Raw genomic sequence first — 213,385 nt, 5'->3', positions numbered from 1 at the left:
CCCGCGCCCATGATATGGAGTTAAGCATCACTCGTCATGGGAAGAAAGAACAGATCGCCGACTACAAGAATGACAAAGTTTTGGGGCCAAAGGTGGATAAGGCTACGTGGAAACCCACCAAGGAAGCAATGGCGGTCAACACAACTCCAGTCAAAATCCCTACACGAAGCAAGGCGATTCAAACCGAAGCTTTTCGTGATCAAGAGATACGTAGACGCACTTTGAAGGAGCTTGAGGAGAAGACTTATCCATTCCCCGACTCTGACGTGGTTGCCATGTTGAAAGACTTGCTTGACAAAAAGGTGATCGACCTACCTGAGTGCAAATGGCCAGAAGATATGAACCGTACTGACAGTCCAAGGTACTGTAAATTCCACCGCTTCATTAGTCATCCGACGGAAAAGTGCTTTGTGCTAAAAGATCTCATCATGAAGTTGGCTCAGAAAGGCATCATCGAGCTAGATCTTAATGATGTGGTGAAGTCAAACTATACCACCGTCACTTCTGGCTCTTTGAACTCAAAATCTTCACCTCAACCGCTGGGGGCATGCTCCAAAACCATGTCAGTCAAGTCAAGTGAAGTTGAAGGATGGACTTATGTCACTCCAAAGAAAATGCACAAGAAACATGGGTCTCCTCCACAAGTTCACCAATCGGAAAGGGGGCAAAGCAACTACCGTCAACCTTCAAGGCTACATGAAAGTGTTGAGGATGATGAAGTTATGACACAAAGGTCGTCCGTTGCCATCACGATGCGCGATTTCTTCCCCAAAGACTTCTTCAATCACTCAGTCAAGACTCCTTGCTATAAAGATTGCAAAGAATGCTTCTCTAAGATCGTTTGACAAATTCAAAGAGCTCCTCGTTCGCACGAGCCTAAAAGGCGACAACCAAAGCTCCTCGTTCGCACGAGCCTAAAAGGCGACAACCAAAGCTCCTTGTCTGCACGAGCATAAAAGGCGACAACAAACGCTCCTTGCCTGCATGAGCTAAAAATGCAAACGGCACCAAGACGCTCCTGGCCCGCAAGAGCATAAACTGTGTACGGCAAAATCATTATCAAAACCATCACTCATTTGAACTACGTTATGACTTGATCTCTTCTTTGGAAGAGTACGTAGGCAACTTGAAACTTCAAAACTTCAAGTACAGTCACATCAAAATAAATAAATAAATGTTTCATTAAAGAAAGTCAATTTTATTACAAAAGAAAAGAAAAAAAAAATATACATATGTTACTATGTATTAGAAAAAAATATGTTTTCTACTCAAAAAAAAAATAATAATAATAATAATAAATAAAAAAAAAAATACATATGTTATAATGTATTACAAATAATAATAATGGCCGGATTGTTGAAGATAAAGCCCAAAACCGTGAGTGGGCTGGATTGTTGAGGATGAAAGCCCAAAACCGTGAGCCTATTGGCATCAACCCAATGGCGTTCTTCTTCTTCCTCGCACCCATGCCCAGCAACCTCTCCACTAGCCCACATTTCAAGGCCCACCCAGAAATGCTGAAAACTGAAAACGCATTTAATGTTTCTGGTGGTATAATTTTGGACCGTGAGCAGAGCTCATCAAAAATCTCGAACTGATGGCCATGGCGTCCATCGTTGCTGCTGCTCCTACCACATTTGTGTGCTCGTCGTCATCCGCCGCCAGAGGCACAAAAGCAACCACCTCTCCGCAGCAGCGATAGCTACAGATCCCCTCCGCACAAAACCCATGAGCCGGAATCCCATTTCGAGCAAGCTCCCGCAGAAGATGAAGAAATCTGCGAGCTCCAAGTCTGCTTTTGCTCATTTCCAGGAGGATGATATCGTCGAGATTCGCCGGCCGGCGACCGTGAGGGAGAGAAAGGTGGCAAAGATGGCGGAGGATGAAGAGGAGGTGGACGCCAAGGCGGATGATTTCATCAACAAGTTCAAGAAGCAGCTGAAGATGCAGCGGCTGGATTCGATCGTAAGGTACAAGGACCTGATCATCTGGGAATCTTCAAAAAATCACCTCAACGTGACCACTAACCGCCGGGCATACAAGATCAGCCCCAGCAATCCCAGGTCCGATCTCGCTAAGAAGACCGCCGAACGCCTCGACCGCCAGTACGCCCTCTTCCGCCGTTTCGACACAATCGCTCGCTCAGCCGCCACTCGCGCTAGAGAAATCGATAGGGAACTCGAGATTGGCACGCGCTGGCGCGCTTTCAGCATGGGTTTCAACAGAAATTGGCCTAGGTACAGGAAGCAGCTTTCTGATTCCTTGGAGACCCCGTTGGGAAGAAGCTTTGCGACCATTTTCTTCCTGTGGTTTGCATTATCCGGATGGTTTTTTTTCGGATATTGTTTTTTTTCGCTACGTGGGTGCTTCCATTTACTGCTCCTCTCCTCATAGGAGCTGCCAACAACCTTGTTATTAAGGGCGATTGTCCGGCTTGTAAGAGGCAATTTGTTGGTTACAAGAACCAAGTAATCCGTTGTGGAAGCTGTGGAATCCACCGGCATCCTCTGCACCGTCTTGCTCGACACCAAGGGTCCACAGATTCGAACGGGGTTTCTCAAAGATGAGAAACCTGTCCAGCTCAAACAGGGCCAAGAGATCACCATCTCCACTGACTATACCCTCAAGGGTGATACAAATATAATTTGTATGAGTTACAAAAAGCTGGTTAAGGATGTCAAGCCAGGGAGCATGATTCTATGTGCTGATGGCACCATCTCCTTTATGGTTTTGTCTTGTGACAAGCAAAAGGGTTTGGTTCAATGCCACTGTCGGCTCCCCAAGGTCCAGACGGCTGCTCCTTGTTCCTCTATGCCCAGCGAGACTGCCATCCGTGAGCCCAGAGACCACAACGTGCACCCTCGTCTCGGCCGATAACAACGGAAAGGCAGTAGCAAAGTGGTGACATTCGGAGACCACAGTTCTCTTTCTACTTCTCTTGGACTCTCCTTCAACGCACACTGCAGTCCTTCCTTCCTCGCATATTGCTGCAACAATCGCCGACGTCAGACAGAAACCCATCAAGGGATCTCCACATCCAAGGGGATACTACAAATGCAGCAACTCCACCTGCAGGGCAATTCATTCTCTGGTGCTGATCTCTCTGGCGCGTTTCCTGCTTCACAGGGCAAAAGATAAAAGGACCTGTCGATCTGAGTAGAGTTTGCAAGATGGAGAGCTTGAGCAGCTTTTGGCAGTTGGTGTGGATGCGCTCGTAAAGGATGGGCTACTCAGTAGGCTAAAGGATGGTCCTCCGTTTTGGATTGACACAGCATCATCAACAACCGCATCGTGCACTCTCATCTCGACCGACAACAATAGGGAGTAGCAAACTAATGTCCTCGGAGTCTTCACCATCTTGCATTAAAAAGCAATGGTAGAGTCCTCAGCTTCGGAGTGGGTGCACCTATTTGTGATTCCATGGCTTCTTCTCTAAATCCTGCAGATAAAAATGTTCTGAATGGTACTCGAAATGGTTTACATAAAAGCAAAGAACAGAATGTCAATGGCTTCTCTTCGCAAATTCCTTGTCTTCCCGGTGTTCCCTGGCCTTATCCATGGAATGTAGCAATTCCTCCACTTCAGGCTTGACGCCTTGCACTACCCCGAGCTCGTCATTCTGGCCACCATGATCAAAATCAACGAAGAGCTTCATTGACCGCTGTCAAACAACTAGCCGGTCTTCAAACTCGACGCCTTACACTCTGCCTCAAGATCTGGCTGCTTCTGCACCTCCGCCATGGCTGCTGCCTTTGAATGTGATCAACAAAATCAAAGTTTGTCAACTCACATCCAAAGATCTCATCCGTCTGCTTGCCTCTGCTGCTGCCTTTGAATGTGATTGACAAAATCAAAGTTTGTCAACTCACACCCAAAGATCTCCTCCGTCTTCTCTGGGACTCGCCTGGGTTTTCACCCACGAACTCAACCTTGCAGATGGCCATATAAAGAAAAAAAAAATGATGATGCGGGGAAGCATCTTTCAAAAGAATAATAAATAAAAAAAAAAAAGTAGCAATGATGATGCTGGGAAGCATCTTTCAAAAGAATAATAAAAAAAAAAACAATGATGATGCTTCTGGCACCATCTGAAATATATATATATATATATATATATATATATAATTATAAAGGCTTCAGGCGTGAAGGCAAAAGAAAAAAAAAAAAAGGTGGCAATGATGATGTTGGGAAACATCTTTCAAAAAGAATAATAATAATAAAAAAAAGATAGCAATGATGATATTGGGAAGCATCTTTCAAAGGCAACATCAGCTGCCAATTGTTTAAATTAGCAAAATTGGAAGATGCAAGGTAGTGAGCAAAATGCAGTGGCCATGCAGTGGCCTATATGCGTGTGTGTGTGTACAAGTTTTGGAATTAAAAGTAAAGAAAGTAATGAAGGTCATCATTCATGTGTGGACATATTTGTTATATACAAGTTGTAATTTTGTAGAGTTTGAAACTCACACGGTGCCAGGCACACCGAGAGCAATTACAAGTGCGGAAAAAAAAATGTATCTAACAAAGAAAGAGGAAGATGGAGCCTTCACAAAGGTCGTTCACGTGAAGCCCCACTACTTGGCCAAACTCCAGGAGCCGGAGGCACCGAAGATAGATCATTCGAGGCCCCAATACTTGGTGGAACGCTTGATGACGCCGGAAAAATGTGCCTCTGGAAGAAAGACGCAAGCCTTTGACGGTCACTTTGAATGCGACCTTGAGATTCTTGCATCTCATCAAGCTTCCTCTTCATGCCCGACGAATAGTTATTTGCAAGCACATGCAAACTTCTATTCTCGTACTTAAGCTGTTTAATCTCCTGCTTAAGATCTTCCACCTCTGCCATCAATGATTCCACTTGACGGGACCGAGCAAGCAGGCGTTGGCCCATGTTGGACACAGAGCCCGCACACTGAACACTAAGAGCGAGGGACTCTTGAACGGCCAACTCATCGGACCGTCCTGACAGCAGCCTACTATCTTTTGGAGTAAGGAGGTTCCTAGCTACTATTGTAGCTGTTGTGGCGTCCTGCATCACGGAGTCTTCACCTGTAAGAGGACCGTTAGAAGATAAGAAAGAAGGACACCATACATTACCTTGAAGCGGCGCAACCGGATCACTGCTGAGACTCAATTCTAAGCTAAGGTTCGATGGGTTAGCCATTTTTTAAAGGTGTTAAAAGAGATGGGTGGATGGAGTTAAAACTCAAAAGGCCGGAGATGATTTTCAAGAATGAGCAACCTTCAAAGTATGCATGTTACAGGTGATCAATACCTCTATAAAAAAGAAGAGGCGCTTGCTCAGAAATCAAAGAGGCGTTGGTTCAGAAATCGAAGGGCCGCTTATTCAAAAGTGAAGAGACATCGCTCTGCAAATCTCAAAAGCTGGATTTTCCGGCGTAAGTTAGGCGACGCTTTCTCGGCTTTCCAGAAAACGCGTTCAACTTTGTCAAAAGATCTCCGACAAAGTTGAAAACACGTGGAGGCTGGCGACGCTTTCGCGGCTTTTCAGAGCACGGGTGCCACTTTGTCAAAAGATCACGTAGAGGTCATCATCGCAGCTACACATCTTTAGCTGACAAGCGCAAAGTTCGGCGACGCTTTCTCTGCTTTTCAGAAAACGCGTGCAGCTTTGTCAAAAGAGGCACTCGTTCAGAAATCGAAGAGGCGTCGTTCAGAAATCAAAGAGGCGTATTCAAAGATCGAAGAATCGTCACTATTTCAAAAAATCGGATTTGCGGGATCAAAACGTTTGTCGACAAGGGTAAAAGAACAGTACCACCACTTGCTATTGGGAAATCCCTATATATGTCGACCTTCATCTTTTATGGCAAGGCAAACCTGCAAACAAGAAAAAAAAAATGCCCAACTCTTCCTCACCTCCGAGAGTACACTCCCAGCAAAGCATCTCAAAATGCTCAGTTTTCTTCCTCTTCGGGAATACCCTTGCAAACAATTGACACCAAGGCAAAAGTATCTCATATCATCAAGGGCGAAAGCAAAGGTATCTCATATCATGCTTTTTCCCTATCTTTTCCTTTGCCCTTGTTCTCACCTGCCAGGACAAGGACAGAGAAAGCAATATGTCGGAACCTCCACTCAAACTTGCGCTGCCACCAAGAAGTGATGATCCATTCAAATGCAAGGTTTGCATTCAACTCCTGCATCAGGAACAAATAGTACAAGAGAAGATGCTAAACCTGTATAAGGAAATACCACTTCTGCAAAGGGGAGCAAGTAAGGCAAGTGAAAATGATACATTGAAGCATGTGGAGACAAGCTACAACTGCATATGCTGAGCTATCCTCTAACCCTCTTCAATACGAATTGGAGAGATTGAACAAAGAAACAGAAAAAAAGGAGTAAGCTCAGACCTTCGGGGAAGACCAAAAGAATCCTGCTGCCCAGTTCAAGAGTAGCACAAAGGAAAATCAACGAGTGGAGGAGACCAAAAGAATCCTGCTGCCCAGTTCAAGAGTAGCACAAAGGAAAATCAACGAGTGGAGGAGACCAAAAGAACCCTGCACCCAGTTCAAGAGTAGCACAAAGGAAAATCAACGAGTGGAGGAGACCAAAAGAATCCTGCTGCCCAGTTCAAGATCAAGCCTCGATGGCCCTTGAAGAAATCACAAGTCCGATTCAAAATCAAGTGTTCACCACCTTTGAATCAAATTCAACTCCAGATAAAAGGAGTAAGTTCAGACCTTCGGAGGAGACCAAAAGAATCCTCCAGCCCAGTTCAAGATCAAGCCTCGATGGCCCTTGAAGAAATCACAAGTCCGATTCAAAATCAAGTGTTCACCACCCTTGAATCAAATTCAACTCCCGATAACAGGAGTAAGTTCAGACCTTCGGAGGAGACCAAAAGAATCCTCCAGCCCAGTTCAAGATTAAGCCTGCGGAAAATCAACGATTGGAGGAAACCAGAAAATCTTCCAGTCGAACTCAAGATCAAGCCTCGATGGCCCTTGAAGAGATTTCCAGCCCAATTCAAGATCAAGCCTCGACGGCCCTTGGGTTGACATCTACATTAAGGGACTTCAAAACGCATCTTCTACACGTGACAAGCACATGTCTACGACGCGCCTTGAAGTGGGGGCATTTGTAGACATCAAAATTTCGGTGAAATGAATGTTGACCAATAATTAAAATTTCAACGTTCAAGTGTCACATAAATTTTACATGTAGCGTGTGATTCAACGAAAAATCGAAATAAATTGGAAAAGTCATCAAATATGACACATGTCAATACCTGGCAGAAATGATTTATTTCATCTGATTATTTAAATCCAAAAATCAAGTTTTGGAATTCTATAAATAGGAGGCCAAGGCATTCATTTTGAGGGGGAAGAAAGAAAAGAAGAAGGAAAAGAAGAAAAGAAGGAAGGAAGAAAGAAAGAAGCCTTGAAACTCTAAAGCTCTCAAGCAAATCCCGAAGGATCAAGAAAGCAATCTTCGTTCTTCGTCAAATCCACCTTCAAGATCAAGCCCCGACGGCCCTTGAAGAACTTCCACCAACTCAAGATCAAGCCCCGACGGCCCTTGAGGAAAGTGTTTATCGTTCATCATCCGTTCAATTCAAGATCAAGCCCCGACGACCCTTGAAGAACTTCAAATCCTCCTTCAAGATCAAGCCCCGACGGCCCTTGAGGAAAGTGTTCATCGTTCATCATCCGTTCAATTCAAGATCAAGCCCCGACGGCCCTTGAAGAACTTCAAATCCTCCTTCAAGATCAAGCCCCGACGGCCCTTGAGGAAAGTGTTCATCGTTCATCATCCGTTCAATTCAAGATCAAGCCCCGACGGCCCTTGAAGAAAGTGTTCATCATTCATCATCCGTTCATCCTAAGATCAAGCCCCAACGGCCCTTTGGATCAACAACCTCAACAAACTCATACACCCATTCTTCAAGATCAAGCCCAATGCCCCTTGAAGATCCATTCATCAACTGTTCATCCTTAGATCAAGCCCCGACGGCCCTTTGGATCAACAACTCATCCACAAACCCACACCCTACGAAGATAGAATCAGAGGACCAAATTACAAAGAGATTGTAACCCCAAAATCTTTAATACAAAAAATATATTTTGTACACGTATTCTTGTCTTTTGTGTTTCAGGAATTTCTCGTGTTTACAACTATATCATTTGGTTTGCTTATTTGAATTAAAAAATTTGGTCTCCTTGGCATTATCCATACTTTTTTTAGCATTGAGTTTGAATTCCTTGTCACCTCACCCACCCCCTCCCACAACCGAGAACAACTTAATACATTGAGATGTGGAGAAAAAAATTTCAGTGATAATGTATTATTGAATAGGAGACACTACGTGTTAGTGAACTGATTTCATATAAGTCATTCTCCCTCCACCCACTAGGGTATTCATTCCACTTTGTGAGGAGATTATATTTTACACACAATTTATCTAGCTTTTGAGAAAATTTTGAAAATGTGCGCACATGGATAAACACACTTGTATAGCCAAACTTTACAAAGCCAACATATGAGGTAAGACAGTATCATTCAATGCTACAAATATTTTAACTATTAAATTTGATTTTTACCATCATACAAACTTTTTATTTTGAATCTGATTCATTCATTTTTCGTATTATCCATTACCAAATCTTCATAGATGGGGCGGAATGCTCCGCAATGTAAACGACCTGCCGTATGCTTCAGATACACACCAAAAAAAGCGAGGGACTCTGGACCGCCGGATTGGTAATGTCGTTTGACTTACTGAACGCAAGCAGTCCATAACTCTGCAACTCGGTGCTTCTCCCTCCCAAATTCCCTGCAAATTCCCGATCTTCTCCATGAAATTACTCAATTAATTAAAATTAATAGAGAGAGAGAGAGAGAGAGATGGAAGCGGTGGCGGAGGGGCTGTGGGCGCTGGCGGACCACCAGGAGCAGAAAGGGGAGATCGGGAAGGCGGTGAAGTGTCTGGAAGCCATATGCCAAAGCGACGTGTCGTTTTTCCCCATCGTCGAAGTCAAAACGCGCCTCCGTATCGCCACCCTGCTCCTGAAGCACTCGCACAACGTCAACCACGCCAAGTCGCACCTGGAGCGAGCTCAACTGCTCCTCAAGTCCATCCCTTCCTGCTTCGACCTCAAGTGCCGCGCCTACAGCCTCCTCAGCCAGTGCTACCACCTCGTCGGCGCCATTCCGCCGCAGAAGCAGATCCTCCACAAAGCCCTCGAGCTTTCCGCTTCCGCCGGCCACGAGTATGTAGTAGCAGTGCCAGTAGCCTTGAATTTCCCTACTTTTAATGCTTAATTTTCCGACCCCTTTTGATACCCATTTCGTTTTTAGTTTTTGACGTTTCGTTTTTGTAATTGTTGTTTTTGTTCAAGTATTTGGAACTTAAAATCTCATATTGGTGGTGTTGTGATTGGTGTTGTTGTTGAAGAATTACGGTCAAGTTATGGTCTTGCAACTTCAATTCTCAGCTTGCAAATGCTCTGATCATCGAAGGGGATTACCGGAGTTCTATCTCCGCCTTGGAGGCCGGTTTTGTTTGTGCTGCCGAAATATATTATCCCGAGTTACAGGTAAACGAAACTGTCTGACAAGATAACATTACTTGTAGGTTAATTTCATGGCTTAATTTACTCATTTTGGATTTAGATGTTCTTTGCAACTTCTATCCTTCATGTACACCTAATGCAATGGGATGATGAGAGTACCGTTGAGCGAGCTGTTACCAAATGCAATGAAGTGTGGGAGTCCTTAGACCCGCAGAAAGTATGTTCCCATCTTGCCGTCTTAATAGTTTTCTACATTGCTTATTCTAATTCATACTTTCCATAATGCTGATAATGGTTGCTTGTTTTACTTTTACCTCGTTCTTGCTTGGTTACACCCATAAAGAGGCAACAATGCCTTGGTTTACTCTTCTATAATGAACTGCTGCACATATTTTATCGACTCCGGATATGTGACTACAAGAATGCTGGAGCACATGTAGAAAGATTGGATGCTGCTATGAAGGCTGATTTGCAGCAAATGCAGCATGTGCAGCAGCTGGGAAGGGAACTCAATGCTGTAAATCAGAGTCTTTCCCGGTTTGATCTACACCACAGGGAGAGGTCAGCATTGTCTGAAAAACAGGCTCGGCTTCAACACCAGCTCTCTAGTCTTTCAACATGGAGTTCAACTGCCCCAGGTTCCCTGGAACCAGCGTATTTTGGAAATATGAAACGAACATATGGAGATAAGCTTGAGCTAGCACCGCCTCCTCTTGATGGGGAATGGCTACCAAAAAGTGCAGTTTATGCTCTTGTTGATCTTATGGTGGTTGCGTTGAGTCGTCCAAAAGGAAATTTTAAGGACTCTGGAAAGCGTATACAATCCGGAATTCAAACCATCCAAGGTTTTCTTTTTACTCCTTTTATTTTTGTGGGAAGGGAGGGCGGGAGGGGGATTAACATGTCATTCTATGAGCCTCTGACTGATGGTGATACACACTTTAACTTGAATTATTTTGGTTTTTTATTCCTTTCCTTTTTCTTTTCAGAGGAACTTGTGAAGCTTGGAATAACTGATGGTGTGAGAGGTAAGTTCACTTTGAGGTGGCTATAATAACATGGTTACGTTGCTTTTATTTTTGTTTGAACATTGTTAAAGCAACCTTTCGTAAAATTTTCTGAGCAGAGGTGAATTTGCAACACTCTGCTATCTGGATGGCTGGTGTGTATTTGACGCTACTAATGCAGTTTCTTGAGAACAAAGTGGCTATGGAGTTGACGCGATCTGAATTTGTAGAAGCACAAGAGGTAAGTGCATGTCTCAAGACATACTTGTGTGTATTCTTAATCTCAAGGTGACTGCATGTAATGAGTATAGTCAAATCAATATACGTGCACCTTGCAGGCATTGGTACAGATGAAAAATTGGTTTATGCGCTTCCCAACAATTTTACAGACATGTGAGAGCATCATCGAAATGCTCAGGGGGCAGTATGCTCATGCTGTTGGCTGTTATCATGAAGCATCTTTCCATTACATTGAAGCTGCAAAGGTAAATATTTCTTGAACTTCAGTATCTGCCATATATCACTAGCCAAAAATTAAAGGTTTTATTGTTTTTACAATGAGAGAGCAATATGCTAATTTGTGTCCTCTACCATGTTTGTTAGATTTCATTCTGTTTGGTAAAAGGTAAACAAAACAAATAAGACATATGGACGTAATTTCCCTTGGCATCTAAACTATGTGTTACATGTGTTGTGTATGAGCAGCTGACAGAGAGCAAATCAATGCAAGCTATCTGCCAAATTTACGCAGCTGTCTCCTACATCTGCATTGGTGATTCGGAATCATCTACACAGGTGAAAGGTTTTCTGTAGTTTCTGTTCTGTTGCTTTTATATTTTTTTTAAATTTAGTATTTGATTGCACGTAGTTTTCATTTTTTTTTTTCTTTGGATTTTCCCATTGCTGAACAGATGTTTGGATGCAGGCACTTGACTTGATTGGACCTGTTTACAGAATGATGGACTCATTTGTTGGAGTTCGAGAGAAAACCAGTGCTCTTTTTGCCTATGGTCTTTTATTGATGAAGCAACAAGATCTACAGGAAGCAAGGTACATTCAAGTCCTTTATCATCTTCTGCGGTTGGCATTATAGATTTTAAACTGTTGTTTTAAAGTCGGAAAAGTTTTGAATTTGACTGCTGTGTGGAGATTTCTACTCTGTTTCCTTAGTCATTTAGACCGAGTCCATTTTATCTCCTAAAGCATTTATACGAGTTGAACATGTCATATATATAATGTCATTGATGTTTCAATTGTTTCTATGTTAATATTGGATAATATTTTCAAGTGATGTATCAAATCTTTCTTCAACTCTATATATTGTTAATTAATTCACTCCTTGAAATGCTATCTAAGAAGAGTGCACCGTTATCCTTCAAACTATGAAGTGATGAATATTTGCTGTCTAGCTGAATCCTGGTTTCTAGGAGACCCACGGGGGTTAACCCTACAGATCCAACCATACGGACAAAGACAAGAGCACAAACTACTACTATGGAAACCAAGTCCTCCAGGCTCTGCCTTTTGCTTACTCTTTGTTTTAGTTCTTGTGTACATAAACTTATAAATCCAGCTAATCGTGATAACGGATATGATACTTGAATTTTTTACAATATTGACTCTCTCCTAAATCTCATTTTGGTGCAGAAATCAACTTGCCAAAGGTTTGCAGTTGACACATACTCATTTGGGGAACCTTCAGCTTGTTTCACAGTATTTGACCATCCTTGGGAGTTTGGCACTAGCTCTTCATGATCCTGGACAAGCCAGAGAGATCTTGAGATCATCCTTAACATTGGCAAAGAAACTTTCCGATATCCCAGCACAGATATCGGTGCTCTCTATTCTGACAGGTATATATGTTCCTTTTGGCTCATTATATAGAACAGACAATCTAGTTTCTCCATTAGTGCAACAGAGAGCCCTGCCACACTCTAGGTTGTGGTATGCACTGACTGGACTGATCAAATTCACGTTTATCCTTTTACCTGCAATGCTATGTGATATTTTCTAATGGTTCAAAATTTGTATACATGACCATGTTCTGCATTCATGTATCAGAGTTTTGGAACAAATATTTTGTAACCGGAAGAAATTTAATGTTTACGGTTGTATTTTAGGTCATTCTTCTGCATATTAGTAAAGCATGTCGGATTTCATCATTTAACTAACTCAATTGAGTAGATTTTAACTCGAATCTTCATTGGATTTATTCTGCTGATACATGCTATTTTTATGGTAGCTTTGTATCAAGAGTTAGGCGAAAAGGGACATGAATTGGAGAATCTTGAGTTCCAGAAGAAAAGGGCGGATGAATTGCAAAAGAGACTTGCAGATGCACATTCATCCATTTACCATATTGAACTAGTGAGGGCAACACATCTCAAAGTTGCTTGACATGTCTGAAAAATGATTTAATCTTTCAATACGGGGCACTCGCTGATCATTTCTCTTGTACATATAACTTGCAGATTGAACAAGTGAAGGTTGAAGTACAACAATTTCACGGGGTTGACATCAATCGTGCAAACATGGGCCCATCCATGAGTGACAGTCTTGACATTCCAGAATCTATTGGTCTATCTGCCCAGTTGCCTACTCATTCATCATCAAGGCTAGTTGATTTAGACTCAGGAAGACGTGGGAAGAGGAGAATTTAGATTCTGACTTGTACAGTTCGAAACATCCTCTATTTTTCCCTTCTTAGGGAAAATGGGAGACTGATAACTTAGAGGAGATTGAAGTTGAGCACTTTGAAATCTATGTATAGTGTTGTGAAGTAGGTCAACTCCAGCGACAGAGTAGCGTTTGTTAGCGCTGGTATGAGAAATGCTGTATATTTTTTGGTGAATGTAATGTTATCGGGCAACGTTACCATATTTACTTGATTCCTTGATCCTTGGGAAACATAGTTTATGTCATCAGTGCAATGCAATACAGATGCTTGTTTGGTTTCACTTTCATGTCATGCAGTAGACTGATTACATGGTCAAAATTTTATGTAGGATGAACGCGGATTGATTACAATGTTTGGATGAAACGATGTACACTACGACATGTGATCGGGAAAAATGCAGCGCCAATAAACAACGGCAATAGTGAAAACTCTTTGCGTATTTCTTGTTCCATGGATAAACAAAATGCAGGGCTGCTAAACAACGGTAAGTGCAGGATGAGAGCGACTTGAATTCATCGATTGTCTTTTGCTCTTGTTCTCATGCCTCGTTAGCAGTTAGTCCCGAAATTTCTTTGAGTGGCTTCCACACAAATTTCCTCCTGCCAATGTATCGGTTTTTTGACATAATCGTAAGATGATCTATGCTATGAAAGTAGGCATGAACACCTAAACATCCAGGACAAAAGGGCATTTGGCATTACCAGTTTCCACACTCGGCGATGACCCTCACTTTGGGACGTAGCGTGGGAAGCAGAGCAAGAAACTGCAATTCAGCCTTCGACAGAACCTGAAGTACATGGGACAACATTAGAGTGATTATATTCCGATTTTGCTTTGGAAAGTGATTTTCGCACTCTGCTTTTGTCTGCAAGAGTAAATACCTTGGCTTCAATGATCCAGACTACAAGGCCTTTGGCTTTTGGAGGCAGAGCGGCAAGCCTGTAATCCACCTCTGGTGGAAAGTACCATCTTGATATGGGCTGCTTCCCTAGATGAGGCTACTTTCCAACAACATTTGAATAAGAAAAACAAAATGAAAGGCTAGATGACGACTAACAATTTGATAACATGACATATTGGATATTTGGACTCACCGGACAAACAGGGTGAACCTTGGTGAGGGTGGTCTCGGGATCACCAAGCCCTCGCGCGCTAAGGTCGAGGAAATAGTAACCTTGGTAAGTCAGGCGGTTAAGGTAGCGGCCCTCGTACCCTCCCTCGTGGGGAGAGTAGACGGCGAGGGCCTTGTGCTCCTCCACGTCAGAAAGCCAACGGCCGAGATCAAACCTCACCAAGTCCCCTCCTATGAAGTCCTCTATCCCTCTCCCACACCTTATCATCCCAGCCCTCTTGGATCCCTTACCATTTCCATGTCCCCCTCTCAATCCCATCAATAGCATCATGTTTATGTTTCCCTTCAGCTCATTGTTTCCGATGAAGCTGCTTCGAGGCGGTGGCTGCTTGTGCCGGAGATTCGCAGAGACGGGAAGTATTGTTCCATGCTTGAAGCAGCTTGCAGCTGCCATATTCTAACTTGAAAGAAAGGTAGTGATGGTGTGGGAGATAATGCCAGTAGCGGGAAGTAATGCGAAGACAATGCATTTGTATGGTGGACAACAAAGATAAGAATTCACAACTCTTTCTTCTATTATGTTTGACAAAAATTAAAATAAAAAGAAAAAATACTTGGCTACTTAAAAGATGAGTAAAATGCAAGTTACTGTAACATACAATAAAATATTGATTTCATGAACTTCAGAAGCAAGATCTATTCCATCAACGTTTCACTATAAAATTATTAATTTGTTGAATCTCAAGATCAACTAAGATAATCATATTTGGTAAAGTTCAGATTTTAGATTTTATCGTAAATCAATTTACAATACAGAGAGTAGCTTAACCCGTTATGATCACATGCAAGATATTTTGATTCGCTATGGTTATCAAACGATCCCTAATGACTTATTTGGAATTTCTTTTAAAATGACTAAAAACACTTTTAATGAAAACGGTTTTTGAATCAATCATCACTAAAAATGCAAGTGTGAATATTGAAAATGCAATTGGAAGTGATTCATACAAGAAATATATAACTGAGGTTTCTTACCAGAAACATTTACATCTTTTTAAAACTTAAAAATATTTTCTTTAGAAATACTTCTTGGATCATTTCAAAAATACTTACAAACGAGACTGATTCCTTAATGCTTACTAACATGTGCACTCCCGATCACCATGGGGCTCACACCGCTTTCCTTGGCCCGGCAACCGCACCATACCCAAATACTCCCAGCAAGTAAAAAGTTTAGAACATTGGTTTTTAACACACAGAATCATCAAAGAATCAACCTTGACTTCCTCCCCCCTTCCCTTCTTCTCCGTCCTGATTCATCCTTCCCTCCCTCCGTAAATCCCTCCCAATTCAAAGTTTTCCCAATTTAGGGTTTTCAGATTGTCCCAATGAAATAACCTTGTTGGGTCCAAGCAACAACAAGAAGAAGAATGCTGGGTTCCACCGCGTCGAAGTGGTACAGAGTCGGCGGGCTTCTCCTCCACCACAAACCCCACCGGAGCTTCAATTCAACCGCCTTTGCCGCCAGAACCGCCTTCCACGGCAGCCCCATTCGTCTCCCAAAGCCTTTGACTTCGAACCCCGTTCGCACAGCATCAATATTCCCTTTCCGTATCAACGCCTTCATCGCCGATGCTACATCCACCCCTTCTCCGCCGGACGGGCGGTCATTGTTCTCCACTTTGCCGGACAAGAACAACCCGACTCCTAGAGTTTCTAAAGGGAATTCCGTCGAACAGATTACGAATGTGCAGATTTTCCGAACTCTAGCCAGTTACTTGTGGATGAAAGATAACTATGAGTTCCGCATCAGGGTCATTGCTGCGTTGGGGTTCTTGGTTGGAGCGAAGGTCCTCAATGTGCAGGTGCCCTTCCTTTTCAAGCTTGCTGTTGATTGGTTGAGCTCGGCTACTGGCAATGCCACTGCTCTGGCTTCTTTCACCGCAGCCAATTCGACCCAGTTGGCGCTTTTTGCAACCCCGGCTTCCGTTTTGATTGGATATGGGATTGCACGTACTTGTGCTTCTGCTTTCAACGGTACTACTACGCATGAAGTAATTGCTTGCTCATACCATTTTCTTTGGATATTCATGCTTCAGTAACATGTTTATATACGTGAATTTGGAACTGGGTTGTTGTTTATATCTAAAATTTTGTGCAAATATCGTTGCAGAATTGCGGACTGCCGTGTTTTCTAAGGTAGCGCTGCGAACAATCCGATCGGTATCTAGGAAGGTATGAAAGTAGCGTTCTCCAAAATGTATCCTTTGTTGGTTACATATATAGCATGCTTGGATTACTCTAAGAAGTTAGATGCTTTATATCCTAAAATTTTCCGTTACAAATGCAATTTAAACATTTTGCAGGTCTTTTCTCATCTGCACGACCTTGGTCTTCGATATCATCTTAGGTATCCATATCTATTACTTTCCATGTTTTTTTAAGAATGTATGAATTAGTTGTAGAGGAGGGGTGAGAATTTAGTTGTCCTTAGGGGAGATATTGTGCTTTAGTTTATAATAACAGCTTTTCAACAAAGTTGATATTTTGAGCTATTAGTTGCATGCTTACAATTGCGTTATCCCTTGTCTAATGTAATTTCAGTCGAGAAACCGGTGCACTAAATAGAATAATTGACCGTGGTAGCCGTGCAATAAATTTTATTCTCTCATCTATGGTGTTCAACGTTGTACCTACCATCTTAGAGGTATGATCTGTACCTTTGGTTATTGTCAAGCTTGTTGACATGTATAAAGACACTGGAGTTTGTGCTGTTATTTGTACGAAGGTTGAGGTTCCACTCGCTTCGTATATATGACAGAACTACATTACTAAGTTTCTGAACAAATTCAACTGATTTGACATGTACCCTTCCAGATATCTATGGTTTCAGGTATACTGGCTTACAAATTTGGAGCACCTTTTGCATGGATAACTTCACTATCCGTTGCTGCATATGTCGCATTTACATTGATTGTCACACAGGTATTGTGTCTCTTGTCAATCGTTTGCTTACAGTCTCTGGAATGAATTGTGCAATTTTTTCCAGTCTCTTAGAGCATCTACAAAGGACTAGCTAATGAAATTTCCATAGCTAAAATATAGAACAGTTTCATAAAAGATGCCCCCATCATACTACTGGCTATTTGCCCCTAAAAATTACTCAACCTCTACGATCTTATACATATGAGGGAGAGAAAGTGATTCCTAGTGACTTGCTATCTAACATTTTAATATAATTAGCAAGCAAACTTCTTCGTTTTGAATATTCTGGAGAGAGAAAAAATTTAGAAACATTCATGCCTACTTAAAGTCGGGAGCAGGGTTGGAGTAACAATACAAAAGTGGCTAGCTAAAATGACTTTCTAGTAATTTTAACTAAATATGAAGAGTCCCCTTGGGGATGCTCTAATTTCCGCTCCTTGTTGGTCACACCTTGTTTCTCTTATTAGTGGTCTGTATTGGTATGTACTTTTCTATTCATACATGCATATAATGCCGTATTGATATATTTCTAGATTATCTTGCACTTCATCGCCTTATCCTGTCTATCGATATGCTGATAGCTTTTGGTTTATGTACTTTTTGTAAATGATTTTCTTGCCTTTACAGTGGAGGACTAAGTTTAGGAAGGCCATGAATAAGGCTGATAATGATGCTAGTACAAGGGCAATCGATTCACTTATAAATTATGAGGTAACATGATGTACTTTGTATGGCTTCTACTCACTTTATGCACAAGTTGATGTTCTGTGGTTTCATCATCTGATGCTGTTTTCTTTCTACAGACCGTGAAATATTTCAATAATGAATCTTTTGAAGCCACCAAATATGATGAGTACTTAAAGAGTAAGTTTTTTTTTTTTTTTTCCTGAATTAGCATTGGTCTGGAAACTAATATGAATTAAACCCACTAGTTCATGGTACACAAAATGTAAAAGCTGCTATTAGTCTTTCTGATAAACTTAAAGTCATAAAATGTCAAATTATTTTGAAGTTAGGCATAAACATGTATTTATTCACGACATACATATGCGCTGCTTGCTTCCTTGTCAAGAAAATTATTTCCTGAACCAACCTTGATGCTTCCTTCTGTTTCATGCATTTATGGGTTTGCATGGTAATCTCAGGTGGCATTCCACCAAGCTGACTTTTATTTTACTTTTACTGAATGTGCTTTGTGGGGTATTTGTTCACATGGTATTGGACATGTTTGTTCCTCCCTGAAATATTTTTGGTTTGCTTGCACTAATAATAGTAGTTTTTTTTCTGAGTTTAAATTGAGCTCGCACTCATATACCCTAAAATCTTATTTTCATGGTTTCTTAATGCTTCTTCTGTTGCTTGCCGTTATTTTATCTTTCAGGGTATGAGGATGCTGCTTTAAAAACACAACGCAGTCTGGCTTTTCTGAATTTCGGCCAAAATATTATATTTAGCACGGCTCTATCAACTGCTATGGTGTTGTGTTCAAATGGTATTATGAGTGGCAATATGACAGTTGGTGATTTGGTAATTTTCCTTGAGATGCCGACTTAAATTTTGAAATTTTTTTGTTGCGAAGTGATTCTCTAATGGTAATTCAAATTATTGTTAAAAAAAAATGGTAATTCAAATTATTGTTAAAAAAAAGGTAATTCAAATTATGGTTGAATCAATATACAGGTCATGGTGAATGGACTTCTATTCCAGCTCTCGCTTCCACTCAATTTCCTTGGTAGTGTTTATCGTGAGACTATACAGAGTCTGGTTGACATGAAATCTATGTTTCAGTTACTGGAGGTAAATGAAGGAACTTCACAGTTTACTTGCAAGTTGGCTTTTAGTTGATGTATAGAGTGTTTCTCTTTATCTTTATTTTTATTCACTTTTTCACTATAAGAAAATCTATCTTATAACGGACAAAACCTATGCTCTTTCTATTTTCAAGCCTTGTTAATGAAGAAAAAAGAAGGAAATATATACAACTCTTATTTTTTTAATTTTGGGTTTTTACTTTGTACTTAAAACTTTTAAAAGAATGAGAGAGATTTTGTTTGCCGTTAACGTTATTTTGAGATTTGTTATCTTGTACATTGGTGAGATGGCAATTTTTCAGTTTCTAATACCTTTTTCTTGTTTTAACTCTTACTTTTGTTTTCGTTACTACCGTAGGAAAAGGCTGAAATTGGTGACAAAGCTGATGCAAAGCCTCTGGAGTTACGCGGGGGAAGCATTCAGTTTGACAATGTACACTTCAGGTGGTGTATGCTTCTCCTTCTATCTTTCTATCCTTCTATTATTATAATTTTGGGTGTTTAAAAGAATTGGATCTCAGAAGAAGGCTTAAATTGGGTGGGAGTGAAGGCTTTGCTTGCCCTTTCTCTGAGCCGGCATTTCTCTCTCTGGCTGTTCTGTCATTGATATATCATCCTGTACTTGTAGAGTAGTTGAAATAGTTAGCGACTTAGCATGATGATGTAAGGGGTTCCTTGGAATCTTTATGTGTGATATTATTATAAGTGTATTGTTTATATGATCCGTTGCTGATGCACTATATTCCCTTTTTCCATGTATGCAGTTACCTGACAGAAAGAAAGATTCTTGATGGAATATCATTTGTTGTACCTGCTGGAAAGAGTGTGGCTATCGTTGGAACCAGCGGAAGTGGTAAGGGGATAATCTCTTGATACAATGTTCCTTTCCTCATTGATATAATTTAATGTTCAACATGAAATTCTATATGTTTATGGTTTGTGTGCTTCCTTTGTGACATGGTTCTACCATAGTTCTGCTGCTATTGCTTGATGTTAGCCTGGCAGTTATTAGGATAAGCAAGTGATGCCCATGCATATTTATTTCTTTTATTTTTATCACTTTTGCATGGTACAGCGTATTTTTGTTTTTACTCAATAGCATGGGTTCATGTATGTATTGAATTTGCATTTGCTTGCAGGCAAGTCCACCATTCTCAGATTGCTCTTCAGGTTCTTTGACACCCATTCTGGAAGTGTAAGCAAACTAATTCTGTTTTCTGTTAGTTTTTCCTGTTGGTACAATATGGACTTTATTTACAAAGCATGCGGTGTTATCTTAGTGGTCGAGTCTGATGCTGATGGTTCAAGTAGCGAATGGTTGCCACTTGTTAGATTTTGCCTTGCTTATTGTCATTGCTGAAAGTTTTTATGCTGTTTGCAATTTCTAATCATTTAGACAAAGTTTATGATGATGATAGTACTAGTAAGAACTTGCCATCAATCTACTCGTCAGCTCAAAACATGCTTTAAGCTGTTTAAAATTTTTAATCTGCTAGGTATCAGGAAACAGCTTGGTGTAACACACCTAGGGATGACTAAGGATTGAATTATTAAAGGGAAGAACATAAATATTCCCTGAAAAATAACAATCTATGTTACTAAACAAGGAATTGAATTGAATTATGACTTGATTAGAGATGACCAAGCAAGGGTTGAGTTAAGAGGTTTTAATAAATTGTATTTCACGATTCAAATGGACATTGTCACATTCCTCCCTTTCTCATAAAAAGTTTGCCATTGACAGATAAAGATAGATGGTCAAGATATTCAGGATGTAACACTTGAGAGTCTACGGAAGTCCATTGGTGTTGTGCCCCAAGATACTGTAAGTCCAAATAAGCAACTTCATTTTTGTTTTGTTTCTGGTTTTAGTAGGTACTACAGCAAACTCTGAGGTGGCTATGCACGATCTTGCTGGTCTTAAGTAGTAACAACCTAATAAGGAAATATTTTGTGTTTGGCAGGTACTTTTCAATGACACAATATTTCACAACATTCATTATGGTAATCTTTCAGCACCAAAAGAAGAGGTATAAGATGGATGATTATCTCTTTTATTTTTTTTCTTTGAAAAGCTTATCGTTTAATCTACGGTGCTATTTCTTGGCCTAAATAATTATTTTTGTTTAGGTGTATGATGCAGCTCGACGTGCAGCAATACATGACACCATCATGAAGTTCCCTGACAAGTATTCTACTGTCGTAGGGGAACGAGGGCTCAAGGTGAGAAGACTGATGCTATCTACACAGTAATTTGTTTGCTGTAGTCATGGAATAAACATCCCTCTCTGAGGGGTTAGGTTGGGTTAGGGTGCTACATGAGTTTACTTTTCTGCAGTACATCTACCTCCTGCAAAGTCAGTTTTTTGTAGTTTTTTTTTTTTTAAATTGCTTATTATTGTTGACTGTGTAACATGCTGACAGAAAAAGGGGGGAAAAGGAATACACAGCTGTTTGTTAATCCTTCTTGGTGGAACTATTGAATTCTGAAAATTTTGATAATAATTCTGTGCAGTTAAGTGGTGGTGAGAAACAGCGTGTGGCACTGGCTCGTGCATTCTTGAAAGCACCTCCAATTCTGTAACCATTCTTTTTTATCTTTTTTTCTTTTTATTCTTGCTCTCATCCTTTAAGGAGAAAGTAGTCTGACTATTTTATGATGTTCTTTTTATTTGACATCCACAGTTTATGTGATGAAGCTACAAGTGCACTAGATAGCACCACAGAAGCAGAAATATTAACTGCATTGAAGTCCTTGGCAACTAATCGAACATCAGTTTTCATTGCCCATAGGCTAACCACTGCAATGCAGTGCAACGAGGTAAGCATAACTAATCGAACATCAGTTTTCATTGCCCATAGGCTAACCACTGCAATGCAGTGCGATGAGGTAAGCATTCTTTCACCTATGTGTGGATTCTCCTGCATTTTTATATCTATTTCACCTTAACATCTAAGACTCTGTAATTCATACTTAAGTTTGGTTCGTGGGCATGAAAGAGTGCTATATGAGTTGCAGTTTTGTCATACCTTTTAAACTATTGAACTCTTAAGCTATTAAGGCCTCATTTGATGTCTACAATTGGCTTGCATTGGATAACTCGCTAGATTTGATGAATGTTGAATGAAAAAGCATTCAACGGTAGATGCTCACTTGAATAGTTTGTCCAAGTGCAGGTAGAAGATGGATTAGGAGGAATAAGTTTTCACAATTAATCCTTCTCTTACCTTCACTTTGAAAAACTATGCAAGTGGGCATCCACTTCATTCAACATTTATTGAAATCTAGTGAGCTTCCCAATCCTAGTCACCAAACAAGGCATAAATGTCTTGTTATCAAAGTCATTGTTGTGCTACCCTCTGTCCTACAATTCCTTTATATTTTCATATTCCTTTTGTACATTGCTATATCTTTCCGTATTCCTTTTATCTTACTCCTCTCTTTTCGAACCAAATCTCAGATAATAGTTCTGGAGAACGGGAAAGTAGTTGAGCAGGGATCCCATGATGTTCTATTGTCTAAGGCAGGACGATATGCACAGCTCTGGGGACAGCAAAATAACACAATTGATGCACTTGATTCCACCGTTAAATTGGGGGCATGACCTTGTTCCTATTCCTCCGCCCCTCTCTCCCTACCAAAATAAGAAAGAGTGGCTTAAGTAGCTGTATTTTTTTTTGTCAGTCTTGCAGTACTTTATTAGCCACCTTGGATAACCAACTTATAGATACATTGGATTAGTATACATGAGGATGCACTTGGGTTTAAGCAAGGATCTCGCGCACGCTTGAAAAATCAATAAATGGCATGTGTATTTTGCCATACGGTTCTTCTTTGGTCTTCACTTGACAATAAGTTTCAAGCACAATGTAAGGTATGTAGTACTGCTTGGTTCCTTCTGATAAATTGTACAGTAGCCAGTTTAGCTTTGAGAAGCATGCGCTGTTACCTTTGCAGCCTATGATCATCGGAAAAAATTTTGTGTAAATTAGCTTACTGATACCCGAAACAGCTTCTTAACTATGTCCTTGCTGCTCAGGATTGAATTCAGTTCACTTTTATACATCATTTTAGGAAGGATTGTGGAATTTTTTCCGTTCCATTTGTTAGTCAGAGTTCTCCATTGTATCACTTGTGCACTATTTGTAAACAATAGAGTTTGGCTTTGTGCTTTTAGTTCTATCCATCCATGCACAAGATGTAAATCATTTTGGCAATTTGTGTTTACACATGTATCTTCTTCTTTTTCGCGCAAATTGCGCCTAGCATTGTGTGAATTTATGGTTCTTTATTGCGTTTGTGGAGTGAAAGGTAATTTTGCTTATGTTATTCTTTTGTCGTATCAATAGCGACATTGTGTAACGTAAATAGTGTTGTGCCAAATCTGGCGTAACAATTGCATGTTGAACAGATTAGGAAGTTACTGGCACTCGTAGAAGTTGAGTTTGTTCATCGCACAGTTGTCAAAATAATCGTTGCATGTAACGCTTGCCTGACCACCTACCCCGAGCACAGACAAAAGTGCCCGGTGTATAAATTCATCTGTATAGAAGTTCTTGATCACTTGAGTCTGAGAGTGGATTGAATGCATGTTATGTGATGAGAATTTTGCCAGATTTGAAAGAGTTCTAGGGCTGTGAGTGTTCATTTGGTAATTTTACCTGCACTTTCCCATTTGCTGTTATCTCAAGTGCTGCATTGGCTCTCTCATGAGGTTTGTTCTCTTTTCTTTGCTCCAATCTACCTTTCCTTCTATACAGATTCTGTACATAGCTGCATTTTTACCCGGTTGTTCGTAACATCTTTGTTTCGAGCTTCTAAGGTTCGGTTGGCGGGGTTTTCCGGTCCCGTGTTATTTTTCTTACTTTAATTTCAGTAATTTTTCATTTTCCTGTATCCTTTAACCATTATTGCTTCAAATTTGGAAGATACAAAAATGTACTTGTGCTGCAAAAGGAGGAATAGGGGAGGAAAAGGAAGACTTCCATTTGGCCTGTGTAGCTTTCATCCTTACTCTCCTCTCCTTTTGCATGTGCATGTTAACAATGGATCCTCAATGTAGGAGTTTGAAAACGAGCTTACAATTGAGGAAGTGCTTCTTCATGAAGCACTTCTAAGAAAAAGCGTTTTTGCTAGATGCTCGTCCAAATTTGAATTAAAGTCTTAAATGTTATTTTAAAAGTGCTTTTATTATTCGGAAACACTTGACTTTTTCTATCAAAAGTTGTCTGGGTTTTTTTTTTTAATTTTTTTGTGTAATTTCAAGGCGTTTTTAGCTTTTCTGAAAACACTTCCAAGCGGATACCTCTAGAAATCAAGAGTTGCGGTTGTTTCAATAAATTATCATGGTAAAAATTTCAAGTTCTACTATTCATCACAAGGAAATTTGCTTCAAGCCGTTATTGTTTTGGCAAAAAAAATAAAGACAGAAATAGTTTCACCTTGCAAACCTTCTCTCTTTGTTTAGGGAGCAATTTTCCAAAACTTACTATTATGTCTAAACGTTTTTGTTGGAAGTACGTTGAAATTTAATTAAAATCTAGAAAGTACTTTTGCAATCTAAATGTATGTCAAACACTGACGAAATGCTTTTTGTCAATAAAACATCGCAGTAAAAATTTCTAGTTCTACTTTTCATCAAGTTTGTTTCAAGACGTTGTTTGAAAAAAGCAAAATATTTTCACCTTGCCAACCTTCTCTTTGTGGTAAAACTAGCAACGAAAGTGACATCATCGGTGATGAGCTGTAAAATATTTTGGTAAAATATCTTGGTGCTGATGCTGATGTGGGAGAGTCCGTTACAAATGAATTGGTATTTTGCACTTAGGTACGGTTTTATAGTTAAAATGGTTTTTGAAATTGATATAATTCTTTATTTTGGTCCCTAAAATTCAATAAAAGTGATTCCTGAGTTTGTACATCATAAATTATTTTGGTCATTCCTAAAAAATTTATCAATATCTTTGTCAAATTATCACATGAACGATCATGTGACCACCTTTTTATGGATATTTTTGTCAAATCAACTCCTCTACTTAACGAGGATATTAGAATATGTTTCACAAAAGAAACAAAATGATTTACGATGGACAAATTTAGAGATCGCTTCTATTGATTTTTAATGTTATTAATCAAAATGAGAAGTTATGTCGATCTCAGAGAACTAAAAAGTCCCAAAATATTCATTTGTTGTTTTCCTCCCTCCATTCCACACAACAAGGTCACAACAACGGTAAAAAAGAAGGAAAATTAATGAAAAGGGCTTGAAAACTTTTAGTTTTAACGATAAGGACAAAATAAAGGGTAAAGTGAATAGTAACATGATTGACTTTTTAGTGTAAAAATGTGGTTTTTCGTTAAAGTGAATAGTACCGCGGGCTTTTCGTTAAAACTTCCTAAAAAAAATTCCTTTTCTATTGCGTCCTAATTTACTTTTGCTTCAAACTTTACTTCAGGTAAGTTTTCATGTTCTTTCTTTGTTCCTTTTTTATAGATTAATTTTAAAGAGAGTAACATAGAAAGTAAAATTTCTTATAAAAGCTGATATGGGAATAGTAACAGAAAATTAGAAGCGAATTACACACACAAACTAATTACAAACCTTTAATCAAAAATGAAACTAGAGAACACTGAATCGTGGATTATGTCCGACATTATTATAAGTTTAGTGAGCCTCTGGTTCTATTTTTGATTAAAAGTTTGTAACAGACCCTTTTTTGTGCGCATTTTCTATATTACAAACGTGGGTTGAAATTAAAATGTATATGGTGCAATCCAGAGATGGAAATATGGGAGGGAAGTGAACTAGTTGAAGGGAGAAGGAAGAGTGCCCGAATATTGGCATTGAAGGAGGTTAAGAAGAACAAGGAAATCTCCAAATCCAAAGACAATGTCCGTAGAGAGAATGGTCAGACACCCGTTGCAGCAAAAACAGCAGCTTCTGGTGCCAAGAGGGGCCGAAAGCGCAAAAAACTTGACGATGTAGTTCTATCCTCTCAACAGGTCGTTCTGTCCCTGCCCTACTCTTGCATTATGTATTTACATATATTCTTTGTATTGATATTGTCGATAGTGTATCAATAACATGTTGGTACTTATTGCCAACGATATCAATACCTTAACAATATAATACGGATAGTTAGAGAGGAACAATGTCCGTTTAAGTGAAAAACTAATGTATATATGTGCATATGTAAATTGAAACTCTAGTTTATCTTTGATGCTTCTTTCAGCTGCAGGGTCCTTACCATAAGTTGCAGCTCGGTAATCCTTCCCTTCTCATTTGCCGTTGCATGCGGGATTTTGAAGATCGAATACATGATGTCGATGCAATCAAGATCAGTGAGCCTCTTATTTCTAACATAGATGTTTGTTTAGTTCAAGATTTCCGAATGCAGTAACGTAGTTATTGTTCATGTTGCAGAACAACTGTTATCTACGCCATTGTCGGTGAAACAAGTCTGCGAGTACATCCTTAATACATTACAGAGGTGTGTGCACATTTTTTTTTCCCTCTTCTGCAATGCTTGAATTACTACTTGAAAAATTACTTAAGGACGTCGATTATTTACATACGATATGTTTTTTTTATCCTAATCTTTCTGCTTTACATAGGAGGGACACACATGATGCATTTGCTCAGCCTGTTGACCCTAACAAGGTTAGTTCTACACTTGTTGCCAAATTTTTCTCACATTTTTTTTTCATCTTTCTAATCAGAAAACAACAATATGTTTCTTGGTTTCCAAGGTAATAACCTATTACGCAATCATAAAAAATCCAATGGATTTTGGCACCGTGAGAGATAAACTTCATGCAGAAATGTATGCAACCCTGCAACAATTCAAGGTTCGTGCCGAAACAAACACTCTTCCTCCTTTCATGTTCTTTCCTCTTCTTCTTCTTCTTGCAGTTTGTGTTGCACCATTTTCAACTCTCCTTCGTATCCGGTGTCTTTCAGAAACCGGAAAAAATTACCACATCATCTTATGTTTTGAATTGCACCGAGTTGCATGTGTAATTGGCGAAATTATGAACTTTTTCCTTTGAATTAACAGCGTGATGTGCTGCTGATACCCAAAAATGCAATTCACTTTAACGCAGAAGCCACCATATATTACCAAGAGGTAGGTTAATTTATTTAATTCTTCCTTTTCATCGTTTTTTTTTTTTTTTTTTTTTTTTTGTAATATAAACTACCATGAAAATCTTATTTTTCTTACCAGGCTCAAGGTATAAAAGATCTAGCCGACGAACTTTTCAGAACTCTGAGATGTGATCGAATACGTTTTCTGTTAAAATATTACTTCCATGAAATACTCTGCCCTCATGGGCATGGTGGAGATATACACTCAAAGTTTCTTGAACCAACTGGGAAGCCAAAGTTTCTTGAACCAACTGGCAAACCATGGCGCTTGTGTGGCTCATCCCTCAGAAGTGAAAAACAAGCAGATCCAAATCCTGGTAAGTATTGCAATGGCTTAGAGACTACTGATTAGAAGATAACTAGAACAGGCAGAATTCGAAGAATGTTTCTACCTTCATGCATTTTTATGGATGGAAAAGGAAGCTAACCTGGTTTTCTTTTCCCTTGCTTTGGACAGGATTGAGAGATGGTAGGGACTCAAATTTAGCCAGAGCGCAGAGGCGTTACACTTATTGTACGCCTTCCAAAGAGAATGAATCTTTAATCTCAGCTGTCTACAATGCACCCAATAAATCACTTGTTCATGTAAGTTACTATGATATAACCTCACCTGCATAAGGAAGTACAGCAAGTTAGTTTTTTACACACAAGATTTTTCGTAACTTCTGCACGATATGTTTCATATGCACACAGAAAAGGACTTTTATTTGGCATGCAATTTGTTCCATGACCGAAGATTGTGATAGCCTGTCTGTATTCAGTTGTTCTCATAGAACTTTATGGAAGTGTTTGAAAAATGTTTTAACTTTGAGATTATATACTGGTTTGGGCAAACTTGATATATAAGTATAAATAATTAAATATATAACTTGGTTGCTTCTTCTTGACAATGTAGATTGATGCTGGATTAGGATACAAAGAAAGTCTCATGCGGTTTATTAAAAATTTGGGGCCAACAGCTCAAATGGTTGCTAAGAAGAAATTAGAAAGTCTAGTTGCAGCTCAGAATTGTCAGCCTCAGGCAACCCCTCCATTTCAGAACCAAAATTATCCTGCTTTCGCCCTATCTGCATCACCGGCACTTGGCCATCCTATTGGTGTTAATAGTTCTCAAATGACTCAAATGCAACATAATTCCCTGTATAACTTGCCAAAGGAAGTGAATGTCCCTTATTTTCTTGGTGATGCTTCTGCACAAGGATATGCCCCGGTTAGAGCCAGCCTATGCATCAATGAGGGTGCTTACAAGGGAAACATGAATGCACCCGACACATCCAGAATAGACATGAAGGGTAATCTCATTGACCCGAAAGGGAAGGCACATGAGGAAGGACATACTTACAAAAAAGCTTTCCCGGAACGGATAGGTATTGATATAAACAAAATCATGGACTCCCCTAGCCTTACCAATGGTATAAGACTTCACAAGAGCAAAATGGAAGGCAGGCCTCATCAAAATCAGAACAGCAACGTTCAGTTGGAGTCGCACATTCGCGTTGTTAGAGATTTGGGTGGTCCTGAGGGAAACAGCACAAAGTTTAGGACTGTGGATATGCTAGCAGAACGTAACAATGTAGGAAACCTGCAGCAGCTTCCGCAAGCTCGGATGTCTAGGACTGCATTGAATCAGTCGAGGCTGCAAGAGATCATGTCAAATACCAACACCTACCTCAGGACATCATCTTACTTGCCTTCACCCACTCCAGAGCTGTCGAGTTTGATCCAGACAACAACTTCCTTCAATGGTTTCGACACGCAACTGAGTAGCAACTATGCAGCTAACTCTTTTCATGCAGGTCAGCTTCCTCAAAAGAATAACTATATAGCTAACCCTACACAGGCAGGTCAGCTCATGCCTCAATGTAACAGTCCCAATGCGGCGCAAGGTGTGCAAGAAATGAGTAGCTTTCCCAGCATGAAACTGAAGCTTGGTGAGGATCATAGTGCATTGGCAAAGAGTGACATGTTTATGAGGAGAGAACAATGTGTGGAGTCACTGGCGGTTCAGGGAATAGTGAAGCCTCCTCCCTTGTACAATGCATTTGGTAGCCATGAAAGAGCTTCAACTCAATGGTACCAAAAGGAGCCTACTCCTGAACCTCTTCTGCCCTGGCTGGTGGACTCTCAGCAGCCTAACTTGTCTCTTCAGCTGTGAGTTGAGCTATTTGAGGGACTCCTTTGAACTATCATCCTATGAATGTGGATCAAAACTTGTTTTGTATTTCTCCTTTGAATGTCCTTTGCCTTGTCGTAAGTTAGAGATAATTTTATGTTTTATGTTCTAGTGCATGATGTCTTTCTTAGCGTTGTTCATCTATGTCGTCTTTGAACTGCTTTCGCAGCACCCCAGACTTATGTTTTATATTCTAGTAATGTCTTCATTTGTGTTCATCTATGTCCATCCCTTAGGGCTTCAATTTTTTATTTATTTAACTGCAATACTCTATTTAATTTAATTTAAACTACGAGAAGGGGAATTCAAATTTGCAAGCATAGATGAGTACACTACTCTAGCCAACTTGACTAAACAAAATTTGCTAAGACTTCAATTTAAGTCCTCTTTTAACCGGCTGTGCTTCAAATTGAATTTTTTCTTCACCCGCAGCTATAGTTCAAGAGTCTAAAAAGTGAACGTTAAAATGATGAATTCTCGCAATGTGGCATCAAAAGACGCATAAGTTCTCAAAGAGGGCAAGTGAAAAGACAAAAAGCACTTATTCCTAGTGAAAGCCACTTCGCCTGTACATGGGCTGGCTCCTTCCTTCAACCTGATAGTTTAAGCTTTATAGTATTTATATTTTAACTAGGCTCGTGTTTACCATTCTAAGCAGATACTTAACCCTCCAATAACAAATAACAAGTAAAAGTTAATCATTAAACAACACTAGCATGTTTTGCTATGCCTGTGAAACTTCACTTCGATTAGGAAGCTCGTTGCTGGGTTTATTGCTTATTGTTGGCATTATTTTGGACGGAGATTAATGACAGCTCCCTTGAGGGGGTGGGAGGTTGCAGATCTGTGAATTTTTATTGAGCGAATGGGTGGGTAGTTTAGATTAGGAAGCTTTGGGCATGGAGGTGCTGCTGTGATGGACTGATGGAGGGGATCGAGGAAGAGCTTGTCATTTTTTTAATTATATTTTTAGCTTTCAAAATATTATAATAGTTTTTAATATTATTTTGTACACCTGGCAAATAAGTGGGCCCAATCATACCACATTAGTGAACCTAACAGATTTTTTAAGAGAACTAACAAAAATGATAAAACGAAACAAAAATTGAGTTTCAACAAGTACAGTGATCAAAATTAAGTTTCAGAAGTTAAAAATTGAAGTGAAGTGCCAAAAGAGCATAACAAAAAATAAGCCTACAATTAATGCTTTAACTTATCAACAAAAAATAAGCCTAAAATTCATGCTTTAACTTACCGACACGTCAACATATGATACGATGTTGGCAGGCTGCCACCTCTTACTTTTTAGTCTTTAGTTATCAGGGAGGGGGGACCATTACTGTACGTATCGTTTTCACTGACTAGGGTTTACAAGAGAAGGCCACCTTTAGCTTACTTCACATGTCAATGAACTATTATGTAAAGGCTGAAAGCAAAAGAGTTGAGACCACTTACTATTTTATGACCCCTAGGGTTGGAGGAGATGTTTTTGGTTCTGGATCTATCCTTTGCGGAGAGCCTTGATAAGTAGGTGTGATAACTTTTCCCTCCCATGTGTGATATCTGGAAAGCTCATAATGCATGCAGGTTTATAATTGCATTATTCACTTGGATATATCATTGACTCGCGCGCTAACAGTTTAAATTTCATAAATCTAGTATGTTGAAATGTTCCACATCGACCGTATCAATGAGAAAATAAGAGTTTAAATATCATAACCCTACTCTAACTATCACTGAGACCCTTTCTGATAAAACTTCACACCTGACGGATCCCATATGTGATATCTGGAAAGTACATAATGCATGCAAGTTTATAATTGCATTATTCACTTGGATACATTGTTGACTCACGCACTAACAGTTTAAACTTCATAAGTCCAATATGTTGAAATGTCTTTAAACTTCATAAGTCCAGTATGTTGAAATGTCCCACATCGGACTGTATCAATGAGAAAAGAAGAGTTTAAATATCATAACCCTACTCCAACTATCACTGAGACCTTTTCTGATAAAAACTGACATACTTCATATTGAAGTTGCAAACTTACAAGAGAAATTTCTCTCACAATCGAAGAGTATCATTAACAGTTTAAGCCTCGAAAGTCTAATTACTGTCTAACATGAATCTCTATGGCACTGTTGGTTAATTTTCTAACAGTGTAACCTTTTGCAGCCCAACAATTGTTCATGCATCGTTTCGGCTCGAGTAAAATATGACCTCCCTTGCTAAAACCCGTCACACCAAGGGAGTTTCAAGCATACATTGAGGAAGCGCACACAAACAAGTGAGGAGAAACTGCATTTCCCTCTCTCATTATATACAAATACAAGAGGTTCCCTCACATCCAACTCCACTTCTTTCAAACCTAGCTGATCTCCCCGATCAGTTGTGAGAGAGACATTGTATACGAGTGACGAGAGCATTCTCATAAGATTTAAGACATAGATATCTTGGGTATACAAGTAATTTCCTTCCTTGCCCAAATTGGTAATGAAATAGGTCGAACTAGGTACTTATGCTTCCAAGAAAGAAGTCTAAAGAAAGCAAAAAGATCCGTTGTCTTCTAGTAGATCACCTCATGCACTGAGCCAATTAGAGATTTCTTCGAATGACATCAACAACAAAATAAAATAGGGCAACTGACAACATGGAAACACACCCCCATATAGAAAGAATATTAATTTTACCGTAAGTTAATCAAAGACCGTAACAAATGCTCATTACTCGATAAATACAGTTAAAAATCTACTTCACTTGTACTTTCATTATCTTTTTTTTGGTGTACTTCCATTATCGACAACCACTGAACTGCTTATTTTAATTCACTTTAGATCCTCACACACACGTACACATAGTATATGCATACCACCTTTTGAGCCCTAAAAAAGGGGTTTTCCGCTCCATACAAACAAGAAAACCCTACTCACAATTAAATTTTAACTCTGCTTGACTCATTACTTGTAAGGATCCAACAGAACTCACAACTTACAACTTGATAGGTGCATGTAACAACTCGTTAAAATCACACCAAAAAACCGTTTTTATACGTGTTAGATTGTAATTTTCAGTTTAGGATGAATGACAATGACCTAAGAAGGAAGCCATGTTTCTTTCTTAATTTTTACCTCAAAGGCTTAAGAAATTTGTGCAAAAATAATGCTCAAGAAACAGATTTTCTGCTGATAAAGACTAAAAGTGGATTGTGGGGTATGTGATATACAATAAAATACGGAGATCACGACTGCCAATGAAGCATGAAGTGCAACAATAGCATATAGCTCCAAGTTCCAACCTCTGCAATTCTGAGAGACTGAGAGACTGCGTTTAGCCCCACTAGACGTAGACATGAGGCGGGTTTTAAGATACCAAAACGCATGCCATAAAATTTCACTTTCTAATTATGATGCGTTGCCAAACATTGCCAAAAGAATAGAGACAACCAACCACAGCCTCCATATTTCCCCCAACATAAAACATGCACCTGTAAATTGTGAAGCACCAAATGAAAAGCTCCTTCCCCTGGCGAGGGTTCAGTTGACACTGCTCGACTTGTTCGTTCTCTAGTAACATGTTTTTAACTGTCTAGTTTTTACTAAAAATAATAATCTCTAAGCACAGGAGAGAAGCTTTGATGCAATGGGAATATATATACCTACATACTCTCTCTCTCTAGTAGCATGTTCTTTTACCTTTGCATTTACCTGTTGGAGAGAAACTTCCATGCAATGGGGTATACACAGCATCTCGCTCTAGCAGTATGTTTTTAACTCTCAAGTTTTTACTAAAAATAAGTCTCCAGATTTCTCACTCATCCAGTCTAGTGTGATAGTCCAAGTGGTTAGTACGAAAGAGAGGGGAACGATGGCAGGACTGGAAAGTTCTTTTTCCCTCCACAATCATTTTGTTCAATTCAATGGAAATGTTTTGAAGGGTTTTGAAGGGAGAAAGAAGTTCCCTCTCCATTAAAGTTCCATGCCACTAATTTCATAGGGTTGATCAGCCTCTTTCTCTTATTTCCTACTACCTGCAACCAAAATATATGGATACAACAAAAAACGTACACTAAATTTGTTGTCGAATTTCAAGTGGTGTCACATCATCCATTGTAATAGATATAGCACCCCTGACCAATTAGTTTAACTTCAGCATGTTCAAAATGCACAAACATAAATTGTGGTGTAGAAAAATGATGGCATTAACGGAGAGAACTGCAATTATAGTATCAATAGAGAAATCGGACATAATTCAATTCACCTGACGAATATGTAACAAAAAAATGCGGAGATAAACACAGTTCTGATCACTAAGTACATCATGAAAAGAAATGGTTAGGTAAACAATATATACAACAAAGAAGACAGTAAAAGGGAGCTCCCTTCAGTCCAAGCACAGAGAAGAAAAGAATGAAATTTATCTCCCGCATCATTCACACATTCGCAGTAGAAATATCCACTCCTTTTCTACTGAGTTTGAATGAATGAGTCGGCAGCTAATTCAAACCCTTTGCCCTTCCGTGAGTGGACTGAAGAAAGCTCACTTAAACCATCTCTAAGAACACATAATACACATGATTCCAACAATATTTACTGCTCCATGAAAACTATTATTCAAAGGGATGAAAAATGGAAACAAACATTTTGGTACGTTTATGCTAATTCAGAAGTGGGTAAAACAAGAAAGACCAACAAGAAGACTCAATTTTCTCTCTTTTTCACTAATGACTAGCTAATTGAACAAAATGTTAATATGATGCGGTTGCAATTCCAAGTACATTTTTGCCTATGATGCAACCATATAAACTTAATAAGGTTTCCCTGAATCATTTTGAAGTCTAATTAATAAACGAAAACAAGCAAATGACAAGTTAAAAAGTGATCACAGTATTCACTAGTGCTTCCTTGGATGGAATTTGTGTATGCAGATGACCTGCATTCAAATTTCATGTTCAAGTATATTCCATTAATAGTTATTATTGAAATGTTATAGAAATCCTGAAAGCTATAATATTAATTCTTACTTAACTTAATTACAGAAGTCCTGCAAGCAGAACTTTTATTTATATAACTGAAATCTTACCGAAATTCTGGGAGCAGAAATGTTCAAATCTAACCTAAAATCCTATTACTTTAATGTTACAGAGCTCTTAAAACCCAATTAACATATCTGTATTTTTTTGGGGTAATTCCTGTATATATTCTCAAATAGGTGTAGAGATTATGCAAATTACCAGAAAATAGTGTCGAATTCTGACTTTCCATGACTTATAATGTATGTCCAAGACTTGCTTTCTCTCCATTTCTTCTGTTTTCCACTTGCACATAATTAGAACCAGATAATTTAAAGTGGGGGAGTAACTTCTTTTTATTCAGATCTCAAAGTTAGTATTTCTTGCATAAACCCTGACCCCAAGTAAATGTAATCCCACTACTATGCACCAAAGATTCACAACCACCAAAAACATCAGATCATATATCATCGCCTTAGATGCCCTATGAATTACTCTTAACAATATATATACATATATATATATAAATAAACAAAGATGGTATAACAGCTTTCATCACCACAATTTAGTAAAATTAAAGATTAAAATTAGTAAAGATTGTGTAACAGTTTCTTCTACGAGAATCTCATCGTAAAATTAAGGAGCTTTTTAGAGATTAGGAGGGAACAAATAAATAAAATGGTGTGAGAAAGACCAACTTATCAAAAATGAAGCAAACACATACCTGATAGACTAAAGGACTAAAAGACTTTCAGACTTACTAAGAATAGAACCTCCACAGAAACGTCCTTACAACTTCACCAAAAAGTAAATCCTTGCAATTCAACCTCCATCAGCAGCCGCACTGTGTATAAGTCTGTGATGATACATTCAGAAGAATTGAAGAAACGCAGACACAGAAAAATAGACAAAACCCATGAATAATTAAATGACACTATTAAGAAGAAAAAAGATAATTAATCGAAACGAGTGATGCAAAAATCAAGGAGGGAGAGGGAGGAGGGAGAGGGAAAATGGGGGGAAGGAGGTGAGGAAGTGTCGCTGTCTTTCATGGGAATCAGAGAAGGGAAAACGATATATTGGAGATCTCTCTATCTACCTGATCTCTCTACACAAATCTGGCAAAAGCACTGGTGTTTGTGTGTTACTATATACCCAAAGAATAAAAGTAAAAATAAAATAAAATAAAAAAGTGAAAAGTGGTATTTTCTTTTCTTTACTTTTCTTTCCTTTTCTTATTGTTACTAGTATTTACTCATCCAACATGGATACGCTACAATACAAGGCTCCCTCTCTCTCTCTCTCCATCTCCAGATACATCACCACAGACTCAGAGAGATGATTATGCCACTGATATATACAGCTCATCCTCTCCACAACTGTGTGGAGAAGAAATAGGTGGTGGGGTTTCTTTGACCATAGTTTTGCTTGCTTCTCTCTCTCTCTCTCTCCCGTCTACTACTGTGTGTTGCACTAGTATCTAGGTCTAAATCTTCTCTCAGTATTTGCAGGGCAGAAGTACTCTATATATAGGGTTTGAGGTCACAGATTAGTCCGGCGGAGAAAGTCAGGGTCTCATACTCGTTGAGTCATTCTGAATATCGAAATGACTTAACTAGCCCTCACCCTACTACCCCATCGTATTTTATAGGAAAAATTAGAATGCCTTATATTTTTTACTATTGTTGTTAGATTAAACATTCATCATTTTTAAAGATTTGATTAAGGTACTTTGATCAACTGTCACCTCAATAATTTTCTATTCATTTAATTTTCATGTCATTAATTTAAATGCATTTATATATAGGTATAAGGTAGCTTAGCAACTAATTGCCTACAATATAGGAATTCAATTTCGTCAATCCCTTTCTACGCATTAAATGACATTTTTTTTAATAAAATAAAATAAAAAATTTAACTAATTCCTCATTACCTTATTATCAGTATTTTTTTTTCAAATTCTCTTTCTATTAAAAATGTCTCAATAAAAAGTCTTCAATACATATTTTTTCACGTATAGATATATAAAAAATATACTTAAAACTTTGGTACATTTGAGAACAAAAGTATCGACTTTTGGTACGTTTATATTTCAAATGTACCGAGAAACCAAATGTACCAAAAATTCAAATGTACCATAAAACCAAATGTACCCATTGTTATGTAACCCTTTTGGGACGTTTAGATTTCAAATGTACAGAGAAACCAAATGTACCAAAATTTCAAATATACCATAAAGCCAAATGTGCCCATTGTCAGGTAACCTTTTTGGTACGTTTAGATTCCAAATGTACTAAAAGACCAAATGAACAAAAAATCACAAATGTACCACAAAACCAAATGTCTCTATCTGATAACCCTTTTTGGTACATTTACTGCTAGTGACACACCCCAACCAAAATCAGGGCGTGTTACCCGTCACGTGAGGATTGTGACATCCCACATCGTCCATGGAAGTGATCCTTATATGTATATTTCCATCTCTACCTAGCACGAGGCTTTTTGAGAGCTCACTGGTTTCGGGTTCCGTTGGAACTTCGAAGTTAAGCGAGTAGCGCGCGAGAGCACTCCCATGATGGGTGACCCACTGGGAAGTTCCCGTGTGAGTTCCCAAAAACAAAACCACGAGGGTGTGCTGAGGGCCCAAAGCGAACAATATCATGCTACGGTGAAGTTGGGCCCGGGAAGTGATCCCGCCTGGGCCGGGATTTGACAGCTAGCCTATTGTGAGATACTAAATAAAATGTACAAAAAGAATTAATTATTAAAAAAAAACATTGTTTATATGACAAAAATACCCCTGCATTATTTGGTGCATTGTTTTGGGTTGCTTTTGAATTTTCTTTGTTTGAGGCTGTTGGCTTTATATATATAGGGATCAGGATCCTCTCCTGAGCTAAGGGTGAGAATCATCCTGAGCAAGCTCATCGGGCCATTCAAATTTTATCCAACGATTATAGTTATTATAATTTTTAGAGGGGCCCCTGTTTGTAATCATTGGATAAAATTTGAACGGTCAGATAGGCTTACTCAGAAGGATCCTCACCCTTAGCTCAGCTCAGGAGAGGATCCTGATCTATATGGAGATACCATGTAGGTCCAACTAAAATACAATGATGACTGATATTGTATTTGACCACACATACAATATGCCTTCTCTATAAGAACAACTTACCTGCAATGAGTTTATCATTATGTGGCATCCCAATAAATGTCATGTATTTTTTTTTTTTTTTTTGACAATTAATTCGTGTGTTGAAAAACCTGCATCTGTCATTATACTCTAAGAATGTGATGCTATAGTGGTCGTGAACATTTTTCATGTAAATCATTTTTCTTTTCTATAACTAAAACTCAACTCGAGTCTTACTTAATTTTTTAAAATCCAAATGTTGTAACTGAATTCTTTAAAACTTAACTTGAGTCTCATTTTGCCTTCTATCGTCAAAATTTGTTACAAATCCATTAAAATTGTTTATGTGACACAAATAGATTCATTGTTGCTAGGGTTGTAAACCAGCTTGAAACAGCTCAAGTTTGTAACAAGTTCGACTCTTATTTGGTTCGTGGAAGCTCAGTTCATGAAAGAACAAGCCAAGTGTATAATTCAACTCGTAAAGCTTGTGATCAGCTCATTTATCTTTTACGAGATGGTTTAAACTCGATTCCACTCAACAAGTTTGTTTGGATGAAATATCATGTTCAAGCTTTTGCTTTTGGATAATTATATATACTTACTATTCTTCTAACTTTAGATTGATTATCTTCACTTTTAGTTTTGTTTTAGATGGAGATCGATATAGTGTCCCTTCGTCGTATTTTGTTTTTAAGGAAACTACAGGTATGGAAAAAGAAAGATACTATTTTAAAGTAGTATTTTTGAAAATTTTATGTCATACTGTTTATTTATTTATATATATAAACTTGTTATTATCATTTTAAAAATCTAATTATGCATTCCAAATTTATTATATTTAGAAAAAAAATACTCTTAATTATGAGAAGTGCACAATTGATTTTTTAGAGTGACAATATTAATTTCCTACATATATATATATATATAATATTATTAACAGTGTTGGCAAGTCGTGAAGTTTTGTTGCAAAATCAGACATCTTATTGCTTTAAATAGCTCGTGCCAGCTTGAGCTCCGTATTAAATTTGAAGTTTTTAAGCTTACTTGAGCTTGGCTAGCCAAGTCTATCTTGAGCTCTAAAAATATTTATTAGAATTATGTTTCTCTTATTTTGAAAAAAAAAAACCTAGTTTATATTTATTTTTTGCTACAATGTGGCACACATCTCAGCTATAATGGGTCTCTTTGTTCCACATAAACAATTTTGATAAATTTATTGACGAAATTGGACTGTATGGAATAAAGTGAGATATGATGAATTTTAAGAAATTAAATGACCAAATTTGAGTTTAAAAAAAATAAGTGACACTTGAGTTGAGTTTTAAGGATGCTAATGAAATCAAGCCTATATAATTTTTGGGTTATTTGTTGATTTCCAACTTATAAGGCATTGTCAATTCCCACCCCCCCGGGGAACTTTAACTTTATCCGATTACTCCTCTGAATTCTTACAATCAACCAAATTCCCCACGCCGTTAGATTTCCTAATTTTTCATCCATCTAATATTCCGTTCATCCTAAACAAAAATGTCTTTTTACAAGGAGACTAACTTGCTCAACTCAACTCACCACAACCTCCTCCCTTGAATACCTTACGAGCCCTTTTCATTTTCTATGCTTCTCTCTCTCCAAAGTTCACAACAGATTACACACAGAGCAATAAGAAATGTCACTCCTGCAAAATTCCCCACCGAATTTGACAGTTAAATCCCATTTCCAATTCTTTCCACCCCACGTCTCTAAACCTCAATCTCTCTCCCAAAACCACCTCCAAAAATCTACTTCCACCAATTAACACCCAAATCCCAACCTGCCCACCAATTCATGCTTCTTTTCTCTGCAACCACCCCACCAACACCCATCAATTTCCACTTTTACCCACCTTTTTTCTCTATTTCCACAAACTCCTGCATCCCTTAAACCCAACGCCACTTCCGCTCCCCGACCCCATGACCTCTTCACCACCATTAACACCTTAACACCCTCATCCCTCCAAAACTCTAGAAACCCCCCTCCTCACCCCCCCCCCCGCTACATCACGTCACTCCGGCTTTGATGGTGACCCCAATTCCAATTCCACGATCCCTCGGCATCCATCGTTGCCTCCTAGCTTCCACCTCCCCCGTCAACTTCTTTCAGAGGTTCAAGAAGGAGCAGAATATCGTGCTCCCAACCCTCACTTCCAAAAACTTTGCGTTCAACATTTAGACCTCTTTTGCCAAATCATCGACCCTGATGCTCTCTCTCGATTTGTTTGGCTTTGGTGAGCGGCCAAATTATTTTTATGCCCGTAGAATTTTGTGGCGTTGACAGATATGAATGAAATATCTAATGGAAAATTAGAAAATCTAACAGTATGGGGGATTTCGGCCAATTATAATAGTTTATGGGGGTAATTGACTAAAATTAAAATTCAGAGGAAAATTTGATAGCAACTTACAAGTTTGAGGGGGAAATCGACAAATACCTCATATAATTTTTTTGTCAATATAGGTTGTTGATTATAATCTTTTCATCTTTTGGAAATAAAAATTGTGTCTTTTCATCTCTGCTATTGATCACTGTTTCTCATGTATTTCAATAAATTATGGGTAGTTGAAATGTTTTATTCAAGCTTACTATTTGTGGAGCATGCAGTCATATTTTATACAGAATAAAGGATGAGAGAACGTATTACTGTTGTAAGCGAATCCAAGTATTTACAAGGAAGTCCCGCTTTAGATAAAAGTTTAGTAAGGTTTTGAGTCCATCGATTTTACACGTACTTGGAGTTCATCTATTGTGTCAGATTTTCTTCTTTTGGGATTCATTTGAACAAGAGTAGTATTTGTTTGTATTTAAGTGTTGCACCAAGTTTATCAATAAATTTTTTGGAGAAGAGACAGGCGAGGATTTCTGTAATGGTCCTCTCTTCTTTAGAGAAGGGGTAAGTGCCCCGCACATAACTCTTGCCCAAGTGCTAATTTTGCATAATCTTTCTCCAATTAAGGAAAAAAATGTTGCACCATACTCATTTTCCATGGAAAAGGAAAATTACTTACCGATTACAATATCGACTGAAATTTATAAAATTAAAAAAAAAAAGATAGACAAATAAAAATTAGTAAAACCAAGAAAATTAACAGCAACATAGCTATTGATCCATGCACTCTCATAGAGATGAGTTCATTCTATCTATGAAACTCATATGTATTTGAGAGTGTGTCACTGTTAACAAGTGTATCAGCATACGTATAAATAACAAATGTCACGTTTAACTCTTGCATGGTGCGATAAGTATATAGTTGTTGAACATTGGTTGGGTCCATTGGGAGACCTTGTCCAGGATTCCCTGAGAGAATATGTCTTTCTGATCCATGTCCTTCTCTCCTCGCAAAAGGACTCTCAGATATGATGATTCCTCTATAGCTAAGGCAAACAAGTAAGCACGATCATGTGTTGTTATGTCTTCATGTGCAAGAGTATACCAGCACAATGTTTCGAAGTTGACACGATCGACAAATCTTTAATTAATTTTCTTATAATTTGACACCAAAATAATGGAGTTTGCCACCGCCTTCAGAGCCACCCCATGTTTGTTTGTCTGGGAAAAGGGTGGCCACTGGCCACGCCACCCTCCCTTTACCTACCATTTTCATATTTCATTCACACCAGCGCCACCACAATCCAACAACAAGAAAACATGTGCACATTCAAAGTACTTATATATTCCCTTCATTTCTATTAGCGAAGGATAATAAAGAAAATTGAGGTTCCGTTGTAAAATTAATTGACAATATGAAGAATAATTGAATTCTTACAAATCTTTGTATGGTTCACTTATGTGGGACTTTGTCCTTAAATTCTCACACGTCCTCTCACGTGTGTTAAATTTTCAAGTCTAATACACGGACACAAATTGGGTGACGTGGAGCACGTGTGGCCAATGGCTTCACATGTGGACCAACCTGACTCTGATATCATGAAGAAAATCGATGTTCTATCATAAAACCAATTAGCACTATAGAGAGTAGTCCAACTCTTTATAAGCCGTTGCATAGTTTGATTTCTCACTACAGTGGAACATTGTCCCCATGCACATCCTCACAGATATAAGTCCAATGGCGATCGACTTTAGCAGTGCAAATTTTTAACTAAATGAGATATTAAAATGATTGCTTGTATAAGAAGGTTAATCGACCCTGGACCTAACTGGCACACCCTACTCATGAGTAGGTAGCAATAAAATATATAAAATGTGCAATGTACATCAATACACATCAAAATTTATGTCACATTTTCTGTATACTATTCTCTTCAAGTCGAGTGTGTACAGGACTGAAGAATTGTTTTTAATTTCAACTAGTAAATAATTGATAAGAGTATTGTTACACAAGTAGCATGTCAATGTCGTCTTATATATAAAAGGTGGACTTAAAATCAATTAATATGATCAACGATGTTTCTCTTTTTAATGTTTAAAATTAGTTAAAAATTGAATCAGTTTTCCCATCTAATAACAATAAACAAACATGTTATAATCTCATCAGTAAGCATATATTTCGTATGGACACTTTATATTTTGAGTATGTTGTGTTGAACACGCAGATGAAGCATAGAACATGAATTTTAGAGTGTGCTTTGACTTTTAAACATAGTAAAAAAATTGACATGACATGTTTGAGGTCAGTTTATCATTATTTTGAAAATATCAGGGGCCAAACTGAAATTTTAAACAACTATATGGTCAAATTATAATAGTTAAGCATTCTTTTAAATATCCAAACCCATCTCCCTATTGTCACTTTATCTATTTGAACTAGTACATTGATATTTGAGTGTATGATAGGCAACGATATTTTACTATAAGGGTAGGGACTTGTTTTTTAGTTTGATTCCTTATTTTCTCAATACTACTTGCATCGAGAAAATATGAGAATTTTGAGCTAAATTACACAATTAATCATTATAATTAATCAAATATCGAACTCGTCATTCACAACGAAACCAATCTCTCTTCACACGTTCAATTAGAGTTGTCATTTGTATTTAGATTTGGGCTTATCTCTAATATCATCATTTCTGTTGAATTAGGAAAAGAAAGAGGTTTTTGTGACTGTGTACAACAGAAAAAGCCCATACCCAAAAACCTGGGCAGATCAAAGCACCAGGCCCAAATCAAAAGAGGTCCATCTTAATTTTAGTAACAGTAACTCTGTTTCAAAGGAAAGTCGGAGGGGCGTTGACGAAGGCGGAGAGGGAGGAACACAACGCACACAGGCGGGTGAATTCAGAAGAAAGAGGGCTGATTCGTCCGGCTGAAGGCGGAGGAAGGAGATCTTCTTCTCTGTGACTGTTTAGGGTTTCCAAGTTTAGGGCTTTCGTCATCAGCCCTCTTCAATATCCAATCCGTGCAGTCGCAGGGAGACTCTGTTTTTGGTGACCCAAACGAAGAAGAAAGAGGGGTAAAGCTCGCATTTTGAATGAGCGGCGAGTGTCAGAGGCTCGGAAATTGATTTGGGGATTAGGGTTTTGCAATTCGATTGAGTGGAGGAAAGAGGGGTGGTCAGAAATGGCTTACAGAAGGAGGCAGCAGGTTTTGTCTTCGTCGTCGTCATCGACATCAAGCACGAGCTTTCGATTTGAAGAAGAAGAGGAAGATAAATCTCGGCACCCATTGCCGCCGCCGCAGTCTGACGATTCGCTTGCGGCCAAAGCCATTCGAGCCTCGTCGGCGCATCGTGACTCCTCTCTCTCCTCCGCTTACTCTGCTCGCGGTGCTCAGCCTGCTGTCAACTCCTCCTCCCCAACGTCCTCATTGCCTTCCCGATATTCCAACCCCGCCACCACTGCATCTTCTTCTCCGTCCTCCAAGGTCTTTGGATTCATATGCTTTTATGCTGTTTCATTCGTGAATTGTGTGTTTTGTTGCATCTGATTGCTGTTTTTGTTCTTCCCATTACTTAAATTGTGCTGCTTTCTGTTGGATTTTCAGCCACATGAGTATACCTCATTGAAGAATGTGAATGAATCCAAACATGGGTTTTGGGGTGTTCTTGCCAGAAAAGCCAAGGCCATTCTCGACGATGACGATAATGGAGCTCAAGATTATGATTCACCCCGAACAACAAGGGCGGGCATGCAGTCTACACCGACAAGGGGTAAGGTGAGATATAGATTTCGTCATGTCTTTATAGTAGCTTGGCATTTTCCAAAGACTTTTAGTTGCTGCTGCATTGTTGAATGACTGTGTATTTGCAGATTTATGGTATCTAATACTCTAATTGGTGTATCTACTAACTATTTGCAGTATCCTGAACCGAACCAATTTGTTGAGAGCAGCGGAAAGACTGAGAATCCCACATTACAGAAGGGATTGGGGGCATTTACATCATCACTTAGTTATATTAGTGGCACCATTGGGAATGCTTTGGAGGTAGGCAATGTGAATTTATGTTCAGTTGACCATTGATTTTAAATGTTTTGCTCATGCTTCCAAAAGTAATTCCAATATTTAGCCTTCTGTTTAACTCTATTCTTGAAACGTAGTACAGTTATCCTGGCGTGTTTATAAAGAATGCTAATAAGAATGAACATTGACTCTGTGTGTGTGTTTCTGCATCCGCACAAATTCATTGCATGTGCATATTTATGCAATTTTATCTTTAGCTGTCTCCTTACTCTGGAGTTGGTCCAATAATTGGTACTTGTGCCTAGTTGATCATAATATGCACCGTCTGCCTTTCACCCTTTGACAGGAGGGTCGTACAATTGTTGAGAAGGGGACTGCAGACATCATTCAAGAAACTCGTAAGCATATCAGGAAAAGGCCTAGTGGTTCTGGACAAAAATCAGAACCTCAGACGCAAGCTGACCTCGAACTCCAATTGAAGGCATCTCGCGACGTAAGGTGGCAACTTTTGTGTTACTGGTTGATATAATAGATGTTTTTTTTGGTGTAGGTTGAACTTTTCGCATTTGTTATTATAGTGGGATATGAACAATGTTGGAATTGGAATATTTTAATAGGATGTTACTAGTTTTCTTCTATCGTGTATGAAAATTAATGGAATCTGGTGTGCCCCAACAGTTAATGGAATGAAAAGTGTCGAATGACTTCAATGCTTCATCCATAAGCTTGCGATTGGGTTCATGTGTAGCATCTTTTGAACCATAGGCTTAGCGCAGCCCACTCTATCTTATTTATGAGAGCAGGAAACTATAGGGAAAAGAAGGAATTTTAAGATGGCGGAGTTATATATATAGTGCCTTCTATCATAATGTTTGATGTTTGTATGTTACTTGTATTAGTAAATGCATGATTTGCCCTCTTCTTTTTGCATACAGGTTGCAATGGCAATGGCTGCCAAAGCAAAACTTCTTCTTCGGGAGTTGAAGACTGTCAAAGCAGATTTTGCTTTTGCGAAGGAGCGATGTGCGCAGCTGGAGGAAGAAAGTAAAATCCTTCGGGAGAATCGTGAAAGGGGAGACAGCCCTGAAGATGATGATTTGGTATCCATTTTGCTCCCGTTCTTCATTTCTAGTGTTTCTTGGTGTATTCTGTCACATTGCCGTTTTCTGTTATGTTGAGACTTGTGAAAATTATGTATGGTTTACGGTCACCACCTTCCTTCTGTAAGTTATTTTTTATATGATATATTCGAGACCTTTGGGAAGTTTAAGCAGTAAAGTAATCTACTTGTTTACATTGAAATTTTTGTGCATCATATCTCTTTCTATATCCATTATGGTATTGGGTTGCACTGTGTTTGATACTAATATTTCTGTTCAGATAAGACTGCAATTGGAAACCCTTTTGGCAGAAAAGGCAAGATTGGCACACGAAAATTCAGTTTATGCACGTGAAAACCGCTTCCTAAGGGAGATTGTCGAATATCACCAACTAACTATGCAGGATGTTGTATACTTGGATGAGGGAACTGAAGAAGTCACCGAAGTTTATCCCATCAAGGTACCTTCTAGTTTCCAGTCTTTCCCCAATCCCTGTTGCCTTCACTGCCTTCTTGACCGACTTTGACATAACTATTCATTGACTCAGGTCATCCCTCCTTATCCTTCACCGCCATCAGAAGTCCGGGGAGCTTCTCAAAGTACTTCCCAATAATGGCAAATGGTACGGAATGGCCCCGAAGATGTTTTTTGATTGGCAAGGGGATATGTACTTTCAACAAAAACTTGAATTTGTAGCAATATTATTTGTTGTTTGTAATATACTTTTTGCCATTTATAATCGGCCCTCCCAATTGCTTGGCCTATATGTGATGCAGTTCCGTGTTGTGAGTTTTAAGCTATCAAGCTTGTTAATCCACAATGTTAATTTATTAGTGCTTGGGAGTTGAAGCATCTCTTTGCATTTTGATAAATTTGAATGCACTCAAGTCTCACTGTTAGCAATATGTCTCAACGAGAGAAACTTACATGCAAGTGGGATGATAAGGTAGCGGCATTCGAAGCCTATCGTAACCGCCATGTTTTTTTAATTTCTCAGATGATATTACGTTTTTGGTTTGTGATACTGCAACTTTGTTGTCCCAAATGCATGCAAGTTCTTTTGAATATCAAATACATAATCTCATGCCCTTCAAAGTGTTACTCGTACCATTGGTTATTTGTTCATACTTTGTTATTTTTCTTTCATGGTACGCACCACCGAGTGATTAAAAAAAATCAACTGTTCAAGTTTCGCATACAAGAATTTAGTGGATCTTACAACAGTTAGATTGTTGACGTAACATTGTAGCCATATCCCATATTTTGATGTCAAAACCTTATTAATTCAATAAGAACTTTAATGAAATGATTACACCGCTGCTAGAAACATGTGTTTATATATGATGTTATATTATTAGCACAAAACGAATCAGTAAATATATATTGGTACCATGAAAATTGAAATAATAGAAGTCATCTCTATAAAGAGATGGTCATGAGTTTTTGTTTTCTTTATTTCTTTTGAGGAATCAAAGTGATAGTTAGAGGGCATGGCAGTTTGTTTATAACAGAGAATAATTGCCTAATATAGTTAACTACTTTCCTATGTGCCAATTAAGCAAACAACCTCAAGACAGATGTGATGTCCAGAGCTTGTGGACAGCTCCTACCTAGCTTTTTTTTTTTGTTTTTAAGAATTCATTTCATTCGGCGGCCTACTTATGCATCAAATCATTAGTATATAACCATTTTAGGGATGCTGACCTTATTTGTCGGACTTTCTCGTTCTATTTTTTTAATTGCATTGTGGTTGGAACCGTTTACTTTTTTACTCACACTTCAAATATGAAGTTTGAAAAAAAATAAACAAAATTAGAAATTGGTCAACTGTTTGATTAAGATTGTTGAAATTTCAATGTTTAACTGAATTACATAGTTCGTCTATCTATTGGATATTTGTAAGATGATTAAACGATTTCAAATTTGGTTGATTTTTGGCATAGTTGATCTTTAAAGAGTGACATAAAAAATAAACGTTTTGAATCATTGTGCAATATTGTAAGATGAAAAGAAGAGTCAGAAAAGAAACAAATGCAAAAGTTTGCTATACACTAATTTATATTACAAAAACAGATTAATTAAACTACTTTGTTTTTTATTTGTTTTTTTTTTTTTCATTTCTCTTGAGACATGGTTGGAAATGAAACATAGTTTGCATAGGATTCCTCCAACGTCTAAGGTGTGTTAGAAAAAAAAAAAAAAAAAGTAGATGGGCACAGCACGTTGCGCCGGAGACAACAATGTAGGGATCAAAACAATCCATGTCACCTTTAGGAACCTCCCTAAATTATTAAACTCTTGCACATCTGGTAAGGATTTAGATCTACTTCGAATCTTTGTGTCTAGAGTCTGTATACCGGATCTTTGAACCGTTTAAGAGAGAGATAAAGATAATCGAGTCATTCAAGTTCTTGTGAAGTGAATCGGTGTAATGGACTAATGAGGATCGTATAATTAAAATTAAGTGGTCTAAGTCTCTCCATTTGCGAGATCTGAATACAAAAATTCGAAGGGAATCTCAATCCATCTTGCAAAACCCTAATCACTTGCACTCTTATTTCTTATGCATAAAAATCACATTGTAGTTTTTCTTCTTTTTTTTTTCTTTTGGGGTATCATGTTAGTTATACCAAACACAGCTCATTATATCAATCACAACCATGATACAAAATAGGGTAAAAGTATAATAAACCAAAATACCATTGACATTCATTGAGGTTGGATTTCATTTTCCTGCGTTTATGTATACCTCTTTATTTGTAAATAAAACATGTTGAGTTTAATTATCATGAATAATGAATTTGATACCAAATTAAAAAGCAGTGAAACTAAGCAAAAGTATAATTATGCCTAAGATTATATACGCCGACAGTACACGTACGATTGTATTTAGCATTCATCGATACGTAGTTACGTAAATACATAAAGAAGTTTCTCGTTGGGTAGAGCCTTGGTCAAACTAGTTGCCATCAGAATCATATACTATGACCTCAAGTTTCCAAAATACCAAGTTGTGGTTCAAAGAGGAACCCTCTTCCACTAACCAAACTATTTATACTCCAAGAACAAGATGACAACTTAACCCTCCCCACCCTTTGATTAAGACCATTATCGCAATGTCTTAATAAATTCATAATTTCATTGGGGTCCTAATTTGTTGCTTAACCTAATTCAAGGACAAATCATGCTTTAATAATTGTTTTTCACATGTGAGCCGTCATCAGATATCGGGAAATTTTCAAACAAGCAATTTCAACGAAAATTTTCAATTTTTAATGAGAATTTGCACATAACTTCTGATCTTTGACAAATATGATAGAAAATACGTAACCTGCATCTACAAGTATCACTTTAATTCTTAATCATAACCAATTCTTACATATATTATTCAACAGTTGACAGTTAATCACGCAGTCGTAAACAATTAATCTACAACTCTTATTTATTTATATTTTAAATTGTATAGCGTTGGAGGTGTAGACATGGAGACCGTGGATTCGTAGACTAACGATGCGAATATTCAAGGGAGTGGAAGGGGGCCGCCAGCCCCACCCTGAAAAAGGAGCGTGGTTTTCATTTGCACAGCTCACATGCGGGATCCGGGTCCACCCCGCGGCCCCTGGTCCCACATCTGGTGACCTTTCCCAGCGCCCGATTAGATCCACGATCTCACGCGCTGTGTGAGCGAGTGGGTTCGCTCCTCTCCTCCTCCTGTCAGTCTCGGCGTGAGGTGTCAGTCTTAAAATCTTACAGCAACGACAGAGAAGGAAGGAGCTAGAGAGAGAGAGAGAGAGAGAGAGAGAGTGTGAAAATCTGAACGATATGGAATCCGCATCGCCTCTCTCTCCTCTCTCTTTCTCTCTCTAGCTACAGCAAGTAAGCAAAAGACGCCATTAAAACCTTCTCAATTATAAACCCCACCACTCTGCCTACCATTACTTTTACTTCTACCCAGCAAACCCAGAAGACCCAGCACAGTACAAGTCTCTCACCATTTCACTCAATTCTGTACCCCTTCTGAGCTCTTATCCTCCATTGGGATTTCAATGTCGGGTTCATACGCTCAGAATTTCTCACCGGCGAGAGCGCTCTCGCCGCACCTGAGAACGCCGCCGGATATGGAGAGCCAGTACTTGACGGAGCTGCTGGCGGAGCACCAAAAGCTCGGGCCTTTCGCGCAGGTCGTCCCCATATGCGGCCGCCTCTTGAATCAAGGTTTCTACTCTTTCAACCGTATTTTTACTATCGGATTAAGTTCTTATTTTATGTGTTGTGATTCGGATTTGGAATTGTTTTGGATGTTTGTTGAGCTTTTTCCTGTGAACCCAATTGAGATTGTGCAATGAAAAAGCTCTGTATGCTTGTTCTTTCTGTATGTGTGTATTGGGCAATTGCTTTATCTGGATGTTGTGTGTGCCGAAAACCGGAATCTTTCAGCTTTTTCCCGTGAACCCAATTGAGATTATGCCATGAAAAAGATCTGCCTGCTGTTCATTTCTGTATTTCAGAATTGGGTAATTGATGAACTATGAAATGCTTGAGGAAAAAGATCAGAACTTGTTGATAGGGAGATTAGAATGTTGAATTTTCTGCCTCTAGGAAGGGCTTGAAGATTAATTCTTTGGGTTAAAATGGAACTTCATTTTCCCCCACAATATTGGAGTTGACTTGTATGTTTGTTCATGTTATGTGTTCTTTCATTTCATGGAATTACTAATCACTCCAACTCATGAGTTTTCTATTCGGAAGGTAGACAAGTTGAACTCTGTCAGGAAACTGATTCCATGCCTATATTCTTGTTTTCATTGTGTTAAATGTTGAGGAAGGAATTTACTAACTTTGGTACTCTTCTGTATTGATAGAGATAATTCGCGTCTCAGGAATGATGCCCAACCAAGGGTTTAGTGACTTTGACAGACTGCAACGTGGAAGCCCTAGCCCTATTGGTTCAGACATAATACCAAATTATAGAGGGTCAGGCCTCGGTGGTTGGAACGGACGCCCTCATGATGTAAGTGTCGGCAATTATGTACTCCCTAATGCAACACCCTTACGGTGCACATCCGCATTTCCATTTTATTTTATATATATCACAGTAGTTTATTGATTATTTTTCTTGCTGTCCCCTGCCTGATTTAATTAAAATGCATATCCGTAAATGAGTTTCCTGCTAGATTTGTATACTTGTCTGGGCATACCTCCGTAATTCGTATGGAAAGAATGTAAGTCTGAAAAACTAGTTATATTACTCGTAAATAGTAGTGTGGCATTCAGCAAGAAGAAAGCATAATCAGGTCCTGAGAGATAGCCTATAGTATTCCACTTGGAAGATTTGGATCTGGCCTGAAGTGGGATTAGAATGTGCAATGCAGTATGGGGAGTTTGGAAGTTAATTATGGTGGTCTTCTATCCACAGGTTGAAACACAGTGTTGCTTACTTTTTTGTGGACTTGAAGACTGCTAAAACACTCTTATGTATCAGCCTACAGCATTGTTTCTTCCTGGGTCAGTTATCCACTGACTTTTTCCAAATTCATCTATTTCCCATAGGCGGCTTTCTCAATTCTGAATTCATTTTGATCCAGGATATAGTCAAAGTGTGGTTAAGGCAGGGTGCCCGTAAATGCACTGGCTTCATATAAATCCATTATTATATGGTAAATAGTGGAAGTTTCAGCTTTACAATACGGTTAAAGTTTAATTGATTTTATTTATTCCCATACCATTTTATGTTGCTTGACAAGCTTGGATTCCCACTACGTTAATTGTATGTATATTAAGCTTTTGTCACATTTATTTTATACGGAATGCACTACAGGTTCCCATCTTCCTTGTTTTTCTCAGTGTTATCTTTTTATCAGCACCGCAATGCTATATCTGTTCATCTTTTTTGCATCTTGGTATGGTTTCAATAGTCTGGATTTGCTTGCATAATGTAACAGAGAATGGGCGGTCCACAAGGGATGAATATGGAGTGGCAAGTTGCACCATCAAGCCCAAGTTCCTACATTGTGAAGAGGATATTGCGCTTGGATATTCCAGTAGATAGCTTTCCAAATGTAAGCCACCCATATAACTTGACAGTGCGTTAAGGGACATTGCTATCTTAAACTCGGAGTTGTTGGTTTAATGGTTAACAAAAACATATTATTGGGAGGTGTTTGCATGCGCAAGCACGCATAGAGTTAGTATTCGATAAGGTTCTTAAAATAAGTGCATGTTTCTCAGGATTCTCAGCCGCACGTATGATTTATGACTGACTGAGAAACAAGTCCGTATTTAAGGACCTTATTGATATTCACCCCTTCTCTTGTTTTCGGTACTGAAACTTCTATTTTGTAGTTCAATTTTGTGGGCCGGCTTCTGGGTCCTAGAGGCAATTCACTAAAGCGGGTGGAAGCGTCTACAGGCTGTCGTGTGTACATAAGAGGAAAATGTTCAATAAGAGATATTGACAAGGTATAATTATTCCCAGTTTTGTTATTTATTAAGAAAAGAAATTTTCATTATTTTAAATCAAGTTCTTTTTTTTTTTTCTTGACTTTTCATTCTATGCTATCTATTTTGTTGACGTATTTTGACATGTATTTCTTGCCTTCTTATTCTCAAGGAGGAATCTTTGAGGGGAAGGCCAGGTTATGAACATCTGAATGATCCACTGCACATTATAATTGAGGCTGAATTGCCTGCTAATATTGTTGATACGCGGTTGAGACAGGCAAAACAAATCATAGAAGAACTTCTCAAACCTATGGTATCGTTTCTAACTCGTCCCTTTGGCTTTCCAATACAAATACTTTATTTTGCCTTTACGCTATAAAGTGTCGTTTTTCTTTCTCAAATACATATTACAATGAATCATGAAACTGATTTCTCCTTCCCTCAATATACAAGATGCCCTTCATTCATATAAAAGTACCGCTTGGTCTTTAATCACATTTTTCACTCAAATTGTGAGCTGTAACTCTCGGTTTTTTAATCACATTTTTTCTTAACAAAAATCATGGATACTGGATTATGATTTTCATTTCAGGATGAGTCGCAAGACCACTACAAGAGGGAACAGTTGAGAGAACTAGCTATGCTAAAATCCAATTTACGAGAAGAGAGCCCTCAACCATATGGTAGTGTCTCTCCTTTCACTTCAAGCGGGATGAAGCGTGCCAAAACTGGTCTGTAATGGTTCACTTAACTCCTCTTCTATTGGTTCGTACTCCCTTACGACTCTTGAGCTTACTTGCCACAGGATGCTTGTCTGTGTAATTCAATTCTGTATGCAAACTGTAAGGGACGATGCGTTGTGGACCTGTTCGGTGAGGATCAATGCAGGGGTTTTCTTCCATGACATTAGGATATACGGATGAGCGGAGATATTCTTTTGTTATAGCTTTCGTGTTTGTAGTCGATTGTGATTGTAGAAGTAGAAAAATTATGTCATATAAGTTATTCCTTATTATGCTGAACATGTATCCGTTATTAACTCGACGCTGTCTAAACTCCGAAGAGGAATATGCATCGATTGTTTTATATGTTCTTACATTTTTGGGTGAATTCAGTTCTCTAAATTAGTGTTTTTGCAAAGTAAGATGATGAACATACATTTCGATCAACATTATCTCCACCTGCAGTGATATGACCATACAACGATAGAGGACGAAAAAATCAAACTCAAGATCTCATGTGCATGCAAGAATACTTTTTAACCGATTTGCAGGGGGAAATTGAACTTGAGACCCTTGCGAATTTGAGTTTGGAAATGACTGAATTTGCCAAACTTTGTACAAGTAACTTGTAACTCAAGCAATTCATATCATTCCCTTCGTATTCATAACTCGAATAATGCCACTAGAACTATAGTTTAGCGATATCTTTCTCAACTTTTAAGTGGGAAACCACAAGCTAGATTGCCCGATTGCCCTAAATGGCGACTTCATTACTAACTTATGTCTGACTCATTGCGAGACTTCGCTCAAATTCCTAGTTTCCCACCCCCAAAGGGTTGTGTGAGAGGCTAGGTCCGGAGACCGGGGCTCGCCCATGGGCTTGTTTAAGTGAATGGGCTTTACAACCTTTTAATGGGCCTCAAAATGATATAATCTCCAACTTTGTTATATGGGCCTAACGACGGCCTTTGATTATATAATAAGAACTAGAGTTGCGTAAGGCAAAGCGGTTTCATTTCACATCAGAGAGGACGGAGAAGAAGGGAAGTTGAGAAGTTTCTGGAGAGGACTGAGAAAAATGGGGAAGCTGCCGGTGAAGATGAAGGCGGTGGTGTACGCACTGTCGCCGTTCCAGCAGAAGGTGATGCCGGGACTCTGGAAAGATCTGCCCAACAAGATCCACCACAAGGTCTCCGAGAACTGGATTAGCGCCACCCTCCTCCTCGGCCCTCTCGTCGGCGTCTACACGTACGCTCTTCTCCTTCTCCTCCTCCGAATCTTCGTCGTCTTATTATTTTTTATCTATTTATCTGTGTATATATATACACACACACACACACACATAGGAAAATTGATATATTGAATACAATTTCCTCGCAAAACTTCACCAATCACCAATTCATCATACTTTTCTATGATATTCGGCACAAGGATTTTAATTTCGTAACGATAATTAAATCTTATTTATATTTTGATTATTTGTTTGGATTGGAGCTGATGATGTTGGATGAAAATAGGAAGAAAAAAAAAAAGAAATGTGGCATCTTTTGATATTTTATAGTCGCATGCAGACTGTAATTTTTACTGGATTTTGTGAAAAAAATTAAAAGTAATAATCTTTTTGGTTTTTGGATTAGTTGATTGTTTTAGCTCCTGCCATTGGATTTGAGCCTGCTTGGTGAAGAGGGGCAACCCTGAGATACGGATTTTCGGGTCTTTGTTTACATATATACACGAAAGAAGGTCAATTTGTTTATCTTATGTCGATACAAAGGTATTAATGTAGTGAGTTGTGTGGCTTGAAACCATCATCAGTGATCAATCGCGGTTATGAAGTATTGCTAAGACTGTTAATGCCGGCTTAATCGCCATTTAATGATGGAAATCAAAAGTATAAACCAACATATAGAATCATATATATAGCCATATAGGTAAGTAAGTTGTGTATAAGGCTTAAAGTATATACGATTCTTGTTTTGATAGGCATCTTGTTCGTCAATTGTACATTTTAACATTGCTATGTTTGGGCAAGTCTGTATATGGCATCCGCTTTCTTTTCATAATCGATGTTTTTACTTCGTCATCACTCGCTGTCAGCCCAATCTGTAAAATTGTTTCAGGTCAACAACATTTTTCATTTTTATGCTCAATCTTGAATTGTTGCAGGTATGTTAATGCCTACCAGGAAAAGGAGAAGATGGAGCACAGGTACTGAGATCATGCTTTCGGACGATTTCTGGTGATTTGCCAGAAAGATTGTAGCTTTTCTCGTTTCTACTGCCAATAAGTTGAGATTTTAGGTTTTTAGCTTCTGTTTAAGTTGATTAAACTTGTACTTCAATGTTGAGCTTAGCTACTGCGAATTCCAGTCCTTGTCTCGACGAGTACTCGTTAAATTGACAATTTTTGGGTGTTGCTGGATATGAAATTGGTTTGGTGCCAAATAGAATAACGCTTTCAAATTTCATATGGCTTATGTGTGGCCTAAAGGCTAGTTTGGAAACACATTTAAAATGACTGAAAACTTTTCTAGCATTATGAAGCCTCCTATGAGAAGCATTGATGTGCCTCCTATGAGAAGCACATAATGAAGCCTCTCCTACAAGAAGCACATAACGAAGTGCCTCTTACCAATGGCAGAGCTAGAAACTTTTCATCAGGTAGGCTAGCTTAAAGATTTAAATCTTTATAAACAAAGAAACTTGATATTGTATTTTTTTACAGTATCAGCTAGCTTAAGAAAATTTTCACAAGGTGAGCTAAGAACTTTCGCTATTCAAACAAATTCAAACTTCTACATGTACAAGAAGCGATGGGAAAAAAGATGTGAGAAAAATAGATGATTTGTAAATTGTATTATATAATTAAACCGAGAGAATTGGAATCGGTGACTAAATATATGGTGGGTTATATTCGAAAATCAATAAAAATTACACGTAAAATTTTATTTTCTACCAAAAGGTACCTAGGCGACAGTCCAGGGTAGCCCTTTTGTTGCTCTGTTGGTGCCTCTTACAAAGAAGAACCGGTTATGTGCTTCTTGCAGGAAAAACACTTCAAATGTTTTTTTAGGATTTACTTGCATTTGCATTTTAAGTTAACCTAAGGATTGGTCTTAAAACATTTTCATCAAAAACGTTTTCAGGTATTTCAAAAGCTTCATTAACCTAATAAGAGTTTAGCTGGCATCATTGTTTGTTCTCTCTCAACCGTAAATTTGCTATTGATTTCTTTGGTACATAATTTTAAATTGATATCAGGTTAAGACGGTTAACTTTAGACCAATTTATTGATGTGATTTGGGATATTCTGTTGCTCGCAAAAGGTTATTTCCCTAATACGTCGAAATTTTGTAAAATGTCTTGGCTACTACGGCAAGAAGAATGTTAGTGGATGTAACTAGCGGTTTCTTTGCGCAATTGATGCGTTGAGTTTGATATGCATCAATGATTATGATGGTCACAATTAGTGTACGTATTTTTTTGCTCTTTTAATCAACATTAGCATATGAGCACATATAAAGTGTGTGAGAATTCTTTTTTTGGAAATAGAAGAAGAATGTTAGTGGATGTAACTAGCGTTTCTTTGTGCAATTGATGCATTGAGTTTGATATGCATCAATGATTATGATGGTCACAATTAGTCTACGTATTTTTTTTTGCTCTTTTAATCAATACTAGCATATGGGCACACATAAAGTGTTTTGAGAATTTTTTTATTTTTTGGAATAGAAGGAGAGAAGAAGAGAGTGATAGAGAATGTGGGAGAAAGAAGTTTTTATTTATTTATTTATTAATTAGAGATATGTTAGGATTATATGTAGGTAATGTTTTGAAAAAAATAGTAAAATTTGGTTGTGTGAAATTACATTTATGCTCCATATTTCTTATTCATGTTCTGTTTTAATTACAGAGTTAAACTGGTAATTTCATAGAATTTTGGTTAACAATGATCAATGAATGCTTTAATATTAATAACTTTGTAATGTTTGGTCTATCGTTTATTGACTCTTCTTTCTAATGTGTAAAGTAGGAAATCAATACATAGGAAAGAAGTTGTACACAGGTTTGGTAAAACATTCACCCTCAGTTGATTTTTATGCAGAAGGGACAAAACGGAATTGGATTTCCACTCATGACCACTCTTGACCTTTGACATGTTGTGAGTTGATGCACGGCCACAATCAAGACGAACGCGTGCACAAATCGTAGTACTGCTCAAACCCTCTTCCTACCTTCCTCATCCATTCAGTGACTAGTGAGCTTTCAGTATGCGTAGAAACGATTAGTGTATTGAAAATACGTTCATGTACATCAAATATTTTAATATAAATGGAGTTTTAACGAAAGGTCTGCAATACTGTTCATTTTAATGAAAAATCATATTTTTACACTAAAAAGTCAATCCTAGTACTATTTACTTTACCTTTTATTTTGTCTTTATCATTAAAACTCAAAGTTTTCAAATTATTTTTATTAATTTTCCTTTATATAAATGGTTGTATATTTAAAAAATATTTCAACTATTTATATTATGATATTTAATGTATTGGGTTGTGTTCTCAATGAAACTTAATGAACCCAAACGACGTCGTATAGGCAGTAGGGCAGTCAAGTTTTACCTTTTAGGCAAGTGAAATTTATTTATTTAACTTTGGGTTGGAAAGCCAAGTAAATTTGAAATTCAAAAAGGCGCACTTTCTTTACCTTGTTCAACGCGCCACTCTCTCCACTCCCTCCACTCTCCACACTCTCTTTACCCGCAGCCCCAATAACTCGACTCTCGTTTTCTCAATCGCCGATCCCACTCTTCTCCCATCGATCTCACCTCCGCTTCCCGCCGTTGTATCGAATCCGTTTCCGACCGAAAATGGTAGCCATCGCCGCCACCACTTACGAAGAAGCTCGCAACCAGCGTCTCGAAGAAAACAAAAGGAAATTTCAGGTCTGCGTCTAAAAATCCCACTCATTTCTTCTTCCTCCTCCTGCGAAAAAATTTCGATCTTTTAACTGTAGTTTCTTCTGTTTGGCTGACGAAGGATTTGGGAATCTCAAGCATTTCAAAGACATTGACTCACTTGACTGCTTCTCCGAACAAGACCCAGGTTAGAAAAAGAACCAGGCTTTGTTTCCAACTTCTAATTTGGCCCTTCATTTCTATTACATTTACATGTACTTGTTATTCTATTTGGATATCTCGTTTTGGCCCTTGTTCTACGCTCCTTCGGGCCCCCAAAAATGCACAAATTCCTTTTCTTTTCTTAGGAACACGTACAAAATTTTCATTGTTGCAACACCTGAAAGTTTCCGAAGCTAATACAGATTGTTAAATGCTCTCAATTATCTCCATCGCCGCGTCATCTAGCTTAATTATTTTGTTAATTCAGTCTGTTGGAATGGATAGCCGCTTTTACTTTCGTCATTGCCTTGTATAAGTATGGATTTTACCACTTTGAGTAACACTGATTTAGCACTGAATCCGTTCACTTATATTATAATTAACATGAATATCTCTGTGGTGCAGCATCGTGTCTCGAAACCAAAAGCAAGGAATGCTTGTTTGGATATAGAGCCGAGAAGGTCTTCCCGTCAACGCAATACAGTTCAAACGTATCGTGACGAAGTAAGTGATCCATGTCTCTAATCACAACTGTTCCTTGTGTGAGAACCAAGTTTTGAGCAATCAATCTTTCCATAAATTTACGGAAAACAATGCAGTTGATAGTTATCTTAATAGTTTATACTAACAGAAAAAGAATGGACTTTGGTTCCCCATTTCAGGTTGACATAGACCTTTCGCCCTTGAGAAAGAGGTCGAGGTCGAGGTCGAGTTCATCTTTTTGTGGAAGGTTGAATAGATTTGTTTGGTTGTTTAATTGATGTTTCCATACTGCATTGGTAATGTAGAGTTTTAGTAGTATTTGTGTGAATTTTTCAGCTACCTTGCGAGGCCGATGGAAGAAGTCAGACTTTGTTCTTATGAAGAAAGGCAAGCTGCTCTTAAAGCTGCAGAGAAGCTTCTGGAGAATCTACAAACTGATAATCCATCTTTCGTCAAAACGATGGTTCGATCGCATGTTTATAGCTGTTTTTGGTTGGTAAGTTGCAACCAAATTTGCATTTTAAGCCTATGGCCATCACTAGTTTTCAGTTTTTCATATAATCTGACCAGTATCAATTCAAGTTGTGGGAGACCTAGTATTATTTGCTAATCTATTTGCTTGAGAATTTTGTTTTGATTTCAAGGGTCTTCCCACAAGATTTTGTGATGAATATCTCTCAAAAAGGGGCTCAGATATGGTGCTGGAGGATGAACATGGCAAAGAGTACGATGCTGTCTACATTGGCACGAGAACTGGGCTTAGTGGGGGCTGGAGAGCGTTTGCACTGGAACACAAGTTGGATGATGGTGATGCACTTGTATTCGAACTGACTGAACCCACAAGATTTAAGGTAAGCATTTAGTCTCAATCTAGGAATGATACATCTGTGCAAATTGTAATTAGAGTATCGTTTATTTAGTCTTTCAATTGATGTCTCTCAAAGTCATGACTATATCATTATTGGCTTAGGCTTGACTTGAGAAATTTCGAACTTCTTTGAAACGCTAAATCTTGAACTACCAGTTGTTATGGACTGCAGATCTACATTGTCAAAGTATCATCAATGTCCAGTATAAAAAGCATTGTGGACAAAGAAGATATTCCCAGTGCTGAAAATACATCGAAGACAGCCGTGAAGCCTAACTCAGAATCAACTCAAAAACGAAGAACTAAGAGAGGTTCTGTGTCTGAGATTGATGACTCACAACCTTCCCCGGGCTCAGAATCAGATCAGAGGCGAAGGTCAAAGACAGGTATTGTAGCTCCAACGGATGACGCAAAAGTTCCCACAGACTTGGAATCAAATCAGATAAGAAGGTCAAAGAGAGGGGCTGCGCCTGTAGCAGATGACTCAAAAACCAACATCAACTCTGAATCAAATCAGCTACGAAGGTCAAGGAGAGGTACTGTGCCTGCAGTGGATGACACAAAAGCTTCGCCTGACTTGGGATCAGATCAGAAACGAAGGTCCAAGAGAGGTACTGTGCCTGCAATGGATGACACAAAAGCGTCGCCAGACTTGGGATCAGATCAGAAACGAAGGTCCAAGAGAGGTGTCGTGCCTGAAATGGATGGCCTAGAAACCTCTCCCAAGCTTTCCACAGAGAGCCCCAAAGGTTGTGAAACCAAGCAGGAAGTCTCTGCAATGAAGGTGGATGAAGTTGCTCCTAAACAAGTGGGAAAGAAAGCTAAAGCAAACAGAGTACGTCTCATAGAGAGTCCAGAAGGCTGTGAAGTCAAACCCGAAGAAACGGAGGAGAAACCCGAGGTACCAGAGAATAAACCTAGAAAGAAAGTAGTGAAGCAAAGGCTTTTCCGAAAGAGAGCGTAGCTGGAGAGAGTGACGAAGAAAGCTTAACAACTTGTCGGCATCGTAGATTTTAGCTGCGGTTATCGAGATACGTCTCGTAGGTGAAGGTTATTTGGACAAGGCACTTGAATTTCGGTTCTCAGTGAAACCATCCCAATCTCTTGGATTTTGACTCAACATTTTGAACTTGCCTTGACAAAATTAAAATGGCATAATATTATGTGTCTTGTATAATTTGGAGACAAATCTTTTATCTTGTCGATTGCAACTGGATCAATATTCTTCGTTTTGACACTCATCGCAAAATTGAATGCATCCTTATGAGCTTGCAAACAGATTGTTCGTTTTGAAATGTAACCTACATTATTATAGTAAAAACCGGAGAAACAACTAAACGTGGACGTACCCCAGCTTGCGTGTATGGAAGGTTTGTACAGTCCTATGCACTCACTCAGTACTGTCTGCAACGAAAAAGAGAAATTTTGGATGTTTTACTGAAGATGGTAACAATGAGGTAACAGCCATCTTTGTTGCAAAACAAAGTTTTAACTTTTGCTTGTAAAAGAGTTTTACATGGAATTCCATAACGGTGTCGGTTCATATCCATATTGTGTACTTGGGGTCACTCTTCCTGATGATGTTTACGCACCATTGTCTCAACATCTTAGTATTCTACAGACTCCTCGGTCCGGGAAGGTAACACTGTCTCCTTTGAGACGCTTTCTTATGCCATTATACAGGATTGACATTTGTTTCTTTGAAAATTAGCCCTGTTTACAACAAACTGTGCATTGCAGATGTGAAGGAAGTAATCTCTGTTCTTTTAAGCAGAAAATTCAAGCTGCAAACAACAAGATCTTCGGAATTTATGGGATTCAGAGATGAAGTTAGTCGAAATGCCACTCTCGAGAGTGACATTATTGTTGTTGTTATCGGCAGTGGGATTTGGCCATAATCTAAGAGCTTTAAAACAAATGTTTTGGTCCTCCTTCCTAAAGGCGGAAGGTAATTGCTTTTGCGCAACTCCGCCTGTTGGGCAAGGGCGAGTCACAAATATAGAACTGTCCTAACAGAGAGAGAAAGACATATGTAGGAGTAGAAGACAATTAGATAGAAACATAGGGTGGTTTTAGAAAGAATGAGAATTTAAGTTTAAAGATGGGGTGTAGATAGAAAAGCGAGTTACTCACATAGGGGTTAAATTTAGAATCGTTGATTGATATTAACTGCATACATGAAGTACGTATTGTTATTCCTTATAAGCGCATGATTTGTTGTTCATGATTATGATGAAAAAGAGCCGAAGCGCAAAGTGTTATGTTGACATTGACAAGACATAAGGGCCAATACGTACAATGAAAGCATCAAGAAAAGTAGTTATAACTTGAAAGTCATTTAGCAAAAGGTAAGATTTTTGAAAGATTAAGAAAGAAAAGAACAAACGAACGAATACGTGCAAGATAAGATTGCGGAACCTATAAGGACGAATAAAGATTACTGAAAGCATTAAAGAATAAAAAAACAAATGAATGAGAAAGTAGACACATATCTAAAGCAAAAGAGAATATATCCTCAATTACATATGAAAATTGCAGAAACTTGGAAGCACATATTTTCATATGTAAATTAAGAATCTAGGACGAATTAATTAAGTACATATTATACTTCACGACATATACGGTACACTCAAGGCATCAAGACGGACGAATTCAATCCGAAGGTAAAATACTTGGAAGCACTGCGGAAGGAAGGAACTAGACGTGTCTAATGACTATAATCTAAAGCAAACACTACTAGAAAATATCATTTTGCTGACAAATTCTAAGCCGATAAAGTAAAATTTTGTCACCAACTCCTCCCCTGACGAAAATTTTAATTTGTAGGCCCATCGTCGTTGAACTTGTGCCGACAATACTTCCATCGACGAAAAATATTTATACTAACAAATAAAATGACACTCAAGAAAGCATGCAAGTTTGTAGTCTCTAACAATCAAAAGATGGGCGTGGACTAATTTATTCTCGCGCCTTGTATTTTTTGGTCCTTTTGATTCGCCCGCTTCTTCAATCGAAAAATTCCCCCTTTAAAAATCATTGTATTTTCATTATACTATAATCTTAACTGTCGACAGAGTTTTCAAAAGAACAAAAGGAAAACTAATTAAAATGGTTTGAAAATTTTGAGTTTTAACGATAAGGACAAAATAAATGGTAAAATGAATAGTACTAGATTTGACTTTTTAGGATAAAAATATGATTTTTCATACGATGGGTTTTTCGTTAAAACTTAAAAAAAAAAAAAAAAAAAAAATATTGAATGCCCACCCCCCCCCCCCTCCCCTTCTCTTTGAAATCGTAACTCTCTGCTCTCCGATCTCGCTCTATCTGCTCGTCGTCGCTCAATATGCTCGACATCGCCGTCGCACCATGTGCTCGACATCGTCGTCGATTCATCTGCTCGCGTCACCGTCGAAGTGCTTGACCATTCTAGCTCCGAAATTTCCAATGCAGGGTGCTTCTCTGCATTTCGTTCTCTAAAACTTTGGGTAAGTTCGCAATCTCTATCTACCCTATTCTTTCCCCGTAGCTTTTTGTTTAGTTTCAATTTTGTGGTGCTTTTCTTAGATTTGTTCTACCACTGTAATTTTGAGGGATTTTAGGTAATAAATTTGGTTGAGAATCTAAGTTAGGTTTGTAATTTCTTTCTGGGCTGCGCTGGTTTGAGGATGATTAATCCACTTTTTGAATTTTAATTACTTTCAATTTTTGTTCTCAAGTTCCCAACCCAAATCTAATTCGGTAATTCCCAACCACCAAATCGATTCAGTCACTCACACTACGATTAGGTGTGCCTTTTGTTTCCCTCTTTGAGCTACGACCGACTCTCTCTTTCTAAGCTCTGGTTGCTAACAAGGACCCTCATGCCAGATTCTCTTTCACACAATACCTCTATTGGATTTTGGGTTTGGGTTTCTTTTCAATCTCTTTCAACTGACTCTAAAATTTTGTGTTGGTGTTAGGTTTTCTTATATTGAGTTTCTGGTGAAGCAATTTTCAGGTATGTTATTTTTGTCGAGAATTAGTGTTGGATGAGTCGAATTGGGTGATGCTTGGTTAACAAAAAAGAAGAAGAGACAGTGGCTTGCACTTGTTAGTTGAATGTTGGATAAACATATTTTAGTTAAAATTTACAGGCCTTTCTAGTTCATGATCTCCATTTAACACTCAACATCCCAAGTAGTTTAACAGTTTTACGGCTTCATTTGAGCAGCAGCGGAAGTATGTTTATTTTACTTAAACTGATTCTGATTAACAATCCATGCTTACAGATTGAGAACTTGGATATGTGATATCCATGAAAAGGGGAAGGAAAATGAGGGTCTTGGAACAGCGGATTAAAGAAAGTGGTGAGGCTTCAATTACTAATGTATCTATGGTTGAGATGCAGCAAGGAGTTTTGCGTTCTCATCATCTTAATTATTCTTGTTCATAAGTTGTGAAACCGCGTCCCAATTTAACTGTATTTTCATATTGTCAAACTTATGAAATTACCATTTTTGCCCTTGAGTTGACTTTGTTTGACCGTCTCGTCGAAACACGAAGTTTTAATTTAAATAAGTAATTCTTATCGTACTTATCACCACCACGAATGTATGAACACGAATGATTCAAATTCAAAGTTATAACGAAGATTCTTTCGAATATTTTGTTTTTTGTCTTATACGTTCTTGAATTGTGAGCCATTGAAACCCACTTTGAAAAGCTTGGTCCCCTTGCTTTTTCCCTTGGACCGGTGCATCCCCCTTCCCCCTTTTCTTTTTCTGGTTTTTGTTACTCTTCCCATCTCACGTTTCACTTTCTCTCTCTATCTATCTCTTCCCTTTCCTCTCACCCCTGTGCATTCTCTTTCTACAACTCTCCCTCTCTTCTCTCTACACACATACACACAGCAACCATCACCACCATTACCTGGGTTTGAGACCTCAAGAATCTCAGGCCAAACGTGGCACCTTAACCGTGATAGTCACGGTGCACACCTCCCCCGACGAACTCTGAGATGTTTCGTAAACTTTTTGATGTTGGTAAGCTTCTACAAACTATTGGGATGTGTTTTAAGGATAGATCGAAGCTTGTTTTAAGTTGTACATACGTGTTAATCGCAGAAAATACATCAGGGTAGCTTTTCCAAAAATTTTGGCGAGCGCTGCCGCTTTCAAGGCATTTTTTGGCCAAACCACTACTAGTTCGCCATCTTGCAAGTACCATTTCCTTCCTCTCGTTGAGTACTGCAACTTTGGTTTTTGAATCACTCGATTTGGTTAAGTATCGGAGAAGTTATGAGCATTTGAAAGTGTACCAAAAATCGGCCAAATTCTTCGGCCTGAAACTTGACCCCCAAACCCAGATTCCTTTGGGCCGGGAAGCCCAGCCCAAAGCCTAAACCCATGGAACCCAGCCCAATTACCCCAAGCCCAAAGCCCAAAACCCTTAACCCAAAAACCCAAACCCATTTAGGCCCGACCCAGAACATTTGACCCACCCGTTGATCGTTAACTTTGACTTTGTTGACTTTTTTGGGTTTATGTCGGGATCCCTGATAGGCTAATTTCGACGTCTTTACCCGTTTATGACGACCTTTTTCCAAAATTCTATCATTATGATAGAGTTTTATTAATTGAAACATTTATGTGCTTAGGTGCGTTTACTAGCGTCGTTTCTGTTCTCACTATCTCACACTACTCTTCAAAGACGAGTATATGTGAGTGGACCTCTTCTAAAATGCATATTTCATTATTAGAAATGCGTACATGAAAAACATGATTTAATGATTACATTTTAGGAAACGTTTATGAGTAAATTAGATTTACACTTTATAAGATATCATGCTTTACTGAGAATATTTTGGAATACCATACTTTATTGATTTTTACGTTTTTTATAGTATATATGATGAATGACTAAATACTATGAAGATGCTTTGACATACGATGTTTGAGCTACTGAGCTCTGTTGAGATATATGTACTTATGTTGGAAAGATTATATTCAATGTTTTGTGCTCATCTAATGATCACTGTTTTGCCTACGGGTGAAATACTCATATTGGCTTCGGCCAAGCGTTGGTAGATGGCTTCGACCAGGAGATACTTATATTGGCTTCGGCCGGGTGTTGGTAGATAGCTTTGGCCGGAAGATACTTATATATGATGCTACTGGTTAGCACACTATATATGATATATGTTTTATGAAAGGTTTTATAGCATGCTAGGATTTTCGGAAAATCTATTACTTATTATGCTATATGAGTTTTCATAAAACTTTGGGGGTTAGTACGTTATAGAATAACTATGTTTGTACTACTTATATATCAACTTGGTCCACTCATGGTTGTTATGCGCCCCTTCAAGACATAGGAATGAAGCATATGATCCGGGCTACGAGGTATTCCCCTACCAGTCATTTCGTGTCATCCTCTTTGCTTTGACATCACTTGTAATAGCACCTTTCGCTTGTATTCTAATTAGATGTATGCTTTGAACATGTCATGTATTATCACTATCATTTTACTGACGGTTGAATATTATTATGTTATTTTGGTAAGGGTTGTAATTGAATATTACATTGCGTAATTATGCGCAAAATCTATGTGCATGTTTTATATGTTCTCGGCATATGCATTCATTAAATGGCTTGTATCATCCTCAGGTGTCAGCCAGCACGTGGCCATCCGGCTGTCCCCGGATATCAGGATAGGTATGTGTCATAAGTAGTAGTACAATTTTGTTTCACTATTTGGAACAAGTAGCTGAAACTCTGTTTTAATTACTTATAATTTCTGCAAAAGATTGTTAAAAACTCTGATGACCTAGTGCAATGAGAAGGGATTTGAGTTGGAAGTGAGTGCATTCTTTATATATCAGTTTTTTGAGTGAGTGTATGCTTTATATATCAGTTCTTTTATCGACACAAAATGGGCAATGTTTCATTCCTAAACTTCTCCTATCACTTTAGCTGTCATCTGTGTTTGGGGCTTTAACATTTGCTCAGTACATGCCAGTTGTCGTGGAACTCATCCTTTAACTATACCTTTCATGCAGATAAAATCAGCAGACAATCGTATTCTACAAGAGCAATTGCAAAATAGGGTTAGAATGCCTTCCTTAATTCCTTTCAAGCATTATAACTTTTTCTTCCATTCAACTGATTCATTTTAAGCTTTGTTTTGTATCAGTACAGGCTTTCATCCTTTAGTATATTGCTCAGCTTTCTGTGTATTTGCAGGTGCAGATGTGGTGCGATGCTACATGGCAGTCAATTTTGAGGAAGTTGTGTGAGGCAAAATATTGTCAAAGTATTTAAACTCCCTACATCCGGCCATCAGCATTGTTATTTCCTTCTATCTACTCGAGAGGAAATTGAGAGAACCTTCACTCGACCAGCATGGAAGGGAAGATTGCAGAAACTGTGTTTACTTTTTCTGTTGAGGGAATACTGTCGAAGGTGGCGTCACTTGCTTATAAAGAACTCAGTCTTGCTTGGGGTTTCGAAGCTGAACTCAAACGGCTTGGCCGGTCATCAATCGCCATTCAGGATTTCTTGGGAGCTGTTTCCGACCAACCACAAGATCGGGTCAAGGTGGTGGAGGAGTGGGTGAAGAAGCTTAAGGGCATAGCTCATGATGCTGAAGATGTGATGGATGAGTTCGACTACGAAGTTGTTCGCCGTAAAGTTGAACTCCAAAATCATATGAAGAAAAAGGTACTCAACTTCTTTTCACCCTCCAATCCACTTGCATTTCGTTTGAAGATGGCACATAAAATTCAGAAGATCAACCGGTCCTTGGTAGATCTCAAGAAGGAGGCATCTTTCATTGGTCTAGTTTCCAAGAAAATAGATGCAACCCCTCAGGAATCTAGATGGGACAGACAAACCAACTCATTCATTGGCACAGATGAAATAACCGTTGGAAGGGGAGAGGTGGTGTCGAATATAGTCACAACCTTGACCAACTCCGAAACCAACCAAGAAAATCTTGTGGTTATGGCCATCGTGGGAATGGGAGGTATCGGCAAGACAACAATGGCCAAGTCAGTTTACAATGAGGATTCGATACTCAAGTTCTTTGAAAAGAGAATATGGGTTTGTGTAGCGGACACTTTTGATGTCAATTTAATTCTACTCAAGATATTAGAACAACTTAAACCGGCAAACGCCCCTTCATTGAAAGATAACCAGGAAGCTCTACTTAAGTTCCTTAAAGACGAGTTGAAAGATAAAAAATACTTACTCGTACTTGATGACGTTTGGAATGAAAATCCTAGAAAATGGGAGAATTTGATGGAGTGTTTGTCAAAGCTTCATTCTGCTGGGGGGTCCAAGATTATTGTCACGACTCGTAGTAGCAAAGTCGCATCGATCTCCGAACAGCTACTTCAACGACATGAATTGGGAAAGCTTTATGTGGATGAATGTTGGTCCATCATGAAAAATAGAGCGTTCCCCAATGGTAATGCTCATATAGCTCCGGAGTTCCACACAGTTGGAAAGGAGATTGCTAAAAATTGTGGTGGCGTTCCACTGGTGGCAAAGGTGCGTATTATTATTATTATACATCATAGCATGAAATTTGCACCTTTATTATTATTTTTTCATGTTTTCATTTATAAATTAGGACTTGTATCCACCACATCAGTTCACCACCTTACCCACGCCATGAAAAATTCAATTTACATAATTTCGTCTTCGATAGTGTGTAAAAACTTTACCAAAAAGAAACCGATCTAGTTAGAATCAATTAAATTAGTAATTGGATGAATTATCTCTTCTTCTATGTTTTTTTTTTTGCTCACGTCATGTAGGTATTTGTTACGTCATGCATTGTCTAAATTGTTTTAAGACACCTTTGAGTGTTTAAAACTGGGGTATTTTTCATTTATTACAGTTAAATTTTGCAAAAATTACACTTTACTATATTTATTTATTTTTGTCTCATTTTCATATATACCTAAAGTTTAATTTTTTTTACGCTTTCATAATTTTGTTAGTTTTTTTGTTAACAACTTAGTTAAATAATGACGTGACGTAATTTTGGCTAACAAATTTGCCATGTGACAAAAACTAATGTAAATAATATTAAAAATAAAAAATTCTAAACTAAAAAATCTCTCCCTCTCCTCTTTCCCTTCTCTCTTCCATTCCAATTAGACCTGATAATTTCTTACATGATCCGTTAACACGATACGAAAATAACGGGTTTCGGATCAACACGATAACTAATCGGGTCATTATCGGGTCACACGATAATAACCCATTAATAACAGGTTTACACGAGAGTGATATACGGGTAACCTGTTTCGACATGATAAGAAAAATGCTATTTTGATGATTTTAATTTTTTAAACTACTAAAAAATACTTACTATAAATGCAATAGATATAATGAAAATGTATATATTGTTTATTAATTATTATTCTATTATTATTCTATATAAATTTTGAAATTTAAGTTTTATTTATTTATTTATTTTTATAGTATATTATAGGCAAAGATTGAGATTAAAAATCATAAAACACATTAAAAATAAAAATATCAAGTAATTTAAAAATACCAAACACATAAAAAAAATTATATTAATTAATTTCCCGCTTAATATTTCAAGAGTTTCATCCATTTCTTGCCTAATGTTTGGGAAATTTTGCAGCCTATATCCATCCATTTCCCGCCTAATATTTAACCCCAAAAAACTCTAAGTGTTAGTTAATGTATCGTTTTGATGGGATACGTATCCTATGAATCTAATTTCAATGATCTAACCATCAAACTTGTTTATATATGCTTCGAGATCGCATACGCCAAAATTTGCAAAAAACAAACATTCAAAGATCAAGTAATGAGACAAAAAATTTCAACGGTTATAAATGCAAAATCACGATTTAACGGTTATTTTAATTCTGATTTTGATGATTTTTTACAATTACACTCCTTGACCCTATATGAATACAATGAATGAATTCGATCTTCAATTTAAAATATTTACACTAGTTGATACCATAAAATCTTATGTTATACTTGACGAAAGTATAAATAAACTCTTAAGTGTTAGTGAATCTATCGTTTTGATGGGATACGCATCCTACGAACCTAATTTCAACGATCCAACCGTCAAACTTGTTTATATGTGCTTCGAGATCGCATATGCCAAAAATTGCAAAAAACAAACATTCAGAGATCACGTAATGAGACAAAACTTTTCGACGGTTATAAACGAAAAATCACGATTTAACAGTTATTTTAACTTCGATTTTGATGATTTTTTACAGCTACACTCCTTGACCCTATATGAATACAATGAATGAAATCGATCTTCAATTTAAAATATTTACACTAGTGGATACCACAAAATTTTATCTTATATGAAAGTATAAATAAACTCTTAAGTGTTAGTGAATCTATCATTTTGATGGGATACGCATCCTACGAAACTAATTTCAACAATCTAACCGTCAACTTGTTTATATATGCTTCGAGATTGCATACGTCAAAAAATGCAAAAAACAAAGATTCAGAGATCAAGTAACGAGACAAAACTTTTCGATAGTTATAAACGAAAAATCACGATTTAACGGTTATTTTAACATTGATTTTGATAATTTTTTACAGTTACACTCTTTGACCCTATATGAATAATAAAATATTAAGTGTTAGTAAATTTATCGTTTTGATATAGATACGTATCATACGAAACTAATTTCAACGATCTAACCCTCAAACTTGTTTATATATGTTTCGAGATCGTATATGCCAAAAATTGCAAAAAAAAAAAAAATTCAGAGATCAAGTAATGAGATAAAACTTTTCAACGGTTATAAACGAAAAATCACGATTTAACGGTTATTTTAACTCCGATTTTAATGATTTTTTTACAGCTACACTCCTTGACCCTATATGAGTACAATGAATGAATTCAATCTTCAATTTAAAATATTTACACTAGTGGATACCACAAAATCTTATGTTATACTTGATGAAAGTATAAATAAACTCTTAAGTGTTAGTGAATCTATCGTTTTGATGGGATACGCATCCTACGAAACTAATTTCAACGATCCAACCATCAAACTTGTTTATATATGCTTCAAGATCGCATACACCAAAAATTGCAAAAACCAAACATTCAGAGATTAAGTAATAAGACAAAACTTTTCGACGGTTATAAATGAAAAATCACGATTTAACGGTTATTTTAACTCTGATTTTGATGATTTTTTACAGCTACACTCCTTGACCTTATATAGATACAATGCAAGAGTTTGATCTTCAATTTAAAATATTTATACTGGTGGATACCACAAAATCTTATGTTATACTTAATGAAAGTATAAATAAACTCTAAATGTTAGTTAATGTATCGTTTTGATGGGATACGCATCCTATGAAACTAATTTCAATGATCCAACTATCAAACTTGTTTATATATGCTTCGAAATCGCATACGCCAAAATTGCAAAAAAACAAACATTCAAAGATCAAGTAATAAGACAAAACTTTTCGACGGTTATAAACAAAAAAAATCACGATTTAATGGTTATTTGAACACTGATTTTGATGATTTTTTACAGCTACACTCCTTGATCATATATGAATACAATGAATTAATTTGATCGTCAAATTAAAATATTTATAGAAGTGGATACCAGAAAATCTTATGTCATAATGATCTATGAAAATTAAGGATTTTGTAAAAAGAATAACATGTAAACTTTGAATTCCATTGACAAAGTTACATGGTCGTTTAGATTTTTAAAACCCTTCAAATCTCATGAACAATGTTATTTATTTGAGTGAAAAATTAATAAAATTAATAATAATTATTGTAGAAGTGTGAAAAATGTAATCACTCGTAATGAAAAGCCTTACAAGTTTCATTAAGGGATCAACTCCGAAATTTAGTATGTATTTACTAATTTAGTATTATGTTTTACATTTTTTTGGGTCAAATTATGTTTTTTATTTTCATTTTTATTGATTTAAAATATATTTTTCTTAATGAGTAACGGGTCGGGTAATATTACCTGAATATTAACGGGTTGATTTTGGATCGGGTCATATTACCCGTTTATTTAACGGGTATTATACGACACGACCTGTTAAGTTATCGGGTATGATACGAAAACGACACGAACACAAAAAATACGACGCGAACGCTAAAAACATGACACGAATGCCATGTATAGTTCTAATGTAAAATGTTTCTTTCATCACGAGTCACGACGCAAAGGTCACTGAAATTTCGCTTCTTCCAGATCAAATGAAAAAACCCAATTTAATTAGCTTCGAAAAATCACTAAAATAAAAATGAAAACCAAAAGGTGTTGAGCTGAAACCACCACCAGCCCCCACGGTCTCCCTCCGACGCCTCATCACCACCACTTTTGAGCCGCTCCGTCGTCGATAACCTCGTCTGGAGCCAACGGCTCATCCATCAATTGTCGTGGCCTCTACACAGCTCTAGCAACCGTTGTAAGATGCTGCGTGAACCGTCATTTAGAACCAATGAGGCTGCGGCAGGGCAATTGGGGTGCTGTGGCTGAGCCGTAATAAAAGTGGCAGAAAATTTAAACTTTAATTATGAAAACAAGACAGAAAAAAAGTGTAATAAAGTGCGATTGTTGTAAACTTAAAAGCATTAAAGAAAAGGGTAGACTGCCATTTGATCATTTGAACAATTATCCAGTTGAAATTGATCATTTGAATATTTTTTTGGTAAATTAACTCCTTGAACTATTTGAAATAAGTCAATTGACCTCTTATCGGGAGATTTCATCCACTATTTCGTCAAATTCAAAAGAAAATTAGTTTTTCCTTCATCAATTATTACTTGTCAACTATAACCAACAATGAAATTATAACATGTGAAAACAAAATAATGCGTAACGACAATGTAAGATGGTCCGTTATGTAAACGTTTGGTTTTTTATGTTTTCTTATTATGCTATATGTTTTTTTAATTATTTTGTAACTATGTGTCAAAATGTTGTTGGTCGTTATAGCTGACAAGTAACAATTGATAATGAAATGACTAATTTGCCCGTGAATTTGACGTAATTGATTCCACAATCAAACGACAATGGGTTAATTGACTAATTTTAAATAGTTCAGGGGGTTAATTACCAAAAAAATAGTTTAGGGGGTCGTTTTCAACTTGGATGATAGTTCAGGGGGTCAAACCGTAATTTACCCTTAAAACTAGTTATAACTATTCCTTTTTTTTTTCTTTTTTCTGTCATATATTTTTCTTTTTATTTTTCATCTGATCGAAAAAATATAGTGGAGAACATTATTTTGCTTCGCATAGATCCAAAAATAAATAAATAAATAAATCCTTCTAGTCATGGTTAAACTACTTTATTGATACAAACTCTCAAATCAAACAGGTTTTGGGAGGCATTTTGCGCAATAAAAAAGATATTGAAGAATGGTCGTCGTTTAAAGAAAGTAGAATATGGGAGAACCTATCAAAAGGACAAGATAGAATTATGCCAATCTTGAAGTTGAGTTTTGACAATTTAGAATCACCATCACTGAAGCAATGTTTTGCATATTGCTCAGTGTTCAAGAAAGATTTTGAAATTCAAAGAGATAGCTTGATACAACTTTGGATGGCACAAGGACTACTCCACCCTTCAACTGGCGAAAGTAGAGATATGGAAGACATTGGCAATGAATATTTTGATATTCTATTACAAAGCTCCTTATTTCAAGATGCTACAATGAGTGATAATGGCATTGTTAGCAAATGCAAGATGCACGATCTTGTGCATGATTTGGCAGAACTTATATCCAAATCTGAAATCTTGACGAAAGACTTATGTGACACTGGTAAAGCACTTGAGATTCGACATGTTGCTCGGGTTTCTACTTTTACACTCGAAAACATTCCACAAAGAAGTGTTGGGAAATTGCGGTCACTGTTTTCCGACAAGGGTGAAGTTCCTAGTAACATTCTGTCACGGTTCAAAGCTATACGCGTCTTAAATTTAAGTAATGCTAATATTAGAGAGTTTCCAATATCTGTTGGAATGATGAAACACTTGAGGTATCTTGACATTTCTAAAACAAGATTCAAAGCCCTCCCCAAGTCTATAGGCAAGCTCCATAACCTACAGACCTTAAGAGCCACATATTGTGCCCTTGAAGAGTTTCCAAAAGAGTTGCAAAACTTGATCAACCTGAGGCACATTTATTTTGATAAGAGTACGAAATTCCCACATGGGTTAAAGCAGTTGACTTGCCTTCAAACATTACCTTACTTTTCTGTGGGTGATGAGGTTGGTCGTCAAATTGAAGAGTTGGCTGACTTGAAACAATTGAGAGGTGAATTAATTATTTGTAATTTGGAGCTCGTAAAGGATGGAGAAGAAGCAAAGAAAGCTAAGATGGAGGATAAGAGAAAAATATGCCATTTAAGCTTCCAATGGACAGAAGATAGGTCAATAACTAACAACAATGAAGAGGGGGATGTACTGGAAGGCCTCCGACCGCATTCTGAGTTGGAGAACTTAAGTATTGAAAATTTCATGGGCGATAAATTTCCATCGTGGATGATGAGTGGGTCATTACTGCTCAACAACTTGAAGAAGATTCAATTACTTGGATGCGACAAATGTGAAGGAGTCCCACCGCTCGGTCATGTACCCAATCTTACGGAGGTTAAGATTAGCGGAATGGATAACTTGAAATGTGTTGGAGCTGACTTCTACGGTTATGATCATGTCCACAATGTAACCATGACAAGTAAGGAGATAATTACTTTATTTCCTGCACTAAAAGTATTAAATATATCTTGGTGTTGTGATCTAATTGAATGGAAGGAAGCACCAACGATGCCAGCACAAAAAGTAGTGGTTTTTCCATGCCTAGAGAAGTTGACCATAAAAGGCTGTTCCAAATTGAGAAATGTTCCGAGTCATTTTCCATCTCTTCAAAAGTTGAAGATAATTTCTAGTGATAGTGGAAAGCCAATAGAAGAAGTAAGCAGTGGATTAACAACTCTGACTTTCCTCAAAATACAAAGTATTAAGGAGCTTACTTGTTTGCCGCAAGGAATTTTGAAGAACAACAATAATCTCTCCTCTTTGGAGATAATAGATTGCAATGATTTAACTTGTATTGCCCCCGATGTATTTGGATTGTGGGGCTCTCTTGAGAGATTGGATATTTTAATATGTAGAAAGCTGAGGCATTTGGCGGATGGGCTAGACACACTCCCCCTTCTTGAATACCTGAGTATTAGGCAGTGTCCTAGTCTAGAGTTGATTCCAATTACACGGGGCATGGCATCTCTTCGAGAATTACGTATTGATGATTGTGAAGGATTGTCAAGCCTACCGAGTGGGTTAGAGTACTGCACCTCTCTCCAGACATTGCATTTAGAAGATTGCAATGGTGTAACATCGTTTCCATTTTACACCCTTGCATCTATTCGCCAGTTGAATATTTTATTTTGTCATGGTTTATCGGGCCCACTGAGTGTATGGGCCTCTCTCGTGGATTTGGATATATTCAGTTGCCCTAATCTGAAATCAATTGAAATTAAAGGCGGCGTTACCACCTCCCTTCAGAAGTTGAGAATCAATGGTTGCAAAGAATTATCAAGCTTACCTGCTCTTCCACAACAATGTGCGTCTCTTCAGAATTTGGAGATAAGTGCATGCCCAAAGGTAGCATGGTTTGGTGTCCAAAGTAGCTGCATTAGTCTACAATCTTTTTCAGATTTGCGCACCTTCACCTCCCTTGGACAGCTGACGATTTTCAATTGTGAAGGATTAGAAAGTTGGGTGAGCGGGCTGCAATTCCCACTCTCTCTTGAGAGGCTGGTAATAACCGGTTTCCCTAATTTAGAGATTCTTCCAAGTTTAGGCAACCTCAATTCGCTCCGTTATTTGAGAATTGGTGGATTCTGGGAGGAGCTCGATTGCTTCTCTGATTTTCAAGTTGGATCATTAATGCACCTTACAATGTTATCCTTGACGGGTTGGCCTAAGCTCAAGTCTCTGCCTCAACAAATTCAACACCTCACTTCTCTAACATATTTGGATATAGAATCATTTGAGGGAGTGGAGACTTTGCCAGAATGGTTGGGTAGCCTTACGTCCCTCACACAGCTGAGCATTAGGTATTGCAAGAATCTGACCAACTTACCTAGTGTCCAACCTATGCAACGCCTCACCAAATTACAAACCCTATTTATTAATAAATGTCATCCCCTTCTAAAGCAAAGATGCAACAGGAACGGCGGCACAGATTGGCCCAAGATTTCTCACATTCCAGAAATCATAAGTACGTTTTAAAATTCTTGAAATCATATTACAGAGATAATGTTACACGTTTATCTCTTTTTCTTCTTTTATTCGTCTCAACTACTACATAAAATTTAAACTAGTATAACAAAAGTTGTTTATCCTTCTCCCTCTTCTTTTAAATCAGTTGACTTGGTCAGACAGTAGTTGGATGGAAGGTAGGCAGCACCTTACCAAACTACCTCAAATTTGTATTGGAAAAACCAAATTTCATGGTGGGTAAGGCCACAGTTATTCCAGTTTTATGTACAAACGACTCCAAATGGCGTCAACTTTCGCATTGAGATTAATCCATTTAAGCTTTTCAAATCCGCATCTCCTCCTCTTCTAAATGCGTTCTACTCTTGACTCCTGACTTGCTATATATGTTGTCCAGTGGCATCTATATTTCTTTTAGCATGCTGTGGCGTTTCTCGGGATGCTCAATAGGTGTAAACTGAGTCCAGGTAGCTCTCTCGCTCTACCTTCATTTCTCAATAATATACCTTTAGTTATAGTCCTTATCAAGCTAGCCACCCTCTTTTTTTCGTACCATTTGGGCATTCTCTTTTACATGTTATCTTTCTTAGTTCCTGCAACATCAATTCGATATTTTAACTTTCTTTACTTCATCTGGAACATCAATTTGATTACCCATCATGGTACTGAATCTTGTTTAATCACACATTACCAGCACCCAAGTAGTGTTAGATGAGTAATGCCAAAGGCTCGTCATCATGTAAAACCATGTTCATATAATATATAGAATTGCTGCAAATGCTTTTTGTTTGTGATTTGGTTGATTTCTTTATCTCTATTTCGTATCCCTTAAGGAACTTGATGAAATGTCAAATACCCGCATTATTGCAGAAATTTGGTAAAAGAATCTTCAATTGCAATGCTAGATGATATTTCCAAGCTTTGTACCGTCAGTTGAAACTTGAAAAGTTCAAGTTTGTTCTGTTATCTTCTATACGATTATGAAATTGCCATATGAGCTTTCATTTCACTCCCTCCAGCTCTCTAGACAAACTCAGGTACGCATTTACAACCACACCTATTTAATTTCAAGTTTCAGAGTTTAACTGCTATGATGTATGATCAAATGGGAAAAAAAAATAGGAGTAACATTTGTTACTTGTTTCTGCAGAAATTTCTCTTGAATTGATTGGTTTTGTTCAACATTTCGAATTCAACTATGCTACTCTTCGACATGACTTTCTTTGAAAAAAATCTGGTTCTTGAGATTACCGGACAACGAGCTGGTAGTGACTTATTGGTGGTCTTTATCTCACGGCCACCTAAGTCAATCAGAAACCGTCGAGTTTTCCCTCTGGTTATCTGTGGTGAATATGAGTTCTGCATGGGAAAAGGTAATGGATGATGGTTTTCTCATAATAATTTTGTGATGGATAAAGTGGTATTTATTTAAAGAAGTTGTGCTAGTTCGTTAATTTCCATTGTAGCTACAAGATCAGTTTGCGTGTTTTCTGATATCTCACTGTATAAATTCATATAGCTTAATGTTTGAATTTAGGAGTGCGATGTTGAGATCAGGTATGAAAAAGGAATTCGCTTGAGTTGACACCGACATAAATAGCGACGACAAGAAATAGGTGTTTTGGAAATTTGATGTTGAACGGAAGTGGGAGAAAACACGTGAAGGTATGAAGGACTTTGATACTTTGCATTCAGCGACTCGAAAACATATTGGCTTCTTTCCTTGTCAAATTCTAGATCCCCTGTTTATTCATTCCCTGGCTAAACTATCACCTAATGAGTGGACAAGCCTGCTAAATTCTGTTCCCTATTTCAGAATTTGATCGCCATGATAAAATGTGATAAAGGGAAAGGGAAAAAGAATCATCCCTCGAGGCTTTTGTAAATATCGCACATTCTACTTATCCGTAAATGTTTAGCAGTGCAATTCAATTACGATATCAGCTAGGACAACGTGATGGGACTAACGTATCTGTTGGCTTCATCGATGCAGAAAGCGAAACTCTGGAACTAGTTGTCCTTGAATGGTGCTCTTGCCGTATTGTATGAATATATTTCTCCTTTAATTGGAGAGGTAACCCCTGGAATCATGTTTTTTTTTTTTTTTTTTACTTCTAATATTGCTAAGGTTTCAATGCGAGAGGCATGCCTTTTCATCTTCTCTCTATGTCACTGTCATCTTCGAGTGGGTGCAGATATGTTTGCATACGGACAAAGCAGTTGAAGAGTGCATGCATGCGTTCCTCGTAGCACTGTCGTCATGCTTGTGCTCGTTGGAATTCCAGAAAATTTTGTTACCACATCAAGTGGTTGGCCAATATTTCTTACGTTGGGCACTGCAGACGAGCTGTAATTGAATTTTCCAATCTCCGTTATGTTAAGTTCCATTTGCTTGTTTCTAAGATAATAATTTCTTCGTGTTTGAATTTAGGAGTATCCTGTTGAACTGAAGCACGAAAGAGGAAAGGAGTTGAGTTGGATATTGAGCGAAACGGTGGAAAGCGTGTGAGGTAAAGTTCTGCGTTCTTTACTACATTTTCATCAAAACTCTGCATCCTAATGTGTGTCGTGTGACTCACATAGCAAGTCAACAAAACGAAAACTATTTATTTGAACATTGCAGATTCGCCCACTATGCAGCCAATCATGTGATTCATTAACCACTGTAGTTGACGGCGAAACTTGGAGCAAGCCCTCAAAATTTAGGAACTTTTTTGGTACGTAACAGCTCTCGAGTCTCAACCATTGATTGTTTCTCTTGATTGGTTTTAGTTTTTCTGATTGGCATGCAGCCAAATAAACACTTTGTTGCAGCCTGTGCAGCCAAGTGCGTTGCGGGCTGCAGACGGTGGGTGGTTTGGTGGCGGCTGCTGTGGAAGTGGAAAGTGATTCCGCTCAAGCTTTGGCGGAGCAGCAGCAAAACATTTTGGGGCTTCTCGATATGAAACCGATAGTCTTTTAGAACAACTGACAATTAAGCCTATAAAAATAACACCACAGTTCCTTCAGTTAAAAACACATGCATCAAGCCTGGCAGAACCCGAGGTACGAACTCTTCGTACCTCGGGATTCTGAAGAGAGAATTGTTGGACGAGGCTACAACTTGTTATGATCCAAGTTCGTACCTCGGTTCAGTCAGGATTCAGAAGCAAAATTGAAAAGTAGAAGCAAGAAGACATTCCATGTCTGCAGAAAGAGTCTTATTTCATTCAAAAAAACTTATTTTCAGAATCATATCAAGTGATAGAAATCATAAAAATTGATCCGTTATATGCTTGATATTATAACACGTGGATTAGCTCAATGACAAGAATTCGTTCATAATTTCTTTCTTTTGGTCAACTTAGACTTGAGATTTCATTTCATAAACATCGGGTGGTATTACAAAATCGTATACCACTACGGAAAAGAAATTGACGGGGTCCAATTATGAAAACGGTCAAATATGTTACTTGTAAGAAAAAAAACGCAAATATTATCCATTAAAATAATCTTCGTGTTCAGTCAATCGATCGGCTACACGGTAACCAACATCCAATGGTGAGCGCAAAAAAGCTATCAAATCTCAAAGGATACGTAACAATGGTAATGCTAGAAATAACAAATTTAAAAAATAAATGATGTGATTACAAATGATTAAATTATTAATTAAGTGTCAGTCAACGTTACTTATGCAATAACGATCTCTCGAGACAAATTGTTAAAAAGACACCATTCTTATAACATTGAATCTAACCAAATGGCATTACTCAAAATATGAAATTCAACTCCGATAGAAGTTTGCCCAAAATTATAACTTAAACAAATGCTTAAGGATAACATCTCCAAAAACTAGTTCAAGACACGTAATCTAGTAAACAGAAATCAGAACAGAAACGAAGTTTGGATTACACGAATACAATTCCTAGAGGAAGTTGGATTACGCGAAATCAGTTCACAGCAGCATCAATGAATGCTCCACCAGGGCGACGCAATGCCAAAGATCCATGGCATCCCAAAAGCTGCAAAAACAACAACTGAATCACTAATTTGTACGAACAAATACGATAAAACCAGAATCAATTCGAGGAAGTAACAGTAAAACACAACGTGCTAACTTGGAATAAATGGACAAACCTTGGCATTGACACCATCGGGTATGATACGACCCTCAGACTTCAACCTCACATAGTCAGTTCTGTTGAACTTGGTGAATCCCCTGAAAAAAGTAACGAAGTTGCAGCATAAGGTTCAACTCTACACATTTCATCAACGGAAACTACACGAAATCCTCTACTGAAGTCATGAAAGCATCACAGTTTGAATTCATGATCACTTTTAGTAATCAAACTACTCGGATTCGAAACACATTAGCTATCATGCCACGAATAAAACCACACCAATTTGAAGCACAATAAGGCCTAATTCTAGAGAAACCATTATACAAAACAATCCAAAACAAACTTTTGGGTTCTGGGTTATGAGTTTTAGAGTTCACAATCCAAATTTAACAAATTAAAGTGACAATATTCCAACAAAAACATGTTAAATGCCAATATTGCAGCAAAATATGGTTTAACTGTAATCTACTTATGACAAGCAAAAGATTGAATCCTACAAACCACAAGAGAAAGAACAACAATCCACAAATCAAAATTTAGATTATGGGTTTTAGATTTTAAGTTACAGAGATCAAAACCCAAAAATCAAAAAGACCAAAAAACACTCAGAAGTGAGAAATCATACCATTTCCTGCTCTCAATGATCTTTTGGCGGCCGGGAAACTTGAACTTGGCACGGCGGAGGGCCTCGGCGGCGTGGCTCTTGTTGCTTTCCTTGCAACGCACAGAGAGCAGCACCTGCCCAATAGCAACCCTAGCGCAAGTACCGAGAGGCTTCCCGAAAGCTCCGCGCATACCAGTCTGAAGCCTATCGGCTCCGGCGCACGAAAGCATCTTGTTGATTCGGAGGACATGGAAGGGGTGAACCCTAACTCTCAGGTGGAAGGTATCCTTGCCAGCGAACTTGGTCATGTACTTGTTGCATGCAATTCGCGCCGCCTCGAGAGCCTCGCTGGAAACGTTTTCCTTCTCCCAGGAGACGAGGTGGATGCAGAAGGGAAACTCGTCGACGCCCTTCTTCTTCATGCCGACGTCATAGATTCGGATCTTCGGATCGGGCACACCGCGGCAGAAGCGGGATTTTGGGTAGGGCTTGTTCTTGATCTGGCGGTAGCATCTGGCGGGCCTTCTCCCCATGGCGGCGGCGGCTGGTTCTCAAAACCCTAGTTTTTCTGGATGGGAAAGATGGAGTGAGAGGTTGAAGACGAAATGCGGTTTGGTGTTTGTATTTATAGTCTCTGAAATCGGAAGCCCTAAGGCGATGTTCAAGCGTGTGCGTATGGGCTTGCGTCATGTGAAGCTTGGGTCGGCTGGGGTCGGTGGATTTTAGCCCAAATCAATGTTTTGGGTTGCTTGTTGGACCCGACTCATCTTATTTGGGCTTTGAATCTAATTCGAAGACAACGTGTGGGTTCATTGCAGAAAGAAAAATGTTACAGATCATTATTTTTAAAGATCATATAATGTGACAGTTGGATAAGACGTCACATTATATGGTCTACGAAAAATAATTTAAACAGATGGTTTTTGTTTTTTATTCCTTAAACTCATTCTTGCATGATATTTTAGTCCTATTTTTTTTTCTTTTAACTAAATTAAAGTGTCTGTAGCAATGTTGTGAGTTACATATGTAAATTTATTTTTTAGAAATGTAATATGATCACGAATAAAGATAATAAAAAATAAAGCTAACTTGAATATAGAAAGTTAAAAAGTAGCAAATTTCTTGAATATAGAGAGGATTACAATCACTAAGAGAACATCGCGAATAATATTCGAAAATTCTTTAAACCAAAATGATTAAGGATTAAAAAAGACAAAGTTAACTCGACCAATCTATGAGATATAGAACCCTAAATGTGATTAATTCGCGTATTAGTGAGTGAGAGCGTGATACAATTTTAGGATGGAAGGCTCTGTTTTGTTTTGGGTGGGGCCCATTCAACCCTAAGGATGAGATTGTCATCACCGTAGCCATCAAGTTTGTTGATTGCTCTCCGGGCGTCATCCCTACTCGCAAACTTGACAAACCCAAATCCTCTGCTAACGGAATAATCTTGTCCCGGATAACGTGAGCACGGGTCACGGGGCCGAAAGGCCGGATAAGTTCGTGCAAGTCGGCCTCCTGCGTGTCCTCCGAAAGGTTGGAAACGCGAACCGAGTTGTCATCGTTCCTTCGTCTCATGTCACCACTTGCATTTTTGTTAGGAGGCACATACTTGCCATGTCCGGACGTAGGACGCTTATGATCAGTAAACGGTTCGGGGTCCTGTGGGGCTAAATCCTTGTTAGGGCAATGGGCAGTCCAGTGGTCACCCTTCTTACCACAAGTCCTACAAAGTTTGATCTCCCCTCCTTTTCCAAGTCCATCACCCAAAGCATCTCCTCCTGCAGTTTTCCAACCTGTTAAAATGGAGTGTCAATAATAATCTAATTCGACTTGAGAAGTAAAAAGTTAAAAGACAAAGACAACTTCAGAAAGAAAATTTTAAAAAATAAAGTAAACATACAACCCATTCATACGTGTTATATGACACATAAAAAGATTCTGAATAATTAGGTAATGTTTCTTCTTTTTTTCTTTTTTTTTGTTTAAATTTTTATACTAAATTATAGAACAAATTACATACTAAACTTCTAATTGAATTTTGAATGGAGACAGTGTTAAGTGACACGTTAAGGATTTTGAAATTTAAAGTAATGATTTTCTTTAGTTTGAACTGATAAATTAAAATTTGTTTTAAGTTGAGACGACAATTCAACAATTTCTTAATCAACATTTCTAACCACTTTATAAAAACCTAAATTATATATGTGATTCGCTAATAAAAAAATTCATGCAAGTCAAAACACATGTAGAGCCGTCTTTTCGCTTCCAAAACAGTGGACTACCGTGATGAAGTCACTAACCTTTTTTTTATTTTTTTTTATTTTTAACACATGCAGAGCTCCCTAATAAATTTCAGATAATGTGAAAATAAAAAAAAACAAAACAATCCAAAAACCCTAAAAGAGGAAGAGCAAGACATACCTGGAGCCCTAGGGCGCTCGAGGACGATCTCTTCCGTGGAGACCATAGTGAGCCTGTCGTCTACCACCCCTTGGTCACCGGCACCTTTATTCACGGCGCGGCGTCACCAAACTTTGCCCACGAGCGGCGGTCCACGACCCGCTTATTGACGACGGTTTTCCGAACCTGAATATTGGTTGTGATCTTGACCTTAGTGCCGTCCTTCTTGATCTTTTACTCAATCACCTTCTTGATGCCGTTCTTGTCGGGCCCAATCACCTGCTTCGGCGGCAGAAGGAATGCCAGGTCCTCCTCGCCGTCTTCGTCTTTGAGCTCTCCCCATCGGAGCTTGGACGGTTGTTGCGTCATGCCTGTGTTACAGAATTAGGGTTTGGATGTGAACGTCTTAGTGTGAAATAGAAACGAGAGGGAATGGATATTTATGTGTTTGATCGATGCCAACTCTTTTCTCCACTAGCTAGGAATCCTCTTATCATTACTAAAATTTTTCCAGCCGCCTCAAATTCAATGGGAAATCCTCACGCCATTTGGATTAGGAAAATCTCAAGTTATTAAACGACGTTCTTTCCTTTCTTGTATAGGTTGACTATTATTGTAGGAATTTATATGTTGTACGCTACTTGCCTTGCACTCCAAGCCTTCTTTGTAATGGGTGACAATTTACTTTAGCGTCTCATGCCAATAAAACAATAACATGTGGACAAAAACTTACACGTGTCTTTTCTTCGTTGGCACGGGACACCAACATGACGGTGTACCAGTGTTATATAATGAGAGTGTTGGTGTGGTTTTTCCGCAACGAAGCCGATAACTATGTTGGAGGGTTTTTCGATTAAAAATTTCCCACACGACGAGCACTGATATGATTGAAATTTAAAAAAGTTGCTAGAGACGGCATTCACTTGGCTATGGACATCAAAGCTTGGTTAAGGTCAATTGGTGCTTCTTGTGCTTGTCAAGTCCGCTAATTCACTAGAATGGTGACACATAGATTGACCAAGTTAATCTTGTATTCAGATTCTGAAGTTTTTATTTTAATATTCGAGATCCTCTGAATTTGATTCATAAAGACCTTTACGAAGATTGAAATATCTCTTAATTCTCTTAATAAAATTGCTATCATTTCTTCTAAAAATCTTCTTGTAACTGTTCACTGTAACTGGCCACCAACCACGGCCTCCTAATCAGCTGCCTCCTGTAGCGCCGCCCTTCCTTCTCCGTTTCTCCTCATCCCTCCTGCCCTTGCGAACTCAAAACGTTAATCGTATTTGCATACTCAAGTTGAACAAACTGGAAGAAAACATTCCTGAATTATCTGATCTATGGCAAAAGATTTTAGTTTCTTGTATGCAAGTATGCAACTGTTTTGAATGTTCAAGTATACTAGTTTTACAGCAAAAGGATAAAAAAATGCACTCCTCTACCTCCCCAATCTTACAAAGATCCAAATCAAATGTGGCTACAGTTCTCTCTACGGTTCCTATCTTGGTTTAATTGTCGGCACGACTCCGCTAACAAGGTCACTGCCAGAGACGTCTATAGAGACGTAAGGATGCCTCGCTGCATTGTATGAGGGTGGAGGAGTCACTACCTTTCCACCACTACTGCTCGTCACTGATTCCGATGTTCTGCTGTCAGACTCCGGCATCATAAACCATATGTTCTCGAGTTCTCGAACAACCTCCGCCATTGAGGGTCTCGCGTCTGTCTCCTCTTTGCAACACTTGAGAGCCAAACTCAAGAACTTTTCCACACACTCGGAAGGATAAGACCCCATTCTTCCATCAATAACTGAGAAGATCATACCGGATTGAAATGCAATGTTTACCTGAAGTGCAAGAAAACTTGTAAATAACACTAAACTGGTGCATCTAGTCGATCACAGGGATTATTTAGCGTCAACCATAAGTGGTCTTGACTAAGATGTTATATCCTTACATGCAAAGCATAGAAGATGGTCTACATATATAGTGTTATCCAAAACACAGAGTCTGTAATTAGGTTCGAGTAATTACCTCTCGAACAATGTTTTTTCCATGTGAGATTGGCTGCATGCCTGTTAAGAGCTCCAAAAACACAACACCGAGGCTATAAACATCGCTCTTATCCGTTAGCTTATGAGTTAAGAAGTACTCCGGATCAAGGTAACCCTGAAAAATCAATTCAAATAATAAGAGAGTTTTTAACCTGCGTAGCTATTAGTTAGGTAAGTACAATGCTTATGAGTCTTACCGGTGTCCCCTTCACTACTGTGGATACATGAGCAGGCACAGTCCCTTCAAAATCTGGAACCGGGGCAAGACGGGAAAGGCCAAAATCAGCAACCTTTGCAATAAACTTAGAGTCCAATAATATATTGGTGGCCTTGATATCTCGATGAAATATCGGAGGGTTGGCTTCTGTATGGAGGTATAGGATGCCCTTGGCTGATCCCAGAGCAATTCTTAATCTCATCTCAAAACCCAGTGGTTCTTTAGACCTAGCTGCTGAGACACGCATCAATTATAAAGCTTGTCGAATGGCATGTAACCGAAATCCCTATTGTAAATTCTTAGTCAAACATTTAGGAGCGGTAAATTACTCTACCAATTCAGACAGAGATGAAGTAAGAACCAAAGACAGTAAAACAAGAGTATTAGGTTTACCAGAAAGGTGATCCCTTAGAGTTCCATTGGACATAAACTCATAAACCAACATCTGCACGCACAAAAATAACACACGTCAAGCTTTTCCCAAGTAAAATTGTTGGTCCGGCATAACAAAAGAGAGCAACAAGAGGAGATAAAGTGTAGCAGAATTCAGGATAAGCAAATGTACCTGTTCCCCTTCTTCATCACAATACCCGACTAAGGACACGAGATTCCTATGATGTAGGGGTGACAATAATTCTATTTCTGTTAGAAACTCCTTCTCGCCCTGTAATGATCCCTCTTGTGCACGTTTTATGGCCACAACGGTTCCATCAGCCAGGATGCCTTTATAAACATTTCCATAACCTCCTTGTCCAACTTGAGCAGAGCTGTTAAAGTTGTTTGTAGCCGTGGCCATTTCTCTAAAAGTAAAATCCTTGACACCTTCAATTTTTATGGAGCTCTTGGTTGCTGCATATAAACGAAGGCGCAATGTTAAAAGTGAAAGTATTTACTTTGGACCAAGAGCTGATGCACCTGTTCAATCTTGTTAAATTCAATTGGGTGCGGGGCTTCTCAGGATTCCTAACTCGGGAGAAGCCCCATGGAAATGATCATTTATACAAATATGTCTTCTGCCTTATGATAGTAAGACACTCACTACGACGTCTTCTTGAAATTGCATGGCGATCCTTCAAATGCTTTCTCAATATAAGAAGAGAAACAATTGCAGATAATGTAACAGCACCAGCAATAGTCCCTAGTATTATGCCAGCCAGAGCACCCTTGCCTAGACCGGACTTTGAAGAGGAGGCAACCACTGCGATATCAAGAAGAGACGTGAGATCAACAAATCAAAATCAACACACAGTTTCACATCTAGAAAAAATAAGGCTTTTGAGACAAACCGTCCTTGTAAGGATCCAGTAGAATGAAGTTGAGAAGTTCATAGGGTCCAAATAGGCCACTATCATGAATGTTCCATGATGCGAACATATTCATGATTCTTTTAAGTTCAGTTCTATTGAAAGTATGGGAATTATTGGCATTATCAACATATACAGGAAAAAGCTTCAGAGATATTCTCAGACGAGGTCCGTTTTCCCACACAAACGAAGTAATGTCCAGCTGATCGAGATCTAATTTGATACCAGAAGTAAGATATTGCTCAAATGTACTTTCGTAAGGGCGAAAATCTGTGAATGCGGGACTTTTCAACCGAATGTCAACAATTAGAGGAGCAGCACAAAAACAAGCTACAGGAATATATTCGAAAGGGGGTGGACATGCTTGATTCACACAGTTGGCAGTGGAGTTTGTCGAAATCTGACTATCACTTTCATCATCACTTTCGGTTCCACAGAAGTTATCAAGGTTGCCATTTAAGCAAACCGGATTTCCCCGAAGCCTGAACAATAATAATCAGAAGAGAAAGTTTAACGGAGTATAAGAACAACATAACTTGCACTTAGAGATATATTAACAGAGAACAAAGCCCAGAAGCAAACCAGACAGTGACATTTTGCGGAAGTACAGTACTGCCGGTAATATTTGTAAGGTTATTGTTCTGCATCTCCCTGCAATATCAGAAGCCACACTCCACTTCTTAACAAAATTTCAACAAGATGCTATAAAACATATTAGTAAAAAGAAAAGGATGACCGGAATAGGAAATGGAATAACATTTCTAAACACCGGCATCCTAACACTAGAGAGTGTAAATTCACACACTCAACAGAAGTAACAATTTTTCTCACTCCAGTTCTTACATGATTAGTCTTTCTGTCCCGTTGAGTTTCCTGTTTTCCCAAAGCGTTGCTGGAATGGAGCCGTTCAATGAATTGTTTGCTATAGACCTGCCATGCGGAATAAATTCCCACTTTATTTCATAACATAGTTTTTATTATTGGTAACTGCTACGACATTTGATAACATCTTAAAGAAAATAACTTCAAACTCCTGCTGTTCACAAAGTATGATGGACAGAAGCTCAAAAACACCAAAAGATCAGTTTGAAGTGGCTCACAATCTCTGAAGATTAGGAAGATCCGAAAAGTTGCCAGGAATTGTTCCGGTCAGAGTGTTGTTAGATAAAATGCTGCACACAAAGTTCATATGTCGAATATTAAACATCCATGTAATCCTTTTAGAATTGATTATACGATCTTCAGAGCTTAACAATGCTTTTCAGAGAACATTTAACAAGAAACTGCTACTAAATGTCAAATATAATACATATGGCATATCATTTGCAAGGTAGATAGTATCTTACATCGTCGTGATGTTATCAGAAAGTGTACCCTGAGGCAAGGATCCGTTTAGCCGATTTGAGCTTAGGTCTCTGAAAATTGGTATTAATAAATAACGAATTGCATAAGATACTGTCGAAACATAACGTATACTATATTCTAAGAATTTAGAAAAGCCAGAAAATCACAACAAATAATGGGGTATGAAGTGAAACTTCATGAATGAACTTACATATAAGCAAGGTTTGGAATCCTACTCAAATCAGGAATAGGCCCTTGTAAGTTGCAGTTCCTCAAACTCCTGAAAGAAACAAGAAAAACACAAAGACATTCAATCTTGACATGATTCGTCGTGTTAAATGTAGAGCATACTTCTCGATTGTCATTCCAAACAACCAGGGCACATCACCTAACGTGATATAAACAGCAACGGGAGATGTTCCCTGCGCAGTGGTCAGAAATATGTGTTTCCCAACAAAAACTATGATTCTCTCTGTTTTTTGCTATGATTAATCACAAACCTTTTGGCTTTACATCAGATGTATGAATTATGAATAAATAGAGATTCTAGTCCTTAGATCACACACTTTCACCTTTAAACCAACTAAAGGACAGAATCAGAAGGAGCACTTACAACTTCAACAGTTTAGACATGTCACTATACGAATCTGGAATTGTAGTGCCTTCAAAGTTGTTGTTGTCAAGTTGACTGCAAGACAAATAAGATAATAAGGCTAAGAAACTCAACGCGGGATTGTTGTTGTAGAAAAGGAAATTCTAAAGAATTGTTCACCAACAGTACGAAAATTCAAGAAAGGAAAGGATGAACACATAATTAAGATGCGAATTTATGTGCCAAAAGTAAGGAAACATACAGTATTGATAAGCTTGGCAACTCCGAGAACTGCCGTGGAAGATACCCAGATAAGTTGTTGTTGTCAAGAAGACTGCAATGAGTTCGATACATTTATTCAACTCGAGGTGGCCATACAGACACAAAAATGAAGAGGGTAAACTGAAACTAATGAACCAAGTTGTATTCTGAATATCGCTGGCGTTCTACTTACAAGTGCATAAGCATTGGTAATCTGGAAAGCTCGGGAGGAATTTGCCCGCTTATTGAATTGTTGTTCATGTGACTGCTCAAAAGGGAAAAGATACGAAACATAAGGAAGAGAGGAAGTATAACAAACACAAGATAATATTACACTTTTGTAAACTAAAGCAGAATAAGATAAACCCTTACAAATGTCTTGTCTTGTTTAAGTTTGCAAACGATGCAGGTAATGATCCCGATATTTGGTTCTGGTCAATTTGTAGTCTGTCCAAGTTTGGAAGATAACCGAGCTTTTCGGGCAAGGAACCTGATAACTGGTTTCCATTAAGGAGCCTGTAAACACAGAATGTTAGATAGAGATTTAACCAAATATTGCCAAAAATGTCAAAACAGCTTAACTTACAAAAGTTCCAAGGATGTAATGTTGCCTATCTCCTTTGGTATACTTCCACTTATTTTGTTCCACATAAAATCCCTATTAGAAGATTGATAGAGAAATATGCATCAGAGAAAGATAAATTCATTCACCGGCATATTAGGGAAGAGATTAACAGGTTTTCCGTAATACTGAGAGAAGATTGGCCGAGAATTTAAAGCTTCTTTCAAGGTATGTGGTGCCTTACAATATCTTCATGTAAGATAAAAGGCCAAGCTCTGGCGATAAACTTCCTGACAGGTTCATATTTAGCAGTCGCCTGCAGTAGGGAAGGAAAACATGTCATATGGCCAAAGTCTACTCTAAGTTTAAAAGTTCAACATGTTTCCGACGGTAACAAAATATGCTTTTCATGCAAGATTTTGATCATTACTTGATTCCGGAAACCCTAGATGACTATTGATTGATGTCGGAACAGGATCAAATTGGCAGATTTTCTTATTTCATTCAAATATTTCTACGAAGTTCATAATGGAATCACCTATGAGCAGGGAAATTTGCTCGTTAAGACCACTTGGAACCAGAGACATGGGAATTAAATCCCTCCACACACGGGGAACAAGATGAAACGAGAAAAGGCAAGGGTCAAAGGGAAAATATTTCCATTCAGTCGGCTGCTGCAAGGTACAGGTAAAATTTAGAAAGATTGAAACATACAGTTCATGAACATGAAGATAGCCATCATCTAATGTTGTGTTGTAGCAAAACACTCCTGTCCAATTTGCTGTGCATGGGTCTCCTCTATTCCAGTTGCTCAGAGTCTTGTTGGGATCAACCAAACTGCTTTTGATGGCCCGCAGCGCGGTCACTGCAATTTTACACAATTGATAAACCTTACTTGATTAACACAACCAGACTAAGTTTTTCAAAAGAGACCAACTATGAGCATATCAGAATTAAGCAACAAGGGAATGTCAAAAATCAAGCTATAAGTTAGAAATGAGTCGAAAACCACAAGATTATTATTCGAGTGCATGTATGTACTGGTAGTGGATATAGACATCAATTCGTCTAGATGAAAGTAAACTTGAAATCGGTCACTTCGTTTGTCAATTGAAGTTACCGTGTTAGCACATAAAGCAACCATACACCTGAATAGATGAACTTCTAAACCGAACTCACACCATAATAATTGTACGCAGGCATTCCCTGTACTACAATTTCCTGAAAGCCATGCAGAATTCAAAGCTTCACAAAACATAAACAAAATCACCTTCTCCAGGATGGGTGATATTAGAATTTTGTGCTCCAGCTCCTGGCGAAGACCAGCACAGGAACGTGGCGAAAACAAATGCATATGTCCAAACTCTTGATTGATGCATCCCGATACCTCAAAAATCACTACAATTGTAATTTACCCCTTACAACACAACGGCAGAAATTTATGCAGGATTGGAACAGTCCCCCTGATAGCAAGCATGAAAAAAGAAAGCAAATTGAATCAGAAAGCAACCCAACATATTGAAAGCACAGCTTCAACACTACAAAGTGAACTGATATCTCAAGTCTTTAAGCAATTCAACGCTAAAAGCAATAAGCTCCAACAACTTCAGAACAAAATATACCAGATTCAGAATCAAAAGTGAAAATTCATACGGCAGACAGCTTGGATACGAAATAAAGAAAACAGAACTGCCAGAAACTCACAGAAACATGGCAAAACGGAGATATTGATACCATTGACAAATTCAAAGCTTTGAAATTTAAAAAACAATGATGCAAAACGAGATAAGATTTTGGTTTTGGGTTGAATTTTATTTGAATATACTGCCAACTGTGAGAAGATTAATAGCATGAAAATAATAGAAGAAAAGTTACCCGGGATTTGGGCTTGGTATTTTTCTGACCAGGACCAGGTCCGCCATAGCTAATGCTGCGTAGATGACTGAAGTTGATGAGGGCGATGATGATACAGCCCATCCTTTTCCATTACTCTTTTTTTTTTATTTTACAATTTAGAGAAATCTTCTTTGTATAAAAAATGCATAAACGAAAAGGGAGTTGGTGAGAGTTTGTAATTGTTTACAACCAAGGAGGGGAAGACAAGAAACTGACGTCTAAGGAAACGGCCAACGACCCAATGAGCGGGAGAGACCGTTTTGAAGTGATCAAAGTGAACATCATTCGAGTTTTGAAGTGATCAAAGTGAACACAGCGGTATTTTCATAATGGCGTTTATTAATTATCTGTCAGAATCATGCTGAAAAGAAGTCGCATTCAAATAAAGTGTCTACTAACTATCATGAATCAGATTCTCAGAAAATTAGTTTGATTAAAGTAAACAAAAGAGAAACTTCTCGTTTCAGGTTAGGGGAGGATTTTTGTGTTCACCTGGAGTACGAGTTCATATGTATGCCTATTCAACAAAGCAGTCTCTCTTGATTGCATGCATGGATGAGCGTACAAATACCATCGTGTTAAGAGTGGACAAAAGAATTTTCCTAGAACTTTGGACAATGTTCGATTTGCCCTTCAAACTTACAATTAGTTTTGAATCCATTAGTTAAAACTTTCAATTCGTGTCAATATCCTCCCAACTATTAATTATGTCACAATTCTTAGTTATTTCCATCACCTATGATGAATATAACTTTTAGGGCTTATAGGCATCAACAAAATGCTATCTTATTCACAACACAAATTAGTAAATATTAAGAATTCTGATAATTGACTTATGAGAAGAAAAAAAAAAAAAAAAGAGGAACCGAAACTTACACATTTACTGCAAATTCAAATGATTTCGTTATGCAAAATTAACAAAATAACCATTAGTTTGACGGGATAGTTGATAAAACTAATGGTAGAGGAGCATTAGCACGAACGAAATAAAAATTTAGGGAGCTCAGAACCGGATTAAAAATTATAAGACAAAGTAAAACAAGACCTATAAATCCAAAAACACTGCTAAAAGTTTCAACAAAGAGAAGTCCATGACTCCATATTTAAAAGGTGATTAAATTATCCACATCTCATTAACTTTATCTCTTTTCTACACTGTATTTGAAAAGGTAAATCACAAAGTATTACACAATATAATTAGGTGGCCAACTAAACCAGCTTGGCCTATAAGAACAAGAAGTAGACGTACTATTTAACTAGGCGGTAACTGCATGACTAAAGAAGGCAATTAGTTAAAATTCAATCGTTTAGCAAGACGAAGACCGTCCATTGAGTTATTTAAATATTAATTGTTTGACAATAATAACAAAGTCTTATTCCACTAAGGAGAGTCGTTTCTATGAATTTTAAAGCACCACTGCATTCGATTTTGCGTCAAATATTCCGTAAGCTCAAATTATTTCTTGTGTTTTCTTATAGCCTCTTTCCAAGTCTTCCTAGATTTTCATCTACTCTTTTACGGTGAGCATCTATATCATAATTGCATCTTTTAACCAAAACATTTGTAGGTCATCCGTTTATATGTCCAAACGATCTTTACCAATTTTTTCTCATTTTATCTGTAATTGTGGCCGCTCCTGCTTTACTAATTGTCTGACAAACAACACGAAATTCTAAACTAAATTTATCTACAATGTAAAAATGAGTTTTAAACGGAAAAGCACATTGCTCCTACCGACTCGAAAAGCTCATATCTACAAGTTATTGGTGTTTTTTTTAAAAAAAAAAAAAGAGAAGAAACAAGATATTGGTGTTAAACACTAGCTTTAATTATTAATTATTGCAAGAATAGTCCTAACATAACTATTGCAAGAATAATAATCAATACGTGGCGAGTGGGAACATGTAAAACTCAGTCCTCGCATGTTTTTGCATGACATGTGTATTGTCTATTAAGTCCGGCCCTATATACATGGTATGCATTAATATTATTTATTTACTAAATCGTTATTATCTATCCTTCTTTCTATAATCAGCAGATTAAAAAACCTGCAGTCTGCAATTCAACCACACGTAACAAAAATTAAAAATTATTATGTAAAATAAATAAATAACCAAACGGCAATTTTGAAAGCGAGGGCTATTGAACATGAAGAGAGATCTTCTCAAGAGCTCTGTGTACGAAGCTCAAGATTTTAGAGATTTGAGCGGTTGAAGAGAGAGATTTAGATTTTTAGTTTGTGTGAGGAATGTTAGTGAGATGAGCTAATAGATATTGTATGATTGAAATTGAGTAGTCTGAATCTCTTGATTCGCGGACTCCAGACAGAGATCTGAAGAGAATCTCAATTCATGAAATATGAAATCAAATTTATATATGATTTTAGTATCAATTATATAGTAGTGGATGAGTTTAGGCATACAAATTTTTAAACCATCAAAGTTGGATTTGTTGGTAATATCTAATTCTAGCCGAATAATTACATTAATGCGTTAAACTGAAAGATGCAAAGTTAGCTCAAGTGATGAGCGAGAGTGACGTTATATTAGAATTATGATCATGTATTACAGACATGGTCAAAGCCGTGGCATACATTCACAAATGTTTACGCAATTTTTATAAAAATCCATGGCATTGGCCTCCATAGATAGAGTTTCGCTCCAACGTTGAATCTGGGGTACAATTTTCTTTTATATGTAACAAATAATATAACAAAGTTGCAAAGAATCATCCAATTTCCTTAAATTAGGTAATGTTTAATTGATACGTGTGGACTGTCAAGCTTTTGTGCCTAATTACAAGGAGATACATTTAAATGGAACTCTTCTACCTTTAAACAAGGAATACTAATATCTGATTCTCAACTGTTTACCTCGACACATTGACTTTTTGTTTATAGCTTCAACTAATATATATATTTATATATATTATTTTTGGCATGTTATATTTTGTTGTTTATTTTATTTTTTGCCTTGAATCACTTAGAAATTTCATAGTCACGTGAATATGAAGCTATCAATTTTTTATTTTGAGTTTGATTTTTTACAATATAATTATTTTGAGAGGGGTGTGGCCGGCTAATTAGTTTTCATATAATTAAACTAAGATTTTTGGACCAAAATTCGGATTGAGATCCGCTCATAATTTTTGTGTTCAAAACCCGCATACCCAAAATCCGGACCGTTCAAGAGAGAGAAAGGTTAGGACCAAGTGAGTGTGATTGATTAATGAGAACTGTAAAATTGAAATTGAGTAGTTCAGATCTCTAATTTCGCAGGATTCAACACATAGATCAGGAGTGGATCTCAATTCTCAAAACTCATCACCGTTCACCAATCTCATGCCATAAGCTTGCAGACCCAAAAAATATAGAAAGAAACGAAACCCTAAGAATTGGGCCTTGGGACCATTGGGCTAATCCAATATTTTGAATGGACTGGGTCAATTCTTATGTATAATGGGTAAGACTAGTTCTTTATTAGTCTGACGTTTGTTTAGGACTACTTTTATACATAACACTTACGCTTATATATAATTTTACCAAAAAAAAAACTCTTAATAGAAGAAAAATATTTGGAATGCCACATTTTGTAGACCATATATGAACCACCTCTTTGAAAGCTTTTAATGATTATCCGCCAAATATTGGAAAACTGGCTAATTTTCCCTTTAGGAACAAGCTCCAAACACAAATAACCCACCTTTCAAAATAATAGACTTCATGACTCATGAAATTTTGTTTTTTCACACAAAACTGGAAAAGCAGGTTTAATGTCAGTCCACAAATTTGCCCAACATCCAGGACGGGTGATATTAGAATTTTGTGCTGCAGCTCGTGGCGAAGACCAGCACAGGAAGGTGGCGAAAACAAATGCATATGTCCAAACTCTTGATTGATGCATCCCGATACCTCAAAAATCACTACAATTGTAATTTACCCCTTACAACACAACGGCAGAAATTTATGCAGGATTGGAACACTCCCCCTGATAGCAAGCATAAAAAAAGAAAGCAAATTGAATCAGAAAGCAACCCAACATATTGAAAGCACAGCTTCAACACTACAAAGTGAACTGATATCTCAAGTCTTCAAGCAATTCAACACTAAAAGCAATAAGCTCCAACAACTTCAGAACAAAATATACCAGATTCAGAATCTAAAGTGAAAATTCATACGGCAGACAGCTTGGATACGAAATAAAGAAAACAGAACTGCCAGAAACTCACAGAAACATAGCAAAACGGAGATATTGATACCATTGACAAATTCAAAGCTTTGAAATTTAAAAACCAATGATGCAAAACGAGATAAGCTTTTGGTTTTGGGTTGAATTTTATTTGAATATACTGCCAACTGTGAGAAGATTAATAGCATGAAAATAATAGAAGAAAAGTTACCCGGGATTTGGGCTTGGTATTTTTCTGACCAGGACCAGGTCCGCCATAGCTAATGCTGCGTAGATGACTGAAGTTGATGAGGGCGATGATGATACAGCCCATTCTTTTCCATTACTCTTTTTTTAATTTTTTTATTTATTTACAATTTAGAGAAATCTTCTTTGTATAAAAAATGCATAAACGAAAGGGGAGTTGGTGAGAGTTTGTAATTGTTTACAACCAAGGAGGGGAAGACAAGAAACTGACGTCTGAGGAAACGGCCAACGACCCAATGAGCGGGAGAGACCGTTTTGAAGTGATCAAAGTGAACATCATTCGAGTTTTGAAGTGATCAAAGTGAACACAACGGTATTTTCATGATGACGTTTACTAATTATTTGTCACGAATCATGCTGAAAAGAAGTCGCATTCAAATAAAGTGTCTACTAACTATTAGGAATCAGATTCTCGTAAAATTAGTTTGATTAAAATAAACAAAGGAAAAACTTTTCGTTTCAGGTTAGGGGAGGATTTTTGGGTTCACCTGCAGGACGAGTTCATATGTATGCCTATTCAACCAAGCAGTCTCTCTTGATTGCATGCATGGATGAGCGTACAAATACCATCGTGTTAAGAGTGGACACAAGAATTTTCCTAGAACTTTGGACAATGTTCGATTTGCCTTTCAAACTAACAATTAGTTTTGAATCCATTAGTTAAAACTTTCAATTCGTGTCAATATCCTCCCAACTATTAATTATGTCACAATTCTTAGTTATTTCCATCACCTATGATGAATATAACTTTTAGGGCTTATAGACATCAACAAAATGCTATCTTATTCACAACAAAAATTAGTAAATATTAAGAATTATGATAATTGAGTTATGAGAAAGAAAAAAAATTAGAGAAACCGAAACTTGCGCAGCAAATTCAAACGATTTCGTTATGCAAAATGAACAAAAACAATCGTTAGTTTGACTGGATAATTGATAAAACTAATGGTAGAGAGGGACATTGACATGAACGAAATAAAAGTTTAGAGAGATCAGAATTGGATTGAAAATTATAAGACAAAGTAAAACAAGACTTATAAATCCATAAACATTGCTAAGAGTTTCAACTTGACCCCATTTTTGAAAAGTGATTCCACATCTCATTAACTATCTCTTTACCATAAAGTATTACACAATATAATTAGGTGGCCAAATAAACCAGCTTGGCCTATTAGAACAAGAAGTAGAGGTACTATTTATGAAGGCAATTAGTTAAAATTCAATCGTTTAGCTAGACGAAGACGAATGAGGATCCTCTTTGTGACGATCTCGAGGATCCTTCAATCACATTCGGTTATCGTACATCCTACGGTCAGTTTTTGTCAGGTACTGTTTATATTCTATTTTAAATAAAAAAATTATAATGATTTATGACCACACAATGTATGATAAACAAATGTGATTTGAGAATCCCAAAGAAGATCCGGAGAGGATCCTCATTCGACGAAGACGGTCCATTTGAGTTACTTAAATATGGATTGTCTGATAATGACAACAAAGTCTTATTCCACAAAGAAGAGTCGGTTCTATGAATTTTAAAACATCACTGCACGTGGTCTTGCTTCAAATCTTCCGTAAGCTCAAACTGCTTCATGTGTTTTCTTGGAGTCTATTTCCAAGTCTTCCTAGGTTTTCATCTACTTTTTTACCACGAGCATCTATATCATATTTGCATCTTTTAACTGGAGCATCTGTAGGTCATCGATTAACATGTTCAAACCATCTTAACTGATTTTCTCTCATTTCATCTTTAATTATGACCGCTCCTGATTTACTAATTGTTCGACAATCAAAACAAAATTCTTACACTAAATTTATCTATATTGTAGAAAGGAAATTTAAACGGAAAATCACACTGCTCCTACCAACTTGATAACCATTGCAAGAATAATCCAATCCTAACATAACTATTGCAAGAATAATAATCAATTGGGAACACGTAAAATTCGGTCCTCGTCAACCAGCATGTTTTTGCATGACATGTGTATTGTCTATTAAGTCCGGCCCTATATATATGGCACGAATTAATATTATTTATCAAATCGGTATTATCTATCCTAATCAACAGATTAAAAAACCTGCAGTCTGTAATTCAACCACATGTAAAAAAAATTCAAAAGATTATTTAAGGAAAATAAATAACCAAACGGCACTTTTGAAAGCAAGGGCTATGGAGCATAACTCGAGATACTCTCTAGATTTCTGCGGTCGAAGCTCAAGAATTTGGAGATTTGGGCAGCTAAAGAGAGAGATCTAAATTCTTAATTTGTGTGAGGTATGCTAGTGAGATGAGCTAATGGATATCGTATGATTCAGTTTGTAGAACTAAATCGGTTTGTAGAACTAAATCATAAAAGCTTGTTTTTGCCTTACCCATAGTTTAATTGCCTGATCTACAAGGTATTGATATTTTGGTGGATCGTTTGGATGGTATCTTTAGAAGATATACAAATGCTTTTATCAATCTCTGCAAGGAGAAATGGCTTGAGGGGTCTGCTGTTTTGCATTCTAGTTATACTATGTCTTCTTAGAATTGTATACAAGATGCACTTTTTTCTTTAATTATTCTTACTAAAGACTAAAGAATACTGGCCTTTGTTTGTGTGTTTGTCTTGTTACCAGAGATTTGGAAGTACCAGCAAGCTGACCTCCCCATTTGGACATTTCACGCTTTGAAGATTTAAGTATCACTGATAGTTAAGACTCATTTTCTCCATTGTTTAGTTGTATATTTGTGAATATTCTATTTATTCATTGTTTCCAACTGTTAAGACTCATTTCTCCTTTAAAATTGTAGGTTTATTGATGATGTATACTAGACATGTAATTAAAATAAGCAACTCACTTTGACCCTAAATAATATGCAAACTTACATATTTTTTCGATTCAGGTGACTATGAGCTGAAGAAATGTGTTGTCTCAGACCCAAAAGCTACTTTTACAATCTAAAGTGAGGAATATGAATCTTTGATATGGCAGATCTGAAACTTGTACGTATTGATTTTAACTAACTCCTTTTTAGGTGTAATTTTGGACTGATCTTGTTTTGAATTTGACTACATTTGTTATGGCTTCTAATGAGGTGCAAGGCTTGCTGGGGAAAGTGCATGTGCCCAAAAATATGTGCTTTCAAGTTTTATTGTATTAGAGATAAAATATGTAACATTACATTATGTTTGTGAGATTGGGAATGTGTTGCAGGCCTTTTCTTTTTAAGAAAATTAAAAATTTTCATTTCCTCAATTTTAGTTTCAAATTTTGATTTTTTTAATATTTAATTCATGTTGGCACAATTACAATATGAAGTGCCAACTTGTCTGGAAAAGGTGATCTGACAAGTTGTCAGAAACGAGGCACAAATAGTGGTTCATTTGTGTCTGCCTCGTTGAGCACCAAACTGTCTATTATGCTCTTTTAGCGAAGGCAACGCCTATAGAGGGCACAAATAGATATATAGTTGCCGCACTATTGCTATTAGTCTATGGGCACATATGTTGGTGTTCTTTGGCCTCAAAGAGCACTAATAATTTATTGTGCGCAGTGGCCATATTTTTTGTAGTACAACCACCACCTCCTAACTAGCTGCCTCCCGTAGCGCCGCCCTTCCCTCTCCGTTTCTCCTCGTCCCTCCTGCCCTTGCGAACTCAAAACGTTAATTGTATTTTCATACTCAAGTTGAACAAACTGGAAGAAAACATTCCTGAATTATCTTATCTATGGCAAAAGATTTTAGTTTCTTGTATGCAAGTATGCAACTGTTTTGACTGTCCAAAGTATACTAGTTTTACATCAAAAGGATACCCCAAAAAAAAAAAAAATGCACTCCTCTACCTCCCCAATCTTCACAAAAATCCAAGTCAAATGCGGCTATAGTTCTCTCTACGGTTTCTATCTTGGTGTAATTGTCGGTACGACTCCGCTAACAAGGTCACTGCCAGAGACGTCTATAGAGACGCAAGGATGCCTCGCTGCATTGGATGAGGGTGGAAGAGTCACTACCTTTCCACCACTACTGCTCGTCACTGATTCCGATGTTCTGCTGTCAGACTCCGGCATCATAAACCATATGTTTTCGAGTTCTCGAACAACCTCCGCCATTGAGGGTCTCGCGTCTGTCTCATCTCGGCAACACTTCAGAGCCAAACTCAGGAACTTTTCCTCACACTCGGAAGGATAAGACCCCATTCTTCCATCAATAACTGAGAAGATCATACCGGATTGGAATGCAATGTTTACCTGAAGTGCAAAAAAAAAACTTGTAAATAACACTAAACTGGTGCATCTAGTCGATCACAGGGATTAATTAGCGTCAACCAGGCGGTCTTGACTAAGACGTTATATCCTTACATGCAAAGCATAGAAGATGGTAGTGTTATCAAAAACACAGAGTCTGTAATTAGGTTCGAGTAATTACCTCTCGAACAATGTTTTTTCCATGTGAGATTGGCTGCATGCCTGTTAAGAGCTCCAAAAACACAACACCAAGGCTATAAACATCGCTCTTATCCGTTAGCTTATGAGTTAAGAAGTACTCCGGATCAAGGTAACCCTGAAAAATCAATTCAAATAATAAGATAGTTTTTAACCTGCGTAGCTATTAGTTAGGTAAGTACAATGCTTATGAGTCTTACCGGTGTCCCCTTCACTACTGTGGATACATGAGCAGGCACAGTCCCTTCAAAATCTGGAACCGGGGCAAGACGGGAAAGGCCAAAATCAGCAACCTTTGCAATAAACTTAGAGTCCAGTAATATATTGGTGGCCTTGATATCTCGATGAAATATCGGAGGGTTGGCTTCTGTATGGAGGTATAGGATGCCCTTGGCTGATCCCAGAGCAATTCTTAATCTCATCTCAAAACCCAGTGGTTCTTTAGACCTAGCTGCTGAGACACGCATCAATTATAAAGCTTGTCGAATGGCATGTAACCGAAATCCCTACTGTAAATTCTTAGTCAAACATTTACGAGCGGTAAATTACTCTACCAATTCAGACAGAGATGAAGTAAGAACCACAGACAGTACAACAAGAGTATTAGGTTTACCAGAAAGGTGATCCCTTAGAGTTCCATTGGACATAAACTCATAAACCAACATCTGCACGCACAAAAATACACACACGTCAAGCTTTTCCCAAATAAAATTGTTGGTCTGACTCCGACAGAACAAAAGAGAGCAAGACGATGAGGAGAAAAAAATGCAGCAGAACTACATTCAGAAAGGATAAGCAAAGGTACCTGTTCCCCTTCTTCATCACAATACCCGACTAAGGACACGAGATTCCTATGATGTAAGGGTGACAATAATTCTATCTCTGTTAGAAACTCCTTCTCGCCCTGTAATGATCCCTCTTGTGCACGTTTTATGGCCACAACGGTTCCGTCAGCCAGGATGCCTTTATAAACCTTTCCATAACCTCCTTGTCCAACTTGAGCAGAGCTGCTAAAATTGTTTGTAGCCACGGCCATTTCTCCAAAAGTAAAATCCTTGACACCTTCAATTTTTATGGAGCTCTTTGTTGCTGCATATAAACGAAGGCACGATGTTAAAAATGAAATTATTTGGACCAAGAGCCGATGTACCAGTTCAATCTTGTTAAATTCAATTGGGTGCGGGGCTTCTCAGGATTCCTAACTCGGGAGAAGCCCCATGGATATGATCATTTATACAAATATGTCTTCTGCCTTATGATAGTAAGACACTCACTACGACGTCTTCTTGAAATTGCATGGCGATCCTTCAAATGCTTTCTCAATATAAGAAGAGAAACAATTGCAGATAGTGTAACGGCACCAGCAATAGTCCCTAGTATTACGCCAGCTAGAGCACCCTTGCCTAGACTGGACTTTGAAGAGGGGGCAACCACTGCGACATCAAGAAGAGCCGTGAGATCAACAAATAAAAATCAACACACAGTTTCCATCTAGAAAAAATAAGGCTTTTAAGACAAACCGTCCTTGTAAGGATCCAGTAGAATGAAGTCGAGAAGTTCATAGGGTCCAAATAGGTCACTGTCTGGAATTTTCCATGTTGCGAACACACTCATGATTCTTTTAAGTTCAGTTCTATTGAAAGTACTTGAATTATTGGCATTATCAACATATAAAGGAAAAAGCTTCAGAGATATAATCAGTCGAGGTCCTTTTTCCCATAAAAACGAAGTAATGTCCAGCTGATCGAGATCTAATTTGATACCAGAAGTAAGATGCTGCTCAAATGTACTTTTGTAAGGGCTAAAATCTGTGAATGCGGGACTTTTCAACCGAATGTCAATAATTAGAGGAGCAGCACAAAAACAAGCTACAGGAATATATTCGAAAGGGGGTGGGCATACTTGAATCACACAGTTGACAGTGGAAGTCGAAATCTGACTATCACTTTCATCATCACCTTCGGTTCCACAGAAGTTATCAAGGTTGCCATTTGAGCAAAGCGGATTTCCCCGAAGCCTGAACAATAATAATCAGAAGAGAAAGTTTAACGGAGCATAAGAACAACATAACTTGCACTTAGAGATATATTAAAAGAGAACAAAGTCCAGAAGCAAACCAGACTGTGACATTTTGCGAAAGTACAGTGCTGCCGGTAATATTAGTAAGGTTATTGTTTTGCATCTCCCTACAATATCAGAAGCCACATTCCACTTCTTAACAAAACTTCAAGAAGTTGCTATAAAACTTATTAGTCAAGAAAAAGGATGATCGGAATAGGAAATGGAATAACATTTATAAACACCAGCATCCTAACACTAGAGAGTGTAAATTCACATACACCACTCCCTCTTAACCAATGGAAGTAACAATTTTTCTCACTCCAGTTCTTACATAATTAGTCTTTCTGCCTCGTTGAGTTTCCTGTTCTCCCAAAGCGTTCCTGGAATGGAGCCGTTCAATGAATTGTTTGCTATAGACCTGCCATGCGGAATAAACTCCCACTTTACTTCATGACGTAGTTTTCATTATTGGCACTGCTAAAACATTTGATAACATCTTAAAGATAATAACTTCAAACTCTTGCTGTTCACAAAGTAAGATAGACGGAAGCTCGAAAACACCAAAAGATCAGTTTGAAGTGGCTCACAATCTCTGAAGATCAGGAAGATACGAAAAGTTGCCAGGAATTGTTCCAGTCAGAGTGTTGTTAGATAAATTGCTGCGCACAAAGTTCATACGTTGAATATTAAAAATCCATGTAATCCTTTTAGAATTGATTATATGATCTTCAAAGCTTAACAAAGCTTTTTAGAGAACATTTAACAGGAAAATGCTACTAAGTGTCAAATATAAAATACATATGGCATATCATTTGCAAGGTAGATAGCGTCTTACATCGTCGTGATGTTATCAGAAAGTGTACCCTGAGGCAAGGATCCGTTTAGCTGATTTGAGCTTAGGTCTCTGAAAATTGGTATGAACAAATAACGAATCACTTAAGATACTGTCGAAACATATTGTATACTATATCCTAAGAATTTTGAAAAGTCAGAAAATCACAACAACTAATGGGGTATGAAGTGAAACTTCTTGAATGAACTTACATATAAGCAAGGTTTGGAATCCTACTCAAATCAGGAATAGGCCCTTGTAAGTTGCAGTTCCTCAAACTCCTGAAATAAACAACAAAAACACAAAGACATTCAATCTTGACATGATTCGTCATGTTAGATGTAGACCATACTTCTCGATTGTCATTCCAAACAACCAGGGCATATCACCTAACGTGATATAAACATCAACGGGAGATGTTCCCTGCCCGGTGGTTTGAAATATGTGTTTCCCAACAAAAACTATGATTCTCTCTGTTTTTGCAGATTAATCACAAATCTTTTGGCTTTACACCTCCGTAGTCAGGGGCTTTACATCTGATGTATGAATTATGAATAAATAGAGATTCTAGTCCCTATATTACACACTTTTACCTTTAAACCAACTAAAAGAAATAGAATCAGAAGGAGCACGTACAACTTCAACAGTTTAGACATGTCACTATATGAATCTGGAATTGTAGTGCCTTCAAAGTTGTTGTTGTCAAGTTGACTGCAAGACAAATAAGATGATAAGGCTAAGAAACTCGACACGGGATTGTTGTTGTAGAAAAGGAAATTCTAAAGAATTGTTCACCAACAGTGCGAAAATTCAAGAAAGGAAAGGATGAACAGATAATTAAGGTGCGAATATATGTTCCAAAAGTAAGGAAACATACAGTATTAATAAGCTTGGCAACTCCGAGAACTGCGGTGGAAGATACCCAGATAAGTTGTTGTTGTCAAGAAGACTGCAATGAGTTCGATACATTTATTCAACTCGAGGTGTTCCAAAAGAGGGTAAATTGAAACTAATGAACCAAGTTGAAGATTCTGAATATTGCTGGCGTTCTACTTACAAGTGAACAAGCCTTGGTAATCTGGAAAGCTCCGGTGGAATTTGCCCACTTATTGAATTGTTGTTCATGTGACTGCTCAAAAGGGAAAAGATATGAAACATAAGGAAGAGAGGAAGTATAACAAACACAAGATAATATTACACTTTTTAAACTAAAGCAGCATCAGAAAAACCCTTACAAATGCTTTGTCTTGTTTAAATTTGCAAACGATATAGGTATTGATCCCGATATTTGGTTCTGGTCAATTTGTAGTCTCTCCAAGTTTGGAAGATAACCGAGCATTTCGGGCAAGGAACCTGATAACTGGTTTCCATTAAGGAGCCTGTAAACACAGAATATTAGATAGAGATTTAACCAAATATTGCCAAAAATATCCGAACAGCTTAACTTACAAAAGTTCCAAGGATGTAATGTTGCCTATCTCCTTTGGTATACTTCCACTTATTGTGCTCCACATAAAATCCCTATCAGAAGAATTGATGGAGGAATATCATCAGAGGAGAGATAAAATCATTCACCGGCATATTAGGGAGGAGATTAACAAGTTTTCCGTAATGCTGAGAGAACAGTGGCCAAGAATTTAAAGCTTCTTTCAAGGTATGTGGTGCCTTACAGTATCTTCATATAAGATAAGCGTCCGAGCTCTGGCGATAAACTTCCTGACAGGTTCATATTTAGTAGTCGCCTGCAGTAAAGAAGGAGAACATGTCATTATAGCCAAACTCTACTCTTAAGTTTAAAAGTTCAACATGCTTCCAACGGTTACAAAATATACTTTTCATGCAAGACATTGATCATTACTTGATTCCGTAAACCCTAGATGACTATTGATTGATGTCGGAACAGGATCATAATTGGCAGATTTTCTTATTTCATTCAGATATTTCTACGAAGTTCATAATGGAATCACATATGAGCAGGGAAATTTGCTCGTTAAGACCACTTGGAACCAAGGACATGGGAATTAAATCTCTCCACACACGGGGAACAAAATGAAACGAGAAAAGGTAAGGGTCAAAGGGAAAATATTTCCATTCAGTCAGCTGCTGCAAGGTACAGGTAAAATTTAGAAAGATTGAAACATACAGTTCTTGAACATGAAGATAGCCATCATCTAATGTTGTGTTGTAGCAAAACACTCCTGTCCAATTTGCTGTGCATGGGTCTCCTCTATGCCACTTGCTCAGATACTCGTTGGGATCAACCAAACTGCTTTTGATGGCCCGCAGCGCGGCCACTGCAATTTTACACAATTGATAAACCTTACTTGATTAACACAACCAGACTAAGTTTTTCAAAAGAGACCAACTATGAGCATATCAGAATTAAGCAACAAGGGATTGTCAAAAATCATGCTATATGTTAGAAATGAGTCGAAAATCACAAGACTATTATTCGAGTGAATGTATGTACTGGAAGTGGATATAGACATCAATTCGTCTAGATGAAAGTAAACTAGAAATCGGTCACTTCGTTTGTCAATTGAAGTTACCGTGTCAGCACATAAAGCAGCCATACACCTGAATAGATAAACTTCTAAACCGAACTCACACCATAATAACTGTACTCGGGCATTCCCTGTACTACAATTTCCTGAAAGCCATGCAGAATTCAAAGCTTCACAAAACATAAGCAAAATCACCTTCTCCAGGATGGGTGATACTAGGATTTTGTGCTCCAGCTCGTGGCGAAGACCAGCACAGGAACGTGGCGAAAACAAATGCATCCCGATACCTCAAAAATCACTACAATTGTAATTTACCCCTTACAACAACACAACGGCAGAAATTTATGCAGGATTGGAACAGTCCCCCTGATAGCAAGCATAAAAAAAGAAAGCAAATTGAATCAGAAAGCAACCCAACATATTGAAAGCACAGCTTCAACACTACAAAGTGAACTGATATCTCAAGTCTTCAAGCAATTCAACACTAAAAGCAATAAGCTCCAACAACTTCAGAACGAAAATACCAGATTCAAAATCTAAAGTGAAAATTCATACGGCAGACAGCTTGGATACGAAATAAAGTAAACAGAACTGCCAGAAACTCACAGAAACATGGCAAAACGGAGATATTGATACCATTGGCAAATTCAAAGCTTTGAAATTTAAAAAACAATGATGCAAAACGAGATAAGATTTTGGTTTTGGGTTGAATTTTATTTGAATATACTGCCAACTGTGAGAAGATTAATAGCATGAAAATAATAGAAGAAAAGTTACCCGGGATTTGGGCTTGGTATTTTTCTGACCAGGACCAGGTCCGCCATAGCTAATGCTGCGTAGATGACTGAAGTTGATGAGGGCGATGATGATACAGCCCATCCTTTTCCATTTCTCTTTTTTTTTTATTTTTTTATTTTACAATTTAGAGAAATCTTCTTTGTATAAAAAATGCATAAACGAAAAGGGAGTTGGTAAGAGTTTGTAATTGTTTACAACCAAGGAGGGGAAGACAAGAAACTGACGTCTAAGGAAACGGCCAACGACCCAATGAGCGGGAGAGACCGTTTTGAAGTGATCAAAGTGAACATCATTCGAGTTTTGAAGTGATCAAAGTGAACGCAGCGGTATTTTCATAATGGCGTTTATTAATTATCTATCACGAATCATGCTGAAAAGAAGTCGCATTCAAATAAAGTGTCTACTAACTATCAGGAATCAGATTCTCGGAAAATTAGTTTGATTAAAGTAAACAAAGGAGAAACTTCTCGTTTCAGGTTAGGGGAGGATTTTTGTGTTTACCTGGAGTACGAGTTCATATGTATGCCTATTCAACAAAGCAGTCTCTCTTGATTGCATGCATGGATGAGCGTACAAATACCATCGTGTTAAGAGTGGACACAAGAATTTTCCTAGAACTTTGGACAATGTTCGATTTGCCCTTCAAACTTACAATTAGTTTTGAATCCGTTAGTTAAAACTTTCAATTCGTGTCAATATCCTCCCAACTATTAATTATGTCACAATTCTTAGTTATTTCCATCACCTATGATGAATATAACTTTTAGGGCTTATAGACATCAACAAAATGCTATCTTATTCACAACACAAATTAGTAAATATTAAGAATTCTGATAATTGAGTTATGAGAAGAAAAAAAAAAAAGAAAAGAGGAACCGAAACTTACACATTTACTGCAAATTCAAATGATTTCGTTATGCAAAATTAACAAAATAACCATTAGTTTGACGGGATAGTTGATAAAACTAATGGTAGAGGAGCATTAGCACGAACGAAATAAAAATTTAGGGAGCTCAGAACCGGATTAAAAATTATAAGACAAAGTAAAACAAGACCTATAAATCCAAAAACACTGCTAAAAGTTTCAACAAAGAGAAGTCCATGACTCCATATTTAAAAGGTGATTAAATTATCCACATCTCATTAACTTTATCTCTTTTCTACACTGTATTGAAAAGGTAAATCACAAAGTATTACACAATATAATTAGGTGGCCAACTAAACCAGCTTGGCCTATAAGAACAAGAAGTAGACGTACTATTTAACTAGGCGGTAACTGCATGACTAAAGAAGGCAATTAGTTAAAATTCAATCGTTTAGCAAGACGAAGACCGTCCATTGAGTTATTTAAATATTAATTGTTTGACAATAATAACAAAGTCTTATTCCACTAAGGAGAGTCGTTTCTATGAATTTTAAAGCACCACTGCATTCGATTTTGCGTCAAATATTCCGTAAGCTCAAATTATTTCTTGTGTTTTCTTATAGCCTCTTTCCAAGTCTTCCTAGATTTTCATCTACTCTTTTACGGTGAGCATCTATATCATAATTGCATCTTTTAACCAAAACATTTGTAGGTCATCCGTTTATATGTCCAAACGATCTTTACCAATTTTTTCTCATTTTATCTGTAATTGTGGCCGCTCCTGCTTTACTAATTGTCTGACAAACAACACGAAATTCTAAACTAAATTTATCTATAATGTAAAAATGAGTTTTAAACGGAAAAGCACATTGCTCCTACCGACTCGAAAAGCTCATATCTACAAGTTATTGGTGTTTTTTTTTTAAGAAAAAAAGAGAAGAAACAAGATATTGGTGTTAAACACTAGCTTTAATTATTAATTATTGCAAGAATAGTCCTAACATAACTATTGCAAGAATAATAATCAATACGTGGCGAGTGGGAACATGTAAAACTCAGTCCTCGCATGTTTTTGCATGACATGTGTATTGTCTATTAAGTCCGGCCCTATATACATGGTATGCATTAATATTATTTATTTACTAAATCGTTATTATCTATCCTTCTCTCAATAATCAGCAGATTACAAAACCTGCAGTCTGCAATTCAACCACACGTAACAAAAATTAAAAATTATTATGTAAAATAAATAAATAACCAAACGGCAATTTTGAAAGCGAGGGCTATTGAACATGAAGAGAGATCTTCTCAAGAGCTCTGTGTACGAAGCTCAAAGATTTTAGAGATTTGAGCGGTTGAAGAGAGAGATTTAGATTTTTAGTTTGTGTGAGGTATGTTAGTGAGATGAGCTAATAAATATTGTATGATTGAAATTGAGTAGTCTGAATCTCTTAATTCGCGGACTCCAGACAGAGATCTGAAGATAAACTCAATTCATGAAATATGAAATCAAATTTATATATGATTTTAGGATCAATTATATAGTAGTGGATGAGTTTAGGCATACAAATTTTTAAACCATCAAAGTTGGATTTGTTGGTAATATCTAATTCTAGCCGAATAATTACATTAATGCGTTAAACTGAAAGATGCAAAGTTAGCTCAAGCGATGAGCGAGAGTGACGTTATATTAGAATTATGATCATGTATTACAGACATGGTCAAAGCCGTGGCATACATTCACAAATGTTTACGCAATTTTTATAAAAATCCATGGCATCGGCCTCCATAGATAGAGTTTCGCTCCAACGTTGAATCTGGGGTACAATTTTCTTTTATATGTAACAAATAATATAACAAAGTTGCAAAGAATCATCCAATTTCCTCAAATTAGGTAATGTTTAATTGATACGTGTGGACTGTCAAGCTTTTGTGCCTAATTACAAGGAGATACAGTTAAATGGAACTCTTCTACCTTTAAACAAGGAATATTAATATCTGATTCTCAACTGTTTACCTCGACACATTGACTTTTTGTTTATAGCTTCAACTATTATATATATTATTTTTGGCATGTTATATTTTGTTGTTTATTTTATTTTTTGCCTTGAATCACTTAGAAATTTCATAGTCACGTGAATATGAAGCTATCAATTTATTATTTTGAGTTTGATTTTTTACAATATAATTATTTTGAGAGGTGGTGTGGCCGGCTAATTAGTTTTCATATAATTAAACTAAGATTTTTGGACCAAAATTCGGATTGAGATCCGCTCATAATTTTTGTGTTCAAAACCCGCATACCCAAAATCCAAACCGTTCAAGAGAGAGAAAGGTTAGGACCAAGCGAGTGCGATTGATTAATGAGGACTGTAAAATTGAAATTAAGTAGTTCAGATCTCTAATTTCGTAGAATTCGACACATAGATCAGGAGTGGATCTCAATTCTCAAAACTCATCACCATTCACCAATCTCATGCCATAAGCTTGCAGACCCAAAAAATACAGAAAGAAACGAAACTCTATGAACTGGACCTTGGGACCATTGGGCTAATCCAATATTTTGAATGGACTGGGTCAATTCTTATGCATAATGGTTAAGACTAGTTCTTTATCAGTCTGACGTTTGATTAGGATTATTTTATACATAACACTTACGCTTATATATAATTTTACCAAAAAAAAAAAGAGCTCTTAATAGAAGAAAAATGTTTGGAATACCACATTTTGTAGACCATATATGAACCACCTCTTTGAAAGCTTTTAATGATTATCTGCCAAATATTGGAAAACCGGCTAATTTTCCCTTTAGGATCAAGCTCGAAACACAAATGACCCACCTTTCAAAATAATAGACTTCATGACTCATGAAATTTTGTTTTTTCACACAAAACTGGAAAAGCAGGTTTAATTTCAGTCCACAAATTTGCCCAACATCCAGAATGGGTGATATTAGAATTTTGTGCTCCAGCTCGTGGCGAAGACCAGCACAGGAAGGTGGCGAAAACAAATGCGTATGTCCAAACTCTTGATTGATGCATCCCGATACCTCAAAAATCACTACAATTGTAATTTACCCCTTACAACACAACGGCAGAAATTTATGCAGGATTGGAACACTCCCCCTGATAGCAAGCATAAAAAAAGAAAGCAAATTGAATCAGAAAGCAACCCAACATATTGAAAGCACAGCTTCAACACTACAAAGTGAACTGATATCTCAAGTCTTCAAGCAATTCAACACTAAAAGCAATAAGCTCCAACAACTTCAGAACAAAATATACCAGATTCAGAATCTAAAGTGAAAATTCATACGGCGGACAGCTTGGATACGAAATAAAGAAAACAGAACTGCCAGAAACTCACAGAAACATAGCAAAACGGAGATATTGATACCATTGACTAATTCAAAGCTTTGAAATTTAAAAACCAATGATGCAAAACGAGATAAGCTTTTGGTTTTGGGTCGAATTTTATTTGAATATACTGCCAACTGTGAGAAGATTAATAGCATGAAAATAATAGAAGAAAAGTTACCCGGGATTTGGGCTTGGTATTTTTCTGACCAGGACCAGGTCCGCCATAGCTAATGCTGCGTAGATGACTGAAGTTGATGAGGGCGATGATGATACAGCCCATGCTTTTCCATTACTCTTTTTTTAATTTTTTTTTATTTTACAATTTAGAGAAATCTTCTTTGTATAAAAAATGCATAAACGAAAGGGGAGTTGGTGAGAGTTTGTAATTGTTTACAACCAAGGAGGGGAAGACAAGAAACTGACGTCTGAGGAAACGGCCAACGACCCAAGGAGCAGGAGAGACCGTTTTGAAGTGATCAAAGTGAACATCATTCGAGTTTTGAAGTGATCAAAGTGAACACGAAGGTATTTTCATAATGATGTTTACTAATTATTTGTCACGAATCATGCTGAAAAGAAGTCGTATTCAAATAAAGTGTCTACTAACTATCAGGAATCAGATTCTCGTAAAATTAGTTTGATTAAAGTAAACAAAGGAGAAACTTTTCGTTTCAGGTTAGGGGAGGATTTTTGTATTCACCTGGAGGACGAGTTCATATGTATGCCTATTCAACCAAGCAGTCTCTCTTGATTGCATGCATGGATGAGCGTACAAATACCATCGTGTTAAGAGTGGATACAAGAATTTTCTTAGAACTTTGGACAATGTTCGATTTGCCTTTCAAACTTACAATTAGTTTTGAATCCGTTAGTTAAAACTTTCAATTCGTGTCAATATCCTCCCAACTATTAATTATGTCACAATTCTTAGTTATTTCCATCACCTATGATGAATATAACTTTTAGGGCTTATAGACATCAACAAAATGCTATCTTATTCACAACAAAAATTAGTAAATAGTAAGAATTATGATAATTGAGTTATGAGAAAGAAAAAAATTAGAGAAACCGAAACTTGCGCAGCAAATTCAAACGATTTCGTTATGCAAAATGAACAAAAATAATCGTTAGTTTGACAGGATAATTGATAAAACTAATGGTAGAGAGGGACATTGACATGAACGAAATTAAAGTTTAGAGAGATCAGAATTGGATTGAAAATTATAAGACAAGGTAAAACAAGACTTATAAATCCATAAACATTGCTAAGAGTTTCAACTTGACTCCATTTTTGAAAAGTGATTCCACATCTTATTAACTATCTCTTTACCATAAAGTATTACACAATATAATTAGGTGGCCAAATAAACCAGCTTGGCCTATTAGAACAAGAAGTAGAGCTACTATATATGAAGGCAATTAGTTAAAATTCAATCGTTTAGCTAGACGAAGACGAATTCGGATCCTCTTTGTGACGATCTCGAGGATCCTTCAATCACATTCGGTCATCGTACATCCTACGGTCAGTTTTTGTCATGTACTGTTTATATTCTATTTTAAATAAAAAAATTATAATGATTTATGACCGCACAATATATGATAAACAAATGTGATTTGAGAATCCCAAAGAAGATCCAGAGAGGATCCTCATTCGACGAAGACGGTCCATTTGAGTTACTTAAATATGGATTGTCTGATAATGACAACAAAGTCTTATTCCACAAAGGAGAGTCGGTTCTATGAATTTTAAAACATCACTGCACGTGGTCTTGCTTCAAATCTTCCGTAAGCTCAAACTGCTTCATGTGTTTTCTTGGAGTCTATTTCCAAGTCTTCTTAGGTTTTCATCTACTTTTTTACCACAAGCATCTATATCATATTTGCATCTTTTAACTGGAGCATCTGTAGGTCATCGATTAACATGTTCAAACCATCTTAATTGATTTTCTCTCATTTCATCTTTAATTATGACCGCTCCTGCTTTACTAATTGTTCGACAATCAACACAAAATTCTTACACTAAATTTATCTATATTGTAGAAAGGAAATTTAAACGGAAAATCACACTGCTCCTACCAACTTGATAATTTCATATCTAAAGGATATTGGTGTTAAACACTAATAATCCAATCCTAACATAACCATTGCAAGAATAATCCAATCCTAACATAACTATTGCAAGAATAATAATCAATACGTGGCAAGTGGGAACACGTAAAATTCAGTCCTCCTCAACCAGCATGTTTTTGCATGACATGTGTATTGTCTATTAAGTCCGGCCCTATATATATGGCACGAATTAATATTATTTATCAAATCGGTATTATCTATCCTAATCAACAGATTAAAAAACCTGCAGTCTGTAATTCAACCACATGTAAAAAAAAATTCAAAAAGATTATTTAAAGAAAATAAATAACCAAACGGCACTTTTGAAAGAGAGGGCTATGGAACATAACTTGAGATACTCTCTAGATTTCTGCGGCCGAAGCTCAAGAATTTGGAGATTTGGGCGGCTAAAGAGAGAGATCTAAATTCTTAATTTGTGTGAGGTATGCTAGTGAGATGAGCTAATAGATATCGTATGATTCGGTTTGTAGAACTAAATCGGTTTGTAGAACTAAATCATAAAAGCTTGTTTTTGCCCTACCCATAGTTTAATTGCGTGATCTACAAGGTATTGATATTTTGGTGGATCGTTTGGATGGTATCTTTAAAAGATATACAAATGCTTTTATCAATCTCTGCAAGGAGAAATGGCTTGAGGGGTCTGCTGTGACACGCCCCGACCCTGATATTTCCCGAATACCAGGATAGGTACGTGCTGGCCGACACCCGAGGGTGACGAGAGCCATTTATTAAGTGCAAATGCTGAAAATAAAGGATAAATAAGGTTTATAAATATAAAAGAATAAAGAATATGCAAATAAGGATCGTGTTCAGAGCACACCACTAATCTAGAACACTAAAAGAAAATAATATAAAATTTAATGAAACCAAGGAGTGGGTCCTACACCAAGAGGACTCGAAGATGCCGATGCGGAAGTGCCTGGACGTCGGGATTGTATGCCTCGATTCTAAGTCCTGAAGGGGGCGCAAAACAAACATGAGTGGACCAAGTTGATATATATATATATAATAAAGCATTTATCAACATACTAACCCCCAGGTTTTATGAAAACACTTCTATATAATGATAAACATAGGTTTTCCGAAACCTAGCATGTCGTGCAATGTCTCAAATCATAATTCGCATAAATAATAAACACTAGTAAATGTCCGATATAACACTTCAGGCCCCATGCCGGCTCCCCGTCTCTGAGCACACAGTCAGAGGAAAATACACTTCAGGCCCCGTGCCGGCTCCCCGTCTCTGAGCAGACAGTCAGAGGAAAACACACTCCAGGCCCTATGCCAACACCAAACCGTCGCCCGGGACGGACCGGATCTATCCCTACGTCCCGTAGCGGAAAGGACCACTAGGTAGGTATAAAATCAGTGAACATACATATATTGAAAATCAACTTCATAGTATAAAATCATCCATCATCTATACTATAAAGAAGTGTTCTAAACATGTTCTAAATATCATATCGTCATCCATCATATATTCTATAAGAACATGGGTTATAGGAAAAATAGTAATAATTCAAACTAGCCTCAATAAGCATATTATCTCAAAACGTTTCATAAAACATAATCGTAAAGTCATGCTTTTCTGTGTATGCAATTCTACCATTAAAACATGCATTTTTAGAAGGGGTCCACTCACAATACTTCACCGTCGAAAAGCCACGCCATCTAGCGAAGAAGGAAACGTCATCGATAATTGCCCCTAAGCACATAAACGGTACATTTAGTCAAACGGTTGAATTTGGGAAAACGGACATCGGAAACAGGTTCAGGACGTCGAAATTAGCCTAGGAGGGGTCCCGCACGAAAACCCAAAAAGTCAACACCCGAGGTCAAAGTCAACGTTGACCGTTGACTGGTCAACGCTGACCGTTGACCTGGTCAACGGTCAACGGGTCAGGGTCAACGGGTCAACGGGTCACGGGTCATGGGTCACGGGTGTGGGCTTTAGGGTTTTGGGTTTGGTTTAGGGTAAATGGGTTTAGGTTTTAGGTGAATTGGGTTTGGGTATTGGGTTTGGACTTGGGTTGGATCCGGGTTGGGCCTAAGGGTTTGGGTCTAATGGGTTTAGGGTTAACGGGCCAGAGGCCCTAAAACAAACGGCCCAAAGGCCTAATTACAAAGGGTGTTGGGTTGGGCTGCCCAGGTTTTGGGCTTGGCAGGAAAGGCCCAAAGGCCTTGGGTGTTCGCCGGAGTCCAAAGAGGGAGAAGGCCGGATTTCGGCCGGAGAATTCCCAAGCTCCGTTGGAGCTCAAAACTCAACCAAAACATGTCATTCAATATACCAAATTGAAGCCCCGAAGGTAAGGAATCGAAATATACCCTTGGTTCCGGTCATTGTGGCCGGAGTTGGCCGGAAAACAGCTTGGAAGCCACGGGTGTCCGCTGGAAACTGGGTAAGATTCAAATGAGCATAACTTCTTCAATACTCAATGAAATTAGGTGAAACAAAAAGGAAAGTTGTAGTACTCAGCGAGACGAAGAGATTGATACCTCGCACGCCGGCCAACTCGCCGTGGTTTGGCCGGAAATCGCCTCGAAATGGACGGTGCTCGCCGGAAAACTGGGAAATGTCTCCGAGGTGGTTTCTTCGTGATTTGACGTCCAAAACACAACCATGGGGTTCGAAAAGAGCTATAGATGTGGGCTTGGGTGTGTGTGTGTGTGTGTTCTTGTCGGACCGAGAGGGGGGATGGAGAAAGACAGAGAGAAGACAGAGTGAAGGAGAGGAGAGAGAGACTTTTCAAAAAAAAAGAAAAAGGGAAAGGGAAAGGGAACGGGGGACAAAAACAGGGGGTGGGCCCTTGGGCTCACCAATTAAGGTTCAAAAACAATTTTAAAAAGAAAAGTATCCCCCAAACTTAGTGAAAATACAAAAATACCTATTTTCTTACGTAAATTTCGGGACGGGTTGTTACATGCTGTTTTGCATTCTAGTTATACTATGTCTTCTTAGAATTGTATACAAGATGCACTTTTTTCTTTAATTATTCTTACTAAAGACTAAAGAGTACTGGCCTTTGTTAGTGTGTTTGTCTTGTTACCAGAGATTTGGAAGTACCAGCAAGTTGGCCTCCCCATTTGGACATTTCACGCTTTGAAGATTTAAGTATCACTGATAGTTAAGACTCATTTTCTCCATTGTTTAGTTGTATATTTGTGAATATTCTATTTATTCATTGTTTCCAACTGTTAAGACTCATTTCTCCTTTAAAATTGTAGGTTTATTGATGATGTATACTAGACATGTCATTAAAATAAGCAACTCACTTTGACCCTAAATAATATGCAAACTTACATATTTTTTCGATTCAGGTGACTATGAGCTGAAGAAATGTGTTGTCTCAGGCCCAAAAGCTACTTTTACAACCTAAAGTGAGGAATATGAATCTTTGATATGGCAGATCTGAAACTTGTACGTATTGATTTTAACTAACTCCTTTTTAGGTGTAATTTTGGACTGATCTTGTTTGGAATTTGACTACATTTGTTATGGCTTCTAATGAGGTGCAAGGCTTGCTGGGGAAAGTGCATGTGCCCAAAAATATGTGCTTTCAAGTTTTATTGTATTAGAGATAAAATATGTAACATTACATGATGTTTGTGAGATTGGGAATGTGTTGCAGGCCTTTTCATTTTAAGAAAATTAAAATTTTTCATTTCCTCAATTTTAGTTTCAAATTTTGATTTTTTTTAATATTTAATTCATGTTGGCACAATTACAATATGAAGTGCCAACTTGTCTGGAAAAGGTTATCTGACAAGTTGTCAGAAACGAGGCACAAATTGTGGTCCATTTGTGCCTGCCTCGTTGAGCACCAAACTGTCTATTGTGCTCTTTTAGCGAAGGCAACGCCTATAGAGGGCACAAATAGATATATAGTTGCCGCACTATTGCTATTGGTCTATGGGCACATATGTTGGTGTTCTTTGGCCTCAAAGAGCACTAATAATTTATTGTGCGCAGTGGCCATATTTTTTGTAGTGCAACCACCACCTCCTAACTAGCTGCCTCCCGTAGCGCCGCCCTTCCCTCTCCGTTTCTCCTCTTCCCTCCTGCCCTTGCGATCTCAAAACGTTAATTGTATTTTCATACTCAAGTTGAACAAACTGGAAGAAAACATTCCTGAATTATCTTATCTATGGCAAAAGATTTTAGTTTCTTGTATGCAAGTATGCAACTGTTTTGACTGTCCAAAGTATACTAGTTTTACATCAAAAGGATACCAAAAAAAAAAAAAAATGCACTCCTCTACCTCCCCAACTTCACAAAAATCCAAGTCAAATGCGGCTATAGTTCTATCTTGGTGTAATTGTCGGTACGACTCCGCTAACAAGGTCACTGCCAGAGACATCTATAGAGACGTAAGGATGCCTCGCTGCATTGGATGAGGGTGGAAGAGTCACTACCTTTCCACCACTACTGCTCGTCACTGATTCCGATGTTCTGCTGTCAGACTCCGGCATCATAAACCATATGTTTTCAAGTTCTCGAACAACCTCAGCCATTGAGGGTCTCGCGTCTGTCTCATCTCGGCAACACTTCAGAGCCAAACTCAGGAACTTTTCCTCACACTCGGAAGGATAAGACCCCATTCTTCCATCAATAACTGAGAAGATCAGACCGGATTGGAATGCAATGTTTACCTGAAGTGCAAAAAAAAACTTGTAAATAATACTAAACTGGTGCATCTAGTCGATCACAGGGATTAATTAGCGTCAACCAGGCGGTCTTGACTAAGACGTTATATCCTTACATGCAAAGCATAGAAGATGGTAGTGTTATCCAAAACACAGAGTCTGTAATTAGGTTCGAGTAATTACCTCTCGAACAATGTTTTTTCCATGTGAGATTGGCTGCATGCCTGTTAAGAGCTCCAAAAACACAACACCGAGGCTATAAACATCGCTCTTATCCGTTAGCTTATGAGTTAAGAAGTACTCCGGATCAAGGTAACCCCGAAAAATCAATTCAAATAATAAGATAGTTTTTAACCTGCGTAGCTATTAGTTAGGTAATTACAATGCTTATGAGTCTTACCGGTGTCCGCTTCACTACTGTGGATACATGAGCAGGCACAGTTCCTTCAAAATCTGGAACCGGGGCAAGACGGGAAAGGCCAAAATCAGCAACCTTTGCAATAAACTTAGAGTCCAGTAATATATTGGTGGCCTTGATATCTCGATGAAATATCGGAGGGTTGGCTTCTGTATGGAGGTATAGGATGCCCTTGGCTGATCCCAGAGCAATTCTTAATCTCATCTCAAAACCCAGTGGTTCTTTAGACCTAGCTGCTGAGACACGCATCAATTATAAAGCTTGTCGAATGGCATGTAACCGAAATCCCTACTGTAAATTCTTAGTCAAACATTTACGAGCGGTAAATTACTCTACCAATTCAGACAGAGTTGAAGTAAGAACCAAAGACAGTACAACAAGAGTATTAGGTTTACCAGAAAGGTGATCCCTTAGAGTTCCATTGGATATAAACTCATAAACCAACATCTGCACGCACAAAAATACACACACGTCAACCTTTTCCCAAATAAAATTGTTGGTCTGACTCCGACATAACAAAAGAGAGCAAGACGATGAGGAGAAAAAAATGCAGCAGAACTACATTCAGAAAGGATAAGCAAAGGTACCTGTTCCCCTTCTTCATCACAATACCCGACTAAGGACACGAGATTCCTATGATGTAAGGGTGACAATAATTCTATCTCTGTTAGAAACTCCTTCTCGCCCTGTAATGATCCCTCTTGTGCACGTTTTATGGCCACAACGGTTCCGTCAGCCAGGATGCCTTTATAAACCTTTCCATAACCTCCTTGTCCAACTTGAGCAGAGCTGCTAAAATTGTTTGTAGCCACGGCCATTTCTCCAAAAGTAAAATCCTTGACACCTTCAATTTTTATGGAGCTCTTTGTTGCTGCATATAAACGAAGGCACGATGTTAAAAATGAAATTATTTGGACCAAGAGCCGATGTACCTGTTCAATCTTGTTAAATTCAATTGGGTGCGCTTCTCAGGATTCCTAACTCGGGAGAAGCCCCATGGAAATGATCATTTATACAAATATGTCTTCTGCCTTATGATAGTAAGACACTCACTACGACGTCTTCTTGAAATTGCATGGCGATCCTTCAAATGCTTTCTCAATATAAGAAGAGAAACAATTGCAGATAGTGTAACGGCACCAGCAATAGTCCCTAGTATTACGCCAGCTAGAGCACCCTTGCCTAGACTGGACTTTGAAGAGGGGGCAACCACTGCGACATCAAGAAGAGCCGTGAGATCAACAAATCAAAATCAACACACAGTTTCACATCTAGAAAAAATAAGGCTTTTAAGACAAACTGTCCTTGTAAGGATCCAGTAGAATGAAGTCGAGAAGTCATAGGGTCCAAATAGGTCACTGTCGGGAATTTTCCATGTTGCGAACACACTCATGATTCTTTTAAGTTCAGTTCTATTGAAAGTATGGGAATTATTGGCATTATCAACATATACAGGAAAAAGCTTCAGAGATATAATCAGTCGAGGTCCTTTTTCCCATAAAAACGAAGTAATGTCCAGCTGATCGGGATCTAATTTGATACCAGAAGTAAGATGCTGCTCAAATGTACTTTTGTAAGGGCTAAAATCTGTGAATGCGGGACTTTTCAACCGAATGTCAATAATTAGAGGAGCAGCACAAAAACAAGCTACAGGAATATATTCGAAAGGGGGTGGGCATACTTGAATCACACAGTTGACAGTGGAAGTCGAAATCTGACTATCACTTTCATCATCACCTTCGGTTCCACAGAAGTTATCAAGGTTGCCATTTGAGCAAACCGGATTTCCCCGAAGCCTGAACAATAATAATCAGAAGAGAAAGTTTGACGGAGCATAAGAACAACATAACTTGCGCTTAGAGATATATTAAAAGAGAACAAAGTCCAGAAGCAAACCAGACTGTGACATTTTGCGAAAGTACAGTGCTGCCGGTAATATTTGTAAGGTTATTGTTTTGCATCTCCCTACAATATCAGAAGCCACATTCCACTTCTTAACCAAACTTCAAGAAGATGCTATAAAACTTATTAGTCAAGAAAAAGGATGATCGGAATAGGAAATGGAATAACATTTATAAACACCAGCATCCTAACACTAGAGAGTGTAAATTCACTCACACCACTTCCTCTTAACCAATGGAAGTAACAAATTTTCTCACTCCAGTTCTTACATGATTAGTCTTTCTGCCTCGTTGAGTTTCCTGTTCTCCCAAAGCGTTCCTGGAATGGAGCCGTTCAATGAATTGTTTGCTATAGACCTGCCATGCGGAATAAACTCCCACTTTACTTCATAACGTAGTTTTCATTATTGGCACTGCTAAAACATTTGATAACATCTTAAAGATAATAACTTCAAACTCTTGCTGTTCACAAAGTAAGATAGACGGAAGCTCGAAAACACCAAAAGATCAGTTTGAAGTGGCTCACAATCTCTGAAGATCAGGAAGATCCGAAAGTTTGAAGTGGCCATACAGACACACAAACGAAGAGGGTAAATTGAAACTAATGAACCAAGTTGAAGATTCTGAATATTGCTGGCGTTCTACTCACAAGTGAACAAGCCTTGGTAATCTGGAAAGCTCCGGTGGAATTTGCCCACTTATTGAATTGTTGTTCATGTGACTGCTCAAAAGGGAAAAGATATGAAACATAAGGAAGAGAGGAAGTATAACAAACACAAGATAATATTACACTTTTTAAACTAAAGCAGCATCAGAAAAACCCTTACAAATGCTTTGTCTTGTTTAAATTTGTAAACGATATAGGTATTGATCCCGATATTTGGTTCTGGTCAATTTGTAGTCTCTCCAAGTTTGGAAGATAACCGAGCATTTCGGGCAAGGAACCTGATAACTGGTTTCCATTAAGGAGCCTGTAAACACAGAATATTAGATAGAGATTTAACCAAATATTGCCAAAAATATCCGAACAGCTTAACTTACAAAATCTAGGGTAGTTGTCCCCATACAAAATATCCATATCAAGCAACTGGTTAACGTTTATATCTGAACAGCTTAACTGGTTAACGTTTTAGATAGAGATGGAATATGGATATGGAGATGGAATCTAGGGTAGTTGTCCCCATACAAAATATCCGAACAGCTTAACTTACAAATATTGCCAAGAATATTAGATAGAGATGACTATTGATTGATGTGGGAACAGGATCAAATTGGCAGATTTTCTTATTTCATTCAGATATTTCTACGAAGTTCATAATGGAATCACCTATGAGCAGGGAAATTTGCTCATTAAGACCACTTGGAACCAGAGACATGGGAATTAAATCTCTCCACACACGGGGAACAAGATGAAACGAGAAAAGGCAAGGGTCAAAAGGAAAATATTTCCATTCAGTCAGTTGCTGCAAGGTACAGGTAAAATTTAGAAAGATTGAAACATACAGTTCTTGAACATGAAGATAGCCATCATCTAATATTGTGTTGCAGCAAAACACTCCTGTCCAATTTGCTGTGCATGGGTCTCCTCTATTCCAGTCGCTCAGATACTCGTTGGGATCAACCAAACTGCTTTTGATGGCCCGCAGCGCGGTCACTGCAATTTTACACAATTGATAAACCTTACTTGATTAACACAACCAGACTAAGTTTTTCGAAGGAGACCAACTATGAACATATCAGAATTGAGAAACAAGGGAATGTCAAAAATCATGCTATACATCAGAAATGAGTCGAAAATCACAAGATTATTATTCAAGTGCATGTATGTACTGGAAGTGGACATAGACCTCAATCCATCTAGATGAAAGTAAACTAGAAATCAGTCACTTAGTTTGTCAATTGAAGTTACCGTGTCAGAACATAAGCCAACCATACACCTGAATCGAAAAACTTCTAAACTGAACTCATACCATAATAAATGTATTCAAGTATTCCCTATAGTACAATTTCCTGAAGAAAGCCATTCAGAATTCAAAGCTTCACAAATCATAAGCAAAATCACCTTCTGCAGGGTCGGTGATATTAAGATTTTGTGCTCCAGCGCGTAGCGAAGACCAGCACAGGAATGTGGCGAAAACAAATGCATATGTCCAAACTCTTGATTGATGCATCCCGAGACCGCAAAAATCACTACAACTCGAATTTACCCCTTACAACACAACGGCAGAAATTTATGCAGAATTGGAACAGTCCCCCTGATAGCAAGCATAAAAAAGATTACAAATTGAATCGGAAAGCAACCAAACATATTGAAATCACAGCTTCAACACTACAAAGTGAACTGATATCTCAAGTCTTCAAGCAATTCAACACTAATAGCAATAAGCTCCAACAACTTCAGAACAAAATATACAAGAATCTAAAAGTGAAAATTCATACGGCGGACAGCTTGGACACGAAATAAAGAAAACCGAACTGCCAGAAACTCACAGAAACATAGCAAAACGGAGATATTGATACCATGGACAAAATCAAAGCTTTGAAATTTAAAACCAAATGATGCAAAACGAGATAAGCTTTTGGTTTTGGGTTGAATTTTATTTGTATATATAGTACCAACTGTGAGAAGATTAATAGCATGAAAATAATAGAAGAAAAGTTACCCGGGAGTTGGGCTTGGTATTTTCTGACCAGGTCGCCACAGCTAATGCTGCATAGATGACTGAAGTTGATGATGGCGATGATGATACAGCCCATCCTTTTCTATTGCTCTTTTTTTTTTTTTTTTAACAATTTGGAGAAATCTTCTTTGTATAAAAAATGCATAAACGGAAAGGGAGTTGGTGAGAGTTTGTAATTGTTTACAACCAAGGAGGGGAAGACAAGAAACTGACGTCTGGGGAAACGGCCAACTATCCAATGAGCGGGAGAGACCGTTTTGAAGTGATCAAAGTGAACATCAATCGAGTTTTGAAGTGATCAAAGTGAACACGACGGTATATTCATTATCGCGTTTACTAATTATCTGTCACAAATCATGTAAAAAAGTCGCATTCAAATAAAATTATATTTATCTATATATATAAAGTGAGAGCCCCAGTTTGATGAAGCTTTCAATATTTCCATAATGTCCTCATTCAATAAAAAAGACAACACAAAAGTAACTGCTTATAATAGGGGTAACATAGTGAAATGAAACACAACACACATGGGAGATGCTTACGTGAGATATACTTTTTCTACACTCTTAGCCAAGATTGTTTTTATTCGTTGGATGAATCAAACCCTCCCTCAAAGCTTCACAATCAAACCCAAAAGAAATCAGAAAATAAGGACAAATTGGTAAAAAACTCATAACCAAATAGAAAACTGTAATGAAAAAAATATTAAATTTTTACTATAAATTGAGAGCAAGGAATGCAAAAAAAATACATAGGAAATCGGAAATTAAAACGCATACTGGTCACGAGTCCACGTAATAGATAACCCATGAATGCAATATTGGTACTCATCTTGATTTAAAAAAAAAAAAAAAAAAAAAAAAAAAGTAGATGAAAACATAAAGAGACGGATGCCGTTAAAAAAAATGAGAAAAAAACGAAAAAAAAATGTTGGGAAATTGAGGAAAGAAACGTGGGAGAGAGACTGCAGGTTTTAGTTTACAAACTCTCACGTTATTGTAAAATTTGACCGAATGAAAAAAAAAAAAACCAAATATGTTTAGAATTAGAAAATTTTGAAAAAAATTGAGGAAAGAAACGTGGGAGAGACTGTAGTTTACAGACTCACGTTATTGTAAAACTAATGGAATAAAAATAAATAAAAAGAACCCTAATATGTTTAGAATTAGAACTGCTATTCAGCAATTGAACACTTGAAGCGTGTGAAGGGAGTAGTTTTGTAGAACTATAAACACGATCGTGCATGAAAAAAAATTCAAACATGGGAGGGGATGCAGTTTTGCGGAAGGAGATCTAAGTAAAGCACAAAATAAAAGAACCTGAAAAGAGCAAATTGAAATTGTTTTGCTGGAGCCGGAGGAGAAGATGAAATTGGTGAAAAACCAACAAGAACTGGTCATTCGATAAAGTATGTGTATTTTATTTTTTTATTTTATTTTATTTTTGCTGTTAATTGAGTTTAATTCCTCCTCCATAGTTCTCAATTATTAATTAAACTTTTGTATTTGGTTCTCTGTCACAGTGCTCCTTATTCCTTACTGTTAATCTTCTCATGCATTTTCACAGAATTATTGAATTGAATTTCTTCTACAAATCAGTCTCTGGAATTTACCAATCGTGGAACAAACAAGTAACGAGGTTTGAAATTTGTTTTCTATGTAATTGATTTTGGCATTCTGTTTTTTGCTTGAGGAGGCTTTGGCAATGGGTAAGTTTTTGTTTTTGTTTTCGGTTTTGTTTGAGGAGGCTTTGACAAATTTGCAGAAGAAAAACCTAAAGGAGCATTGCCTGTTTTGCACCTTAATCCATCCACCTTCTTTACAAGTATGTCACGTTTCTTCAATTTCTAAATTTTATCTCTACAATTCAATCTTAAATATTGGCCAATATTTTTTCATTACAATATAATATGTTTTAATTGTTCTCTTATTGAGTAAAGTTTTGGATGGTTTGGCAATGTGTAATTGAAGTTCTGTTTGTCATTGTATCGATGTTGCAGTTTGCTGACTTGCCAAAGCTCTTAACGTGTTTCGCGAGTGATACACATGGAGCATACCAGTGGCTACACATTCCAGGTTTGAGCATTCGCTTGCTGTCTATTTGCCATACAAATATTCAAGTCATGTTCGCTGATTAGGATTGGATTAGTCTTAGGTTAAGTAGAATTTGATTGAAGAGGCTAACATTAAGTATTTGTGGATTAATTTTTGGAATCGGAGCTCTCTCGCCAGTGATTCGATCGGGTATTGATCATATCCCTTTTCCATTTTGCACTCCTATAATTTTCCAAATCATTTTGGTAATTAAACTTTTTGTTTTACTTTGTCTTTTTTATTTTCATATCCAGGTTTAGCTTCATATGGGTTCTTTTAACTTCTTCCTTTGAAATCTTCATTGTGTGTTTTTTAAAATTTCGGTCAGATTATGAGTTTCACTTTTGATTATCTTAATGTGCTATACGTGTGCTATGGTAATTTTAAAAATTATTTGTTTTCATTCTTAGGATATTTACAAAAATACCCACAAAAAATGAAGAAGGAACCTATTGATAAGATCTCAAACAGACGTGTCTCTATTTTTACACCTGGTTGGGAGATATCTGTCGGAGTAAAAACTACTGATCTAAGCCAACTGATTCTCAAAGAGTGGAAAAAGAAGTAGCATGAGCAGTATGTATCCTAAATTATATACAAATTTGTTACAAGAAATCTAACATTATATATACCTTCAATATATAGGTGGCACTTGAAAAAGGCTGTGGAAGAATTAAAACCTTCAACAACTCCTCAAATTATACGTATTTGGAATAAAGTCCAACAAATAAGGTACAACACCATTTCTTACCTATTTATTTTTAATGGCATTCTCTATATCATTCTACAAATTAATTATCTCAAATTATAAAATAAAATAAAACAATTTATGGGTGCAGAAAAAAATTAACAGTGGCCAAACAACTTTTCTAAATACGTTAAGTCTTCTCTTATTTTCATACAAAAGTATACTATAAATTCAAATTGCATTCAATTTTCAAATATAAATAAAATTGCATTTTTTGTCAGTTTTACAAGCATCACACCCGTCTCAAAGTACAAAGGTTGAAGTACAAGATTAAGGTAATATTTCTTATTATTTAATTTTGTAAATATGGTTACAATTTGTTACCTCAAACTTGACAAATATATTTATCTTTCAGTATTCTACAAGTAACTGGAGTAAAAGTATTGCCATGAGAAAATTGTCAAACTTAAAGGTATTTAGGTTAAGTTGCTTACAATCTTTATAGTTGGGATTGTGCATTATAGTTAGACTTCTTATTTTATCATCATTGCTTGCAGATTAACCATGAAAATCTAAAGCATCAAGTGCAAGCAAATGGGTGGCAAGCATGGCTTTGATTTCACACGTAGGCGCTATGTTTACATATGTACATGTTGTCCATATTTTGCTTTGCTTCATATATTAGGAGTTCATCCCTAGCTAGCCTATAACTTTGGTTGAAAACTTATGAATCTGAAACATTTTGATTTAAGGACATTAAGTGTTGTCAATATGTATTTAGAAATCAAATTACATGTCATATTTTCATATTTTTTTATTTATAAATAGTATATGTTTTCCCATTTTATCTTCGTTGTTGTTTTAAAGAAAAATAGTAAAAAATGTATGAGAGATTACTCACATATGTGCAAATTGGATGGAATATATGCTCCTAAATTATTCAACAAATGTGGCAATATGACAATATGGCATGCGATAACACCCTTATCACATTGGAATGATGGGATGATTGTATGGTAACACCATTATCTCATCAACCTTTCTTCAACTCAAGCAATTGGAACTACGTAGCCTGGCCCATGCTCTAATGTTGAACATCTCAATCCCAACCCAAAATGGCACACCCATAATTATGTACTCACTCCTCTAACTGCATCAATTATCCCATTCACACAACCATTGAACAAATGATCTACCAACCTGCTCGAATGACGCCAAATATTGCCCATAATACCTTTTTGTCCACCATAATAAAAAAATGTTGTTGTGCACCCTTTTAATACAGCCACTAATCCTCATGTTACAAAATATATTGATCATTTCATATTTTCTATACAACATTAAATAATTAAGCATATTTTTTTATTTTTTATATGAGAGTTTAAGGAACCTAACTCTTGATCTTCTTCTGTACAATATATAAGGGTAAAATGGTACTGATGGAGATAACAAAATTCTAACTAGACTGAGTAACTTAATTACCAAAGTCATAATAATGATCAAGCATAGCTCATTTCATGAAATCAAATTCTATCAGCCAAACAAAAAAAAAAAAAAAAGACACCATAATAATTAGCAAGCAAAAAAAAAAAAAAAAAAAAAAAAGGTGGATTGGTTAGTGTACAATTCATAAATTTCATTTTTTTGGTACAATGGGCAGGTGCAAAAAGACTAAGTTATATGATTGAACATAATAAAAAATTGAAAATAATAAGAAATTGTTGTGATAGACACAAACACAATTTATAAAATAATCACTTAAGAAATATAAGAATATTTAAAACAACACATCTTTGGAACGCGTAGCGCCCGTGATGCAAAAATGCATCTCGCACGCACGCTAGTGCGTGTAGAGAGGCTAGTATATACCAAAACCCAAACATAATGGTACTGTTCATCGTCCAAGCCTCTCTTTCATCTTCTCGATTTTTCCTTGGGTTTCTTCTCTCTCACAAATCTGTGTTTCTGTCGCTGTTGAACTCGCTCTCGAATCTTGCGCTTTTTCTCTCACAAAATACCGACATAGGAGGCCTTCTTTTGGTTTCGGATTTTATGTGCACCCTCCATATTCATTGAAACCCAGATTCCTTAACGTTTTTTCAAAACGTGCAAATTTGGTTTCGACCGTTTTATCGCAATCTCACAATCGTCAACGCAAAATCTTGAGGATATTGGCCTCTGTTTCCGTCTCCGAGCCCGGAGTTGGGATCGCTCTCGAAGAGTTGTCCGCGTCTATGCTTTCGAAGGTATGGCCTTCACCAATCCCATGTTTTAGTTTGTTTCTGATTCTTTTTAGCTTTGGATTTGTAATTTTTGTTTGTTGACTGAGAATATGTGATCTCATGTTTTAGTTTTGGTGTTTCTGTGATTTTAGTTCGTAAGTTTTTGTTTGGTAGCTGAGAAAATGTAATTCCATATTTTGATTCAAATAAAACAAGAGCAGAGAATTGTCGTCCAGAGGAGTGGGTGGAAAAAAAAGGAGGAAATAAGGATGAATCTGGAGGAAGGGGGAATGGAAGGTTAACAAAAATGAGTCACCTTTATCAACTGCCTCTTTGTAGAAGAATAAAAGTCATTCTCATGGTCCTTCTCTGGTAAATAGATTATTGAATATATCAAATTTAAGTCCTGTAGAAAAAGGTATGTAGGCTAAAAATATATTTGTTATTGATACATGAATGTGGAAAAATGGAAGAGAATGCTTATGGAAGAGAATGCAAATGGAAGAGAATGCTTATTTTTTCATTGTCTTTCTCTACAAGATTACAAGGATATATATACATGATACAAATGTGTAGGTAGGACAAGGTAGCCGTCCTAGTGTGTAGGTAGGACAAGGTAGGACGGCTGTAGAGGACAAGGTAGCCGTCCTAGTGTGTAGGTAGGACAAGGTAGGACGGCTATAGGACGGCTTGATGGCTGTAGGACGGCTAGTGTGTAGGTAGGACAAGGTAGGACGACTGTAGGACGGCTTATTCTTCCAATAATAATATTATATACAATTACACAAGGACTCCAACCATATTCCTTATTTGTCTAACACTCCCCCTCAAGTTGGAGAGTGGATGTCAAGAACTCCCAACTTGCGTAACATACCCGAAAACTTTTCTTTCCCAAGAGGTTTGGTAAACAAGTCTGCCAACTGTTGTGCCGTACCCACATGCTTGGTCTCTATTGTGCCATCTACAATCTTATCTCGTATAAAGTGACAATCCATCTCAATGTGACGAGTTCGTTCATGAAAAACAGGATTGGCAGCTATATGTAACGCTGTTTGATTATCACAAAATAAAATGGAAGGACCATCCAAAGGAATGTTCAAATCCTTCAACAAAAAACGAAGCCAAACTATCTCGCAACAAGCACCTGCCATGGCCCTATATTCCGCCTCTACTGAAGAGAGCGAAACGGTTTTCTGTCGTTTCGTCCGCCAAGAAATCAAAGAATCGCCCAAGAATACACAATACCCAGTAGTCGAACGGCGAGTGATAGGGCAACCTGCCCAATCAGAATCACAAAACGCAGTTAACTTGGTCTGGTTGTCAGAACGAAATAATAAACCTTGACCTGGAGTAGCCTTCAAATAACGAACAATACGAAGCGCAGCATCCATATGAGATATCCTTGGCTCGTGCATAAAACGGCTTAGAACATGCACAGAATAGGTGATATCCGGCCGAGTGATAGTGAGATATATTAACCGACCTACTAATCGTCGATACTTTTCAGGATCCTTGAGAAGTTCTCCTTTATCAGATAATTTTGTGTCATCCATAGGAAAAGCAATGGGTCGTGCTCCCAAAAAACCATAGTCCTTGAGAATCTCTAATGCATACTTGCGTTGAGAAATATAAATCCCTTGTTTGGAACGAGAAACCTCAATACCCAAAAAATATTTTAAATCACCAAGGTCTTTTATCCGAAAATGATCACGGAGAAAAGACTTCAGAGAATTAATGGCACTAGCATCATTGCCTGTAATCACAATATCATCCACATAAATGAGCAAAGCTGTGAAAGAAATACCAGACTTTTTAGTGAACAATGAATAGTCAGCTTTGGATTGTTGAAAACCGGCAGAAATGATGGCACTAGTGAATTTGGCAAACCATTGGCGAGAAGCCTGCTTAAGACCATAAAGTGACTTGTGAAGGCGACACACAAGATTCTCCCCCTATCGCCGAAGACCAGGAGGAGGAGACATATAGATTTCTTCATGTAAGTCACCATGTAAGAAAGCATTATTAACATCAAGCTGATGAAGAGACCAAGACTGACTAGCTGCAAGAGCAAGAAGACAACGCACTGTAATCATCTTAGCAGTAGGAGAAAAAGTGTCATGATAATCAATACCTTCAACCTGAGTGAAGCCTTTAGCAACCAAACGAGCTTTGTAGCGGTCAATAGAGCCGTCGGAATTGTGCTTGAGTTTGTACACCCACTTACAACCAATGAGAATTTTGCCAGGGGGCAAGGAAGTTAAAGTCCAAGTACCATTAGCATGTAAAGCTTGAAGCTCCTCAGTCATAGCACGTTGCCAATTGGGGTCAGTGGCAGCCTCGGCAAAGGAGGAAGGCTCCACAGTCCGACTGACAGAGTTAATGTAAGAAAAATGCCTGGGAGAGTAACGGTGATAAGAGAGAAAATTACAAAGTGGATATCGCGTACCTTGTGTAGAACCGGGTTGCGAAGTCGAAGATGGGTGGGATGGCAGAATCACCTGCGAGCAAACGTAGTCTTTTAAATAGGATGGAGGTTTATGGGCACGGGAAGAGGTGCGGGGAAGGGGAGGATTGGTAGGTAGTGGGGGGTAGGGATGTCCGTGGGTAAAAGGGTGTAAGGTAAGGAAGTAGCGGGGGGGGAAGGAGGGGATGCCGAGAGGGCAGGGGCATGGGGAGGAACGGGTAATGGGGCAGCAAGAGAATCTGTGGGAGGCGTGGAAGGGGAGGAAGGTGGAGGAGGGTGAGGCGTCGGGGCAGGAAGGGGTGGGTTATATGTAAAGTCCAGAGGGGGTGGGATGGGTAAGGTAGGCGAAGAGGATGGGATAGGAAGGTGAGAAACGGCATAAGGGAAAGTACTTTCGTGAAAGATGACGTCTCGACTAGTGAAAATGCGGTGATTGTCGAGATCGTAAAGGGTATAGGCCTTTTGTCCATGAGGATAACCGAGAAAAATGCAACGATGAGCCCGAGGGGAAAATTTGGTGGTGGGAGTGACAGAGGTGGCATATGCCAGACAACCAAAGACGCGGAAGTGGTCATAAGATGGGGTTTTCGAAAAGAGAACCTCAAATGGGGATTTATGATGGAGAAGACGGGTAGGGAGACGATTGATGAGATAAGTAGCGGTAAGAACACATTCCCCCCAAAACTTGATAGGAAGATGGGATTGAAAACGAAGGGCGCGAGCGGTTTCAAGAAGATGACGATGTTTTCTTTCAACAACGCCATTTTGTTGGGGGGTATAAACACAAGAAGTTTGTAAAAGCACCCCATGATCAGAGAAAAAACTACGAAGAGATAAAAATTCACCACCATTGTTAGTACGAATGCATTGGATGGTAGTGCGGAATTGGGTAGTGACATAAGCAAAAAAATCCTTAATTAATTGTTGAGTGTCGGATTTATGTTTCATGAGGAAGACCCACGTAAAGCGAGAAAAATCATCCACAATGGTTAAGAAATAATTAGCACCAGAAAGAGAAGATTGACGATTCGGGCCCTAAATATCACAATGAATTAAAGCAAAAGGGAAAGTTGATGAAATTGAACTCAAAGGAAAAGGTTGACGAGTTTGTTTTGCCAACGGACAAACATCACAAATGTGACTAGAATCAAAAGTGCAATTAAGAGAGCTAGATGCTAAAGCTTGCAAACGAGTGGAGGAGGGGTGACCAAGACGCCTATGCCAGAGGGAGGAGGGGATGGTAATGATGTTGCAGAGAGGTTGACGGGTGGGGAGAGAAGAGGTAAGGGCCACAAGGTAATACAGATCGCCACGTCGCTTACCCACACCAATCATCGCCTTCGAAACCAAGTCCTGCAAAACACACCAAGAAGGAAAGAAGGTTATGGAACACGATAATCCATCTGTAAGTTTACCAACCGATAAAAGGTCCACTCGGAAATTAGGGACACATAAAACATCCTTCAAAGTAACTGAGGAATTTAAAGGAAGAGTGCCGGTAAAAGTAATGGGAGCGGAAGCACCACTAGGCAAAGAAACAGGCGGCAAATGTGAAGGAGAACGATTAACCAAACATGAAGCGGAAGAAGTAATATGATCCGTAGCACCACTGTCAAGAATCCATTGACCATGACGAGAGGTGACAGGTAACAAACCTTGGGCAAAATCAGTAGTGAGCACGGCATTGGCCTGAGGAGGGGTGGTGGTGTCACGTAGAGCAGCTAGAACACGGGAGTGCTGCTCGGCAGAGAGGTCAGGCATGGCAAGCTGCAAGTCATGCAAAGTGGGCTGGGTCCCGTGCACTTGGTGGGTCGCTGGAGTAGAAGAGGAGGCGGGGGCCTGGGTGCCTTGCACGTGATGGGCCTGGGTGAAATTATAGGGCCGGGAAGCAGAAAATCGTGGCTACTGGGGAGGACTGGAAGGTGCATGGCTGCGGGAAGAACTGGAAGCAGTGGCACGGCGCGGTGGTCGCCACGGTTGGCCATGGAGGGGATGGCCAACGGGATAGCCATGAAGTTTATGGCAGGTGTCTCGGGTATGATAATCAAAATTGCAGTAGGTGCAGTGGAGGGGAGGACGAGCAGAGGAGGGACGGGACGGGCCACGAACAGCCATGGCAGCAGGTTGATCGACAGAGCGGAGGACGCCCAGGGAGCGTTGTTTTTCAGCTTGAGACACCGAGGAACAGGCCTGACGAACAGTGGGGAGGGGATTCATTAAAAGAATCTGGTCACGAACAGCAGCAAAGGATTCGTTGAGGCCCATTAAAAATTGCATGAGTTGTTGACGGTCATGCTTGGCGTTGCAAGAGCACGTGCAGCCATCATTATAAGAAGCAAGCTCATCCCAGAGAGCTTTCAGGCGAGTAAAATAGGCGGAGATAGAAGAAGAACCTTGAGAAATTGTAGCAAGTTCCCGGTTGAGTTGGAAGATGCGTGGAGCATTACTCTGAGAGAAGCGTTCGCGAAGATCATCCCATATAGCTTGGACAGAGGTGGAAAAAAGCACAGATTCTTGAAGGTCAGGTTCCAAGGAATGCAGAAGCCAAGAGAGAATCATGTCATTGCAACGACGCCAAGCCGCGTGAGCATCAGGGTCGTCGGAGGAAGAAGGTTCTTGGATATCGCCAGTGATGAAACCAAGTTTATTCTTGGCACTCAAGGAAAGCTGCATGCCACGGGCCCAGGATGTGTAGTTATCACCATTCAACTTCTTGGATACAAGGACAAGATTCGGGTGGTCGGAATGATGAAGGGAAAAAACACCATCGGAAGAAGAAGAGTCAGCCATGGGAACGGCAGAGAAAGCTGCCGAAAAAAAAAATTAGGGCTAGGGTTATAAACCTGCTCTGTATACCATGTAGAAAAAGGTATGTAGGCTAAAAATATATTTGTTATTGATACATGAATGTGGAAAAATGGAAGAGAATGCAAATGGAAGAGAATGCTTATGGAAGAGAATGCAAATGGAAGAGAATGCTTATTTTTTCATTGTCTTTCTCTACAAGATTACAAGGATATATATACATGATACAAATGTGTAGGTAGGACAAGGTAGCCGTCCTAGTGTGTAGGTAGGACAAGGTAGGATGGCTGTAGAGGACAAGGTAGCCATCCTAGTGTGTAGGTAGGACAAGGTAGGACGGCTATAGGACGACTTGACGGCTGTAGGACGGCTAGTGTGTAGGTAGGACAAGGTAGGACGACTGTAGGACGGCTTGACGGCTGTAGGACGGCTTATTCTTCCAATAATAATATTATATACAATTACACAAGGACTCCAACCATATTCCTTATTTGTCTAACAAGTCCTGTATTAGTGCATTCACTGATGATAATTGAAAAATGTTAATACTTTGTGTTTCAGGAATGCAATGTCAGTTCTCCTACTATCAACCTCTACCAACTGTTTCTCATCAATGGTGCAACCATTTTACCCAGAGGGAATCTTAAGGTTGATTTCTGCATTGATCTAATTCTAACTCTATTTCCATCTCTCTCTCTCTCTCACACATACACTCTGCCAATGTCAAAGTGTCATCGTTACCAATTATTCGAAGTTGATCTTCGGTTCATTTTATTAGAAAATTTCCAATTCTCTTATGGCTGCTGTTTCATGTTTTGTAGGATTGCATTTTGGGCACATGCTTTTGCATTTTAAGGTCTGAAACTTCTTGCTGATAACACTAATTGTTTGCACTCTAGAAAATTCTTCATTTGATTCAATTGAGTTTTTTGTTTCACTTTTTTTGGTGCTGTGAAATGTTTTTCCAGAGACTTCTAGAGCGGAGAAATCGAGCTTGTTCAAGTTCGACGTGTCCCTAGAATAGAGGGAAAAAAACGTGATTAGTCATATGGTAAGCCATAGACATATATCGTAGAACATACAGGTTATATAGACATATATTGGTTCAATTTATGCATGAAAACTATGGGTTTCATGTGGTATGTTTTGAATGAAAACTTCAGGTTTCAAAGGCACTAAATTTGAAACCACAGGTTCTATTTAGTTTTTATGAACAATTAGTTCATAATGAGAGGTTCCTGCAAGAAACACATAATGCAATATACAAATTTGAATATAGTGGATATGAGGTTCTTCGGGAACTCAAGTGTGAGAGCTTTGTTACTATGAAAGTATGTGACGGTTCAACGTACGTTAATGTCCAAAAGTGATCTTCAGGTCAATAATTTTGGATTCATTATCAGATTAATGGACTGCATGTCACTTTTAATTAATTCAATAAATCGGGTCATACAGGGTCGATTGTAGAAGCTAAATAATATTAAAATAATATTATTGGATCGAAAATATAGTCCCAAAATAATTTGGGCTTAGTGTCGTGGGTAATAGGGCACGAGTGTGGGTGCCTTAAATATAAGGCGAGGCCCAAAAAGGACCTTGAGGTGGTCTGCAGGCCACGGTGAAGGGAGGAAACCCCAGCCGCAAGTTGGGTTTTGAAATTGGACCGTGAGGGGGGCATGGAAATAAGCCGAGCACACGCTGGCTTGTGGGCGAGCACTCGAGAAGGCCCAGCGAAGGTTGGGACCTGGGTCTTGGGCACGAAAAGCTAAGCCCAACAAATGGGCTGGCTGCTGATGATGCAGGCCTTGACACAGGGGACCCAACAAGCTAGCCTTGCGGGTTGTGGACCAAAAACTAGGGCTGCAAGCCCGTGGTTGTGGAGCAGCAAGCCCTACAGGGGCTGCGCAGGTAGTCCAAGGGCATCAGGGTGATGCCATCCCATGGTGAGACCAAAAACATACCCAATTTTCGAACCTAGGGTTTCAGTTCTAATCTAATTTTATATTTTGACTCACAAATTCCACATAACAATTTAATTGTGCGATGCATGAAACACACACACACATATATATATATATATTGACAAATATATGAACATATACAATATATATATATATATATATCGAAAGGAAAATATAAACATAGAGGGGTTCGTGCATCATGGGAATGTTTTCATACTTCGTGGACATTTCAAATATCTTCTTTTATTTTAAGCGTATCTGATTAGCAGAAAACGAATAAGTCTTTGAATGTGGTGGATGATAGCCTCCTCCTACGATGCGTCAATTCCTCAGTTTCTGGCAAGAGCGTGCTGATAATGTGTTGTAGGCCTATTTGATTGAACGATCTAAGGTTGAGAGAGAGAGGGGGCCAGCCACTATTAGAGAGAAGAGAGATTGATTTAATTCTGAGGTGTGTTTGATTCACCCCTTTATGCCTTTATTTATAGTAGTAGGAAGGGTAAAACCTTTCCATTTAGGATTACAATATTTAATAGGTAATCTACTCCTAATATGAATATAAGATACATTCTCATATTCTCTAGGATTTACACAATCACATTCCTATTCTAAATATGACTACAACAGCTATCATTTCCCCTAAAAATCTGCTTGTAACTTTTCACTGTAACTGGCCACCAACCACCGCCTCCTAACCAGCTGCCTCCCGTAGCGCCGCCCTTCCCTCTCCGTTTCTCCTCTTCCCTCCTGCCCTTGCGAACTCAAAACGTTAATCGTATTTGCATACTCAACTTGAACAAACTGGAAGAAAACATTCCTGAATTATCTGATCTATGGCAAAAGATTTTAGTTTCTTGTATGCAAGTATGCGCACTGTTTTGAATGTTCAAGTATACTAGTTTTACAACAAAAGGATAAAAAAATGCACTCCTCTACCTCCCCAATCTTACAAAAATCCAAATCAAATGCGGCTATAGTTCTCTCTACGGTTCCTATCTTGGTGTAATTGTCGGTACGACTCCGCTAACAAGGTCACTGCCAGAGACGTCTATAGAGACGTAAGGATGCCTCGCTGCATTGGATGAGGGTGGAGGAGTCACTACCTTTCCACCACTACTGCTCGTCACTGATTCCGATGTTCTGCTGTCAGACTCCGGCAACATAAACCATATGTTCTCGAGTTCTCGAACAACCTCTGCCATTGAGGGTCTCGCGTCTGTCTCCTCTTTGCAACACTTGAGAGCCAAACTCAAGAACTTTTCCACACACTCGGAAGGATAAGACCCCATTCTTCCATCAATAACTGAGAAGATCATACCGGATTGAAATGCAATGTTTACCTGAAGTGCAAAAAAAAACTTGTAAATAACACTAAACTGATGCATCTAGTCGATCACAAGGATTAATTAGCGTCAACCATAAGTGGTCTTGACTAAGACATTATATCCTTACGTGCAAATCATAAAAGATGGTCTACATATATAGTGCTATCCAAACCACAGACTCTGTAATTAGGTTCGAGTAATTACCTCTCGAACAATGTTTTTTCCATGTGAGATTGGCTGCATGCCTGTTAAGAGCTCCAAAAACACAACACCGAGGCTATAAACATCGCTCTTATCCGTTAGCTTATGAGTTAAGAAGTACTCCGGATCAAGGTACCCCTGAAAAATCAATTCAAATAATAAGAGAGTTTTTAACCTGCGTAGCTATTAGTTAGGTAATTACAATGTTTATGAGTCTTACGGGTGTCCCCTTCACTACTGTGGATACATGAGCAGGCACAGTCCCTTCAAAATCTGGAACCGGGGCAAGACGGGAAAGGCCAAAATCAGCAACCTTTGCAATAAACTTAGAGTCCAATAATATATTGGTGGCCTTGATATCTCGATGAAATATCGGAGGGTTGGCTTCTGTATGGAGGTATAAGATGCCCTTGGCTGATCCCAGAGCAATTCTTAATCTCATCTCAAAACCCAGTGGTTCTTTAGACCTAGCTGCTGAGACACGCATCAATTATAAAGCTTGTTGAATGGCATGTAACCGAAATCCCTCTTGTAAATTCCTAGTCGAACATTTACGAGCGGTAAATTACTCTACTGAAATTCAGACAGAGATGAAGTAAGAACCAAAGACAGTAAAACAAGAGTATTAGGTTTACCAGAAAGGTGATCCCTTAGAGTTCCATTGGACATAAACTCATAAACCAACATCTGCAAGCACAAAAATAACAAACTTCAAGCTTTTCCCAAGTAAAATTGTTGGTCCGACATAAAAAAAAGAGAGCAAGAAGAGGAGATAAAATGTAGCAGAACTACATTCAGAAAGGATAAGCAAATGTACCTGTTCCCCTTCTTCATCACAATACCCGACTAAGGACACGAGATTCCTATGATGTAAGGGTGACAATAATTCTATTTCTGTTAGAAACTCCTTCTCGCCCTGTAATGATCCCTCTTGTGCACGTTTTATGGCCACAACGGTTCCGTCAGCCAGGATGCCTTTATAAACATTTCCATAACCTCCTTGTCCAACTTGAGCAGAGCTGTTAAAGTTGTTTGTAGCCGTGGCCATTTCTCTAAAAGTAAAATCCTTGACACCTTCAATTTTTATGGAGCTCTTGGTTGCTGCATATAAACGAAGGCGCAATGTTAAAAGTAAAAGTATTTGCACCAAGAGCTGATGCACCTGTTCAATCTTGTTAAATTCAATTGGGTGCGGGGCTTCTCAGGATTCCTAACTCGGGAGAAGCCCCATGGAAATGATCATTTATACAAATATGTCTTCTGCCTTATGATAGTAAGACACTCACTACGACGTCTTCTTGAAATTGCATGGCGATCCTTCAAATGCTTTCTCAATATAAGAAGAGAAACAATTGCAGATAATGTAACGGCACCAGCAATAGTCCCTAGTATTACGCCAGCCAGAGCGCCCTTGCCTAGACCGGACTTTGAAGAGGAGGCAACCACTGTGATATCAAGAAGAGACGTGAGATCAACAAATCAAAATCAACACACAGTTTCACATCTAGAAAAAATAAGGCTTTTGAGACAAACCGTCCTTGTAAGGATCCAGTAGAATGAAGTTGAGAAGGTCATAGGGTCCAAATAGGCCACCACTAGGAATGTTCCATGATGCGAACATATTCATGATTCTTTTAAGTTCAGTTCTATTGAAAGTATTGGAATTATTGGCATTATCAACATATACAGGAAAAAGCTTCAGAGATATTCCCAGACGAGGTCCGTTTTCCCACACAAACGAAGTAATGTCCAGCTGATCGAGATCTAATTTGATACCAGAAGTAAGATGCTGCTCAAATGTACTTTCGTAAGGGCGAAAATCTGTGAATGCGGGACTTTTCAACCGAATGTCAACAATTAGAGGAGCAGCACAAAAACAGGCTACAGGAATATATTCGAAAGGGGGTGGACATCCTTGATTCACACAGTTGGCAGTGGAGTTTGTCGAAATCTGACTATCACTTTCGTCATCACTTTCGGTTCCACAGAAGTTATCAAGGTTGCCATTTAAGCAAACCGGATTTCCCCGAAGCCTGAACAATAATAATCAGAAGAGAAAGTTTAACGGAGTATAAGAACAACATAACTTGCACTTAGAGATATATTAACAGAGAACAAAGTCCAGAAGCAAACCAGACAGTGACATTTTGCGGAAGTACAGTACTGCCGGTAATATTTGTAAGGTTATTGTTCTGCATCTCCCTGCAATATCAGAAGCCACACTCCACTTCTTAACAAAATTTCAAGAAGATGCTATAAAACATATTAGTAAAAAGAAAAGGATGACCGGAAATTGAATAACATTTCTATACACCGGCATCCTAACACTAGAGAGTTTAAATTCACACACACAACAGAAGTAACAACTTTTCTCACTCCAGTTCTTACATGATTAGTCTTTCTGTCTCGCTGAGTTTCCTGTTCTCCCAAAGCGTTGCTGGAATGGAGCCGTTCAATGAATTGTTTGCTATAGACCTGCCATGCGGAATAAACTCCCACTTTACTTCATAACATAGTTTTTATTATTGGTAACTGCTACGACATTTAATAACATCTTAAAGAGAATAACTTCAAACTCTTGCTGTTCACAAAGTAAGATAGACGGAAGCTCGAAAACACCAAAAGATCAGTTTGAAGTGGCTCACAATCTCTGAAGATTAGGAAGATCCGAAAAGTTGCCAGGAATTGTTCCGGTCAGAGTGTTGTTAGATAAAATGCTGCACACAAAGTTCATATGTCGAATATTAAACATCCATGTAATCCTTTTAGAATTGATTATACGATCTTCAGAGCTTAACAATGCTTTTCAGAGAACATTTAACAAGAAACTGCTACTAAATGTCAAATATAATACATATGGCATATCATTTGCAAGGTAGATAGTATCTTACATCGTCGTGATGTTATCAGAAAGTGTACCCTGAGGCAAGGATCCGTTTAGCCGATTTGAGCTTAGGTCTCTGAAAATTGGTATGAATAAATAATGAATTACTTAAGATACTGTCAAAACATAACGTATACTATATTCAAGAATTTAGAAAAGCCAGAAAATCAAAACAAATAATGGGGTATGAAGTGAAACTTCTTGAATGAACTTACATATAAGCAAGGTTTGGAATCCTACTCAAATCAGGAATAGGCCCTTGTAAGTTGCAGTTCCTCAAACTCCTGAAAGAACACAAAGACATTCAATCTTGACATGATTCGTCGCGTTAAATATAGAGCATACTTCTCGATTGTCATTCCAAACAACCAGGGCACATCACCTAACGTGATATAAACAGCAACGGGAGATGTTCCCTATGCAGTCGTCAGAAATACGTGTTTCCCAACAAAAACTATGATTCTCTCTGTTTTTTGCTATGATTAATCACAAATCTTTTCGCTTTACATCTGATATATGAATTATGAATAAATAGAGATTCTAGTCCTTAGATCACACACTTTTACCTTTAAACCAACTAAAAGACAGAATCAGAAGGAGCACTTACAACTTCAACAGTTTAGACATGTCGCTATACGAATCTGGAATTGTAGTGCCTTCAAAGTTGTTGTTGTCAAGTTGACTGCAAGACAAATAAGATGATAAGGCTAAGAAACTCAACGCGGGATTGTTGTTGTAGAAAAGGAAATTCTAAAGAATTATTCACGAACAGTGCGAAAATTCAAGAAAGGAAAGGATGAACACATAATTAAGATGCGAATTTATGTTCCAAAAGTAAGGAAACATACAGTATTGATAAGCTTGGCAACTCCGAGAACTGCCGTGGAAGATACCCAGATAAGTTGTTGTTGTCAAGAAGACTGCAATGAGTTCGATACATTTATTCAACTCGAGGTGGCCATACAGACGCACAAATGAAGGGGGTAAACTGAAACTAATGAACCAAGTTGTATTCTGAATATCGCTGGCGTTCTACTTACAAGTGCTTAAGAATTGGTAATCTGGAAAGCTCGGGTGGAATTTGCCCGCTTATTGAATTGTTGTTCATGTGACTGCTCAAAAGGGAAAAGACACGAAACATAAGGAAGAGAGAAGTATAACAAACACAATATAATATTACACTTTTTAAACTAAAGCAGAATAAGAAAAGTCCTTACAAATGCCTTGTCTTGTTTAAGTTTGCAAACGATGTAGGTAATGATCCCGATATTTGGTTCTCGTCAATTTGTAGTCTGTCCAAGTTTGGAAGATAACCAAGCTTTTCGGGCAAGGAACCTGATAACTGGTTTCCATTAAGGAGCCTGTAAACACAGAATGTTAGATAGAGATTTAACTTGATATTGCCAAAAATATCCAAACAGCTTAACTTACAAAAATTCCAAGGATGTAATGTTGCCTATCTCCTTTGGTATACTTCCACTTATTTTGTTCCACATAAAATCCCTATTAGAAGAATTGATGGAGGAATATCATCAGAGAAAGATAAATTCATTCACCGGCATAGTAGGGAAGAGATTAACAAGTTTTCCGTAATACTGAGAGAAGATTGGCCGAGAATTTAAAGCTTCTTTCAAGGTATGTGGTGCCTTACAATATCTTCATGTAAGATAAAAGGCCAAGCTCTGGCGATAAACTTCCTGACAGGTTCATATTTAGCAGTCGCCTGCAGTAAAGAAGGAAAACATGTCATATGGCCAAAGTCTACTCAAAGTTTAAAAGTTCAACATGTTTCCGACGGTAACAAAATATACTTTTCATGCAAGACATTGATCATTACTTGATTCCGGAAACCCTAGATGACTATTGATTGATGTCGGAACAGGATCAAATTGGCAGATTTTCTTATTTCATTCAAATATTTCTACGAAGTTCATAATGGAATCACCTATGAGCAGGAAAATTTGCTCGTTAAGACCACTTGGAACCAGAGACATGGGAATTAAATCCCTCCACACACGGGGAACAAGATGAAACGAGAAAAGGCAAGGGTCAAAGGGAAAATATTTCCATTCAGTCAGCTGCTGCAAGGTACAGGTAAAATTTAGAAAGATTGAAACATACAGTTCTTGAACATGAAGATAGCCATCATCTAATGTTGTGTTGTAGCAAAACACTCCTGTCCAATTTGCTGTGCATGGGTCTCCTCTATTCCAGTTGCTCAGATTCTTGTTGGGATCAACCAAACTGCTTTTGATGGCCCGCAGCGCGGTCACTGCAATTTTAACACAACCAGACTAAGTTTTTCAAAAGAGACCAACTATGAGCATATCAGAATTAAGCAACAAGGGAATGTCAAAAATCATGCTATACGTTAGAAATGAGTCGAAAATCACAAGATTATTATTCGAGTGCATGTATGTACTGGAAGTGGATATAGACATCAATTCGTCTAGATGAAAGTAAACTAGAAATCGGTCACTTCGTTTGTCAATTGAAGTTACCGTGTCAGCACATAAAGCAACCATACACCTGAATAGATAAACTTCTAAACCGAACTCAAACCATAATAACTGTACTCAGGCATTCCCTGTACTACAATTTCCTGAAAGCCATGCAGAATTCAAGGCTTCACAAAACATAAGCAAAATCACCTTCTCCAGGATGGGTGATATTAGAATTTTGTGCTCCAGCTTGTGGCGAAGACCAGAACAGGAACGTGGCGAAAACAAATGCATATGTCCAAACTCTTGATTGATGCATCCCGATACCTCAAAAATCACTACAATTGTAATTTACCCCTTACAACACAACGGCAGAAATTTATGCAGAATTGGAACAGTCCCCCTGATAGCAAGCATGAAAAAAGAAAGCAAATTGAATCAGAAAGCAACCCAACATATTGAAAGCACAGCTTCAACACTACAAAGTGAACTGATATCTCAAGTCTTTAAGCAATTCAACACTAAAAGCAATAAGCTCCAACAACTTCAGAACAAAATATACCAGATTCAGAATCTAAAGTGAAAATTCATACGGCAGACAGCTTGGATACGAAATAAAGAAAACAGAACTGCCAGAAACTCACAGAAACATGGCAAAACGGAGATATTGATACCATTGGCAAATTCAAAGCTTTGAAATTTAAAAACCAATGATGCAAAACGAGATAAGCTTTTGCTTTTGGGTTGAATTTTATTTGAATACACTGCCAACTGTGAGAAGATTAATAGCATGAAAATGATAGAAGAAAAGTCACCCGGGAGTTGGGCTTGGTATTTTTCTGACCAGGTCCGCCATAGTTAATGCTGCGTAGATGACTGAAGTTGATGATGGCGATGATAATACAGCCCATCCTTTTCCATTACTCTTTTTTTTTTTTTTTACAATTTGGAGAAATCTTCTTTGTATAAAAAATGCATAAACGAAAGGGGAGTTGGTGAGAGTTTGTAATTGTTTACAACCAAGGAGGGGAAGACAAGAAACTGACATCTGAGGAAACGGCCAACGACCCAATGAGCGGGAGAGACCGTTTTGAAGTGATCAAAGTGAACATCATTCGAGTTTTGAAGTGATCAAAGTGGACACGACGATATATGTATGCAGAAAAGAAGTCGCATTCAAATAAAGTGTTTACTAACTATCAGAAGTGAGATTCACGGAAAATTAGTTTGATTAAAGTAAACAAAGGAGAAACTTCTCGGTTTAGGTTAGGGGAGGATTTTTGTGTTCACCTGGAGGACGAGTTCATATGTTGCCTATTCAACCAAGCAGTCTCTTTTGATTGCATGCATGGATGAGCGTACAAATACCGTCGTGTTAAGAGTGGACACAAGAATTTTCCTAGAACTTTGGACAATGTTCGATTTGCCCTTCAAACTTTCAATTAGTTTTGAATCCGTTAGTTAATTAAACTTTCAATTTGTGTCAATATCCTCCCAACTATTAATTATGTCACAATTCTTAGTTATTTCCATCACCTATGATGAATATAACTTTTATGGCTTATAGACATCAACAAAATGCTATCTTATTCACAACAAAAATTAGTAAATATTAAGAATTATGATAATTGAGTTATGAGAAAGGAAAAAAAAAAAAAAAAAGAACCGAAACTTACACATTTACTGCAAATTCAAACAATTTCGTTATGCAAAATGAACAAAAATAACCGTTAGTTTGATAGGATAATTGATAATACTAATGGTAGAGGGGCATTGACATGAACGAAATAAAAGTTTAGGATTGACATGAACGAAATAAAAGTTTAGGGAGCTCAGAACTGGATTGAAAATTATAATACAAAGTAAAACAAGATCTGTAAATCCATAAACATTGCTAAAAGTTTCAACAAAAAGAAGTCCATGACTCCATTTTTGAAAAGTGAGTAATTATCCACATCTCATTAACTATCTCTTCACCATAAAGTATTACATAATATAATTAGGTGGCCGAATAAACCCGCTTGGCCTATTAGAACAAGAAGTAGAGGTACTATTTAATTAGGTGGTAATTGCATGACTGATGAAGGCAATTAGTTAAAATTCAATCGTTTAGCTAGACGAAGATGAATGAGGATCCTCTTTGTGAGGATCCTCATAATCCTTCAATCACATTCGTTCATCGTATATTGTGCGATTAGTTTTTGTCAGGTATTGTTTATATTCTATTTTAAATAAAAAATTTACAATGATTTCTGACCGCACATTGTACGATAAACGGATGTGATTCAAGTATTCCCAGAATCCTCATAAAGAAGATCCAAAAAGGATCCTCACTCGACAAAGACAATCCATTTGAGTTACTTAAATATGGATTGTCTGATAATAACAACAAAGTTTTATTCCACTCAGGAGAGTCGGCTTTATGAATTTTAAAACATCACTGCAAATGGTTTTATGTCAAATATTCTGTAAGCTCAAACTACTTCATGTGTTTTCTTGGAGTCTCTTTGGAAGTCTTCCTAGGTTTTCATCTACTTTTTTACCGTGAGCATCTATATCATATTTGCATATTTTAACCGGAGCATTTGTAGGTCATCGATTCACATGTCCAAACCAATTTAACTGATTTTCTCTTATTTTATCTTTAATTGTGGCTGCTTCTGCTTTTCTAATTGTCTAACAAACAAGAAGAAATTCTTACACTAAATTTATCTATAATGTAGAAAGAAAATTTAAATGGAAAATCACACTACTCCTATCAACTCGATAAGCTCATATCTAAAAGATATTGGTGTTAAACACTAACTTTAATTATTAACTATTGCAAGAATAATCCAATCATAACGTAACTATTGCAAGAATAATAATCAATACGTGGCAAGTGGGAACACGTAAAATTCAGTCCTCGTCAACCAGCATGTTTTTGCATGACATGTGTATTGTCTATTAAGTCCGGCCCTATACATATGGCACGAATTAATATTATTTATCAAATCGGTATTATCTATCCTAATCAACAGATTAAAAAACCTGCAGTCTTTAATTCAATCACACGCAAAAAAAATTCAAAAATATTATTTAAAGAAAATAAATAACCAAACGGCAGTTTTGCAAGATGGAACATAAATCGAGTATCGTGATCCTCTCTAAATTTCTACGCTGAGGCTCAAGAATTTGGAGATATGAGCAACTGAAGAGAGAGATCTAAATTCTTAATTTGTGTGAGGTATGCTAGTGAGATGATCTAACGGATATCGTATGATTGAAATTGAATAGTTCGAATCTCTTGATTCTTGGGCTCCAGATAGAGATCAGGAAATGATCTCAATTTATGGAATATAAAGTCGAATTATGTATGATTTTAGGGTCAATTATTAAGTAGGGGATGAGTTTAGACATACAAATTTTTAAACCATCAAAGTTGGATTTGGGGGTATTATCTAATTCTGGCCGAACACCATAAACATTTTGAAAAATTACATTAATTAATGTGTCTTAAACTGAAAGATACAGAGTTAGCTTAACGGTGAGCGATAGTGATGTTATATCTTCTTCTTCTTCTTCTTCTTCTTCTTCTTCTTCTTCTTCTTCTTCTTCTTCCCTTTTTTTTTTCTCTCTCTCTCTAAAAGGGGAACAACTAGTGGTAAGTCACGATTATCCATCTTTTCTGGGAGCCAGGAAGACTCAAAGAGGAATTTCAGCCTTCCCATGACTACAAATTTGGCTTCTACACCAGCAGCGGGTCTCATACCCAAGAGACCTCTAATTTTTAATTTGAAGAAAATCTGGCAATCCATCTTTTACCATTGAACTACCAACTCGTGGTTATACCCATGGACTTTCAAGCTTTTATGCCTAATTACAAGCAGATAGAGTTGAATGGAACTCTTCTACCTTTAAACAAGGAATATTAATATTTGATTCTCAACTATTTACCTCATCACATTTTGACTTTTTGTTTATAGCTTCAACCTATTTACACGCGCGCGCGCGCATATATATATATATATTGGCATATTATATTTTGTTTTTTATTTTTTTATTTTTGCCTTGAATCACTTAGAAATTTCATAGTCACGTGAAGTTGTAGATATCAATTTATTATTTTGAGTTTGATTTTTTACAATATAATTATTTTGAGGGGTGGTGTGGCCGGCTAGTTATTTTTCATATAATTAAACTAAGATTTTTGGACCAAAAATCGGATTAAGATCTACTCCGGATCGTTGTGTTCGGAGCCCGTAGATCGAGAGATCCGGACCATTCAAGTGAGAGAAAGGTCAAAACCCTTTAAACGTTTGTGAGGTGAGCGATTGCGATTGGTTGATGAGGACAGTAAAATTGAAATTAAGTGGTCTAAATTTCTGATTTCGCTGGCTCTGGCACAGATGTCCAGAGTTGATCTCAATCCTCAAAACTCATCACCATCCACCTATCTCATGCTATAAGCTTGTAGACCCAAAAATTAAAGAAAGAAACGAAAGCCTATGAATTGGGCCCTGAGACCATTGGGCTAATCCAATATTTTGGATGGACTGGGTCAATTCTTATGCATAATGGGTAAGACTAGTTCTTTATCAGTCCGATGTTTGTTTAGGACTACTTTTATACATAATACTTACGCTTATAAGCAATTTTACCAAAAAAAAAAAATCTTATTAGAAGAAAAATGTTTGGAATACCACATTTTGTAGACCATATATGAACCACATCTTTGAAAGCTTTTAATGATTATCGGTCAAATATTGCAAAACCGGCTAATTTTCCCCTTAAGATCAAGCTCGAAACACAAATGACCCACCTTTCAAAATAATAGACTTCATGACTCATGACATTTTGTTTTTTCACACAAAACTGGAAAAGCAGGTTTAATTTCAGTCCACAAATTTGCCCAACATCCATCTCCAAGGGAGAAGGGACCAACCTCTCTAATTTGCCACCACAAGTTGCAACTAATTAGCAAAATCCCATGAAAGATTTGCTCCCACATGCAAAGCCATCACTTCAAGTTTGAACACCCATCCATAAGCATTTTTTCACCATTAACCCAGCCAGCTTTCCCTTCGTAAAAGCTCATTTCTATAATCTCAATTTATGCATTTTTGAAGAAAGTTTTTAGCGTGTCGGAAACACGGTCTCTTGCATCAAGCGTCATGATAGAATTGGTTAGATATTTTTTTTTTGAAGTGTTTAACCAATTGTATTATTGTGTTTGATGTACCAGACTATGTTTCTAGCACACCAAAAATCTCAAGTACTTTTAGGGATTTGATAACACCACATTTTAGATATGGGGAGTGTATCTCTTTTTGGATAATGATGAAAAAATCTCCACTTACGCACTTTTTCACTGAGTCAATGATCTTCGGATGGAGCTGAGTTTCCTTCCCTCGTGAGTAAGATTACTATAAGCTTTTGAAATTCATGTCCGTGCAATGCAACCGCTTATAAACTATGAGCAAATTGCTTGTATCAAGTAAATTTAAGTTTTATCTAGCGCCCGCATCCGTGATATTGTCTTTTTTTTTTTTACACAATTTTTGGCAAATGTTATTGTGCAACACACTTCATAATGTATTTCAACGATCTGAATTGCTTATCTTTTAAGTTTTTCCTAAAAAATCATGTCAACAAGAAATCACCTAAATCTGAAACTATGTGACCATTAAATTAAGAATTTAAGATTTCTTTGTATAATTGTATCTGTTTATTTTCTTTATTGCAAATAAATACCTTAATGACTTTCTCTTTGTCCAATTTTTTTTTTTCAATCTATAAATAATATTTAAAAAATAGACGCTTCAAATTAATAAAATACATTGCGGAATAAATGTACAAAAACATATGTTTCTTTCAAAAAGTGAAGGAAATGCCGCGCGCGTTCACATGTCATTGGCTGTAGAGATCCAAAATAGCTTCTTCCGGAGCCCAGCACGTTATCCTACCTGTCCTGTTCACGGCCAACATGTCAGCTGTCCGACCTGTAGAGCCGCAATGTACAACTTAGACTGTATAATGACGTGGCGCCAAGCAGGCCAGTTGTTTAGCGAAGTCGACGCTGGCTCGAGTCCTAGCCACTTGTGTTTTGCGTGGCGGAGACATGCAGTGAGGACCGGACCATTACGCCCGGTCCCAAGATTCAACGTCACGTCCCATCCTACCCTAATTATTCTAAAACGACGTCGCAAAGTTGCTGAAAGCTTTAACAAAATAACTTGACCATGCGTTTGATGTTCACTCCAACATGATATCACAACAGACTATCTGTGAGGCGAACCCTACAGCTTCACATGCTCACAAATATCACTTAATTTAACTTATTTATATTTTAGATATAAAGAGAATATCATACGTAAAGAAAGTGTTAAAAGTATCTTACGACGAAATATAAATAGGTGCAAATTGAAATCCACTAATCCATTACATCCACAACAAAGGAGATTAAATGATTAAAAGGCTACCAAGTAGGGAAAACCAACTACTTTTCACGGGAAAGAACCAATAGTACTGGATGTACGTATAACCAGCTCTATTCTGCCAAGTGGTTACTATTAGAATTAGGATAAGTAACATAGAAAAAGAAAGGTACAACTTAGAAAGGAGAGTCTATATCTTTTTCGAAGCACGGATCCTTTTTCTCTAAATTTATTAAATCAAGTGATCCGGATTCTTGAAATTTAATATAACGGCTAAAAACAGAAAAGTTAGTAAAATTTTTTAAAAGTTATAATAATTTTTGGTTGCTGGATCAAATTTTAAGGGTCCAGATCACTTGATTTGGTAGTTTTGGAGAAAGAGATCCGGAGATGATCTCTTTTCTTTTTCGAATATCTGTGTCCAAAACTTAATGACTCATAAATCTGGACAGTTGAAAAGAAAGAAAGAGAGATTTTAACTCTTAATTGTATGAATCTCCAAATCCGTCTGCCTTCACAGAGAATCTCAACTACAGTTATCAAGCTAGTCGTTGTATAACAAAAAGATAAAAGACTTGTATATGCATGAATCTATAATTATCTCGCCCTTATCCGAAAAAAGGGGTAAATAAAGCTCTTTATGTAACACACCATCTTGACCCCTATTATTCAGAGGTCACATAACTCTCTCTCTCTTCTCTCTCTACACAAGAGCTCCAAGCTCCTCCCACCTCCTCCCACCTCCCATGGCTTCTCCTCTCAGTGGCGGCAACAGGCTCTCCCTTGCCATGGAGCGCACTGGCCAATGGTAACTACAACAATCAAACCCTCTCTCGCATTGTGCCAGGAAACCAGGTTCGGCAAGGCGGCTGATCATTGCCTCAGCCGTCGGCCGGACATATCTATCCATACAGCATGCATGCTGACTAATTTCTTTCTCTAAACCTAATTAACAAGCTTCTTCTCATCATTCTTACGTGTGTGTTTGTAGGATTATCTCTCAAGATATCCCGTCAGATGTTGTGGTTGAAGTTGGTGAAGCCAATTTCCCTCTACACAAGGTACTAAACTCAATAGATTGAGTTCAAATCTCGTTCGAATTTCGCAAAACCACGTTCTACGATTTATACTAACACCCTATTTTGTGCATGCATGCTTAACTAACGTGATTATAAAATTAATTAGAAGGAATTACTCACTTAATTAATTAATCTATTTGCAGTTCATGCTCGTGGCCAAGAGCAACCGCATAAGAAAACTGATAATGGAGTCAAAACAACCAGACCTAACGAGAATCGACCTCTCCGACATTCCCGGAGGCCCCGAGACGTTCGAGAAGGCGGCCAAGTTCTGTTACGGCGTCAACTTTGAGATCACTGTCCACAACGTCGCCGCCCTCCGCTGCGCGGCGGAGTATTTGGAAATGACCGATAAGTACTGCAACAACAACCTCACCAGCCGCACTGAAGATTTCTTAACTCAGGTCGCTCTCACGAGCCTCTCCGGCGCCATTGTCGTGCTCAAGACCTGCGAAGACCTCCTTCCCATGGCGGAGGACCTCAAAATTGTACAGAGATGCGTCGATGTCGCCACTTCCAAGGTACGTAGTTAACTGTAATCAATTTCTAGCCACTTAGCCAGTAACCAATTTCTCATTAATTCTTGAAATGATTCGACTAATTATGTGATTAACTGTTGATTACAGGTATCAATCGAAGCGAAATTTCCGAGTCGATCGCCGACGAATTGGTGGACTGAGGAATTGTCGATTTTGGACATTGAGTTCTTCGGAAGAGTAATCGCCTCGATGAAGCTGCGCGGCGTGAAATCATTGACCGTCGCCAGCGCTATCATAACGTACGCCGAGAAATGGCTCCGAGATCTCGTCCGAGACCACTCCGGAACCGCAGCGAAATTGGCCGCTTCTGACGACTCCGATTTGCGGCTCCAACAACGGGAGCTTCTGGAATCGATCATCGAGATCTTACCGACTGAGAAAGCCGCTCTCCCGATTAACTTCCTCTGCTGCCTCCTCAGATCTGCGATCTTCGTCAAGGCGTCGAGCAAGTGCAAGACCGAGCTCGAGAGGCGGATCTCGGCGGTCCTGGAGCACGTGACCGTCGACGACCTTCTGGTCCTGTCGTTCACCTACGACGGCGAGAGGCTCTTCGATCTAGAGAGCGTGAGGAGGATTATCTCCGGGTTCATGGAGAAGGAGAAGAGCGTCGCGGTCTTCAACGCCGGCGATTTCAGGGAGGTTTGCTCGGCGGCGATGATCAGAGTGGCGAAGACTGTCGACGCGTATCTTGGTGAGATCGCCACGTGTGTTGGGCTCAGTATCTCTAAGTTCAATGGCATCGCCAGCCTCATCCCCAAAGGCGCGCGCAAAGTCGACGACGATCTCTATCGTGCTATTGATATTTACTTGAAGGTAGGTAATTTACTAATTACGAATTAATTAATTCTTTTTACACATGAATCGTATTTAGATGGATTATATTGTATCCCATGCACATATTATTATTTGCGAATACCGTATCTTAATCGAATAAAATTAACGATCGAATTTTATAATTTATTAATCTTCATTAAAGATCAATCTTACACTTGAATTAGAAATTGTTTAATCATTCAAAAATATCAATAAACATTTAATTGAATATACTATTTGCTACTTACACCGTCATTTGTTATATACATTAAGAAAAAAAAAATTTTGAACGCTCTAATTATGAATTTTGCACCGATCAAGATACATTATTCGCAAGAAAAATGAGAGGAACACAAATATTATTCATTTTAGACTAAATCACATAATATGACAGATGAATAAATTAGTATTAAAATTAGTTACACGATATGACAACAAATTAAATTGGTATTGAAATCTCTATTTACTGAACTCTAAAAAATCCACCAGACCATCATGCTAATGACTCAAATTTAACTGAGAACTTGCTTAAACTTGTCAATTTAAATAATCAATGAATTTGATTTTCAAACCACAAATCGAAGAGATGGAAGCTTAGAGTTACAATTTCAAATTTAGGCTCAAATTTTCTATTAGAAAACTTGTAAGACAGTCTTTCAACCTTGCTAACAAAACTTTTATCAAAATTACTTTCGATTATTTTTTCCTGAATTGAAAATATGAATTTCATTTACTTTAGTTAGAACAATTTCAAATATATCTTTAAGCAAGTAGTTTGTAATTCAGTTGTTTAATAACCTTTATTTTTGGGTCCAAAATCTCGAGATCAATAAAAATGCACTTTACTCTTAATTAAATCGTAAAAGTGTCCATTAATTGTGATTAATTACTCATATGCAGGCTCACCCGAACCTTGATGAGATAGAGAAGGAGAAGGTGTGTAGCGTAATGGATGCACTGAAGTTGTCGTACGAAGCGAGAGTGCACGCTTCGCAAAACAAACGACTTCCCGTTCAAATTGTACTACATGCATTGTATTACGACCAGCTAAAGCTGAGGAGTGGGGTGGAAGAAAACGACGTGCAAGACGCAACAATGACGAGGAGACAGGTGCAACACGACGTGTCGTTGGCAAGGGAAAACGAGGAGTTGAGAACGGAGTTGTTGAAGATGAAGATGTACATTACGGACCTGCAGAAGACTGGGCCTGCCGGTGTTGCGACGACGTCGTCGTGTAAAGGAGGTGGCGGGCCTAAAAAGGCGACATTTTTCTCGTCTGTGTCGAAGAAACTGGGGAGGTTAAATCCCTTCAAGCAAGGGTCGAAGGACACTTTGAACATCGTGGATGAGGATGTGGACATTACCAAGCCTAGAAGAAGAAGGTTTTCCATCTCTTAATTATTTAAGTCATTGCACTTTGTGTGGGTGTTAATTCTTGGTTTTTTCCCCCTAAATCTTTAATTTGTCGTTTCAAATGATAAATTGTGTTGCTAGTTCAAAACTTCAACTAGTTTAAGTTTGTGTAAATTAATTGTAATGTTTATATTTTAATGAAGTTGGAATTTTGTGATTTTTTTTGGAGTGTTTTGATATAGACGTTTTGTTTTTAAATGTCATAGACGAAACATCTATTCCTTTTGCAAATTTGATTAAACATATTCCCTACAATTTTGATACTTTAATCTTATTTCATTAGAAGTCTATTCACGTTAGCATTCCCTTTTTTCCTCCTATTTGTATGCATCTCTTATTATGATGATTTAAGATTTTTTATTAAAATATTTATTTTAGTAAATTAAATAGAATGCAACAAAACTCATTGTTAGGTATGTTTGGTTATATTGGTACATTTGATTATAATGGTACATGTTTGTACCACACTTGACCAATCTCGAAACTACTAAGCATCGGTCAACAGCATACCGTCAAGGACCCACAAGACTTTTCCTCCAACTAGGAGGTCAATCACAACGCGACACGTGTCGGTATTAGAGGCCAATCACAGCGCAACACGTGTCGATATCAGGGGCCAATCACAACACGACACGTGTCAATGTCACAACAAAACTAGAAACTCTCTTCTATAAAAGGGGATTATTCTCCCACAATAATCCCTAATGTCATTTGTACTAAACTATTCACTATAACTCACTAAAAGAGAGCTTGAACCTATGTATTTGTGTAAACCTTTCACAACTAATGAGAACTCTTCTACTCCGTGGACGTAGGCAATCTGGGTGAACCACGTACATCTTGTGTTATTTACTTCCCTGTCTCTATTCATTTACATACTTATCCACACTAATGACCAGAACAACCTAGCGAAGGTCACAAACTTGACACTTTTTGTTGTACCAAAGTCCTCGCCGATTTTGTGCATCAACAATACATTTGAATTTTTGGTCCATTTGGCTTATTGGTACATTAAAATTTTTGGTACATTTAGTTTTTGGTACATTTGAATTTTTGGTACGTTTGTTTTCAAAACATAAGTTTTATTACTTTTTGTCCTAATAATGAGGAATTACTTTAATTAATTATTATTTGTTTATATAAAGAATCGTTAACAATGTAAAAGTTTAAATTACTTTAATTAATTATTTTTTTTCAAAATTATATGATTTATCGTTATCATTTAGCATTATCTACAATAATAAGGATTTATCTCCGATCAACTAAAAGTTATTCCAGAGACTTATCTACCAAAAAACAAGACTATCTAGAACATTGTGTATGAATGAAACATATTTTTAAACATTCCAAAAAGATGAATATTCATTTTAATATAGTTTATAATTGGGTACGTTTTAATTCGGGGTTGGTACGTTTTCGTTTGACTTCGATACATTTTCATTTAATGTTGGTACGTTTCCATTTGACATGGGTGTACATTTAGATTTGAAAAGTTTAAATTTTCAGACTTAAATATAGTTGAAATTGTTTAAAATATATAGCAGATATTTAAATGTAAATTAATTTCAATTAATTTGAAGTAATTCAAGTTTGAGTATCTTAATCAAATGTTTCAAAAGCTTAATAAACTCAAAAAGCATAAATGTTTAATCTACAAAAGTCTAAAATGAGGCATCTAATTCTAATTTTCTCTTCTTCTTTTTTTTTTTTCCCTTCTAAAGGGCTGTAATAAAATTACCAAAGGAATTTTAAACAAAGTTTGGTCCTGAGAGTTTAAAGATTCGGGGCAATGCCAATATAAGTGTCCTAACATAACTCCATATAAAAAAAAATATTTGTTTTATCGTTTTCATGTGTACTTATGGAATGTACAAAAAATAGCCTTTCACCACACTTAGAGAACACTTCAAATACAATGTTTCACAAAGACTAGAAAACCAGATTACTTCTAATGGGAGAAGGGCATCGAAAAAACTTAGATTACAAGTTGATAGATAATGAGTTTTTATCCCTCAATTTGAGGTCTTGAAGTGTTGTATAAAACTTATAACCGATGTGTTTTTTCTCATATACTAATTTTTATGAGGATTCAAAAGAAATTTATAAAGCATCTTTGATTCTTTAATCTTTATGCATAACCAATAAATGAGCACTACATAATAATAATATTGTAGAATGGAAAGAAAAAACAAGCTAATATTTATAACCAAATAGGACATTGTAAATTGGAAAGAAAAAAAAAAGGGCAAATTGTACAATTCGAACCTAGAATGTTCTATCCAAGGGTGATTAACGATAACCAGTGTAGCCAGCGCCACTTATTCAATAAAAACATATGCAGATGACTACCTACTATTTTTGTGCTCTCGATTTTTTTAGGCCCCAGACGATGGTTTTGCTAGTTAATTTTGGTTATAAATCAAAGTAAGTAAAAGGTAAGTGGCATAGCGTATTGCCTCAGAGGTTGGGCCTTTGTAAATACACTCACTGCACCTGATTTCAGAACTTCCCCACCTTGTTCTTCTATTGTTAAAAAAAAAATGAAAAAAACAATGGAAGTATAAGTCCATATATGCTACATGCATCATCATTTAACGATCAAAATGAAAGACATAAATCAAAAGTCTAACATTAGTAACAAATTCTAACGTCAAATTTTCTCCCTCGTATTATGCTCATCTGGCTGCCTTTCGAGCGCAGTGTTACATGGAGGGTGAATCTTTGGATGGAGGTTCTACAACTCGGATTGAAGATGTTCAGACGCGGGTTTTTGCCCTTTTGGGCCGGGTCTAGGGTATTCCAACAACTATTTGGGCCCGTTTAAGAGCCCAAGCTAACCTCTTCAAAACTGATTTGGACTTTTGCTTTATTAGTCGGAACTGTACTTTCGTAAGGCTCACTCCATCTCTCTCTCCCCTCGCTTCTCTTCTCTTCTCCCAGAGCGAACCAGAAGAATCGAAGCGCCAAACCTAAACCCTCCGAGAGCGCAAAAATGGCAGGCTCAGCCATGGTGTTGGATCCGAAGCCCTTGCCGGAGCCACCGGCATCGATCCCCTCCATAAGATCCGACCTCCAGGGCTACACCGAGCAGAGCCAGGCCTCCGACGAGGACGATCTCTACAGCCGCCTCAAGTCCTACCAGCGGCAGCTCGAGTTCATCGACATCCAGGAGGAGTACGTCAAGGACGAGCTGAAGAATCTGAAGCGCGAGCTCCTCCGCGCCCAGGAGGAGGTCAAGAGGATCCAATCGGTGCCGCTCGTCATCGGGCAGTTCATGGAGATGGTCGACCAGAACAACGGGATTGTGGGCTCCACCACCGGCTCCAATTACTATGTTAGGATTCTCAGCACCATTAATCGGGAGCTCCTCAAGCCTTCCGCTTCCGTCGCCTTGCACCGCCACTCCAATGCCCTCGTCGACGTTCTGCCTCCGGAGGCCGACTCGAGTATTTCTCTCCTCAGCCAGTCTGAGAAGCCCGACGTCACCTACTCTGTAAGTTGTGCCCAATTGATTTGATTAGGGTAGTGACTCAATGTAGGGTCTTTTTTTTCGTTTGTTTGACTATTTACTATCACTGCTTAATTGGAGTAAATAGATTACTAGTAGGGTTTTGGGTTTGGGAATTTAACAATACCCAGGTGTCACTTCTTGAGGAGAACCGTGGCTATAAAGTTAGCTATTCTGAATAACTCATCCTATCGGTGTCATTTGACTGGGTCGAGTTTATTGTCTTTGCTCAATGGTTTTATGTTAAGAGAATTTGAGTAGAGCCCAGAATTTTCCCAGTTGCTCAAGTTCTATGAGTCTAAGATTGAAAACTAACTATTTGTGTATGTCTAAAATTGTCGAGCTTTAGGGTTTGTAGAGTCTTTTCAAGCAAGAGATGGACTGCCTATTATTCGGTTATTGTTGTGTAAACTAGGAAACTCATTAATCTTTTCTAATTTATACCTTATTGGAGAGAACTGGTTATTATTGATGACTGAACTATTTAGGGCTAAAACATGGGTCTGGGAATCAACTAATTTTCTTTAGTTGGTTTTATTGGTTGGTTAAGCAAGCCAACACAATCAGAATGCTATGGTGTGTAATATGCATGCATTTTTTGAATAAGCGTCACGGGGACGTGTTACTCTTGGCTCACACCCTCTTTTGTTTTAAAATGTCGAATTGTTGAGTACATTTCCTGTTGCTAGTATTTTTTTTGATGTCCCCATCAAGCATCCAATAATGGAATCAATAATGGAATTTATCTAAATACGAGTTTAATATAAGAGATTGAAGTGCATTTGATTAAAAGAGAATTTGAAAAAAATAAATGGAATTCGTAACTTAAAATGATTAAGCAGTAGACTAGTACTATGGTTCAGTTCAGTTCCCTTTCTTAAGAACTGAAGCAAACCAATCCAAATTGTTTGTGCTCAGTAAAATGCAGTCAAGCCGTCTGTTTGGTGATGCTTTTTGTGCATGTGGTTATTTTGTTTGCCTCTTCCTTCTTCTTAACTAAATACTGCATTGGCATACACATATTGGCTTTATCATAATATAATAATGTTAATCCCTTATCGTTTTTTTTTTTTTTTTGGTGTATCAGGATATTGGAGGATGTGACATTCAGAAGCAAGAAATTCGGGAAGCGGTAGAACTGCCACTTACTCACCACGAGTTATACAAACAGATTGGAATAGATCCCCCACGTGGTGTATTACTCTATGGTCCACCTGGAACCGGTAAAACCATGTTAGCGAAGGCTGTTGCTAATCATACAACTGCTGCCTTCATCAGAGTTGTTGGTTCAGAATTTGTTCAGAAGTATTTGGGAGAGGTAAGCTTTCATATAAGATCATTTTACTATGTTTTGTGTGTTATCCTACTTCTTACATTCCACATACCCTTATCATTTTTGGAATAGCCAATGTCGTGGGTGAATGTAGCAAGGGCACTGTGATATTTTCATGTTTCCTCACTATCTGTGGATTTATATTTATTGACTAACTTAGAAACATTGTAAGCACTTATTGTTTATTTATTTGTCAAGGGTCCACGAATGGTACGTGATGTTTTCCGTCTTGCCAAGGAGAATGCTCCTGCCATCATCTTTATTGATGAGGTGGATGCTATTGCTACTGCTAGGTTTGATGCTCAAACTGGAGCTGACAGAGAAGTTCAGCGAATCCTTATGGAGCTCCTTAATCAGGTAGGTTTTGAGTTTTGATTTGAAAGAATAAGTAATCCGAATGAACTACTGCTTCATATCAACCAGAGCTTGGATGCTTAATGCACCATTATGGGGTTGGAGAAAATATTTGAACAAATGTCAAGTGAAAGATTAACCCTGAAACAATATTTTTCTGTTTTCTGTTCTCAAAGTTGATTTGGGCTTAATAACTTTTGCAGATGGATGGGTTTGACCAGACAGTGAATGTTAAGGTTATTATGGCTACTAACCGAGCAGACACCTTGGATCCTGCACTTCTGCGTCCTGGAAGGCTTGATCGAAAGATTGAGTTTCCTTTGCCTGATAGGAGGCAGAAAAGACTTGTTTTCCAGGTAAAATAACAGGCTTAAAGTATCTTTCAATGAAAGAGTTATTGTTGGTAAATTGTTGTTTGTACGCTGTGAGGTAACTTTTTTCTCATTATCCTAAGATTTGTAGCTTCTGCGATGTCCATTCAGTGCCATCCATATCATTAGATTTAGACCAGTTACCTCTCCCTATATCTTAGTTGTGGACTGCACAGGAGTTGGACACCTCAAAACACACCTGCACCCAATGTCTATATGAGATTATCCCATTTAATACTGTCCACCTTACGTCTTATGATATTTATGAAACTTGCCATCAGCTTTCTATATACCTTTTCTTCTATATTTTCTCTTGCAATCCTGATGTCTTACTCTTGTGGAATTTTGGCAAGCTATTGCAAACAAGGTAGTGTAACATACCTGCTTGTCCTGCAGGTTTGCACTGCTAAAATGAACTTGAGTGATGAGGTAGACTTGGAAGATTATGTCTCTCGGCCAGACAAAATCAGTGCTGCTGAGGTGAGATTAATTTCTTTAAGGAGAGAATATGCATATTGTTTTAATTCTTCTACCAGTGTTAAGTCCTGTTACTGCTATGTTATGTGTGTTTTTTCTTCTCTGTTTTAACTTAATTTGGGGTTTTGGTTGTTGGGGTTTTTTGGTCAGGCTTGTGCTATGTTCGTGAAATACTTAAGAATATTTGCTTCAAGCTCTTGGTTAGAACAATTATGGCGATTGACATATACATATTCTTTTTAACAGTCAGCATGAGAAGCTTTGGGGGGGTCGGATTTAGCCGTTATCAAGCATTAAAACGAGAACCTCAATATGAATGGCTATAAATTTGAATATGAGTTCTCATATTGGACTTCACCTGTAGTATTCTGAGTGTAAAGATGTTGAAGCTTTGTGGCGATCTCAGATCTTTAATCATTTTTTTTTATAAAAAAATTGAGTCTATAGTAACTGTTGTAAATGGTTCGGTTTGTACAGATTTCTGCTATATGTCAAGAAGCAGGAATGCATGCAGTTAGGAAGAATCGGTATGTCATACTCCCAAAGGACTTTGAGAAGGGTTACCAGACCAACGTGAAGAAGCCCGACACTGACTTTGAATTCTACAAATGATCGGTGCTGGAAGCTCATATTATAGTTCTGTTGCTCGGGTTTATAAAGATGCTTTGTTATGTTTAATTTGGTCGCAATCACCACGCAAGCCGCATCCGGAGATATTGGTTTCGTTGCTTTGAACAATTGTAGCTCAATGTAGGGATGCCTTTTACGACATTCCGAGTTATTGCGGCGGCGATGTATAACATCGAGCTATGGAATGGTTTTATTTTCCACTTGTCCTTCGGATAATGTGGGTTGCGTTTTAGTTGGATACTTGTTTTGGGAAAACTGTAACAAAGTAATACTGAAATTTTACTTTCCGTTCTGACTGTTTGTAGTGATGGCACGTTTTGCAGAGCTTTTACTTGCTATTCTTATTTCCTGGCCATGGCTTCTTAGCCCATTGGGCAATAGTTGTGCATCTGAAATTGGGAGTGTTTGGGATAGGAAGGGGGTACCTGTGACCCGTCCGCCCCGTGAGTATTAGGCCTTTGGGTACTAGCGTATCCAAGGTGCTTTGGGCCCGTGATATGTCCTGTCACCGGATTATATCCAGCCGGAAGCTAACTCTTCAAGAGTCTCTCTTGGGTGTCTGGTGTGCTTGAGCTCCTACCAACAGGGACATGGGACTACTATTAGGTAGGAATATAGAGATTGGTCTGTACCATCACTAGTAGAACATTAAGGTCTGCCTAATACGTCTTGCAACCTCCTCTACCTACTCAGAATTCTCAAGTTCATAGTTTCTCTCAAACTATCTATTTGACTTAGGCATCGAAAGCCCTTTGGTGGATGCCCTCGCCCTTTTTTGGGTCTTCGTCAATTAGGCTAACATTGTCTGCTAATTGCAAATGTGATTACGTCAATCTAGTCTTTTTAGAAATTTGCATCCACATTTAAGATTTAAACATAAAATCAATTGACAATATAAGAAATAATCAAATTACTTAAAAGCACATATAACGTCTGTTTTTTTTTTTCCCTTAATGTGAAATTAAGGCTCAATATTATTTACGTACGAACGGTTAATTATTTATTTTCTTATAGAAATGAAAATAAAATCTCTCTCTCTCCTAGAAAGCATAAGTAGACTTTTATGATCACTACACTTACTTGCATATGTATGATTTTTTTTTAAAAAAAATCCGAAGCCTCGTGACACGTTGGAATAATGCTGCCTTTAGGTTCTTGTTGCTGGTTGACAAGGACTGAATAGCTCCGAATCAGTGAAGGAGAAGGAGCCACGTCTGAAGTAAATCTACCCTCAATTGGCTTTTTATCTGATAGGAATCCACCCTGAATTATTGAATGCACCACCTGTTTTATAAAAAGTTTAACCTACAGACATTGTTGTCCATCGCAAAAGGATTATCGGCAGATTATTTTTTCAAGAATCATATGGATCTCATGATTGTAATTATTTATCGTATATTGTACGATCATAAATTATTTTAGAATTTAAAATTTAATATTTATAAAATTGATCATACGATGTACGATGAACGATTATGATCACGAAATTCTTAAAATCCTTAAAAAAAGGATCCGGTGAAGAATATTTTCCCATCATATCTTTCTCTATTGCACTTGTATTGTATCGAAGAAGAGAGAAACTAAAAACTCTGACTTAGACATCCAAAGCATTTTGGTGAATACCTAGCCTTTTTTTTGGGTCTTCGTCAATTAAACTAACGTTTTCTTGATATTTTGCAAGTGTGATTATGTCAATCTAGCCTTCTTAGAAATTTACATCCATATTTAAGATTTTATCTTAAAATCAATTAGCAATATAAGAAATAATCAAATTACTTTAAACACATGTAACATCTATTATTTTTCTTACTGTGAGATTAAGACTCAATATTATTTACGTACAAACTGTCAATTGTTTATTTTCTTATAGAAAAGAAAAGAAAATCTATCTCTCCTAGAAAGCAGATAAGTAAACTTTGATGATCACTATACTTACTTGCATCCAGCTGTATGCATGATATATGATTTTCAAAAAAATCCGAAGCCTCGTGACACACGTTGTCTGAATAATGTTGCCCTTCGTTCTTGTTGCTGGTTGAAAAGGACTAAACAGCTACAAATCAGAGAAGAAGGAGCCACGTCTAAAGTAAATCTATCCTCAATTAGCTTTTTATCTGATAGGAATCTACCCCTGAATTATTGGATGCCCCACCTTATTCACGTTATGAAAAGTTAAACCTACCGACATTATTGTCCATCATATCTTCCTGCATTGCACTTGTATTGTATCGAAGAAGAGAGAAACTAAAAACTCTGATTAGCTGAGTTGCAGGGAATTGAAGGAATGGCGGCTGACGCTGTGCTCACTTTTGCTGCGGAGGGAATACTGAACAAGGTGCTTTCACTCGCTGCTCATGAATTCGGTCTCGCGTGGGGTTTCAAAGCTGAACTCAGAAAGCTTCAAAAGTCCTTCGCCAGCATTGAACGTTTCTTAGTTGATGTTGCCGACCAACCACAAGGTAGTATATATTTCTGAATTCTCTCGTAATCTCACGCACACATGATACAATTACAAGCTATTTAACCTCTTTCCATTCTCTAACAGGTCGGAGTAAGTCAATAGAGGAATGGGTGAAGAACCTCAAAGACGTTGCTCAGGATGCTGAGGATGTCTTGGACGAATTCCAGTACGAAGTTGATCGGCGTAAAGTCGAAATCCAAAACCATATCAAGAAAAAGGTTCTTAACTTCTTTTCACTCTCCAATCCACTTGCATTTCGTCTTCAAATGGCGCATAAAATTCAGAAGATCAACGCATCCTTGCTGGATCTCGAGAGGAAAGCATCTCCTCTTGGACTAGTTTCCAAGAATAAAGATGCAACCCCTCGAGGAAATAGATGGGACAGACAAACCGACGCATTCATTGGCAGAGATGAAATAACTGTTGGAAGGGAAGGTGTTGTGTCAAAAATAGTTACAACCCTGACCGACTCCAAATACAATCAAGAAAATCTTTCTGTTATGGCCATCGTGGGAATGGGAGGCCTCGGCAAGACAACGTTGGCCAAGTCAATTTACAATGAGGATTCTGTACACAAGTTTTTCCAAACGAGAATATGGGTTTGTGTATCGGACCCTTTTGATGTCAATTTAATTCTACTTCAGATGTTAGAGCAGCTTAAACCCGCAAACGCCCCGTCTTCGAAAGATAACCGGAATGCTCTGCTTAAGTTCCTCAATGAAGAGTTGAAAGATAAAAGATACTTACTCGTACTTGATGATGTTTGGAATGAAGATCCCATAAAATGGGAGAATTTGATGGAGTGTTTGTTTAAGCTTCGTTCTGCCGGGGGGTCCAAGATTATTGTCACTACTCGTAGTGGCAAAGTCGCATCGATCCCCGAAAAGCTACTTCAACGACATGAATTGGGAAAGCTTTCTGTGGATGAATGCTGGTCCATCATGAAAAATAGAGCGTTCCCCAACAAAGCTGATATACCTACGGAGTTCCGTACAGTTGGATTGAAGATTGCCAAAAATTGTGGTGGCGTTCCATTGGTAGCAAAGGTGCGTATTATTATATATCATAATATGAAATTTGCACCTTTATTATTTATTATTATTTTTTTATATGTTTTCATTTATAAATTAGGACAATACTTGTATCCACCCATGGGTTCACCACCTTATCCACCCCATGGAAAATTCAATTTACATAAATTCGTGGGTGTAAAAACTTTACCAAAAAGAAACCGATCCAGTTAGAATCAATTAAATTAGTTAAGCGACTTAAGCCAGCTGCATTATTATTGGATGAATTATCTCTTTGCTTCTTTTTTTTTTTTTTTTGACTCATGTCATGTTGGTAGTTGTTACGTCATGCATTGTCTAAATTATTTTAAGACGCCTTAGAAAGCTTAAAACTGGGGTAATTTTTTATTTACTTTTAAATTTTGCAAAATTTACACTTTATTATATTATTTTTTTCACAATTTCATATATAGCTAAGGTTTAATTTTTTTTACACTTTCATAATTCTGTCAGTCTCGATTTCGTTAACTAACGACGAGGCTTAATTTTAGCCCAACAAATTTGCCACGTGGATAAAAACTAAATTTTTTTTTAAATTAATAAAAAATTCTAAACAAAAAAAAAATCTCTCCCTCCCCTCTTTCCCTTCTCTCGCTGCCGTTCGAATGTAAAATGTTCGTTCTTTACGAGTCACGACACAAAGGTCACTGAAATTTCGCTTCTTCCAGATCAAATGAAAAAACCCAATTTAATTAGCTTCGAAAAATCACTAAAACTCAAAATGAAAACCAAAAGGTGTTGAGCTCCAGCCATCACCAACCCCCGCACCCCGGTCTCCCTCCGACGCCTCATCACCACCACTTTTGAGTTTTTGGGGATTGGGTTTTTGGAGCACAAAAAGGGCGATCGGGAATTGGGAATTAGAGGGAAAGAAAGAAAGGGGGAAGAGAGAAGAGAGAGAGATTTTGTATTGGGAAATTGAGCTAGTAAATGGGTAAACTCCAGTTTGACTTCCTAAAAAATTGACCACCTAAATAATTTAAAATCAATCAACTATTCCCTTATTGTTAGATTTTGTTTACTATTCCGTCAAATTCAAGGATAAATTAGTCTTTTCATCATTAATTATTACTAATCAATTAGAACGACCAATAAAATAATGATATGTGGATAAGAATAATTCAAAAACTTATAACATAATAAGAAACCAAACGTTTACATAATGAATCATTTCACATAGTTATTACACATTATTATATGTTCACATTTTATAATTAGATTGGTAGTTATAAGTGACATGTAAGAATTGTGATAAAAATATTAATTTGTCCTTGAATTTGATAGATAGTGGACGAAATCTGATGACAAGGGATTAATTATCTTATTTCAAATAGTCAGGGGGTTAATTTACCAAAAAAAATGAAGAAGAGGTCAATCTCAACTGAAGTAATAGTTCAGGAGGTCAAATGACAATTTACCCTTTATAAATACACCAACCAAATTAGCGTGCTCTCAAAATACAATCTCTACTAGCCCTCTTTGACAAAAATAATCTCAAAAATATATTATTATTATGTTAATAATTTATCAATATTCTTTTGAAAATGTGTTAATATTGTGTCGATAAAATATTAATGTGAGGATATTTTTATCAATGAAGGTTAGTGGAGATTGCATTTTGAAGGCAAAGATTATCTTTTGTTGGTGGGTTTGTAAAAGGGCTACCAAGACCTGTTTTCCTTTTGTATTTTATATTTATTTATGAATTAATTAATTTTTAATGTTTATTAAATGATTTGTTTGTCTACATGGAAAATTTGGTGGGTCAAAGTGATGTCACCGCATTAATTAACGGGATAGTTGACCAAAAGACTAACGAAAGTATAAAAATCAAACTTTAAGACTTATTATATTAACACTCCATAAATTGTTGAATAAACCTCACATACTTAATACACTCCACATTTGCTTTTTCAATGAAAAATTATCTTAATACACCCCACATACTTCCCCATAATACCCTCACACCTCACATTCTCATTATACACCTTATATTTTCTACATGCATCCCATATTTTCTATACACCTCACATTTCTCAAATCTTATAAAGTTTTTAATTTGGACAAAAAATGCCAATTGGAATTGACAAAAGATGTCATCTCAGATTTAAAGCATATGTGAGTTGTTTTCAATTCCACCATTAAAACCCATGTCGTGTATTTTTAATATTTGATGGTAATTTTAGGTGTTTAATTCTTCATGTAATCCCTGTGATCCTTAAAAGATGAATACGAACATAGAAGCTTGAATAACGTAGCATAAGCAAGATTAAATAATTATCGATGTCGTCAAAATCTTTAAAACAATAAAAAATATGAAAGCTTACCTCATGTGAAGCTTTCGAAACATCGATTTTGTGTTTCATTCGTCAAAAATAATTTTTCTTAATCAACATGTTTGTAGTTTCATTGGTTATGGTTTTATTCAACAATGGAGGGTAGGAGGGATTTTGATAGTCGAATAAGATAAATAATACGTTAAAAGTGATTTGAGGTGTATTTAGATTTTTTTTAACCTAATAAGGTCAAAATTGCCATTGCATAGTAGGATAACTAAATCATGTAATATTAAATTTTAATGTGGGGTGCATTCAACAATTTGTGAGTTGCTAATATAAAAAGTCAACTTTAATTATGAAAGCAAGACGGAAAAAAAAAAGCGTAATAAAGTGCAATTGTTGTAACCTTAAAAACATTAAAGAAAAAATTACCCTTAAAACTAGTTAAAACTATTCCTTTTTTTTTTTCCATATATTTTTCTTTTCATTTTTTTCATCTGATAAAAAAATATGGTGAAAAACATTATTTTGCTTCGCATAGATCCAAAAAAAAAAAATCAGTCATGGTTAAACTACTTTACTCTCTATTGATAGAAACTCTCAAATCAAACAGGTTTTGGGAGGCATTTTGTGCAATAAAAAAAATATTGAAGACTGGTTGTCGTTTGAAAAAAGTAGAATATGGGAAAACCTATCAAAAGAAGAAGATAGAATTATGCCAGTCTTGAAGTTGAGTTTTGACAATTTAGAATTGCCATCACTGAAGCAATGTTTTGCATATTGCTCAATGTTCAAGAAAGATTTTGAAATTCAAAGAGATAACTTGATTCAACTTTGGATGGCTCAAGGATTACTCCACCCTTCCCCTGGTGAAAATAAAGATAAGGAGGACATAGGCAATGAATATTTTGATATTCTATTGCAAAGTTCCTTATTTCAAGATGCTACAATGAGTGACAACGGCACTGTTAGCATATGCCAGATGCACGATCTTGTGCACGACCTTGCAGAACATGTATCTAAATCAGAAAGCTTGACGGGAGACTTATGTGGCATAGATAATACAAATGAGATTCGACATGTTGCTCGGGTTTCTACTTCTATGCTAGATAAAATTCTAGAAAGAAGTGCTAAGAAATTGCGGTCAGTGTTTTTCGACGATGGTGAAGTTCCTAGTAACATTCTTCCACGATTCAAAGCTTTACGTGTCTTAAATTTAAGTAATGCTAAGATTGAAGAATTTCCAGTTTCAGTTGGAAGGTTGAAACACTTGAGGTATCTTAACATTTCTAAAACAAGATTCAAAGAACTCCCCAAATCTGTAGGCAAGCTCTATAACCTACAGACTTTAAGAGCAACAAATTGTGCCCTTGAGGAGTTTCCAAAAGAGCTGCAAAACTTGATCAACCTAAGGCATATTTATTTTGATATGAGTACAAAATTCCCCCAGGGGATAAGTCGGCTAACATGCCTTCGAACATTACCTTACTTTTCGGTGGGTAATGAGACTGGTCGTCAAATTGAAGAGTTGGCTGACCTGAAACATTTGAGAGGTAAATTAATTGTTTGTAATTTGGAGCACGTAAAGAATGGAGAAGAAGCAAAGAAAGCTAAGTTGGAGGATAAGACGAAAATATGCCATTTAAGCTTCAAATGGATAGAAGATTGGTCAATAACCAACAACAATGAACAGGGGGATATACTGGAAGGCCTCCGACCGCATCCTGGGTTGGAGAGCTTACGTATTGAAAACTTCATGGGTGATGAGTTTCCATCGTGGATGATGAGTGGGTCATTATTACTCAACAACTTGAAGAAGATTAAGTTACTTGGATGCGACAAATGTGAAGTAGTCCCACCGCTTGGTCATCTACCTAAACTTACAGTGCTTGAGATTAGCGGAATGACTAACTTGAAATGTATTGGAGTTGAGTTCTACGGTTATGATCTTGTCCACAATGTAGCCACGACAAGTAAGGAGATAATTACTTTATTTCCTGCACTAAAAGAATTAAATATTTCTAACTGCAACGATCTAATTGAATGGATGGAATTTGAAGCACCAATGATGTCAACACAAAAAATTGTGGTTTTTCCTTGCCTAGAGAAGTTGATGATAGATGGATGCGATGATTTAACTTGTATTGCCCTTGGATCTTGCGGCTCTCTTAAGAGTTTGTATATTAAACGGTGTAAAAAGTTGAGGCATTTGGGGGATGGGCTAGACGCACTCCCTCTCCTTGAGAACCTGAATATAGGAAGATGCCATAGTCTAGAGTTGATTCCAATTACACAGGGCATGACATCTCTACGGAAATTAAAGATTGCTAATTGTGAAGGATTGTCAAGCCTACCGAGTGGGTTAGAGTACTGCACCTCTCTCCAGAACTTGTCTATAAGCGAATGCGGTGGTGTAACATCGTTTCCATTTTACACCCTTGCACGTCTTCCCCATTTGTATATTCGGGATTGTAATGGACTATCAGGCCCACTGAGTGTATGGGCCTCTCTCGTGGAATTGATTATAGTTGAGGGTAATAATCTGACATCAATTGAAATTAAAGGCGGCATGTCCTCTCTTCAGCGTTTGAGAATTATTAATTGCAAAGAATTATCATGCTTTCCTGCTCTTCCACAACAATGTCCTTCTCTTCAGGAATTGTATATAAGAGATTGCCCAAAGGTAGCATGGTTTGGTGTCCAAAGTAGCAGCATTAGTCTACAATCTTTTTCAGATTTGGGCACCTTCACCTCCCTTCGAGAACTGACGATTGAAGAATGTGAAGGATTGGAAAGTGGGGTGAGCGGGCTGCAATTTCCACTCTCTCTTGAGACGCTGGTATTAAATGGTTTCCCTAATTTAGAGATTCTTCCAAGTTTAGACAACCTCAATTCTCTCCGTGAATTGGGGATTGTAAATTGGAAAAAGCTAAAATATCTGCCGATGGGGTTACAACGGCTCCCGCGGTTGGAGGATTTGAGCATCGGTGGGTTCTCGGAGGAGCTCGATTCCTTCCCTGATTTTCAAGTTGGATCATTAATGCAACTGACAAGGTTATCCTTGACGGGTTGGCCTAAGCTCAAGTCTCTGCCTCAACAAATTCAACACCTCACTTCTCTAACATCATTCTGTGTACGTAACTTTGACGGAGTGGAGACTTTGCCAGAATGGTTGGGTAGCCTTACATCCCTTACTTATCTGTATATTCTAGGGTGCACGAATCTGACCAACTTACCTAGTGTCCAAGCTATGCAACGCCTCACCAAATTACAAAGCCTGTCGATTTATGCATGTCATCCCCTTCTAAAGCAAAGTTGCAGCAGGGATAGCGGCACAGACTGTCCCAAGATTTCTCATATTCCACAAATCATATGTACGTTTTAAAATTCTTGAAATGAAATTACAGAGATCATGTTACATGTTTATCTCTTTTCTTCTTTTATTCGTCTCAACTACTACATACAAATTTAAACTAGCATAACAAAAGTTGTTTATCCTTCTCCCTCTTCTTTTAAATCAGTCTGGCAGTAGTTGGATGGAAGGTAGGCAGCACCTTCCCAAACTACAGCAAATGTGTATTGGAAAACCAAATTTCACGGTGTGCAAGGCCACAAGATGACAGACTCTAGTTGGATGGAAGGTAGGCAGCACCTTACCAAACTACAGTAACTCTCTCTCTTCAGTTACTCTCTAAAAGACTCATGCTCATTTTGAAATGTAATTATAGTAAAAACCTGAGAAACTGCTAAACATGGACGTAGCCCAGCTTGCATGTATGGAAGGTTCGTACAATGTCCTATGGACTTAGTACTGTCTTTAATGAATGAAAGAAATTCTGGATGCTTGATTGAGGACAAGAGTCTGTAAAATCAGCAGTATACAAGGTGTGCTCTTCTCCTTTTCTTTTACATTGAACAATCTAAGCACGCATGTTTTCCCTTCTTCAGGTTTTCTCCATTTCATATTCACCATGAACTTATTAGCGATTATGCCATTGATGATAACGGTGTTGTAAGAGTAATTTGTTTTCCGAAACAAAGTTTGCTCAGTGCAGGTCCATATTGGGTACTTTGGGTCACTCTTTATTATGGTGTTGCTCACCATTGTCTCAACACCTTAGTAATTTACTGAGAGTTCTTTGGGCTGGGAAGGTAACACTATATCTGTTGAGCCACTTTTTTATGCAATTATAAAGGATTAACATTTTTCTTTGAGAGTTAATCGTGTTTATAATAAACTGTGCATTGCAGATATGAAGGAAGTAGTCTCTGTTATTTTAAGCAGAAAATTCAAGCTGCCAACAAGAAGTTACTCCTACAAACATGTGCATTCCCTACCCCAACTGTCTAGGATAAAATGTAACATCTTTCCTTTTTCTACAGCCGTGGCGGAGGACATCGGCATGGGCCTTGCAGCGGCCGAAGTTGCTGGAATGAAGTGTATCGTAACCAAAAGTAGGTAACTTACTTTTAATACATGAACAAAAAGAGTGCTTCCATATTTCCCACCTTCCTGCTATTCTCAGATAATACTTCTAATTTGATAGAAAGTTCATGAGCATGCTTTGTGTGTAATCCTTGCTAGTCATGTATGTCAAATTTTTAGGGCAATCAAATGAGAAACATGTTCACTTCATCTCTTAAAACTCCAATTTCATGTACACAGCTGAAGAAGACTTTCAAAATGCATATGAAAACTTTGACTTCTTTGGAGATTCGCCGGAGGAGCGATTTCACTTGGGAACCTGCAGAAGCCTTTTGTCAAACAGTAGCAGTTTATGAATTAAATTCATTCAAAGCCGGTCCTCCATCTACAAAATGTTGGTGAAGGGTTACAAAATGTTGGTGAGGAGTCTCATGATCATGAAATTATTGAAGACGATTTCTTGAAGGTTGAAATTTCATGGAGTTTTGCTTAAAGTGGTTGTATATGATTTTACATTTGATTGTCGGGGTTTACAGACTTTGCCCCACCCATTGTATGTTTTCTCAAGTAATATAATTTGGGCGTGAGGGCCTAGCCCCCCAGCTTCGACTGGGTTCCAACCCTCTTTAAATATATATTTTTTTAAAATATGTGTTTGGGTATTAAAAAAAGGCACGTTTTGAGCCTTTGCAGTGTGCACTAAAAACCTTAGGACCAGCCCTAACAACAACTTGGCAGGGACGGAGCCTGTTAAAGCAATCAACCCCATCTCATTAAAGGACCTAAACAAATCTAGAATAAAGAATTTTAGAACATTCACTAAGGTTGGTTAGCTAGATTATCCAAGTTAAAGTAGTACTTTGTAGAAATGACTAGAATGTTGTCTCTTAAGTTGGTGGAAGAGTCTAGAAGAATGGTGAGGTTTCCACCAACATGCAAGATTAGTGTAGATAATTCTAGCTTAGGAAGTTAGTGGAATTATCTAGATATCTCTAGCATAGTGTGTCCATGCTTCTCCAAGGTTCCATCCATGCCTATAAAAGGAGAAGGCATCCACATCATTTGTATCAACAAATCAACAAGCAAGCAAGTGAGAGTGAGAAGAAAGAATAGTCTTGTAAGAGTGTGAGTGTTCTAGAGTTTGTCTCTAGAAAGTGAGTGAATGTCATAGCTTCTCAAGAGTGTCTTTGATAGTTTGTGTTGTAATATTTTGTTTGTGTAATACAAGTAATTTGTTTACTTGTATTGTTTCTCCAACACTTATGCTAGAGTTGTGTACTCTAAGTTTTTTTTTCCCAACAGAGCCCCCATAGGCTTACCAGGAGGAAGTGGGGTGGGGCAGGTGCCATGTAAGATTATTTACCTTTTTATGGCATCTAATACTCCTAAGTTGTCCGTGTAAGTTCTTGCAGCAGATACAAAAGTGTGATCTTTAAATTGTCAAGAGGCCACAAAAGCAAGTAAACTGATCCAAATGATGATCTTGAAATAAATAAAATTCGTAAAAGAAAATAAAATAGTAAACCCGTTCAAATGTGAAGGAATGGGCATTGTGACATTATTTTGTGTACAAACTAAATCTGAGATTTGTATATTTGTCCAACTACTGGACCGAAAGAAAAAGAAAAACAAAGGGCAAAGATGGGATTCGTTCCGCACGTTTGACATGCAGTTCCATATTTGCAATTTTGAAAAAAGTTGATATTTCATTATAAATTAATTGACAATATGGTGAGTTTTTAGTTACGTATAAGCACATGCAATGTTTATTTTTTTTTAACTGATGTGGAATTCATAATCTCAACACTTACTCATGGAACGTGAAACCCATTAAACATATATATGTCAACCAAAACATCAAACTAACAGTATTCTAAACCTATCATAAATGCTATGTGTTATAACTTGTTACGTGACATTACAGTTTAAAATTAATATACCCTAAAATAATATTCGGTTGTATACAAATTTTTTTCCTTATTCACTATTGGAAATGGAGTCAAAGGGGTATATGCAAATACAACCTCTTTTGGAAATAATGACTCACTGTTATTTATTCATTCCTTATTTCCATGCTATAAATGCTCTCCTTACAAACATAAACAAAGCAAAAAGGTCCTACACTACCTAATTTATGGATCATGTCCTTGATTACTACAAAGATGCTGTGAAGTGCAAACAAAGAGCCTTGGTTTTTATTTAACTAAAAGCCCCCCTCCATGTGTTTGCCCTTACAAAGCAGAGAGTTTACAAAGAAATCACACCAAAATGGCATTACAAACTTCAATTAGTAATACACCATTCCTCTTCGATTTCATGGTTCCTTGCATATTTTCAATGAGGTCAGCCTACCACATATGTAGGAGGACGAGTCGAGTACACTAAATCATGATCTATCATGTTAATGATATAAAATTATGTGTAAATTTCTTTATAAATAATGTTGCTTTGCATGACATACCGCAATGATAGTAAACCTAATGTTGTGAAAGTTGCTCTTCATGTATGGATTATTTTGACTCAAGTTTTTAGGTGCAACTTCAATGCTACATATCAATCAATGGTACGAGTGTTTTAATCATTAGATTTAATTTCTATAATTATTTAATTTTTTGTATTTTCAATTTCTTCATTCTCATATCATTCAATATGCTACTTAAAGAAATCCCAAATTTTTGCCTTGTATTTTTGAAATGTTTTAATTGGGTACTTGCCTTGTAAGGGTGGATATTCTGTATCAATGTTTGGGGCCAATTGCTGGCATCTGGCACAGCTCACTCATTAGTTAGTAAGCTCTCACTCTCAGTCATGGGCCTTCTGGAACTTGTAGTATTGGCAATGCTAAGCAATTGCCTGCCAGTGTGTGGCATCTTTGAGATCTGAGCTTGTACATTGATTGCATGCATTCAACTCTCTCCTCTCCCTCTCTACCTCTCCATCATCACTTTCCATGCTCCACTGTGAACACTTACCATTCTTGAATCAAAAAAGTCATGAATTGAAATGATAATGTTGTTCAAATATAGTTGATTTGATTCTTGAATTGATACTTTATTTTTTTTTTTTTAATTTTTTTGTTACGTGTTAGTAAACGTTTGAAAATTCAAGAATTAAAAAGATATCAAGTTCTTCAATACTCGCTAATAGTAAGTCAACATGTCATAAAGTAAAAGACAAATTTACTAGGAGAAGTCATGAATTAAGATGATACATTGTTGTTCATGTATGGTTGATCTCAAACCTGAACTGAATTTGATGGATGTACCCTACTTAAATTTTTTATTATTTAAATATCAACAAACACAAGAAGTTAGAAATCAGAATGATACTAATTTCTTAATTCTCATTCCTAAGTTGAAAGCTTCAAGACATATAACAAAATACTAACATTAATTGTACATGATTAATTTGCTGCTAGATCATGATTAAGATGGGTTGTCTGCCAAGCTGGGAGAATGAGAGACTAAATACAAGCGGACAATTTAAAACAATGTTTAATCTTATGACCAATATTAAACTAAAATTCTTGTGCTTTTTTGTCTATTCTTTTGTGCTGTTGGTACATCATAAAACACCTTTGAATATTCCATGTAACACCAACTTTGACAAACATAATAAATACAAAACAAATTGGGGCCTAAGAGAGAAGAAATTTTTTAGTGTAGCCAGAACACGGATAGAACACTATATGTTATTATGTAAGTGGAGAAAAATTTTATTTTTTAAGTGTCATTCTAATTGTATAATGATATAATGTATCATCCTTTATTCCGTTTATATTAAAAAATCTCTGATAAGGAGAAAATTCATGCAGCTTTTTAAGGTGAAATGATTCCTAGAGATGCCCAAACTCCAACTTCATGTTGACATATTGTTTTCCCTCTATATTCTTTAATGAAGTAGGTTGATAATTTTAGAAGACTGATACTGAAAATTCTTCTTTCATACCCAAACCACATGCATTAATATGTTAAAGTCAATTGAGGAGTGATATAAACACAAAAACAATACATCTCCTTAAGGTAAGTCCCTCTCCAACGCACGAGGGACATAAGATTATGTATGTCTAATCATTAAACTTTTGAAAAGAGCTACTACTGAGACATCATGATCGTGAGAAGGGTTCAAACTTCTTATTCATGCATGATTTCTTTTGGGATTATCTAGTAGTTTCAGAGATAGCTTGTTTTGGATGTTTAAACCATGCATATGCACTTTAATCATGGTTGTGGAGTACATTCCATTTGAAGTTTTGACTCACCAAAAGTGAAGAAAAAGAAAGGATAAAAATTTTCACCATGACCTATATAAAAAATAAAATCATGTCTATAACTGAAGATGTATCTCCTTTTTTCTATCATTCTCATGACAAAAGAGATACTAAAGAGTGAAATATATCTCGGTCGCCGATTAGATGACAGAATTTATCATCTATAAATGTTCATAAGTTTTTAAGTTCACAAATTCTTGCATAGTCTTATTTAATTAGTGAGAAGGTAAAGCATCTTGTTTCATGTGATGGGCTAAGAATTTATTTTTGGAATTTTTGCACTTGGCATGGGGTGCTGATGAGCATGCAGATGGTGGAGCAGATCTAAATGTAATAATGGTAGGTTGAGGGTAGTTGGCAATAAAATAAAAAGGTGGAGGTAGTGGTTGGATCATGGTTTCCCTCCCTCCAGTCCACAACTCTTCCATCAAAGATGGTACACTCTGCCTAGCACCCCACAGCTCATAAGTTATATTATTGAAGATCCCATGTCTCATTAGCTTCAACCTTCAACTAAATTGGTCACTTCTTTTCTAAATCCAAGTCATATCATCACCATCAGAATAAGATTAACTGATAACCCCCAATGGATTAGATGGGTGGGAAACTTGAAAGTGTTGTAATAGCAGTCACTCAAGTTTGATTTCCAACCAACTCTAACATGCATGATTAGTTTTTAAAATAGATATTTGTCTTAATTTAACTACTGCGCGAGTTGGAGACCCATTTTTGCAACTTGGATTTTACTTTTGTTTCTCTCGGGTATAATAACTTCGTAGTTGCTCGAGAATACTTGAGTAATATTTGAGACTAGACATAAATATACTTACATTATATATGAAATTTATGGGAAGCTTGACATGATAACTTTTCACACGTATGTGTTTATGTGGGTTCAAAATTTGAAAGCCCTCTTGCAGTCCTCTGCAGCATGAAACCTCTTTTGACCAAAAAGGCACCCGTTCCCACAGGGCAATGATGAACCAAAAGAAGCTGAAGGAGCTACTCCCACCGCTGCTCTAGCCTACCAATAAGGGAATTTAAAAATTGAATGTTGAAATGGAGAGGCTTTTGGGTATATGCAAAACACCGCTTAGTGTTACTACGTCATTGTAAATATGACATATACAATTATTTATTATTTATATACTCAAAGTGAAAAATAGTAACTGTATCGCTCATTCATATTATATTACGCAGAGTAAAACAGTAGATAACAAACATTACGAATATACAAGTAAGCATTTTTTGTTGAAATGAAACAACAACTACTTTTTCGGGCACAATTAAATGATTGTTAGCCAGAGCATGCACGGAATTGCATCTACTCAAGTTTCGCTACCTAATTGACCAAAAAAAATTGCCCTGCCCAGTCGATGAGGAGGGAGTGTTTCTTCTAGTGAAGGAGAAGATTTCTGGACGTACAAACAAACACCGACGCGTATTACGTCAAGAATTTCTCAAAAGAGTTCAGAAGAAAACAACCAAGAACAATGTGATGGTAACGGATAGGAAGACTACGAGTTTCGGAACCATAAATTAACGCATTACAAGATATCATATTGTGGTATGAGATTTCAAACATTATTCAAACATGGCAAACATCTCACACATATCCAGTGAGGATTTTAGCTCCATACGTTGGGTTCCAAAAGCACAATAAGTGTTCTACGTAAAAAGCATCATTTATGTGTTTTTTGTAGAAAGCACTGCAGGTGCTTTCCTAGACTCACTTGCCTTTTTAATAAGGATTCATTCAAAAAGTATTGTTACCAAAAGCGTTTTTGTCTTTTGAAAACGCTTCCAAACAAATCATTATTTTAGGTAAAGAACTTTTAAATTTTGGATATGTATAATCACTCACAAACTACACTTACTAAATAAACCCAGTTATTTTAATTCATGAGCATTTGAAGTCAAATGTGTTAGTTTTGAACCACTATTCCGATTAAACTAATAGTCAAGTTTTTGATAAACAATGAATTATGAATGGTCATGGATCACGATAATAATCAAAAGGATGAGCGAATGAATTGCGATTAATTTGATTAATGATTTGAATACAATTAAAGAATGAGTTGCAAGGTAATGAGAGGATGGTTAAAAAAAATGAAAAGTTCGTATTATAACTCATAATATCACATTGTGGAGTAGACTCAAACAAATAATGAGCGTTTTATAACCTATTAAAAATACTGAACTTTTTATAGGAGAATTAAATATTGAATATGATAGTATAATACGTTCTTTTGACTTTTCTTACATATTTCTTAATTTTTAATTTTCTGATCGAATGAATTTAAGAGAATCAAATAATAGAAATTAATAGGAGGTGTGAGAGATAGAAAGAGTTGTGTAAATAACATTGTTGTGTGTTTAATAGTTAAGAAGGACTAATTTCATATGTATGTTCAATCCAAAATAATTTTTTTAGGTAAGTAATCCAAATCAAAAAACAATTTTTAGGTAAGTTATCCAATCCAAAATACAATGAGAAATAAAACTGCATGTACATAATAATAATCTTTGTTTTTGTATTGGATAGTGAGTCTGAAACCTGAAGAATTTAATTGCTGAGGAAAGCAGCCAAACACAACCAATGAGAAACAAACAAACGAGCGTAACCGCAACACTATGTACATTATATAATATTGTGTATTGTGCCAAATTAGGTCAAGTCAGTTGGTTAAATGGTTAAGAAAGTGTAGTCGTTCTCTCATATTCGTGTTTGAATATTTTTTTTATAAATTAGAATATTTTAGAAATTTGTGTATGATAGATGTTTTTATCGACTCTCGCAAAGATGAGAGCTTTTGTTAGTTTGCGGTCACTTTTTTGACGTTAAATTCTTATGTGTGTGAATTTTGACATAACGAAAATGTAGTTTCTTTGTGATCAAAAGATTACAAATTCAAATGGTGGAAACATGCGTTTTGAAAAATAAAAGTAAAGTTGCATACGATAAATAATTTCTCAATCTTTGCAAATCGAAAAGTCTTATGAGCTTAGGATCTTCTTGCATTAAGTTCTCATGAATTAGAGTTGTTTAGACTGTCGTTTTTTTTTTTTTTTTTTCAAAAGAAATTAAAATATTGTGCGTTAAGCCAAAACAAAACGAAAAAGTATTACGAAAAAGTAATACTTTTGTGCTGGGCTTTGTGTCTCCCGGCAGACTCATTGAGTGAGAGGGGCACACAGCTCACACACACAAAGGGCAGTGCAATCCTCTTCATCTCCCCTTTCCTTTTTCCTTCTTATCGATTCATTTATTCATCTTCTTTCTCTTTCCTTTCTCCCCTCCTTCCATATTTTTATAATCAAACCCAAAAATTTTCTTTTCTCATCTCCAAAACCAAACTTTGAACTTTCCCCCTTGCGCAGTTGTCCGGTAAGAAACCCGGAAGCACTTTTTCCTGCTTAAATTCCCACCAAATTCTCAAAAGTCTGACTTTTTGTGCTTTTTTTGCACCAACATTTCTCCTGAGTGAGTGATAATCTCAGAAGAAATTTCTAATGCCTGGATTGGATCTGAAGCTTTTTACTTCAAGGAAGAAGCTTTACCCTCTGCTATTCAGCTCAGGCAGCTCCTCAGGTCTCACGGCATTCTCCGCTGCAAACTGCAGGTAAAAAAGTGCTTATAGATCTGAACTTGCTATGGCTGCCATTGTGAAAAGCGCTTTTTTCTGCTCTCTCCTTGCATGAATGCCTTACTGATATTTTTCCACTGAATTTCTGCTCAGCCCATCAATTTTTTTTCCAGTTTCATCCATTTTTACCGTAATGAAAATGTTGAATTTGGTCAATGTGGTTGCTTTGGACTAACCCCACTTTTCTTGTGACTGTTGGATTAGGTTTTAATTTGGTCAAATAATTTCTTTAGTTTTTCTTCATTTGGTGGTTGAACCACTCTGAGTTATCAATTATCCATAATTATGCTAATTTAGTCATGTTTTGTAATGCAATCAGTTTATAGTAGACAGCAATGCATGTAAAGGTCTTTAATTCTTACCTTTCTCACCCACTTGTGTACAATGTATGTAACTTAGCTTCCAACAGATGCGTACCCGATTTTGATGATACCTTTTTGTACCTTATTTATGGGAAAAGGAAGCTGATTGTTTCTTAATTTGTTCTGCTGAATTTAAATGCGGTCTAGCATTGAGGCAAAGTGAAATGAGCTATATTATTACTACTTTTCGGTGTTTCATGTCGTCCTTGCAAATTGTTTGTTATTTTGCCTTCTTAATGTATGAAATGCTTTGCATTATTGATCCCTAATCTTGATTTGTTCGTTTTCTTGCTGATCAGGAGATTGTGAGCCCTGCAGAGGTTGCATTTTGATTTTTTTCTACTCACTTTCGTAGACTTTGGTTGAAGCAGCTCTCCATGAAGTTCTGTCCCTTTTCAGTTATCCCTTTCCTTTTTGGCATTGCCATTCTTCTTCCTGTGGTTTTTTCTGACCTGACTTCGGATAAGCAAGCTCTTCTTGACTTTGCTGATGCTGTTCCCCATCGCCGCAACTTTAGTTGGAACCCTGCTACCCCAGTGTGCACATCCTGGGTTGGCGTCAATTGCACTCCAAATGGCATCCGGGTTACTTCCCTCCGACTTCCTGGAGTTGGACTTGTGGGCTCTGTCCCACCAAACACCCTTGGTAAGCTAGATGCCCTCCGGATTCTTAGCCTTCGGTCCAATCTCCTCCGTGGTGACCTTCCTTCCGATATTACCTCCCTTCCTGCACTTCGGTACTTATACCTCCAACGTAACAATTTTTCTGGTGACATTCCTACCTCCTTTTCACCTCAACTTAATGTCTTGGATCTATCATTTAATTCCTTAACAGGAAACATACCACAAACGGTACGTAATTTGACACAACTCACAGGATTGAGCCTCCAGAACAACACCCTTTCTGGACCTATACCTGATCTTAAGCTACCTAAGCTCAAGCGTCTAAATTTAAGTTATAACCATCTTAATGGCTCTATTCCACCATCCCTTCAACATTTCCCCAATTCATCCTTTGTGGGAAATTCACTTTTATGTGGAGGACCTCTTAAAGCTTGCTCCATCGTCCTTCCTCCGCCACCTCCTACTTCCAATCAACCACCACCAGCTCCCCAGAAAAAAAGCTCCAAGAAAAAGCTGAAGTTGGGACACATCATTGCTATTGCAGCTGGAGGGTCTGTTCTGCTGTTGCTGTTAGGCCTAATTATAGTTCTCTGCTGTTTAAAGAAGAAAGACAACGGAGGAACAAGTGTACTGAAAGGGAAGTCTTCTACCGGCGGAAGGAGTGAGAAGCCCAAAGAGGAGTTTGGGAGTGGGGTGCAAGAACCCGAGAAGAACAAATTAGTTTTCTTTGAAGGTTGTTCTTACAATTTTGATCTTGACGATTTGTTGAGGGCTTCAGCTGAAGTGTTAGGAAAGGGAAGTTATGGTACTGCGTATAAGGCTGTCTTAGAGGAGGCAACAACAGTGGTAGTTAAAAGGTTGAAGGAAGTCGTTGTTGGGAAGAGGGATTTTGAACAGCAAATGGAGATTGTGGGAAGGGTTGGACAGCACGCAAATGTTGTTCCACTCCGTGCTTATTATTACTCAAAGGACGAGAAGCTGCTAGTCTATGATTATATCTCAAATGGGAGCTTATCTGCGCGTTTGCATGGTATGCATGTCACTGCTCTCTATTTCTTTCTTTTATATCCCTTTCATAAAAATAAACACACTTTGCCTTACTATCTGTGAGTGAGAACTTAATGTACATATCTAAGAGAAAATGCAGGTAGTTACCATAAAGAGTGTATAATTTCTGCCGATACCCTTAGAAAAACATAATTTTTAAATTAAGATAGAGTTGTCCTGAAATTTAACATTTTGAAGTCTATTAGCTCTTTGTCAACGTAGTTTAGTAGCATATTTGATGATGATGATGTTACGTCGGCATTTCAGAGTTATAATTACATGCTTTGCAACTCGGATGCATTTAATCTGCTTGCATCCAATGAGAGTGTTACTGACACTGAAAGTCACATTATTTACAAAGGATGCATATAACTTTTCCTAACTACTTCTATTTCCCTTTTGTTTAATCGTAAAGCATGCTAATCTGTTATGCATAATAAAAGATCAGGTTACCGTCCTACTTTCTGTCTCCATAACCAATACACAAGATTACAAACTCCTGAATTCAGCAACTTCTTTTCAGTTAACTGAAGCATGCAAAGCAGCTTGCTATCTTCAATTTTCTTTTCTGTATTGGCAATCACTTTTATTTTGAAAGTCTGTGCATGGATCTATTTGGGACAGCCTATTTAGATCACCTTTATAGAGAATTCAGCTGTCTATTGAAGCACCATCTGGTGCACCACGCTGAATTTTTATTGTATCTGATGGCAGGAAACCGGGGAATTGAAAGACCTTCATTAGACTGGGACTCGAGGATAAAGATTTCCCTTGGCACTGCAAGGGGAATTGCTCATATTCATTCTGTGGGTGGTCCGAAATTCACTCATGGAAATATCAAGTCCACAAATGTCCTTCTCAGCCAAGACCTCGATGGGTGCATCTCTGATGTTGGCCTGACTCCTCTCATGAATGTTCCTGCCACTGCTCGGAGTGCAGGCTATCGCGCTCCAGAAGTGATTGAAACCCGCAAGCACTCTCATAAATCGGATGTGTACAGCTTTGGCGTCGTCCTCCTTGAGATGCTGACTGGAAAAGCTCCACTCCAGTCGCCGGGGCGTGATGATATGGTTGATCTTCCTCGGTGGGTCCAGTCCGTGGTCAGGGAGGAGTGGACTGCAGAGGTATTTGACGTTGAACTGATGAGGTACCAAAACATTGAAGAAGAAATGGTTCAAATGTTGCAAATTGCAATGGCGTGCGTGGCAAAGGTGCCAGATATGCGACCGACCATGGAAGAAGTTGTTAGAATGATTGAAGAAATCCGGCAATCCGACTCAGAGAACCGGCAATCTTCCGAAAGAGAATAAATCAAAGGACTCAACTGTGCAGACTCCTTGACCACTCAAACTTGTTGCTGTTTTCATTTATCTGGTTCTGAGAAATTCATGATTGAACCTTACATTTGCTGTACATGCCTCCTAAGTTTTCCCAGGAATTATTCAATTACATGCATGGCTTTGTAGAGTGGCAATTTATCAGTCCAACTGTTAAATATTTTTAAGCAGTTTAGGTGGGGTTTTTTTTTTTTAATTTCTTTTCTCGATTTGTTGAAATATGAATTTTAACATAATGAATTAATCGACGATCTTCGATAATTCAATAGTTTTTGTCTGATTTTTGTTTTGGGAATGTGATTTCCGCGCACCAATGTTTATTTCTAATCTTTAGAATGAATAAATAAAAAAAAATCGAGTGACATAAATAAACATGAACGGGTAAAAATCATTTCTCGTATTTTATTTCCTATTCCCATAATCACATTTTAATCACTATATATAATTGACGTTGAAAGTACACATCGTCACATTAAGAGAGAATGTGGTTAGAAATGTTGGTCACTTGGTCTAAAGCTACTCTCACGGAGACGCACTTTTTAGGCCCTTGGAAATAGGTGGCTATATATATGTATTTAGGGGTCGCATTTCCGTTGTAGGTCAATTTCTCTCCGAGCCTGTCGATCCCAGTTTCCTCTGCATGCTAAATCCGATTTTCCGTATATAGATTGTGGTCCTCCTCAGTTTCAGCTAAGAAAACTACAATGTTCCTCTAAACATATGAAACATCCTTCAAAAGTTCGTCACCTTTATCGTCGATTGCTTTCCTCCGTGATCCGGCTAGGAGGTGTTAGCTAGAGTTCCAACAATGGCAGACGGTCCATCCTTGCCTCCACCTCCTGGCCGCAACCAATCAAAGGCCAGCAGTGCGCGGCATGTTGCCATCTCTGAAACTGCCTCAGCTCCCAGCAAGGTCCGCAATCCGGCCTATCTGGTTCCTGACCTTGACCATGAGCGCCCCAAGCGACGTGTAGGCTACGCTTGCTGCGCATGGTGCTGCTTGGTCTTCTTCGCCATTGTGATTCTCGCTCTCATTATTGCTTTCATTGCCATGGCCATCTTCCATTCGTATCTGCCAGAAATCTACATCCGAAGATTCAACGCCACCAGCCTCAACTTTACTAAAGACCACAACAAACTTGTCTTGAGGGGAAAGGTACATTTTCTTGTGGAGTTCTTTAACAAGAATGATAAAACTGACCTCAAGTATGGTGCCTTCAAGATCAAGGTAGCGTCTGCGCATGTCCCGCTAGGTATCACCGGGTTTCCTGAGTTTGCTCAGGGCCAGAAGAACACGAAGTCGTTGAATGCAACCATTAAGGTCAATAAATTCGGGATTACCAAAGACGATGTAGATCAACTCAAAACCGACATAAAAAATAGGGAGATGACACTGAATTTGGCCATGACCGGAAGCGTTAGCTTCCCCATTGCTGGAATTTTCTTTAACGGCATTCCCATCATTTCAAACTGCGATGCCAAGCAAAGGGAAGTTGATTTCGGAAACAAGGCTAAATGTGATTACAAGATTATCCCCATATAATAAAATCCGCGATGATCTCCATCCGCGTTCTCTATGTTTCGGATAATGCTTTAGATCCCGACTTTTTTCTTGACTCTCTGACATGATCGCGGGATTACCTTAAGACGAGTTGAAAGAGATTTTCAATGGGGTGCAGGACAAATAGCTGCCGGTAGTGTTAGATGAAGGAGAAATGGTTTGAGCCATGATATCATATGTCGATTGGGTATGTAAGATTTCATTATTTCTTGTGTATCTGGTGTGATGTTCAATTTTTTTTCGTTCTTTTCATGGTGCGTGGATCTTTCGTTAGTGTTGAGAAACTTGTTTACAATCAATAAACTTTTGCTCATTCTTTTTGTTTTGATTTCTTTCCTCGCCTTATGAGTTATGGCCTAAATACGCAGACAGATTACATGTTAACTAATCGATGGTTGGCATTGCCGCTACGTAGTGAAATCTTTTTCTTATGTTGAAAGAAGTCCCTAGTTTGAATATCTTTCTTGGCACAACGGAAATGTTGCTCCTTTGTGACCAAAAGGTTACGAGTTCAAGTTGTGAAAATAATCTCTTTGCGAAGCAAAGATAAGACTACGTACGATAGGTGTTCCTTTCACAACGCATGCAAAATGGGAAGTCTTTTGGACGGCCTTTTACTCTTGTTTCTAAGGATAAAACTTGGATGTACTCAAATTGAATTTGTCCTAACCCAAAACAAGTTTAATTAATCTTCATTAAGTAAGTAATGTCAGAAAATGTGATAAAAAAAATATAAAAAATGCACGACATGAGAGATGTGTAAGAAGGATCAACAACTCAACAACAAAAAATTTAAATTTTAAAATAACCATTACAAAAATTAGTGCGCGCAACACCGTCGCATCTAAGTCTCGAGTGTCAAAGTACTTGAATTCCATTCTAAGACATTCGACGGATCTCGATCCCGAATCCCATCCGTGCTAACAGGTATCGATGGATTCCGGGTTCGGGCATCGAATTAGGCACCCCGTTGATAAAAATGGAGAGGTAAGAAGATTCCAATCAACCCTGTAGAGTCAAGTTGACTCACTCAATCATGATGCCTTTGATGTGTCCACACAAAGAAAGGTAAGGATCCACACAGAAAGGGACCAGATTGCAAATTAGCAGAGGTGCGGTGGCGAAACGGTTAAAGTACATGTGTGAGGGGTGTATTTTGTAATTAGCTATAAGTGGGGGGCATGGACGTGGATCCTAAGTCATGTTGGAATATAATGATAGAAAATTCTAGAAACTAGTCTTTTTTCTTTCTTATCCTTTTCTTTCTCTCTATAATATATATATATATATATATGTATGTATAAAATACATAATATTTTTCCCCAATTTTTTACCTTCTCAGCTCGTTCAATCTCGGATTTTGTCAAATCCCAATCGCGCAATCTCCTGGTATTTTTACCTTTTCATCCAATTCTCAATTTTTCTTGAATTGCTGTTTCTGCCTTTTATTTTGTACGATTTTAAGGTGTCCACTTTGATCTGTGTTTGTGGGAAATTAGGGTTTGGATTTTGGGTGTTGATTTGTGATTGTTTGGCTGGCGATCTGGTATTGATTAGGGCTTTTTTTCTCTTCTGGGTTTTCATGTTGTGTTTGTTTGATTGCAGTGTGTTTGTAGGTGTTGTCATGGCATCTAAACGTATCTTGAAGGAGCTCAAGGATTTGCAGAAGGACCCGCCTACCTCATGCAGTGCTGGTATTTTGCTCCTTCTCCTTCAACAAATACCTTATCTTTTTGTTAAATTTGGATGCCATATTTAAAATTGTTTTAGAATTATAGATGGTAAGTTCTAATTGCAGGGGATTAGCGGTATTTTTTTCAATTGAATTGAACTCTTTGCAGCTCAGATTTTTAGCAAAAAAATTGGCAGGAAAAAAGGGGTAGTTTGATCTAGGTCCAAAAATTTGAGCTGTTAGGATTTAGTTCAGTTTCCTATTTTTCTATTGTAATTAAATTTCTTGATTTATGCATGTTTCTGAATTTTATCAATTTGAATATTAAACACGAATATCTAACCACTTTCTTAAAAATAGTTATATGCATGCCATGATATATGATACCAACACCATTAGGTTGAATAAAATACGGTTAACCTGTAATGGAGGTAGAATATACGAAAATAAATAAAACTTAATACACCTATCATCCATGAAAACAACATTAATAACACACAATTAAATTATTATGGAAGTCGAATAAAAAATTGAGATACGAATTGAGAGTAGGATTGAGAGTGGGAAGAAGGAGAAACAACGTTTTATTCTTATTTTCAATCCTAAAATTAAGTAAAAGATCCTATAAATAAGGAATAACATTGATCACAATTTAATAAAAAATAAATAAAAATAAGCTGATGTGGGCAATCAGTGAGTGGACCTAACCCAACAAAGTGGACTAAATCCTATAATGACTTACAAAAGTGAACTTATTTACTGAAAAAAAAAAAAACTGAGATTTAACCCTTTGCTTTATCAGTTATTAAAGATGTAGGAAATTTGTGGATGGTCGAATTGGGAATGAAACCATCACATCCTCTAATGGTTTAGTTGATGTAAAAAAGTGGTGGTAGGATATTTGCATTGTAGCAAGTTTTGCATCTGTCTCGTATGCTGGCTCATGCATCTTATCTTTCTGAGGTGTATGCATATATTTTGATCACTTTACTGAACTTGGCATACATTCTTCTTTTGGGGTTCTCTTTCGTGGATTATAGGTCCTGTGGCTGAGGACATGTTCCATTGGCAGGCAACAATTATGGGACCTACTGATAGCCCATACACGGGTGGTGTTTTTCTAGTTTCAATCCATTTCCCTCCGGATTATCCATTCAAGCCTCCGAAGGTAAAAAAAAATAAAAATTGAAAAATCGAATCCTTATGTTTCCATACATCTGTAGTTGCCATATTCCTTCATACGATGTCATAAATGATTTATCCTCCATACAATGTCATAAATGAAATGTGAGCTTTTGTGTGTCGTATAATGGGTGTAATGGATAACTGCAACAGTGTTTTATTGTTTATTCTTACATGCAGGTGATTATGTTAAAATATTCTCTCTTCAATTGCTGTGAATGTAACTTAATGTGTATTATCTCTGGAATTGTATTTTATCTTCCAAACGGCTATAAGTTGCAGATGCATTGGACATGAGTCATATTTAAGTAGATTGCATTCTTGTTGTACCAGGTCATATTGTAATTACATCCAACTTTCTTAGGAAGAAAATAGTTTCTTCTCTGTATGTGTGTGTGAGATAGTGCATGTTTAAGTAGTGTTGGTGGTCACTGGTAACACATTTAGCTTTTATGGGTGTTAGTGAGAGTGTTATATGATACCAAGTGGAATCTGACTTGGATATTTACCAGCTGATTTACTCTTCAGTCGTTAGGTTGTTTATTCACCAACAGTTTGCCACTGTTGTTTTAATCATTAAGCAATTAATTTGTTCATTTTATTGAAAATACAAACAAAAACTGTAACAAGAATAATAATGAACATCCATAAAAAGATTTGGTTTCTGTATGTCACTTGTGGCTGTTTGTATTGAATCTATGGACAAAGTACTTCTCTGTAATCGATATCTATCTTATAATGCTCGTATTCAGAGTTATTCCAGATATTCGGGGAGATGCGTTTCTGATTTCAGTAAAGTTGCATGGTGTTTCCGGTGTTCCCACAGTTTTCCATAGATGTAGTTTATCTTAGAATGCTTTAAAAACTATTACAACAAAGAGCTGATTATTGTGAGATGATATTATTGATAGCAGGTGCCCCTTTTAATGTTTTGGCTTCTAAATTGTCTTTGGAAGAATTTTAGCAGCTAACTCAAGTTGTGTGTGTTTTCTAATGCTTTTCTCATCTTGTTATTGTTTCATCGTTAATTGAGTACATCTCTTGGTAGTCTAGAATGTGGATTCTAACTCAAGTTACATTTCAGGTTGCATTTAGGACCAAGGTCTTTCACCCAAACATTAATAGCAATGGAAGCATTTGTCTTGATATTCTCAAAGAACAATGGAGCCCGGCACTAACCATTTCCAAGGTTTGTGTTTTCTATCCCTCTTATCAGAATTCTTCATTTGTGTGGGACTACAAGAGTTCTGGCTTCTGTCCCCTTATCAAATTAAAAGACGTCCTGTGGCTCCATCCTAATAATCCTACTTCTATTCCAAGTCATGTTGTATCATGTGACTTGCAACTGGTGATGTGAGATGTATGCATAATGTGCGTTTCCATGCTATCCTACTTTTCACTCCATGTTCTGTTGTATTACTCAAGATGGGACGAGTGATAAGGCACAAGCATGTGGGGGTGGCCAAAAAAGGATGGAATGCCATCATTTTTTATGGGATGGAGTTAAAATATGGAGGAAGTAACATGGTATGCTCAACATAGGATGAGATGTCACCATTTTGTGTGATGGGAGTTACGATGGCTTCCTTTTAATCTGATAACAGCACTAATTCCAGTTCAATAACTTCTTTATTTGATATATAGGTTATTAATGTCTACTAAATGAACTTGTGTTTCAGGTGCTGCTGTCCATATGCTCTCTGTTGACAGACCCCAACCCAGACGACCCACTTGTCCCTGAAATTGCACACATGTACAAGACGGACAGGGCAAAGTATGAAGCCACTGCTCGCAGTTGGGCGCAGAAGTACGCGATGGGGTAAGAAGGATGTTTCCGGCATTTGTGAAAAGGCTTGCAAATGCATGAAATCCATCTTGGTTTAAGTAAAAACGTTGGAAATATTAAAATTTATCTATTTTGTGCGACTTAAAGTTGATCAAGGAAACATCGCTCTCATTTTGTGAATATTCATTTGAAGGCATTGGAGATGGAAGGAAAAAGCAACTGTAATGTATCGTTTCTAAGATATTTAGTCAATGGTTGGTTTGTTGAAGAAATAATGCTTGTTAAGAGCATAAGCGCCTGGATTGCCTGGTTAAACATATCCAATTGCATATTATGTTTGATTTGAAGGTTCCAAATTGATTTTTGTATTCGGATTGATGAACCTGTCGTGAAAGCGATTACTGGAAGGCCAAAATCACTTCTCGAAAGAACGCGTCGGGAAAGCATTTGTTGAGAGGCCATCACTTCTGGGGAGAAGCACACGAGATTTGCTTTGCAGTATAATTTATGGAAAAGCCTCTCATGAGCTTTTTTCTCCAGAAGTGATTATGTGATTTGGCCCTACTATAATAACTCCCAAATGGACCAGAATTGTTTGGCAGCATTAATAAATCGGCTTTCTGTTTGTTTGCCTGGGAAGTGTTTGGTGATATGTCGTTCTTGTTTGTTTGAATAGTTCCATTTGGCAGGGTTACACGATGTGGGTTAGGCCAATTGGTTAAGGTAATGCCTCTACCTATTTATACCGAGCTCTTCTAATTTTCTGTCATTTGAAGTAGTGTGTTACAAGATGTCGGTTATGCTAGTTGGCTAGAGCAATGTCTCTGTCTCTTGTATCGAGTTTGATTTCTTTCCTATGGTTTAAAGCAATAAAGAATATCGCATTGTTAAAAAAAAAAATAAAAAAAAACAGGTCTTGAGCTATTTTATTATGAAAGGGACGTTGTATATATCTGTGATACAGATTACAGAAATTTCATTTTTCTTTATGGTTTTGGTGGGAAAAAACTGTCCAACTTATGTTGTCACGATCATTGGTAGCTATAAAGCGCAGAACATGTGAATTGTATGCGAATGAGTCACAGCGATTGACGGTTCTGGTTGTGGATGTGGTAATGCAAAGTCTGGCAGCGGATGATGTTCGTTTTGAATTTTCATGTCTAGAGACCACGTGCCCTCATGGGTTCTCCTCCTTCTAAGTTCCAATTTCATTTTTCAAGGTTAACTTTTAATTAGTCCATCCGATACGAAGATCATCTCTAATTTTTGAATTAAAATTTAAGATTCTAATTCAAGAAATTTAGGTTTTAATTTAGAAATAATTTTTCTGCTCTAATCCTTTTAGGTTAAAATTTTAACTCGTCTATGCCACTTTGGGCCTTCTTGTCCTTCGTTGACCGTCTTAAGGAGAAATCTTGTTAAAAAGTTTGCCCACATAACAATTAAACTAAAGTGCGTTTTCGGATAATTTGAAAGGGCAAGTAAGGGTAATAGCCTTCACTGGATGTTATGTGAATTTGCCATTTTCGTATAAAGTATGCAAGTCATAGATTCTTAAAAAGCCTTGGTAGCATGCAGTACATACTCCTAGATTCTTAATAGTAATAATACAAGGAGTAGGTGCATGATTTAAAAGAAACGTCATTAGAAATGATTATAACCCTAATACTTTTTTTTTTTTTTTGGAGGCACTTTAGCTAAAATGGTATTTGAGATTGGTATAACTCCTTACTTTGATCCCTGAGATTTGAATCGATAGCAGTTATACATGAGTTTGTCCACCTCAACTATTTTAGTATTTCCATGAAAAATCTCTGTTAAACAATGATCAAAATGACAAGAATACTCTGTATTTAATAAACAGTTAACCAAAATAATTTGACAAAGGATAAGGACAGTGAAACCCCTCATTAAGATTAAGTGTGTACTTTGAGGGGCAAAATTAAAATATCATTAGCTTATCACTTGGTTGACAAGCAACTAAGGTGGTCATTACAACCTCTATCTGCAGTCCTTTTGTCCCGACCCTAATCATGCATGACTATTCCCTTTGCTCACGTGCTGATTCATGGAATGGGGTCTATCTTTGCCTTTGCTTCATCCCCAAGCATAAACCAACCCTATCAACTTTTCAAACTTTTTGGGTGGTTTTATTTAATTTAAAACCTATCTCTATGTGTGTAATGCCACAAGGTGTGATAGGTTGAAGAAAAAAGTAGCACTACATAATTCGTAATAGGTTTTGACAAACTTCCTTCCTCAACCTATGTTATTTTGACTCAATCCAACCCTCGCTTAAAATAATCCAAGGGTGTCGTCTTTTTGTGAACACGGCTCGAACTCCTGTATATAACGAGTTTTAATTTTACGTGAAAATCATAATATAACACATATATAAATAAAATTGAGATAATTTTAAGTATCGACATCACGTAATCAGACTTGTGTAACCATTTAATAACAAGCTATCACGTGTTTCGAACTATATCAACTCCTCGGCTAGACCAATTCTAATTATTACGAGTGTAAAGCAAAATAGGGCCAAACAGAACCAATTGCCCTGAAGATTTTCCTTCCATAGACAATGATAATGCAGTGAACACTGAATGAGTTTTTTTTTCAAGTAAAGGTATTAATAAATGGACCGAATTAGGTTTGCAGGGGTCGATGAAAATTAAAACTGGGTCCAACCGAGGAGCTGATGTTTGTCCGTGATGATCATGATATGGGCTGGCATGCACCTATCACCCATGCGTTGAAGAAAAAAAAACACCGTTTGAATCTTGTATTAGCGCACAATTCAACAGTCTCACAGATGCTGCACAGTAAAAAGTTAAACAGTTTCCCAATTACTAAGTGGAAAAAGAGTCTAAAGAGAAGCACGCTTTTGGAGACACACTACCAACAAATCAAGCACAGTAATAGGCAGAGAAAAAGAACTGCGTACTATTTTGACCGCGTGGTCGGTTCCAGGCAGGTAAAACTTAAATTAGTACTGGCTATTAAGATTTTTAGCTGTCTCAGTTGTATGTCTTCTTGTATTCATAGTTTTCATTGATATACATTAGACCTATTCTCTCGTTTATTAGAGCTTATTTTGTTATCATAAACTCAATCAACCATGCTAATGAGAGGAGCGGAAATGTCAAGATGAGTATAGGAAATGAATTATGATGCGCCATTTGAACAAGTTAAAATACATAACAAGATGTAGGTCTGGAACGTTATTATTTTGGGTTGAGAGTCATGTTTTTATGCAAGTCTTTCATAATTGATGAACGAAAAATCATCGTTGCGTTAGTGATTATAGGCCATTTATGCATATAGATTTTATATGACAACACATTACTTGCTTGTAACTATCTATTGTAGCTCGTGTAAACGATTGACGCTAGTATTTGTATACGATTTATATATATTGCGTATATTTTTGTGAGAAAAGTTATACATCTCTCACATGGAGATCATGAAAACTGATTGTATGATATATAATAAACGAATATGATTACGGAATCTTCTGGATTCCCAAGAAAAGGATCTAGCAACCCTCAAAACCCTGCTATAAATTAAAATATTAAAAGAGAAGGAAAAAATCAAAGAGGGAGAATTAATCGGAGGAAAAGTTTGGACTCTCTACCGTGCTATAAATTAAAATATTAAAAGAGAAGGAAAAAATCAAAGAGGGAGGATTAATTGGAGGAAAAGTATGGGCAATTTGTGGTGTGCGAGCGCAGTAGTGGAGTGGTTTGTGGAAGAAAAAACAGATGGAAGAGGAAGAGGGCAACTTACACGTCAACAGAGGCAGCTGGCAGGAGGTTCGTTTCCCGCTTTACACTCCCGACACGACTCACTGACTCACGACTCATGACCCGCTCACATTTCAGAAAAATTTTAATATATCGGGAATAAAGTTTAGGATATCAAGTGCCATAAGAAAATTGGTTCAATCTATCTTTTTTTTTTTTTTTTTTTTTTTAAGTTTCAAACTAATGATATTATTACATTTAATTTATCATTACGTGTTCGGGACACAATGAAAATCCCTTCTCACGTACACACCCCCTCACTTCTTGAGGCGAGAATTTATACCCATTTCCTAACCAAAGTAAAGATAAATTATATTATGACTCACTTGTAGTGATTTTCAGACTCATATGTATAAGGAGTTTGTAACTCAGTTAGTTAAAAACACTCACTTATGAAATTGAGGTATTGAGCACGACTTCCTACTTGCCCAACATCATATGAAAAAAATGGAATTGTTTTGTAACATTTTACATTCATTTCTTTGAGGGAATTAACTTGGCTTCTCATTGGGAGGAGTTCCTCCTCAATTAATTTGTAGCCGATTCATGAAACTTCAAGTTTATGATCAAAACAATTAGAATTACAAATCACTTTTCATAGAAATGATATTTAAAAAGTAATGTTCATAGAAATGATCTTTAAATTTTCACAATGGTAGAAAATATATTAAACATTTACATGACCGTCTGAATTCAAGTCCACCAGTAACTAATCAAACAAAATATTTTGTTTGACAAAAAAAAAAATTCTGTAAGTTGGTCGCAAAGTAAATTAAAGTGAAACCGGTCAAAATAAAAGAGAAAATGTATCTAGACAAGTATAAAAAGGTATCTAGAAAACGTATCCAACTAAAATTAACTTCCACTAAAAATTTATGTAGGACTAATTTTATTTTTGGCAATATTTCCCCATACACATTCTACACTGATGACTCCATGCACTATATATACACTTTACCCTTACCATTTTTCTCCGCTTTCCTTCTCTCCCAAACCTGCAAGGGGTTTTAGCAGTAGCACTCTCTGCCAAAAGCTTCCTTACAGCTCCCCTTTGCAGGTCCTCCCTCTTCTCTTTTGCTATTTCTTCTTCCTTCCACTCCATAAAGCTTCTCACTTTTACCCTCCCCCTCCCACTCTCCCCCCTCTATCTCTCTCTAAATCTCAACCTTCTACACATTCAAATCCTCACTCACTTCAGCTCAGTGGTACTAATTTTTCTACACGCTCTCGCCGTCGATTCTTGATGTTGCTTCAGACCAAACCCAAATCGCCGATTTCAGTTCTTCTGCCTCAAAATCCATGACAACCTTCCAACCCATCTCGTCCGTACACTCAACGGTCAAATTTTCAGAGCAAATAACCACCGTGACAAAACCCATGATCCAGGAACCCGATAACCCGACTCGTATCCCGCCAAAGCTCGTCCGGATCATACTTACGGATGCCGACGCCACCGACTCCTCCAGCGACGACGAAGACAGAAGCGTGCGCAGAGTCAAACGACATGTTAGACAGATCAGCCTAGAGCACTCCTCGCCTTCCTCTTCCTCTCCTTCATCTTCGTCGTTGGTTTCTTCGGGTCAGTCAAAGCGGGCGAGGAAAGACTCGCGACCCGGATCGAAGTCACCGGAAACGGCCGCGGATCTCCTGAAAAAGTTTAGAGGTGTCCGGCGGAGGCCTTGGGGTCGCTGGGCCGCGGAGATCCGAGACCCGACCCGAAGAAAACGGATCTGGCTCGGGACCTTCGACACGGCGGAGGAAGCCGCCACTGTTTACGACAGAGCTGCCATCTTGCTCAAGGGTCCTGACGCCGTCACCAACTTTTCTAACGCCGTTATAAAGGAGGAAACAGTCGTTGGCGATTTGACGGCCCCAGCTGCGGAGCAGGGATGTGGGTGTGTAACTCCCTCGTCCAGCGAGGCTCTCTCGTCGCCTACTTCAGTTCTTCGTTACGGTGACCAAACGCCGTTTGATGGTTTAAGTTACGGATACGCCGACGCCTTCGAATTTGATTTCGGCTTGCCGTTGAGCTTGCCGGATATCATGTTGTCAAGTAACAGCTTTGCACGCGACGAGTTCGGCGAGTTTGATGTAGACGATTTCTTGGCTGACGTCGTATGTTGAATCCAACAGTATTATACACGTGTTGACTCCAGTTGAGGCACGTGGATGTTAGAGGAGTATTTTGTAATTTCACTTGCTACTGTGTTGCAAGTTGCAAGTGAAGTGTTAAACTTTGCGAATTTGCGAGTTGCAAGTTGCAATTGAAGTGAGTTTTGTTACGTGGCACAAGCAGTACTTGGAATACCGATAATACCCTAGGGAGTGTGAGATACGAGGAGTATGAGTAAAGCCGATTCTAATATATACGGCGATTTTGTGAGAACCCTTTTGTACTTTTCTTTTAATTTTAAATTATTGGTGTTTAATTGTAATTAAACACGGATTATTATAAATTTTTATTTGTATTGTCAATGAGAATAAAAGTCTTTTTCTTATGTCTAAAGTATTTTACATACTGAAAAAATAGAATTGACTCTTAATTAAACTCGAAAAGCGAAAAGTATATCAACCTGCTACCGCCTGTAGTCATAGTTGTTCATATGCAAATGGTAAGATATGTATAGTAAAAGCTAATAACTTAAAAAGTAAAATATCCCACCATTTATATAAAAACACGTAATGTACCATTCATATTCCGATTACAATGAAAAATTTTCTCTAAGTTTGGAGTGGGGAAAGAATAAAATTAAAAATCATAAATGAAATATTGCTTTTGATTTCTTGGACATCACGCCTGTCGTTGAAAATAAAAAAGCATAAGAATTATTATTCTTGTAATTATTTTATTTAAGATTTTGATTAATTCGAATATTCATATCCCACAAAATAAAATATTCATATAGAGATGGACCAATTAGTCTTTGTCTTAGTGAAGTTTTTCCATATTTAGTTTAATTGACTCACGCAAATGATAACAATGAGACACATCATTATATTTAAATATTCAGTTGTGACTAATCTCGTTGTGCAGTATCATAACTTTATTGTCGTCTTTTTTTTTAAATGATAAATCTTGTTAAATTAGATGTTAAATTAACTATCGTCGTTGTTAATGTAAGAGAGACAGTCAGCGGTTCATCGCAAACCAAACCAACAGACGTCATTAGGAGTAATACTACCCAATATAAGTAACATTTTAATTTTATTTTTCAACTGTACCAATGTAAGCGAAATGTAATGTCTTACTAAATGTTCTATCATTGTCGGGAAATTATATTTATAGAGAATATAATATTTTTTGGTGTCAAGATTGCTTGTTTTTTGTGACTTATTTTCTTATGCGCTATGAAATGGACTGAATTTTCTTCTAATTCTTTTTTAGGTTTTGGCAGTTGGCTGTCACTATTGTTTGGAAGTCTCAACAGTTAAGACACGTGTTTGAATATATTTCTGGTCAATTACTTTCGGAATTGAGACATTGCAAATATTAGTCTTGAGTTTGGCTTTTGTTGGATATTCATCATGGGCTCCATCAAATTACATAAATACCAAATGTAATGCATCATAACGAAATATAATGTCAAATGCACATGAATATGGATTAGATATATGTGAAAATCGAACCAGACGAATATTAGACATTATATCTTGAGACAAGTTTCCAGTTACAGTGTTCATGATTGAACGATGTTTGCCTCTCATAGTACAACGATCGCGTCTTTCTAATAATAGCATTCCAAATCACAGTGAACCACGATTTTGTTGAACTCTCTTAGACTCACTTAATCTAACATGAACATGTATGAATCAACAAATAAAGTGACTAATGACTTAATGTAATGACCAAGGATGACAATTATACCCGATAACCGCGGATAACCGCCCGAATACATTGGATTTAGATATGAAAATTCGGATATATTTTGGGTATGGGGAAAAACCATGAATATTATTTGGTTATGGTTATAGGGGTTCCCAATCCATATCCGTATCCGTTCCCAAATCCAAACCGAATAATATATAATATAATTATTCATAATATTAAAGTATTGAAAAATATACACACACACACATATGTATATTCATTATTCACCAAATCCCTTACTTTGAGTGTAAATACAAAAAATGCATTATGTGAGTTGTATTTTGTGGGAAAGTTCATAAGTTTTGATATGAATCAAAATCTATGAGAATTGAATGGTACATATGGAAGATATCAAAGATCAGCTAACATTATCAATGTTTAAATTTAATTTTTATGCTCCACAAGATTCATTCATTAAATCATTTTATACATCAAATTTTCAATGAAGAAATTAATATTTACTAAATTATCATGCGTTAATTAAACGAATATATTTTTTGTATTGACAACCGTTAACCGATAGAAAATCCGTTATCTGGTAGGTATGGTTACGGATAATACCTGATAGTTAGTTTCCAGTTATGTATATAATTAATTTTTGTGGTTATGGGGATAGATATAACATTTCTGTCCCCAAACCGAACTATTGTTATCCCTAATGATGACACCTTTACATAGATGTAGAAACGACTCTTCATATTAGTTATGTCCTATCTTAAGAAGTCAATAGTTGCATATCTTCAATTGAAAGGCAAAGAAACAAGAGACGCAAGGATAGATCCAATAGCCACCAACAGACCATTCAATAATTTGGACTTTAGCTCTTGTATTATCTATTCATTCACCGCTGCACCATCACCATCACCATCACCGAAAGAAAAAAAACCGAGTGATGGGAAACGGAGACGAGAGGCTGGACGGCGGCATCCAAGGTAATTAGGCTTGGCGGAGCATCCTCATGACTGTTAGTCATCTTGTTTTATTTATTTATTTATGTTTTTAAATTTTAACAAATAAAATATTATCTATAACAAGATCATGGGGGAATGGGCTAAACCTCACAATAAGCTAGCAATAATGTATTTCAAATTCGCCTTTGGCGAGAATCGAACTAAGAATTCTCACTTATAAGTGAAGAAAAATATCACTAGACTGTAAAAATCATTTAAAACAAAATTTAATCATGATCAAGCTATGGGACACATGACAAACTACTAAGAAGGAAGTGAGAATCCACCAAAGTTAGCGGTGGTGAGCAATAATGCGCACTAAAAAATAAGAAGAAAGTAGGTTAGGGTGTGGGCCGTAGGGTCCACATTGAATCGGTGGTTACTCATTAAGGCTAAATTAACGATGAGGATCCTTTTTAGATTCAGTTTGTAAGGATCATCACATCTTAGCCGTTGATCATATATTATACAGCCAGTTTTCATTAGGTATTATTTGTGTTTAATTTTAAATCAATAAATTCAATATGATTTCTGACCGTATGACGTATAATAAATGACTAGATATGAGAATTCCTAAAATCTTCATAATTTGAATCCGGATTGAATCTAAATCCCTAAATTATAGCCTATTGGAATAGCCTTGGGGTTACACCGATGCATGATGGGATCTCAAATGGACTTGGTACAATTGCATATATGAATAAAGTTGGTTACCGGCGGCTACAAAGATGGAATTGGAACTCCCCAATTTCAAAGCGGGGAATGGGAATGGACGATGAGATTTAGGGGCTGTCGGGGAGCAGCAAATAAAGATGGAGTTTTGTATGCTTTAAAAGTGATGCAGGATGACTCAATCTTTATTTAATGTAATAAATATATGTTAGTGGGGTAGATTAAGGGGGTTAATATTAATGAGTTCATTAACTCTAGTAATGATGCATGTATCAGTAATTATTAAGAGGGGTTAGAGTTTTTATAAATTAAGAGTATTTTGTGTTCTAGGGCGAAGAAGATGATGAATTGAATTGAAAATTGCGTGCAGTTTGAGATGGTTTTCTCATTTTTGTTCTTGTTCTATCAACTTGGATATTCCAATGGAATTAACGAGGTATAGACACCCCAACGGTCATTGGCCATTCTCGTGTAGAGAATCAACAACGCTTGTGTGATAAACTTCTTGGCATTCTTGGTGAATCAACAAGAGGTTTAGAACTTACAAAATTCGGTATTGTCTTTGACAATCAACGAATCTACATGGAAGAGTCATGCATTTCATGTGTTTTGTTTTAACATCCATTCTCCATTCAAGGATCGGTATCTAGATTTATTAATTAACTGATTTGTGTTTTGATCACTGCATCAAAAAGGCAAGGTGATAAATGCAAACGAGACTCACAAAATTACAATTTTTTATGAAATTTTTGTCATTTCACAAGTCAATTTTTATGTTAATATTATAAATATTATGTAAAAAATTTGAAATGAGAGTTTCACTTTAAAAAGCGTCGTTGGGAATTTCTTAAGGCACAAAAGCAGAGAATGAGTCTCATGAACAGGGAATGGGTGGGTCCCATTAGTTGGTGACCAAACAGGTACGAAAGTAACGTAACCTCAAATCTATCCCATCCATAGCCAGTAAACCATAGCCGCCTCCCACTAATAACAATTAATTAATTTTTTTAATTCAATCTTAATCCCAAATTATATGAGATGTAGGTGCCTTATTATACCAATGGATTTGGTCTTAATTGTTTGTTTTTTTGTTTGATGTGCAGTAAGTCCACTCCACGTGCGATTAAAAAAATTGTGACATAAATATCTACTGGTTCTAGAAATTAATTTATGCATATCATTGTCACAATTCATTACTATTTGCTTCCTAATTACTCTTATCTCTTTCTTTAATGAATATCTATGTATCCAAACGCCAGCACAGTATACACACCATAACCATGGATCATACATTCCGATTTTTCGATGGTACAAATTTGTAACTAGGTGTAGCCGGTGGTAGATTCAAGATTCGAACATTAGAAAGTTTAGTGTTAATGATTCAAGTTTTTTGTAAAAGCATCCATAAGCAAGCCTAGACCGAGGGTTTGTTAGTGAAATGCTTTCTAACGGTCAAGTTAGTAACTAGTACTAAGACTAAAAAAGTAGGCAAGAGAATAAGTATGCAGAGATTGCATTACCAGAAATGATCCCTAAGACTGTATTAATTTACACCAGTCGAGGAGATGACCTTTTAGGTTAGTAAAACCCGTATCAAACCGGAAGAATCCTAAAAGATATCTAAGAATATGACACACTTGGAGCGCATGCCAACCCTTAGATTGTAAGGACTCCAAAATTGTAGGAAACCTGCTAATTTCTTGTTGGACTAGTTTCCCGAATCTTGTGGAACGAGAATGGTCTATCTCAGCGAAGTCGATGGACTTCGCCCATTAATTTTGGAACAGGATGATGGTGGCATGTTGATCCGTTTAATTAGCTCCGCAGTGAAGGTTATTGAGTCCATGATCGGACTTCTAAAGTCTACGTATTACGATCCTTCTTGCTCCGCCCTGGAAAATGATGATCTCACAATTGCCCCTAACTAGGCATAAAATATGACTTGTTCCCCTTAAGGATGGATAGTCCCGTAAACCACGCTTTTTAGAGTAAGTCATAACACGTACCGTTTTCCTTTTTCAGACGTGTGGCGTCTCAACTTCATTTCTCATGAACCTTTAGACATTGAAATGTTCTGTCTCTGAGTGCACTACCTTGTGAATCAAGCCTTCAATATCGCAATGAAAGCCCAGTGGCCGTTGCCTTGGGGTTACACTAATGCATGATGGGATCTCAAATGGACTAGGTACAATTGTGAAATATGAAAAGTTGGAATTGGAATTCCCCCAATTCAAAGCGGGAAGTGGGAATGGATAATGAGATTAGGGGCTGTTTGGGCAGCGGTGAATAAAGTTGGATTTTTGGTGGGTCCTATTGATTGGCGACCAAACAGACACGCAAGTAAATCTGGTCCATCCACAGCCAGTAAACCACAGCCGCCTCCCACTAATAACAATTAATTAATTTTTAATTATCTTAATCCCAAATTATATGAGATCTAGGTGCCTCAATGGATTTGGTCTTAATTGTTTGTTTTTGCTTGGATGGGCAGTAAGTCCACTCCCCATGCTATTTATAAAACTGGTGACGTAATATCCTATTTCAAGAAATTAATTTCTGCATGTCATTGTCACAATCTTCAATATTTGCTTTCTAAATACTCATTTCTCTTTTTTTGAGAAATGATAAAGAGACTTTATCAAAAGTATGACTTTTAATAAATTTTCTGTCACTTCACAGATCAACGTCAATTTCTTTGTCAAATTATAAAACATTGTGCAAAAACATAAGGCATGAGAGAGTGCATGGAGAGTCCCCTAGCATTTCTCCTTCTTCGAATTTTCTATGTATCCAACGCCAGCAAAACACAATATACACAGCATAACCATGGATCTTACGTTCAGATTTTTCAATGGTACAAATTGCACCTAGATGTAGTGTGGTTACAATTGTTAAACCAACAAGAGTTGTAGCTGTTAGATTGACGATTCATTATTCTCTACTTATATAGATTGGTCACAACTTCGCTAATCTCTCTTCAGCCGTGAAGTCATAAGTTATCTCTGCTGCATTAGCAATAGAGATATATGATGGAATCAAATCGATGATTATATTACCAATTTACCATTAAGTATGAATTATAATATAGTAACTTTGTTCTGGTTCTTACAAAATTTTTATATGTTCATTTTTGGGCCCTATGATTTAGGTTTGTAAAAACAAAAAAAAACTTGCATACACCAGAGTGCATATTGAGCAATTTTTTTTCTCTAAATTTGTTGTCACACAAAAAATGTGAAAAATAATAAGTTCAAACCTAAAGGCTAAAGCCAACTCTTTGTATTGCTTCATAATTCAGCTCATCCATGTCGTATTGTTTAGATCAAACCATGCATTAACTAACCCGTGAGAAAAATGACTCTTGGAGTGAAAAAAATCTTGGAATGTTAATGTTATGAAAAACCCTAAATTGAGATTTCGACATTTGTACTGTCTACAAAAAAGTGTGACAAGAAACTGAGTCCAGAGTGGTGTTCATAAACACAAAAGCAGCCGCAAAATCTAAATCTCAAGGGGGTTTTATCACGATTGGTCTCTGAAATATAACATTCCAATTAAAATGGTTCGTGAAATAGAAAATTTATTAATTTGATCCTCGAAAATGTATCTCACAAATCAAATTTGTCATTCCGTTTACTTTCCGTCAATTTAAGTGTTGAAAGTGGTCACGTGAATGCAGGTAACAACTTTCAACATTTCATCTCACTCAAATCTCGTGTTCGAGCAGATTTCACGGCCTATTCATAAGGTCGTAGGAGGAATATTGGAACGGAAATGTACATGGAGGTTTCGGCACTCTCGTCGCTGCGCTCTTCGTCTTGGTTTGCCACTGTGCCATTCGGAAATCCTCTCCCTACTGTGTTTCTCCGGTCGGTGCACCAATCTGGGGTTTGCCTGTCTTCCATTAGGTTCCTCTTGGTTTTCTCTAATTTGTAGTAAAATTAAAATATGAGATTTTAGTAATTGGGTTTTGTTTTTAATTTTTTCTACAATTTGGTATTTGGGGTTAATCAATTTAAAGATATTTTGTCATTGGGTCATGATCAAATTGATTAAAAGATCACGGGGTAAAATCGAAACCATGGAGGGTGGGGGTCTGTTGACAAAAAGACTGTGCATGAAATCTGTTACATACAAGTTCTTCTCCCACGTATTTCATACAAAGAGTATAGAAGACATCCCTAACAAACTACTTCAAGGAGCAATGTATTGTAATAAATCTAGTTGTGACGGGTCATCGTTTCCTATCATGTGAGTGAAATGCAGAAAAATAAGGTATGAAACCCGTTACATGCAAATTTTTCTCCTGTATATTTCAGGCATAAAATACAATGAGAGTGAGAGCTGCTGCAAATATTTTTATAAGTTAAGCACGCGCAAGAACTATAACGAGGCAGGTAGGATTTCACTCAACATCTCCCAGCTGAAAAGTCAAAGCCTAGTCAAGTCGGCACTTGACCGTTCCATACCTTCTTTATTTCTAATTTAAAATTGTAGTTTTATCAAATCGGCATTAGTATTACGGTTTAGTGATATTATAATTTAAAATCATTTTAACAACTAACAAGTGCCTAGTGGTTAGAGACGAATTCTTTGTCCGTATTCTACGCTTCACATCCTGAGTTTGATTCTTAATGCTAGTAAATTACACGGTACTAGCTAGAAGGAGGCTGAAATATCTCTATAAGTCTCTTTCCATTTCCCGAAAATGTGGACTTCTGGGACAGAACCACTAACTGATCGCCTCTTAAGAAGAAAAAAAAAACAAACAAACAAAGAAAACCACATTAAACAAGGCACCACCCGCTTTCAACAATACTGTGCCAAACTAGTAGTTTGTAACCTAGTGCCATGTATAGGAAACCTAATGAAAAAGTCTTGAAAACTTTGAGTTTTAATGATAAGGACAAAATAAAGGGTAAAATAAATAGTGTCAAGATTGACTTTTTTAGTGTAAAAATATGATTTTTCGTTGAAGTGAATGGTACCGTAGGTCTTTCGTTGAAACTCCCTATATATATTACCATGCATGGTACGTGCAATAGTACTTTACAAATCACTTAGAATATTTCTTATTTTTTGCATGGAATAAAAAACAATCGAAACAAGAGGTGGAAAGTTCTTCCAAGTTGCAAGCATGTTTTAAAATTTGCAATTGACTTTTCCAAGCTTTTGCCTTTGGTGAAAACAATCTTCAACCCACCACTTCACCTATTTGGTCTAAACAAAGACCGACCGTTGATCAACTCGTTCATGTTCAAACAAAAGAATTGGACGAGGGTTGGAGAGAAATTCCAGTGAGTGCTGGAGGAAAAAGCCAAATGGGGAGGTGAAATATTGATGTTGGAAAAAGCAGAAAAAAAGGGGAAACAAGCGGCATGCTTTCTTTGACCTCGAATCAGTTGAAAATTCGATATTCAAGGTTCTTAGAACTTTCCCAGTCCATTTTGCATCAAAATAATCGACGCAGCAAGCACCACAGTGTTTGTGTTGTCTTTCTACCAACTACCGTTCAGGACCTTCAGGTCATATAATTAAAGGGCAATTAGCTATATAAACATATTTTAACATTTTCTTGCATAAATATTAGTGTTTATTACGTCATTATTAGGGGTAAGCATGTTTACATGAGTCAATCACTCAATCCGATCCAACTCACCGAATCGAAGTGGGTTTGGAATAGGTCCGTTCACTTGTTTAATTCAACAAAAGGAATTTTTGCTTGAATATCTTGTCGTCCGTTTTTTGTTTAGGCATTATGCGATTTAGAACTTTCACAATCCAACTAAACCGACCCATCCATCTAAGGCTATTTCCATCTCAAGGATCTAAATTCTAAAATTTAACCCGTATTTTCAACTATTTATCTATACGTATGAGGTCAATCATTTTTGTCCTCTAATAGTAAGAGACCTATGATTCCTACCCCTACCTTTATAAATTGTTATATTTTTGTATTTTGTTGATTTTTGTGGTTAATAATTTTGGAATTAGGTTTTGTACACTCCATCTTGTTTAATCTTTAGGAACATTTTGATGTAAAAAAAATTCAAATTAAAAAAAAAATTATGTTAAAAAATTCTAATTCTAAACAAATGGAGGGATATTTATAGAGTTTTGGTGTCAGGTCTGATTTGGATTTATTAATAATATTACTTTGACCATTGTATTAAAATATGAGCCGTTGTTATTTTTGTTTACCGTAAAAATTGATTATATTAGATTTGAGCAGTTGGATTTAAAATTGATTAAACTAACGCAACTAGACGCGCCACACTGGATCAAAACCTAGAGCGTGTGCAAGCCATTGGATCCCAACGACACTTTAATCTAGGCCGTAGAAAGTGGCCTTCCATGCGCTTGCCCACGCAATCCTCCTCGTTGAGGCTGCTGATTCGTGGGGCCTCCTGTGTCTGTTTGCAACAATGTATCGTTTGGTATGCAGACGGGACGGGACGAAATGAAATGGGATGGGACGGGATAGGGCGGAATGAAACGGAGCGGGAGCAAAGATGCCCTTTGATGGAAACAAGGAGGAAGAAGAAGGAGACGGAGAGGTTATAATTTTGTGTTCCACAGATGTGGAACGAGTCATTCCAGGGGGTGAGGTGGAACGAAAATTCACTCAAAACTCGTTCCGTGGAACAGCTCGTTCCACCCGTTTTAGGCGCACCAAACGTGGGATGGAACGCCTTATCCCACTCTGTTCCGTCCCGTCCCACGTACCAAACGGTACCTAAGTGAAACGTGGGTCCTATGGCCAAGTTGCAATCTTATCATCTGGGATGGGTACTAATCCCAAGTTCTTATCTCCAAACCCATAATTCCCACCCAAAAATACGCCTTAGAGGGGTATTGGGTCTAAATTGATTTTTTTTTTTATTAGGAAAACTGATATGAAAAGTTTAAATTTTGTTTAGTTTTAACGAAAGATGACAAATAAAAGCGCAATGAATAATATAAAAAAAAAAAGTAAAAAATATGATTTTTCGTTAAAAGTAAATAGTACCAGAAGTGTTTCTTTAAAACTCTTCCCTTTTTTTTTTTTTTTTTCCTTCCTACTCTCCCTCGGAGACAGCTTAACATGACTTTCATTCTTTGGTATATCTCAGGGACTTTACTATCTCCAAATTTCATGTATCCTTTGGTCTCCTTTCTAATATTTTGGCACGTGTTTATCACCTTAATTCCAAACCAACATTGTTAAAATTTTCATAAAATTAATTATAATTATCAAAAAAATAAATATTTCCAAAAACCATAACATTTAGTGCCCAAATTTGGTGTGCCTAGCATTATTCAAGAAAAGATGGTGAATTTGGAAATTTCTTAAGGACTGTTGGAGAGAGATTATTGGAGGGCTATATATCACTTATGAAAAAAAAAAAAAACACTTTATGTGCTTCTTCCCATAGCATATATTTTTTTCGATAAGTGATTTCGGTCCTCCTGTGAGCACTCTGGAGTCTGAAAGAAGCACCTTATCGAGAGGACATTTACGTTGAATACTGTCACTGAGCTACAGTCACACAAAATTACTTGTTTCTTTGTCGACAAATAGAGATGGGGAGTACTAGACCAAATAGTCTTTGACCACATGCCCTAGGACTTCATATGAATTAAAAGGTTACATGAGTTAGTCAAGCCGAGTACCAAAGTGCTCAAGTTCAACTCAAATAATTGGGCCTGGGAAGCCTTTGGGATACCCTGACTTCAGTCAAAAAAAAAAAAAAAATTATTTGAGCTCATGCCCCGACCGAATGATATTCTCAAGCTCGAGTTTTGCTTCGATTAGCTCATTTGTGGAACGAACTTAAGCTAATAGTTGGCTCGATTCAACTCATTTAAAAGATGTGCATTCAAGAGAAATTTGTCATCAATTTGAAGTTTTTAAGTAAAAAAAAAATTTCAAGAAAACTAATGAAAAGTATACAAAAAAACTTTAGTTTTAATAAAAGATGACAAATAAATGCGTAAGTCAATAGTATCAAGAAAGGTAAAAATGTCATTTTTCGTTAAAAATGAACAGCACCGAAAGTGTTTTGTTAGAACTTCTAAAAATTTAACCATTACATATGAGTTAAAGCTTTAATGAATGAGTTAAAAATTTGAACCAAAGTGGGGGCATCTTGTATTGCCCACTTTATAAGCCGAATACACTAAAGGTTAAGCGCGACTCATTTTGTTAACAAACCTAGTGTTTGTTTGAGCTTGAGAGAAGTAAAGAACCGAAAAACTTATTAATAGAGGAGGTAAGAAATAAGAATCGGATCAATTCATCTTCCTCGTTGATCTGAATTCTAGTTTTCAAGTATTGAATTATAAATTATGTACGGAACTTACACTTGTTTATTTCGATATATGTTGGTGAACAGACAAGGATCATTTCCTGATCTTTTCCTTCTAATCCATCAAATTCAGAGATCCAGATCGTTGAAATTTGATTCAATGATTACAAACAATGGCTCACTTTAAAAGTTATAATAACTTTAACCGTTGTATCAAATTTTTACAACCCAAATTTCCAAACTTGATGAATTAGAAAGAAGGAATCCGAAGATGATATCTGTCTGTCGGTCGACAGAGCAAAAATAGAAGAGTACAATTTGCTTTAAAAGTCTGAATGATCATGGTAGCCTAGTACGTGTATAGCTTCTGCGTGGCAGCCAAGTCTCAAACACCCAAGCGTCAAAACAATAAACAAAAAAATTAAAGGGAACTTGCCACTTGCTAGCCTACTTGTCAACCAAGGCACAAGAAAAACAGAGCCCAAGGCCCAATGGGCCTCTAGCTTTCTAGGTATAAATACCATGTCCAACTCTTTCCCAACCGAGCGAAAAAGCAAACCAATAACGTCACACAGAACAGAGGAATCGATTAGGCAAACACTCACAGTCGCAGCCACACCCACAGCCGTAGAGGGAAACCAGCTCTCCGTCGCCGTCCTACATGTAAGTAGTTTTTCTCTACAATCGCCGCCTTTTTAGCTTTCTAAGGTTTCAAAGATCCCCAGTTTTTCTTCATTTTATCTCTTGCAAACGCGCCTTGATTTCAATTTGGGATGTATGCTAGGGTTTTATTTCCTGATTTCTAGGGTTTTTCTTTCTTCTTGAAGTTGTTGGATTGGGTTTGATTTCGTTTCGCATGTTTTTGCAGCAGACATCATGGCGGATGACAATCAGAATGAGGTGAAGGACGAGGTGGTAGCAGATGTAAGTTTCAGATTCTTGCAAATTGCTTTTCTTGCAGTAATATTTGAATTTCCACTCCCCGCCCCAATTTTGTAATACCTGTTAAGTTTGTATTTCAATCTATGTCTTTTCGCTTTCCTTTCCATTAGCGGTATGGTATATAATTTGATTCCTACCTCTTGCGTGTGTTAAGTTCGTTTTGGAATTTGAGATGGATGAATTGTTAATCCAAGGATTCTGATAACAAAAATGCTGTTCTTACCATCTATTTGTACCATCTCTAATAGAAATGGAACTCACGTGTGTTGGTGGGCTGTATCTCTATTTAGAGAGATGGTATAGATAGATGGTAAATGTAGCATTACTCTTCTGATGGTAAATCCGGCTTCGAGACCTTATTATTGAAGCTTGAATAAGCTTATGGCGTTGCGGGAAGTTAGATTAGTTTTACCCTTTTTTCCTTTGAAAGGTTCACCTAGAAATTTTATCAAAGTTTTCCTTTGGTAGCAACTAATTGTAGTATAGTACGTATGCTATCTATTTCCTTAATATAGTAATAGTAGAAGGACAGGTTGGAGTATTATATTAGAAGTCGAAAATGTAATGGTATGATAAATTTTCTGTTGGAGAGAAGCGGCTGTTGATATAATTCACAGCGCCCGTCTTCCATGAAGGGTGCCTTTAGTATAAGAATCCAATGGAAAGGAAAAGGTGCTGTTTCATCTAGAATTTGGTGGTACAGAATGGTAGAACTAATTATTGTGGTCTTCATCCTTTTTATTTTTTATTTTTATTTTTTTTTATTTTGCAGATTGCCCCCTTTGATCCTACTAAGAAGAAGAAAAAGAAGAAGGTTGTTATTCAGGATACTACTGATGATTCTGTGGAAAAGTTGGCTGAGAAAGCGGAAAGCTTGACAGGTGGTTCAATTGAACAACCATTTTTAGTTTGCGCTGTATTATTTTACAAGTACATTTGTTGAGACTTGTATGTTTTATCATTGCAGTTTCTGAGGGGCAGGAGAGTACATTTGCTGGTTTGAAAAAGAAGAAGAAGAAGCCAGTAATTTACCAAGATTTTCCATTGTTTACAAGCTGAATCATTTTTCTAGATATTGATTTTTGGTGGTTGCTGTGATTATAGGTTGAGACCAGTATCTTGAATGAAGAGAGTGGCGATGCAGTGGAAGATTTAAATGGTAAGACTTTTAGCTAATAATATTTTATTGGGCTAATAAAATGCCTGCCACCTCTCTGTCTCAAAAAAAAAAAAAAAAAAAAAAATTGATTGAGATTTTATATTTTTGGCCTTTTAGAGCGCACTGGTGAGGAAGAGGAAGGAGAAGGGATTGTTCTAGAGACTCCATCATATCCTTGGGAGGGGAGTGATCGTGACTACACTTATGAAGAGGTGTGTAAATTATATCATCTCCGTTACAGCTTTCTCATAGTACAGTTATAGTTCCTTGACCTTTATACATCTATGCTTTATTAATTTTACCTATGCAATGTATTCAGCTTCTTGACAGGGTGTTTAACATACTTCGCGAAAATAACCCGGATTTGGCTGGAGACAGGCGTAGGACAGTGATGAGGCCTCCACAAGTTCTTCGTGAGGGCACAAAGAAAACTGTTTTTGTGAATTTCATGGATCTATGCAAGACGTAGGTTTCAATTCCCTGAACCAAAACCATTGTTTCTCTATTTTGCTTTGATCTCTTTTGTTCTGTTTATTAAGATTATTGTGTATTAGAATCTCTTTCTGTTGGTTCTTTGAGTTTCTTTTTGTGCATCATTACATGAAGGAATGCTTTCTGTATACTGAAATGCATGCAGATGCTATTAATGTGTAGTTTTTTATTTATGAAAACTTCTGATGCTGTGTAGATATATGTTGCAGTTTATGTACTAATCTGAACATTGGTCTCTGAAACAATTAAGTGGCAAAGGACAGTTTGGCTTCTGTGGTTGCATTCCAACTATCGTTTATACAACTGCTTTGTGTTACTCATAATTAAATATTCTCACTGTTTGACACATGTGAAGGTGTTTATATGGACTGCACATAGGTATTTGATGAGCGTAATAGTATAAACATGAAAATCTTACCTACTATTTTACCAATTTATTTCCTAAAGCTACTGGTTGATTTCATCTGCTTTGTTAAATGAGTAAACCCTTCTACCTTGAAATTACAGGATGCATAGGCAGCCAGATCATGTCATGGCATTCTTGCTTGCCGAGCTGGGAACAAGTGGATCACTTGATGGGCAGCAGAGGTTGGTTGTTAAGGGAAGATTTGCACCAAAGAATTTTGAAGGAATACTGCGGCGATATGTCAGTAAGTACCTTGTTCTGTGGTTTGATTTATTTATTTTTTATTACAATGTTAATGTGGAGTGGTCCGATTGGAAATTATTTTGCAGTCTGCCTTGCTCGGTATGCATGCTTGGCTGTTATGTCTGTCATTTTGTATGTGCTCAGTTGTGTTTCACACATGTAATTATTTTCATTTGTACTCATGCTTCTTTTGTTTCAGATGAATATGTCATTTGCCTTGGGTGCAAAAGTCCAGACACTATACTTTCAAAGGAGAATCGCCTCTTCTTTCTCAGATGCGAGAAGGTAACAGTCATAATTAATTAATTTTTTTTTCTTTCTAAAGTTAATTGGCTATTGATTTTTTAATGTTAGTGGTTTTGACAAAGTGGCATCCCCCTGGTTTCTAATTTATAGAAAGTTGTTCTTGTACGACATAAAAAATAAATAAAGAAGGATTTAGGTGTTTATACACCGCTGCGTAATATCTTGTTGAAGAGGCCTATGATGATTAAAAAAATTGCCTACATTGTCAGATTATTTCATATGATAGAGTTACCTAAATTATTTCTGAGGCCTCACGGAAAAGTTTGATCTGTTTTTAAAGGGGTGGTGGGACTACACCCTTGGGTTTTGGGTGAAGTAATACTTTTCTTCTTCAGGAGATTTTCATTGTTCTCTTAGAATATATAGCTCTAAGTTCAAGTGCCCGTAGTTTCAACGTTGATCATTGGGATGTGCTACTGATCCTTCTGGTTTTAAAATTCTTGACTGGAGTTTATTTTGCCTTGCTTTCAGCTTATCATTTATTTGATTATTCTTTCTGCTGCAGTGTGGTTCTGGACGATCTGTCGCTCCAATTAAAGCTGGATTTATGGCTCGTGTTGGGAGAAGGAATGCCGGAACATAATCTTAGCCTGTTTCGACTCATTGTTTACTAGCAGTTGTTGAGTTTTGAGTCGCGTGTTTGCTCTCTACAACAGTAACAAGTTCTGTGACGTTCGGGTGTTGAGAATTTTTTTGCACTGTTTCACAGTTATATCTGTGTGTAGTGCTTACTGACCTTTTTAAAATGTAGCTTTTGCTGATGGTGCTTAATTGTTTGCTGTTTAGCAATAACTCGGATGTATGAAAGCTGCTTACATGTTTGCTGTTTTAGCAATAACTCCGATGCATTATCTGCTCAATTCTTTCTGCTCCATCTTTTGCCAGATTCATCTGCTTTCAACCGCCCCTTCTCCCTTCCACAAGTTTGATTCTGTAGCAGTCGAGCGTGGTAGTCAATTAAGTCCGTCTTAATTTGTTCTTTAAATTACGGAAATCCGGCGGAGAAATGAACGTCTCGTTACATCAAATCTAACGTGCGAACTCGGAGCATGCAAAACAAAGTGGTTCCATTTCTTTCCATGTTGGCATTTTAGCCTCTGGTGGGAAGCAACGAGCTGCTTTACCACCTAAGTTAGGGTGACATTGCCCTCCCTCTGTCGGATACCTTCTAAAACGGCACCTTTTCCTTGAACTTCAAAGTAGACGGACCCTCTTGCGTCAGATTTTTGAATTTCTTCAACATGGACCGGAGTGAAATTCGAAGGGTCACTCCCAAATGAGGGATGGCGGCATCTCACCATAAGCAGAGAGTGATCAAATTCGCAAGAAATTGCTGATCCGACTAAGAGCTAGTTGGTGGGATGTCACCTGTAAAGGGATATGATTTGGATCGGTTTCTTAATCCGTATTTGCATTTATTTACAGCTGGATTGCATATGTGGATTAGTCATTATTAAATCTAATTGAAGACATAATGAATCTAACTAAACACATAAAAAAGACTAAAATATCATTAGTAACTTCATTGTTCAATGTGTGTGTATATATATTATTTATTTATATATTCATCTATTTTTAATTTGAATATTTCATGTTGTATAAAAAGAGAACAGTATGAGAGTATATTTTGAATGCATAAAAAGTTTAACTCAAATTGACTTTCATTCATAATCAAATTAGTCATATTCATATCGTAATCGGAAGCTTCAATTCATATTCTATTAATTACATCGGATTCAGATCAAAATTCGATCGACTAACATGTACTTTGTTTTTTCCACAACCACCGGTAGGTCTAGGGATGTCCCTAATGTTGAACTTTGGCGGCTCTTTTGCGTCTATCTCCATGCGAAAAACTTAGCGGGATGAAAAGCTTTTCACATGAAGTTGGACATTGCTATGAAGGCCAACGTTGACCTTGATGCAACAAATGGTACGTACATCATCTTCTGATACACATTTATGCTACTGCTTTTGTAACCCATTGTCGAAATGGCAGCATTTTCCAACACTTCCCAGTTAAGGCCATTCATCAACTTACATGACCAATATTCTCTTACCATGTTCGTATCGCCAAACTACAGTCCTTACTTGTCTGTTCAACCGTGTGCTGCTGCTTCTTCTTCCTAAGAGAAAACTTCTGAACGATCGAACCATTTTATAACTATAGAGTTGGGGTTAGAAAATGAACCATAGACTAAGAGCCAAAAGCATGAATTATGTACATTGTTGACCAAAATAAAATAAAACAAAGCGTAGACAAAGTGAGAGACAACTATACATAACTATTTGGAACTAGTTATGTGTTTGAGATGATAAAAACAAGAGTGGCATTGGCTCATATATAGGTCATGGAAATTTCCCTTCTGCTCTTTTTGGTCATCTTATTTTGTTTACTCCTGCTGTCAATATGTGGACTTATTTATAGAAGGCTGGATAATATTATTCTCCTCCACATTCTTATTTTGCATATTATATTGCATTTTCCATGTTTTGCTAAAATTATATACAAATAACAAATGAACATTTTGTGATTTGTGGGGTTTTTCTCTGTGTGTGTGTGTATTTATAAGTTTAATGTTCTACATAGCAATATATATACATATGTGTATATATTATTGTCCATGAACATAGAAATTATATTAGTTTCTCTAAATATTGTCGTTTTTTTTTAAGTTTAAAGTGCATGTGCTACTAAATATGTATTTTACTGGTTCTCAAAAAAGAAAAATATTATTTTGTTGAGGATGCCTATGAAGACCTATGTCGACATCGTCAGAGATATTTGTCTTGTTTATGAAAGACTAATGAACTGTCTGAGGCTTCATCGTTGATCGATTAATGAAAATTTGATTTGAACCTCATTTTCTATATGTTTTGTTACATAATTAGTTCTCTTATTTTTTACTTAATTAATTAGGGCTCTTCATTGTTTTCTTTTCTTGAGATGAACAAATCATTTATACATACATACATACATACATACATACATACGTACATACATATATATGGGTGTAAAAGTCCAAACACTACTTTAAAAGCAAAATTTTCTCTTCCTTCTCATTTGCGTCGGTTTTTTTCATATAAATAGGAGGAAGAACTAACTCTGAATCTCGCCTAATATTAAGAAATGAAGTACCACTAAAGTAAACTCTAAATCTCATCGAGTGAGAAATACAATTTGAACATCAAGCACAATAAAGTTTTATGGGTTTTGCTATTTGATCATTAATCCCGATTATATTACAAGAATTGAAATAAGTAGAAATGAAAAAGAGACTTTGAGGCATATGCAGAAGTAATTGTCTGTTGGTCATTATGGAGATGGCCTGACTCTATCTCCATATGCATGCATGCAAGGGAAAAGCCCCTCACATGAAGTTGGGCGCTATGAAGGCCAAGGTTGAGAGTGATGCAACAAATGGTACGTACATCTTTTGCAACACCTTGATGCCACTGCTTTTGTAATCCACTGTCGAAATAGCTGCATTTTCCAACGGTTCCCAATTAATAATGTTCTTTTACTGTATTATATTGTCACACTGTAAATCCGGAGCTGAATGTTTAAGGTATAAATTAATCTGATTTATGGTATAAATAAACATTCTGGTAAGAGAACTTTTCCATCTCTCTTGATATACCGTTGTGTTAATATATAGCTAGGGAAGAGTACCTGTATTATTTTTCTTACATGTGTTGAGAACATGCACAGTGGCATTGTTATGAAACCAGAAGTCTTCTTTGCAGAGGTAGATACATTTAAGCACATCCAAGGCGTGGGCGGAGCAGCCTGAGCTGCAGTATTCTCCGGTCTCATTTGCGGGCACCTCCACGATTCCTGAGAATGTCAGCTGCCCCTATGGCGAGCAATGAGAAGGTGCCTAATATTAAAAACACAACACCCATCAAACACTTCAAATTTCTTCTTCTAGATTGGTTCATTTAGGTCATAATATATTAATTTTAAGTCAAAGTTGCAAAAGTTAAATCACAAGCTCAAAAACAATTAAACCAGCCAGAAAGACAGAAAAATGTTGCTCAAAAAATAATTGGTCAAGTCATTGAATTTCCACAATTCGAAAGGTTTTTCCGACTTGAACTGAATTTCATATATATATTCAGTGCCACCTATGTATGTACTGCGAAATATATGATTATTTGCTAAACATAACATGTTATATTGTCAATTCAGTTTCTAAATTCATCATGTTGGATAAAAATACTTTATTGGTTATTATAAATAGATGTGTTTTTATCTCTACCATTGATATCGGATTTAAGGGTGGCTGACTATGGATTATTGGTAACCAGGGGATCGAAAGAACAAGATTTTTATGTCCGATACATGTAACAAGTAAAACTTAGAATGGACACACGCGCACGAATGTATGTGTGTACGTGGGCTTATCTGTTAGTGCAATAGTAAGCACTTTTCCAAGCCCAAATTGGACTTGGATTTACATTGTCAGTAGTTGTCAGTAGGGTCTGTTTTACCTGAAAATTAAACCAAACATATCATCAGTACAAATAATTCACTCTTTGCCTTTTGCATGTATGCAATCTTCACTCCAAATATAAATTATAAACAACTCTTTCACAATTTTCTGTATCAGATCATATATAAAATAACGATGAAATAGGAGAGAATACATACTGAAGGCCTGAGCATATTGAAACAGAAGGAAGATCGCCAAAGAAAACCAAACCAACTTAATTCTTCCCCCAGTTTCCATCACTTAACAAACCGCGTGCATCTTCTTCCTCCAAAAAATTATTTGGGTTGAGTCTAAGAGAAAATTTATGTACTACTGAAACATTTATAACATGAACGAGTCGTTGATTTATGCATTATAATTAGAGCTGAAAATTGAATCATTGACAAAGAATCAAGTGAATGATGTGAATTGATCATGTCGCCTTCAGTATATGCTGAGGACATATTTAGCAATATTGAAATTGGTCTAACCAAGGATAATAAAACAAAGTGTAAATTTCAGTAGACAAAATAAGACAACTAGCTACTTTGGCACTCTGTTTGTGTTGATAAAAACAAGAGTGATATCATAGTTGGGCTACAGAAGGATGGACACTATTCGTCTCCTCTATTTTATAATTTCTTGTTCTCACATGTATTTGTCAAGATCTCATATGGAAGGGTCAGCAGGTTTCACTACTAACCACACTAATATTATGTACTAACTTTCATTCATCTTATCATGTACAACATAGCAAGGGTGGGAGTTTTATAAGTAGAGGACTCGGTGTAATTAAATCATTCGTTATATATTGTATTTTATTTTGTCAATCTTTCAATGTGAGGTTCTCGTATTCTTTTAACACCTGAATTTTTTTTTTGTTTTTATATTCACTCCTATGATTATAACAACTATTAAATCAATGTCAATAAAATTTGTGAATTATATTCATCTCAATTGTCCCATTCTAATTGAAACTTTATGAACTTTCGTTATTTGACTTTTTTTTTTTTGGACGAAAGCTCATTTCATAAAAAGCCCAAAACAGGCAACAGCATATACAAGAGAGGCCGACAAAAAGCCGAACAAAAAGCACAAATTACACAGGATAGTGATGCCGATTCAAACTAGGAAACATGAAAGTCTACCTAGAAACAGACAAACACTTTCAGCACCCTAATGGTGACCAAAAGAAGGGGAGGTTGATGGAACTTAGCTATCAGACTTCAGCCAAAAAAAAAAAAAGCCTACGTAGTGCATGGGAACCCGTCAAGAGAGAGAACCAAGACCAGTGAGGGAGGAGGCGTAGCTGCCCAGGAGAGATTGCACACCCTCGAATCGCCATGCGAGTAGCTTGATTCAGAACGGGGACTCCAGCTCTATTCAACGGAGGAGAATGAGGAGGCAATCGAACGAAGGAGTTACTCTCGATGATAATACGGTTGTAGCGGTTGGCTCTAGCTACTTTGAGACTTCTAAGCACAGGTTCAGCTTCCGCTGCGTCAGACGAAGCACAGTAGGAGAAAAAGGAAGCACATTTGATTGATTTCAATGGTTTTAGCAATGTGACAACAATTCCAAAATTTTAAGCACATTTGATGGAAGCCAATGCTTTAACCAACAAACCAAAGAGCAAAATGGGGGTGGAGAAAAAAGGGCTATGATCGCTTTGGAGAACAAAAACTTGGGATGGTGGCCATCTCTTGATCATGGCATCTTGCTGCTCAAGCTTTAGAACATGGTCATCCAGGGTCTTGATGTACACTCTTGGCACGCAATCAACAGCATCCTCGATTCCTTGGAATCGAGCGCCTTTCAACGCCATAACAGGTCCTGGCCTCAGCAGCATTGAAGCTAAAGTTACATCCTAAAACATAAATTCAATGCCAAATAATATTAGAACATGAATACATCTTTTCTAACCAAACAATATTAGAATATGAATACATCTTTTCTACACTAAATTCATATAAGTTAAAGAGATGATGATTCGAATTAGAATATGAATACATTACTTTGCTAGGTTGTGCTTATATTTACTGTGTTTCTGTCTGGCAAAAAATAAGAGAAAAATCCAACCCTGTGAGACCAGACAAAGTCAGTATATGTGGGCATATACATGAGATGGGCTGTTGTGTCTTGGTGGTTTGGGGACATTGACATTTTGTCTGCCTGCTAGCTAGCTGCAGTTAATAGTGCAGCTATGCATATTTCGTATGGCTAGGCCGTATCGTGCTAGACTGGTTTATATTCAACGGTATTTGCATTGAGTTATAGTACAATAAGGGTTGCTCTAAATTAGGAACAAGATAATGTTTCGCATTGTTTCAACGAGTGACGTTTTATGATCAAAAGCAAAGGTTGAGTTGAATTCAGTTGGATGGTACCAACAAAATCAAGCACTAAGGCCCGTTTTCTTATTGAATTAACGAATCAACTTAACTTGTTAACAACTGTTTATTTTTAATTTCAGTAAGTACCGTAAAAAATTTCGATCTATATATAAGAAGGAAATGTACTGTATAGTACTGGTATTGCTTACCTCTATAGGGCTCATCTGGTACAAGATTTGGTGAAGAAAATTTTCCTTTATTATGACACTAGTTGGAGGCTGGTCAACTCCCAACCCATATATGAACTTGTTTACGTTTCCAAATGCCGATAAGTCAGGTTCTCCCTGTCC

The 213,385-nt window shown here is 37.4% G+C and overlaps 21 protein-coding genes, 3 long non-coding RNA genes, 1 other non-coding gene and 2 pseudogenes across 42 annotated transcripts; 20 read left to right on the top strand and 7 right to left on the bottom strand.

Moving 5' to 3' along the window:
* Window positions 1-8,820: 8,820 nt before the first annotated feature.
* LOC103967532 (sister chromatid cohesion protein SCC4) lies at window positions 8,821-13,500 on the top strand. Of its 2 annotated transcripts, none has more exons than XM_048569426.1 (12): window positions 8,821-9,233; window positions 9,459-9,560; window positions 9,637-9,753; window positions 9,880-10,381; window positions 10,526-10,564; window positions 10,663-10,784; window positions 10,882-11,028; window positions 11,249-11,338; window positions 11,469-11,593; window positions 12,191-12,396; window positions 12,786-12,910; window positions 13,015-13,500. In XM_048569426.1, the coding sequence occupies exons 1-12, from the start codon at window positions 8,961-8,963 to the stop codon at window positions 13,201-13,203; spliced, it is 2,037 nt and encodes a 678-aa protein (XP_048425383.1). In that variant the 5' UTR covers window positions 8,821-8,960; the 3' UTR covers window positions 13,204-13,500. The 2 variants fall into 2 exon arrangements, with proteins under 2 accessions (XP_048425383.1, XP_009379056.2); XM_009380781.3 differs by having other exon boundaries at window positions 8,822-9,233; window positions 9,419-9,560.
* Window positions 13,501-13,547: 47 nt separating this feature from the next.
* On the bottom strand, window positions 13,548-14,843 carry LOC103946340 (NAD(P)H-quinone oxidoreductase subunit N, chloroplastic-like). The gene is made up of 4 exons (XM_009357010.3): window positions 14,315-14,843; window positions 14,102-14,218; window positions 13,922-14,007; window positions 13,548-13,819 (listed from the first exon to the last, which is right to left on the bottom strand). The coding sequence occupies exons 1-4, from the start codon at window positions 14,744-14,746 to the stop codon at window positions 13,759-13,761; spliced, it is 696 nt and encodes a 231-aa protein (XP_009355285.2). The 5' UTR covers window positions 14,747-14,843; the 3' UTR covers window positions 13,548-13,758.
* A 710-nt stretch (window positions 14,844-15,553) lies between these two features.
* LOC103946331 (ABC transporter B family member 25, mitochondrial) lies at window positions 15,554-23,316 on the top strand. Of its 2 annotated transcripts, none has more exons than XM_009357000.3 (18): window positions 15,554-16,329; window positions 16,466-16,527; window positions 16,659-16,702; window positions 16,897-16,999; window positions 17,170-17,277; window positions 17,905-17,988; window positions 18,081-18,141; window positions 18,659-18,804; window positions 18,958-19,074; window positions 19,447-19,532; window positions 19,853-19,941; window positions 20,228-20,283; window positions 20,833-20,913; window positions 21,053-21,118; window positions 21,219-21,311; window positions 21,604-21,668; window positions 21,774-21,909; window positions 22,550-23,316. In XM_009357000.3, the coding sequence occupies exons 1-18, from the start codon at window positions 15,723-15,725 to the stop codon at window positions 22,691-22,693; spliced, it is 2,148 nt and encodes a 715-aa protein (XP_009355275.2). In that variant the 5' UTR covers window positions 15,554-15,722; the 3' UTR covers window positions 22,694-23,316. The 2 variants fall into 2 exon arrangements, with proteins under 2 accessions (XP_009355275.2, XP_048425382.1); XM_048569425.1 differs by having other exon boundaries at window positions 21,774-21,978.
* A 139-nt stretch (window positions 23,317-23,455) lies between these two features.
* Window positions 23,456-31,034, top strand: LOC103949159. The gene is made up of 9 exons (XM_018647914.2): window positions 23,456-26,091; window positions 26,322-26,430; window positions 26,513-26,579; window positions 26,704-26,749; window positions 26,839-26,937; window positions 27,147-27,215; window positions 27,315-27,552; window positions 27,693-27,820; window positions 28,131-31,034. Exons 1-9 carry the CDS (start codon window positions 25,870-25,872, stop codon window positions 29,388-29,390), a joined length of 2,238 nt encoding a protein of 745 aa, XP_018503430.2. The 5' UTR covers window positions 23,456-25,869; the 3' UTR covers window positions 29,391-31,034.
* A 12,070-nt stretch (window positions 31,035-43,104) lies between these two features.
* Window positions 43,105-45,896, top strand: LOC103946323. Its single transcript, XM_009356991.3, has 7 exons — window positions 43,105-43,407; window positions 43,528-43,698; window positions 43,843-43,968; window positions 44,291-44,437; window positions 44,880-45,044; window positions 45,325-45,504; window positions 45,592-45,896. Exons 1-7 carry the CDS (start codon window positions 43,105-43,107, stop codon window positions 45,655-45,657), a joined length of 1,158 nt encoding a protein of 385 aa, XP_009355266.1. The 3' UTR covers window positions 45,658-45,896.
* A 3,179-nt stretch (window positions 45,897-49,075) lies between these two features.
* LOC103946315 (KH domain-containing protein At3g08620) lies at window positions 49,076-52,581 on the top strand. The gene is made up of 7 exons (XM_009356978.3): window positions 49,076-49,259; window positions 49,907-50,055; window positions 50,987-51,103; window positions 51,387-51,503; window positions 51,655-51,798; window positions 52,078-52,216; window positions 52,291-52,581. The coding sequence occupies exons 1-7, from the start codon at window positions 49,091-49,093 to the stop codon at window positions 52,305-52,307; spliced, it is 852 nt and encodes a 283-aa protein (XP_009355253.1). The 5' UTR covers window positions 49,076-49,090; the 3' UTR covers window positions 52,308-52,581.
* A 623-nt stretch (window positions 52,582-53,204) lies between these two features.
* On the top strand, window positions 53,205-54,669 carry LOC103946132 (cytochrome b-c1 complex subunit 8). The gene is made up of 2 exons (XM_009356769.3): window positions 53,205-53,455; window positions 54,374-54,669. Exons 1-2 carry the CDS (start codon window positions 53,286-53,288, stop codon window positions 54,420-54,422), a joined length of 219 nt encoding a protein of 72 aa, XP_009355044.1. The 5' UTR covers window positions 53,205-53,285; the 3' UTR covers window positions 54,423-54,669.
* A 2,234-nt stretch (window positions 54,670-56,903) lies between these two features.
* On the top strand, window positions 56,904-59,892 carry LOC103946142 (putative B3 domain-containing protein At5g58280). Its single transcript, XM_009356780.3, has 7 exons — window positions 56,904-57,151; window positions 57,246-57,311; window positions 57,731-57,829; window positions 57,988-58,055; window positions 58,145-58,304; window positions 58,453-58,659; window positions 58,849-59,892. The coding sequence occupies exons 1-7, from the start codon at window positions 57,077-57,079 to the stop codon at window positions 59,638-59,640; spliced, it is 1,467 nt and encodes a 488-aa protein (XP_009355055.2). The 5' UTR covers window positions 56,904-57,076; the 3' UTR covers window positions 59,641-59,892.
* A 2,080-nt stretch (window positions 59,893-61,972) lies between these two features.
* On the top strand, window positions 61,973-63,183 carry LOC125470475. Its single transcript, XR_007252748.1, has 2 exons — window positions 61,973-62,164; window positions 62,948-63,183. It is a non-coding gene; the product is annotated as an uncharacterized LOC125470475 (long non-coding RNA).
* A 1,323-nt stretch (window positions 63,184-64,506) lies between these two features.
* On the top strand, window positions 64,507-75,266 carry LOC103949136 (putative disease resistance protein RGA4). 2 transcript variants are annotated; one of them, XM_048569177.1, is made up of 5 exons: window positions 64,507-65,110; window positions 65,716-65,763; window positions 65,900-67,207; window positions 72,052-74,956; window positions 75,104-75,266. In XM_048569177.1, the coding sequence occupies exons 3-5, from the start codon at window positions 66,059-66,061 to the stop codon at window positions 75,121-75,123; spliced, it is 4,074 nt and encodes a 1,357-aa protein (XP_048425134.1). In that variant the 5' UTR covers window positions 64,507-65,110; window positions 65,716-65,763; window positions 65,900-66,058; the 3' UTR covers window positions 75,124-75,266. The 2 variants fall into 2 exon arrangements, with proteins under 2 accessions (XP_048425134.1, XP_048425133.1); XM_048569176.1 differs by having other exon boundaries at window positions 64,507-65,371.
* Window positions 75,267-75,347: 81 nt separating this feature from the next.
* On the top strand, window positions 75,348-78,283 carry LOC108867178. Its single transcript, XR_007252580.1, has 7 exons — window positions 75,348-75,422; window positions 75,826-75,992; window positions 76,106-76,328; window positions 76,493-76,620; window positions 76,949-77,029; window positions 77,151-77,672; window positions 77,779-78,283. It is a non-coding gene; the product is annotated as an uncharacterized LOC108867178 (long non-coding RNA).
* A 392-nt stretch (window positions 78,284-78,675) lies between these two features.
* On the bottom strand, window positions 78,676-80,269 carry LOC103946161 (60S ribosomal protein L10). Its single transcript, XM_009356808.3, has 3 exons — window positions 79,681-80,269; window positions 79,072-79,153; window positions 78,676-78,956 (listed from the first exon to the last, which is right to left on the bottom strand). The coding sequence occupies exons 1-3, from the start codon at window positions 80,190-80,192 to the stop codon at window positions 78,885-78,887; spliced, it is 666 nt and encodes a 221-aa protein (XP_009355083.1). The 5' UTR covers window positions 80,193-80,269; the 3' UTR covers window positions 78,676-78,884.
* Window positions 80,270-80,728: 459 nt separating this feature from the next.
* LOC103946184 lies at window positions 80,729-82,583 on the bottom strand (annotated as a pseudogene).
* An 848-nt stretch (window positions 82,584-83,431) lies between these two features.
* LOC103946191 (probable LRR receptor-like serine/threonine-protein kinase At1g06840) lies at window positions 83,432-104,272 on the bottom strand. Its single transcript, XM_048569054.1, has 19 exons — window positions 104,199-104,272; window positions 88,646-88,717; window positions 88,426-88,497; window positions 88,212-88,355; window positions 88,033-88,104; window positions 87,841-87,912; window positions 87,600-87,674; window positions 87,198-87,266; window positions 86,989-87,057; window positions 86,743-86,814; window positions 86,486-86,572; window positions 86,225-86,293; window positions 85,625-86,124; window positions 85,378-85,536; window positions 84,904-85,187; window positions 84,732-84,783; window positions 84,319-84,569; window positions 84,102-84,236; window positions 83,432-83,914 (listed from the first exon to the last, which is right to left on the bottom strand). The coding sequence occupies exons 2-19, from the start codon at window positions 88,702-88,704 to the stop codon at window positions 83,567-83,569; spliced, it is 2,589 nt and encodes an 862-aa protein (XP_048425011.1). The 5' UTR covers window positions 88,705-88,717; window positions 104,199-104,272; the 3' UTR covers window positions 83,432-83,566.
* On the bottom strand, window positions 98,409-104,838 carry LOC125470388 (probable LRR receptor-like serine/threonine-protein kinase At1g06840). The gene is made up of 18 exons (XM_048569349.1): window positions 104,526-104,838; window positions 104,199-104,349; window positions 103,726-103,797; window positions 103,291-103,434; window positions 103,113-103,184; window positions 102,933-103,004; window positions 102,692-102,766; window positions 102,268-102,336; window positions 102,059-102,127; window positions 101,811-101,882; window positions 101,280-101,348; window positions 100,683-101,179; window positions 100,437-100,634; window positions 99,968-100,251; window positions 99,776-99,827; window positions 99,363-99,616; window positions 99,146-99,280; window positions 98,409-98,967 (listed from the first exon to the last, which is right to left on the bottom strand). Exons 1-18 carry the CDS (start codon window positions 104,836-104,838, stop codon window positions 98,620-98,622), a joined length of 2,946 nt encoding a protein of 981 aa, XP_048425306.1. The 3' UTR covers window positions 98,409-98,619.
* Window positions 104,839-116,013: 11,175 nt separating this feature from the next.
* Window positions 116,014-120,845, bottom strand: LOC125470387 (annotated as a pseudogene).
* A 3,568-nt stretch (window positions 120,846-124,413) lies between these two features.
* On the top strand, window positions 124,414-124,845 carry LOC125470195. The gene is made up of 3 exons (XR_007252430.1): window positions 124,414-124,471; window positions 124,552-124,608; window positions 124,694-124,845. It is a non-coding gene; the product is annotated as an uncharacterized LOC125470195 (long non-coding RNA).
* A 9,405-nt stretch (window positions 124,846-134,250) lies between these two features.
* On the bottom strand, window positions 134,251-141,176 carry LOC125470445 (probable LRR receptor-like serine/threonine-protein kinase At1g06840). 3 transcript variants are annotated; one of them, XM_048569479.1, is made up of 21 exons: window positions 141,084-141,176; window positions 140,650-140,842; window positions 140,120-140,270; window positions 139,650-139,721; window positions 139,430-139,501; window positions 139,216-139,359; window positions 139,039-139,110; window positions 138,847-138,918; window positions 138,606-138,680; window positions 138,214-138,282; window positions 138,006-138,074; window positions 137,760-137,831; window positions 137,503-137,589; window positions 137,248-137,316; window positions 136,648-137,147; window positions 136,401-136,559; window positions 135,932-136,215; window positions 135,750-135,801; window positions 135,335-135,588; window positions 135,118-135,252; window positions 134,251-134,928 (listed from the first exon to the last, which is right to left on the bottom strand). In XM_048569479.1, the coding sequence occupies exons 2-21, from the start codon at window positions 140,756-140,758 to the stop codon at window positions 134,581-134,583; spliced, it is 2,865 nt and encodes a 954-aa protein (XP_048425436.1). In that variant the 5' UTR covers window positions 140,759-140,842; window positions 141,084-141,176; the 3' UTR covers window positions 134,251-134,580. The 3 variants fall into 3 exon arrangements, with proteins under 3 accessions (XP_048425436.1, XP_048425437.1, XP_048425438.1); XM_048569480.1 differs by having other exon boundaries at window positions 135,335-135,585; XM_048569481.1 differs by lacking the exons at window positions 134,251-134,928; window positions 135,118-135,252 and having other exon boundaries at window positions 135,543-135,653.
* A 6,326-nt stretch (window positions 141,177-147,502) lies between these two features.
* LOC103946207 (root phototropism protein 2) lies at window positions 147,503-150,857 on the top strand. Of its 2 annotated transcripts, XM_009356870.3 has the most exons (5): window positions 147,503-147,663; window positions 147,847-147,916; window positions 148,078-148,455; window positions 148,561-149,286; window positions 150,187-150,857. In XM_009356870.3, exons 1-5 carry the CDS (start codon window positions 147,602-147,604, stop codon window positions 150,682-150,684), a joined length of 1,734 nt encoding a protein of 577 aa, XP_009355145.2. In that variant the 5' UTR covers window positions 147,503-147,601; the 3' UTR covers window positions 150,685-150,857. The 2 variants fall into 2 exon arrangements, with proteins under 2 accessions (XP_009355145.2, XP_048425513.1); XM_048569556.1 differs by lacking the exon at window positions 147,847-147,916 and having other exon boundaries at window positions 147,518-147,663.
* A 2,753-nt stretch (window positions 150,858-153,610) lies between these two features.
* On the top strand, window positions 153,611-157,665 carry LOC103946297 (26S proteasome regulatory subunit 6B homolog). The gene is made up of 6 exons (XM_048569460.1): window positions 153,611-154,192; window positions 155,295-155,525; window positions 155,739-155,897; window positions 156,098-156,250; window positions 156,662-156,745; window positions 157,220-157,665. The coding sequence occupies exons 1-6, from the start codon at window positions 153,692-153,694 to the stop codon at window positions 157,352-157,354; spliced, it is 1,263 nt and encodes a 420-aa protein (XP_048425417.1). The 5' UTR covers window positions 153,611-153,691; the 3' UTR covers window positions 157,355-157,665.
* A 1,769-nt stretch (window positions 157,666-159,434) lies between these two features.
* On the top strand, window positions 159,435-168,255 carry LOC103946307 (putative disease resistance protein RGA1). 10 transcript variants are annotated; one of them, XM_048569028.1, is made up of 8 exons: window positions 159,435-159,831; window positions 159,918-160,879; window positions 163,796-166,556; window positions 166,704-166,823; window positions 166,950-167,067; window positions 167,238-167,334; window positions 167,434-167,637; window positions 167,849-168,255. In XM_048569028.1, exons 1-4 carry the CDS (start codon window positions 159,657-159,659, stop codon window positions 166,712-166,714), a joined length of 3,909 nt encoding a protein of 1,302 aa, XP_048424985.1. In that variant the 5' UTR covers window positions 159,435-159,656; the 3' UTR covers window positions 166,715-166,823; window positions 166,950-167,067; window positions 167,238-167,334; window positions 167,434-167,637; window positions 167,849-168,255. The 10 variants fall into 10 exon arrangements, with proteins under 10 accessions (XP_048424985.1, XP_048424984.1, XP_048424983.1 ...); XM_048569027.1 differs by having other exon boundaries at window positions 166,945-167,067; XM_048569026.1 differs by having other exon boundaries at window positions 166,911-167,067.
* Window positions 168,256-175,026: 6,771 nt separating this feature from the next.
* Window positions 175,027-179,038, top strand: LOC103946104 (probable inactive receptor kinase At5g58300). The gene is given in 4 exon segments (XM_048569380.1): window positions 175,027-175,501; window positions 176,187-177,540; window positions 178,272-178,858; window positions 178,860-179,038. Coding segments are annotated over 3 exon segments (1,902 nt in total). The 5' UTR covers window positions 175,027-175,501; window positions 176,187-176,264; the 3' UTR covers window positions 178,899-179,038.
* Window positions 179,039-179,702: 664 nt separating this feature from the next.
* Window positions 179,703-180,437, top strand: LOC103949117. Its single transcript, XM_009360219.1, has one exon. It carries the CDS (start codon window positions 179,703-179,705, stop codon window positions 180,435-180,437), a length of 735 nt encoding a protein of 244 aa, XP_009358494.1.
* A 1,251-nt stretch (window positions 180,438-181,688) lies between these two features.
* On the top strand, window positions 181,689-185,434 carry LOC103946119 (ubiquitin-conjugating enzyme E2-17 kDa). Of its 2 annotated transcripts, none has more exons than XM_009356762.3 (5): window positions 181,689-181,844; window positions 182,072-182,149; window positions 183,168-183,295; window positions 184,394-184,498; window positions 184,989-185,434. In XM_009356762.3, the coding sequence occupies exons 2-5, from the start codon at window positions 182,080-182,082 to the stop codon at window positions 185,130-185,132; spliced, it is 447 nt and encodes a 148-aa protein (XP_009355037.1). In that variant the 5' UTR covers window positions 181,689-181,844; window positions 182,072-182,079; the 3' UTR covers window positions 185,133-185,434. The 2 variants fall into 2 exon arrangements, with proteins under 2 accessions (XP_009355037.1, XP_009355028.1); XM_009356753.3 differs by having other exon boundaries at window positions 181,708-181,844; window positions 182,061-182,149.
* A 4,490-nt stretch (window positions 185,435-189,924) lies between these two features.
* Window positions 189,925-191,399, top strand: LOC103949107 (pathogenesis-related genes transcriptional activator PTI6). The gene has a single exon (XM_009360209.3). It carries the CDS (start codon window positions 190,201-190,203, stop codon window positions 191,023-191,025), a length of 825 nt encoding a protein of 274 aa, XP_009358484.3. The 5' UTR covers window positions 189,925-190,200; the 3' UTR covers window positions 191,026-191,399.
* An 11,808-nt stretch (window positions 191,400-203,207) lies between these two features.
* LOC103946091 (eukaryotic translation initiation factor 2 subunit beta) lies at window positions 203,208-207,087 on the top strand. Of its 2 annotated transcripts, none has more exons than XM_048569610.1 (10): window positions 203,208-203,342; window positions 203,551-203,603; window positions 204,394-204,502; window positions 204,589-204,644; window positions 204,726-204,780; window positions 204,898-204,992; window positions 205,100-205,245; window positions 205,780-205,922; window positions 206,121-206,206; window positions 206,733-207,087. In XM_048569610.1, the coding sequence occupies exons 2-10, from the start codon at window positions 203,556-203,558 to the stop codon at window positions 206,808-206,810; spliced, it is 816 nt and encodes a 271-aa protein (XP_048425567.1). In that variant the 5' UTR covers window positions 203,208-203,342; window positions 203,551-203,555; the 3' UTR covers window positions 206,811-207,087. The 2 variants fall into 2 exon arrangements, with proteins under 2 accessions (XP_048425567.1, XP_048425566.1); XM_048569609.1 differs by having other exon boundaries at window positions 203,218-203,342; window positions 203,548-203,603.
* Window positions 206,397-206,481, top strand: LOC125470499. Its single transcript, XR_007252781.1, has one exon. It is a non-coding gene; the product is annotated as a small nucleolar RNA SNORD34 (small nucleolar RNA).
* Window positions 207,088-213,385: the final 6,298 nt, after the last annotated feature.

This window comes from the organism of the source record quoted next, unplaced genomic scaffold, assembly GCF_019419815.1.
Source record: "Pyrus x bretschneideri cultivar Hongxiangsu unplaced genomic scaffold, Pyrus_bretschneideri_v1 Contig5, whole genome shotgun sequence".
In the NCBI taxonomy this organism is placed as follows: Eukaryota; Viridiplantae; Streptophyta; class Magnoliopsida; order Rosales; family Rosaceae; genus Pyrus; species Pyrus x bretschneideri.
Note: the sequence above shows the minus strand (reverse complement) of the source record. Positions and strands in the feature narration are given on the sequence as shown.

Bases quoted from the DNA above. Each gene is read 5' to 3' on its own strand.
- LOC103967532 (XM_009380781.3), top strand. From the start codon at position 8,869: ATGGAAGCGGTGGCGGAGGGGCTGTGGGCGCTGGCGGACCACCAGGAG. The intron at 9,234-9,418 runs GTATGTAGTAGC...TTGTTGTTGAAG, and splicing joins TCCGCTTCCGCCGGCCACGA to AATTACGGTCAAGTTATGGT. The intron at 12,911-13,014 runs GTGAGGGCAACA...TATAACTTGCAG, and splicing joins CCATTTACCATATTGAACTA to ATTGAACAAGTGAAGGTTGA.
- LOC103946340 (XM_009357010.3), bottom strand. From the start codon at position 14,746: ATGGCAGCTGCAAGCTGCTTCAAGCATGGAACAATACTTCCCGTCTCT. The intron at 14,219-14,314 runs GTGAGTCCAAAT...GTTGGAAAGTAG, and splicing joins AGGTTCACCCTGTTTGTCCG to CCTCATCTAGGGAAGCAGCC. The intron at 13,820-13,921 runs GTAATGCCAAAT...ATACATTGGCAG, and splicing joins ATCGCCGAGTGTGGAAACTG to GAGGAAATTTGTGTGGAAGC.
- LOC103946331 (XM_048569425.1), top strand. From the start codon at position 15,723: ATGCTGGGTTCCACCGCGTCGAAGTGGTACAGAGTCGGCGGGCTTCTC. The intron at 18,805-18,957 runs GTAATTTTCCTT...ATCAATATACAG, and splicing joins ATATGACAGTTGGTGATTTG to GTCATGGTGAATGGACTTCT. The intron at 21,979-22,549 runs GTAAGCATTCTT...ACCAAATCTCAG, and splicing joins CTGCAATGCAGTGCGATGAG to ATAATAGTTCTGGAGAACGG.
- LOC103949159 (XM_018647914.2), top strand. From the start codon at position 25,870: ATGGAAATATGGGAGGGAAGTGAACTAGTTGAAGGGAGAAGGAAGAGT. The intron at 27,216-27,314 runs GTAGGTTAATTT...TTTTCTTACCAG, and splicing joins CCACCATATATTACCAAGAG to GCTCAAGGTATAAAAGATCT. The intron at 27,821-28,130 runs GTAAGTTACTAT...TTGACAATGTAG, and splicing joins CCAATAAATCACTTGTTCAT to ATTGATGCTGGATTAGGATA.
- LOC103946323 (XM_009356991.3), top strand. From the start codon at position 43,105: ATGGCTTACAGAAGGAGGCAGCAGGTTTTGTCTTCGTCGTCGTCATCG. The intron at 43,699-43,842 runs GTGAGATATAGA...AACTATTTGCAG, and splicing joins CTACACCGACAAGGGGTAAG to TATCCTGAACCGAACCAATT. The intron at 45,045-45,324 runs GTATCCATTTTG...ATTTCTGTTCAG, and splicing joins GCCCTGAAGATGATGATTTG to ATAAGACTGCAATTGGAAAC.
- LOC103946315 (XM_009356978.3), top strand. From the start codon at position 49,091: ATGTCGGGTTCATACGCTCAGAATTTCTCACCGGCGAGAGCGCTCTCG. The intron at 50,056-50,986 runs GTAAGTGTCGGC...ATAATGTAACAG, and splicing joins GGAACGGACGCCCTCATGAT to AGAATGGGCGGTCCACAAGG. The intron at 51,104-51,386 runs GTAAGCCACCCA...TCTATTTTGTAG, and splicing joins CAGTAGATAGCTTTCCAAAT to TTCAATTTTGTGGGCCGGCT.
- LOC103946132 (XM_009356769.3), top strand. From the start codon at position 53,286: ATGGGGAAGCTGCCGGTGAAGATGAAGGCGGTGGTGTACGCACTGTCG. The intron at 53,456-54,373 runs GTACGCTCTTCT...GAATTGTTGCAG, and splicing joins CCTCTCGTCGGCGTCTACAC to GTATGTTAATGCCTACCAGG.
- LOC103946142 (XM_009356780.3), top strand. From the start codon at position 57,077: ATGGTAGCCATCGCCGCCACCACTTACGAAGAAGCTCGCAACCAGCGT. The intron at 57,312-57,730 runs GTTAGAAAAAGA...TCTGTGGTGCAG, and splicing joins CTTCTCCGAACAAGACCCAG to CATCGTGTCTCGAAACCAAA. The intron at 57,830-57,987 runs GTAAGTGATCCA...TCCCCATTTCAG, and splicing joins TTCAAACGTATCGTGACGAA to GTTGACATAGACCTTTCGCC.
- LOC103949136 (XM_048569177.1), top strand. From the start codon at position 66,059: ATGGAAGGGAAGATTGCAGAAACTGTGTTTACTTTTTCTGTTGAGGGA. The intron at 67,208-72,051 runs GTGCGTATTATT...CAAATCAAACAG, and splicing joins GCGTTCCACTGGTGGCAAAG to GTTTTGGGAGGCATTTTGCG. The intron at 74,957-75,103 runs GTACGTTTTAAA...CTTTTAAATCAG, and splicing joins TCACATTCCAGAAATCATAA to TTGACTTGGTCAGACAGTAG.
- LOC103946161 (XM_009356808.3), bottom strand. From the start codon at position 80,192: ATGGGGAGAAGGCCCGCCAGATGCTACCGCCAGATCAAGAACAAGCCC. The intron at 79,154-79,680 runs GTATGATTTCTC...TACTTTTTTCAG, and splicing joins ATCATTGAGAGCAGGAAATG to GGGATTCACCAAGTTCAACA. The intron at 78,957-79,071 runs GTTTGTCCATTT...TTGTTTTTGCAG, and splicing joins CCGATGGTGTCAATGCCAAG to CTTTTGGGATGCCATGGATC.
- LOC103946191 (XM_048569054.1), bottom strand. From the start codon at position 88,704: ATGAACCTGTCAGGAAGTTTATCGCCAGAGCTTGGCCTTTTATCTTAC. The intron at 88,498-88,645 runs GTAAGGCACCAC...ATCTTCTAATAG, and splicing joins TTATCTTACATGAAGATATT to GGATTTTATGTGGAACAAAA. The intron at 87,058-87,197 runs GTAAGTTCATTC...ACCAATTTTCAG, and splicing joins ATTCCAAACCTTGCTTATAT to AGACCTAAGCTCAAATCGGC.
- LOC125470388 (XM_048569349.1), bottom strand. From the start codon at position 104,838: ATGCATTTGTTTTCGCCACGTTCCTGTGCTGGTCTTCGCCACGAGCTG. The intron at 99,617-99,775 runs GTAAACCTAATA...TGCGTGTCTCAG, and splicing joins TCTAAGGGATCACCTTTCTG to CAGCTAGGTCTAAAGAACCA. The intron at 99,281-99,362 runs GTAAGACTCATA...TTGATTTTTCAG, and splicing joins CAGTAGTGAAGGGGACACCG to GGTTACCTTGATCCGGAGTA.
- LOC125470445 (XM_048569479.1), bottom strand. From the start codon at position 140,758: ATGCATCAATCAAGAGTTTGGACATATGCATTTGTTTTCGCCACGTTC. The intron at 137,590-137,759 runs GTGAGCCACTTC...TCCGCATGGCAG, and splicing joins CTTCCTAATCTTCAGAGATT to GTCTATAGCAAACAATTCAT. The intron at 137,317-137,502 runs GTAAGAACTGGA...CTGATATTGCAG, and splicing joins GAGACAGAAAGACTAATCAT to GGAGATGCAGAACAATAACC.
- LOC103946207 (XM_009356870.3), top strand. From the start codon at position 147,602: ATGGCTTCTCCTCTCAGTGGCGGCAACAGGCTCTCCCTTGCCATGGAG. The intron at 148,456-148,560 runs GTACGTAGTTAA...TGTTGATTACAG, and splicing joins TCGATGTCGCCACTTCCAAG to GTATCAATCGAAGCGAAATT. The intron at 149,287-150,186 runs GTAGGTAATTTA...ACTCATATGCAG, and splicing joins CTATTGATATTTACTTGAAG to GCTCACCCGAACCTTGATGA.
- LOC103946297 (XM_048569460.1), top strand. From the start codon at position 153,692: ATGGCAGGCTCAGCCATGGTGTTGGATCCGAAGCCCTTGCCGGAGCCA. The intron at 156,251-156,661 runs GTAAAATAACAG...CTTGTCCTGCAG, and splicing joins AGAAAAGACTTGTTTTCCAG to GTTTGCACTGCTAAAATGAA. The intron at 156,746-157,219 runs GTGAGATTAATT...CGGTTTGTACAG, and splicing joins ACAAAATCAGTGCTGCTGAG to ATTTCTGCTATATGTCAAGA.
- LOC103946307 (XM_048569028.1), top strand. From the start codon at position 159,657: ATGGCGGCTGACGCTGTGCTCACTTTTGCTGCGGAGGGAATACTGAAC. The intron at 159,832-159,917 runs GTAGTATATATT...ATTCTCTAACAG, and splicing joins TGTTGCCGACCAACCACAAG to GTCGGAGTAAGTCAATAGAG. The intron at 160,880-163,795 runs GTGCGTATTATT...CAAATCAAACAG, and splicing joins GCGTTCCATTGGTAGCAAAG to GTTTTGGGAGGCATTTTGTG.
- LOC103949117 (XM_009360219.1), top strand. From the start codon at position 179,703: ATGGCAGACGGTCCATCCTTGCCTCCACCTCCTGGCCGCAACCAATCA.
- LOC103946119 (XM_009356762.3), top strand. From the start codon at position 182,080: ATGGCATCTAAACGTATCTTGAAGGAGCTCAAGGATTTGCAGAAGGAC. The intron at 182,150-183,167 runs GTATTTTGCTCC...CGTGGATTATAG, and splicing joins GCCTACCTCATGCAGTGCTG to GTCCTGTGGCTGAGGACATG. The intron at 183,296-184,393 runs GTAAAAAAAAAT...GTTACATTTCAG, and splicing joins ATCCATTCAAGCCTCCGAAG to GTTGCATTTAGGACCAAGGT.
- LOC103949107 (XM_009360209.3), top strand. From the start codon at position 190,201: ATGACAACCTTCCAACCCATCTCGTCCGTACACTCAACGGTCAAATTT.
- LOC103946091 (XM_048569610.1), top strand. From the start codon at position 203,556: ATGGCGGATGACAATCAGAATGAGGTGAAGGACGAGGTGGTAGCAGAT. The intron at 204,503-204,588 runs GTGGTTCAATTG...TTATCATTGCAG, and splicing joins GAAAGCGGAAAGCTTGACAG to TTTCTGAGGGGCAGGAGAGT. The intron at 205,246-205,779 runs GTAGGTTTCAAT...TTGAAATTACAG, and splicing joins TTCATGGATCTATGCAAGAC to GATGCATAGGCAGCCAGATC.